Consider the following 226,669-nt stretch of genomic DNA (forward strand, 5'->3'; position numbering starts at 1 on the left):
CCTACAATGTCTTTAATTATATATTGTCCAATTGGTTATTTGAAAGACTTGTTTGTTTGTTTTTTTTTGGGGGGGGGTCTGGTCGTGGGGCCTGAACTCTGGGCCTGGGTGCTGTCCCTCAGCTCTTCAGCTCAAGGCTAGCGCTCTACCACTTGAGCCACAGCACTGCCACTTCCGGCTTTTTTCTTTTTGCTTATGTGGTGCTGAGGAATCGAACCCAGGGCCTCAGGCATGCAAGGCAAGCGCTCTATCACTGAGCCATCTTCCCAGCCCTATTTGATAAACTTGTATAAGGTCAACAGGTAGATATATTCCCTGTACCTAGCACAGTACATGATACATATTAAACTTCATATTTTTCTTTCTTTTTTTTTTTTTTTTGGTTCAGTCGTGGGCCCTGAACTCTGGGTCTGGGCGCTGTCCCTCAACTCTTCAGCTCAAGGCTAGCACGCAACCACTTGAGCTATAGCACCATATCTGGCTTTTTTTTTTTCTGCTTATGTGGTGCTGAGGAATCGAACCCAGGGCCTCATGTATGCAAGGCAAGCACTCTACCACTGAGCCACCTTCCTAGCCCCTATACCTCATATTTTTTTATTTGTTACAGAACTCCAAACCACTGAAACTGTTCCAGCCCCCAAGCTTAATACATCATTTTATTCCACAACCTCAAATTTCTTCTCATGGCTCAATGTATGGCACAACTCTTCATCCAGTGTCAGTTCTGCAGTTTGTGAAGATATGAATAAGGGGTTCACAAACTTTATATTTGTCATAGTCTTGGATGATACCCCCACATCCTTGCCTCTTATTAGGAGAGACTTGATGCTAATAATTAAATTCATCTTTATTTCTGTTTTTTTGTGTGTGTGGTTTTTTTTTTTGCTTCTTGCCAGTACTGGGGCTTGAACTCAGGGCCTGGGCACTGTGCCTGAGCTTCTTTTGCTCAGGGCTATCACTATACCACTTGAGCCACCTTCCCAGCCCCTCTAACATTTATTTTTATGCCAGTCCTTGAACTCAGGGCCTGGGCACTGTCCCTGTGCTTCTCTTGCTCAAGACTAGCACTCTACCACTTGAGCCACAGTGCCACTTCCAGCTTTTTCTGTTTATGTTGTACTGAGGAATTGAACCCAGGGCTTCATGCATGCTAGGCAAACACTCTACCTCTAAGCCACCTTCCCAGCCCCTTGTTGTATCATTTGAGTTACACTTCTAGTTCTAGCTTTTTGCTGGTTAATTGGAGTTAAGGTTCTCTTGGATTTGATCCTCATATCTCAGTCTCCTGGGTAGCTAGGATTATAGATGTGAGCTACCAACACCCAGTATTTTTTTTTTTTTTTGGATCCGGTCATGGGGCCTGAACTCTAGGCCTGGGCACTGTCCCTCAGCTCTTCAGCTCAAGGCTAGCGCTCTACCACTTGAGCCACAGCGCCACTTCCGGCTTTTTTCTTTTTGCTTATGTGGTGCTGAGGAATCTAACTCAGGGCCTTGAGCATGCAAGGCAAGCGCTCTACCACTGAGCCATCTTCCCAGCCCACCCAGTATTATTTTTAAAATCGGGTCTCACTTCCAGCCTAGGGAGATGCTGGGGTCCTCCCTCAGTCTCCTGATTAGCTAAGACTATAGGTTGAATACAACCACACCCAGCCTCCTTCCTTCCTTCCTTCCTTCCTTCCTTCCTTCCTTCCTTCATTTATTCCTTTCATTTTTTTTTTTTTGTTGTTGTTGTTCATGGGGGCTGAACTCTGGGCCTGGGCTCTGTCCCTCAGCTCTTCAGCTCAAGACTAACGCTCTACCACTTAAGCCACAGCGCCACTTCCAGCTTTTTCTGCTTATGTGGTGTTGAGGAATCGAATACAGGGCCTCATGCATGCGAGGCAAGCACTCTACCACTGAGCCAACTTCCCAGCCCCAGCCTCATTACTTTTTCCATCGTGGGACTTGAACTCTGGACCAGGGCGCTGTCCCTGAGCTTGTCAGCTCAAGGCCAGCACTCTACCACTTGAGCCACAGAGCCACTTTCAGTTTTCTGGTGGTTAACTAGAGATAAGAGTCTTACTGGAGCCAGGCACCAGTGGCTCACGCCTGTAATCCTAGCTACTCAAGAGAGGCTGAGATCTGAGGATCTCAGTTCAAAGCCAGCCCGAGCAGGAAAGTCCATGAGATTTATCTCTGGTAAACCACCGGGAAACAGGAAGTGGTGCTGTGGCTCAAGTGGTAGAGCGCTACTTGTGAGCTGAAGAGCTGAGGGACAGCACCCAGGCCCAGGGTTCAAGCCCCACCACCAACCAAAAAAGAAAGGAAAGAAAGAAAGGAAATGTGTTCATGTCCTGTCACCCCTGTTCTATTTCTCATCTTTCTCCCAATCCACCCTATCTTCCTCTCTGCCTCACACCCCTGGATTCTCTTTAAGTCCCTTCTCTCTCCAGAACCTTTGCAAGACAGTCTGTAGCACCTTTCCCTCCCTCCTTCTTCTCTGTGCCTCCTATGGGTCTGCAGATCTTCTTGAGTGGATCAAAGGCCTCTACTCTCTATCCACATACACTGCTGTTGTGACAATAACACAAAGGTCATTATTTTGTATGTGGTTGAGACATAATCCATTAGTCCTACTCCTCACACCATAGATTCTAAACTCCACATCTCTGCTTGTCTCTGTCTTCAGCACTTAGCCTGGTGTTTGGCACATAATACACATACTTGTGAAATGAAAGGGTAGATACGAGTTTTATCTCTGTGCAATGGAGGGGATGACATTCCCCCCCCCCCCCCATCCCAGTCCAGGGTCTTGAACTCAGGGCCTGGGCTCTGTCCCTGAACCTCTGTGCTCAAGGCTAGTGCTCTACCACTTGAGCCACAGTGCCACTTACAGCTTTTTCAGAGTAGTTTATTGGAGATGAGTCTCCTGCCTGGGTTGGCTTCAAACTGTGATCCTTAGATCTCAGCTTCCTGAATAGCTAGGATTACAGGTATGAGCCACCTGCACCCAGCAGGGACAGCATCTTAGTGGGCCAGCTGCTGTAGAATATGGTCTTTAGCTTTGTAGGACCAGAAATTTCACTCCATCAGGTTTTATTTTTTTGGGGGGTGGGGGGTGGGGGTCCAGTCGTGGGGCCTGAACTCTGGGCCTGGGCGCTGTCCCTCAGCCCTTCAGCTCAAGGCTAGCGCTCTACCACTTGAGCCACAGCACTGCCACTTCCGGCTTTTTTCTTTTTGCTTATGTGGTGCTGAGGCATCGAACCCAGAGCCTCATGCATGCAAGGCAAGTGCTCTACCACTGAGCCACCTTCCCAGCCCCAATCCATCAGGTATTTTTCAGGATAAATTTCTACTAACGCAACTTCCAATGACAGGTATATACCATGGATCTGCTGTGCACTAGTGAGTCATGCCTGTAAGATGAGAACTGAGGATCAAGATTTTAAGCCATCCCAGGCAGGAAAGTTCCTGAGTTGCTTACCTCCAATTAACCACCAAAAAGCTGAAAGTAGAATCTTGGCTCAAGTTGTGAAGCAGTAAACTTGAGCAAAAATAGCTCAGGGACAGTGCTCAGGCCCTGAGTTTAAGCCTGGGGACTGGCACAAAAACAAAAACAAAAACATGGCATTTAGGAGAATCAATATTGCCTATTACCTTTATCTGGGAAATCACAGCGTGGCAAAGAAAAATCTGAGTGCTTTCTTGCATCTTCCTTAAATGTCATTGCCTGAGTATAACCATCTAGAATCCTTCTGTAGAGAGCTGTGATTGATTGATTGATCGATTGATTTATATTGTGAAAATACCATATAGAGGGATTACAATGACATGGGCAAGATAATGAGTACATTTCTTATCAAGCATTGTTGCCTCCTCCTGTGATTTTCACGGACATTTTTTACTGAAGATCTCTTGAGGATGGTGAGGAGAAAGTTGTTGAAAATCCCCTTAACAAGGCGATGAGTTCCACTGGGAAGAGAAAGCTCCGATCTCTCTCTCTTCTTTGCCTGCCTCACATTCAGAGCTGTCTTCTTGCAAAAGCGCTGCAGATACCTTTCGGGTAAAACTAGCTGCCACCAGGCTGTCCACCCACCTGTTAGAACAAAACCAAATTGTGAATTGTAAATTGTGACTACCTAGGAGTTTTTTGGTCCATGCTGCATAAACAGAAAGTCATGTTGTGACCAGAAGGTGGCGCAATATGCACACCATCCAAGGTAAGAAGGCTGAAATGATCATTAATGTACTATCTGCTTATAAATTACACAAAGAATCCCCCCCCCCAAAAAAAACCCTAGAATCCATAACAAAGAAAATAAAATTCTCCATAACCTCAGTCTAGGATACAGCCACTACAAAGAATATGGTATACTCATTGTCTTTCTTTGAATTTCAGCAATTAAATTCTCTACAACAAATAGGACTTTAGGCATAGCCATGTCCAGTGTGCTTTGCTAGCTCCGGGCTCCAGACTGCCCACCTGCAGCCATGCCCCATGGCCCTACCGCAGGCTCCTGGCTGGGCGTTAGGAAGATGCTCAGGGCCTCCAACACACTTTCCTCTTCAGGAGTGGTTCATGTTTGAGCCTAAACAGGCCTCCAAGTGGAGGGCAAAGATCTCCCTAATGACCTTCCAGAAAATTCTTGATATTTCTCAGAACCCCATATTTAAAGACTAGTAAATGACAGGGTACCCCAACAGCTGGCCACCACCCGGGAGTGTTCACCAGAAAGATAGCGAGGTCATTTGAAGCCTGGAATATTATTCTTTTTTTTTTTTTTTGGTCAGGTCGTGGGGCCTGAACTCTGGGCCTGGGCGCTGTCCCTCAGCTCTTCAGCTCAAGGCTAGCACTCTACCACTTGAGCCACAGCGCCACTTCCGGCTTTTTTCTTATGTGGTGCTGAGGAATCGAACCCAGGGCCTCAGGCATGCAAGGCAAGCGTTCTACCACTGAGCCACCTTCCCAGCCCCATGAAGCCTGGAATATTATCTGTCCAAACATTCCTCACCAAAAATTACAGTACTATGGGGCTCACCTGGCTTAATACTGATGCTTAAATTCTTTCTTTTCCCTTCCTTCCATCCTTCCTTCCTTCCTCCCTCCCTTCCTTCCTTCCTTCTTTCCTTCCTTCCTTCCTTCCTTCCTTCCTTCCTTTTCTCTCTCTCTTCCTCTTTCTTTCCTTTCTTTCTTCTTTCTTTCTTTCTTTCCTTCACCAGTCTTGGTGTTTGAACTCAGGGCCTGGGCACTGTCCCTTAGCTGCTTTTGCTCAAGGCTACCACTCTTAACCACTTGAGCCACAGCACCACTTCCAGCTTTTTCTGTTTATATGGTACTGAGGAATTGAACCCAGGGCTTCATGCATGCTAGGCAAGCACTCTACCACTAAGCCACATTCCCAGCCTCTGACGCTTAAATTCTGGGCCTCACGTTCTTGTTCAAGTTTTTTTGCTCAAAGCTAAAGCCCTACCACTTGAGCCACTCCACCACTTCTGGCCTTTTGCTGGCTAATTGGGGATAAGAGCCTCTCCGATTTGTCTGTCTGGGCTGATTTCAAGCCATGGTCATCAGATCTCACCTTCCTGATTAGCTAAGATTACAAGCATGAGCCACCAGGTACTGAGTTCTTTCTGGATTTTTTTTGAACTCAGGATCTCATGCATGCTATATGAACTCAAACTACATACCTCTACCATATCCACTAAGAATTGTAAACGACAGTATGATGATTGTCCCTGGTCTATTATTAATGATTAAGTTTTAGCCAAGTGTGGTGGCATTTGCCTGTAGTCTTAGCCCTCAGGAGGCTGGCTTTAAGGCCAACCTAGATATCCTAGGAAGACCCTGTCTCAAATCAAACAATAAAACGAATATCTGCATACACCACAGTCCCTTTGTTACCTGCACCCTGGTGGTAGAGCTGGGAGTGGGACTCAGCCTATGCATGTTAGGCAAGTGCTCTACCAATGAGCTATGCCTCCAAGCTTCTTTTGATTGGTTCTTTGGAGATTGGTTCACATTACACACTGTGCTGTGTGATAATTTTTTTTTTTTTGCTTCCTCAGTAAATCCATTTGTTTAAAAGAATATGTTACAATTAATTACACTAAGTGACATTGCCAAACAACTTTAGAGTGGATAGCTCTAGAACAAGGAATGAAAGGAACACTGTTAGCCTTTATGTGTCTGTGTATCTTTTCCCTTCACATTTCTTAAATCACAAATAAAAAATACAAGATACTGCAGTGAAAATACAATTGGAGTTTCTCTCAAATAAATTAGAAGTGTGCATGGTCCAGCTCACTGGCTTAAAAGAGGGCATGATATAAAAGTGTTGTCCAAGTTTTACAGTTGGCCAAGGGCTGATAATTTTCTTTTTTTTTTTTTCTTTTTGGTCGGTTGTGGGGTTTGAACTCTGGGCTTGGGTGCTGTCCCTCAGCTCTTCAGCTCAAGGCCAGCACTCTACCGCTTGAGCCACAGCGCCACTTCCAGTTTTCTAGTGGTTTTTGTTGGAGATAAGAGTCTCACAGACTTTCCTGCCCGGGCTGGCTTTGAACTGCGATCCTCAGATCTCAGCTTCCTGAGTAGCTAGGATTACAGGTGTGAGCCACTGGCACCCAGCTTGATAATTTTCTTATTGTGCAGTATTGGCCACTATCCTGGCCAGAAGTTACTTGAGTACAACTTTCTATCATCTATCTGTCTGTCTGTCTATCTCCCCCCCCCCTTTTTTTTTCTGCTAGCATTGGAGCTTGAACTCAGGAGCCTGGGTACTGTCCCTTAGTTTTCTCATCAAGGCTAGTGCTCTACCACTTGAGCCACACCTCCACTTCTGGATTTTTAGTGATCAAAGGGAGTTAAGGATCAAATGGACTTTCCTGCTCCAGCTGACTTTGAAATGCAGTCTTCGGATCTCAGCCTCCTGAATAGCTAGGATTACAGGCGTGGGTTACCAGCACCTGGCTTCTCCCTCACACCCTTTCTCTCCTCTCTCTCTCTCTCCCTTTTGCCTTCTTTCCTCCCTCCCTCCTTTCCTTTCCTTCCTTCCTTCCTTCCTTCCTTCCTTCCTTTCTTCCTTCCTTCTTTCCTACCTTCCTTCATCTCTCACTTTCTTTCTTTCTTTCTCCCTCTCTCTCTTTCTTTCTCTTTTCCTTCCTTCCTTCTTTCTTTTTTTTTTGGGGGGGGGGTCAAGTCGTGGGGCCTGAACTCTGGGCCTGGGCGCTGTCCCTCAGCTCTTCAGCTCAAGGCTAACACTCTACCACTTGAGCCACAGCACCACGTCTGGCTTTTTTCCCCCTGCTTATGTGGTGCTAAGGAATCGAACCCAGGGCCTCATGCATGCAAGGCAAGTACTCTACCACTGAGCCACCTTCCCAGCCCCTCTCTTTCTTTCTTTCTTTCTCTTTCTTTCCTTCTTTCTTTCTTTCTCTTTTTCCTTTCTTCTTCCTTTCTTTCTTTCTATGTTTAGACAGTACTGGTGTTTGAACTTGTACAAGGGCCTTGAACCCATTAGACAAGCACTTTACTGCTCCAGTCCTTTGTGCTTTAGGTATATAGGATCTTCTGCTTTTCACTTGGACCTCATAACTTCCTACAAACCTTCCACATGGCCGGAATTACAAGTGCATACTACCATGACCAGTTTTTTTTTTTTTTTTTTTTTTTGGTTAAGAAGGAGCTGTCATTAACTTTTTGTCATAGCTAGCCTTGACTTTTGATCCTTCCAATTTCTACTTTCTGAGTAGTTGGTATTACAGGCATGTACCACTATATCCAGCTAATTAATTAATTAATTAAAATAGTAGCCTGATCACTTGTCACTCAATATGTAGAAGAGGCTAGCCTCAAACTCTCAATCCTCCTGCCTTAGCTCCTGAGTACTGGGATTGCAGGAATATATCACCGCATCTGACTTCATTCTTTGGCTTCAAACCTTGATCTTCAGATCTCAGATTCCTTAGAAGCTAGGATTATAGACCTGAACCACCACATCTGGCTTATGTAGGATATTTTGGACAGGCAATGTCTGATAATACTGAAGACCCAGCTTCTCATTGTATAGGAATTGCAGAAGGACTAGGAAGTTCCCTATGTCTTCAGCACTGGGCCTGATTCAAAGCAGGGAGGAAGGAGGGAGGGCAGGAGGAGCCTGGCAGGTGTCTCCATGCACAGACTGATACACCTTTGCCAGTGTTTGCCCACCTGTGCTAACAGACAGAGCCCTGGAGGTCACGAGGAGTCAGGTGGTCGGAGGGGTGGAGTCAGATAGTCAGTGGGGCGGAGTCCTCCACAACTCCTCCAGTGACCTTGAGCCAACCATTCCCAGAGCCTCCTTTTCCTTCTTTTCTGAGTGAATAACAGCATGCCAAATAAACAAAGTTAAAGAAAAATTCACAAAAAAGGGCAAGAAATATGGCATAGTGGTAGAGTGCTTGCCTAGTATGCATGAGGCCCTAAGTTCGATTCTTTGGTACCACATTAACACAAAAAATAAATAAAGTTAAAGAAATGACAGCATGTTGGGCTAGGAACATGGTCTAGTGGTAGAGTGCTTGCCTAGCATGCAGGAAGCCCTGGGTTTGATTCCTCAGTACCACATACACAGAAAAAGCCAGAAATGGTGCTGTGGCTCAAGTGGTAGAGTGCTAGCCTTGAGCAAAAGCAGGTCAGGGACAGCGCCTAGGCCCTGAGTTCAAGCCCCAGGACTGGCAGAAAAAGAGAGAGAGAGAGAGAGAAGGAAGGAAGGAAGGAAAGAAAGAAAGAGAAAAAAAGAAAGAAAGAAGGAAAGAAAGAAAAGGAAAGCAAGAAGAAAGAAAGAACAGCATGCTACGTGCCTAGCTCTGACAGGCATGAGTGCTAGTACTATTCTCAATTTCCAGATGAACAAACAGAAACCAGGAAGCTCCAGGGCTAGGGTGGAGCCCCAGGATGTGTGTCCACAGACTCCTCATGAGTCACCAGCAAGGCCTGCTGGCCCAGGTCAGGGAATGAAACACCTCCTTGCTCACAGCGCTTATGGAAATTGGGGGTGGTTTGTGTTGTCACATTAATGGGGAGAAGAGACACAGAAAAGCCAAAGGTAGAACAGTTCTGGATAATACTGCCCAACCCCAGGCTTGCACAAGGTGGGACTGTCCTGCTAAACATTCTTTTATTTATTTAGTTTTGATCGGTTGTGGGACTTGAACTCTGGGCCTGGGCAGTGTCCTGATCAGCTCTTCAGCTCAAGGCCAGCTCTCTACCACTTGAGCCACAGCACCACTTCCAGTTTTCTGGAGGTTAACTGGAGATAAGAGTCTCAGGGACTTCCTGCTTGGGCTGGCTTTGAACTGTGATCCTCAGATCTCAGCCTCATGGGTAGCTAGGAGTACAGGCAGGAGCAACCGGCACCCATCCTGCTAAACATTCCTGAAAGTAAAAAAAATGTATTTATGGGGCTGGGAATGTGGCTTAGTGGTAGAGTGCTTGCCTTGCATGCATGAAGCCCTGGGTTCAATTCCTCAGTACCACATAAACAGAAAAAGCCAGAAGTGGTGCGGTGGCTCAAGTGGTAGAGTGCTAGCCTTGAGCAAAAGCAGCTCAGGGACAGTGCCCAGGTCCTGAGTTCAAGCCCCAGGACTGGCAAAAAAAATGGATTTAAGGCTGGGATTGTGGCTCAGTGATAGGGTGCTTGCTTAGCAGGTATGAAGCCCTGGGTTTGATTCCTTAGTACCACATAAACAGAAAAAACTAGAAGTGGTACTGTGGCTCAAGTGGTAGAGTATCCTTGAGCTAAAGAGCTCAGGGACAGCACTCAGGCCGAGTTGGCAAACAAACAAACAAACAAAAGGTATTTATGATGACCTGGACCTATTTGATGGATCTGGTGACCTGACCTTGTATATGATCACCTGAACGTCATCATGACTGTCCAATGTCACCATGGAAGTGACTTGTCTCCCTTCATGCCAATGTTGGCCACATCTCCAAATCTCATGTTTTATGGATGCCGGTTGTTTACGCCTATCATCCTAGATGCTCAGGAGGGTGAGACCTGAGGATCTTGGCTCAAGGCCAGCCAGCTCGGGCAGACAAATCTAAGAGACACTAATTTCCAAATAACCAACAAAAAACTGGAAATGGAGTTGTGGCTCAAGAGGTAGAGCACTCAGTTTGATTGTTTTGCTGATACCAGGATTGCAATTTAGGGACACAAAACTCACAGCTGGTGCTTTACTACTCAAGCCACACCTCCAATCTAGTTTTCTTTTTTTTTTGCTGGTTAATTGGAGATAGAGTCTCAAGGACTTTTCTGTCCCAACTGTTTTTTTTTTTTTTGTTTGTTTGTTTTTTGGGTCCGATCATGGGGCCTGAACTCTGGGCCTGGGCGCTGTCCCTCAGCTCTTCAGCTCAAGGCTAGCGCTCTACCACTTGAGCTACAGCGCCACTTCCAGCTTTTTTCTGTTTGCTTATGTGGTGCTGAGGAATCGAACCCAGGGCCTCATGCATGCAAGGCAAGCGCTCTACCACTGAGCTACCTTCCCAGCCCCCCCAACTGGTTTTGAACTGAGATCTTAACCTTCAGAGTAGCTAGGATTATAAACGTAGCGTCATCAGTGCCCAGCTTCTGTTGTTGGTGTTGTTGGTCCTGGGACTTTAAATTGGGGCTTGGGCACTAGCTAGCTCTGAGCTCTTTTGCTAAAGGCTAGAGCTCTACCACTTTCAGCCACTAGGCTACTTCCAGTTTTCTGGTGGTTAATTGGAGACTCTCATCAGTCTCCTGGGTTTTCCTACCTGGGCTGGCTTCAAACTGCAATCCTCAGATCTCAGTGTCCTAAGTAGCTAGGATTACAGGCGTGAGCCACCAGTCCCTGGCTTTACTTTTGTTCTGACACAGGGCCTTGCTATATAGCTCAGTCTAGTTTTAAACTCATGATGATGATGTTCCTGCCTCAATGTTCCAAGTACTGGGAGTACAGGTGTGTGCCATAATATCCACCTGACATGTTTGTTTTATTAAATTAGTTTTATTTTCCTCTTCCTTTTACCATCTAGTCTGCTACTATCCCAACTCTGCTTTGATTCTTGCATTGTTTGGTCTGGCAGAGGCAAGCAGGATGAAGGAACAGAAGAAGCATAGTGTCTTGTCAAACCAAAGGTCATTTGGAGTCACTTGGGCTTGTGGGAAGGACAAATTTTAGGTATTAGAAAAACAGAACAAGCTGGGGACTGGTGGCTCACACCTGTAATCCTAGCTACTTAGAATGCTGAGATCTGAGGATCATGATTCAAAGCCAGACAGAGCAGGAAAGTCCATGAGACTCTCATCTCCAATAAACCACTCAAAAACTGGAAGTGGTGCTGTGGCTCAAAGTGGTAGAGCACTAACTTTGAGCAAAAGAGCTCAGGGACAACACCCAGGCCTCAAGTTCAAGCCCCATGACTAACAAAAACAAAAACAGATCAATGGTTAAGAGGTTCACAGCCAAGTGGGGGTGTGAGCAAAGAATTACCATCTAGCTTGAGCTGAGGAAATATTGTTTCACTGGAAACCAGAGTTTTGTTGTGTTGTTTTTGATGTAGAGTGTTTTATCTGCTTACCTCCTTGCTTAGAGCTACCGCAGGGCAAATGAAATTAGAGACAGTACTCTGTCCAGCCAAGTGACTCACACAACTTGTACAGTTGAGATCTGCAGGCAGAGTGGAGTATTCCATTTCTACTCCTTCCCTTCCTTTTCGGGTTTTTCCTTTGTTTTTGTTTGTTGTTATTACCTGGTTTTTGGGGGGTTTTTTGGTGCCAGTCCTGACACTTGAATTCAGGGCCTTGTGCTCTTGCTTGGCTTTTTTGTTTGGTCGTGGGGCTTGAATTCTGGGCCTGGGTGCTGTCCCTTCAGCTCAAGGCTAGCACTCTACCGCTTGAGCCACAACACCACTTCCAGTTTTCTGAATGATGTATTGGAGATAAGAGTCTCATGGAGTTTCCTGCCCCTGCTGGCCTTGAACCCTGATCCTCAGATCTCAGCCTCCTGAGTAGCTAGGATTATAGACGTGAGCCACTGACACCCATGTGGCTTTTTTGTTCAAGGCTGGCTCTCTACCACTTACTTCACAGCGCTATTTTCAGCTTTTTGCTTGTTAGTTGGAGATAAGAGTCTCTCAGATTTGTCTATCCGGGCTGGCTTTGAATTGGGATCCTTAGCTCTCAGCCTCCTGAGGTTAGATTACAGGCATGAGCCACCAGCACCCAGTTTCCCTGCTTCTTCATTCCATATTCTACCACAATTTTCTATGCTTGAGGCAGATTAGGGACAGGAGGGAGACATCTGATGGCTGTGACCCTGGCCCCAAAAGGGGCAGAGGGCAGAGTGGAAGAACGGGAAGGAGTGACCCGTCTAAGGCCCTCTGTCCCAGCTGTCCAGGCTCTCAAGGATTGTTTGTATCAGACCTTGTCTGCTCCCTCCTCCCCCACAGGCTGGAGTCTCTATGGAAAAACACCCACTGGATGAGCCCTGGTGTGGGAGGAGGCCCTGTGGCTCCCAGAATTCAGCTCCTTTCCCTGTTCACTGGCGATGATGGGCTGGCTTCTGGGAAAAAGAGCGGATTGCATCAGACAGGCTCGTGGGGCGGGAACCAGCCTGTGGGCTTAGGAGACATAGCTTTATAAACTGAGCCAGGAACTGGGAGGGAAGTGAAAGCCAGACAAAACAACGCTTAGAGAGGAGACCAGGCACCATGGCCACCTTGCCACCAGCAGACAGCTCCCCTGGGCAGCCCCTGAGCCCTGAGGACGAAGAGGCCAGCTTGGATGAGTACGACCTGTATAGCCTGGGCCATCCCTATGTGGGTAAGACTTGCTCTGCCATCTGCTCTGCCTTGCTCCTTCCCCTCTACCCTTCCCATCCCCTTCCAAGGACTCTGGCCTCCAAGTCACTCCTTCTAGTCCCTTACCCATAAAGTGCTATCATAGTTAACCTTAGGGCCTCAAACATCTGGGAACAGCTGGCTGAGGTTGTGATTGTCCCAAAGTGATACACACACACACACACACACACACACACACACACACACACACACACCTCCCTACCTTCCCTATCCTGCATCCCAGGCTGCTGATCTCTCCTCTAAGGTTTCTGTCCACTTCTCCTCCCTCTCCTGGCCTCGCCACCAGCTGGTGGCGGCCGGAAAGGTCGCACCAAGAGAGAAGCAGCTGCCAACACCAACCGCCCCAGCCCTGGTGGGCACGAGAGAAAACTGGTGACCAAGTTCCAGAACTCAGAGAGGAAAAAGGCCCAGCGCTGACTTACAGGTGAGGAGGCCCAGCCGAGGGAGACTGCCCAGGCCTCTAGGGGACAGGCCTGGGCTTGTCTCAGGTGGGTGGGGAGGGGCAGCTGAGAAAGGCCATCCCTACCTAAAATCAAGCGAGATGCGTGGTTGACTCAGAGCTCCCTCGTGACCAGAGATAAGGGGGAACATAGAGCCTTTCCAACTAGAGGGAGATCTGTGTCATCAGACTGGGGACACGGAGGCCAAAGAGGGTGGGGGTTCGAGAGAAAAGAAGAGAGGCAGAATTAGAACCCAGGTCTCTTGCTCCTTTTACCACCTGCTTTCCCTCTCCACAGATGAGGCCAACCATGACTGCACCCACCATGGCATCAAGACTATGAGGGAATGAGGACCTGGAGGGGGCAGGACCCAGGCCCATCCTCCCCCTCCCCCTGCTTGTACCCTCTCCCAAGACTTACCCTACTTAAGAAAGGACCCAAGGGGGGAGGGGCATCAGAAGTGCTTCCAGGCCCAAGCAAAAGAGCAAGAGGCAGAGAATGAACCAGAGAGTGAGAAAGGCACCCCCAAAAAGAAACAGAAGAAACTGGAGCCCCCAGGGCAGCAGCAACAATAAACAATTCAGCAGCTGCAAGTACCCAAGTCTGTGTGTGTGTGTGTGTGTGTGTGTGTGTGTGTGTGTGTGTGTGTGTGTGTGTGTGTGTGTGTGTTACCCTGGCGCCAGGTGTGTTTCTGGGAAGAGTCTGCCTGCACGTGTCTATATTTGCGCAAGCCATCGGCACCAGCTAGACCTTTGTGCTCGCTGTAGGCATGGAGTGGGAAGGGGTTCCGTCCTGTCCTTGTATATGGTTAGGCTGTGAACCCCACAGCTCATATTGAGTGTAAGGAAGTTTCCAGTCTCACTGCAATGGAGCTAATGAGAGGAGCCACTCACTACCTCCTATCCATCCAGGTATGGATAGATGTTCTTGTAAAACTTCCTTTATAAGGGTGTGTGTGTGTGTGTGTGTGTGTGTGTGTGTGTGTGTGTGTATGTGTGTATATATATATATATATATATATATATATTCCATGCTGGGAATGTATTTAAGTTATTACTTCTATTATGGCCCTAGGGTTTGAACTCAGGACCTTAAGCTTGCTAGACAGGCACTCTACCAATTGAGCCAACCCCAGCCCTTTTTGCTTTTTAGTTATTTTTCAAATAGCGTTATCCTAGGATTACAATTCTTCTACCTATGGCTTCTCACACAGATAAGACCATAGGTGCACACCACCACATTCAACCAGTAATTCACATGGCGTGTCCCTAACTTTTTGCCCAGGCTGGCCTTGAAATACTATCTTCCAATCTCTGTCTTCTGAGTAAAGATTTCTGCAGTGTGCCACCCCATGGCCAGATTAAAATATTATTTATTAATGGTATTTGCAAGAAGGGGAAAAAAAAAACATGAGACTTTAACTACAGAGGGACTTTCCTTAAGTTATAAGCAGAGTTCAAGGATTTGTATTTTCCTTAAGTATATCAAAGGGTTTCGAGCAGAGGGTTCAGGGAGGAAAATCTGGGGAGCAAGATTCTCGTCCATTCTGGTAGGTCTGAGAAACAGAGTTCTAGAAGAATGTGGAACAAACAAGAAAGTGATAGAGGGCTGGGAAGGTGGCTCAGTGGTAGAGCACTTGCCTCACATGCATGAGGCCCTGGGTTCGATTCCTCAGTACCACATAAGCAGAAAAGGCCGGAAGTGGTGGTGCTGTGGCTCAAGTGGTAGAGCGTTAGCCTTGAGCTGAAGAGCTGAGGGACAGAGCCCAGGCCCTGAGTTTAAGCTCCACGACCATGCACACACACACACACACACACACACACACACACACAAATATCTTCTAGGCTGAAGGTGTGGTTCAAGTGGTAGAATGCCTGCTTAGGACCTAGATTCTCTTACTTAGGACTCTTAGGAACTGGGATTACAGATAGGACCCAGGACATCTTTTTTTTTTTTTTTGGGTCCTGTCGTGGGGCCTGAACTCTGGGCCTGGGCACTGTCCCTCAGCTCTTCAGCTCAAGGCTAGTGCTCTACCACTTGAGCCACAGCGCCACTTCCGGCTTTTTTCTTTTTGCTTATGTGGTGCTGAGGAATCGAACCCAGGGCCTCAGGCATGCAAGGCAAGTGCTCTACCACTGAGCCACCTTCCCAGCCCCCAGGACATCTTTGTTGTTGTTGAGATAGAATCTTTTTGTTTGGTGTGTGTGTGTGTGTGTGTGTGTGTGTGTGTGTGTGTGTGTGTGTGCACTCACACTGCTCCTGGGAGCTTGAACTCAAGGCCTAGGTGCTGTCTCAGATTTTTGCTCAAGTTTAGCATTCCACCACTTGAGCGACAGCTCTAATTCTGGCTTTATTGATGAGTCTCTCCCACCTGGACTGGCTTAAAATTGTAACACTCAGATCCCAGCTTCCTCAGTAGCTATGATTACAGATGATCTACCAGGGCCCAGCTGGAGTCTTTTTTTTTTTTTTTAAGTCAATCATGGTACTTAAACTCAGGGCTAGGCACTATCCCTGAGTTTTTTTTTTTTGTTTTTTTTTTTTGCTCAAAGCTTTGAGGCACAGTTCCAGTTCTATTTTCAATATTTAGATGATTAATTTAAGATAAGGAGCTCACAGACTTTCCTGCCTGAGCTGACTTCAAACTTTTTTTTTTTTTTTCTGGTTAATCGTGGGAACTTGAACCCTGGGCCTGGACGATGTCCCTGAGCTCTTCAACTCAAGGCGAGCGCTCTACCACTTGAGCCACAGCGCCACTTCCAGCTTTCTCTGCTTATGTGGTGCTGAGGAATTGAACCCAGGGCCTCATGCATGCTAAGCAAGCACTCTACCACTGAGCCACCTTCCCAGCCCCACACCTACTTATTTTTAAGAGTATTATCTATAAATAAAACACATTGAGGCTCCAAATTTAGTCACATGCCACGCCCAATTACAAAAGAGGCTAGGAAATGTCACTGCTAACTGCTCAGGCACAGTAGCATATGTGGGTGAGGATGGAGTTTTCCTATTCAAAGAAGCAGGAGAAAATGAGTACTGGAAACACAAATGAGGCATGGCTGTTACACAGACTCAACCAAGGGGCGGGAGAAAGCCATCACTCGGGGCCTGGGCAGATCTAAGCCTGCTCTGGCATGTAAGCCCTCAGTGCAGGATGCGGTAGGTAATTACTCTTACGCCAGGACAGAGGCAGAAGCCACTCACAGCAGATCACAGGCTTGAGCGGCTGGAACCCTTGAGAACCATTTCTATCTGCCTCCTAAATCCTCTTCTGGGAAGAGGCTCAGCCACTTGAGTCATGTTTCCAATATCACGTTATTTTGCTTTTTTGTTCAGATAGTCTCCAATTTTATCATTCATTCTTTCTTTTTGCCCAGGGCCAGTCCCAGGCTAGGATCTTCCCTATCTCTATCTCTGGAATAGCTGAGATTACAGGCATGAGTCACCACACTTGGCTCATATTACTTTTCACTTGACCCCTGCCCAAGAACAAATCTTCAGTTTTCCTGATCCTTCTGTCTGAAATGCCTTTGATCCCACTTTTTTTTGGGGGGGGGGAGAAGGAGGGGTCGGTCATGGGGTTTGATCTCTGGGCCTGGGTGCTGTCAGCTCAAGGCAAGCGCTCTACCTCTTGAGCCACAGTGCCATTTCCGGTTTTCTGGTGGTTTACTGGACTTTCTTGCCTGGGCTGGCTGTGAACCCTGATCCACAGATCTCAGCCTCCTGAGTAGCTAGGATTACAGGCGTGAGCCACCAGCGCCCGGCTTGATCCAGCTTTTTGAAAAGGCTTCTATGCCCTCTCTCTTCAAAGTCTTTCCTAACTTGTACCTCTGAGATACCACCCCTCCCCTTCCTGTAGAGGCTCATTTCTCAAGACGGAGTGAATCTCACATTTGCTGTGGCTATGGCTCCTTTAGAATCAAGACCCTTTTTTTGGTCTTCTGCTCAGTGAAAGATTTGTTGTTTTTATTGCTGTGTGTGTGTGTGTGTGTGTTTGTGTGTGTGTGTGTGTGTGTGTGTGTGTGTGCACGTGCACTCTTACTCCTAGAGCTTGAGCTCAGGGCCTAAGCTGGCACTCTACCATTTGAGCCACAGCCTTTTCTGAGTAGTTTATTGGCGATTAGAATCTCTCAGACTTTCTGCCTAAGGTGGCTTCAAACCATGATCTTCACATCTCAGCCTCCTGAGTGGCTAGGATTTCAGGTGTGAGCCACCAGTGCCTGGCCAGCTTTATTGCTGTTTGTTTGTTTGCTTGCTTGCTTGTTTTCCAGAACTGGAATTTGAACTCAGGGCCTTAGACTTGCTAGGCAGAACCGCTGTCACTTCAGCCACTTTGCAAGTCTTTTTTTTTTTTTTTTTTCTTTTTCTGTATATTAGTTATTTTAAAACTTGGAATCTTATTTTATGTCCTGGGCTAAGCTAGACTGTGATCCTCCTATTTGTGCTTCTCCCATCATTGAGATGACAGGCGGACACCAACACACCCAGTCATCGATCAAGATGAAGTCTCATGAACATTTGTTTTTTGTTGCCTGGGCAGACACTGAACCACAATCCTAAGTAGTTAGAACTAGTAGCTAGAAAGTAGATGCTATACTATCTAGTACTAGTAACTAGCTAGAACTAGTAACTAGAACTTAGTTGCTTCCCAAGTGGCTAGGATTACAAGCTTGACCTTGAAAGCACCCGTCCCAGAAGACCCCATGGACACAGAAGAAGGAGGATCGTCAGAGGAGCTGACAAGGCCAACTCCTTATGGGAGAGAGAGTAATATGGTGCCTGTCCCTAATCAGGGGCATCCTTATAACACCACGGGGCTAGAGGCGGGCAGCTAGGTCTGGGCAGAGAGTGGGAATGCAGACCTATCCTGCAGAAACTGGCGGGAGCCCTGGGAGAGTTCTTTGTGAAGGGCAGGGTAGAGTTCAGGTTTGGGTGGAGGGTGCTTTGCTGATGGATGCTAGAGATACAAGCTGCTCTGGGAAGTGAGGTGGGAGGGCTGAGTTGCTGAGCGGAGAGCATGCTGATAGACCCATTGCTCCCAATTTGGTTTTTAGTGGTTCAAGGAGATGGAGCCTAGGGCCTTGGGCATGCTAAGAAAGTTGCATACCAGGGGCTGGGAAGGTGGCTCAGTGGTAGAGCGCTTGCCTTGCACGCCTGAGGCCCTGGGTTCAATTCCTCAGCACCACATAAGCAAAAAGAAAAAAGCTGGAAGTGGTGCTGTGGCTCAGGTGGTAGAGTGCTAGCCTTGAGCTGAAGAGTTGAGGGATAGTGCCCAGGCCCAGAGTTCAGGCCCCATGACCGGACCCAAAAAAAAAAGAAAAAAAAGAAAGTTGCATACCATTGAGCTACATGCCCTGCCCTGCAACAAGCGTTTTATAAGACATATATTTAGGCCAGGTGCTGGTGGCTTACACCTGTATTCTTAGCTACTCAGGAGGTTGAGATCTGAGGATCAAGATTCAAAGCCAGTGGGGTAGGAAAGTCCGTGAGACTATTATCTCCAATAAACTACAGGGAAAAGGCTGGAAGTGGCACTGTGGCTCAAGTGGTAGAGCACCTGACTTGAGCAAATGAAGCTCAGGGACAATTTCCAGGCCCTGAGTTTGAGCCCCAGGATCACCACTAACAACAAAAAGGACATGAATTTACTGGCTGCATCTTTTTTTTTTTTTTTTTTTCAGACTAGAGATTCAGAGAAGTCAAGTAATTTGTCCAAAGTCACAGAGCATGGAGCTGGGAGCCAATGGCTCACACCTGTAATCCTAACTACTTAGGAAGCTGAGATCTAAGGATCGAGGTTCAAGGTATCCCAGGCTGAAAGTTCATGAGACTCTTATCTTGAATTAACCACCAAAGAGCTGGAAGTGGAGATGTGGCTGAAGAAGCTAATCAAGAGCATAAGGCCACAAGTTCAAGCCCTAGTACCAGCATAAAAGACAAAGTCAGAGAGCCTCAACTTGTGGGACATGGTGTTAACATGGGACTACAAACTTAGATTTGATTTTTACGGTCTATACTTTTGCCTCTTTTTGTGCCGATACTGGGATTTGAACTCAGGGCCTGTAGCTCTCACTTGGCTTTTTTGCTTAAGGCTGGTGCTCTACCACTTGTGCCATAGCTTTGCTTCTGGCTCTTTCATGGTTAGAGATAAGCATCTTACAGACTTCCTTGCTGGGGCTGACATCGAACCACGATCCTCACATCTCAGATTCTTCTGTAGCTGGGAGTACAAGTGTGCACCACCGTCCTCTAGCTGAGGAGAACCACAGGGTATTGACAACGAGGGAATGAGCGATTTTTATTTTTATTTCGGTCAGTCTTGGGCCTGGGCACTGACCCTCAGCTCTTCCACTCAAGGTGAGCACTCTACCACTTGAGCCACAGCACCACTTCCGGTTTTCTGGTGGGTGGTTCATGGGAAATAAGAATGTCATAGACATTCCTGCCCAGGCTAGCTTGGAACTGAGATCCTCAGATCTCAGCCTCCTGAGTAGCTAGAATGACAGATGTGAACCACTGGCACCTGGCAGCAAGGGATCTTATAGTGCAATTAATTCCTGATCAATTAGTTCTCTGCCAAGGGACAAGGCCAGCTCCCTTCTGTCCAGGAAAAGAGCAAGGGCCGGAAAAACTATGTCCATGCCCCTTGCCCATGTGGCCACTCCCAGTGTGCTGGGTCCTTTGAGGGGACCTCACAAACCACCTCTGCTCCTGGCCTCTGATCAGCTTCACTGGCCTCCTCCCCAGCAGTTCTGGCAATTTTTAGACTCTCCATATTTTTGGATCAGGGAGAATCCTGTGTGAAACCTCCCATGGCTATCTTAATCCCTTCTTGCCAATTTCTTTTCTCTCCCCCTCAACCCCCAACTTTCCAGGTTACATGTAATGTCTGTTTCCCCAGTTTTTTTTTTTTTTTTTTTTTTAATGGGGGAAGGGAGTTCCCTTCTACAATGGGAGAAATCACTGTTTCCCTTCGGGAGCTGACAGAAACTTCCCTGTGAGCTTTTCAAACTTCAGTGTGTCTAACCCCTGGCAGCGAATTAAGAAACCCCAAAGCCAGCTGCATAAGCTGGGTTTAAATTTAAAGTTTTTTTGTTTTTTTTTGTTGGTCGGTCATGGGGCTTGAACTCTGGGCCTGGGCGCTGTCCCTCAGCTCTTCAGCTCAAGGCTAGCGCTCTACCACTTGAGCCACAGCACCACTTCTGGTTTTCTGAGTGATTTATTGGAGATAAGAGTCTCACAGACTTTCCTGCCTGGGCTGGCTTTGAACCACGATCCTCAGTTCTCAGCTTCCTGAGTAGCTAGGATTACAGGCATGAGCCACCAGTGTCTGGCTTTGGGTTTAAATTTTAGAAGGATTGAAGTTAATTTCCAACCAGCCCTCCTTATAGAGATTACTACTAATGATTATAGAAAGCCAAGATGGACACCCAGCTACAGGGTTTTCCCAAACTCCTGTTTCCCGCAATTTGATTCTGCTTTCTGCTTTGTATGCTGCATAAATGATTTCCTTAACTCTGAGAAATTACCTCCTTGCCTTTCTTACTCATGTGTATTTAAAAAGGAAACTGTATAACATGCCCCCCCACTAGAAAACCACAGTCAAGTGTCATAACTAGAAATTAACTCTAACAAGAAACAGTAATTTCTTTTCTTTTTTGTCGGTCATGGAGCTTGAACTCTGTGTCCCTCAGCTTTTCAGCTCAAGGTTAGCACTCTACCACTTGAGCCACAGCATCCACTTCCAGCTTTTTCTGCTTATGTGGTGCTGAGGAATCGAACCCAGGGCCTCTTGCATGCAAGGCAAGTGCTCTACCACTGAGCCACCTTTCCAGCCCCCAGTAGTAATTTATTTTCTAAGTTCATCTATGCATTACCTATAATTGCCTGTGTGCATCAAGGGTCACAAGTATGTCCACTTGTGCCAAGTGCAGGTGGCTCATGCTTGTAATTTTAGCTTCTTAGGAAGCTGAGATCTGAGGATCAAGGTCAATATTGGGCAGAGAAGTCTCCAAGACACTTCTTTTCAGTCAATCACCAAAAACCAAAGTGGAGCTGTGACTCAGGTGGTAGAGCACCAGCCTTGAGCAAAAAAGCAGAAGGGAAGCTCCCAGGCTGTGTGAATTCAAGTCCCAGTACCAACACACACATACACACACACACACACACACCCCGGCAGACGTAAGGCAGGGTGTTTTATAGTGAAGCCATTGACATTGACTCTTGAACTTTGGGCCTGGGTGCTGTCCCTGAACTCTTCAGCTCAAGGCAAGAGCTCTACCACTTGAGCCGCAGCGCCACTATTGGTTTTCTGGTGGTTAATTGCAGATAAGAGTCTCATGGACTTTCTTGCCCGGGCTGGCTTTGAACCGCAATCTTCAGATCTCAGCCTCCTGAGTAGCTAGGATTATAGGTATGAGCCACCAGTAGCTGGTATGGATATACCTTTTTCTTTCTTCCATTTATTTTCCTTTCTGTTATGTTGATTTAGCTTGAGATTGCAAGTTAAAATGAACTTTTATCTCCTTCCTCCCTCCTCTGGCCTGTAATTGAATTTAGGACATCTCTATCAATCTTCAGAGAGTCTGGGGAGGGAGGGCAAAGGAGAATGCCCTATCGGCTGGCCACCCCAGCATGGGAGGGGCTGAGACTGGCACCTTGTCAACTAGAAACAATCTTTTCGTTGTAAAACAGTGTTCTCCTTTCTAATTACAAAAGCAGTTCTAGCTAGGGAATCACTGGAGAATTCCCAACCAAGGGTTAGATCCTTTGTAACCCAAAGAGCACACGCTCCTCCCAACACTAGCAAAATATCTGTATCATGAAATTATCCCCTAAATTCTTTTTTTTTTTTTTCAGTCCTGGGGCTTGAACTCAGGGCCTGGGCACTGTCCCTGAGCTCTTCAGCTCAAGGCTAGTGCTCTACTGCTTGAGACACAGTGACACGTCTGGCTTTTTCTGCTTATGTGGTACTGAGGAATCGAACCCAGGGCCTCATGCATGCAAGGCAAACACTCTACCACTGAGCCACCTTCCCAGTCTCTTCTCTTCTAAATTCTTTTTTTTTTTTTGGGTCCGGTCATGGGGCCTGAACTCTGGGCCTGAGCACTGTCCCTCAGCTCTTCAGCTCAAGGCTAGCACTCTACCACTTGAGCCACAGCGCCACTTCTGGCTTTTTTCTTTTTGCTTATGTGGTGCTGAGGAATTGAACACAGGGCCTCAGGCATGCAAGGCAAGCGCCCTACCACTGAGCCACCTTCCCAGCCCTCTTCTAAATTCTTTATGAGATGCTTACACCAGTTTGGATAAGATTATCTTGTTTTCTTTTCCAGACAAACAGTTTGGAGGGTTTGGTTTTTTTTTTTTTTATTTGGTTGGTAGTGGGGCTTGAACTCTGGGCCTGGGCGCTGTCCCTCAGCTCTTCAGCTCAAGGCTAGTGCTCTACCACTTGAGCTACAGCGCCACTTCCGGTTTTCTGGTGGTTTTATTGGAGATAGGAGTCTCACGGTCTCTCCTGCCTGGGCTGGCTTTGAACCGAGATTCTCAGATCTCAGCCTCCTGAGTAGCTAGGATTACAGGCGTGAGCCACCAGCGCCTGGCTCAGTTTGGAGGTTTTTAACCTTTCTTTTGGGAGAAAGAAAGAAGCATTTATTATTCAACAACTGTTTACTAAGTACCTTACTAAATGTCAGAGAACATCCTAAAGTTACCTAGTGGTAACTAGAAAGACATGAGTCTTTCCTCACTAAACGTTCCTAAATGATGACAAGTGAAAAGCAGTAAGAATTTTAGAACATGCCAGGCACCAGTGGCTCATGCCTGTAATCCTAGCTACTCAGGAGGCTGAGATCTGAGGACCAGGTTCAAAGCCAGCCCAGACAGGAAAGTCCGTGAGACTCTTATCTCCAAAAAACCACCAGAAAACCGGAAGGAGAGCTGTGACTCAAATGGTAGGGCACTAACCTACCTTGAGCTGAACAGCTGAGGGACAGTGCCCAGGCCCAGAGGTCAGGTCCCACGACCGACCAAAAAAAAAAAATTAAAACATCTGTGCCCTTTAACACATTGGTTAAGAGAAGCCTATAAAGGAGGCAGTACTGAAGCAAGTCCAAAAGGAAGTTTGAATCATGTTAACGTTCATACTCACGTGCTATATATTTCTGTTTGGTTTTGATTATTAGCCATTTTCTCCTTAGGATCTGAACAGAGTACGTGTTTTAGAAAGCCAGACACAGGAACTGATGGCTCATGCCTGGAAAGAGGCTGAGATCTGAGAATTACAGACCAAAACCAGCCTGGACAGGAAAGTCCATGAGACTCATATCTTCAATAAACTACCAAAAGGCTGGAAGTGAAGCTGAGGCTCCAGAAGCAGAGCACCTCTGGCCGGGCACCAGTGGTTCATGCCTGTAATCCTAGCTACTCAGGAGGCTGAGATTTATTTATTTTTTGTCAGTGGTGGGGCTTGAACTCTGGGCCTGGGTGCTGTCTTTCAGCTCTTTAGCTCAAGGCTAGCGCTCTATCACTTGAGCCACAGCGCCACTTTCAGCTTTCTGAGTGGTTTATTGGAAATAAGAGTCTCACTGAGTTTCTTGCCCGGGCTGGCTTTGAACCCTGATCCTCAGGTCTCAGCCTCCTGAGTAGATAGGATTATAGGCATAAACCACCTGCACCTGGCTAGGAGGCTGAGATTTGAGGATCTTGGTTCAAAGCCAGCCTGGGCAGAAAAGTCCGTAACACTCTTATCTCCAATAAACCACCAGAAAACTGGAAGTGGTGCTGTGGCTCAAGTGGTAGAGCGCTAGCCTTGAGCTGAAGAGCTGAGGGACAGTGCCCAGGCCCTGAGTTCAAGCCCCAGGACTGGCAAGGAAGAAAAGAAAGAAAGAAAGAAGGAAAGGAAGGAAGGAAGGAAGGAAGGAAGGAAGGAAGGAAGGAAGGAAGGAAGGAAGGAAAGAGGGAGGGAGAGAAAGAAGGAAGGAAGAAAGGAAGAAAGAAAGGAAGAAAGGAAAGAAAGAGGAGCTTGAGATATGAGAGTCTCAGTTCAAAGCCATCCAGGGCAGGAAAGTCCATGAAACTCTTACTTCCAGTTAACCACCAATAGGCCAGAAGTAGAGGTGTGGTTTAAGCGGTAGAGCATCAGCTTTGAGTAAAAGAACTAAGGGACAGGGAAAAAGCAAAGGGAGTGGTGACATTGTCCAAAAAGAATTGTACTCATTGCCAAACTTATGAAATGGTTGCCCCTCCGTATAGCACTTTAATAACAATAAAATTATACTAAAAAGATAACTAAGGGACAGTACACAGACCCTGGGTTCAAGCTCCAATACTGCATGAAAAAAAGTAGAAGTAGTTTCTAAGTACTTGTTATAGAAACAGGATGCAATTTTGCTGTCAACCACAGACTACAGCCTTGCCCTTGTGGTAGAAAGGGTGACTCTGAAAGATCAGTTCATTCATTCCCCTTGGTATGCTGAGGTCTATAGGCAGGGGAGTGGCCTTTGCAAATTATATATGGACCACACCAGGCAATTAAGATAAATACCATTTCCCAGGTTCAAACTTCTCCTCTGGAGGCTTGGGCTATGCACCCTAGTATAAACCATCTGAGCCTTTTTCTCCCACTGAAGTCATACATACAGGATAGGATGGCCCATACCTGTAAATCCCAAATACTATAGAAATGGAGGTGAGAAAATTTTGGTTTGAGGCTGGCTGAGGCAAAAGTGTGAGATCCTGTCTTCAAAAAATAAATAAAAGCCAGTGGGCTGGGAAGCTGGCTCAGTGGTAGAGTGCTTGCCTTGCATGCATGAGGTCCTGGGTTCGATTCCTCAGTACCACCTAAGCAGAAAAAGGCAGAAGTGATGCTGTGGCTCAAGTGGTAGAGCACAGAGAGGCTCAGGGACAGTTCCCAGGCCCTGAGTTCAAGCCCCAGAAATGGCAAAAAATAGAAATAAAAAATGAAAAAAAAGACAGGTGCTGCTGGCTTAGGTTGGTAATCCTAGCTATTGAGCGAGGCTGAGATGTGAGGACTGTAGGCAGGAAAGACCATAAGACTCTTATCTCCAAATAACCACCAGAAAGTTGGAAGTGGAGCGGTAGCTCAAAGTGGTAGAGTGCCAGTCTTGAGCAAAAGGGCTCAGACCCTGAGTTGAAGCATCAAGACCAACACAAAAAAGGGGGGAGGGGAGGAGAAGGGGAAGAAGGCAAAAGGGCAGTAGTGCAGGGCAAATGAGGTTGATTATGACTCTGAATTCAAACCTCAGTAGCACACACACACACACAAAAACCTCAGTAACACGCGCGTGCACGCGCGCGCACACACACACACACACACACACACACACAGAGTGACTTATTTGGTAGGCAGAGATGGTTGGAATCTAGTCTAGGCAAAAGTTAGTGAGACCTCATCTCAACAAAATAAACCAGGTTTGGTGGGCATATTTGCAATCCCCAGCTCCTCTGGAGACCTTAGTAGAAAGGATGTATCTGTGGTATGTATCTCTTTTTTCTTATTTGTTTCATTGGTTGGTCAGTTGACTGGCTAGGAGGGTTTGGTTTGTTTGTTTTTGTGCTGGTACTAGGGCTTGAACTCAGAGCCTTGCCCTTTTCGCCTAGCTTTTTCGCTTAATACTGGTACACTACCACTTAAGCCACAGCTCTACTTCAAGCTTGTTGGTGCTTCATTGGAGATAAGAGTCTCATGGACTTTCCTGCCTGGGCTGGCTTCAAACCTCGATCCTCAGATCTTAGCCTCCTGAGTAGTCAGGATTACAGCGTCCACTTCTATCTTTTTATACAAATCACCCCACTCTTCTAGGGGTGGGGTTCATACAGTGGCCAGGACTGGCTAGGGGCATGGTGGCCAGGGCTGACTAGGGCGAGGTAGAGGCATCTAGGTGAAGGCCAGAGAGGCTTCTGGGCTGTGACTTATATATACATATACATATACATATATATATGTGTGTGTGTGTGTGTGTATATATATGCATATGTATATGTATATGTATATATGGGGGTCTCTAGTCCCTTTCTGTCTATGACTCCTCCTTCTTACCCCGAACCTCTCAACTTCCTCAGCTCTGACTTCAGTCTCATCTCTCTTCACCGTCTTCCCCCACCTCTCTCTTTCCTTCAGCCCTATTAATGACAGCTAGCATTTCTTGAGAATTTCCTGTGGGTCAAGCCTTGGATTCTAATAATAGCTAAACCTCAGGCTTACCACACGCCACACTGTGCTAAGTATGTCACACAGCAAATCCTCTCATCTGTTGTGTTCTTTTTCCCCTCCTTCTCATGGGCAGATGGGAAAAAATGAGGCACAAAGAAGTTAAAGAACTTGCCTAGGGTCACACAGCTGCTCAGTGCCAGTCCCGTGCTGTCCCAGGAGTCCCCCTCCTGCTGCCTGACTTGCCTCCCCCATTGTCTTTGAGCCCACACTAGGAAATACTGAACTCCAGTAGAGAGCTCTGTGGGATTCCCAAGCTGGGGCCAACCTTAAATTCTCCCAAATTCATCCTCAGGTCCAAGCTGAGAGGCAAACGGGGCTGCGAGTGGGGGGCCTCGGTTTACAGATGTGGAATCTGAAGGGGCCATTGAGTAGCCCCCCCAAAAAAGAAAAATGCACACAGGAAAGAGCGGAGTGGCACAGGGACTCAAGCTGGGACTTTTCATGCCTGCCTGTTATTTTTCTCGGTAGCCACAGCCTCTTGGGTTTCCTTCTTACACCTGACAGCCCCAGCCACCTGCCCGGTCCTCAAACCCCTCATAGTTCAGTCCTGGCCCTGTGCCCATGTGCATTTCTGTGGCCTCAGTAATCAGCATCCCTTGGGGAAAAGACACCTCTCCCCCTCCCCTCCCAGATCTGCCCTCCCCTGAGGTTGCCAGGGGACAGTGATCTCAGTCTCCACACAGGAATGAAGGAACTCTCTTCCCAGCCCTCCACAGTTGTAGGTACATTTAGGGGCAAAACTAGGGGCAAGGGTGGGGAGAGAAGAAAATTGGGCACCCAAGCCTCTTGCAGAGTCTTCGAAGTATGTCCTGGTGGGGCTGGGTATAACCAGAGGCAGAGCATGTGCTTAGAATACTCCAGACCCTCTGTCCCATTCCCAGCACAAAGAAAGTAAGAAAGAGAGAGGGGGGAAGGAAAAGGAAAGAAGGAAGGAAGGAAGAAAGGAAGGAAAGAAGGAAAGAAAGAGAGAGAGAGAGAGAGAGAGAGAAAGAGAAAGGAAGGAAAGGAGGGAAAGGAAGAAAGCCAGCTAGCCAGATGTTGCTGGCTCATACCTGTAATCCTAGCTATTCAGAAAGCTGAGGTCTAGAAGATCTCAGTTTGAGGCCATTCAGGCAGAAAAGTTCACAAGACTCCAAACTAACCAGCAGAAAGCAAGGTTGGAGGCATGGCTCAAGTTGGTAGAGTACCAGATGAGCAAGGAAAGCAAGTACAGCCCCAAGGCCAAGACCAAATACTTGCAAAAAAGGAAAGAATGCCTTGTATCTGGGTTCAGAAGGTGGCTCAGTGGTACAGTGCTTGCCTTGCATGCATGAGACCCTGGGTTCGATTCCTCAGCACCACATTAGCAGAAAAAGCTGGAAGTGGTGCTGTGGCTCAAGTGGTAGAGCACTTGCCTTGAGCTGAAGAGCTCAGGGACAGTGCCAGGCCCAGAGTTCAGGCCCCACAACTGACAAAAAAAAAATCTTTAAAGAATGCCAGGTACCTGTTGCTTACACCTGTCATCTTAGCTGCTCCGGAGGCGGAGATTTGAGGATCATGGTTTAAAGCCAGCCTGGTCAGGAAAGTCCATGAGACTCTTATCTCCAACTAACCACCCAAAAGCTGGAAGTGGAGCTCAAGTGGTAGAGTGTCAGCCTTGAGTGAAAAAGTGTAGGGGCAGTGCCTAGGCCCTGAGTTTCAGCTCCAGAACTGATACGAAAAGGAAAGGAAAGGAAAGGAAAGGAAAATCCTAGCCTCAAGGTAGAAACAGGAGGATCACAGTTTTCAGGCTTGGTGTACTTGCACCAAGAGAGGGTCTGTGGGCCTCCTTTAAGCTCCCTGTCTTGAGAGGGAAAGCTATGCCTGCATCAGGATCTCTCCAAATGTCCTGGAAGCTTCCAGATTTCTACCTTTCCTTTGACTTTTCCACTGGACAGTTGTGGAGGGGGCGCGGAGGGGGGTGGTGGCGCTTACACGTGTGCATATGTGTGTGCATGTGTGTGTGCCAGTACTAGGGCTTGAACTTAAGGTTTCGGGTCTGTCCTGGGTGCTGTCCTTTGGCTTTTTCTGGTTAATGCTCTATCACTTGAGCCACAGCTCCATTTCTGGCTTTTTTGGTGGTTAACTGAAGATGAGTCTCACAGACCTCCCTATATGGGCTTCAAACTGCAATCCTCAGCTGGGTGCTGGTGGCTCACGCCTGTAATCCTAGCTACTCAGGAAGCTGAGATCTGAGGATCAGGGTTCAAAGCCAGGCCGGGCAGGAAAGTCCATGAGACTCTTATCTCCAATAAAACACCAGAAAACCAGTAGTGGTGCTGTGGCTCAAGTGGTAGAGCACTAGCCTTGAGCTGAAGAGCTGAGGGACAGTGCCCAAGCCCAGAGTTCAAACCCCAAGACTGATAAAAACAAACAAAAACCTGCGATCTGGGCTGGGAAGGTGGCTCAGTGGTAGAGCACTTGTCTTGCATGCATGAGGCCCTGGGTTCGATTCCTCAGCACCACATAAGAAAAAAGAAAAAAAAACCGGAAGTGGCGCTGTGGCTCAAGTGGTAGAGCGCTAGCCCTGAGCTGAAGAGCTGAGGGACAGCGCCCAGGCCCAGAGTTCAGGCCCCATGACCGGACCCAAAAAAAAAAAAAAAAAACTGCGATCCTCAGATCTTGAAGAGTTAGAAGTGGCTTTGTTTAGAAGCAGTAACCCTTCTGTTGCTCATATTAACCTTGGGCCCACCTGAATTTCAGAAACTGTCTTGTTTGTGCTGAAACTGCTAAACCATAGATTACTTGAACAAAGCTACTCTGAAGTCAGGCCCCACTTTGTACTATAGCTGGCCTTGGGTCCCCACAAACTTCAGGAGATGACCAAGCTGGCCCAAGATAAACAGACCACCAATTACTCCCTGCTAAGCTTTAACTGCTCTGGAATGTCCAGATGGCCCATTGAGACCCAGCCAGTTTGATAACTCCGTACTACCTCTTATCGCCTCGGAATGCCCTGCTGACGCCTCTAGTTGCTGTAAATTTGTCAGTCTGTGATTTTTTTTTCTCTCCTTCTCCTTTTGTAACTTTGTAGTTTTTGCCTTTATAAACCCTGTGACATTTCAGCTCGGGGCTCTCCTCCTAAGCTCCACTGAGTTGGTGTGTAGGACCAGGCCCGAGCTGCAGCCCGCCTGAATAAAGCCTTGCTTTTGCATTTTGGAAAGTCTGACTCTCGGTGGTCTTCTTGGTGGGGGTCCTACGACGGGGGTGGGGGGGTGTGGGGGGGGTGAGTGGGTGGTACAACAATCTCAGCTTTTTGAGTAGCTAGGATTACAGGCATGAGCCACCAAGAGCCATCTTGGTTTCACTTAAATCTTAGTTTTGATGAAATTTTGGTTTCACCTAAGGGTTACTCCAAGCCTCAGAGCTGATACAGAGTCCAGGGGTTCCCCTCCAGCCCAAGCTGGAAATAGGGTCATGAAGTCCAATCCTCATTCTGTCTCTGTGTGTCTTGAAGCAGACTCCTCTCCAAGAAGGAACCCTGAAGTCACGTCTACAGAATGCAATTCCACTCTGAGCCCAGGAGTGTCCCTCAGGCTTGGGAAAGAACCAAAAACCAGGCTCATGGTTCCTTTCTTTGTGTTCCCAGAACCAGAAACCAAGCTCACGGTTCCTTTGGTCATGTTCCCAATCAGTTTTTATTTCCTTACGTAATACTAGTAACCACCCTTGAAAACTTCTGTCACGTTTCAATGAGGAAACTGAGGTCTAAATCAGGTCAGTGACTCACCTGAGGTCTACATTAGAGTCCATACCCCAGTCTTCCTGGTTTCCTTTCTCCTCCTTCTGGCCACATCCCTTCCTTTTTGCCCTGGATCTAACCCAAGCCACAGGCCCATCCACCAAAACCCACTTGTGGAAACTGAGACCCAAATGGCCACACACTGGTCAGGACCATCTTCCAAGAACATAAACAGAGTGCTAGGACCTGATCCTAGCTATTTTGGAAATGCCTGACACCCCATCTCAGCCAATAATAAATAGGGTCCTCATGAGGAAGACCTTACTAAAAATAAATAAATAACTAAACCAAGCGCTGGTGTCTCATGCTTGTAATCCAAGCTACTCAGGAGGCTGATAGCTGAGGATCATAGCTTGAAGTCAGCCTGGGCAGGAAAGTATGTTGAGACTCTGATCTCCCATGAACTACCAAAATCTGGAAGTGGAGCTGTGGTTCAAGTGGTTGAGCAAAAACCAAAACTCAGGGACAGACAGCACCCAGGCCCTGAGTTCAAGCCCAGTACTGGCACACATGCACAAAAAAGAAAACAGTGAGTGTAAACTTGCTGGAGGGGAATAGGTTGAGGATGGGAGTGTGTCTGGTGGAATCAAATGCTTCCTGCTGAAGGGTACAGAAAGAAACAGGGCAAAGGATCTCAGGGAGCCTTAAGACGGGCAAGAGATCTGGAAGTTGTGATCAAACATGCTTCCCATAAGCAGCCTCACCTATTGGGAAGTAGAGGAAGAGCTGCCACCACTAGGAGGCGCTGCTAGGAAAACCATCTGATGCTGTGGCTGGACCCCTGCAGCCCAGATTCCTTCTCCTCGGATCCATAGCCCTATGCACAGCTCACAGGCTGCAGATGATACTTTCTTGGCACTTTGTCTCAGGTGGTGCTGGTGGTCAGTGCCCAAGCAGGACTGAGGAGGTGGGGTACAGGAAGGGGAAGCCCCCTTGGTTTCTGTCTCACAGCAGGGACCCAGCAGGGAAACCCCACAAGTCCCCAAAGGAAAGTGGCAGCTTGGGGAAGACTAAGAAACCCCCATGTTCTCCCTGAAGATGGGAATTCCAGGGTGTGGCAAGGCAGGGCCTCCTGGCAGGGAGTGCCACCGTGGTCTCGGTAGACCAGAAGTGTGAGGATTATTGTGGGTCCTGGCTGAGCCTTGATCCTGATTTTACACAACTGCAGAATGGCCACAGGCTGAGCCCAGATTTGGAGCATTGACTGAACTGTTATCCCAAGCCGAAGCCTGAGTCTGCACTAAGTCTTTCTAAGTCTTGTCTCAGCCAGATCTTTGGCTATGCCTGGCACAGACTTTTGCTCTAGTTTCAAAACCAGACAGAGCCAGAACATTGGCTCTAGATTCTGCATCCAGTCCCAACCCAAGTCTGGACTGTGGATATACTGAGCCCTAATCCTCTCTATGACGCTGGCTAAAGACTGAGCCCATTAGCCTTGGATGGAGCTGACGCTGACCTCAGACATGGCCTTGGACATGGTCTCATCCATCCCAGAATCTAGATATAGATAATCCATCTTCGTGCCAGCACTGAGGATGGCAGACTGAGCCCCTGATCGCCATACCCAAAGACACATCCAGCTACCATGGAGCTCTGACTTCCCGTACAACCTCAGTTGTCTGGTAAACCAAGAGAGTGAAGATGACTCAAAGCCCCAGTGGGCAATCCCCTTACCTGGCCATCCATCTTGCTCAGGACAGTGGATGGATGATGGTCTTGGTGACTGCTAGAAGACAGGACAGGGTTGGGTCTCAGAGTCCCACCAATGGATAGACCTGGACAGCTTGTCCAGGAGTGAGGGACCTGATTGAAGGAAGGCTAGACCTGAGAGCAAAGCTTGGATCGACTGAAACCCCAGCTTCCCGTCACCCCTAATCCCCCTCCCCCTGGGAAGGGAAATTACATTTCCCCATTTTAGCAAGGGTGGGGAAGAGGGAAGATTGAGTGAAGACAAAGCCGAAAGTACAAGCAGGATAGAAAGTGAAACCGGGTGCAGCCCCCAGTATAAGACCCCCCTACTCACGAGATGGCTGCACTCGCAGGCTGGGCCCTGACATGGGCCAGGAGGCAGGAGACCTTGGCTGGCGTGAGTCAGAGGCCGAGGCTGGGTGGAGGGGAGGGAGGCTTGCTGGAGACTGGGCTGAGGATGGGAGAGGGGGACAGGGTGGGATGGGGTTAAGGGGTGAGGGGTTGCATCTTGGCCACAAGACTCTGGGTCTGACTGGGGAATGGGAGGGGAGAGGGACAGCTTTACTGAAGTGGAAGGCTTTAGGTTGATTTGATTTGATTTGTGCTCATACTGGGGTTTAAACTCAGGGCATGGGTGTTGTCCTCTAGCTTGCTCCTTTAAGGCTGGCACTTTACCATTTGAGTCACCACACCTCCACTTCCAGCAAGCTTTTTGGGTGTCTCATGAACTTTCTTGCCTAGCTTTGAACTTTGATGATCGGCTCTCAGCCTCCTGAGTAGCTAGGATTACCGACGTGAGCCACCTGAGTGAGCCCAGCTCTATGGAGGGCTTTTATGTATTCGGGAGCCAATAGGACTGATTAACTTGGAAAGATTCCAGTCTGTAGTTGGGGGGCTGAAGAAGGCAGGGGCAAGAGCTATGGGTAGGGGCTGGGAATGTGGCTTAGTAGTAGAGTGCTTGCCTAACCTGCATGAAGCCCTGGATTTGATTCCTCAGTATCACATATATAGAAAAAGCCAGAAGTGGTGCTGTGGTTCAAGTGGTAAAGTGCAAGCGTTGAGCAAAAGAAGCCCAGGGACAGTGCCCAGGCCCTGAGTTCAAGCTCCAGAATTGGCAAAAAAAAAAAAAAAGAGCTATGAGTACAGGAGAAGATGGCAGGGCCAGGTAGGGCTGGGGTTGGAGGACGAAGACAGAGCCCAAGAGCCCAGAACTGACCAGAGAGGGTAGGGATGGCCTGGGGGCTCCAGAGCCCCCAAGAATGGGAAGGAAAAAAGGATGAGTTGGCACAGTTCAATCTAAGTGAGCACTACCTACCAGGATCTGGGGGTCCTCACTGTACACCCCCGCCCTCTAGAGAACAGGAAGGATCCTATTCTGCTTTATATCTCCAGGATGCCAGAGAGTCAGAGTGGTCATAAGCCACTTAAGGAGATCTTAGACATTGCCAAATCCCACTGAAAGTTTATGGATTGGGGGGGGGGGGCGCATGGACAGCTCCCAAAGCTCTCTCTTAGTCTTTGCTGAGGATTCATGGAGGAGCAGGGCTTGGGCTTACAAGATTGTGCATGGACACACCAGGATCCCAGAGATGAGCGAGAGCAGGGCTGGATCTGGGGTCGGTTTTGGTTTAGGTTTCAAGGGGAATTGTGAAATGCTTGTAATTGTTAGATTTCCTTGCTCTGAGGGAGAAACCACTGACGCTTGGCCTCTTCCCAAAGCCCCCACCACAGGGCTCTGGCTTCCTTCTTTCCAGGAAAACATGGGACTTGAGGCACTCTGGCAGCCATTCTGCCACCATATAATACATCTGGGGACCTGAGACACAGAGACACAGAACAAAACAGGGACTTGCTCAAGGGGGGGCCAGAAGGACAAACAGCCTCAGTCTCCCATTCCTGGCTGCTCTCCCTTTTTGTCCCCTGTCCCTCCCATACTCACTCTGCGATCTGCACCAGTCCAGCCACCCAGATGCCAGGGAGGAGGCTGAACCAGCCTGTCCTTCTGACTCCCTGGGAGAGAGCCACCTGTGGCTGGCAGGGGGACATTTAAAGTGTTCCAGCTGCTTGGCTGAGCCTGAGAAATCCCTCGCAGAACAGAGAGTCCCCAGATCTGCCTGACAGGTGGCTGCCTTCCCTGAGTTCCCTGGGACAAGCCTGCGGGCTTTGTGTGGGCTGATTTGGAATCCAAGCCTGGCTCTCTCTCCCTCCACTGGCCCTTACTTTCCTTCTTTGAAAACTGGAGAATATGTCAGGTGCCGGTGGCTCACGCCTGTAATCATAGCTATTCAGGAGGCTGAGATCCGAGGATCTCAATTCAAAGTCAGCCTGTGTAGGAAAGTCTGTGAGACTTATCTTTGATTAGCCACCAAAAGGCTGAAGGTAGAGCTGTGACTCAAGTGGGAGAACTCTAGCCTTGAGTGGAAAAAGCTAAGAGACAGCACCCAGGCCCTGGATTTAAGCCTAATAGTAGGAAAGAGAGAAGAAAGTAAGGGAGGGAGGGAAGGAGGGAAGGAGGGAGGGAGGAAGGGAGGGAAGAAGGAAGGAGAGAGAAAACTAAAGTGAGATCCCAGTGCTTGATCATAGTGTAGGCTCAGGAAAGGCTGATTCCCTTCCTTCTCTGAAGTTCTTCTCAAACCTTCCAGGGCTCAGCCTGTTGCTGCTTTCCCTGCTTCTGGTACAAGCTGGCGTCTGGGGGTTCCCGAGGCCGCCCCAGAGCCTGAAGGAGCTGCATAGAGAGTTCACCATCAGCCTACATCTCGCCAGAAAGCTGCTCTCAGAAGTTCGGGGTCAGGCCCACCACTTTGTGAGTCTAACACTGCTGGCTTTGGGGATCGGGGAACCTCCTCAAGTCCTACTGGTCCCCCACTAACAGACCTTATTACTCAGGCTGAATCTCGCCTGCCAGGAGTGAGCCTGGATCTACTGCCTCTGGGGGAACAGCTCCCCAATGTCTCCCTGACCTTCCAGGCCTGGCGCCATCTCTCTGTGAGTTGAGGGGTTGGGGGGTGGACTGGGGAGGTGTTGTAGTAAGGCTGGGGCTGACAAGATGACTTGAATTGGGTGGGAGATGAATTGAGGGAGAGAATCTGGAGGAGACTGAATGTGTCATTGGGTATAAAAGGTCGAATGCATCAATGGAGGTCAGGAAAGACATGAGGGTGACACCGGGCATGGAAGAAGTAGGGTGGGAATGGAAGGGGTTTGGGAAGAGTGGTTAATGTGGAAAAGATGGGCTGGTGATTGTGATGGAAATGAGAACAACCAGAGATGAGGGGATATGTTGAAAGTCAAATTGGGGGCCACTGCTGGTGGCTCACGCCTGTAATCCTAGCTACTCAGGAGGCTGAGATCTGAGGATCAGGGTTCAAAGCCAGCCAGGACAGGAAAAGTCCATGAGATTTAGTGTTTGTTTTTGGTTTTTGTTTGTTTCTGGTCCTGGGGCTTGAACTCTGGGCCTGGATACTGTCCCTGAGCTTCTTTTATTCAAGGTGTGTGCTCTACCACTTGAGCCACAGTGCCACTTGCAGCTTTTTTGAGTAGTTAGTTAGAATTAAGAGTCTCATAGACTTTTCTGCCCAGACTGGCTTGGAACCACAATCCTCAGATCTGAGCCTCCTGAGGAGCTAGGATTGTAGGCAAGAGCCACCAGTGCCCAGTACCATGAATGAGATTCCTATCTCCAATTAACCAGTAAAAAGTCACCAGTGGAGTTGTGGCTTAATTGGTAGAGTGCTAACTTTGAGTAAAAAGCAAGGGTAGAAGGCCCTGAGTCCAAGCCCCAGTATGTGCATCGAAATTTAAAAGAAAAAGGAGGGAAAAAAAAATGGAGAATGGAATGGAGGCTGGAGGTTGAATTGGAAATAAGATCCAGATAGAGATGGGGTAAGGCTTGATGAGGTCATCCATCCTTGACCTAGCCTGGCCTGTGGCCTACTTTGCTGACTCTTCTCTTTTCTTCTTCATAGGACCCAGAGCGCCTCTGCTTCCTCTCCATGAGCCTGCAGCCCTTCCATGAACTGCTGAGAAGTTTGGGGGGCCAGGAGGGCTGGACCAGCTCGGAGAGGAGGCAGCTGTGGGCCACAAGGCTGGATCTCCGGGATCTCCAGAGGCATCTCCATTTCCAGGTAGAGTGGAATTGACTCCAAGATTCACACACAAGGCTCAGTGGTGGCTCAGTGCTTTCCTAGCATGCACGAAGCCCCAGGTTTGATGCCTCAGTACCACATAAACAGAAAAAGATGGAAATGGCACTGTAGCTCAAGTAGTAGAGCACTAGCCTTGAGCAAAAAAATAGCTTAGGGACAGTGCCTAGGCCCTGAGTTGAAGCCCCAGGACTGGAAAAAAAAAATCACATACAAGCCGGCACCGGTGGCTCATGCCTGTAATCCTAGCTACTCAGGAGGCTGAGATCTAAGAATCGAAGTTCAAAGCCAGCCCGGGCAGGAAAGTCTGTGAAACTCTTATCCCCAATAAACCACCAGAAAACCAGAAGTGGCGCTGTAGCTCAAGTGGTAGAGCACTAGCCTTGAGCTGAAGAGCTAAGGGACAGCGTTCAGGCCCTGAGTTCAAACCCCATGACTGACCAAAAAAAAAAAAAAAAAAAAACACACACAAAATTATTCGTCTGCTTTAAAAAATATATACTAGGCATGTGGTACACACCTGTAATCCCAATGACTCAGGAGGCATAGGTAGAATAAGTCTGAGGCCAACCCTGGGCAAAAGTGGAAGACCCTATGTGAAAAATAACTAAAGAAAAAGAAAAAGAGTTGAGTACAGTAACTCATATAGGTGCAAACCTAACTACTCAGGAGGCTTAGATCTGAGGATCACGTTTCAAGGCAAACTCAGGCAAAAACTTCTCACGTCTCATTTCAACATATCAAACACTGCCTATGGAGTGTCACCTCAGCTATGTGGGAAGTGCAAATAGGAGGTTCACTAACATGGGCATAAATGGAGACCCTATTTGAAAAATATCCGGGAGCTGGTGGCTCACACCTGTAATCCTAGCTACTCAGGAGGCTGAGATCTGAGGATCGCAGTTGAAAGCCAGGCCCTGGCAGGAAAGGTTGTGAGACTTTTAGTTCCAATTAACTACAGAAAAACCCACAAGTAGTACTGTAGCTCAAGTAGTAGAGTGCTAGTCTTGAGCAAAAGGAGCTTAGGGCCAGTGCCCAGGTCCAGGATTCAAGGCCCAGGACTGCCCCCACCTCAAAAAAAAAATGTGGTAGAGTGCCTGTTTTTTTGTTTTGTTTTTTGTTTTTGTCTGTCATGGGGCTTGAACTCTGGGCTTGGGCGCTGTCCCTTAGCTCTTCAGCTCAAGGCAAGTGCTCTGCCGCTTGAGCCACAGCGCCACTTCCAGTTTTCTAGTGGTTTATTAGAGATGAGAGTCTCCCAGACTTTCCGGCCCGGGCTGGCTTTGAACCGTGATCCTCAGATCTCAGCCTCCTGAGTAGCTAGGATGACAGGCGTGAGCCACCGGCGCCAGGCTAGAGTGCCTGTTGAGCAAGCCTAAAGGCAAGTTCAAAATTCCAGGACTAGCCCTCCCCCTAAAAAAAATATATCTCCTATGCCCTCAGGTTGAGGACATCTGGGGAAGAGACTTCAGACCCCCTGAAAGTGTGGATTACACACTTAGGCTTTGCTCCCTGAGTTTCTGCCTGCTCTTAGGGGCTGGTCTCCAATGACGTCAGCGTCCACTGTCAACAGCAGGCCGACAGCCCAGCCCTCTGATTCGCTGACTTCTCCTGAGTGTTGCAACAGGCAATAGAAATTTTACCTTTCATGAAAGTAAAATCTGGAGACAATCCTTAATGGCAGAGGAACTCCTTGTACCCTATCTCCCTGTATTCCAGCCTTGAGAACAGTCCTGGGAAAGAAACTAAACTCTGCAACCATCACAGAGCTCTATAACTTCCCTTTCATCTTTTCTTTTCCTCCTCTCTCCAGTGTGCACTTGTGTGTGTGTGTGTGTGTGTGTGTGCGTGTGCGTGCACCTGTGTGTGCACGCAGCTACTAAGGCTTAAACTCAGGGCCTTGTGCTCTCACATGGCTTTTACTCTGCTCAAGGATGGTGCTCTGCCACTTGACCCACAACTCTGCTTTTGGCTTTTTTGATGGTTAATTGGAGATGAGAGTCTCATGGATTTGTCTGCTTGGGCTGGCTTTGAATCATGACCCTTAGATCTCAGCCTCCTGAGTAAGTAGCTGAGATTTGAGACACTGGCTCTCAGCACCTTCCATTTTCTTTTTCTGTTGTTGTTGTTGGTCATGGGGCTTGAACTCTGGGCCTGGGTGCTGTCCCTGAGCTCTTCAGATCAAGGCTAGCACTCTATCACTTGAGCCCCAGTGCCACTCCCATTTTCTGAGTGGTTTATTGGAGATAAGAGTCTCTCGGTCTTTCCTGCCCAGGCTGGCTTTGAACTGCAATCCTCAGATCTCTGCCTCCTTAGCTAGGATTACAGGCGTGAGCCACCGGTGCCTGGCTTACCTTCCATTTTCTTAGGGGGAAAAAAGACCAGAGTGCAGACAGTTCATGTTTCTAATCTTAGCTACTCAAGTGTCTGAGATTGGAGGATTTTGGTTTCATGCCAGCCTGGCTTAGGAAAGTCTTAAGACTCTTGATCTCCAGTTAACCACCCAAAATCTGAAAATAGAGTTGTGGTTCAAATGGTAGAGTGCTAGCCTCGTGCAAAAAAATTTCAGGAACAGGCCAGGAGTTCACATCCCAGGACTGGCATACACACACACACACACACAATATACACACACAAATGAATATAACATGGGAAGACACTCTGAAAAATTTGAAGCCACGCTGGCTGAGGAAAACATGGCTTTGGAATTACTGATGTCATGAGGAGTTGCTGAGCACTGAGGTTTATTTGTTTTGGTCGTGGGCATAAACTCAGGGCCTGGACGCTGTCCCTGAGCTCTTTTGCTCATGGGTAGCACTTTACCACTTTCAGCTACAGCGCCACTTTCGGTTTTCTGATGGTTTATTGGAGATGATTCTCACAGACTTACTTACCTTCCCAGGCTGGCTTTCAACTGCCATCCTCAGACCTCAGCCTCCTGAGTAGCTAGGATTATAGGTGTGAGTCACCAGTGCCCGGCACTGGGATTTATTCAGGTTCTCCCTGGGGCCTGTGTGTAAGCTGAGGCTCTTTCCTTACAGGTGCTGGCTGCAGGATTCAGTCTCCCCCAGGAGGAAATGGAGGAAGAAGAGGAAGAAGAGGAGAAGGGGCTGTCCCTAGGGGCTCTGGGCAGCCCCATCCAGGTGTCACCCCAAGTGTCCTGGCCCCGGCTACTCTATACCTACCAGCTACTACGCTCCTTGGAACTTGTCCTGTCCAGAGCTGTTAGGGACTTGCTGCTGCTCTCCAAGGTGGGGTACCCGGGCCTGGCTTGGAGCTCCCAAAACCCGGATGGAGTGATCTTTTAACTCCTTCCTTTCCCCTTTAGGACTGGAGTTTGGGAACAGGACAGCTTCCAACATAGTCGCCTCAGACCAAGCTGAGCTCGACCACCCTCTCAGTCCCCACCCAGTAACTTAAAGCCCCCTTCAGTTCTTGCCACGTATTTATTTCTTGGATATTTATTTATTGTTTGGGAAGACAATCATTTATTTATTGCTTCATCCTCAGGCGGGGCTGCCATACTGGGTACTTGAATTAAAAGTGAACAAACCTTGCCCTCTCTGTTTCCTTACGCAGGAGGGCACCTGACACCCATGGGACCCGATGGCCCAGGATGGAGTTGGCAATTTCAGGCTCTACCCTGATCCCTTCTTGGCTCATACATTTATTGGGATTCTTGACCCACAACCCCTGCCCCATTCCAAACCCAGCCTGCTCAGCTGGCAGTTGCCAGAGTAACCAGGAGAGTTCTGGGGCTGCACTGCCATTTTGGAGAAACTCAAGGCAGATATTCTGCTACCCTAACTCATGCTCTTTTGATTCCAAGTGGTGGCCCCAGGCCCTTTGAACCTCCACCTCTAGGCTGGCTTCTATGCCAGTAGTATTATCTACACAGCTCTGTGAAGCTGGGCGTAGTAGGGTATGAGGGCCAGAAAGGGAAAACTGTAGAACACTAGTGTCCAACCCCCAGTCTTCCTGCTGGAAGAAACAGGTTGGAGAGGTGTTCGTCACAACAAGTGGACCTGTCACTGGGTCCAGGTGAGGGTTTGTGAAGTTTGTGAAGTTTCCCTCTGAAAAAAAAGGACTCTCCACTTAGGGTCCTTCAGTCCCAGTGGGAGTAATTGGGTGTGTGGGACAATGCACCAGCATTGAAAAATCAGGTTCCTTGGTAGAGCGCTCGCCTTGAGCTGAAGAGCTGAGGGACAGCGCCCAGGCCCAGAGTTCAGGCCCCACGACGGCCAAAAAAAGAAAAAGAAAAATCAGGTTTCTTATAGTCAAGGTCTTCCATAGATGTTTGGGTTTTGTTGGTTCCGTGAATGACACATTAAGAGACTGAGGCAGAGGAAGTCAGGGGTGAGCACAGCCCAGTAGAACCTTCGGAGTCTCTCTGGGGGTCTGGCTCACTGGGGTTTCGGCCTAGCCAGTCGGGCTTGTAGTTCCTGCATCATGCCAGGATGAGCCATGCCAAATCTAGAGGTGGGAGAGAGGCCGGTGACACTTGGTCCTTTGGGTCTTCCCTATCCCCCAGGGCAGTGTCCCAATGCTCACCCATGTCCTGTGGGCCTTCTCCTGGCTGGCACTGGGGTCCCTTCAGGTTTGGGGGGGCTTGGCTCCGGGGCTTCCTCTAGCTGAAGAGGTCTGTGTTCAGGAGCTGATGGTTCCTGCTGGGGCTGGGCACAGGGAGTGTCCTCTTGCTGCTCAGGGACAAGGGACCGACGGAAAGAGGGCCTCGAGCGCTTCTGGGATGAGCTTCTTGAGAGGAGCACACGGCTCCGTGGGACGGAGACATCCAAGCGGGTCCCAGGGAGCAGAGCCTGTAGAATGGGGGTAGGGTGGAGAGTGGGACACAAGTGGGTTATTGGGTTGGCTTTTATTTCTTCTTGGTGCACCCTGGATCAAAGCTTGAGCCCTCACCTCACTCCAGCTGTTGCCAGGATCGTCTCTGGTACTTTCCACGGCTTCTGTGGTCTCCGAGGGTGCAGACACGGCCTCTGCAGAGATCTGGGGTGGTGGCAGCTGCCCCTGGGGCTCCTGGGCCTCCAGGGTCTGGTCTCCAGTCAAGTGATCCTCCAGGGCTTCTGGCTCCGCCCCCTGGGCCTCCAGGGTCTGGTCTCCAGTCACGTGATCCTCCACCCCTAGCAGCTTTTCTGCCTCTCCCTCAGGGTGGTGGTCCCCACGCTGCCCCTCGCTGCCTTCTCTTGGCTCCTTCACTTGCCCTTCTTTAGTGTCTTCCAGAAGCCCCTCACCCTGTGCCATGGCTTCAGCTCCCGCTGCTCTGGCTGCCTGGGAACCTGACCTAGTGTCATCCATCTCACCAATCCCTCCTTCCATGGCGGATCGTCCCTCCTCGGCCTGTTCTTTCTCCTCGGCCTCACTAGCCTCTGCTTGGCTACTTGGGCCAGTTGGCTCTTCTGCTGAGCCCACTGCGCCAACCTCCTGCCCACCTTGGTTCTCTCCCTCTATGACTTTCTCCTGCCCTTCAGACTCCCAGCCTCTCTCAGATGCCTCCTCCCAAGAAACACCAGCCTCCTCTTCTGGTCCTTCCCCAGCCTCATCCCCCACAATCTCAGCATCCCAAGAACTGGTCCCTGGGTCCTGGCTGCCTTGAAGACTCAAAACTGCTTCCTCTAGCCTGCAGCCTCCACTGTCTGCCTCCCCTGGCATTGTGACCTCCACTTCACCAGCCTTGCCCTTTCTAGCCTCTGACTCTGCCAGTGACTGGCCTGTCTCTGCCTCCGCCCTTTGGCTTTCTGCTACTGCCTGGTTCTCTGTGTCAGAGGCCTGGCCCTCTTCTGTTCCATGTGTCTGGATCTCAGCCTCTGCCTCCAGTGCTTGGCTTGCAGCCTCCTCCTCCCCACCTTCAGCATCTTTATTCTCCTGGACATTTCTGCTCTCTGTGCCTTTCCTCCTCCCATTTTCCCAGGTTTCTGCTTCAGGAAGCTCAGGATCTTCAGGTTCCAGGTGCTGGGGGTGTGCCTCCAGCCCCCTTTCTCCCCACTCTTCACTGTGGATTGGGTCTCTCTCAAGCTCATCTTCACCATTCTGCGCTTCCTCAGCTTGCCCAGCTGGAATCTGGGTGCCTCCCCATGGCTCAGGCTCCTGGTATTCAGTGACCTTCACCTCTAGAGCTTTTTGGCTGATGTGAGCCTTCTCATTCCTCTCATCTATGAGCTCCTCCTCAGGCCTGGCCTCTGGGATTTCTTCTACATCTGTTTGATCTTCAACTTCATCGTCCAGGGCCAGTCTAGCAGCTGGGGCCTGATAATGCCCCTCCACCCTCTGGGTCTCCTCTGCCTGTACCACCTCTCCCTGCCTGGCCTTGTCAACGCTGACTGTTAAATCCAGGCTCCTCACAGTCTCTTTACCACACAGGTCACCCTCCCCTTCAGAACCATCCCCTGCCTTCTCCTGTTTCTGGCCTTCAGTCTTTCTTTCTGTTGTTGTCTGTCCATCTGCTGCTTCCTCAGTTCCCTCAGGCCCGAAGACCTGGGTCTGTGTGAGGAAAAGAAGCCTTCTTTCCATATCTCCCCTCTCATCTACTTCCTCCTCCAGATCTCTCTGGGGGACCCAGACTCTTTCACTAGCTTCTGGAATGCTTTTTCCAAAGCGGAGTCCATAGTCTGTTTCTAAGAAGTCAGTGTCCTCCCTGCCTGAAGCCATCCCAGCCTCCTCTTTACCTGGGGCTATCCAGTCTTCAGATTCTGTCCCTGGGCCCTGTGTACTCTCTAATACCCTTGAGCTCTCTCCACCCCACACCACCTCCATCCCCACTTCTTCCCTCGCAGTCTCTTTCTCTCCAAGCCCTTTAGTTTCGGTAGCTGCTTCCTCGTCTCCCTGCTCGGTCTCCCTGCCACTGCCTGCCACCTTCTCCATACTCAGCTCAGGCTTCCCAGGCTGTGACTCCACCCCTCTGGCCATCCCTTGCCCTGTCACCCAGCTATCTTCCTCCTCCTCCTCCTCCTGCTGCTGTTCCCAGGTTCTCAGTATCTCCCCTCTGCTCACTTCCTGCTCATTGGCTTCCTCGCTGTTCTCCAGGGCTCCACTGCTCCTGTCTTGTTGAGTCTTAGACCCTGCTTCAGCCTCCAAAGGGTCACTTGGCTCCTGGCCCTTGACTACCTCCCAGGTGCCAGTATCCTGCCCTTCTGCTTGGGACCCATGGGAGGTGCCTGCTCTCCATCCCCAGGTCTGTTCGGCTGAGCTTCCCTCCTGGCATGTTCCCGTCCTTCCAGACCCTTCCAGTCCTCCATTCCCCTCACCTGGGCTACCTCTAAGACGCTCTACAATCTCCCCTGCTTCCTCCTCTAGAGGTTCCTCTGGTTTTCCTGTCGCCACCTCCTCTAGTTCACGGGCAGCCTGTGCCTCCCTCTGTACCGTGGGGACCTCATCTCCTATGAGGTAGGCCACAAAGGTGCTGAGTGAATCCTAGAAGACAAATGAGAGGAGGGTGAAGGCATTCAGAGGTAGTCTCCAGGGGGTCCTGGGCCAGAAGAGTCCAGGGTAAGAAAGAGGGGTTCTGAGATCAAAAAGGAGACAGACAGAGAGGGACTGGGATGTACAGAAGAATAAGAAAGAGAAAGAATTGGGCTTGGAAGAGGTATGGACACACTGGTGGTGGTGAGGGATTGAAATCCAGAAAAGACTGGGTGAGAAGGCTGTCCAGTCCTAGGAAAGGGACCTGAAGCCTGAGGCCCAGCTCTAGGGAAGAGGGAAGGTAAGGCAGCAGGGAATGGGGTGAAATCTCTAGCATCTCCTTGCCCCTCTCACCAGTGCCCCCCTCAAGGCCTGATGCAGCCCAGGGAGGTGCTGCCGAAGGAAGTCCATCCTGTCGGTCTCTACGAGTCCAGAGAGCTGACACTGACTGTCCCCACCCACTCTAAACCCTTTCTGGCCAGGACCAAGACACTTCCTCTTCCCCTCTCTCTCCCTGACTCGTCTCCACTCCGGGGCCCTGAGCACCTCCCCTTTGCCCAAGGCAACCTCTACTCTAGGTATGCATGACTCTAGGGAATCTGGATCACAGCTGGATCTAAGGGCCGAGGACAAGGCCACAGAGCAAAAATTAGGCTCAGAAGACCTCAGAATTGAGGTGTGTATGTTGAGGGGGGAAAGGGGGAGTTGGGACAGGACATGTGGCAATTGCAGCCCAAAGTGACTCAGGTCTTCTATTCACACCTCAGCCATTTCCGTGTCTTTTAAGCCACAGCCACGTGGGGAGAGGAAGCTGGGGTTTCTAGTTCCTGTTTTGCCTGGGGACTGGTGAGAGCTCTGACTTCCTGCTTGGATGTCACCAATGCTTCCTTTAGAGAAAGAAAGGGCTGGATTGGTGGCTCCACTGCCCATCCCCTCACTTATGCTTAACCTGGCAAAAGAGAACCTAATGCAAGTGTATTGTGGTTATACTTCTCTCTGCCGCCTCCAGTAAGTGCCTTGAGGTCAGAGGCCATGTATGAAAGGCTGCAGAATTTCACCTTGATATCTAATCTAGGAATAACAGCACAAGAGGCATATTTTATTTATTTTTATTTTTAATTTTGCCACTTCTGGGGCTTGAACACAGGGCCTGGGCTTTGTCCCTGAGCTTCTTTTGCTCAAGGCTAGCACTCTACTACTTGAGCCACAGCGCCACCTCCAGCTTTTTCTGTTTATATGGGACTGAGGAATGGAACCCAGGGCTTCAGGCATGCTATGCACACATTCTACCACTAAGACACATTCCCAGACCCAAAGGACGTATTTTAAACAGCATTCTGCAGGTCTGGTGGTAGGAAAGATCTGGTGGAGGTGGGCACAGGCTTTTGGAAGCTGTAGCAATTTATCTGAAGGACTTGATGAAGAGAACTCAAGATGATGCTTTCTTACCTAGAAGAAAGGTAAGTGCATGGATCCTTATTGGAACTATGGAAGTAATAGGACCCTTCTCTCCAGACTAAATTGGAGTCTAAACTAAGAATTGTCTGGTCTAAACACCCTTGATTTGGGGGAGGGAGTGTTCCTACAGCAAATTGCTCAGTGACTTCTATTGCTCTACTTTTTTTTTTTTTGTCCTGGGGCTTGAACTCAGGGCCTGGAATCTGTCCTTGAGCTCTTTTGTGCTCAAGGCTAGTGCTCTGTCACTTGAGCCACAGCCACTGCTGGCCTTTTCTGAGTAGTTTATTGAAAACAAGAGTCTCAGACTTTTCTGCCCTGGATGGCTTTGAACTGCAATCCTCAGATCTCAGCCTCCTGAGTAGCTAGGATGACAGATGAGACCAGCATCTGGGCACTTTCTCTCTTTCTCTCCTTCCTTCCTTCTTTCTTTCTTTCTTGGGGGGGGGGGTAGGTTTCCTGGGCGTTTTTTGTTTTTTTGTTTGATCTTATTTGTCTCATCTGTTAAACCAAGAATTGGACTATTTTTGCAGCCCTTTTTGTTTTTAGGATAATTTGGAAGAGCGGTTTTAAGGCAAGCCTCAAACACTGAGTTATAACAGCCTGTGAGGCAACGGATAAGACTAAGAATGACCTAAGGCTTTAATTCTTATCAGCACCTGTTTGGGCTTGAGGAAAAAGGGTGGAGTGGATGGGTGGACTGGTAGGTGGGAAGGAAGAAAGGAAGAGAGGGAGGGAGAGAAGACGGAAGGAAGGAAGGAAGGGAGGGAAGGAGGGAGGGAGGGAGGGAGGGAGGGAGGGAGGGAGGGAGGGAGGGAGGGAAGGAAGGAAGGAAGGAAGGAAGGAAGGAAGGAAGGAAGGGAGGGCTGCCAGTCGGCAGCCATGTTTGTTTCTGGCAAGTAAGAGCGGCAGAACAGGACCTGAAGCCGCTCGCGCCATGACTAGTGCTGGCACGACCCTGGCTTCCTCCCTGCACGCAGGTAATCGTGGCTCGACTTGCTGCCCGCGTCTGTACCAGCTTAAAACCAGGGGTTCCGGGGCTGACGTCCCACCTGCTCACGCCCCGAAGCTAACAAGGCCAAACAGCGAAGGCAGGGGACCCGGAAGTACGGAAGACCTTCTGAGCACGTGATGGGGGAGCCACGGGTGACGTCACGTGATCGCCCCACCTCCCACTGGAAGGTGCGGAACGCTCGGCTGCTCTTAAAGGTACAGGCCCGCGGGAGGGGGGGGGGGCGGCGGAAGCTCTGTTTTCGAAGGGGCGGGGTGGGCACGAGAGAGAGTTCCAGACTTCGGCTGATGGATCGCGGGGCGCGAGTGCGGCCGACAGCCGGAGCCGAGCCGGGCCATGGGGCGTTGATCCTGGGTACCTGTCGCAGATCCCCGTCCGTCTCGTTGGAGCCGACCCTGGACCCTCGTTGACGTGGGACCCTTCGGGGCATCCGAACTGGATGTCATGGGAGGCTGTGCGGGCTCGCGGGGACACCTTTCGGATTCCGACAGTAGGTCCTCAGGCTGGTCCGGTTGGGAGGGATCACCTGTGCCCCGCGGCCCACCGCGGGTGGGACGGACACCCCCAGGGCCACCGTGGCCCTGAGGATGGGTGGGGGAAAAGCCCTCCGCTTCTCTTCCTTCCAGGCGAGGAGACCGCCTCGGAGCCTCAGGCCCCTCTGTTGGGTAGTCAGGGCGCCCATTGGAAGAATGCGGTGGGATTCTGGTGAGTGGCCCGAGAGTTCTACAGAAGTTAAAAAGTGCGACAGCTCCCATCGAGAAAAGAATTGATCTGAGAAAGGAATCCACAAATATTCATTGCACTGGCTTGCCTTTGGGCTGCCTGTGACTTTCCCAATTTTACTTACTTGCTTACCACCTTGCCCTGTTGGCGCTATGTTGTCCTTCAGCTAACAAAAGCCTCAAGTGTGTGTGTGTGTGTGTGTGTGTGTGTGTGTGTGTGTGTGTGTGTGTGTGTACTGGGGCTTAAACTCAGGGGCTTGAACTCACCCTTGTCTTTTATGTTCCATGCTGGAGCTCTACCACTTGTGCCCTACCTCATACTAACTGCTTTTTGGTGGTTAATTGTAGCTAAGTCTCATGGACTTTACTGAACAACTGGCTTCAAACCATGATCCTCAGATCTCAGCCTCCTGAGTAACTACGATTATAGGCGAGAGCCACTGGTGCCTGACTAACAACACTTTTTCCCCCTTTGGTAGCTGTATGTGGGCTTGAACTCAGGTTCATGCTCTAGCTTGGCTCTTTTGCTCAAGACTGGCACTCTACCACTTGAGCCACAGCTCCACTCCAGCATGTTAATATATCCCTATTTTATAAATAAGTAGACTTGAGGTCACTGAAGTAAAAAGCAATAGACTTGAAATCTGAACCCAGTCTTTTGTATTTCAAGCCCTGGAATGTTTTTATTGTAACCCATGCATCAATGGCTGTGAAATGGTCCAGGAACTGAGTTGTAGTGGGAGCTCAGAGGGCAGAGTAGTTCCAGACATTTCCCTGGGGAAAGGTCTTGGAGGTAGGCTATGAACCTAGGCCTGATCCCAAACCTCTCAAATTTCTTTTTTCTTTTTCTTTTTCTTTTTTTTTTTTTTGTTCAGCCATGGGGCCTGAACTCTGAGGCCTGGGCACCATCTCTCAGCTCTTCAGCTCGTGGCTAGCGCTCTACCACTTGAGCCACAGCACCGCTTCTGGCTTTTTCTGCTTATGTGGTGCTGAGGAATCAAACCCAGAGCCTCATGCATGCAAGGCAAGCACTCTTCCACTGAGCCACCTTTCCAGCCCACCTCTCAGATTTCTAAGCCCAACAGTGAAAGATTGACTTTGTCAGACATTGGTGGCTCATACCTGTAATCTTAGGTACTGAGATTGAGATCTGAGGATGGAGGTTTCAAAGCCAACCTATGCAGAAAAGTCCTTGAGACTCTTATCTCCAATTAACCAGCAAAAAGATAGAAGTAGTGGTATGGTTCAAGTGGCCAAATGCTAGCCTTGGGCAGAAAAGCTGGGTGAAAGTGAGAGGCATTGAGTTCAAGCCCTGGTACTGGCATAAAAAAAAAAAAGTGAGTGAGTGAGCTGATTGAAAGGATGCATGTGTAATCTCCAGAAGGAAACTGGATGGGGGTCTGACAGGAAATGATCAGTCCTGCTTCTTTTCAGGTTTCTGGGCCTTTGTAACAACTTCTCCTATGTGGTAATGCTCAGTGCTGCACATGACATCCTTAGCCACAAGAAGGAAGCTGGGAATCATACCCATGTAAGTGAGCCTCCCCAGCCCTGCCACCGTGGTTAGTCCCATGGCAAGCTGAGAGACTTTCCCTGGGACAGGGGGCCCTTGAAAATCTCATAAAGTAGCCAGTTGGTAAGGCAGGGAGACAGGAAGACTCCTGGTCTTCATCTCCTAGACGCCCCCCAGGGCAGGGAAGCAGCTGTGTCCAACTGTGATTCATAACAGAATGTCTTCATTTGGGTTGTATTGACAACATTTAGGACTGGGTGATTCTTTGCTGTAGAGCAACCTGTGCACTGTAGGATATTTACCAGTGTCCTCCTCTGCCCACAAGTTGCCAGTAGCACCTCAGGACACCAAGAGTGCCATGAAGAGCCTGGTGCCAGTGACTTATGCCTGTAATCCTAGCTACTCAGGAGGCTGAGATCTGAGGATTGAATTTCAAAGCCAGCCAGGGTAGAAAAGTCCGTGAGATTCTTATTTCCAATGAACTACCAAAAAGCTGGAAGTAGAGATATGGCTCAAGTGGTAGAGTACCAGCCTTGAGTGAAAAAGCTCAGGGACAGCACCTAGTCTCTGAGTTTAAGACCCAGTATTCACACACACACACACACACACACACACACACACACACACACACAAGTTAGCGCAGAGCGGGCCTTGGACTCTGTCTACCCTTCTGCAGTCCAGAGGGAAGACTCTCTTTTATTCTATCAGGTGGATCCAGGCCCAATACCCATCCCACACAATGGCTCATCTCGGTTCGATTGCAACTCTGTCTCCACAGCTGTGAGTACATATGTGCCCCCTCCCCCTCCTCAACCCAGATCCTTCCACCTCTCAGTACCTAGCTGGGACTATCACTATCAATCATGATCAGGCACAGTTCCCAGGCCTTTTCTGCAAGCAGCATGTATTAACTCCCATAATGCACATAGTAGTCCTGGGAACCAGATGCTGGAAGCATCTCTGTTTTTCCCAGGTGAGGAACCCAAAACTCAGTGCATACAGATGCCCCTGACACACCGCCAAGGGCCACCAGAGCTGGGACATGAGGCCCAGATCTGCCTCTGGAGCTTGAATTTGCTATAGCTTTTGCTGGCTGGGTTCAGCCTTTTCCTCTCCATGTGGTTTAGTCCCAGGAAATCACTCTGTTCTCCCGTCCTAGGCGGTGCTCCTGGCAGACATCCTCCCCACCCTCCTCATCAAATTTCTGGCTCCTCTGGGCCTTCATCTGCTGCCCTACAGGTCTGGAGCTTGATGGTGGGAGAAAGGGTAGACTAGATCAGAGAGTGGGGGAGACAGGAAGGCTCAGGAGGCTGGAAAAGGCCCAGACTGGAAGCTGACTTTCCCATTCCCTTCTTCTCTTGACTTTCAGCCCTCGAGTTCTGGTCAGTGGAATTTGTTCTGCTGGCAGCTTTGTCCTGGTGGCCTTTTCTCATTCAGTGTGGGTCAGCCTGTGTGGTAAGGGTGCTGTTCCGTGTCAGAGAGGGATCCCCAGCAGAGAATGGTGGGTGTGGCAATGAGGGGGGGAAGAGAGGGTGATTTGCGGTCTCTCCAGCTTCCCCTGGGAAAAGAATTATTTCTGCTAGGGCTTTCAGGAGCAGGAGATTGGGTCAATGTGGAGGGCTTGGTGGGAGGAAGTGGGTGGATTGGAGGATGGAGATTGAGCTGGGCAGATCCTGCGGGCCTCCACCAGGGGGCTCAGAGGCAGAGCAAAGGAGGAGTCCTTGGAGGGGATCATTCTCCACACAAGGACCTGTAGAAAGGATCTGGTTGGCTCTACTTCAGTTGGAGCCTTGCCTTGCCAAGGGATCTTTTTTGGAGTTGTGGTTACCAGTACTAGGACTTGAACTCAGAACCTGGGTGCTGTCCCGGGATTTGAGTTCAGCTTTTTCACTCAGCGCTGACAGTCTTTATTACTTGAGCCCATACCTCGACTTCTGGCTTTTTGCCACTTAATTAGAGATAAGAGTCTCATGGACTTCTCTCTTGGGGCTGGTTTGGAACTATGATCCTCAGATCTAGGATTATAGATGTGAGCCACTGATGCCCAGCTCCAAGGGATCTGTTTTGAATTCCTATGAACAAATCCAGCAAGCGAGGCTGGGGTTGTTGGAGAAAGGCCACCGTGTGTTTTGTTCTCCCAGGTGTGGTACTAGCCAGCATCTCCTCAGGCCTGGGGGAGGTCACTTTCCTCTCTCTTACCGCCTTCTACTCCAGGTAAGCTGGATGGGCAGGGTACCAGGAGAAGGGCGACCCCTGCTGGCTTCTCTCCTGAGTGCTGTATGTTCTCTTCTAGGGCTGTGATCTCCTGGTGGTCCTCAGGCACTGGGGGTGCAGGCTTGCTGGGGGCACTGTCCTATCTGGGTCTTACCCAGGCTGGCCTCTCTCCTCAACACACCCTGCTTTCCATGCTGGGGATCCCTATCTTGCTGCTGGCCAGGTGAGTGGCCCTGCACCAGAGGAGAAACATGATCCCAGTCTTCAGATCCCTTCAGCCTTTCTATGGAGGGAGCCGGGTTCTGAGTTCTGAAAGCCTAGGGTCTGAGTCTCAGAGCTTACATTTGTAGCTGTGTGGCATTGGACAAATTCCTTCATCTCTCTCTGGCTTTGTTTCCCTGTGTCTTAGATGATGGTGGTTCTCCTTGTATTCCTATGAGGTGTGACAAATATGACATGCTCAGCACAGGGGGGTTGGGGGGGGTTCCTTAGAAGGTGTGAAGTAGGACAAGGATAGACTTCTTTCTTTTCTTTTTTGGTCAGTTGTGGGGCTTGAACTCTGGGCCTAGGCACTGTCCCTGAGCTCTTCAGCTCAAGGCGAGCACTCTACCACGTGAGCCACAGCAACACTTCCAGTTTTCTTGTGATTAGTTGGAGATAAGAGTCTCATGGACTTTGCTGCCAGGGCTGGCTTTGAGCCATGGTCCTCAGATCTCAGCCTCTTCAGTAGCTAGGATTATAGGCGTGAGCCCTGGCACCCAGTGGTAGACTTTCTTCTGCAGATTTTGTTCTTGGTATTGTGATAGTTTGAACTCAAGGCCTCTCCTTTGCTAGGCAGGTATTCTGTCACTTGAGTCAGGCCCCAGCCTGTTTTTGCGTTCGTTCTATTTCAGATAGGGCCTTGGGTTTTTGCCCTAGGCTCCCCTAGACCATGGTCCTCCTACCTGTCTCCCTGTAACTATAATAACGGGCATGAACCACCATACCCGTCCCAGGCTTGTTGATTGAGTTGGGATCTTTTTGTCTAGGCTGGCCTCAAAACACAATCCTGATCGCTGCCTCCTACAGAAGCCATCACACCCAGCCTCTCTGTATTTTCTTATGTACTCATAAACTATTAACTGGCCATTTGAACCTGTGACTTCACAAATTATGACTTAACACGAGGCCAGCAGAAAAGACAAATGAGGTACTGGGTGCCTGTGGCGCACGTCTAGCTGCACAGGGGGCTGAGATCTGGATGATCACAGTTGGAGGCCAGCCCAGGCAGACACTTCTGTGAGGCACTTATCTCCAATGAACTAGCAAAAACAGAAAGTGGAAGTATGGATCAAGTAGTAGAACACCAGCTATGAATGTAAAAAACTGAGCAAGAACCTGAGGCCCTGAGTTTAAGTCAGTAACACACACACATACACAGACAGACACACACAAACACACACACACACAAGAAAAAGGAATCAATTTTATGAAAACTTTTCTTTTTTGGGGGCCGGTCATGGGGCCTGAACTCTGGGCCTGGGTGCTGTCCCTCAGCGCTTCAGCTCAAGGCTAGCACTCTACCACTTGAGCCACAGCGCCACTTCTGGCTTTTTCTGCTAATGTGGTGTTGAGGAATCGAACCCAGGGCCTCATGCATGTGAGGCAGGCACTCTACCACTGAACCACCTTCCCAACACCTATGAAAACTTTTAAGTAAAAATGATTATACATCCAGAAATAATACGGACATGGAAATAACATCAAAGCAGAGCATAAGTGAGTAAGATGGGTGGCTATGGCCTAGCACTAAGTAAATGAGTCCTGGGAAGCTGAGGTAGGGGCATTATATATTTGAAGCCAGCCTGGGCTATATAATGAGACCCAATCTCAAAAACAAAAACCCAAACCACATAGTAAATGATAACTAGAACAATCAGTAGCCTAACATGAGAAAGAAACAGAAATGACCTGTTCATTGCGACACAGCAGTCAACCAAGGGTCCAGCTAGAAACAAGGAGACATAATATGGCTCTGCAAAAAGAAGCAGAGGCTTGGGAATGTGGCTTAGTGGTAGAGTGCTTTCCTAGCATGCATGCAGCTCTGCGTACGATTCCTCAGTACCACATACACAGAAGAAAGCTGGAAGTGGGATTGTGGCTTAAGCTCAGAGACAGCGCCTAGGCCCTGAGTTTAAGCTGCAGAACTGGCAAGAGAGAGAGAGAGGGAGAGAGAGAAAAGCAGAGCTTGGTGTTGGTGGCTCACACCTATAATTCTAGATATCCAGAAGGCTGAGATCTGAGGATCACAGTTCAAAGTCAGCCTGGCAAGAAAAGTCCATGTGACTCTTATCACCAGTTAACCACCAGAACTCTGGAAGTAGAGCTGTGGCTCAAGGTAGTAGAGTGCTAGCCTTGAGCAAAAAGTTCAGAGATAGCACCCAGGCCAAGCCCCATGACTGAGAAAAAAAAAAAAAAAGAATCAGAGGTCCACAGGCCCTCCACACAGGGGTAAGCTGTCCATCTAGCAGCATACAGATGTGTGGGGTTCCTGGGGAGAGTGGCCTGCAGGGCCTCTGGCAGCCTTTCCAGACACAGAGAGGCTCATTGACTTTGCTCATTCTGTCCCTCCCCCCTACCCCCCAGCTACTTCTTGTTGCTCACGGCTCCTGAGCACGACCCTAGAAGGGAAGAAGAGGCAGACACCGCAGCTCAGCAGCCCCTCATAGGCGTGGATGCCCCGGCATGTAAACCAAGTAGGTGCTGTGGCCTCGCTGACGGTCCTCTTCTCTTTCTGGATGTTAGTCTTTTTCTCCCTATACTCCACAAATCTAGGGTTGGGGTGGGTGTCCTGCCTATGGTGAAAACATGCATGTGTCACTCAGTAGGGATTCTGAGATTCCCTGGGTGTGATACTGGTATCCAAGATGGAAAAAATGACACAGGCTCCTAAACGAGACAGTGAGTCAGATGTAAGCTACCTTCACCTTTTTCTTTTCTGGTACAGGTACTGGAGTTTGAACTCAGGGCCAGGGTGTGCTATCCCATGACTTTTTTAAAAATTCAAGGCTAGCCAGGCATTGGTGGCTCACGTGCCTGGAATCCTAGCTACTCAGGAGACTGAGATCTGAAGATGACGGTTCAAAGCCAGCCCAGGCAGGAAAGTCTATGAGACTCTTATCTCCAATTAACTACCAGAAAACCGGAAGTGGCACTGTGACTTAAGTGGTAGAGCTCTTGCCTTGAGCTCAGGGATCGTGCCCAGACCCAGAGTTCAAGGTCCATGACCAAACAAAAGAACTCAAGGCTGCCACTCTGACCACTTGAGCCACAGCTCCACTTGTTGCTTTTTTTGCTAGTGAGTTAAAACTAAGAGTCTCAAGAATTCTGCCTGGCCTGGCTTCAAACCAAGATCCTCAGATGTCAACTTCCTGAGTAGCCAGGATTACATGTGTGAGCTACTATCACTCAGCTCCCATGTTCATATATTGATGAAACCATCAGTCCTGTGAACATGTTCCAGTAAGAGGAAAAGGCATGTGCTAAGGGCCTGCGGTGGGAAAGTTTGCATGTCTTAGAAACGAGACAGTGAGAGATCAGTGCTGGTAGCTCACACATACATATAATCTTAACTACTCAGGAGTTTAGGGTCTAAGAATCATATTTCAAAGCCAGCTTGGGCAGAAAAGTCATGAAACTCGTCACTCCAATAAAAAGTCAGAAGTGGAGGTGTGGCTCAAGTGGTAGAGGTATGGCTCAAGTGGCAGAGTGCCGGCCTACAGCAAAATGCTACATGAGATCATGAGACCCTGAGTTCAAGTTCCAGTACTGGTATGAAAAACAAAAAAAAGAAGGCCCAGGGCTGGGAAGTTGGCTCAGTGGTAGAGCGCTTGCCTTGCATGCATGAAGCCCTGGATTCGATTCCTCAGCACCACATAAGCAGAAAAAAAAAGCCAGAACTGGTGCTGTGGCTCAAGTGGTAGAGTGCTAGCCTTGAGCTGAAGAGCTGAGGGACAGCGCCCAGTCCCAGAGTTCAGGCCCCACAACCGGACCAAAAAAAAAAAAAGGCCCAGTTCATACTTGTAATCCTAGCTACTCAAGAAGCTAAGACCTGAGAATTGTGGTTCAAAGCCAGCCCAGGATGGAAAGACCCTGAAACTCTTATTTCCAATTAACTACCAAAAAGTTGAAAGTGGAGCTGTGGTTCAAATGGTGGAGTGCTAGCCTTGAGCAAAAAAATAAATAAATAAAAAAGCTCAAGGACAGCAGCCAGGCCTAGAGTTCAAGCCTAGAATTGGCGCCAAAACCCCCCCCCCCCAAAAACTAATAAGACTGGGTGCAGTGGTCAGATGAGCATCTGCTGAGCTGCACAAAAACTCTGAAAAGGTTTCTTCTGGTGAACTGTTTTTATTTTTATTTTGGTGGAGCTGGGAATTGAACTCAGGCCCTTCTATCTACCAGGCAAAATACTCTACTTCTGATCATCTTCTGCCCACAGTTTAGATTATGTGGGATGTGTTCACTGTGTCATGGTGCTGATTATTTCTTGCATGCTCCTCTTCTCTCTGTCCCCTGTAGACTTCGGCTGGAACCTCTCTCTCCAGGAAAGGTGGACCGTGTTCAAGGTTTGGATGGCGCTAGGGGTAGTGTCATGTAGGCGGGGCCTGAGTCAGGCCTTCTACTTACTCCTTCCTACTCTCCCAGGGACTGCTGTCCTACATCATCCCCTTGGTGCTGGTCTACTTTGCTGAGTACTTCATCAACCAGGGACTTGTGAGTGAGGGTTGCAGAGAGGGGTGGAAATAGCTATCGGGCTGGGGACTCATACGTTCCCATCCATGTCCCTGTCTGTTCTTTGCTGCAGTTCGAGCTCCTGTTTTTTCAGAACACATCCCTGAGTCACCCTCAGCAGTACCGCTGGTGAGAGCACTGGGCAGGGAGCACCCCTTGATGATGGGCATCTGGGGCGATCAAGTAGGTGCCTGCCTGGAGGCACGTCTGCCTAGTCCCTGCCCCTCCCCCAGGTACCAGATGCTGTACCAGGCTGGCGTCTTTGTCTCACGTTCTTCTCTCCGCTGCTGTCACATCCGTTTGACCTGGATCCTGGCCCTGCTGCAAGTACGGGGTCCTTACCCCCCTCTGCCCCTCACTCCACCCCCATCTGAGCTCCCAACTTCCCCAGATCCCGCTTCTAACCCTTAGCAGGAAGTATTCAGCGTTCTAAGCAGGGCTCTATGTAAAATATACAACTCCTAGCCATTCAGCCCCACCAGGCAAATCTCAGCTTCGCTACTTGGTAGCTGGGTAACTCAGGGCAGATCTCGGAACCTTTCTGAGCTTCAAGATGTCCTCAGCTATCAATCAGATATGGGGGCTGGGGATGTGGCTCTGTGGGAGAGCACTTTTCTCACCATGTGGGAAGCTGAAGGTTTAAACTCTAGCATTACAAAAAATAAACCGGGGGCTGGGAAGGTGGCTCAGTGGTAGAGCGCTTGCCTTGCGTGCATGAGGCCCTGGGTTCGATTCCTCAGCACCACATAAGCAAAAAGAAAAAAACCGGAAGTGGCGCTGTGGCTCAAGTGGTAGTGTGCTAGCCTTGAGCTGAAGAGCTGAGGGACAGCGCCCAGGCCCAGAGTTCAGGCCCCACGACCGGACCCCAAAAAAAAAAGAACAAGATGTGAGAAGCATCTGTTTTTCAGTGTAGTTGGAAGAAATAGCAATGACCCAAGTACCAGTGGCTCATGCTTATAGCTCTAGTTACTCAAGAGGCTAAGATCTGAGTTAGTAGTGATGATTGAAACTAGGACCTCAAGCCTACCAGGCACATGCTCTATTACTTGAGCCAAGTCCTCATCCCTGGAAGCACTTGCGTTTTGTGTGTGTGTGTGTGTGTGTGTGTCTTGTCTTTTTGTTTTTGTTTTTTGTTGATCATGGGGCTTGAACTCTGGGGGCCTGGATGCTGTCCCTCAGCTCTTCAGTTCAAGGCTAACCCTCTACCACTTGAGCCACAGTGCCACTTCGGTTTTCTGGTGGTTTAGTGGAGGTAAGAGTCTCAGTCTTTCCTGCCCGGGCTGGCTTTGTGCCTCGATCCTCAGATCTCAGCCTCCTGAGTAGCTAGGATGACAGGCTCGAGCCAGCGGTGCCTAGCTTGGAAGCACTTGTTTAATGATTGACTTGTCCAAGATGCTGATCTCTCTAATTGGTAGTATTGGAGTTTGAACTCAGGGACTCACACTAGGCAGGCATTCTACTATTTGAATCATACCTCCTACCTTTTTTGCTTTTTTTTTTTTTTTTCAGACTCTTATATTTTTGCCCATGGACCACTATTCTGGTACCTATGCCTTCTGCCTACCTAGGTCTACAAACACATTCAGATGCCTGGCCTATTTGTTAAGATAGGATTTCATTAACTTTTTGTCAGGGCTGGTCTTGAATTGTGATCTTCCTAATCTCTCCTTCCTGAGTAGCTGGATAACAGGCATAAACCAGTGTGCCAGGCCAACCTCAGTTCTCTTGATGCTGAGGACAGATATTCTGTGAATGGGGTATCCTTTGCATGGTAGGCTGCTTGGCAGCATGCATCTCTGGCCTGTATCCACTAGATGCCAGTGGCATATCCCCAGTTGTGACAACCTAGCAGGCCTCCAGATGCTACCAGATGTTCCCTGGGCCACTAGTCTCAGTCTGGTAAAATGGGAGGCGATACTCCTGGAAAGAAGGAAATGAGACACCTTCTCTCCCCGCCCACCCCCCAGAGTGGCTTCCACTCAGGGAACCACTCTGATCCATGCTGAGAGCCATCCCAAGTAAGGGGAAGTGGAAGAAGATTCCAGGCCTTCCCATGATGGGAGTAAGCCAAGGGAGGTGGGGAGGAGCTCCATGGAGAAGGGAGCTGAGGATGGGGTCCAGCAAGACCTTTTATAGATCACAGGCTCAGTGGGTCAGCTCCTTTACCAGTGTCTCTCACACTAGTGGGGTGAGACTTCAGCCTCCCTTTCCGATCCCACAGCCTCTCCTGTCTTTGTCTCCACAGTGCCTCAATCTGGCCTTCCTGCTGGCAGACATATTTCTGAGGTTCCTGCCCAGCATCTACATTGTCTTTCTGATTGTTGTGTATGAAGGGCTTCTGGGGGGCGCGGCCTACGTGAACACCTTCCACAACATTGCCGTAGAGGTCAGCGTGCATGCACATACACACACACGATACTGAACTGGCCCAGGGCTGGGGGCAGACTGTCTGGGGATGGTTAATTTGGGAGTGACCGGGTTCAAGACTCCTTATTCCTGCTCTCTGCCCTCCCTTCCCAGACAAGTGACAAGCATCGGGAATTTGCCATGGCCGCCGCCTGTATCTCGGACACCTTGGGGATCTCCCTGTCAGGGGCCCTGGCCATGCCTGTGCATAATTTCCTCTGCCGCCTCCCATAACACTCAAGCTGCTTGGAATATCACCATGGAATCCAGGCCCACCGTAGAACTCTGGGCCTTCCCTACCAGACTAGGGGTGGGTCAGGAAGTACTTTCAATAAATGATTATTTTATCAGCTAAGTTCTTGTGCTGGTTTTCTCTGGGAAAAAAAATTACTGTAAAAGTTGTACAAGCCCACTTTGGAATTATACATGCCTGTATATAGACATACACCATATACACACATATATACATAGATGTATTTATGAGTATAAAAAAAGCATTTCAGCATCTTTCTGCTCAGTCTTGAGGGAGGGATTTTGTTTTGTCAAGAAAGTCTCATTTTGTAGCCCAGGCTGACATACAGTGATTTCAGGCATGTGCCACCAGACCCAGCTTTCTGTCCAGTCTTTTGCATCTATTTACTTATTTCGCATATTGTATGCAACAATCTATAAACATTTTTCCCAACATGATCATGTCAAAGACACAAAGAAGCTGGGTACTCGTAGCTCACGTCTGTAATCCTAGCTAGGTAGGTGGCTGAGATCTGAGGATCAATTCAAAGCCAGCCCAGGCATTAAAGTCCCTATGATACTCTTATCTCCAATAAACTACTCAAAAAAAAGCTGGAAGTGGTGCTGAGGCAGCTCAAGTGATAGAGTGCTAGCCTTGAGCAAAAGAAGCTCAGGAGCTGGGCACTTTGGCTCACGCCTATAATCCTTGTTACTCTGGAGGCTGAGATCTGAAGATCACAGTTCAAATCCAGCTCAGGCAGAAAGTCCGTAAGACTCATCTACAATTAACTACCAGAAAACCAGAAGTGGCTCTGTGGCTCAAAGTTTAGAGCACTTGCCTTGAACTGAAGAGCTCAGGAACAGTGCTCAGGCCGAGTTCAAGCCCCAGGACTGTCAAAAAAAAAAAGGTGGGCTGGGGAGGTGGCTCAGTGGTAGAGTGTTTGCCTCGCATGCAAGAGGCCCTGGGTTCGATTCCTCAGCACCACATAAGCAGAAAAAATAAAGCTGGAAGTGGCACTGTGGCTCAAGTGGTAGAGTGCTAGCCTTGAGCTGAAGAGCTGAGGGACAGCGCCCAGGCCCAGAGTTCAGGCCCCAGGACTGGACAACCCCCCCCCCCCCCCAAAAAAAAAAAATTGCAATAGGTAAGCAACCAGTATTATGATGCTTATTACTATCAGGAATTAACAAGTGTTTTTGGAATAATGAGTATTACTATACATACACTGCTCTCTGTGTATGTATACCAGTCCTGGGGCTGGAGATTTTTTGTTCATTGCTAATCTATCATTTGAGCCACACCTCCAGTTCTGAGGTTTTTAATTTTATCAATTTTTTATTTATTTTTGCAGGCCTGGGGCTTGAAGTCAGGGCCCAGGCACTGTCCCTGAGCTGCTTTTCTTCAAGGCTAGCACTCTACCACTTGAGCCACAGTGCCACTTCTGGCTTTTTCTGTTTATGTAGTACTGAGGAATTGAACCCAGGGATTCATGCATGCTAGGCAAGCACTCTACCACTAAACTACATTCCCAACCTAAGTTCTGAGATTTTTGGTGGTTAATTGGAGATAAAAGTCTCATGGACTTTCCTGCCCAGGCTGGCTATGAATTGGGATCCTCGGATTTCAGCTTCCTGAGTAGCTAGGATTACAGGTGTGAGCCCCCAGCCCTGGATAAAGATAACTTTTAAAAAGCGAATGGCTCAGGCCTATAATCCTAGCTACTCAGGAGGCTGAGATCTTAGAATTGCTGTGTGACTATAGCTCAGGCAAAACAAAACCAAACAACCAAAAACGTGAGACATCTCCAATTAGCTATCAAAAGCCTGGAAATGGAGGTTTAGCTCAAGTAGAAGAGTGCTAATCTTTAATGTAAAAGCCAAGGGACAGCACCCAAAACCTGAGATCCAAGTCCCAGTAGTGATACAAAGGAAAAGAGGGGTTGGGAAATGTGGCTTAGTGGTAGAGCACTTGCCTAGCATGTATGAAGCTCTGGGTTCCATTCCTCAGTACCACATACACAGAAAAAGCCAGAAGTGGCACTGTGGTTCAAGTGGTAGAGTGCTAGCCTTGACCAAAAGCAGCTCAGGGACAGTGCCTAGGCCCTGAGTTCAAGCCCCAGGACTGGCAAAAAAGAAAAAAAAAAGAAAAATCCCGACCCCCATTAGCAGCACTTGTTGCTGGCCTTTAGATTCTGATTCTACAGTTCGGGGAGACTAGCGTTGTTTGGCTTGGCTTGGCTTTATTTTGTCTTCTTTTGCTTTACATAAAGTCTTACTATATATATTAGGGACTGATCTCCCAACTATCAACCCTGCTGTTGCAGCCTTCCGGCCGCAGGATGACAGATGTGCAAATACCTAGGGTATCAGGCTTTACAGAGACACTTTCCAAGGAGCTTCTGAACCAGGTGGTTCCCGCCCCCCGTGTGGCGCGAAGGCCTCTGGGAGTTGTAGTTACCCAGCGTAGTTCACCGGCACGTCCCGGAAGTGACGTAGGACCGCCCCTTTCCGTCTCTCGGCGTTTCCGTTTGACGGTGTGACTCGAGCACGGCTGGTAGGTGTTTCGGGGGTCCTGGTGCTTGGAGGAGGGGTACCCGGGTCGGAGGACAGGCAGGGACTAACGAGGAGTCGGGAGGTGGCGGGCCGGACCCCTACTCGCGGCCGGTGACGCCCGGGCGCTTCCGCAGGTCTGCGTCGGGCCGTAGCCCCTCAGCGCCGCCGCCATGTCGCGGTTTTTCACCACCGGTTCGGACAGCGAGTCTGAGTCGTCCCTGTCCGGAGAGGAGCTGGTCACCAAGCCCGTCGGGGGCAACTACGGCAAGCAGTGAGTTGGGGGATGCGCGGCGGCGGGATCGGGGCCCGGGACCCGGGCGGTGCCGAAGGACACCCCCTCGGCGGATGTCCTGCGGATCGCGGGAGTCCGCCATCGCGGACCGGGAACCCCGGAGGGGTTTCCACCTGGTCTACACTGCGGCATCAGCTTCTGGCCCTGCGGTCTGTAAGCCTTCCCCATCCCTCTCCTGGCCTCCCCCTCCCCCTCCCCCTCCGCCTAGTAACCCCCCAAACCAGGGCTCTTCCCGCCACGAACTCCCCACTGACCTCGCGGTTCACACAAGAGCCCCTAAATGCTTGGCTAGTATCTGCGAGTCCCCGGATGTGGCTCCCAACTCCAGCCAACCCGCTCAGCCCTTAAAGCATCTGTAGCATTCCTGTTGCTTACCTCCACTGACATACCCTTGTCTATTCGCAGATGAAAACTTTTATCTTTGAAACAGTACAGTATATATACACACACACACACACACACACACACATATATATATATACATATACAGACATATATATGTGTGTATATATATCCATCACAGAAATGTAAGCTAACTTAAAAATGACTTCATGTCATTACCATAAATAGAAAGCCAGTATCACTTGGTAGAAAGTAGAAAATAGCTTAAAAGATTAATAGAATTTTAAGAAAGGAATGGTTGTGAGTCTGTGGTCTGGTCTCATTAAAGAAAAATGCCAGCAGTAGAGGTGGTAAATCCAGGAGTTTTGTTTCTGCTTTATTTTCTGGTTTTGGGTGTTTTGTTATGTTTTTCTTGTGTACTGGTCCTGGGGGTTGGACTCAGAGCTTTATGCTGTCTCTTGGCTTTTTTACTCAAGGCTGGTACTCTACAACTTTAGTCACTGCTCTACTTCTAAAAGTTTTTGCTGGTTAATTGGAGTTGAGAGTCGTGCAGACTTTTCTGCCCAGGCTAGCTTTGAAATGGAGTTTGCAGCTAGGATGCAGGTGTGTGCCACTGGCATCCATCATTGGGACTTTCATTATTGGTAGCCTCTCCTACTTTGGAAATGTTTCTTCCTAGAATTTAGTGTAGGTATCAGCCCCTCAAAGCCTTTCCCATTGGCTATACCTAAATTGCCCCCTTTCTCTGTTTATTTTTCTAAAGTACTTATATAGTCATGTGAGCCTTTATTATTTCATTTTTATTTTTGTTTTTATTTTTTGCCGGTCATGGGGCCTGAACTCTGGGCCTGGGCACTGTCACTCAGCTCTTCAGCTCAAGGCTAGCGCTCTACCACTTGAGCCACAGCACCACTTCCAGCTTCTGCTTATGTGGTGCTGAGGAATTGAACCCAGGGCCCCATGCATGCAAGGCAAGCACTCTACCACTGAGCTACCTTCTGTTTTATGTGGTACTGAAGAATTAAACCCAGGGCTTCATGCATGGGAACCAAGCACTCTTCCACTAAACCACAGTCCCAGCCCCCCTCATTTATTTTTGAAAGGGTGAATATACTTACTTTTGCATGTGCTACAAATGTTTGACAGTAGGCCATTACTGAAGTAGATTTAGGAGATGAAGTTGTTAATTATGAGGTTATGGGGAGTTGATTCAGAGGGAAATGAGTATAATGTGGATAATGTAAATGCCTCAGTTCCAAGAAGAGAAGTACTGAAACTAGGAGAAGAGGTTGATGCTCTCTGTTCCCTCCAAATAGGCCATTGCTACTGAGCGAGGATGAGGAAGATACCAAGAGAGTTGTCCGAAGTGCCAAGGACAAAAGGTAAGGCTTGGGGGAGGTATCATGATAAACTCTGGGAAACAATGGTGAGTTTTCTCTGGTGAACTTGTCCAATATGATATTGGGCTTCCATCTCAGGTTTGAGGAACTGACCAACCTCATCCGGACCATTCGCAATGCCATGAAGATTCGGGATGTTACCAAGTGCCTGGAAGAGTTTGAGCTCCTGGGAAAAGCGTATGGGAAGGCCAAAAGTATTGTGGACAAGGAAGGTGTTCCTCGGTTCTATATCCGTATCTTGGCTGACCTCGAGGACTATCTTAATGAGGTATAATGCTGGCAGGTCTGACTGAGCTACTAACCTATACTAGGAGTCATGTCTTCTCTTAGTTCTTTACTACTTTATCTAGAGTGTTGCCTAGAATACAGGAAATGAATTGAAGCAAGGAAGAGGAAACCATTTACTTATTTTTATGCTAATATCCGGGCTCCAACTCAGGGCCTTGCCCACTTACCTGGCTTATTTCTCTCAAGGTTGGCACTCTACCACTTGAGCTAAACTTCTACATCTGGCCTTTTGCTGGTTAATTGGAGATAATAGTATCTCGGATTTGTCTGCCTGAGCTGATTTCAAACCTCCATCCTCAGCTCAGCCTCCCATTTTAGGTGTGAGCCACCCGAACTCTCCTGGGAAACTTTTTTTTTTGGTCAGTCATGGGGCTTGAACTCTGGGCTTGGGTGCTATCCCTCAGCTCTTCGGTTCAAGGCATGCACTCTACCACTTGAGCCACAATGTCACTTCCAGTTTTCTAGTGGTTTATTAGAGATAAGGGTCTCACAGACTTTCCTGCCTGGGCTGGCTTTGAACCATGATCCTCAGATCTCAGCCTCCTGAGCAGCTAGGATTACAGGCTTGAGTTTAGGGCCTAGGTTCTGTCCCTAAACTTTTTTTGCTTAAGGTTGGGGTTCTACCACCTAAGTTACAACTCCACTTCCAGCTTTTTTTTTCGTAGTTTATTAGAGATAAGAATCTTCATAGATTTTCCTACCTAGGCTGGCATTGAACCTCAATTCTTAGATCTCAACCTCCTGAGTAGCTAGGATTACAGGCCTGTGCTACTGGCACCTAGCTAGTAGTAGATTAAAAGATATTCAAATAACAAGTTAGTAAGAAGTCAGGGTGTGGTTTAATATGCATGAGGCTCTGGGATGCATCCTGAAACCACAAAAAAAAAAAATGCTGGATCTAATTAAGCACAGGTAGCAAAACTCATAAAAATGTTACTGTGAGGGGCTGGGAAGGTGGCTCAGTGGTAGAGTGTTTGCTTTGCATGCATGAGGCCCTGGGTTCGATTCCTCAGCACCACATAAGCTTCTTTTCTTCCTCTTTAGCTTTGGGAAGATAAAGAAGGGAAGAAGAAGATGAACAAAAATAATGCCAAGGCACTGAGCACTTTGCGCCAGAAGATAAGAAAATACAACCGAGATTTTGAGTCTCATATCACAAACTACAAGCAGGTGAGGATGGTGGTAGCAGACTTTAAACTGTGGACAGAACAGAAGAACATTGGCAAATGGAAGTATGACTAGAGAAGGAATCACAGCAATATTGGGATGGTAAGGTGGATGGGTCAGGGTTAGTAAACAACCTTAGTTCTCTCATTTGCCTCTCGCCAGAACCCTGAGCAGTCTGCAGATGAAGATGCAGAGAAGAATGAGGAGGATTCAGAAGGTGAGAGAGGAGACTTACTGTGGAGAGTTAGGAAGTCCAAAATTAGGGGTTCTCTTGACTGCTTGGTTTCTCGGTTATCCTCCATTTATACCAATCCATATCTTCCTTCTTTCCTTCCTTCCCTCCCTCCCCACCACCCCCTCTTGCTCTTGCCTTCTTGTTATGTAGATCAGGCTGGCCTCAAACCTGTGACCCTCTTGTCTCAGCTTCCTGAGAGCTAAGATTACAGGCATGTAAACCCATACTCAGTTTACAATTCTAGCCTTTTTTTTCCTCCCTCCATTTCCTACCAGGCTCTTCAGATGAGGATGAGGATGAAGATGGAGTCAGTGCTGCAGCTTTCTTGAAGAAAAAATCAGAAGCTCCTTCTGGAGATAGTCGCAAATTCCTCAAAAAGATGGAGGTAAAAGCCAGGGTTAGACTGGAGGCTGAGAGGCCTGCCAGAGACCAGTTGGATCCTAGGAAGGAGGAAAGACTGAGGATCTCATTTTTTAAAGTGGAGTTAATAGGGCTAGGCATGGTGATTCACATACCTATTACCTTGCTATTTGGAAGATGACATTGGGGAGAATTATGGTTCAAGGCCAACATAAGCAAGAAATTCTTGAGATATCCTTCCCTGCCATCTTCAACAAAAAAATACCAATTAATGGTGTGTGCCTGTCATCTCAGTGACATGAAAAATGTAAATAGAAGGATCATGGTTCAGATTGGCCCAGGCACAAATGTAAGACTCTGTTAAAAAAATAACTTAAAAGTTGGGCTAGCCTTGAGCAAAAAGTCTCAAAAAACAGTGTCCAGGCTCTGAGTTCAAGCCCTATGACTGGCATGCACATACACTAAAAAAAAAAAGCAAAAAGAGTTTGGGGAGAATGTTTATGGTTGAAGTGGTAGAGTCCCTGCTAAACAAATGTGCAGTCCTGAGTTCAGACACCAATACCAGGGACTGATAGAGTCCTATGTTCAGAAAGGGCAGCATTTATTGGAGTCTGGTTTAAGAGTGGGCCTTTTGGATTAGAGCCTTGAGCAAATTGGAATCTAAGTGCTGGGCCCCACTCTGCCCCTGGAGAACTGCTTTGGGGCATATTGTAACTTCTTTGGATCTCAGTGGTCCATTCCAGCTCTTACACAATAACCACTTTTGTTCTGTTTCTAAGTCAGTGGAAAATGTCAGGAGGGAAAGCAGAACTGATCCTCTTTTTTTAATCTCGTAAGGATGAAGACGAGGACTCAGAAGATTCTGAAGATGATGAAGAATGGGACACAGGTTCCACATCTTCTGATTCCGACTCAGAAGAGGAAGAAGGGAAGCAAACTGTTTTGGCCTCAAAATTCCTTAAAAAGTAAGAAAAGTAATGGTATAAAGCTTTTAATAATCTTGAAGGTGGTTATTCTTCCATGGAGTTCTTCCTTATAGGTGGTAGAGGCCAAATGGCTGTCACTTTAGAACAGGATCTGAGTCAAGTGGCTGCAACCACAAAGCGAGTAATGTGACCTGAAAATGGGATTTGAAGGTTCCAGAGTGCAGATGCTCATTGCCTATGGATGGGGAAAATCTCACTATTAGCTTATATGACAATAGGCCTACTGCTTAGCTTTTCTCCTCTTTACTTCCCTTGTGTGCAAAATGGAGGTCTGTCTCCCAGGGGGGGCTGTCAAATTATAGACAGGTACCATGGGGAAGGCCTCAGCGCAGGACTGGCAAGTAGTGTGTACTTCCTGGTAATTACTGCCGTTAGCACCTTTCATCTTCTCCCATGTTTCCTGGCAGGGCACCCACCACAGAGGAGGACAAAAAGGCAGCTGAGAAGAAACGAGAGGACAAAGCCAAGAAGAAGCATGATAGGAAGTCCAAACGACTCGATGAGGAGGAAGAGGACAATGAAGGCGGGGAGTGGGAAAGGGTCAGAGGTGGAGTGCCACTTGTTAAGGTGAGGATTGGAAGGAAAAAATGAACTAGGGAAAACCAGACACCAGTGGCTCACGCCTGTAATTGTAGATAAAAGACAGATCTGAGGTTCTTGTTTTGAGACCAGCCTGAGCATGAAAGCCCACGAGCCTCCCAACTAACCAGCAAAATGCAGTTGAGGCTCAAGTGGTAGAACACTGGCCTTAAGTGAAAAGGCTAAGGGATAGTGCCCAGACCCTGAGTTAAAGCCCCAGGACTGGCAGAAAAAGTAAAAATGGGAAACATTTGGGAGTGCACACAAGTGCCCAGCTGGTCGGAGTGGGAAGAAACTTAAGGGAAGAATGGGTTACTGTTGGCATGCATATAACAGGATGTGTTTTGGCCTAGGAGAAGCCAAAAATGTTTGCCAAGGGAACTGAGATAACCCATGCTGTTGTTATTAAAAAACTGAATGAGATCCTGCAGGCACGTGGCAAGAAGGGAACCGATCGGTAAGAATCCTGAGGCATGGCTCTGGGGTTACAGGGTGGGTGGTCTTCTGAACAACATGGGTTAGAGATGGATGGAATAGAGCTGTTTTGAGGTAAAATCCTGTGTGTATAGCAGAGGAAGAGCATACTTGGAACATACTTGTTTACTCTCTGCTATTTGTATGAGAAGTTGAACCACTCATTTAATCTTTTGAGATTGTTTTGCTCTTTTGAAAACAGGAATGGTGTTCACCTTTAGTTATGAGATGACAGAAGAATCTCGTGGGTGTGAAAATACCTTAATCATTTGGGCATTGTTGGCATTATTGGTACTTGTGGTAGGAATTTAAGAAATAAGTACCCAGATGGTGAGAATGGTGGTATTGGAGACAGGCCGCCTGGCTTATCTGAAGAAGTTTCAAACCCTCACCCAACCAGTTCTTTACCCTTCCAGTGCCACACAGATTGAGCTGCTACAACTTCTGGTTCAGATTGCTGCTGAAAACACCCTAGGGGAGGGCGTCATCGTCAAGATCAAGTTCAATATCATTGCTTCTCTCTACGATTACAACCCCAACTTGGCCACATACATGAAGGTAAGATTAGCAAAGAGGTCTCTGATGGCAGGCCAGGAGAAGGTGCCTGATGTCTTAAGTCTCAGAGGCTGTGGACAGACTTGGTAGTTGAAGACCTTTTGGATTCCTAGTGAAGGGATTCTTGGGACATCCACTTATTCCACCCTCATACCTCTGATCCTGCCATCTCATGTCTTGGCAGCCAGAGATGTGGCAGAAATGCCTGGACTGCATCAATGAATTGATGGACATCTTATTTGCAAACCCCAACATCTTTGTCGGAGAGAACATTCTGGAAGAGAGTGAGAATCTACAAAATTTTGACCAGGTAAAGAGAGATATTAGCAAGATAACTGGAGGCATATGTTGTTTGTTTGGGGAAGGCATAGTAGAGACAGACCATTTCTTGAAGTTTAGGACAGAAATCTAGGCTAATTTATTACTTTTGTGCTTTCTCTTGAGCCATTGCGTGTCCGCGGCTGTATCCTAACTCTGGTGGAACGTATGGATGAAGAATTTACCAAAATAATGCAGAATACTGACCCTCACTCCCAAGGTGAGCCTTAGCAAGCATGAACCTGGCCTTATGAGGATTATACTACATCAGAATGAAAAGCCAGCATTTTCTCTGATAGAATAGTTGGAGAATTGCATTTCTGATATACTTCTGGGTATTACTAGTCTGATAACTGCCTTGAGAACCCTGTGGGTTCAGACATTTGTGCACATGGCTTATTTAGTGTGGCCCTGAGGCATTAGGCTGGGAAAAAGAAATGCTTACTCAGTACAAATGTGCCCAGTGAGTCAAGGATGTAGATGAACCAGGCAGTCAAACATTTCTGTCTGTGATGTGTCCCTCTAGCACCAGATAAAGTCAGCTAAACAGATAGCAAAATCATAAACAATTTCAGGTAATGCCAGGTGTGAATTAGCCATTAAAATAGAAAATTATAGAAGAGGTGACTGCTTAGATGTGTGTGAAGAAGGCATCTGAGGGACCATTTGAGATGAGAGTTGGGAAGAAAAAGCAGAAAAGGGCACCTGGCAGAGTCACGCAAGTGAGTTTGGCACATTTTAGGAATGAAAATAGCTTGAGCACAGTGAGGTCAGGAAAGAGGCAAGCATTAGAGCTCACAGGCTCTTTCTGGACAAGGTTGCTAATGAGGTATTTTTCCCCTGAGCTCTGAGGTAGCAAGGTTATAATATGTCCTGGGAGAGAATGGCATTTTCATGGCACAGTGGGTCTTTGTCTGACCAGTGCAGAGAATAAACCAAGCTAACTGGATTGGCTGGGGACCAATGGTTGGGAAAGCCTGGGTGCCCAGCTGAAACTAGGCTGTGTCCTCTCTTGGCCAGAGTATGTGGAGCACCTGAAGGATGAGGCGCAGGTGTGTGCCATCATTGAGCGTGTGCAGCGCTACCTGGAAGAGAAGGGCACCACTGAGGAGATCTGCCGCATCTACTTGAAGCGCATCCTGCACACCTACTACAAGTTTGACTACAAGGCCCACCAGCGGCAGCTCACCCCTCCCGAAGGCTCATCCAAGGTGAGTGATGTGAATCGGTCCAGCTCACTTTAGAAACCCTCAGGGCAAGTCCCTTCCCTAGGAACTTCCTGAGGTGGAGTAGGGAAGGAACCCAGGGTTTCATATGAGGCTAGTCTCATATTGGTTCCTAGAACCTGAGCCCTTTAAAGCTGCTTCCTCCCTTCCCTTGCAGTCTGAACAAGACCAGGCTGAAAATGAAGGTGAGGACTCGGCTGTGCTCATGGAGAGGCTGTGCAAGTACATCTATGCCAAGGACCGCACAGACCGGATCCGCACGTGCGCCATCCTCTGCCACATCTACCATCATGCTCTGCACTCCCGCTGGTACCAGGCCCGAGATCTCATGCTCATGAGCCACCTCCAAGACAACATTCAGCATGCTGACCCGCCAGTGCAGGTAGGCCGAGGGAGCATCTGGTCCTTACGGTGGGGAAGCCAGGCCTCAGGCAAACTGGCTTAACCAGAATGGTCACCTGTGTGGTGAGTGAGTATAGATCTAAGGAGACAGTTAGTCTTCCCCATCTGCCAGCATCTCTCGGCTTTCTTCCATGTTGACTTACACTTTGTGGTGTCCCAACAGCATCATTTGAGTTGAGCCCACATGTGAGAGGATTGTCTTACATAGAAAGATGGAAACTACTCTTGGAGTTGTTAAGCTAGGAGGAAAGACAGGGATTCAAATGCAGAATGATGACTGCACCGTGGCACTGGTACCACTTTTTGGGTGGTGGCATTTTGAAGATGTTTTAGTATAGCAGAAGTACTAAGGTGTGGACTTTTTAGTCTTTTTTTTTTTCTTTTTTGTGCCAGTCCTGAGACTTGAACTCAGGACCTGTGCACTGTCCCTCAGCTTCTTTTGCTCAAAGCTAGCACTCTTGCTTGAGCCACAGCACCACTTTTGTCTTTTTCTGTGTATGTGGTACTGAGGAATCAAACCCAGGGCTTCATGCATGCTAGGCAACCACTCTACCACTAAGCCACATTCCCAGCCCCTCTTCTTGTAATTTCTTTTTCTTTTTTTAAAAATTTTGGTACTGGTACAAGGGCTTGCTTGAACTCAGAACTTAATGCTCTTGCTTAGCCTTTTCACTCAAAGTTGGTTCTCTGCCACTTGAGCCGTGCATCCAATTCTGACTTTTCACTTGTTAATTGGAGATACAGATCTCAGGGATTTTTCTGCCCAGGCTTGGCTCTTAACTAATATCCTCAGATCTCAGTTTCCTGAGTAGTTAGGATTATAGGCATAAGCTACCAGCACCTGCCTAGATTTCTAATTTCTACTTATTTTTCTACTTAAATATTCATGGCATCCATTTATATATTTGTTATTATACATTTCATTATTACAGATGATCCTTGATTCATCACATTGTTCCATTTGTGATTTTTTTGTTTTCATTTTGTCTATATTGGTGTTTCAATTTATGCCTCATGCTTGCTGAGCATGGCATTTACTTTTCCTTTTTCTAGCATTTTGTGTGTGTGTGTGCGTGTGTCTTTTTTGGTACTGGGGATCGAACCCAGGATGTTGCACTTGCTAGGCAAGCGCTTTGCCACTGAGCTACATCCCAGCCCCATACGTTTTTATTGTAAAAATACTGTACAGAGGAGTTACATGAGTAGGGTAATGAGTACATTTTTTATCGAGCATTGTTGCCTCCTCCTTTGTCTTTCCTCTACCATTCCTACCCTCCCCACCTCTCTAGCGGCCCCCCCCCTCCCGCATATTATATTCAACCCCTAGGTATCTGTGACTTGTTCTGTTTATAATTTTATTCAAATATTCTTTTGAAAGTGAAGCCTGCCTGAGTTGTATCAGATTGCTAGCCACACAAACTTGCTTCCTAGTCCTTCTCTGTTCCTTTTTCTCTATACTGTGTGCTTGCCCCAACTCTAAGATATTCCATGTCTTTTTGTTCTCTATCCCTGGCCACATTTTAGTTCTCAGCACATAGTACGTATATGTGTGTTGAATAAATAAACAGCTTGCCCTGTGACTTTCACTTATGATATACTACCCTTTGCCTCTAGATCCTGTACAACCGTACCATGGTGCAGCTGGGCATCTGTGCCTTCCGCCAAGGCCTGACCAAAGATGCACACAATGCCCTGCTGGACATCCAGTCCAGTGGCCGGGCCAAGGAGCTTTTGGGCCAGGGTCTGCTGCTACGCAGCCTACAGGAGCGCAACCAGGAGCAGGAGAAGGTAGAGCGGCGGCGCCAGGTGCCCTTCCACCTGCACATCAACCTGGAACTGCTGGAGTGTGTCTATTTGGTGTCTGCCATGCTCCTAGAGATCCCCTACATGGCTGCCCATGAGAGTGATGCCCGCCGACGCATGATCAGCAAGCAGTTCCATCACCAGCTGCGGGTGGGAGAGCGTCAGCCCTTGCTGGGTGAGTGTGGGGTTCATTGTTCAGCACATTCCTGGGATCTTTGTAGTGAAGTTAGCAGGAATAATTCCACTAAGTGATTCCATTGGTGGCACCTCTGCCTGGCATGGTTCAAGTGTCTTAGAAATCATAATTTTTTTAATCTGTACTAGTAATATATAACCCTGTGATTTAAGTATTCTTTTTTTTTTTTTTTTTTTAATTTTATTTTATTTTATTTGAGAACATACTGTACAGAGGGGTTACAATTACATGGGCAGGATTTAAGTATTCTTGTTACCGTCTTGTTCTGGATGAAAAACACTGAGGCAAATAGAATTTAGGTAATGAGTCTGAATTTAAGGGAGTTAGCCTGGACTTACAGCTTTCCTTTTCCTCCCCTTCATGTACATTATCTTCTAGGCAAACCACTGGGATAGTTTTATTATTCAAAATTGACTGTTTTCACCACTCAATTTTCTCTTTTTGTGGTAGGGATGAAACACAAGGCCGCACACATGCTAGGCCAAGCTCTACCCCTAAGCTATACTATCCTCCCCCAGTTGGATTACTTTTGGAGGATATGACCTTGCAGGATTGAGTTTGAGTCACTGGGAAAGGAAGTAACTGTCCCTCCAATGCAGGTGGTGCATGGAAGGGCTTGAGTGAGCCAAGCTTGCTATTTACAGACACCATCCCTTTACGCCTTCATCCTCCACCAGTTAATGTCAATAGCTCTGCTTAAGTGCAGATGTTCCTTAAGCTGATTTTTTATTTTATTTATTTTTTTGCCAGTCGTGGGGCTTGAATTCAGGGCGTGGGCACTGTCCCTGAGCTTTTGCTCGAGGCTAGTGCTCTACCACTTGAGCCACAGCACCACTTCTGGCTTTTTCTGTTTATGAGATACTGAGGAATCAAACCCAGGGCTTCATACATGCTGGGTAAGCACTCTACCAGCCACATATGGCTGGTTGTGTTTGGCTTACCTAGTGGTGTTTTATTTTATGGAAAAACTTCCCATGGAAAACTGAACTTCTCAATATCTCACAGTTCTGGGCGTGGCAACCCTAGGCTTGCCTTCCCCTGCAACTGAAAGCAGCTGTGGGTCTGGGCACTCTGGTTCACCGTTTCCTATTTTACTCATAATAGGGTCAGAAGTCAATCTCTTAGCTGGGTATAATAGTACTCTATAAGGTCAGCACTCGGGAGACTGAGGCAGGAGTGACACAAGTTCAAGGCAACTTGGGCTCCAAAAAAAAAAAGCCAGCGTCTTTTTTTTTTTAGCCATGTGTACTATTTGTTTGATTTATAGAAATTTTCTTTGATTTTTTACCCTTATTCCTTTTTTTATAAAAACGTTAGAAAAGGACGCTTCCTCTAAAAAGGTTGCCTGTTTGTTTTCTTCAGCTTAGCCTTGCTATCACATCTTTCTTTGGGCTGACTCGGGTATGCATTTGCGCTCATCGCGCCTGTTGTAGGGTCTTCCCTGTGTTACAGGGTCTGCCATGCTTGTGAATGCCACTTTTAAGAGTTGTATCCTCCTGAATTCCACCCACTTAGTTTGGTTTGCCTCATTTTTGGCTTGTGTCTGGACAGTGTTTGGGGGCCCAAGTCCTTAATCAGCTTATCACACTTGTTTCTCAGGGCTAATTTAGACAAAGGCTAAAATTTTTAAGGAAAACAAATGAGTTGCTTTCATGAATAATAAGCTGATCATGCCTGTGGCAGAAATCATGAAAGCAATAGAAGTATAAAGTTTGGTAAATAGCTGGTTGAGATGTTAGACTTTTAGGTAAGGAGCCTGTGGAATATGAAAGCCAGGTGCTCTTTTTCTAGGACAATGCACAATACACACCCAACCAACCACATGTCAACATTTTCAGGAGGTTCAGCAATGCCCTGAAGGACATCTAGTTTAGTCTGAGCCTAAAATAAGTATATTCAGACATGAAATGACATACAAGCCCATCACTTTCTTGGAAAGCTGGGAGAATCTGGTCTAGGTATTTGTTCTTCTGCCCTATGTTCCTTGAACAATGCTCATGAAGGAGCAACCTTGGCTGCAAGTTTCTCTAGACCCTGCCCATTTGCGACCTTTCAGGTCCCCCTGAGTCAATGAGGGAACATGTGGTTGCTGCCTCCAAGGCCATGAAGATGGGTGACTGGAAGACCTGCCACAGTTTCATCATTAATGAGAAGATGAATGGGAAAGTGTGGGACCTTTTCCCTGAGGCTGACAAAGTCCGCACCATGTTGGTTAGGTGAGCAAAAGGGAGGCCATGATAGGTAGGGAAGTAGAGACTGTTTGGTCACCTTTCTTGAGGACTTGCCACCATTTTTTCCCCTCTCCCCATAGGAAGATCCAGGAAGAGTCACTGAGGACTTACCTCTTCACCTACAGCAGTGTCTATGACTCCATCAGGTAGTATAGCCCCTCTTGGTACAGAGGAGCCCCAGTTTGGCAGTCAATAGTCCTACCCATGGCCCTGTTCCCTGCCTTCTTTTTCTCTAGCATGGAGACACTATCAGACATGTTCGAATTGGATCTGCCCACAGTGCATTCCATCATCAGCAAGATGATCATTAATGAGGAATTAATGGTGAGAGCCAATGGTGGTGCATGGGCAAATGGAGAGAGACTTGGGGGACAGGTCTGGTGTATGTCACATTCCTTCTGCTTTACTCCTATCAGGCCTCACTAGATCAGCCCACTCAGACAGTAGTGATGCACCGCACTGAGCCCACTGCCCAGCAGAACCTGGCCCTACAGCTCGCTGAGAAGCTGGGCAGCCTGGTGGAGAATAATGAGCGGGTGTTTGATCACAAGCAGGGTACCTATGGTGGCTACTTCCGAGGTGAGTGGTTCCATCGTTCTACTCTCTCAGGATCCTTGACCAATACTGCATCTCCCCTGGTACTCATGCTCACCTTCCCTTCCTTCCTTCCTCCTGCAGACCAAAAGGATGGGTACCGCAAAAACGAGGGCTACATGCGCCGTGGTGGCTACCGCCAGCAGCAGTCCCAGACAGCCTACTGAACGCTCCGCTTCTGTCCTTGTGGCTAGACCATTGAACCTTTTAATCCTAAACCAGTCATTAAAGGTCTGTTTAAAGTTATTGCTGTTCCTCCTCGTCCAAACATTGCTACAGAAGTGTGTTGGATTCATTTGCCAACTACCTTTCTGAGCTTCTACCACAGGCCCAAGGCTCAGGATGCACGATGAATTTATACACACACCTGACTTCATAGAACTTGCTTCTATTTGGCATGTAGCAGAAAAGTGTCATGGTGTGACAAGTTAGAACAAGACATGTGGAGAGGATATGAACAGGGGGCCTGGTATCAGGATATGACAGAGGAGGAGGGATAGTGGACCTTGAGTGGCAAATAGGTTGGGTGGTAGTTCCCAGGCAAGGGGAAGGGAATTAGTCCAGACCAGTGTGGACCCACTATTAGCGGTCTCAGATGGTACCACAAACACAAGGAAGCTTTGAAAAACTTGGCTGCTGCTGTGACATCTAAGCTATTGTTTTTCTAGTTTGTATAATTCCTGTTTGTTTTATTTTATAAAAGCTTTGGTCCCTCATAGACTGTAAAGGTTTTTTTTAACATTTTTATTAAGAAGCCATACAATGAGGTTACAATTCTGTAAGTCTGGTTCTGAATACAGTATATCTTGACCAACTCATTTTATTGTTCTCTATATTAATTTAAAAGATTCCTTATAAAGTATAGAAAGCATTGTTGTAGGCAGAAGAAAAAAAGAGCAAACAGAAAGAACTGGGAGTGTGTAGGAGTATTGTGGTTGGTACAAAGCGTATGTGAAGTATGTATGAGGTAGATGGGACTTGAGTAGAGGACCATCTCAGGAAAGCTTTAATGCTTTACACTTCCGTAGACTAAATAACATGAATGGATACAGTTTAGGAAACATAATGAAGCGGCGTTGTGGAATGTGAAATTGGAGGCAGAGTAACCCAGAAAACAAATGCATCTGAAACTGGTGTAACTGGGATCAGTGGTGAGAGATAGGTTGAGTGTAACAAGCTGTGGTGCTTCTGTGGAACTCGGTGGAAGAAGTAAAGACTACAGATTCTCCTGCTTGAGGGGAAACTGATAGATACCTGCAATCAGGAAATAACTGGAGCCAGGTTCCTGTGGCTTCTGCCTATAATCCTAGCTACTTAGGAGGCTGAGCTCTGAGGTTCACAGTTTGAAGCCAGCCAAGGCAGACAAGTCCATAAGACTGTTATCTCCAGTTAACTACAAAAAGTGAATATTGTGCTGTAGAGTACTAGCCTTGAACAAAAAAGCTCAGAGACAGTGAGTTCCTGGGTTCAAGCTCCAGTACTGGCAAAAAAAAAGGAAAACAGAAAAAAATGGCTAGAGTGGGGCACCTGTGGCTCACATTTGTAATATTAGCTACTTAGGCTGAGATCTGAGGATTGCAATTTTAAGCCAGTCCAGGCAAGAAAGTCCATAAGACTCTTACTTCCACAAATGATAAAGTGCTAGCCTTAAGCAAAAGTAGCTCAGAGACAGCACCCAGACCCTGAGTTCAAGCCCTAGGACCAACTAACAACTGAAAAGACCCATGACAAGAAAAGACTATATTACTAATTTTTTAAATTGAGGAGGGAAAACAAAAAAAACTTCATACAAAGAAAACCCAGGCCCCATGGCTTCACACTGAATTTTGCTAGACATTCAGGAACAGTTAATAGATCTTTCACTTGCAAGAATTAAAATGAGGTGTGAAGCCTTCTGAATTTCTCCCCTCACCTAGACAGCAATCATGCTGGCAGAACTTGGTCAGTTTCAGCTCTCACTCTCCCTGCCTACCCTCTGTTGGGAAGCTCTGGGGGCGAGGGGGGGGTGGGGAGGGAGCAGTGTCCTGAGGAGCAGCTTGTGGCTGCCAGTATAAACACTAGAAAGAGCCCCACACACCCTGCAATTAGGGGGATCTGTCTCCTGATGACTGTTTCTTTTTGTTTTGTGTTTTGGGTCCGGTCGTGGTACCTGAACTCTGGGCCTGGGCGCTGTCCCTCAGCTCTTCAGCTCAAGGCTAGTGCTCTACCACTTGAGCCACAGCTCCACTTCTGGCTTTTTTTCTTTTTGCTTATATGGTGCTGAGGAATTGAACCCAGGGCCTCAGGCATGCAAGACAAGCGCTCTACCACTGAGCCACCTTCCCAACCCATGATGACTGTTTTATTCTTTGTTTCTGGTGCTGTACTGGACTGAATGAGTGTGAGGCAAGTACTGAGTCATACCCCAGATCCTGATACCACTTAAAGACTACAGAGTTGCCCACACAAATGTACATCCCATTCCTCTAACTTAAGAGGATTTGAAGGGCCCAGTATCTTTCATTTTTCTTTGGGAAGCTAGACATTAAAGACTAGGACCACATATATGGAGAAAATGATAAAGTTACCAAGCATGTCTTGAGACCTCAAAGGCACACATCTCAGGCTGATCCTTGATGGGGAGATGGCCAACATTAACTAGAAAAGAAAAGCAGCTGTCCTACAGATGCTGTGCTGGACCAGCCTGCGATGGGTGGGCTGCTGTGTTCCTGTAACATTAGGCCAAGAAAAAATGGCTGCTTCTGTGCTTAGTGTTCAGAAACCAGTAATCAGTCTTAGAAAACAAGTGGCAGAAACAAGCAGTCCTAGAGACTGAGGAATCTGATTTTCAGAATTAACATTAAAGGTTTTTGGGGGTTTTTTGGTCGGTCATGGGGCTTGAACTCAGGGTTGGTGCTGTACCTAAGCCCTTTTGCTCAAGGCTAGTGCTGTACCTCTTTGAACCACAGAGCCACTTCCAGTTTTTTGAGTGGTTAATTGGAGATGAGTCTCATAGGGACTTTACTGCCCTGTTTTTTAAAGAAAAATCATTACTTATGCAAAGAAATAGGAATGGTTGCCAGGTAGCAGTGGCTTACACTTGTAATCTAAGCGACTTGGGAGGCTAAGACAGGATTGTAGTTCGAGGCCAGCTGGGGCAGGAAAGAAGTCTGAGACCCTTTCTAAACAAACAGCTAGGCATGATGGCGTAGTGTATCAGGCCCAGACCCAAATCAAATAACCCCCAAAAATCAGGGCATGGCTTGGTAGTAAAAGTGCTTTTTAGGAGCCCTAGTACTACATAAAGGAACAAATGCCCTATAACATATGAGTGGAACAAGAAAATGTGATTACATATATACAATAAGATTTTACTTATCTCTTAGAATACTGTTGTGGCATTTACAGAGAAATGGGTGGTCCTAGAAAAAAATTGCATTCAGTGAAGTAAGTATGAGTCAGAGAAACAAATAGGTACATGGTTTCTTTCCTATGTAGAAGTTAAACCCAAATACAGACATACATAAAAACACATAAGTTTATATGCATACACACACAAAATGACTAAAGGGCCAAATAGGGGAGGAGTCCAGTGGTGTAACCCCTTTGAATAACTAACAAAACCATTTAACAAAATGAATACTGTGGGACTGGGAATGTGGCTTAGTGGTAAAGTGCTTGCCTAGCATGCATGAAGCCCTGGGTTCGATTACTCAGTATCATATAAACAGAAAAAGCTGAAGCGGTGCGTGGCTCACGTGGTAGAGAGTGCTAGCCTTGAGCAAAAGAAGCTCAGGGACAGTGCCCAGGCCCTGAGTTCAAGCACAAGTGGGGGTGGGGTGGGGTAGGGGATTATACATGTTGAGGGGAGGGGGCACACAGAGGAAAAGTGAACAAATACAGTGATATTCAATGTACATTATGTAAAACTTGAACTACAGAACTAGAGGGTAAGAATGGAATGAGCAATGATGGGAGAGAACAATAAAAGGGTTGATGTTGATCAAGATGCATTGATTTCTAGAATTGGACCCCTCTGTTCAACTACTTAAGAATAAATACTCACAAAAAATTTTTAAAAAAATAGAAAAATAAGAATAAATACTTGGGCTGGGAATGTGGATTAGTGGTAGTGCTTGCCTAGCACATATGAAGCCCTGGGTTCGATTCCTCACTACTACATAAACAGGAAAAGCCACTATGCCTCAAGTGGTAGAGTGCTAGCCTTGAGCACAGAGTGGCTCAGGGACAGTGCCCAGGCCCTGAGTTCAAGCTCCAGGACTGGAAAAAAAAAATTTTTTTTTAAAGAATAGGAATGGCTCAGTCATACAGGGGGAAAAAAAGTAAGGCAACAGAACTCTTAAAGACCAGTCGGGTACCTGTAATCCTAGCTACTCAGGAGGCTGAGATCTGAGCACTAGCCTTGAGCAGAAGAACTCAGGGACAGCACCCAGGCCCAGAGTTCAAGCCCCACAACTGACCGGGAGAAAAAAAAGACCAGATGGCTGGACACTTTAATTCTGGCATTATAGGAGCTACTATTAGAGATCTGAAGGAACAAAAAAGCAGAGAGAAAGGAAGATAGGAGGGCCTAATTTAAGATTAGTCTAGAGTCTAGAACAATTAAAAGTGGAGTAAATGAAAGGTAAGGGTAAGATTACTCATGTAATCCTAGCTACTCAGGAGGCTAAGATCTGAGGATCACTAAACAAAGCAAGCTGGGGAAGTGGCATTGTGGTTCGAGTGGTAGAGCACTCTCCTTGAGCACAAAGAGGCTCAGGGACAGTGCCCAGGCCTCAGTTCAAGCCCTAGGACCAGCCTTACTCCCCCCCCCCAAAAAAAAAAGACCAGATGAAGAACCTACTAAGCAAGAGCTTAAAATAACTTTCAAGTATGATGAAAGAACTAAAGGATCTGTAATCTGTAATCCTAGCACTGAGACTGAGGCAAAAGGTTCTGGCATTTTGAGGCTAGATTGGGCTAAGCAACAAGCCAGCCAGGAAAAAAACAAGAAGTGGATAAAGTCAAGAAATAAAGCTAGTATTACTGTGTGTATTTTGCTGGGGATCAGATCCCTGAAGCTAGTATTTTCTAGCAACATACGAAAAAAGAGATTATCGACAACAAAAAATAGAAACAGGGCACCAATTTGTTTCTCACACCTGTAATCTCAGCCTTTTAGGAGGTTGAGATCTGAGAATTGTGGTTCAAGCCAGCCCAGGCAGAAAAGTCTGTGAGAGTTATCTCCAATTAACCAGCAAAAGGCTGGAAATAGAGCTGTGTGGCTCAAAAGCCAAGAGAGCGTGAGGCCCTGAGTACCAGGGGGAAAAAAAAAATTCAAGAAAGAGAAAGAAAATCCACCTGAAAAGAAACCAAAGAGAAATTCAGGAAGTGAAATTTGCAGTGACAGCACTGCCAGACCCAAGGTGACTTGCTGGACCATTAGGTCAAGAGACAAGGTGTTTCAGCAAGGAAAATGACTTTATTCAAAAAAATCACAGCTGGGGGCTGGGTAGCTGGCTCAGTGGTAGAGTGCTTGCCTTGCATGCATGAGGCCCTGGGTTCGATTTCTTAGCACATAAGCAGAAAAAGCCAGATGTGGCACTGTGGCTCAAATGGTAGAGTGCTAGCCTTGAGCTAAAGAGCTGAGGGACAATGCCCAGTTCAAGCCCCACAACCGACCCAAAAAAAAAAATCGAAGCTGGTTGAGTCAGATAATGGAAAACTCCAAAGCCGACCATGCTGGGAAGCTGAATAGAAGGAGCTCGTACAGGGGATAGACGGGTGTTCCCAGACCAGTCATGCATTCCCATAGCTGCTGGGCCTGGTGGTGCACGTCTGATCCTGACTCCATATTCACAAGGGGCTTTTATTCTCCTCACTGGTTTGACCACATGCAGGTGCTGACATACTGCATCAAAGACTACAGGAGTAGCTGCCTGAAGTCCTTTTGAGAACTGACTTCCAAACTTATAGTACTTAAAAGAATCAGGTGAGGTTAAACAGGGAGCCAGCACAAGATCTAGTCTCCATTCTAGGCTTCAACTGAAATGAAAATTTTCCTGGGGGAATTCAAAGGCAAATTTGCGCAGGCAGAAGGAGGAATCAGAAAATTTGACTATAAGTCACTTGAAATACTGAGTCTGGGAAACATAAATGGTTTAATAAATTAGCAGAACAGCACATTAACATGCACCTGGAGTCTCAGCATTCAGAAGGCTGAGGGAGAAAGATTGAAAGTTTGAGGCCAGCATGAGCAAAATTCTATCTCAAAAGCAGGCTGCAGCCGGGCTCAGGTGGCTCATGCCTATAATCCTAGCTACTCAGGAGGCTGAAATCTGAGGATCGCAGTTCAAAGCCAGCCCGGGCAGGAAAGTCTGTGAGACTCTTCTTCAATTAAACCACTAGGAAACCAGAAGTGTTGCTGTGGCTCAAGTGGTAGAATGCTCGCCTTGAGCTGAAGAGCTGCGGGGCAGTGCCCAGGTCCAGAGTTCAAGTCCCACAACTGACCAACAACAAAAATAGGGACGCTGGATGCTAGTGGCACACACCACTGGATTGGAGGTATGGCTCAAGTTACTAAGTGCCAGTGAATGGAAAAAGCCTACAGAGGGGCTGGGAAGGTGGCTTGCTTGCATGCATGAGGCCCTAGGTTCGATTCCTCAGCACCATGTACACAGAAAATGCCGGAAGTGGCACTGTGGCTTAAGTGGTAGAGCCTTGAGCTGAAGAGCTGAGGGACAGCGCCCAGGCCCAGAGCTCAGGCCCCATGACCGGACCCAAAAAAAAAAAAAGAGTTCCAGCTGGAAAGGTGGCTCAGTGGTAGAGCGCTTGCTTTGCATGCCTGAGACCCTGGGTTCGATTCCTCAGTACCACATAAGCAAAAAGAAAAAAGCCGGAAGTGGCGCTGTGGCTCAAGTGGTAGAGCACTAGCCTTGAGCTGAAGAGCTGAGTGACAGTGCCCAGGCCCAGAGTTCAGGCCCCATGACCGGACCCAAAAAAAAAAAAAAAAACGTTCCAGCCCAGGGAAACAAATCTGAGGAACTTTTTATCTCCAAAAAACCACAAAAAAGGGGACTGGGAAGATGGCTCAGTGGTAGAGCGCTTGCCTTGCATGCTCGAGGCCCTGGGTTCGATTCCTCAGCACCCTATAAACAAAAAGAAAAAAGCCAGAAGTGGCGCTGTGGCTTGTAGAGTGCTAGCCTTGAGCTGAAGAGATGAGGGACAGTGCCCAGGCCCGGAGTTCAGGCCCCATGACCGGACCCCCCACCCCCCCCCAAAAAAAAAAAGCTATAAGTACAGAAGTGCAGCTATGGCTCAAGTGGTAGAGTGCCAGAAAAACGCTTGGGAGAACCCAATTTAAACCTGAATTTAAAGTCTAGTACTGGCTTGTGTTAACAGAATTTTTAGTCCATGAACAAGACACAGCAAGACATTCATGCACCTAATTATATAAAATTACATAATTACATAAAAACACAAGATTCAGCTGAATTCATATTTAACTTATTTGACATGTCTAGAACATTCTGCCAAATAACAATGGAATACACATTCCACATCTCAATTACAAATAGGATGTTTTCCAGAACAGACTATTCAATAGATTACAGATAAAAGTTTTGAACCTCAATCCTCCAGGTCTTAGCCTCCTGAATAACTAGATTACAGGTGTGAGCCACAGGTGCCCAGAGAGGCTTATACTTTTTTTTAGTCATGGGGCTTGAACTTAGGGCCTGGGCTCTGTCCCTGAGCTCTTTTTGCTCAAGGCTAGCATTCTACCACTTTGAGCCACAGTGCCATACATACATAGGCAGAGAAAGGAGACTAATTGTAGGTGCTCTACAGGTTGAGCCACATCTCCAGTTCACTTTTCTATGTGTGTGTGTGTGTGTGTGTGTGTGTGTGTGTGTATGTATTAATACCAGGGCAAGTCATGCCTTCAGCCTAGCATTTTGTTAGTTAATTGGAAATAGTCTTTCAGATTTTTCTATCTGGGCTAGTCTCAAACTTAAGATTCTCTAGGTCTTAGCCTCTTAAAGAGCAAGGTCATAGGTGCAAGCCACCAATGCCGGGCAGTGCTCTGGGTTTTTTTTGTTTGTTTGTTTCCTTTTGTTTTGTTTTTTTGCCAGTCGTGGGACCTGAACCCTAAGCCTGGGCACTGTCCCTCAGCTCTTCATCTCAAGGCTAGCGCTCTACCACTTGAGCCACAGCACCACTTCTGGCTTTTTCTGCTTATATGGTGCTGAGGAATCAAACCCAGGACCTCATGCATGCAAGGCAAGCACTCTACCACTGAGCCACCTTCCCAGTCCCCTGCTCTCATTATTTTTGAGATCTTTGCTTTTCCCCCAGGCCTATCTAGGCTATGGTTCCTTTGAACCCAAAGAGATACCCTTTCTTTCTTTTTTTTTTTTTGTCGGTCGCGAGGCTCGAACTCTGGGCTTGGGCACTGTCCTTGTGCTCTTCAGCTCAAGGCCAGTGCTCTACCACTTGAACCACAGCTCCATTTCTGGTTTTCTACTAGTTTATTGGAGATAAAGAGTCTCACGGACTTTCCTGTCCGGGCTGGCTTTGAACTGCGATCCTCAGATCTCAGTCTCCTGAGTAGCTAGGATTACAGGTGTGAGCCACGAGCGCTGGACCTACCCTTTCATTTTCTGTGCTGGTCCTTGTCACTGTCCCTGAGCTTCCTGCTCAAGGCTAGCACTCTTGAGCCACAGCTCCACTTACAGCTCTTTGGTGATGAATTGGAGATAAAAAGGCCTCACAGATTTTCCTGCTAGGGCTGGCTTCAAATAATAATCCTCAGATATCAGCTAGCTAACAGGCATGAGCCACCAGTGCCTGGCTTTTTTTTTTTTCTTCAGAAGGATGTCCTGGGGCTTGAACTCAGGGCCTGGGCACTGTCCCTGAGCTGCTTTTGCTCAAGGCTAGCACTTGAGCCACAGCTCCACTTCTAGCTTTTTTGGTGGTTATTAGAGATAAGTCTCACAGACGTTTTTTTCCCTGGGCTGACTTTGAACTCCTATCCTCAGAGCTCAGCCTCCTGAGTAGCTAGGATTACAAGTGTGAGCCACTAGCACCCAGCTGAGATATCTTTCTTTTTCTCATCATTTTCCTTTACAAGTTTCAAGAATCCATCTTGGTACTTAGGTATTTAATATACTCAATATATACATTAATTTTTTGGCAAGAGCCTTGCCTTAGTTTGCTAGTTTCATGCTTCATAACTTTATACAGTTGTCATGGAAACATGTTTGGAATAGTGTCTACTGCACTGATGTCTACAACATCACCTTTCTTGTTGGTTCCTGCACACATGACCACAGGAACACCTTAACTGCCATAAAAGATCCAGAGAACAGGGGCTGGGAAGGTGGCTCAGTGGTAGAGCACCTGCTTTGCATGCATGATGGTCCTGGGTTCGATTCCTCAGCACCACATAAGCAGAAAAAGCTGGATGTGGCGCTTTTGGCTCAAGTGGTAGGGCGCTATCCTTGAGCTGAAGAGCTGAGGGACAGCGCCCAGGCCCAGAGTTCAGGCCCCACGACCAACCAAAAAAAAAAAAAAAAAAAGATCCAGAGAACATAGCGTGAGAGCCTGTCTTCTTTTCCTTTTATGTTTATGCTTTTAGCAGATAGTGGTTCTGACTAAAAGGTGATATGATAATGTGTGCAGAAAATACTAAAAACTCCATCCACACACATACTTACTAGAGCTAATAAATAAACTCAACAGTTGGGTGCCCGAAGCTAACACCTTTAATACTTCCTACTCAGGTGGCTAGCGATTTGAGGGTCTCAGGTTGAAGCCAGCCTGGGCAGGAAAGTCCATGAGACTTATCGCCAGTTAACGAGCAAAAAGGGGGAAGTGGAGCTTAAGTCCAAGTGGTAGCACCAGACTTGAGGGGGGGGAAAAAGCTAAAGGTCTCTGAGTTCAAGCACTAGTATTGGCACCAAAAAGAAAAAAAGAGAAAAATTGGCTGGATGTGGTGCATACCTGTAATCTCAGGAGGCAGAGCCTGAGAGGATCGTAGTTTGAGGCTAGCTGAGGTCAAAAGTTAGCAAGACCCCATTTCAGCAAACAGGCCAGATGTACTAGTTAGGGTCTATGATCTCAGAGGTGGAGGTAGGAGGATCATGGTTCAAAGCTTGCCCTGGGCAATTTGAGACCCTGCCTGAAAAATAATCAAAGTTGCTGGGCACCAGTGGCTCATGCCTGTAATCCTAGCTAATCAGGAGGCTGAGATCTGAGGATCATGGTTCAGAACCAACCCAGGTAAGGAAAGTCTGTGAGACTCATCTCCACTTAACCACCAGAAAACTGAAAGTGGTACTGTGGCTCAAAATGGTAGAGTGCTGACCTTGAGCAAAAGAGCTCAGGGAAAAAGCCCAGGCCCTGAGTCCAATCCCCATAACCAAAAAGAAAAAAAAAATCATCAACCTAAAATTAGAAGGCAAAATAATGTACTACATTTTATCAATATAAATAACATATCTATGTTATTTAAATATATTTACTATATCTATATCTTATGCTACTAAAAAGTAACTTTAAACATTCTTTTCCCAGTACTGGGATTGAACCCAAGGCTTTATGCACTTAAGTCTATGACCCTAGCCCAAAGCATTTTATTTTTTTGTTTGTTGTGCAGCTTGAACTCTGAGCTTGGACACTGTCCCTGAGCTCTTCAGCTCAAGGCTAGTGCTCTACCCCTTGAGCCACAGTGCCATGTCTGATTTTCTGGTGGTAAATTAGAAATAAAAGACTCATGGACTTTACTGCCTGGGCTGGTTTTGAACTGTGATCCTTACTTCTCAGCTTCCTGAGTAGCTAAGATTATAGGGGTGAGTCACCAGTGCCCTACAGCATTTTGTTTTTGAGATATAGTCCCACTAACTCTTGCTCTGGCTGGCCTCAAACTTACAATCATTTGTCTCTGCCTCCTGAGTAGCTGGGATTATAGGCATGAGCCACCCTCCTAACCTGTAAAGAAATGTTTGTCTATTTTGTTTGTTTGTTTTGTTTTGTCAGTCGTGGGGCTTGAACTCTGGGCCTGGGTGCTATCCCTCAGCTCTTCAGCTCAAGGCTAGCGCTCTACCACTTGAGCCACAGTGATTGTCTATTTTGATGATACTGGCAGTTGAACTCAAGTGAGAAGAGCTGGAATCATTATCCCTGTTGTCACTTGACTGGAGCTTCCTAGAGCCCCTCCTGGGGCCTCTCTCCTGTGGGCTCCTGGAGATAGAGGAAGAACATAGGGTATGTGGATGCTGAAATTCAAAGCCAGGAAAGTGCAAAGGGATGCAGGGGGGGGGGGGGTAGGGGGAGGGGAAGAGGAGTCATTAGAGAATTTTGGTATGTGTGTTTTTGTAGCATTGGAGAAATCCTTGAAAGGAGTAGGTTTGGATTTTGTGGAACAAACTGACATGGATCTTTGAGGTTGTGCATAGGGGAAGGGGAAAGTTAAACACAGAAGACATTTATGAGTGCCAAGTCATAGTATAATGTGAAGAAATATTTGGTGAAAAGTTGCCCAAAGAAATTGAGATGATTTCTGAGAACCCTAAAGAGATAAATGATCCTAGTGAACTGAGAGGGAAAGGATGCAAGATGTTTGCTAATGTCCTCTGCTGCTCTTTCACTTACTTTGCCCCAGAGGGATGAAGCTATGGAGATTTGTGTCTGCAAGTCCATTGGGAGGAAGATAAAGCTAGATACTTCTTCTGGCAAAAGAGCTGCTATACTCAGGAAGGGATACGGTTTACCACCAAAGGGGAATAGGATGGTGGTGGTTCTCACCTTGTTGCAGTGAAGGTTTGAAGCAGCTAGCTCCTGGGATCCATATTGGTAGCACAGAAGGTAGTCAGGGAAGGTGATGGTTGAGAACAATGGCTTGGAGGTCCATATCTAAAATCACATCCTTAGGCTGGGGATGTGTAGCTCAAGGGACACAGTGCCTGCCCAGTGACTGCAAGGCCCTGAATTCAAACTTGAGTACTGACAAAAACGAGAAATCCCAAGCCGGGTGCTGGTGGCTCACGCCTGTAATCCTATAGCTACTTAGGAGGCTGAGAGCTGAGGATCACGGTTCAAAGCCAGCCCAGGCAGAAAAGTCCATGAGACTCTTATCTCCAATAAACCACCAGAAAACTGAAGAGCTGAAGAGCTGAGGGACAACACTCAGGCCCAGAGTTCAAGCCCCATAGGGGATGGGAAGGTGGCTCAGTGATAGAGCGCTTGCCTTGCATGCCTGAGGCACTGGGTTCCATTCCTCAGCACCACATAAGCAGAAAAAGCCAGAAGTGGTGCTGTGGCTCAAGTGGTAGAGTGCTAGCCTTGAGCTGAAGAGCTGAGGGATAGTGGCCAGGCCCAGAGTTCAGTCCCCACAACTGACAAAAATAAATAAGTAAAAATAAAAAAAAAAAGAGAAATCCCATCCTGACCTTTTTTTTTTTTTTTTTTTTGCTAGTCCTGGGGCTTGAACTCAGGGCCTGGGCACTGTCCTTGAGCTTCTTTTGCTCAAGGCTAGCACTCTACCACTTGAGCCACAGCACCACTTCTGGCTTTTTCTGTGTATATGTGGTATCGAGGAATTGAACCCAGGGCTTCATGCATGCTAGGCAAGCACTTTACCACCAAGCCACAATCCCAGCCCCTGACCTCCTAAGATTAGTGGGATGACTTAGGACAGGAACTTGTAGCCACCCCTTCCCCCCCAACTGTGGAAAGCAAAGCCCTGACCATCAAAGACCCAAAACTCCCTTACCCAAGGTATGAGAGGAGTTATGACTTCTAACCCAGATTCCAGGAGTTAGTGACACATAACCAAATTCCAGAAATGACAGGGCCCACATGCCTGCAGATACTGCTAAATCTTTAGGTCTTGGGGCCCCTTGGGACAGCCACTCATTCCTTTTTCCTTTTTGTGCCAGTACTGTGGCTTGAACTTGTGCTCTCAATTGGCTTTTCACTCATAGGTAGCATTCTGCCACTTGAGCCATGCCTCCAGCTCTGCTTTTTTTTTTTGGTTGGTCATGGGGCTTGAACTCTGGTCCTGAGCACTATTCCTCAGCCCATTGGCTCAAGGTGAGCACTCTTCCAGTTGAGCCATAGCACCACTTCCAGTCTTCTCATGGTTAACTGGAGATATGTCTCACAGACTTTCCTGCCCAGGCTGGCTTTGAACCACGATCTTCAGATCTCAGCCTCTGAGTAGCTAGGAATATAGGCATGAGCCACTGGCACCTACTTCCAGCTCTGCTTTTTGTTGGTTAATTGGAGATGAGAGCGCCATAGACTTTTCTGCTAGGGCTGGCTTCAAACTGCAATCCTCAGATCGGTTTCCTGAGTAGCTAGGATTACAGGCATGAGCCACTGGCACCCAGCTGTCACTCATTCCTGAAACTGCCTGTTGTCAAGTCTTTGAGTGCATGTCTGCTCTGCATTAATAAACCCTGCTCCAGCTAATTCTCCCATTTCCAATCTTGAGTTCTTTCTCTAAAAAGAACTTCCAGCTCAGCCTCTGTAACCTGGATCCTGCTCCAAAAGGACCTTGTAACCCTGTGAGCCAGGGATACATTCTTACTTGGGGAAGGACAGCATATCTTGAGGTTCATCTAACCCAGGACCTGCCCAGTGGGTTGCACATATAACTTTATATGCTGAATGCCCCCCCCCCCCAAATAGGGACATTTCAGGGTTAAAGTTCAGGTCTCCACTTCCTCAAATCCAGAACTCCACTTGCACTGAGACACATTTCTACCTGACAGAAGTTAGGTGTTTTACAGAGACACCCCTTTAAACCTGACCCCTTGCTAAGGCATCATTTACTTCACCCTTTTTTTGTTACACGTCATCCCCATTACATGGGACCCCAAGTAATCCAGCTTCTCCTTTTACAGATCGAGACGATGACCCCAGAGCTAAGGTTAGTTAGTATTCTGGTTAGTCAAGCGCTAGTAAGAGTGCCAGGCACTGGTGGCTCATGCTTGTAATCCTAGTTACTCAGGAGTCTGAGATTGGGACTGACGCCTGAAGCCTATGCAGGCAGAAAATGTCCCATAAGACTCTTATTGCCAATTACCCAGAAAAAAAAAAAATGGAGGTGGAGCTGTGGCTCAAGTGGTAGAGTGCCAGCCTTGGATGAAAAAGCCAAGAGATTGGACTGGGAAGGTGGCTCAGTGGTAGAGTGCTTGTCTTGCATGCCTGAGGCCCTGGGTTTGATTCCTCAGCACCACATAAGAAAAAAGCAAAAAGCCGGAAGTGGCGCTGTGGCTCAAGCGGTAGAGCACTAGCCTTGAGCTGAAGAGCTGAGGGACAGCGCCCAGGCCGAGTTCAGGCCCCACGACCGGACCCGAAAAAAAAAAAAGCCAAGAGAGAACTCCAGGCTTTGAGTTCAAGTCCCAGTACCTGTACCTATGTGTATGCACACATCTGTGCACACACAGAGCCAGTAAGAGACAAAAGCTGGAATCATTGTTTCCTGAAACAGTCTGGATTCCCTCTTTTTCCAGTTTGCTTTTTAGCAAGGTAAGGTGTTCCTACAGACCATGTAATGAGGTTTGGCTGTTGGTCATCATGAGTCTCTAGCCTTTTCTCTGCTTGTTTTGGATTTCTTGCTTATAGCAGTATTAGGATTTGAGCTCAGGGCTTGCTAGGCTGGCATTCTCCAACTGACATCACACCTCCAGCCTACCTTTTTGGAGTCTCTTGGACTTTTATATCCAGGCTAGCTGATTCTTAGATCTTAGCCTCCTCAGTAATTAGGATTACAGGTGTGAGCCACTGGTGCCTGGCTAACTTATGTGTAGGTTTTAAATCAGTTTTTGTAGTGTGAGGATTAAGTAATCTTGTACATGCCAGCAGAGTGTTGTGCTACTGAACTACTCCCTCAGCCATGTTTCTTTTTTGTGTATGTATGTATGTGTGTCTATCAATAGTATGGAAGAATAGATTCTTCCATTTTATTACTGTTATTTTGTGGCTCAAATTGTCCCAGGCTTGATGCATGGAAAAAGGTGTTGAGACTCCATCTCCAAACTTAACAGAAAGCTGGAAGTGTGGTCTAAATGATGGCCCTGAGCTCAAGATCCTGAGTCCATGGGGCTGGGAAGGTGGCTCAGTGGTAGAGTGCTTGCCTTGCATGCCTGAGGCCCTGGGTTCGATTCCTCAGCACCATATAAGAAAAAAGCCGGGAATGGCGCTGTGGCTCAAGTGGTAGAGTGCTAGCCTTGAGCTGAAGAGCTGAGGGATAGCGCCCAGGCCCAGAGTTCAGGCCCCACAACTGGACCCAAAAAAAAAAAAAAAAAAAAGATCCTGAGTCCAAACTCCAGTATTGCTAAAGTCTTTTTTTTTTTGGTCGGTTGTGGGGCTTGAACTCTGGGGCTGGGCGTTGTCCCTCAGCTCTTCAGCTCAAGGCCAGCGCTCTACTGCTTGAGCCACTTCCAGTTTTCTGGTGGTTTATTGGAGATAAGAGTTTCACGGACTTTCCTGCCCAGGCTGGCTTTGAACCACAATCCTCAGATCACTGCCTCCTAAGTAGCTAGGATTACAGGCGTGAGCCACCAGTGCCCGGCTGATAGTCTTGCTATAATACTTAGGCTTGCTTTGAACAAGCCTCACAAAGAGCTGGGACTACATACAGGTACATACAGGTATGCACTACCCGCAGGTTGTCTCGTATTCATGCCAGGTCCTCAGGCATGCTAACCATATTCTCTAGCCACCCCTAATCCCTTGGCTAATTTTAAATGTGCTTTGGAGGCTCAAAGGAGTCAGTAACAAAAGACATTTAGAAGAACTGACACTTGAGCTTGAAGAATGGAAAAGTAGAGAACCAAAAGGGAATTTTAAGGACAGCTGGGCAGGCGGTGTGAAGGAAGAACAAGGTCTGTTGTGGGAAAAGGAGTCCACTGCAGCTTCAATTTATTGCACAGGCTGGCTTTTAATCTGTCTTCCAGATCTCAGCCACCTGAGCAGCTAAGATTCCATCTGCTTTAAATTATTTCCTTCATTGTAAAACTGTGGGGTTTTTTTCAGGGGGGGGGTGGTAGAGTGGGGAGGGGTACTGGTAATTGGACCTAGGGCCTTACATATGCTAGTCAAGCACTCTGCCACTTAAGCTACTCAGCCGTGTGTGTGTGTGTGTGTGTGTGAGTGTGCGTGTGTGTGCACTGGTATGAGCATTTGCCTGTACTGGGGCTAGAAACCCAGGGCCTGGGCCCTCTCCCTTAGATTTTTTTTTTTGGTCAGCCTTGGGGCTTGAACTCAGTGCCTGAGTGCTGTCTGTGAGCACTTTTCCTCAAGGCTAGCCCTCTACCACTTTGAACCACAGCTCTCCTTCCAGTTTTCTGGTGGTTAAGTAGAGACTAGAGTTCCAAAGACTTCCCTGCTAGGGTTGGCTTTGAGCCCCAGCCTTAAGATCTAAGCTGGCTTGAATAGCTTGGATTATATGTGTGAGTCACCTATAATGGACAGTCCTGGGGCTTGAACTCTGGGCCTAGGCACTGTCCCTGAGCGTCTTTTGCTCAAGACTAGCACTCTACCACTTGAGCCACAGCAACACTCACAGCTTTTTCTGTTTATGAGGTACTGAGGAATGGAACCTAGGCTTCATGAATGTTAGGCAAGCACTCTACCACTAAGCCACATTACCACTAAGCCACATTCCCAGTACACCCCCACCTCCCACCTTTTTTTGTTGTTGTTGTTCAAAGCTGTTGCTATGCCATGGGAGCCACAGTTCTACTTCTGGCTTTCTTGGTGGTTAATTGGAGATAAGAGCCTCATGGACTTTCCTCCCAAGGCTGGCTTCAAATCGTGATCCTCAGATCTGAGTCTCCTGAGTAGCTAGGATTGCAAGCATCAGCCACTGGCATCTAACTTACTGCCTTTTTTTTTTTTTTGGCCTGGGCTGGAGCTTGAACTGACGGCCTGGGTGCTGTTCCTGAGCCTTTGTGCTCAAGGCTAGTGCTCTAGCTCTACCGGCTTTTTCGGAGTAGTATTTTGGAGGTAAGAAGAGTCTCCTTGACTTTTCTGCCCGGGGTTGGCAGAACGGCCATCCTCAGATCTCAGCTCCCTGAGTGGCGAGGGTTACAGACGTGAGCCACCGGCGCCTGGCAATGCTACCTTGTTGAGGGCTCACTGTCGCGCGTGGTCAAGCCACAATTTAGGTTTAAGGGCCACGGGAACTTAATTCAGAAATGGGCACACACATCTGTGTGGCAGGATGAGCACGTTCAAACTGATCACTCACTAATCTTTTACGTGCAGCAGACAGTGAAGGGACGAGCTCCTCCGGAGGCCTGCTACCTGGCTGCGTGAACAGCTACCGGTGTGTGTGTGGGGGGGGGGGGGGGGGGGAGGTCTTTTTCTTGGCGGAAGAGCTTTACGCTATGACGTACGCCTCACACCACAGCGGAAGAATCCTGACGTGACGCCGGCGGCGTGGGCGTGGCCACCGGATCTTCCTCTCGGCCGCCTTGGGCTCCTCCCCTCGCGTTTCATACACGCTCATTGTGAAGCGACGGCCGCCGCCCGCGTCTAAGGCTGCCTGAGACCTAGAGACTCTAAACTTGGCGCGCGTTGAGCGCGCCCGCGCTACTCCTTACCTACCTGAAGGGCCGGGGGGCGGGGCGCGAGGTTCACCGACTTCCTCCTCTCCCTCCCCCCCACTCCCACCGGAGCCAACCGCCCGGTCGCCTCACGCCGCGCTCCCGCCTCGCGCCCCTCCCCTTGCGGAGCGCCCGCCCGCTCCTCCCCCGCCCGCCTCCCGGCGACGCGCACGCGCGCCAGGCCCGACGCGCACCCTCTCGCTTTCCTCCGGCCCGTGAGACCCCCTCCCCTTCCGCCTCGCGGCGCTCCCTCGCGCCGCGGTCTTCTCTACCTATCCCCGGCTCCGCGGGGCTCCCCCCCCCCCCCCCGGCCCGCCCGCCAACGGCGGGTCCCCGGCTTCCCGATCCCCTCCGCTTCCCGCGCTCCCCGGCGGGGCTCCAACCCCGGCCCCCTCTCTCCCTCCCTTCCCTCTTCATTCCCTTTCCGGACGCTGCCATCATGTTGAAGCCTCAGCCGCCACAACAGACCTCCCAACCCCAGCAGCCGCCCCCCACGCAACAGGCCGTAGCCCGCCGGCCTCCCGGCGGCACCAGCCCTCCCAACGGCGGCCTCCCGGGGCCGCTGGCCGTCACGGCGGCTCCGCCGGGGCCTCCCGTCACCGCCTCCCCCTGCCTGGGGCCCGCGGCTGGGAGCGGGCTGCGCCGGGGAGCCGAAGGCATCTTAGCGCCGCCGCCGCCGCCGCCGCATCAGGAGAGGCCGGGGGCCGCCGCCATCGGCAGCGCCAGGTGAGGAGGGCGGGCTTCCGGGTGGGGGAGCCGGGCTGCCGGCAGGAGGCGGCGGCGCGGTTCCGGTGGGGCGCGCCCCCAGCCCGGCCCGGCCCTCGGCAGCGGGCGCCGGGCGTGAGGAACCCCGGGAAGCCGAGGGGAGGCTCCCCTGGGCGTCCCAACAGGTTGGAGAGAAAGGGTGGTGGGTCGCATCCGGGATCCCGGAGCCGCGCTCGGTTCCCGGGGGCCTCGCCCGGGCCGCGGCCCCGTGGGGAGGCGGGGCGCGTCCTGCCAGCATCGCGGGCACGGGGCGTTGGGGGGGCGAGGAGGTGATCGGGGTCCCCGGCTCCATTACCACGGAGGGGTCTCGCGGTCCCTGGCTGCAGCCAATGAGGTGTCAGCTCCGGGAAGGGGTCCCCGGCTCTGGCCAATGGAGGGGGGCGCGCGGCCCACAGTTTGGCCAATGGGGAGGGAGGGACTTGGAGCGGGTTGCTCCCTCCCCCTTCCCGGTCTGGCCAGTAAGAGGGGAGCCGAGTGGGCGGGGGCGCGGAAGGAGGGACGGCGGGGAGGACTGCGGGCTGGGAACCTCCGGCGCGCGCGCGCGCCCTTGGCCTACGTGCGCGCGGATGCTCCGTCTTGTGACCCGGGCATATCCGTGTCCCGGTCGCGCGTAGGGCTGGGGCCGGTAGTGTGCATGGAAAGGTGCGTCCGGTGTTGGCGGGCGAGGAGCGCACCGTTCCGTGGGGTGGTGTGCCAATGCGATTGCGAGCGGCGGTGCACACGCAGGCGCAGTGGGTCGTTTTCGCGGGATGGGGGGGGGGGGGTTGAAGAGGCCCCCGTGGGCTTTAGTGCGCAGGCGCAGACCGGGCGAGGCCTCCCGGTGGATGGCTTTTGCGGCTGCGCTGTCCCCCGGCCCCGCCAACGGCCCCCTCGCCGCCCTCCTCAACCGCCGGTTACATCAGCCATCGAGGAGCAGTGTTACCTGGCGATCGGTGACCCCTGCAGTGTGGGTAACAGGCCGAATGAATAATGACGGTGAAAGGGTGGAGTGTGGAGGGAAATACCCCTCCTCTCAGGGTTGAGGACCCAAGGTTGCCGAAAATGGTTTGTTCCTTTTAGGAGGTAATGTGCCTGAGCTAAGTAGCTGTGCATCTGCACCTCTGAGCTTTTCACCTTCCCGGTCCGGAGCGGGTTACTGCTTCTTAGAATACTGTGGCATCGGTCCGTAGAATACTGTGGCATCGGTCCGTAGAAACAGTCAACCCTGGCCTGTTGAAGAAAGTGAGCAGGCTGTTGTATTGGCTTTTAGAGCAATTGACAGCCATTTGTTGGTTTAGGGTTTTGTTTTTTTTTAACTGTCATTTGTAGGAAATGTTTTATCATTTAATGCCCACTCCTTCATTTACATGAGAGATTGGAAACCTTATTGACTAAACAACTTCATGATAGGTGCTTTTGGGATTTACCATTAATGACCCTTTTTTTTTTTTTCCTTACAGGGGACAGAGCACAGGAAAGGGACCCCCACAGTCACCCGTGAGTGCCTTTTTTTCTGCTTGTATAAAATACGAAGAACTAAATAATATTCATATGGATATATAAGGCATGCTAGATGCAGTGATAGACAAATGGGCTAGCAAGAATTGTGGTTCAGCCTGACAAGGGAGCTGTGAGTGGTCGTTTAGAAAGTTGGCGTTTGCTGGCTGCTTCTTTATTTCCTCTCCATCTGATGTTACCGACAGGTGTTTGAAGGTGTCTATAATAATTCCAGGATGCTGCATTTCCTGACAGCTGTGGTGGTAAGTAAGGACTTTAATCCCTAGGGTGATTGAGGAATGAGATCCATGAGATTTTTGGAGTCTTCTCACCCTTCCCACCCTCCTAGGGCTCCACTTGTGATGTAAAGGTGAAGAATGGCACTACCTATGAAGGCATTTTCAAGACTCTGAGCTCAAAGGTCAGTTTACTCAAGTTGGCGTATTTTTGGAATTGCATGGAAGAAGAGAGTGAAACTGAAGATGTATTAAAGAAAAACTATCAGACAATACTTTGACCATTCTTGTAGACCTTAAGTTTTTTAGTTAAAATTTTAAGTTTGAGATTTTTTTTTTCTTTTTTTCTAAACCCTGTAGTTTAGTGGAGCATACAGGGCATGTGAGAATGTAGTATTGGGAAAGAGTAAAAGGGTAAAAGGGAAATAATCATAGTTTTGCATTTATATTTCTTAATACTGACCTATGTTTGTTGGGCAATGTTGCTTTTGTAGTTTGAGCTGGCAGTAGATGCTGTGCACCGGAAAGCATCTGAGCCAGCGGGTGGCCCTCGTCGTGAGGACATTGTAGACACCATGGTGTTTAAGCCAAGTGATGTCATGCTTGTCCACTTCCGAAATGTTGACTTCAATTATGCTACTAAAGGTATTGTGCTAGGCTGTGGTGACAGATCAACTCTGTGGGTAGAGGGAAGTCTTTTTTTTTTTTTGGCCGTGGGGCTAGAACTCTGGGTTGGGTGCTGTCCCTGCGCTCTTCAGCTCAAGGCAAGCGGTCTACCGCTTGAGCCACAGCACCACTTCAGGTTGTCTTGTGGTTAATTGAAGTTAGAGTCTCATGGACTTTCCTTTCAGATCAGGCTTTGAACTGCAATCCTCAGATCTCAACCTCCTGAGTAGCTAGGATTACAGGCGAGAGCCACCAGTACCTGGCTGAATCTGGTAGTTTTTTTTTGTTTTGTTTTTTTGATCGTCGTGGTGCTTGAACTGTGGGCCTGGGAGCTGTCCCTCAGCTCTTCAGCTCAAGGTGCTCACTCGACCACATGAGCCATGGCACCACTTCCAGTTTTCTGGTGGCTTATTAGAGATAAGAGTCTCTTTCCTGCCCTGACTGGCTTTGAACTGTGATCCTCAAATCTCAGCTTCCTAAGTAGCTAGGATTACAGGCATGAGCCACTGCTGCCCGGCCCTGGATTTTTTTGTTTGTCTTTGTTTTTTTTGTTTTTTTTTTTTTTGGGGGGGGGGGGGTCAGTTGTTAGGCTTGAACTCTGGGCCTAGGCACTGTCCCTGAGCTCTTCAGCTCAAGGCGAGCACTCTACTACTTGAGCCACAGTGCCACTTCCTGCTTTTTTCTTTTTGCTTATGTGGTGCTGAGGAATCGAACCCAGGGCCTCATGCATGCAAGGCAAGTGCTCTACCACTGAGCCACTTTGCCAGCCCCCTGTTTTCGTTTCTTAACTACTTATGGGAGTAGTGTTGTTGGAGTGAGACTGAGAGGCAAGAAAGCTGTCAGGTACCACCTGACTTCTGATTATCTACTCTGCTCCACAGACAAGTTCACTGATTCAGCCATTGCTATGAACTCAAAGGTAAACGGCGAGCACAAAGAGAAGGTGCTTCAGCGCTGGGAGGGTGGTGACAGCAACAGCGATGACTATGATCTCGAGTCTGACATGGTATAGTCTCCCTTCCTGAGCAACGGGGTAGCCAGAGTATGGGGGTTGTTGGCAGTGAGATTCCTTCTTTGTACCAGGTGATGATGGTTAGAAAAGAGGAGGAGGGGAAATACTGTTGCCTGTTTATAGTACTCAAATACAAAAGTTTAGGAAATATTAAAACAAAGCTTATCAGTGTACTAATGGGGAGTTGATATTTGCTTTGTGGCTTTTTTAAAATTTAAATCAGTACTACAGGTTTAAAAAGTGCCCATTTCTTTTCTTAAAGACAACTACTTTTGACATTTTTTGGTATTCGTTTGCAGAAAATTTTGCTTTCCTTGCCTTGTTGAGCTTTTCGTGTTATACATGGAACTAGTTTATTTTAATTATGAATATACACCAACTTGTATTTATTCTTTGCCTTTTTCTTTTTTTTTTTTTTTTGTCGTTCATGGGGCTTGAACTCTGGGCCCGAGCACTGTCCCTCAGCTGCTCAGCTCAAGGCTCTACCACTTGAGCCACAGCGCCACTCCTGTTTTTCTGAGTGGTTTATTGGAGATAAGAGTTTCACGGGTTTTCCTGCTCAAGCTGGCTTTGAACCGTGATCCTCAGATCTCAGCCTCCTGAGTAGCTAGGATTATAGGCGTGAGCCACTGGCACCCGGCTTGTTCTTTGCCTTTTTGCTGTGTTTTGTTACCATTATTTTGGTATTTATAGATGTCTCACAAGCCAGGTATAGTGGTGCACATTTGTGGGGTTTTTGTTGTTTTTGTTTTTTGCTGGTCCTGGGACTTGAACTCTGTCCTGAGCTTTGTCCCTGAGCTTCTTTGTGCTCAAGGCTAGTGTTCTACCACTTGAGCTACAGTGCTACTTCCATCTTTTTCTGAGTAGTTTATAGAAAATAAGAGTCCCACAGACTCATGGAAGCTGTAATCCTTAGGTCTCAATCTTGTGAGTAGCTAGGATTATAGGTGTGAGCCACTAGCATCTGGCTTGGTGGTACCCTTCTAATTGCAGTACCTAGAAAGCAAAGGCAGGAGGGCAGCTTAGGTTATGTAGAGTTCCAGCCTGGCCTAAGTTGTATAACAGCAAAACCCTAAGTTAAAAACCAAACAGGTAAATAAGTAAAATTTAATAAGTATTGCTATTTTAGAACCACATAAAGTTGCTTAGGCCTTACACCTAGAAATGGGTTTGTTAGGTCCTAGGCCTTCAAACTTCAAGTTTGTGCTACTCATTGGCAGTTCAACTTGATATTGCTCGGGGTTTGGTTCACACTTAAAGTTTTCAATGTGATGGAAGAAAATGGCTTGTCAAATATTCCTTTCCCTTCGGATTTCAAACGTTCCCCATTTTCCCCTCCTTAGTCCAATGGATGGGACCCCAATGAAATGTTCAAATTCAATGAGGAGAACTATGGCGTGAAGACCACCTATGACAGCAGTCTCTCCTCTTACACGTAAGTGTCTTGGCATTCCTCAGTGGGGCATTGGAGGGTGTGCTCACCAACAGAGAGGATAAATTGCTAGGTAGAATGTAATTTTTTTTTTTTTTGTCCAGTCTTGGGCTTGAACTCAGGGCTTGGACATTGTCCCTGAGCTTCTTTTGCTCAAGACTAACACTCTAGCACTCTACCACTTGAGCCACATCACCACTTCTGGCTTTTTCTGTGGTACTGAGGAATCAAACCCAGGGCTTCATCTATGCTACGCAGGCAAGCACTTTACCACTAAGCCACATTCCCAGCCCTAGTATATAGTTTTTCTGCATGCTTTTATGGGTATACAAGGAACTCTTCGCCTCACTCCTGATCTGCTTTGTGACTTGCTCCCTCAAAGACATTGATCAAGGCACTTTATGCTTATAAACTAATGTTGAATTAACACCCCCTTTATACAACTACTTAAAAGATCATTTTTAAAGGATATAAATAAAAACAAGATTTTCTGACTAGGCCACACTGTGGATAGTGACTTGTTTTCTGTTTACCTGTAGTTTTTCCCTCATATTTATGCATTGTGAACTTTACATTCAGATATATCTTGGTACTTTACCCTGGGACCTAGTAGATGTTAAGTATATGTTGGCTGGGCTGGGGGTGTGGCTCAAGTTAGAGTGCCTCCTTGGCAAGCACAAGACCCTGCGTTCACACCCAGGAGCACTGTGTGAATGAATATATGAATATGCTAACTGTGCTGGGGCAGAGTACTTGCCTAACACTTGTGAAGCTCTGAGTTTGATTCCTAGCACTGGAAAAGAAAAAGTAATGGTTGAAGAAATTAAACACTGGCATATCTGTATCTGTGGGCTTGTTACAAATGCCGATAATGGATGTTCTTTCAGGGTGCCCTTAGAAAAAGACAACTCAGAAGAGTTCCGTCAGCGGGAGCTGCGTGCAGCCCAACTGGCTCGAGAAATTGAGTCGAGTCCCCAGTATCGCCTACGGATCGCCATGGAAAATGAGGATGGGCGCACAGAGGAAGAAAAGCATAGTGCAGTCCAGCGGCAGGGGTCAGGGCGGGAGAGCCCCAGCCTGGCATCCAGGTAATGCATTTGGGCATCTGGAGCTGTTTGGTTCTCACAGTGGGGTCCAAGGACTTGGCTAGCCTGTTGAGCTTTCTCTCCACCCCCTCCCCCCCCCCAAATCCTGGGGCTTGAACTTAGGGTTTGAGCACTGCCAGTGTGATTGTGTCAGGGTTGATGCAATGTAGCTTGAAACCACAGTACATTGAAGTGGGACAGAACTTCAGGTGGGATAGTGAAAGTAGCCAGAGTGAGGAGTGTGTGTGTTGTGTTGCCAAAAATGTGCATTTTATAGCCACTTTTGTCCTTACTTGAACCTTTCTTCAGGGAGGGGAAATATATCCCTTTGCCTCAACGAGTTCGGGAAGGTCCCCGGGGAGGAGTTCGGTGTAGCAGTTCTCGAGGCGGTCGGCCTGGCCTTAGTTCACTGCCACCTCGTGGTCCTCATCACCTAGACAACAGCAGCCCCGGCCCAGGGTCTGAGACTCGTGGTATCAATGGAGGTGAGTTCTGAACCACACTTGGCATAAAAAAAGGAGGATAACAAGAATGTGGGAAGTATAGTAAGTAGGCGGGTTGGGAGGAGATTGAATGCATCAGTGGTGATATAACCACGGGTGCTCTTTTTCCCTTCGCCTTTTTTTTTTGGTTGGTTGTGGGGCTTGAACTCAGCCTGAGCACTGTCCCTCAGCTCTTCAGCTCAAGGTTAGTGTTCTATCTACCACTTGAGCCACAGCACCACTTCCTGCCTTTTTTTTTTAAGGTCCCTCCCGCATGTCTCCCAAGGCACAGCGGCCTCTGAGAGGTGCTAAGACTCTGTCTTCACCTAACAGTAGGCCTTCCGGAGAAGCTTCTGTTCCACCCCCTGCTGCAGGTAAAAGCTTCATCATGCTGGGTGAAGTGGGTGGAAATTTATAGAGACAATTAAATAAGGTGGAATGGTGGAAGGAGCAACAGGTTGAAGATAGATGCCGGAGTGGGGAGAAGTTGAATTTGTTCTATTGGGAAAAGAGTTTTCTCCGTTTCCCTAGAGTATAGAAATTCCAACCTAGCAGATTGTATCTGGCTGGCAGATGTATTTTGTTTAGATTTTAATTTGTTTTCAGCTTATTAGTACAGGAGAAGTCATAGAAATGTCCAATTTTTTTGAAGTGTAGAAAGTTCTGCCGGCACTGATCCTGCATGATAGCAGCCTTTTGGTCTTTCTGGTGCACATTGAGGCCATTTGCCCCTTATGTTATCTGTCTTGGCCTTGTAGACTTTGAGTTTGGGCTCCTAGTATAAGAGATTTGTTAGCTTTTAGAAAGTACCCTGCATTCTCTGCTTATTGACCAGCGGTAACCATCGAACAGCTCTCCCTTTTCTTCCAGTGGGACGGATGTACCCCCCACGCTCTCCCAAGTCTGCTGTCCCTGCCCCAAGCTCAGCTCCTTGTCCTGAGCCTCCCATTGGCTCGGCAGTAGCAACTTCTGCAGCCTCCATCCCTGTCACGTCAGTTGTGGATCCTGGAGCAGGCTCTATCACCCCAGCTTCTCCGAAGATCTCACTGGCCCCCACAGATGGTAAGAGCCAAGACGGTTGAGGGCTGTGGACATTTTTCAATTTGGTTCTGAACAGGAGAACCTTTAAGCATGTCTCTCTCCTCAGTAAAAGAACTCCCACCCAAGGAGCCTGGCAGGACCCTGGAGCCCCAGGACCTGGCCCGGATAGCTGGGAAAGGTGAGAATGGTTTATTCCTCTGGCGCCTAATGCTTTTTTGTTTGGGAGAGCATTTCAGTTAAAGTTCGTTGGCAATTGGAAACAGTTTCTATCAGCCCTTTGACCCTAATTCCTGTTGGAGTTCTCAAGAGCTCTTGTGTTTTTCCTTGGTTTCTTGTTCTCTGGGTTACTAGTCCTGTGAAAAGAATGCATGTTCTATTTTTTGTTGTTGTTGTTCATGAGGCTTGAACTCACTGTCCCTGAGCTTTTCTGCTAAAGGCTCGTGCTCTACCACTTTGAGCCACAACTCCACTTGTGGTTTTTTGGTGGCTAATTGGAGATAAGAGTCTCACAGACGGAAGTGGCGCTGTAGCTCAAGGGGTAGAGCACTCGCCTTGAGCTGAAGAGCTGAGGGACAGTGCCCAGGCTCAGAGTTCAAGCCCCACGACCGACAAAAAAAAAAAAAAAAAGAGTCTCACAGACTCTTGCTCAGACTGGTTTTGAACTGTGATACTCAGAATCTTTGCTTCCTGAATAACTAGGATTACAGGCATGAGCCACCAGAGCCTGGTTGTGATGTATGTATGTATGTATGTATATATGTATGTATGTATGTATGTACATATATATGTATTTTCTTCTTTTTCTCCTAGTCTCTGGCCTTCAAAATGAACAGAAACGATTTCAACTGGAAGAACTAAGGAAGTTTGGGGCCCAGTTCAAGGTGAGCATGGCATGGAAAAGAGCTGGGCTTGGCAGTATGCAGTAGTGTGAGAACTGCATCAGAGGCAAAGTGCCCAGTGGGTGGAAAAGAAAAAGAAGAGCTCAAACTAGGAGGACCTGGAGGAGGCAGGGCCTGGGGTCAACTGGACAGTACTCGATGTGTATGTGTCCTCCTCCTTCCAGCTGCAGCCCCCCAGCTCCCCTGAGACCAGCCTGGATCCTTTTTCTCCCCGGATCTTAAAGGAGGAGGCCAAAGGGAAGGAGAAGGAGGTCGATGGTCTATTAACTTCAGAGTCCATGGGGTCTCCAGTCTCCTCGAAGACAGAGTCCGTATCGGATAAAGAAGACAAAGCACCTCTAGCATCAGCAGGAGGCGCTGAGGGTTCGGAGCAGCCTCCACCACCTTGCCCGAGCCAGACTGGCAGCCCCCCAGTGGGCCTTATCAAGGGAGATGACAAAGATGAGGGCCCTGTTGCTGAGTGAGTGCAGTGGGGGCTGGTGGGGGCTGGGTGGTGAAGGGCAGACCATGAAACTGATGACATTTTCTCTTATAGACAAGTAAAGAAATCAACGTTGAACCCCAACGCCAAGGAGTTTAACCCCACAAAGCCTCTATTATCTGTGGTGAGATAGGAGACATGGGAGAGGTGGGGCGGGAGGGCAGCAGAGGGGAAGCACTCGCTGCCATTGTGCTGGGCTTGCCAGGTGCTGCGTAGGAGCCACTGTGTATGTGTAGGAAGAGAGGGTAGCAGGGGCTTGGATTGATGAGGAAGAAAGATCTCCAGCACTGGTCATTAAGGGGTCCTGATGAGTCTGGCAGCTATTGGTGGGTTTCTGTTCCTGGTATTTGGCCCATGAAACATTGGATTGAGGTCATTTGGTGCAACGGCTTTACTTAAGCCAGCTGACATGCCTACATGACAAGTCGCACAGTCTCTCTTCCTGTTTCCTCAGGGTCTAATGTGAGGCTTAATTAAGAATGTGCAGGACACACGTGGCACACAGCACTGTTAGATAGGCAGGGCTGAGCTGGGCATGTGGGAGTAAAATGTCCTAACTTGTCTCTTACAGAACAAATCTACCAGTACTCCAACTTCTCCAGGGCCTCGCACTCACTCAACTCCCTCCATCCCGGTGCTGACAGCAGGCCAGAGTGGGCTCTACAGCCCACAGTACATCTCCTACATACCTCAGATCCATATGGGACCAGCTGTGCAGGTAGGAGAGATGAGGTTGGCCCAGGGGACTGGTTTCTGAGAGACTGGCTCAGGCCCATTATGGATGTGTGTGTGAGCATGCCCTTCATTTAGCCTCGTCTCTTCTCGTCCCTAGGCACCTCAGATGTATCCGTATCCTGTATCCAATTCAGTGCCTGGGCAGCAGGGCAAGTACCGGGGTGCAAAAGGTGAGCAGGGTCAGGAGGGACAGCCAGTGGGACAGCCTGATAGCTTCTGGCCGATGGAGCTTGAGCTCTGCTCTATTTGCTTCCCCTGTGCAGGCTCTCTCCCCCCTCAGCGCTCGGACCAACACCAGCCAGCCTCAGCCCCTCCCATGATGCAGGCGGCCGCTGCTGCTGGCCCACCCTTGGTGGCTGCCACACCTTACTCTTCCTACATCCCTTACAATCCGCAGCAGTTCCCCGGCCAGCCTGCAATGATGCAGCCTATGGCCCACTACCCCTCACAGGTGACTGGGGCACAGGAGGAAAAGAGGAGAGAAGGCAGTGAGCTCTGGGTGGTAGTGGCTAGCTGGGCAGTTGGCTCTGGTGGGGTTTTCGTGTCTGTTGCAAAGCATTATTGTCATCCTGCATCTTAAATGTAAAGTGACATTTGCATGGCAGAGTTAATGTGAATTTTAGATGAGTAGAGGGAACTGCTGAGCCCCAAGTGGTGCTGGGCACATGGTCACTGAGCAAGTGCTGAGTGCTCTTGTTCTTCGTCCTGCCAGCCGGTGTTTGCCCCCATGCTTCAAAGCAACCAACGTATGCTAACGTCGGGTAGCCACCCCCCGGCCATTGTGTCATCCTCCACTCCTCAGTACCCTTCTGCAGAGCAGCCCACCCCCCAAGCCCTCTATGGTGAGTACCCCTGCCCCGCCCTGCCCTGCCCTGCCCTGCCCTAGGCTATGTTCCTCACCTCTGGTGTGCTCAGCACTCAGTCTCCCTCCTTTCCACTGCAGCCACTGTTCACCAGTCCTATCCACACCATGCCACGCAGCTCCATGCTCACCAGCCGCAGCCGGCCACCACGCCTACTGGGAGCCAGCCGCAGTCCCAGCATGCGGCCCCCAGTCCCGTCCAGGTGCCTGCTGTCAGGGGGTTTGAGTAGTTGGGGCAGAAATGGGTGGCTGGAAGAGAGTGGAGCAGGGTGATTCTCTGGGAGACAGGGTCAGCCAGAGTGTGTGGTACTCATGTTACCTACTCTGTCTTGACAGCATCAGGCGGGACAGGCCCCACACCTGGGCAGTGGACAGCCACAGCAGAATCTGTACCACCCCGGGGCCCTGACAGGCACGCCACCATCTCTGCCACCGGGACCTTCTGCCCAGTCCCCTCAGAGCAGCTTCCCCCAGCCAGCCGCTGTATATGCCATCCATCCCCACCAGCAGCTGCCCCACGGCTTCACCAACATGGCCCATGTTACCCAGGTAAGAGCCAGGGGACGGCTGCTTCTGGGTCTTTGTCCAAGTGGCTGCATACCCTTGCAGGAGTGCTGCCCACGAGGCTTCCTAGTGCTCCTTGCTGTCCTCTCTCCTCTGCAGGCCCATGTCCAAACTGGAGTCACAGCAGCCCCGCCCCCACACCCTGGGGCTCCCCACCCGCCCCAGGTGATGCTGCTGCACCCCACCCAGGGCCATGGGGGGCCCCCCCAAGGCGCAGTACCCCCGAGTGGGGTACCTGCACTCTCAGCTTCCACACCCTCACCCTATCCCTACATCGGACACCCCCAAGGTGAGCAGCCTGGCCAGGCGCCTGGATTTCCAGGAGGAGCCGATGACAGGATTCGTGAGTTCTCGTTAGCTGGGGGAATTTGGCATGGAAGAGCTGAGGGGCTGCAGGTGGGGCAGGATGCACGGGTTCTGGGTGGGGAGTGAGGGGTCTTGGAGGCAGGGCTGTCCCACAGGGCGCCCGCCGACCTGCACCTGTCTGTGAAGTATGTAGGGTGGGCAGAAGCCACAGTCGCCGCCGCCAGGGGCTTGCTCCTGGCTCTGTCCTTTGCTTCCCTCCGTCCTCGCTCAGTTGTGATCCAGCAGCCCCCCTCCCCACTGCCTCCCCAGCTCTCAGTGACCCCGACTGTCTCCTGACTTAGCCGAGGTAAGGTCAGCGCAGCAGACAGGGCCAGACTGGGGTGTGGGGGGCTGAGCTGGGCACACGAGTAAGGGCTCTGGCTTACTGGGAAACAGCGATTGACCTGTGCTTCTGACCAGCCCCATGAGACACCTTAAGGAGGCCGCTCCTCCCCACTCCTCCCCAGCCCCCCGGACGCATTGATGGAGGGACAGCTGCTCGGGTTCTAATGCTCCTGCTCTCTTCTCTTTCCCCTCCAACCAGTTCAATCTCATCCCTCCCAGCAGCTCCCCTTCCACCCCCCGGGGAACTGAAGATTGTCCTGGCCGCGACCTGAGACCTCCATGAGCGGAGGGAAGAGTGATCTATGTCTCTTCCCCCAGCAGCTCGGACCAGTCCCAGCCCCCCACCCCACCCCCCCAAATTCCCCTTTCCCCAGGGGAGCTGGGGAATTCCTGCCAAGCACCTTGAATGGGAGAGACCTTGAAGTGGGCAAGGCCAGGGTCCCGCAGGGGTGGGGGAGGTTCCTGCTCTGCCCCTGCCAGTTCCCACCTAACCTTGCCCTCCCATCTTTTCATCTATTCCCCCCGCTGGAGACGGAAGATCTTTTATTTTCTATTATTTATAACTACAAACTTGGGCCCCTCTGTTCTTTTCTTCCCCATTAACTTGAGACCTGCGTGAGAGACAGACAGATGCCCCACAAGGATGGTTGGACAAGGACTTTTACTTTTTATTACATAAAAATATTAAAAAAAAATAAAAAAAATAAAATTTTAAACTAACTTAACCTGCCTGTAGTTGCTGTTTGTAGACAACCATATGGCTGTAATTGTCAACTGTGATCTTAGGATTACATTTCTTTTCACTTGTTCTTCTCTTCCCTGTAAAACTAGTGTTTTTTGTAGGTCTAGGATGAGGGAACCAAAAGGAAAGCGACATAAATTCCGACCTGAGCGCTGGCTCACTGGGAGGCAGGTATGTAAGAGCACTTCTGGAGTTAGGACCACCTCTGCTGACTTTGTGACATTGGAAGTAGTTTTTACTGTAGCTTTAGAGGTCATGGATGTGGAGACAATGTGGGAAAGTAAAGCTGCCAGTGGAGTGTGGAGTAAGGGGACCAGAGTTAGGAGGAGTGGGAGCTAAGTTGGAGGCCTAAATTTTTTTTTTTTTTTTTTTTTTTGCTAGTCCTGGGGCTTGAACTCCGGCTGGTCGCTGTCCCTGAGCTGCTTTCGTTCAAAACTAGTGTTCTACCATTTGAGCCACAGCACCACTTTGGGCTTTTTCTATGTGTGGTACTGAAGAATCAAACCCAGGGCCTCATGTGTGCTAGGCAAGCACTCTTGGCACTAAGCTACATTCCCATCCAGGGGCCTACAATATTGAAGCATAGGTTTCTGAGACGATTACCTCGCTTGTGTAGCTACACAGGTGATTTTTTTGTTTTTTGGTTGGTTGTGGGGCTTGAACTCTGGGCTTGGGCGCTGTCCCTGCGCTCTTCAGCTCAAGGCAAGCGCTCTACTGCTTGAGCCCCACAGCACCACTTCTGGTTTTCTAGTGGTTTATTGGCGATGAGGCTCACAGACTTTCCTGCCCAGGCTGGCTTTGAACCGTGATCTTCAGATCTCAGCCTCCTGAGTAGCTAGAATTACAAGCGAGAGCCACTGGCGCCTGGCTTACACAGGTGTTTTTGTTAGTTGTGGGGCTTGAACTCAGCTTGGGCACTGTCCCTGCTCTCTTCAGCTCAAGGCGAGCACTCTACCACTTGAGCCACAGCACCACATCCAGTTTTCTAGTGGTTTATTGGAGATAAGAGTCTCATGGACTTCCTGCCCAGGCTGGCTTTGAACCAAGATCTTCAGATCTCAGTCTCTTGAGTAGCTAGGATTATAGGCGTGAGCCACTGGCACCTGGCTACACCGGTGTTTTCAAGGGACAGGGGAATGTTCCTGGCTTGCTTATCCAGTAACATGAAAAGTGGGGCTGCTAAGGTATTTTCTTCTGGACCCATAGTCTGAGGGTGGACAGAAGGGTTCCTTAATTGGGGAAGAATTTCCAGGATGTGAAGCAGGCATGTGGTCAGTTTATTAAGTGAAGGGGCTTTATGTGGGCGGGGTTGTAGTAAAAATACTTGATGGGGCTGGAGAGATTCCCAAGCGGGAGCTGCAGATGAAGGTGCCTGTAGGTGCTGCTGAGTAGTTCATCACTTTGGGGCAGGATCTCAAGTTGGAGGGAAATTTAGCCTTTACCTAAAGTCAGGAATCTTCCCCATGAAACTTTTCATTTTTGCCTTGACCACTTAGGAAGGTAAACCAAACCTGCCTTGCCATTGGGTGGCACTTTCTTCAGGTTCTCATATGCACCTTTTCTGGGTTCTACTGGAGAGTCGAATGGGGTTTTGTTTCGTAAAACAGCTCTCGGGCAGTTCTGGGTATGCCAGGACGCAGTCTCAAGGGCCACCCACTAATTCTTTGCTGAGTTGCCCTTGTTTATACTCGGCTTGCTTGTCTAGGTTCCTGTCTCAATATTTCACTCCCTGCATATTTGATAGTCTTTTTCTCAATCTCAGTAGATGCTGAGAAAAATAGAACTTTCTCCCTCCCGCCCGCCCCCCATGCTGAGGATGAAGCCTCAGGCACACAGCCTGCACCACAGCTGCGCTATACTACAACCCTGCCTTGAACCCAGCTGCCCTTATTCCTGTGCTTAGAAACGTGGCAATCACTTGTCAAGTCCACATTAGCACAACTCGATGGCTGAAGGTGTGCGAGCAAGTACTTGGGTGCCGAGTTAGGAAATGAGCAAGGATCTAGACATGAACTAGTAGGGACTACTGGAGAGGAGAAATGAGTAGTTATATTGCTGCTGTAACTGTTGTTGGTTGTGGGGCCTGAACTCGGCCTGGGCGCTGTCCCTCTGCTCTTCAGCTCAAGACTAACGCTCTACCACTTGAGCCACAGCCCCACTTCCAGCTTTTTCTGCTTAAGTGGTGCTGAAGAATTGAACCCAGGGCCTCATGCATTCAAGGCAAGCATCTACCACTGAGCCACCTTCCCAGCCCCTGCTATAACTTTTTTAAAATTTCTTATCTTTTGTCAGTCATGGGAGCTGAACTCTGCCTGGGTGCTGTCCCTCAGCTCTTCAGCTCAAGGCCAGCATTCTACCACTAGAGCCACAGCACCATTTCTGGCTTTTTCCTACTTACGTGGTGCTGAAGAATCGAACCCAGGACCTTATCCATGTGAGGCAAGCACCCTACCACTGAGCCACCTTCCCAGCCCCTGCTGTAACATTTTGTGAGGCAATCACACATAACTACTGGACTAGGCTCCTTCACGCTGTCCCTGCATTGAGGGTAGCAGAGAACAAACGTTTTCAGCCTGTACCACAAATGGATTGCTGGGTGCTAGTGGTTCACACCTGGAAGCTACTCAGGAGGCTGAGATCTGAGGAGTTAAAGCCAGCCTGGGCAGGAAAATCCATGAGACTTCTCTCCAATTAACCACCAGAAAATCGTAAGTGGCGCTGTGGTAGAGCGCTCGCCTTGAGCTGAAGAGCCAAGGGACAGCACCCTGGCTGAGTAAAACGCCATGACCCACAAATAAGTAAGTAAATTCCATTACCACGGTTTGAGGTTCTCACCAGCTCTATTCTGTCCAATTTACACAAAGGACACAAGACAACAACCAGCTTACTATTCACAGAACAGTTTATTGGCCCACCTCCCGTGGCAGGCCACCCCTTGTGACCAGGGGAAGTGTCCGTCTAGCTGCACTCTGAGGTTGCAGCCCATGCCACATGGGCATCGGAAAAGGGAGAAACTGGCCAGGGTTGCCTAAACTCAAGCAGCCTGAGCACAAGTCCAGCCTCAACTCCACTTGATGCTCTTGTCTTCATCGGTCATAGGTTTTGTTTCAGTGACAAGGCCAGTGCCAATAGTCTTGTTGCCATCCCGGAGGGTGAAACGCTGGCCTTTCTCCAAGATCATGGGCTGACGCAAGATTAGAGTGAGCTTCAGGTCCTCTCCAGGCATGGCAAGCTCCTGGAGGGGAGAGAAGACCCAGCACAACCATCAGGTGCTAGCATTCTACCCAGATGCCATGAGCCAAGGGAAAAGGAAAATGCAGCAGGGTGTTGATTCTGTCTGGGGACAGCATCATCCACCCCAGCCACCAGGTACGTGCAGACAGCACATTCAAAGAATGGGAACACTGGGTTGGGAGACTGGGTCTTTATCCAGCATGCACTAGGCACAAATGAGGGGTGGGAGGCTTAGCTATACCAGTATTTTTCTGTAGAAATATTCCTTAGGAAAGTTTGGATATGAAAGTGATGAGTTTCCGTTGAGTTTCACTGAACATGATGAAGATTCAGAAGTTGGCCTAAAATTTCTCTCAAGCTTTCCACAAGAATGTATCTTAGGAGCACTAATCACTGTTCCATTCCTTTTTTTTTTTTTTTTTTGTACTGGGGATCAAACCCAAGACGTTGTACTTGGCAGGCAAGTGCTTTACCACTAAGCTAGATCCCAACCCAGTGTCAAAAGCCTGCCTTCTACCAAGTCTACCTCCACTGGTAGCAGCTAGCCTCTCCTCACTCAAGGAGAGAACGAACCACTTGGGAGATAACATCTTTGGGTTGAGCTCCTCCAGAGAACACGTCTCTGCCCCTTCACTTTCCCTAAACCCATCATACCTTCCCAGGAGGCAAGATGACACGACAGGCCATGTCCCAAGTCAGGGAGAACATGACAGGCATGAAGTGGGACACAAAGGGCTTGTGGCGGCCACCTTCCTCCTTGTTGAGGATGTACACCTGGAGGAGAGGACCAATGAGAGAAGAGCAGAGCTTGGCTCGAAGCCCTCCCTGGAAGACAGCCAGGCTCAGCCCTCCCCATCAGCCTCCGAAGCCCTCACCTGTGCCTCCACCTTCTGGTGGGGCTGGATGGAACCTGGCTTGACCATTACCAGGCCACGCCTCAGATCCTCTCGCTTCAACCCTCGGACCAGGGCCCCAAGGTTATCCCCTGCCTCTGCCCTCTCCAGGCTCTTGTGGAACATCTCGATGCCTATGAAGGGAGAGAAAGAGGAAGGAGACATGAAGTGGAGGCAGAGGGAAGGCACAAGGATCGACACGGGGAAAGGTCATCCTGAAGCCAGCCTCTGGGTCCCAAGGCTTCCTATACCTGTCACCACAGTACGAATGTTCTTGCTGTGTCCCAGGAGCTCACATTCATCTCCCTTCTTCAAAATGCCACGCTCCAATGTACCTGTCACCACTGTGCCCCGGCCTGCAAGGAAGGAAGCAGGACAGGACACTAAGAATCCTGCCTAGGCTGTGCTATGGGGAGAGATGAGAAGAAGCAGTTCTCACCAGGGATAGAGTAAACAGATTCCACAGGCAACAGGAAAGGCTTCTCTAGGTCCCGGGTGGGCACTGGGATGTAAGTGTCCACAGCATCCAGCAGCTTCTGCACGGACTTCACTCCTAGCTCAGGGTCACGTTGCTGTTGGGAGAAAACGTCAGGACTCTGAAATCTCCATTGTGCTCCTCTCACTGAAAGCTAATGTGCAGACACGAACCACAGCTGTGGATGCCCATCTGCCCTCCCACTGTTAGCAGCAGTCCTGCCAACTTTGCCTTCACCTCAAGGGCACAGAGAGCAGAGCCTACGATGACTGGAGTCTCTTCCCCTTTGTAGCCAAACTCGGTGAGCAGTTCCCGGATCTCCAGCTCCACAAGCTCCACCATCTCAGAGTCCTGCACTGCATCTGCCTTGTTGACGTACACCACGATATGCTCTACTCCTATCTATTGGAGGGAGAGAGGTAGAGATGGTGTCTAAGAGTCATGCAGCTCCTCAGCCTTCCTTTCCACCCCCTCCAAGGCTCTCATACCTGTTTGGCCAGTAGTAAGTGCTCTCGGGTCTGGGGCATGGGGCCATCATTTGCTGCCACTACCAAGATGCAGCCATCCAAGGGTGCAGTGCCTGTGATCATATTCTGAGAAGGGGAGGAAAGAGCCCTAGCTCAATAACCTCCTCAGCTCAGTATCTACCTAGTTAACTAGAGGAACCGTTAAACACTAACACTGAGGCCCATTTTGGCCACAGCTACAAGTCCTTGATCTCATGTCTAGCCATCTCATCACCCTTCCGCTCCCCCTTAGAATTACTCTTGACCCATAGCAGGTTCTGTACCTGTTCCCAGCAACCCTCACCTTAACATAATCTGCATGGCCTGGGCAGTCTGTGTGGGCATAGTGGCGGGTAGCAGTGCTATACTCCACGTGGGCAGCGTTGATGGTGATGCCCCGAGCTCTCTCTTCTGGGGCATTGTCAATCTCCTCATACTTCTTGAACTTAGCCCCACCTCCCTCTGCTAGAACTAAGGGAGGGAAGAAAACCAGAGGTAGAGGCTGGGTTCAGGCCACACCCCTAGGTCCCACTAGTGATGTAAAAGGAATAAAGTTGAAAAGTCTCTCTCTCAAATCTCTTAGCTTCCAAGAGAAAGTTTAGGGTCAGAAAGAATTATCTCAGAACTGGAGGTGTGGCTCAAATGGTAGAGTCCCAGCTTTGAGTGAAATAGCCAAGCAAGAACACAAGTCCTTGAGTTCAAACCTAGTTTGCCCCTGACGTGTGCGTGTGCACGCACACGCGTACACACACACACACACAATTATCAGGTCTGGAGCTAGAAATGTGACCCAAGTAGTAAATTAGCACCTGCCCTAGCAAGTGCAAGGTCCTGATTTCAAATCCCAGTACCGGAGCTGGAAGTGGGGTACTTCAAGGGGCAAAATGCCAGCCTAGAAAGCTCTGGACTCTTTTTTGAAGTTGAAAGCCTATTTATTGCTGCCCCTCCTCCCCTCCAAATTAAGCCCCGGTAAGGGGCGAGGGGGGGGGGTGTTCAGAGGGTCTTAAGGGCCTGCCCAAGAGGCCTCCCCGAGGAAGCCATTTAGGGTCTCCCAGTGTATGCGTAACAGGAAGAATCTGTCTCCAGCGTCTTCAGAATCGCCCCCCTCCCCCGAGCGCCCCGCCTCCTGGGCCCATTCTGAGTGTCCCCAGCATTCCGCCGGCCCGCCCCCGGGGGCCCCCGCGCCCCCCCCCACCCCGGACCCGGCCCCCGCGGCTCTAGGGGCGTGGCCGGGCCCTCGCTCACTTTTGGTGATGGCGGCGGTCAGGGTGGTCTTGCCGTGGTCCACATGGCCGATGGTGCCCACGTTCACGTGAGGCTTGTCGCGCACGTAGGCCTTCTTGGCTTCCACGGCCAGGCCCCGACACAAGAGGGGCCGAGCCGGGGTCCTCAGCGGCCGCAACAGCCCGTGCAGCCACGGGGTGGGACTGGCGCAGAGACCTGCCGGGACAGAGGCTCGGCGTTAGGGCGCGGGCTGGAGCTCGGCTGCCCGCCATTGTCCTCCAGGTACCTCCGGGCCACCATCTCTCTCACCGCTGAAGCGGGGCGTCGCGCGCAGCAGGGTGGCGGCCGCCATTGTGGCCATGCTCGGCCACGGGACCCGAGTACTGGATACCGGGCACCCGCGCGTGCGACAGAGGAAGGGCACCTGGGGATGCAAGGCAACTTCCGGCGGAAGTCGTACTGGAGGGTGACACTGGGCCACTCTAGCCTGGGATTTCTATGGTCGTGTCCACTGACTTCCGGGTGCGGAGCGGAAGAGGCTGGTGCTGAGGCCTCGTGGGCGGGGCAGGAGGCCACGTTTCCGCCTTAGCCGCGGCTCCTGGGGGCTCAGGGGGTCCGTCACGTAGTCCGCCGCCTCCCTCTGAGAGGCCGCCGGGACCGTCGCTCGCTCGGCGCACCACGGGCACGTAGGGGAGGTCCTGGCCTCGGGGCGGCGGGTCCGCCGGCAGCGCAGGTTGTTGGGGATCGTCTGTTGAGGATCTGGCCGAGAGAGGCCTCGGGCCGCCCCTGAGCCGCAGCCCGAGGTAGGCCCGGGCCCTGGATGCCTTCCAGGGGGCCCTCGTGCGAGCGTCGTCTCCTCGCGAAGCCTGCGCCTGTACAGGTGTAAAGTGGATTGCTACTCACAAGGAGATCCGGCGTCTGAGAGGGCATGCACTCGGGCAGGAGTCAGGGATGGGGTTCTAGGACTTCTCGTCAGCGATCAGACTCATCCTCCTCGCCCTTGCGGGGACCCCCGGCTCTCTGACTTCAGAGTCAGCCCCCGGGCCAGCTCTGTGCCCCCCTCCCCAGAACCCTTCTGCAGCCCAAACAGCAGTTCCTGTTGAATTCCTCACCCATTTAATTAGGCAGATACAGAAAATTTAAAGGGCAGCCCGTGCCTTTTAATCTTGCTCTATCCCCAGCACCTAACAGGGTTGGGCGTGCAGTGAGTGCCAATAAATGCCTTTTTTTGCCGAGTAAATGACCTTTATAACTTTGACACATCTCTTATCACAGCTTCCTGATCTGATCATAGCAGCTGCTCAATTCTAAAACTGACTTCCTCCGACTCATTTAACTCTGTTGGAGCTGGGGCTGGATGCCAGTGCCTGTAATCCTAGCTACTCTGGAGGCTGAGATCTGAGGATCAACATTCAAAACTAACCTGAGCAGAAAAGTTTGTGAGACTCTTACCTCCAATTAGCTAGCAGAAAGCTGGAAGTGGGACTGTGGCTCAATTACAGCACCAGCTTAGAGTGAAAAAGCTAAAGAACAGTCAGTTCCCAGGCCCTGAGTTCAAGTCCCAGGACCAGTACAGGAAAGAAGTGAAAGGAAAGAAAAGGAAAGAAGAAAGTTAGTGTTTATCCACATACTGTAGGTTCCTGTTTCCTTCCCTAGAGATTACCGTTTAATGAGCTAGGGACAGTCATGGAAACGAAATATAATACATTATTCTAAGACTCGAAGGAGCAGGTATGATGATATAAGCATGTAAATCCAGCCCTCAGGGAGGGCAGCCTAGGCCACATAGGCATGATCATGTGTTTTTTGTTTGGTTTGGTCAGTTGTAGGGCTTGAACTCTGGGCCTGAGCACCGTACCTGACAAGACTAGTGCTCTACCACGTGAGCCACAACTCCACACCTGGTTTTCTGGTGGTTAATTGGAGATAAGAGTCTCACAGCTGTTCCTGCTCAGGCTGGCTTTGAACTGTGATCCTCAGATCTGAGCCTCCTGAGTAGCTAGGATTATAGGTATGAGCCACCAGTGCCCAGCAACCATGTATTTTTTTGATACATGCTTTTGCAAATCTAAACACTCCCAAGGAGTTGGGAAGATTCTTATGTATCAGGCATTAGTTGTAAGAGGAGTGTTCCCAGTGCTTCCCTGTGGTAGGATCTATTATTTCCCCCATTTTACAGCAAAGAAAATTGAGTGTCAGGGTGGTTAAGCCCCCAAAGTGTGCATCTCAGCACTACACTATAATTTTTGCATGTGTGTGGTGCTAAAGATTGAACCTTGTGCATGCTAGGCATACATTCTACCATGGAGCCACAGCTTGTGTTGTAATTTAACTATCATGTTATTGCTCAGGTAAAGTGGAAGGTTTGCTAAGACTCCTTCAACCCATCAGTTCTGCTTAGGAAGGGCTGATAAAGTATAAAAACATTCTCTTTGCTTCTACATTGGACTTTTGTCACTCCAGTCCTGGTGATGTGATCTTCATCTGCAATCCTAGTACTTAGGAGTTGAAGGCAGAAAGATTGTGTGTTCAACTCTACACAATAAGATCCCTATCTCCAAAAGAAAAAAAAAAAAAAGATGGGAGTTTTCCAGGGTGATATTTGAAGTAATGCTATCCATGTTAGTGATAGTGTGTTTATTTTTGTATGTATCAATTTGGAAGGGGAAAAAAAAACTGAATAAACATGTCAGTTTAAAAAATGAGTAAGCTTATGGTGCCAGTAGGACATACCTGTAATCTTGGCTACTTGGGAGGATAAGAATTAGGAGGTTATCACAGTTGGAGTCTAGTCCCAGCAGAGAAATCTTGGAGGCACCATCTCAAAAGGACACTAGGTGGTAGTGGACATTGGTCATCTCAAGCCTAACTAGGACTGATGTGTGCCCAGGCAAGAAGTGAGGCCCTATATGACAAATAACTAGCACCAAAAATTGGCTGGATGTCTCAAGAGATAGAGTTCCAAAGTCAAATCCCAGAACTACCAAAGGGAGAAAGGTTGATTTTGATCATTCTCATCCTAAAGATGACTCCCTTTCAGTGTATGGATGGTATATTAATTTCCTAGTAAACTTTCCTGTCACTAAAAAATCAAAAACATGACAACACATAAAGCTGGGCACCAGTGGTTCATAGTTAGGCTGAGGTCTGAGTATCACCACTTAAGGCCAGCTCAGGCAGACAAATCCAAGAATCTCTATCCCCAGTTAACCAGCAGAAAACTGGGACTGGAGACACAGCTCAAGTGGCAGAGCGCTAGCCTGGAGCAGAAAAGGCTGAGCCAGAGCACAGGGTCTTAAAATCAATACTTAATGCTGGCACATGCAGACACACGCGTGTGCGCGCACACACACATAATAAAATGGCAGGAGTTAGACTCGTGTAACAGCTATTGCTAATGTACTAAAGTCACTTACGTATTAAGTAGCTTCCACTTCCCCCACCCTCAGTGCCTCAACATGGTATGTGTCATGGGAGCACCTTGGTTCACATGACAATGTTCTGGGAAAGGGGAGGCAGAGAGACCCAATTGTAACTTTGACACAGAGGCTTGCCTCAGGTGTAGAAAATCTCTTACGAAAAATGTCTGAGTGCTGGTGGCTCATACCTGTAATCCTAGCTACTCAGGAGGCTGAGATCTGAGGATCTCGGTTCCAAGCTAGCCTGGGCAGAAAAGTCCATGACACTCATATCACCAGTAAATTGCTCAGAAAGAGACAGAAGTGGTGCGTGGCTCACGTGGTAGAGCACTAGCCTTGCACAAAAGAAGCGTAGGGACAGTGCCCAAGCCCTGAGTTCAAGCCCCAGGACTGGCAAAAAAATTAAAAAAAAAAAGAAAATGTCTGGCCATATCTGTAGCAGTGACAGTGGGACAAGCATAGGATGTGTTGATGGATAGGTTTTCTTACTTGGTATACCTATGGGTGAAATTTAAATTGGATAGGTTCGGAGGTGCTGGGACCTGAAAAGCTGGGCACCTATGAAAACATTGGTGAGCTAAGGCTGACTGCTGTAGAAAACCATCTGTGTATAAGGTGGAGGTGAAAGTGTAGTAACAAGCCTGGTGCTGGTAGCTCACACATGTCATCCTAGCTGCTCAAGAAGCTGAGATCTGAGGATCTCGGTTCAAAGCCAGCCCGGGCAGGAAAGTCAGTGACACTCTTTATCTCCAATTAACCACCAGTGGTGCTGTGGTTCAAGTAGTAGACTGCTAGCCTTGAGCTGAAGGATGCACAGACAGCACCCAAGCCCAGAGTTCAAACTCCATGACTGACCAAAAAAAAAGAAAAAGAAGGTGTAGTAACAAAGGAAGTTGAAAATAATTGTGACTGTGTATGAAGTGGTACATACTTTAAGTCCCAGCCCTTGGCAGGCTTAGGCATGAGGAGTTCCAGACTAGCCTGGGCTACTTAATGAGACTGTCTCTAAAAAAGTAAAATGAAAACAAAGTAAAATCAAAACAAAAACAATTGTAACTTCAGAAGGCTGAGTTTGCTTGGAAGAAGGAATTTTTCCTTCAAACATCTTTTATCTTCTTAGATTGTGTGTGTGTGTGTGTGTGTGTGTGTGTGTGTGTGTGTGCGTGTGTGCGCACGCGCGTGCGCGCCAGTCTTGGGGCTTGAAGTCAAGGCCTGGGTTCTGACCCTGAGCTTTTGTGCTCAAGCACTCTACCACTTGAGTCACAGCTCTACTTTAGGTTTTTTTGATGGTTAATTGGAGAGTAGAGTCACATGAACTTTACTGCCAGGGTTGACTTTGAACTGCAATGATCACATCTCAGCCTCCTGAGTAACTAGGAGCCTGGCCTTGTCTTGGTTTTTGGAGTTAGTCTCCTAGGCTATGTAGGGCTCCTCCCTCAACCTCCCAAGTGCTGAGATTACAGGCTGAGACCACCACACCCTGCTTTCAAACTGATTTTATATAATTACAGCTAAAGAAAAGTCCTCTGTGCAGATGCTTGAACTCCTTTTGAAATATGTTCTTGAAATCGAATGGTTGCCTGCATGCCAGCTGTCCATTTCTTCTGCTGTGTGGCAGAAGCTTAGCTCTTAACTCACAGAAGTGTTCCCATCTCTGCTGGCAGGGTCTTCATTTTGCTTGGGGTGGATTATGTCTAGTTCAGTTCTGGTGATTTTCTTGCCAAGGGTTTGTTCAGCGATAGGTGCGTACTTTAGGGGGCCAGTGATTGGAAAGGGACCTACTTGGGGACACTGCCAAGAAAGGATTGCTTAAGGAGACCCGAAGAAATGGGGATGGGGAAGCGGAAAGGGCCATTTTGCTGCTTGAAGAAGAGCCTTTCCTGAAATAGGGTATTGTTGGCTCATACCTGTAATTGTAGCTACTCAAGAAGTAGCGTATGAAAGACTCCCATCTCAACTGAAAAAGGCCAAGTGTGGTGGTTTGCATCTTCCATCCCTGCAATGGCAGAAAGCATAAATAGGTGGATCACAGTCCAAGCTGACTTGGGCAAAAAGTAAGACTCTATTGTGAGAACCAGAGGGATGGGAAGTCCTGCCCCAGGCTGATGTCACTGCCACATACCCAGGCCACTGGGGGGAGGCGAGGAATTAAAGGACAGCTTGAGGGCGGAGCACCTGGAGATCTATATGTGCTGTGTGTTCCAGAGAGGGGTGGGAGAGAAGGAGACACAAGAGGCCACAAGAGACATACCTCCTGGAGCAGAGCAATGCCCAAGCTCTCCTCAGGTTTGAGGAGAGCCCCAAATGGCAGAGAGGCTCCAGGGAGTCCAGGCCAGTGGAGAGGCCTGTGGAAAGGCCAACCTCAGGGTCAAGAACCCTGCACAGAGATGAGAGGCCTGCAGAGAGGCCTGCACAGAGATCAGTGAAGAGCCAAGAGGCCTGTGGAGATCGGAGAAGCCTGTGGAGAGGCACAGAGACCTGCGGAGAGCAGAGAGGCCTGAGGGGAAGTAGAGAGGCCCGTGAGAGGCCTGTGGAGAGCAGAGAGGCCTGAGGAGGTTGGAGAGGCCTGAGAAGAGGCAGAAAGACCCACAGAGAGTGGAGAGGCGTGCAGAAGGCCTGCAGAGATTGGAGAGGCCTGAGGAGAGTAGGAAGGCCTGCAAAGAAGGGAAGGCCTGTGGAAAGGAGGAAAAAGGAAAAGAAAAACTTGCCCCCTTGGAGGTTGCAGCTGCTTCTAGTTCTGAGGTAACCTAGGACAGGGTTGCAGACCAACTAATAAAAATCCTTGTCACCTTTAACTGGGCCTCTGTGGATTTTCTCACTCACAGGTCATTACACTATCTCAGAAATAACCAGAACAGAGAGAGCTGGATGTGTGACTCAAGCAATGAAGCACTAGCCTAGCAAGTTCAAGGCCCTGATTTCAAAGCCTATATACAGAGCTTGGAAGAGTGCTTGCCTTTCATGCATGAGGCATGCATGAGGCCCTGGGTTTGATTTCTCAGCACCATATAAGCATAAAAAGCCAGAAATTTCACTGTGGCTCAAGTGGTAGAGCGCTAGCCTTGAGCTGAAGAGCTGAGTGACAGCATCCAAGCCCCGAGTTCAGGCCCCTGACCGACAAAAACAAAAACAAATTACATATACACATACTTATTTTGTATGTACATGTATATATGTGTGTGTGTGTGTGCATGTATATGTGTGTATATAGCATATATAGTATATAATTCCTCAAAGACTTAATGGATTTTTGTCAGCAGTGGGGCTTGAACTCAGGGCTTAGGAGCTGTTTTTGAGCTCTTTTGCTCAAGGCTAGTGCTATACCTCTTTGAGCCACAATTCCACTTCAGATTTTCTGGTGGTTAACTGGAAATAAGAGTATCAGGGCCTTTCCTGCCTGGGCTAGCTTTGAACTAAGACTTTCGGTTCTCAGCCTCCTGAGTAGCTGCAATTACAGGTGCCTAAAACATTTCAAGTTTCTTTTCTCTGTCAGGTCTTGCAGATGTTCTTCCTCTCCCGGCAGTTCTCTCCCTGCAGCTTTCCATATGGCTCGATCTTAGTCTGGGATCACCTCCGGTGTCGTGTCTCCTCTTCCATCTACAATAGCCCTGGCTCCCTTCTTATCACTTGTCATCTGACTTCATAGCATCTAATGTACAGAATTATCTTAAGGTTGCTTATTTTTGTTTTTATTTTCTTGTCTCATCAGCTTATGACAATAACTTGATTTTTACTCTTTTTTTTTTTTTTTCCCAGTCCTGGGGCTTGAACTCAGGGCCTTGGCACTATTCTTGAGCTTCTTTTTGCTCAAGGCTAGTGCTCTACCACTTGAGCCACAGCACTACTTCCAGCTTTTTCTGTTTATGTGGTACTAAGGAATCGAACCCAGGACTTCATGCATGCAAGGCAAGCACTCTACCATTGAGCCACATTCACAGGCCCAGAGTTTAAGCCCCACAACGGACCAAAAAAAAAAAAAGAGAGAAAAGAAAACACCAGAAGTGGTGCTGTTGCTCTAAATGGTAGAGTGGTAGCCTTGAGTAAAAATGCTCAGGTAGCACACAGGCCCTGAGTTCAAGCACTAGTATACCTCCCCCCCCCCCCCCCCCCCCCCCCCCCGTGTTGAAGGGGATAAATATAATCACGTTATATACATATATGAAGAATATCAAAGTCAGATGTTGTGACACACATGTAATCCCAACACTCAGGATGCTGAGGCAGGAGCATTGTAAGTTCCAGCCCAGCCTGAGCTACAAAATGAGCCCATGAGTCAAAAAGATGAAACAGCTGGGTACCGGTGGCTCATGCCTGTAATCCTAGCTACTCGGGAGGCTGAGATCTGAGGATCGCGGTTCAAAGCCAGCCCTGGCAGGAAAGTCTGTGAGACTCTTATCTCCAATAAACCACTAGAAAAAAAAACAAACTGGAAGTGGCGATCTGGCTCAAGTGGTAGAGCGCTTGCCTTGAGCTGAAGAGTGCAGGGACAGCGTTCAGGCCTAGAGTTCAAGCCCCACGACCACAAAAAAAATAAATAAATAAAACAATAACAAAATGTTACAATGAAACTTACTATGTTGTGCAACCAATATATACTAATAAAGTTTTTTTAAGAGTGTTAAAAATGAGTTGTAATTGAGTGCCTTGGTTTTATTGTCTGTAAACTGGGTATGTAAGTTATAGAACCTCTGTAAGAGCTCTTTTTTTTTTTTTTTTTGGGGTCTGGTCATGGGTCCTGAACTCTGGGCCTGGGTGCTGTCCCTCAGCTCTTCAGCTCAAGGCTAGCTCTCTACCACTTGAGCCACAGCGCCACTTCCGGCTTTTTTCTTTTTTGCTTATGTGGTGCTGAGGAATCAAACCCAGGGCCTCAGGCATGCAAGGCAAGCGCTCTACCACTGAGCCACCTTCCCTGTAAGAGCTCTTATATCCCTCAAACTTTGAAAAGGAGTGTGTGTGGGACACAATGTTATTGGAATGAGCTCTCTAGGAGCAGTTTCCACAGCATTATTGTTTTTGTCAGTCCTGGGGCTTGACCTCAGAGTCTAGGTGCTGTTCCTGAGCTCTTTTGCTCAAGGCTAGCTCTATACCACTTTGAGCTACAGCCCCACTTCTCCCTGAACTCTTTTGCTCAAGGCTAACATGCTACTGCTTTGAGCCACAGCCCCCACTTCTGGTTTTCTGGTGGTTAATTGGAGAGAAGAGTCTCATGAACTTTTCTGCCTGAGCTGGGTTTGAACTGCAATCCTCATATCCTCAGATCTCAGCCTCCTGAGTAGCTAGGGTTACAGGCATGAGCCACTGGCACCTGGCTGATACCCATGTTTTCTATAGGTGACGCTAACAATGCACAGCCAGTTCCTGTGGATCCTTGTATACTGTGTACATGAATGTGTTGCCCATCCCCCCCCCATCCTGTACTCTCATATGTCCTGGTCTGGTATGTGGTTTCCGAGTATGTTTGTTGAGCTTTGCCTGCAGAGCTTTGCCTTGATGGAAGTGTGTACAGTAGCCCTGGGCCAATGTATGGAAGGCCTGGCTCCCTTGTTTCTGGACAAATTGGGGGAGGCATAACTTATGTCCAGGGCTTCCTTGTGGAATCTAACTGAACTACTATCTACTTGATAGCACATGGTTGCTTGGCTTCCTCTTCTTCCCCTCCCTGACTCTTTTAGTACCCCTACCTTATTTCCTAATGTTGGAGAATGTACCCAGGGCCTCTCATATAATAGGCAAACCCTGCTGCCAAGCCCCAGCCCTTTAGTAAATCAGTTATCTCAGGGTGATTGTGGGAAATAGGACCCAAGAGTACATCTTAGCACTTTCTACCACTGCCTTTGCCTGTTAAATGTGGATTATTTCCCAGAAGTAGGCCTCAGCCCTCTTCTCCTCCTACATATATTACCTGGACAGTCATTTATATCCATGACTCCAGCCACTACTCATGTCTGATCACCAAACTGCCTTGTGCAGCGGACACTGCAAAGCCCATCTCAGCTGGACAGCTTCATGTAGTTATACAAGGACACCACCTACACTAAGACTGTTTAGTCTACTTGTGGCTTAGCCACATTTCAAGTATTTAACTGCTACATGCAGCTAAATTCCTACACTACTGATTAATGCTGATGGAGACTAGTTCAGTCATCTCAGAAGGGGGGGAGGGGAGGTGGAGGTATCTCAGTGGCACACAACACTTGTATGTGTGAAGTTTGAACTCAGGACTCAATTTGGCTTGCTTGGTTGTTGCTCTATGACTTGAGCCACTCCTCCAGCCCAGATTTTTGCTAGTTATTTTTTTTTCTTTTTTTGGGGGGAGGGGTCCAGTTGTGGGGCCTGAACTCTGGGCCTGGGCGCTGTCTCTGTGCTCTTCAGCTCAAGGCTAGCGCTCTACCACTTGAGCCACAGTGCCACTTGTGGCTTTTTTCTTTTTGGTTATGTGTTGCTGAGGAAATGAACCCAGGGCCTCAGGCATGCAAGGCAAGCACTCTACCACTGAGCCACCTTCCCAGCCCCTTTGCTAGTTATTTCTGTCTGAGTTCTTGATCCTCAAGACCTCAGCCTCCTAAATTGCTAGGATTTATTGGCTTGTTCGACACAGCACATTTAAACCTAACTAATCAATGGCCCCTTGCCCTCCTCTGTATTCCTCTACTGTCCTAGATAGACCAAGAGTGTGTAATGTATGGCTTGGGGAGGCAGGGTAAGGTAGACTACAGGAGGAAGTCTCTCTAAACATCTTCCTCTGAAGTGGGAAGACAGATGGACAAAGCTAGTAATGGGGACCTTAACAATTTGTGAGCTGATGTGAGGAGACTGGCTGGGCCAGATGTTGCTTTTTTTCTCTAAGTTTTTCCAACTCTGATCTGTCAGATGCATCCTTGAACATTTTTCTGAGTCGGGGCATGGCCAGATGTTGCTTTTTTTCTCTAAGTTTTTCCAACTCTGATCTGTCAGATGCATCCTTGAACATTTTTCTGAGTCGGGGCCTTTATCCATTTCTTGTGTGACTTGCCTCTGTTCCATGGTCAGCTAGTCAGTTCTGGACATTTTACTGGGACTCTCAGAAAAGATGCATATTCCTTCCACCAAGTCACTAAGCGACTGGAATTTCACTTTGGAGATAAGCCATCTTGCTATTAGAGAGGAGACCTGCTTGAGCTATAAGTCCAACACACGGGGAAACAGAACCAGGGATGAAAAGCCAGAGCTTCCTCATCTGATCCTACTCCATTCTGGACTTTTCATTACTTTAACTACGGCAGAGCAGGAGTCGCTGAGAGACTGGATAGCTGGAAGCTCTTTTGTTTACACATGACTTCAACTCTCTTCTATGCCTACCTGGCCTTGACACCTGTGGGTTTTGCTGTTGTTTTGCTCTGTGGTGGGGTTGGAGCTCAGCACTGTCCCTGCGCTCTTGCTCAGGTGCAGCACTGTTAACTGAGTCACAGCTCCACTCCCGGTTTTCTGGTGGTTAATTGGAGCTACAAGTCTCATGGCCTTTCCTGCCCGGGCTGGCTTCGAACCACGATCCTCAGACCTCAGCCTCCTGGGTAGCTGGGATCACCCTGCCACGGGCTCCCGGCTGGACGCACGTCCGAAACCGACCTCACTGTTTCTTTCCCCATCTTTCTTTCCCGACTTCAGAGATGGACTCCCTCTCCCACGACCGCCTGAGCCCTCTCCGCGGAGAAGCCAAGGTCGTTAGGTTCGGGCTCCATCTTCTCGCAGGGCCTCCCCAAGGTCACCCGCTCCTCCTCCGGCCCAGCGGCCCGGGCCAGCGTCCGCGTCCCCCGGCGCTCTAGGCCGCGGCCGGCGCGCGGCAGCGCCGTCATCGTCTCGCTGGTCCCGGGCGCGCGAGCTCGGCGGCCACTCTAGCATGCCGCTAGGGCTCGGGACTCTATCCCCTTCTCTATGGTGGACTGCTCTCCATCGTCCCGAGCCTCCTCGCGGAGGGCCTTCCCGCGGCTACCTCAGTGCTCCTTGTTAGTCGCAGCCGTAGAAGCATCCGGAGCTCCGCCAGGCTCCCGGGGCTCCTCGGCTCTGGGAGGGGTCGGCGCGGAGTGGGAGGGGGGCAGAAGTGCATCCGAAGGAGCCGTTCTCTCTCGCCGATCTTCTCTATGGTCGCTTCCTCCGGCGACGGGAGGGGGGGAAAAAAAAGAGAGGCGGGGGGGGGGGGGGGGGGGTCCCTGCGCATGCGCAGATCCGGGCTGGGCGCTCGTCGCCGAGGGGCGGGGGGCGCAGGGAGCGGGAGCCGCCGCCGCCGCCGCCGCCGCCTCCGGAGCTAACCGCGGGGACCGAGATGCAGGTGGGACCGGAACCGGAACCCCCCCTCTTCCAGTGTCTCTTCCTCTCTGCGACCCGACCCCCGGCGCCTGAGAGGAGCCCTGGGAGGAGTGGGCGTGGGGGGGGCCCGGGGCCGGAGGGCGCTCGCGGAGTGCGGCACCGCAGGGCCCCGGGAAGGGGCGTGGGGGGGGGCGGCCCGCGAGCAGGGCCGGGGCGGAGTGGACTGACCACGAGGCCCGGAGGGTCCCAGCCGGGAGCGGAGCCTGCACCCGCCACCACCCGCCCTTCGGGAAATGTCATAACTGAGCCCAGAAGGCAGGTGCACCGGGAAATTGTGTGTGTGGAGTCTTGATGGGCAGGAGGGAAACTGAGTCACCGGGCTCAGAAGCCGCGGGGGTCAGCGGGTTGGAAGGGGATTGGGTCTGCTGGGCGGTACGGGGGCGGGGGGGGGGTTGGGTGGGCCTGTGCGGGCCGAGGTGGCCTCTGGCTGGGGACATCTCAGCAGTGTCTGCACCTCTTGGCTCCATTCCCCTGGTGTTCTGCCTCCCGCATCTCCTGGCTGCTGGTGGTTGGTTTTGGAGTTGTCCTTATGGTGGGGGGCCGTCTGAGCCGTTTAGGGTCCTGGCCAAAGCGGGGGGGGGGGGGGGGTGGAGGAGGGGGTGGGATGCAGAGTTGGAGGCTGACTGTGGGTTTGAGCAGGAGGAGGTGAAGGTTGCTGCTGGTGTGGGGGAGACACCTGAGCGTCCCCGGGGCTCTCACACCTTCCAGTGTGGCGCAGCCTCGGGTTGTAAATTCTACACCCAGCTCTGCCACTTGCTAGTTGTGACATTTGGGGAAGCTGCTTTCTTTCTCTCTTTCTCTCTTTTTTAGAAAGTTAGCACGCTAGTCCCCTTCTCCCCCCCCCCCAAAGAGAGTAATAATGGCAGTCATTTCTCGGTGTTTGCTTTGTGTCAAGCACTGATGTTCCATTTCATTTCGTTTCTCCCAACGCCTATCAACGGTAGGGATCATTAGCTCTGTTTCAGTAGACAGGAAGACTGCAGCTGAGTGAGGATGTGTCATTTGTTCAAGATCACACAGCTAACAAGTGGCTGAGCTGGGGTTCAGCCCAAGTCTGACTCCAAATCCCATGGCCTTGGGCACTGCCTGGTTAACCAGCCTTTGGGGTACATTCCCTGGGGGTAGAAAATATCAACAATCCTAGGGCCCCAGATCCTGCCCTGTGATGACTGAATTTATGTTGTGGTCAGCAAAGACTTGCCTTGACCCACCCTCGCCATCTTTCTTTTTTATGGTGCTTCTGCCACTAGGCCCCAGATTAAAGCCCTCCCCCATGCACCTGTACCCATTCCAAATTTCCTTCCCTCAGTGCTTGGGTGATGGGTTCAGCCTCCATAATGACAGCTGCTTTGAGCCACCCCGTCCATGTTTTGAATGAACAAACTCTTACCTCCGAGTTGGACTTAGGATACTTGAGGGAGGGTCTCTTTAAGCTGGATGGTTCTAATATCCCATCAGTCCCTGGTGAGCTGGTGTGGTAAGCAGTTTAGGTTCTCTCAAGCCCTGGGGACACTCGAAAGCATAGCAGAGTGGACCCAGTGTTGTAAAGCTTGTCTGAGTTTTGGTTTTCTCATATTAGAGGTTGTGACATCTTCTCCCAGGGAAAGGTAAGATGACTCTATGGAAGCCTCTGGAATGGCACATGGGCAGTGCATGACAGATGTTTTAAGAGAAGGGCAGTGGTGACCTGGAGTTCTTTGTGGAGGGAAGTATTCCACACCTCCCTTGCTCCTGGATCACTTTCTGAGAGAGTGGTCGCAAAGGCAGCCGGAGAAATCCTGTGGGGACAGCCTTAGGGCGCGTGGGGCGTGCAGATCGGGAAGAGGGAGAAGCATTTGGGGTCTCTCCCCGATTGTCCTCTGAGGGGTATGAACCACATCAGGGGTCTCTGGCTTGGGTTGGGATGCCCCGTCCCACCTCTGCAGTGACTGTGTGTGTGCCTCTCTCTTTCCTCCTGCAGCTGCTGCCGCTCACCCTGTGTCTTCTGGCCACTTCCTTCTTTGCTGCCCTTCCCCACAGGCTCTCCCTCTCCTCCTCCTGGGGCCCATCATGAATGGTGCCCCTTCCCCTGAGGATGGGGCCTCCCCCTCCCCGCCCCCTCTCCCTCCACCTCCTCCTCCAAGTTGGCGGGAGTTCTGTGAGTCCCATGCTCGGGCTGCTGCCCTGGATTTTGCCCGCCGTTTCCGCCTCTACCTGGCCTCCCACCCACAGTACGCGGGGCCTGGCGCAGAGGCTGCCTTCTCCCGCCGTTTTGCTGAGCTCTTCCTACAGCACTTTGAAGCCGAGGTGGCCCGGGCCTCTGGCTCCCTCTCGCCACCTGTCCTGGCCCCCCTGAGCCCTGGCTTGGAAAGCCCACCACCCAACGAGCTGTCCCTTGAGAGCTGCAGGGTGGGTGGGCCCCTGGCTGTGCTGGGCCCTTCCCGATCATCTGAGGACCTGGCCGGCCCCCTCCCTTCCTCCGTCTCTTCCTCTTCTTCAACCTCCTCAAAGCCGAAGCTTAAGAAACGCTTCTCCCTCCGTTCGGTGGGTCGTTCGGTTCGAGGCTCAGTCCGTGGCATCTTACAGTGGCGGGGGACCGTTGAGCCTCCCTCCCCAGCTGGGCCCCTGGAGACCTCTTCGGGCACCCCAGTCCTGGGTGGAAACAGCAACTCCAACTCCTCTGGTGGGGCTGGGAACATTGGTAGGGGACTGGTTAGTGATGGCACGTCCCCTGGGGAGAGATGGACTCACCATTTTGAGAGGCTGAGACTCAGTCGAGGAGGGGCCTCCTTGAAGGACGGCGCAGGGATGGTGCAGAGGGAAGAGCTCCTGAGTTTCATGGGGGCTGAAGAGGCCGCTCCCGACCCTGCTGGAGTGGGGCGGGGAGGAGGGGCATCTGGGCCTACCTCAGGAGGAGGAGGAGGGCAGCCTCAGTGGCAGAAGTGTCGCTTACTGCTTCGGAGTGAAGGAGAAGGAGGAGGAGGAAGTCGCCTGGAGTTCTTTGTACCACCCAAGGTGAGCCCGGGGTCTGTGTGTGTGTGTGTGTGTGTGTGTGTGTGTGTGTGTGTATCTGAGCTAGTGATAAGAGCAACCAGAGTGGTAGCACAGCCCTGTAGGTAAGCAAGAGGGTTCGTCAGCCAGGAACAGAGCTTTCCTTCCTCACAAGAGAGAACATAGCTTTGCTGACCCTCTGAGCTAGCCACTGCTCTGTGGGGCAGCACCGGACAGCAGTCCCCACCTTCCCCGAGAGACCTAAAAAGGACGGTGAATGTGTGGAGGGAAGGGAAAGATGATCTCGGCACACCAACCAACTGGCTCTTGCTGCTTCTCCCGCCAAGGCATCACGGCCCCGACTCAGCATCCCCTGCTCGACCATCACAGATGTCCGGACAACCACAGCCCTGGAGATGCCCGACCGGGAAAACACGTTTGTAGTGAAGGTAGGAGCACGGAGCCCCGTCCCCAGGGAGTACTCAGGCCAGGGAGGAAGCTCTTGGCACATTGTAAACAAACAGCCATAGCTAGAGAGTGTGGCTTTGCGTTTTCTGGTAGGGGGCTAGAGAAAGGAGATGGTCTCATTCTTCTTAGGAGTAGATGTGGTCATGGGACTTGTCCCCACCCCCTGCCCCAGCTGAGGCCTTCCCTCCTCTGGGTCCTGTAGGTGGAAGGCCCCTCAGAGTACATCCTGGAGACGACTGATGCTCTCCATGTGAAGGCCTGGGTGACTGACATCCAGGAATGCCTGAGCCCAGGGTGAGGAGCCTGCCTTTGTCACGGATGGGCCAGGGCGGGAATGGAGAGCACTCTTGTACCTCTCTCCTGGTGATCTTCTCGCCAGCAGCATTTTTCCCATCTCTACAGACCCTGCCCTGCTACCAGTCCCCGTCCCATGACCCTCCCTCTAGCCCCTGGGGCCTCCTTCCTCACAAGGGAGAACACAGAGAGCCTGGAACCGCCCTGCCTGAATCACTCAGAGAGTCTGCCCAGCCAGGACCTGCTGCTGGGACCCAGCGAAAGCAATGAGCGCCTGTCACAGGGTAAGGTGGCACCAAGGCCTGGAGGTCTCCGAGCCCCTTGGGCAAGGCTCCTGTCCTTTCCCTCTCTGGAGACTCTTCTGAGCACACCGTTCCTGTGTCCTGTCGTCCTCATCTTTTGTCCTCAAATATGTCAAGCACTTTCGGGCCACAGAACCATCATCAGCCCACACAGGCCCCAAGCAAACTCCTATGCGACTTTCTATGCCCAGCCTTCCACTTCTGTTAGTCTCCTACAGGCTCCCGTGCTGGCCCACGCAGGTAATGATTTCTCTTTTCCAAGCTTCTCGAACACTGTTGTTCTTACTCCGTATCTCTGCTGAAGACTCCCAAGTTTTTTTTTTTTTTTTTTTTTGCCTCTGTGCTTCTTGGCCTGACCAAACACTCCTGTACACATAAGGAGACAATCCATTTTATCTACTCCTTGAGCCACACCCTTAGCCTAATTCACCTTTCTCCATTTGGCTTCTACTCTACCCTTTCCCTTTCTCCTGACCCTTGTTTTCAGTTTCAGCTTCACAATGCCTAAGCCAATGATGGTACTAAGCGAAGGAACAAAGAAATCATAGACTCTTGGAGCTAGAGTGGACCTTCCAGATCATTAGATCCAGTGGTCTTGGCTCCCTGAAGGGGGAAGAAGTCTTTCTGGGGTCACATGAGGGACCGTGGCAAAGATGGGCTCCACCCACCTGATTCCTGAGCCCTTTCCACACACGCTGATCTCTTGGCACAATAGTGGACATTTTTGTAGGCCCAGGCCTGCTCCTCAGCAGACACTCAGGAAGTCCTTGTACATGGCTGGTCCTACGCTGGGCACCCTCTCCCCTCCCCTGGACACTCCAGGAGAGTCAGATGTCTGAGATGAGCCCCTTGTCCATTGTGGGCTTAGTCTAGCTAGGTTAGTAAGACCTTGCTCTTGATTTCAGAAAAAATAAGTGTCTAAAACGGAGAGTCTGTGCTGTACCCTCCCAAACAAGCAGCTTGGGACCTCAGGAGGTAGAGAACAGGGAAGGAGGAATAGAGACTGCTTCCTAGAGCAGGTGAGAGAATATGGCTTGAAGGGAGTGAAGGCTGGCCCAGAGACCTGGTGGAGGAAGACGGCCAGGATGCTTGGGAAGCTGGTATAATAGATGAAATGGGCTAGAGTAAGAACACATGGGGGCTGGGGGCCGGTGCCTCATGCCTGCCATTCTAGCCACACAGGAAGCCAATCAGGAAAGACCCTTATCTCCTATTAACCACCAAAAGCAGGAAATGGAGCTGTAGCTCAAGTGGTAGATCACTACCCTTGAGCAAAAAAAAGCTCAGGGAAGGCATCCAGGGCTTGAGTTGAAGCCCAAGGACCTGCACACACACAAAAAGAACACATGGGTTCAATGAAAGATCAAGTTCAAGTTGGTTTAGCTTAGGGGGAGTAATAGAAGAGGAATATTTTTGTAGTTGTTTTCACAGTACTGCAGTCTGAACTCAGGGCCTGACACTTGCTAGGTAGGTGTTATACTACTGGAGCTATTTTTTCCCCACAGCAATTAATTAATTAATTAGTTAATTATTTTTTAAGTGCCTGTTTTGGGGCTTGAATTCAGGTCCTAGGCCCTGAGTGTTTTTATTCGAGGCTAGTGTTCTACCACTTGAGCCACAGCTCCTCTTCTGGTTCTTTGGTAGTTAATTGGAGCTAATCTCACGGACTTTCTTGCCCAGGCTGATTTTAAACCTGGCTTTGAACCACAATTCTCAGATCTCAGCATCCTGAATAGCTAGGATTACAGGTATGAGCCACTGGTGCCTGGCCTCCCAACCTTTTTTACTTCAGTTTGTTTTTCAGATACAATCTTCCACTTCTGCCTGAGTTGTCCTTAGACCATGATCCTCCTATCTCTGTCTCTAGAGTAGTTAGAGTTACAAGTGTGCACCACCAACCAGGTTCCACACCAGGTTTTTTTTGTTTTGTTTGTTTTTTGGTGGGGCCTGAACTCTGGGTCTGGGCGCTGTCCCTCAGCTCTTCAGCTCAAGGCTAGCACTCTACCACTTGAGCCACAGTGCCACTTCTGGCTTTTTTTTCTTTTTGCTTATATGGTGCTGGGGAATCGAACCCAGGGCCTCAGGCATGCAAGGCAAGCGCTCTACCACTGAGCCACCTTCCCAGCCCCCACACCATGTGTTTTTTTGGGGTTTTTTTTGGGTCCGGTCGTGGGGCCTGAACTCTGGGCCTGGGCACTGTCCCTCAGCTCTTCAGCTCAAGGCTAGTGCTCTACCACTTGAGCCACAGTGCCACTTCCGGCTTTTTTCTTTTTGCTTATGTGGTGCTGAGGAATCGAACCCAGGGCCTCATGCATGCAAGGCAAGTGCTGTACCACTGAGCCAACTTCCCAGCACACACCAGGTTTTGAGAGAGGTTCTTGCTAAGTTTTACCTTGTTTGGCCTTGGGCCACCATCCTCCCACTTCTGCATCCCAAGTAGCTAGAATTAGAGGTGTGAGACACCATACTGAGGCCCTTTTTAGTTTTTCTGCGAGTGTCTCCCTCTATAGCTAGGCTGCCCTTGAACTTGATATCTTCCTGCTTCAGCCCCCTGAGTCTGTGATTACAAGTGTGTGTCACTTGGCAGATAGAAAAAAAATTTTTTGGTCTGTCGTGGGGCTTGAACTCTGGGCCTGGGCGCTTTCCCTGAGCTCTTCAGCTCAAGGCAGGTGCCACTTGAACCATAGTGCCACTTCCGGTTTTCTGGTGGTTAATTGGAGATAAGAGTCTCACAGACTTTCCTGCCTGGGCTGGCTTTGAACCACGATCTGCAGATCTCAGCCTCCTGAGTAGCTCGGATTACAGGCATGAGATACCTGCACCGGCCAGATGGAAATTTTTTGATGCCTGTTAGTGTTAGGAGCTGTGTCCTGTTAGCCAAACAAGGGACTCGGTTATTATTTGGTGGTCCTGGGGTTTGAACTTGGGGCCTCAAGCTCCATAGGCAGGCACTTGACCACATGAGCCACACCTGAAGCCCCAAAAGGCTCCTCTAATGTGAAACATTTGAACCATCAGTAACCGTCTTTCACCTGACGATTCAGAAAAGACATAGGGACGTTTGGATCCTGGGGCCTCCTTGCAATAGCTGCAGCCCCTCAGCGGTGCACCAAGCGTTAAGTTGGAGGTCGCTGGTCCACACCCTCAGGGGTCACTGCCAGTGGGGAGGCAGACCAGAACCAGGTCTCCAGAAGCGGACGTGTGGAGCCCTCAACCCTGCCCTCCTCCCTTTCCTTCTAGGGGCATACGGGGGCCTCTCAGATCGGCCTTCTGCATCCATCTCCCCCAGTTCTGCCTCCATTGCCGCCTCCCATTTTGACTCAATGGAACTGCTTCCCCCAGAGTTGCCCCCTCGCATGCCCATTGAGGAGGGCCCCCCAGCAGGGACAGCTCATCCTCTCTCAGCCCCCTACCCTCCCCTGGACACTCCAGAAACAGCCACAGGTACCAGAGGGTGATGTGTGTCTTGCCAGGGCTGCTGCCTGCCTTCCTGAGGCTCTTGTCTGGGGAGTAGGGTGCACCTGAGCTGGGAGGAGGGGGGGACAGAGGGGCCGAGGGACCAAGGAAGAGCAGGGCCTCCCTGACGCCCCAATTTTTCCTCCCTCTCTCCCTCCTGAAGGGTCATTCCTGTTCCAGGGGGAGTCGGAGGGAGGCGAGGGGGACCAGCCCCTCTCAGGGTACCCTTGGTTCCACGGGATGCTCTCTCGACTCAAGGCTGCCCAGTTAGTGCTGGAAGGCGGTGCCAACTCGCATGGTGTCTTCCTGGTCCGTCAGAGCGAGACAAGACGGGGCGAGTACGTCCTCACTTTCAACTTCCAGGGCAAGGCCAAGGTGAGTGGCCACGGAGGAAGCTGTGGAGCGCGCTGCCTGTGCGCGGGGCCGAGGGCCTGCAGCTGCAGCTGGCCGGGACCCCGGCCTCGGCCTCACTGCCTCCTCCTGCCCCTCAGCACTTGCGCCTGTCGCTCAACGAGGAGGGCCAGTGTCGGGTCCAGCACCTGTGGTTCCAGTCCATTTTCGATATGCTCGAGCACTTCCGGGTGCACCCCATCCCTCTTGAGTCTGGAGGCTCCAGTGACGTGGTCCTCGTCAGCTATGTGCCCTCCCAGCGGCCGCAGGGTGAGCAGAGCAGGTCTGCCGGGGAGGAGGTGCCCGCGCACCCAGCAAGTGAGGTGTGTGTGCCAGGAAGGCGGGCGGGGATGGAGGCCAGGCTGTCAGGGAGAGGGGCCGTAGAGACCCTAGGCAAGGGGGCCTGCGTGTGCGGGCCAGGGATGGAGGAAGGCTGAGATGTAGGCAGGCCGAGGCTCCTCCGGGGCCAGGAGCAGTGCAGAGCGGGCTGGTGCATCCCCATTCCATCGGCTCCTCCGTGCCATCATCGTCTGTCTCCTGGCTTCATCCTCCCAGCCCCATCTTTGCCCTGTCACTGTGACCTCGCTCTGGGCCTGCCTGCCCTCGTGGGGGATGCTTGGTGATCCCCCTCTCCCTCCTCCCTTGATGTCTGATGGTCCCTGTCTGATCTCTCCCTTTCCCCCACCCCAACGTTCCCATCTGTCCCCACGTTACCCCTCCCCCAGGCCGGGAGCAGGCCGCGAGCCATGCAGGGGTGTGCGAGGGAGATGGATGCTACCCCGAGGCCTCCTCCACCCTCCTGCCCTTCGGAGCGAGTGACTGTGTGTAAGTGTGGTCCTCCTCTCACCGCCGCCCATGATCCATCCTTCATGGAGGGGGGTGCTCAGGAGACGGGTGTGGGGGAGATAGCACATGGCTCCTGGGGGCGGCGAGCGAAGGGGAGGCCGCTGCCGGAGCTCGCCTCCCTCCACAATCCGTGTCTTCTCACCATTCCCATCCAGAGCCGAGCACCTCCCATGACCCACCCCAGGCCCCTGAACCCCCTCCATGGACAGCTCCCCCACATCCTGGGGCAGAAGAGGCGGCGGGGGCGCCAGAAGTGGCGGCAGCAGCAGCCACAGCAGCCAAAGAGAAGCAAGAAAAAGAGAAAGCGGGCAGTGGAGGGGGCCAGGAAGAGCTGGTCCCCCTGGCTGAGCTGGTCTCCATGGTGGAATTGGAAGAGGCCATAGCACCTGGAGCGGAGGCCCAGGGTGGTGCTGGCTCTGCTGGGGACGCGGCCGTGACCCTGATAGCGCAGCTCCAGCAACTACCACTAGGGGGCAACAGAGAAGAAGGGGGCCATCCCAGAGCCATTAATAACCAGTACTCCTTTGTGTGAGCCACCCACCCACCCTCCACTCTCCTTGCTCCCCCGCCTTCGGTGGAGAGGCGAGGCGGGGTGGGGACATAGAGGAGAGTGGGACTCCCCTTCCCCCACATGCTTCCTGACCCTTGTCAGCCAAGGGCATATATGTTGGTACGAGCAGCCATTCGAGAGCCCTGCTAACTCCCCAGTTTGTACACTACAGGTGCCCCTTCCCCACTGGGGACTTGGGCTCCATTACCTCCCTGCGGGGCTCCTGTGCTCAGTCCCATCCCTGGGGGCCATTTCCCCACTAACCACCCCCCAGCCCAAGCAAAGGGTGAGGGGGAAGGGCTGTCAGTTGTATTAAGATTGTCACTATTGTTTTAAACAAAACAGAGCAGCATAAATCAATAAAAGGGTTATCTCAGTTCCATGGTGGTGGCCAGTCTTTGCAGTGGGGCCTGGGACAGGTGTCGGGAGGGCCATTCTCCTGTCCCAGAACCTGAGCTCCAGAGCTGAGAGGCCAGAGCGCTGGGTTTCAGGGCCATGGCTTTGCAGGCTGGCTGGTGTGCAGAGCTCAGCAGTATGTCTTGGGGTTTCTAGCACATTCTCTTCATGCAAGTGTGGCCCACAAGCCATTTGTGTGGTTTTGTGTGTGTGCACATGTGCACAGGCACGCATCAGTACTAGGGCTTAAACTTGAGGCTTGGGTGCTGTTCCTGAGTTGTTTTGCTCAAGACTAGCACTCTACCGTTACAGCTCCACTTCTTGCTTTTGGTGGTTAATTGGAGAGAAGAGTCTCTTAGATTTTTCCTGCAGAGGGCTGGCTTTGAACTATGATCCTCAGATCTCAGCCTCCCGAGTAGCTAGGATTGTAGGCATGAGCCACCAGTGCCCGGCTACAGGTCTCCCCTGCCCCCATCCTGGTGCTTGAACTCAAGACCTGGCCCTGTCCTTGAGCTCCCTTTGCTCAAGGCTAGTGCTCTACCATTTGAGCCACAGTGCCACTTTTGGCTTCTTCTGAGTAGTTTATTAGCGATAAGAGGCTAATGGACTTTTCTCTCTGGGCTGACTTTGAACCTTAATCCTCAGATCTCAGCCTTCTTAGTAGCTAGGATTAGAGCCATGAGCCAGTGCCTGGCTACAGGCCTTTTTTTTTTTTTTTTTTTTCATTCCTGGACTCAGGGCTTGGACATTGTTCCTGAGCTTCTTTTGCCCAAGGCTAGCACTCTACCACTTGAGCCATAGCACTACTTCCAGCTTTTTTTATATACGTGGTATTGAGAAATCAAACCCAGGACTTCATGCATGCTAGGCAAGCGCTCTACCACTAAGCCACATTCCCAGCTCCAGGATTTTCGTTTTTTGTTTTGTTTTGTTTTTTGTTTTTGTCAGAGAGCTTGAACTCTGGGCCTGGGCGCTGTCCCTGAGCTCTTCAGCTCTAGGCAAGTACTCTGCCACTTGAGCCACAGTGCCACTTCTGGTTTTCTGGTGGTTAATTGGAGATAAGAGTCTCGTGGACTTTCCTGCCCCTGCTGGCTTTGAGCCATGATCCCCAGATCTCAGCCTCCTGAGTTGCTAGGATGACAGGCATAAGACACCAGCTCCCAGCGCTCCAGGCCATTTTTAAGGCCCTTGACATCATTTGGTACATGATAAGATCCACACAGATGCTTCCTGCCTATAGCTGTCTGACTATATTGATAATTTTGTGTGGCATCAGAATGATGTTATAAATATCCAAGTGGCCCTCAGTAGCAAAAAGGTTTCCTGTCCTAGGTGGATCAGGACAGTAGATAACAGCATTAGTGGTCACTGAGAGCCTTTCCAGTGTTGAATTTTTTTGCGGGCGGGGGGGGGGGGGTAGAGGGGCAGTAATGAGGTATGAACTTAGCCCCTCACACTTGCTAGGCTAGCACTCCACAACTTGAGCCACACCTCCAGCTCTGCTTTCTTCTGGTTATTTTACTTTATTTGCTAGTCCTGGGGCTTGAACTCAGGGGCTGGGCACTGTCCCTGGCTTCTTTTGCTTAAGGCTAGTGCTCTACCACTTGGGCCACAGCACCATTTCCAGCTTTTTCTGTTTATGTGGTACTGAGGAATGAAACCCAGGGCTTCATGCATGTTAGGCAAGCCCTGTACCACTAAGCCACATTCTCAGCCCATTTCTGATCATTTTAGAGATGAAATCTAGCAGACTTCTGCCTGGGCTGTCTTTGAACCTCAGTCCTCCAGATCTGTGCTTCCTGAGTGGCTAGGATTACAGGCATGAGCCACTAGCGGCCAGCTGTGCAGAACTTTTAAGCTTCCTATTCTAGAACAAAAGTAGGAAGGGAGATGGGGTGGGATGGGGCCTCAGTGTCTGTGTTGGGGGTAATGTAAATGTGGCAGTCTGGCTGGCTGCTGGGGGGCCCAAGACCAGGCAGGCAGCCCTTTTGTCCAAACGGAGTTAGAGACCACATAGCAGTGCACTGGCTTCCAGACCTTAGCCCCCATGAGCAAGGTATGGCCACTCTGGGCCTTGGTATCCACTGTAAAATCTGAAGGTGCATCTCAGTCCATGTGGCTGACACGAGTTCTGTGGCCTGGGTAATATGGTTCCCTTTGAGTTTCCTTAAACGTTCAGCTTGGGGGTTTCCCTTGCAAGTCTGAAGAATGGCCGCCTGGTTGGGCTTCCACATCTGCCCCAGCCCACAGATCACCTCCCTTACCTGAGCTGCTGTGCCCCAATTTGAACCCAGCCTCTTCCCTCTCTAGATGCCTTCCTGTGTTGTGGCTCTGCCAACAGAGGGCGCTCTGGCTCTCCAGAGGGGCAAAGTCTCAAGACTCCCACCCTACTGTGCTTAGCCCTCCCACCCCCTTCCTCTTGCCATCTGTCTCACTGCCCCCCACCCCTAGATGCCCCTCAGCCTCTGCCCCACCTCCAGGAGGCCCGACCCATGCTCATGACCTTGCTATTCTGGGCCCTGTGTCCTGTGGGGAGATGGACAGGAGACAGCTGGGTGCCCAGGCCACCCAGGCTAGGGGCTGGCCCGGGGAAGCCTGCTGGCTCTCCCTGTTCTGTCTCATCCCTGGGGCTCCCCAAATCTTGGCCTTGGGAGACTAGGGATAGAATTGACCCTGTAAGGGGGAGGGGGGCGGTGGTGGATGAGACTTGGAGACCTGGATGCTGTGTTGTCAAAGGGAGAGCTAGCCAGGGCTGGCTGTGGTGCCCCGGGCATAGGCAGGTCTGATCCTCTCCTAATCTAGCAGCAACTGGTGCCCTGAGTCTCCCCCTCCCCCAGACCCCGCCAGCCTTCAGGGAACTTGCCTTCCAGAGATGGGGACAAGGGGTGAGCACGAGGACCCCCAGCCGTTCCCCAAATGGGCATGGTTCACAGGAAGGAGGAGCCCAAGAGACAATTCCCTTTAAGTGTTTCTTTAGAGATGGTTAAATGGTTTAGCATTGCTGAGAGATGGGCCCTGCAGGTTCTGTCCTTCAGAAGCAGATCACTCTTCTGGTCTCAGGCAAGAGGAACCCTTTCAAGGCTGGGTCTAAGACCCCAGGAGGAAGAAGTCCAGGATAGTGCCTGGTATCTACCTCACCCATCCAGCCAGGTGCCCCATATGGCAAGCCTTCTGCAGCTCCTGGCTGCTCATGGGCCCTGTGTCTGGCTTTAGCCTGTCCTTCTGGGACACCAGAGGAGGGAGAAACGAATAACCTCAAAGGGCCCCGTTGGCAGGCGCACGCTACAAAGCCTGTTCCTGTGCGCACAACTCTGACTCGACTGGAGCTGCCGCCTGCCGCCTCTCCATGTTTGGGGTGTCGCTGTCCCTCCCTCCAGGTGTTGCTGGAGAGGGGCCAGCTAGGGCCTGAGATGTGGGTGCCTATTGATGTGACCCCATTGTCTGAGCAACTCCCACCCCAGGTCACAGCAGGACTCGGCTGCAGGAGGAGGGCTTTGCGGGAACTGTGAAAAAGGGGAGGGAAAGAACACTTCGTCCTCGACTCACCCAGGAGGCTGTCCCTCCCCCAAGTCCAGGCAGAAGCGTCTAGTAGGACAATCCTTTAGTCCCATAACCCCTCCCCAAAGCTGGCTTCCTTTCCTTCTTTCAGGACGATCTGACTACTTGGTATGCCATTACACACACACACACACACACACACACACACACACACACACACACACACCTGCTCTCCCCCTCCCCCTCCCCTGCCTCCGCCTAGGATCTGAAGCCCTAGAGTGCAAAGCACACAGCAGGGTCCCTGCAGGAAACAAGGTCTGGATGGAGGCCGAGAGAGGAGGCTTGCTTGACCTCACAGACCTTTTGACCTCTACCTCATAGAACTTTTCTCCTCTGCCTCTCCTTCCCTGCCTGTAACCCATCCCCGTGTACCCTTCTGCTCCTCCAGCAGCTGCCCTGATGGAAAGCAAGATGCCCCCACGCTGGAGCAGGGTGGGGAAGGGCGGCTCAGAGCAGCTGCTTCTCTGAGGAAGCTGACACCAGGGCCAGCCGCTTAGCAGCAACTTGTGGCTTTGCACCCAGCCCCGGGTCCCGCCCACCTGGCTGTGGCCAGTCAGTTCCCTGCTGTTTCTTTTCCCCCCAGCTCCCCTGGCTTCCCTCTGACCCAGGCAGCCCAGCCTTTCTGCTCCTTGAACTCTAGCTTCCTTTTGTCCTCATTTGCCTCTACCTGGCCTCCAAACTTGGGTCCTCCCCATTCGCTCCCTCTGGAGCCTCTCCTTTGCCCCAGATTCCCCAGGTATACCCTGTCCTGCACCCCAGGGGGCAGGGCCCAGTGGCAAACCCACCACCTAGGCCCCACTCTTACTCCTTTCTGGGATGCCAGATGCTCCGGGGTTGCAGCAGCGTGAAGACCACACTCCTGTGGAGTCAGGCCTACAAGCCCCTTGGGTTAAAGGATGTGCTGTGTGAAACGAGGTGACCCTTTGTGGTGACTTGGGGTGACCCCACCCCATCCTGAGATGGTTATCGTGCTTTGCCATCAGCACATTCTGTAGCCTCTTGGGTTACCTAGCTGCCTGCGTGTCCCGTTTTGTTTGGGGGGGGGGATTCCCTGTCAAGGATGGGGGGGGGCCTTGAAGGCCATGTTCCCAGAGGCTAAGCTAAAGCGCCGGGGAGGGGGGGAATTTAGGGGAGAGACAGGCAGTCCTGGCTTTGCTCACCAGGGCCTGGACACTAAATCCCTTGTTGATGGCTGCGGCAACCCCTCCCTAGGGTAGGGTTACCATCTTCTGTCCTGTTCCCTTGACCCTCTCCCCTCCCTACTTCCCCTTATTCCTCTAGAATCACTTCCCCTGACCCCCCAAAAGATGCCCTCCCTTTGGTCCCCCAAAGGCTTGGGGGTATCTCTGCTGCTCTTTCAACAAACTAGGTGAAGGAGGAGACTGACAAAGGGAAGGAGCAAGAGGATGGACAGATGGAAAAGGATGAGGAGAGGAAGGTATGTGAGGACTCAGGAGACTGCATGCATGGGGGCGTGCGCATGCGCGTAACCAGAAACGCCAGGCAACTGGGGAAACCGAGGCAACTGGGGGAGGCATCAGTAGCAGATGACAGAACGCAGTCTCTCCCTGCCCCCCCCCCCCCCCGTGTGCCTCATGAGTGACATCTCAGGCTGCAGCCCCACTGTTCCCCCTCTGTCAGCAGAAATATCTTTCTCTTCTGACCCCTCCTGCTGGGGTCCCAGCCAGCCAATCCCTGACCTGAGGGAGGGGGGAACCTGCCCCCCCTACTCCCTCATAAGGACCAGCTGGGGGCTGGGGGGGGTGGCCGGCTGCTAGAGGTGGGACGAGGGGTCAGAGCTTCGTGGAAGGAAGAAAAGGCTGAGGGGGGGGGCAGGTGATAAACAGGAAGAAACCCAGACAGGCAGGTGGATACGTTGAGGAAGGCCCCCCCGTAATTGAGAGCGCCCCCCCGGAAGGAACACATCGCCCCCTGGGCCCCCCAAGAAGGGTGCGCAATGGAGGCTGCACACTCCAAGAGCACAGAGGAATGTTTGGCCTATTTTGGGGTGAGTGAGACCACAGGCCTCACCCCGGATCAAGTGAAGCGACATCTGGAGAAATACGGCCCCAATGGTAAGTGTCCCTTGGGGGATAAGCTGGTAACGCCCTCCTGCGCCCACCTCCCGCGCACACGGAAGGGAACTGTCCCCGAAGGGTGTCCCGGGGGAGAGCTGGGTCATGGTCTCACGTGGCCAGGCAAAGATTCCGAGAAAACGGGGTCCTGAGCTCTGGAGTTGGGGGGAGGTTTTACGGGATGACCTTGATGAACTTCGGGTGCCCTTTTGATGGTGGCCTGATTCTCTCACCTTCACCAGAGTCCTGGGTACCAGAGGGGCATAAAGCTGAGCCCCAAATGAATAAGTACTTTTTCTTCTTTTTTTTCTCTGTGTAGAGCTCCCTGCCGAGGAAGGTAAGTTCCTGGAAATGCTGAGCTCCCACAAACCCTCCCCCCTATCTGTGCCACTCCTTACCTGCCCTCTGGTTATAGGTCCTACCCCCCTCTTCATTAAAGGCTACATCTTGGGGGTAGAGATTTAACTCAGTACAAGTGCATTTGCAATGCCCTGAGTTTGGTCCTTAGCTCTGAGGAGGAAGAAGAAGAAAAAAAAAAAGGCAATGTTTTCCCCCCAAGGACTAGAGTTTGGGGGGGCTGTAGTCTCCAGGCCCTTTCTCCTGGACAACCCTTGAACAACTGCTGCTCTGTTCCCTAAAGACACTTGTTCTTAGATGCCTTGTTTAAAGACTCTTGTTCTTGCAGCTCTTTGGCATTGAGCTAGCCTGTCCTTAGCACCCTAGGGATTCAGGGCACTCTAACCCCTGGCCCCTAACCTACATGCAGTCTCAGACCTTCATCCTTCAGATCTCAACCCCGGGGTTCCCTCCCCTTGCCTCTCCCCCAGGGAAGTCCCTGTGGGAGCTGGTGGTAGAGCAGTTTGAAGACCTCCTGGTGCGGATCCTTCTACTGGCTGCTTGCATTTCCTTCGTAAGTGTGGGGGGAGCCTGGGAGGGGGCTGGCTGGGGTATGTGGGGGGGGGGATCAGAGCTCTGCTCACAGCCATCACCATCCCAGACCCCCCTAGTCCAGGCCCTCAGCATCCCCAATTTCCCGACCCGGGCTGGGGGAGGTGGGGTGCTGATTCCAGTCCTCCCCCACACCCTGCGGGCAGGCTTTATTTTAAGCTTAAGGGGTGTTCTCAGCCAAAACACTGAAACTAAGCCACCCTCACAGCTTCAAGGGCTTCGAGGGCTCGGGTTACCCCCCCAAGTGCCTGGCTCCAGCTGGGACTCACAGGCTGCAACATTCTGGGCACTACAACTCCCAGCATGCTGTGTACCTCTCCATGCCACCAATCCCCAGCATTCTGGCATCTTTGGCCCGCCCTCCCTGGTCTCTGATGCTGATTGGTTGAGGAAAAAAAAAACTGGCTCCTAGAAGCGGGAAAGCACTCCTGGTGCGAAGTTGACTACAGATGCACCCTGAAGCCTGACTCTTTACCTGTCTAGATAGGTTCCCTGTGCGCTTCATTCCCCCATCAGGGTTGTAATTTGGAGTCCTGCGTGTTATCAGTCCAGCCTAACTCACTCCTAACCTTTCTGGGCCTCCTTAGTTCCTCACAGCCCTGGCTACCTCTCTCCTGTCCTAGGGACTCTACCTTCAGTCCAGTGTCCACAACCCTCACCATCCCAGCAGTCCATCCTATAGTTTGGAATTTCCTTAACGTCTTAGTTTTTAGTCCAGATGGAAGATACGACACAGGAGGCAAAATGCCTCCCTGTCCCTTGGTCTCTTTAACGGAGGCCCTGACTGCCCCTGAGTGCAAATTGGCAGGGCTTCCCTTCTCCCTTCTCAGATTTGCTCCTTGACATTTGCCTGTGGCTGTTGCCTGGCAGTGACAACAGCTGGGACGGGGTGTGTACAGGAGGCCCCGTAACCTTATCCCCTGCTCTTGCTCCCTCGTGAAATCAGAGCTTCCCAGCCTTGGCAGTGGGGGAGGGCTGTGGGGGAGGGCTGTGGGTGGGCTAGGTGCCTATGAGGACCACTGAGTTTTCACCATGGGCTTTGGACTCCTGAGTGATGGGTGGGATGGATGTGGCCCTAGGGCTTGTTGGCCTAGGTATCCCAGAGCTTTGCTTATAAGCCACCGGTTCAGTCAGAGAAACCTGAAAGCATTCCCAGTTAATGCCAAAGTTGTCCATGTGCCTGACCGGTTCGCGCTGAATCATGCCAGCGGCAGCGCTCCTGTGCTCTGAGCCGGCGGTGTACAGAACTTCGCACAGATGTGGGGCTGCAGGCTCTCCCCCCCCCCCCCGCCCCTTGTACTCCATCTGTTTCTGCTCACAGGCTCAATCGCATCTGGAACTCGGGTCCTTGTGACCCATTATTCTCCGTTGCTCTGCTCCTCAGGTGCTGGCTTGGTTTGAGGAAGGTGAAGAGACCATTACTGCCTTTGTGGAACCCTTTGTCATCCTCTTGATCCTCATTGCCAATGCCATCGTGGGGGTTTGGCAGGTTAGCTTTGATAATGTTTCCTGTCCCACTACCTGGTGTGATGCTGATACCCCCCCCCCCCATCCCAACTCTAGGCTTCTCCTCCTCTTCTTCCTTTCCCTTCTCCTCCTCCTCCATCATCTTTCTCCCTCCTCTGACCCTCTCACATGGCTAGGTCATGTGATAGTGTTAGCACAATCTGGGAGACTGGGAACCACTGTTGCTTGCTGGCTGTGTGACCCCGTGCCAACTCCTTTATGTGTCTGAGTCTCAGTTTCCTCATCTGTAAAATAGGACTAATAGCCGGGCGATGGTGGCCCACGCTGTAATCCTAGCTACTCAGGAGGCTGAGATCTAAGGATCACAGTTCAAAGGCAAGCTTGGGCAGGAAACTATTCAAGAAAGCTGAAAGAGGCTCTGTGGCTCAAGCGGTAGAGTGCTCACCTTGAGCAAGTAAGAAACTCAGGGACAGTGCTCAGGCCCAGAGTCCAAGCGCCAAGACCAGCCCCCACCCCTCCAAAAAAAAGGATTAATAACCCTGATGTGTGAGTTGAATCAGAGGAACAGGACAGTGCCTGGCACACAGTAAAAACTCACAAAGGCGAATTTGAGTTCCTTCTTCCTCTGATTAGACCACCCACTTCTTCCTTTATCTCTTGTTTCCTGATTTTCATTGATTCTCCTTTCTTCTCTGTCCAAAGCCCTCTTATCTGATTTTAGCCATAGGTGACATTTTCACACATGTGTGTATGTGTGCACAAACATGCACACACACATGTATGCTGTGGCCGCCTAAGTCTGCCTCTTCTATGAAACCCTCTTTCTCCTGAGACTCAGGGCCTCCATCTCTACCCCCCGCCCCACACCCCTCTAGTCCACCCAAGCCAGTTCCCTCCCAGTCTCTGATCTTCCTCCCCTTCCAACGGCTTTCCTCCACCTTCCCCTCAGGAGCGCAATGCAGAGAATGCCATTGAAGCGCTGAAGGAATATGAACCCGAGATGGGGAAGGTCTACCGAGCTGACCGCAAGTCCGTGCAAAGGATCAAGGCTCGGGACATCGTCCCCGGGGACATCGTGGAGGTGGCTGGTGAGCTGATGGGGATTGAGTGGCTCAGGATGGGAGGCCTTGGGTCTGATGCCAAGAAAAAGGGAGAGGCTGGTCAGCCCCAAGAGGATGGTGGAGTCTGTGTCTCCTTCCCAGACTCCTCAGGAGGTCACCCGAGGACATTCGGGCCACAGCACCCCCTCCCTTCCAGACTTTCAGCAGGAACAGCCAGTCCTGTCCCTGAGGCTGCAGGCAGACCCCCTATTCCCCCTCCTCTCCCCTAACACTTGCAAGCAACAGGTGGAACTCGGTCCCTGCCAACGGCCCCATCTCCACCCGCTCTGGGCCTGGCTTCCCTCTCCTTCTACCCCTGCCCCCCCCCCCCAAGCTTGGTCAGCTTTCAGTCTTGACCTCTTAGTGCCCTTGAGGCCTCTAAAGGGGAAGGAGTGAGGGCAGAAGGGAGGAGGGGGGCTGAAGCTCAAGCCCCCGGCCATGTAAGGGAAACTCAGGTCCCTGCTTGCGAGCACGGGACCAGGAGGAGGGAGCTGAAGGAGGGCCCCGCCCCCACGGAGGGACACTTAATGCCGGCCCGGGGAGGGGTGGGGGCCGGGTGGCTAAGATTACTAGCATTCTGCCCCCTTCAGCGGTTTTTATATTTGCCCTGCGCAGGCCTTCCCGTGTTTCCAGGCCGTTGGCTCGGTGGAGCAATCTTTCTAGGCCTCCTTCCCTCTATCACATGACACATGTTGCCCCCTGGGGGAAGATGAGGAGAAAGAGGGCAGGGGGGCTGAAGACCCCAGAACCCCATGGCGGGGCTGCCCTGCCTCATGGACAGTTTGGAGTCAGTGCCGTGAATGTCTATAAATACCCCTTGAGCTTGGGTGACAGGGCGTCCGCTGGACCCGTGGTCTACCTCCTCCCTCCTCTTTCTGCTTCTTCTGCATGGGACCTTAGAAAGGAAAGAGGGTGAACTCTGTTGCCGGTGGGACCAGTGCAACATGAGGCAGAGGCCCTGGTTCCCCCCAAAAGCCTCTGAGTATAGTAGGGATCCTTCAGAGGTTATCGCTCCTCTGGGACACCTCTGTCCCTGCCTTTCCTCTGTGTCCCCCCTACCCACCCTCTCTGGCTTCACTTTCCTTTGTGTTTTTCTTCTCAACTCCAACCTTTGTCCTGCCAGACCTCCCCACTCCCTGCCACGGCCTCCCTCTGACTCGTCCCGATGTCTGAGTTCTTCTCTTGCCTCTCTTGCTTTTCTCTTCTCTCTCATCCCTTCCCCATCCTTCTCGATTTTTAGTTCGATCATCCCTACTTTCCTCCCTGTTGGTCAGGGTTTGTTGAATAAGCCTGAATTATGTACCCAGGGATAATGGGAGGCTCCCTTCATATCCTTAAAGCCAGTAGGGAGAGAAGAGTTCATTAGGAGGACAGTTGGAGTGGTTTTCTGGGGGACGGGGTTGCTGGTGGAGGTGTCAGGATCACATGCTGAAGGTCTCGTGTAAGCCCAGGGTGCACACTCTGGGACCTAGAAGATGGACAGGTGAGGGAGCCAGACAGAGATGAGGTTATAGGAAGGAAGAAAAGCACCATTTCCAACTGACCTCCCTCTTCTCTGCTCTCTCCACAGTGGGGGACAAAGTCCCTGCAGACATCCGCATTTTATCCATCAAATCTACCACCCTCCGGGTTGACCAGTCCATCCTGACAGGTCTGCTGGCTTAAGTGGGAGCACTCGGTGGGGGTGACCCGGGTGGCCGGGCACGGAGGAGATGCTAGGGAGATAAAGAGCAACCCACTCACGGTTCTGTAGTAGCAGCAATGTCAGCGGCAGCTGACCTTACTAGGAGACATGGGAGCAGAGGTAGCCATGGACCATGGCTTCCCAAGGCACACGGGCTCACACAAACCCAGAGAAGCACTCATTTCCTCCAGAGTCCTCCTAAACTCTTCAAGTGAGGAGCATGGGATTCTGGGGAAAAGATGGAAGTAACATGGTCACTTCCGTGGCTCCATTGGGATGGAGAGGGCAGCGTCCACACCTCCAGGGGACTGGGGCCAAGGTCTTAACTCTAAGGGTCATGGCTTCCCCTTTGCCTGGAGCAGCTTCCTCCAGAGGCGGGACTTCCTCCTGGATGGTGGTTTGGTCCCTTTCTAGGCAGGCCCCATCCTGCATGGGAGGGAGGGAGTTAGGAGCAGGAAGTCAGGGAAAAGGCGGTGACGTTCTCTAAGGCCCCTTGGCCCTTTCTCCACAGGTGAGTCAGTGTCTGTCATCAAGCACACTGACCCTGTCCCCGACCCCCGAGCTGTCAATCAGGATAAGAAGAACATGCTCTTCTCGGTGAGTGGTCGAAGGCCAGCTGTGAGACTATCAAGCCAGAGGCCCTGGCTTGGGAGAGGAATTTGGTAGCATGAGAAGGCCCTCAGCACAGGAGGGGTACAGTACGAGGGTCCCCCCCCAACCTGATTCCTTCCTCTTCCTGTACCTCCCCCAGGGTACCAACATCGCAGCCGGCAAGGCCCTGGGCATCGTGGCCACCACTGGCGTAAGCACTGAGATTGGCAAGATCCGAGACCAGATGGCTGCCACCGAGCAGGACAAGACCCCTCTGCAGCAGAAGCTCGATGAATTTGGGGAGCAGCTCTCCAAGGTCATCTCCCTCATTTGTGTGGCCGTGTGGCTCATCAACATCGGCCACTTCAACGATCCCGTCCACGGGGGCTCGTGGTTCCGAGGAGCCATCTACTACTTCAAGATTGCTGTGGCTCTGGCTGTGGCGGCCATTCCAGAAGGTAGGACGGGCTTTCCCTCAAAGACCTTCTCCAGGTCCCAGGGCATAAGACGGACTGTTAGGTAGCTGATCAGAGCCGATCTTCCTCTCTCTCCCCTTGCGATGTTCCTTTCTTAGCATGCCTTCCCTCTCTGCAGGTCTCCCCGCTGTCATCACCACCTGCCTGGCCTTGGGTACCCGTCGGATGGCGAAGAAGAACGCCATCGTGCGGAGCCTGCCGTCTGTGGAGACCCTGGGCTGCACCTCTGTCATCTGTTCCGACAAGACAGGCACCCTTACCACCAACCAGATGTCCGTCTGCAAGGTCAGGGGCGGTGGGGAGGAAACCAGTCCTCCAAGCATGGGCTCATCCCTACACCACTGGTGGCTCTTGGCCTGGTCTAGGAAACGCTCAAAGGGCAGATACAGAGTCATCCGACCAGCAATGCAAAGGATCAGCTGGTCTTGTTAGAGCCATGGTCTCTATCCCAGACATTGCCACCTGCTGTCTCTGATCCTCTACAGAGGCCATTGGGGGAAGGTCAATTAACCCCATTTTTCTGAAGCTCTGGAGGATTTGGCGAGTTGCCAAAGGATACAGTTGATAGGAAGGAGAGCTGGGTGTTGTAGTACATGCCTATAATCCAAGCTACTCAGAAAGCTGAGGTAAAAGGATTGCTTGTGCCCAGGAGTTTAAGGCCAGCTTAGACAATGAGACCCCTCTCTCATAATGTGTATTGTGTGTGTGTGTGTGTGTGTGTGTGTGTGTGTGTGTGTGTGTACTCAGAGCTTACTTCCAAACTCAAGTCTGTGGGTCCCATTGCTCCTGCCTATGCAGCCAACTGCTCTCCAGAAAGGTCCCATTATGAGAGGGTCCAGCACCCAGCTGTGCTAATCCTGGGCAGCATTTCTTTTTATTTTGCTTTTTGGTGGTACTAGAATTTGAACTCAGGACTTCATGCTTGCTAGGTAGGAGCTTTACCACCTGAGCCATGCCTTCAGCCCTTTTTGCTCTGGTCTTTTGTTTTGATTTGATTTTGAGATAGACCGTCTTCCTCCTCCTTTTTCTCTTCTTCTTCCTCTTCTTCTTCATCTTCCTCCTCTTCTTCATCTTTTTCCTCTACCTCCTCTTCCTCCTCCTCCTCCTCCTTCTCCTCCTCCTCCTGCTCCTCCTCTTCTTTTTTAACCCAGATTAGCCTGGATTGTGATCCCCCCATCTATATGATTCCACTTTAGTTGATATAACAGTCAACATGCCACCACATCCAGCTTTTTCTGTTGAGATAGAATCTTTTTGTTGTTGTTGTTGGTTGTGGAGCTTGAACTCTGGGCCTGGGTGCTGATCCTCAGCCCTTCAGCTCAAGGCTAGAGCTCTACCACTTGAGCCACAGTGCTACTTCCAGATTTTTGGTGGTTTTTTGAAAATCAGAGTCTTACAAACTTTCCTGCTGGGCTGGCTTTGAATCTTGATCCTCAGATCTCAGCCTCCTGAGATTACAGGCTAATCAGGAGCCACTGGCCCCCGGCTTTGAGATGGAATCTTAAGAACTGGATTGGACCATGATCCCTCCTACTAGCTAGGACGACAGGAGTGAGTCCTTGATGCCCAGCGTTTTTATTAGCTTAATTTTTCTGGTAATTTTGTGGTTTTAATGCAGGCTTTTGTGTTCATTTAGCTTGCTTGTTTGGCTGGTATGCTACCACTTAAGCTATATCTCTAGCCCTAGTTTTTTTTGCTGTTTTGTTTTTTTCCCCCTTATCTGGTCTCTGAATTGCTATCCACCAGATCTTAGCTTTCTGAGTAGCTAGGAACATAGAAACAAGCCTCCAGTACCCAGCTTGAACAACACTTTTTAAGCCAGAGCACCTAATTTTGTTGTTGTTGTTGTTGGTCGTGGGGCTTGAACTCTGGGTCTGAGTGCTGTCCCTCAGCTCTTCAGCTCAAGGCTAGTGCTCTACCACTTGAGCCACAATGCCACTTTCCTAATCTTTTCTCTACTTTGATCCTAGGCGTTTGCCTAGGATCAGAGGATCTCTCCATAGATAGATAGATAGTAGATTGATTGATTGATTTATATATGCGTTGCTGACACATTTATCTGATATCTGATATATATATAATATATGCATATGTAATGTTAATGTGGTATATGTATGTGTGTCCAGGCTGGCTTCAAACCGTGATTCTCAGATCTCAGCTTCCTGAATAGTTAGAGTTACAGGCATGAGTCACCGGCTCTTGGCTTACATCTTATTTTAATTAAGTGAAGACGTCCCAGCCTGGTTTTTAGAACGTGATCACAAAGCCATGGGATGGGGGACGGGGAGCCAGGGAAGAATGAAGGCCAGCCTGGATGGGGCAGGGAGAGGTTCCTTAGACCAACATCTGCATGCATATTCTCCTCCCCCTACAGATGTTCATCATTGACAAGGTGGACGGTGATATCTGCTCACTGAATGAGTTCTCCATTACCGGTTCCACTTATGCTCCTGAGGGGGAAGTGTAAGTTATCCCTGCATCTCCCCTCCTCCCGGCACCTCCTATGTACCCCCTACCCCAGATCCCTGGACCCTGGCTAGCTTTCCCTTCCTTCTTACCTCCCGCCTTCCTTTCCCAACCTGCTTCTCTGCTGCGGCTCTCCCTGTCTTCCTGTCCACTTGTCTATGGCCCCTCTGCAACTCATCCTCTTCTCGGCCATCTCTCTCCTGCCTTCCTCCCTGCCCGTCCACCACCAGCTTGAAGAATGATAAGCCAATCCGGGCAGGGCAGTATGACGGGCTGGTGGAGCTGGCCACCATCTGTGCCCTGTGCAATGACTCTTCCTTGGACTTCAATGAGGTAACCCCCCACATACACCACACACACCAAGTGTCTTCTTCCCTTCCATTTGAGAGGGGGTGTCTGTGCCCCGCTCCCCACCAGCAGGAGGAGGAAGGAGTGGGGGGGGGGGGGAGCTGTTGGCTGCTTTCTTGCTCCATGAAAGTGGACTTGGGTGGGAGCAAGGGTCCAGGAGCCGGTCCACCCACTGCCTCCCCCTCCTCTGCCCATCTCAGACCAAAGGTGTCTATGAGAAGGTTGGGGAGGCCACCGAGACGGCGCTCACCACGCTGGTGGAGAAGATGAACGTGTTTAACACGGAAGTGCGAAGTCTCTCGAAGGTGGAGAGAGCAAATGCCTGCAACTCGGTGAGTTGGGGTGCCTACCACAGGCCCTCACTTTACTGCACTCAGCCAGGACCCACCCCGAGGTGGGCAAGGCCGTTGCTCCTGCCAGGACCTTGTCTGGGCCAGGAGGACTTCTAGGGGGCCCCACTGTCCCCACAGTTGTATGGCTTTTGTTGCGACCTCTGTGCCCAAGGAGATTGCTTCGTTTGGTTGTGTCCCAGCTTGGAAGGGGCAGGGATGGGCCCCAGGACACAGTCTGGGGCAGCCCTAAGGCAGCTACAGCCCCCTCGTCTCTAGAGCACGCTTGTTGGCTCAGATCCCAGTTCTAGTCTAGGGTCTGGGGTGTGCTGCTGCTGCACCCACAGTTGGGACTTCCCTGTGTCAGATAGACAGTCACTTTGTTTTCTTTTTTGGTCTAATACTGAGGTTTGAACTCAGGATCTCATGCTTGCTTGACTTGCGTGTGACTCATGGCTGGTGCTCTACCACTTGAACCAGTCCTGTTTTTTGGTGGACATGTGCCTTGTGGAGTTGGAGATGGAACCTTGCAGACTTTTCTGTTCTTTTTTTTTTCTTCTTCTTTTGGTTGTGGGGCTTGAACCCAAGGCCTAGGTGCTGTCTCTGAGTTCTTTTGAGCAAGGCTAGTGCTCTACCACTTTGAGCCACAGTTCCACTTCTGGTTTTCTGGTGGTAAATTGGAGATAAGAATCTCACAGGGATTTTTCTTCCCCGGTTTGGCTTTGAACCATGATCCTCAGATCTCAGCCTCCTGAGTAGCTAGGATTATGGCTGTGAACCTCTGGTATCAAGCAATGGCAATTATGCTATGCTCACTCTGAGCTCTTGTTTGTTTTTGTGAGACAGGGTTGTGCTACATATATAGGATTCTTCTGCCTCAACTTCCCATTGCTGGGATTATAAACATGCACTACCAGCTAGGCTGGCACTCTACTGCTTGAGCCATGCCTCTCTTTTTTGTTCTTATTTTTGAGATAGGGTCTTGCATTTTGTCTGGGCCAGTCTGGACAGTGGTCCTCTTATTTATACTTCTTACCATAGTTGAAATGAAAGATATGCACCATCACATCCAGCTTTTCTCTTCAGATGGAGTCTCGTGAACTTTTTTCCCCAGGCTCCTTTGAATTACAGTCCTTCTGTTTTCTGCCTCCTTTATAATATGAGCCAGACCTTCATTATTGCGTTATTTACTCTAACCCAAAAGTAAAGACAACCTAAATATCTACCAAGAGAGGGTTAATTTTTCAATTTTACAAATAATAGAAACAAAAATTTTTTAATTTTTATTTTTTCTATGGCTTAATATCCACGTATAGCATGGATATTTAGTGGGGAAAGACAAAGCTGTCATTCAGTCTTGTTTTGCCAATCCTGGGGCTTGAACTCAGGGCCTGGGCGCTGTCCCTCAGCTCTTTCACTCAAGGCTAGTGCTTTACCACTTGGAGCCACAGCACCACTTTGGGGTTTCTGGTGGTTAATTGGAGATAAAAGTCTCATGGACTTTCCTGCCTGGGCTGGCTTCAAACCACAACTCTCAGATCTTGGCCTCCTGATTAGCTAGATTACAGGTGTGAGGCACTGGCACCCAGCTTTGTCATTCAGGTTTTACAGGATACTTTTTTTTTTTGGTCAGCTGTGGGACTTGAACTCAGGGTCTGGGCACTGTCTCTGACCTCTTCTGCTCAAGGCTAGTGCTCTACCACATTGAGCCACAGTGCTACTTCTGGTTTTGTGGTGGTTAATTGGAGATAAGAGTCTCCTGGACTTGCCTGCTCAAGCTGGCATCGAACGGGGATCCTCAGATCTCAGCCTCCCGAATAGCTAGGATTTCAGGCGTGAGTCATGGCCTGGTGAGACTCTTTACTGTTTGTTAGGCACTGATACTACCACTACCTGTGCTTATTTACATTGAAATTAATTAAAAGTAAATCAAGGTGAAAATGAGAAATTCAGTTCTTCAATTGTTCCGGCCATGGTTATTTCCGTCCTCACTGTAAATTCTGCTGGAGAGGAAGCTGTACAGAGTCTATTGTACTTTAAACACTTGGGAAGGGAGAGAGGAGGTGACTCAGTGGTACACCTCTTCCTAGCACGCATGAGGTCCTGAGTTCAGTCCTGGGTTGGCACAAGATGCTGAAACATGGTGGCAACATGAGCATTGGAATTCTCTCCTTCTGTGCTATGGATACTAGGCTTTGCTTTTGCATTGGCCTTGGCTTGGGGTCTGCTCTGACCTCCGGATCCTCATGGACTGGTGTAAGGACTCTGGCCTCTCCCTCCCAGGTGATCCGTCAGCTGATGAAGAAGGAATTCACACTGGAGTTCTCCCGAGACAGGAAGTCCATGTCTGTCTATTGCTCCCCAGCCAAGTCTTCCCGAGCTGCTGTAGGCAACAAGATGTTCGTCAAGGTCAGCAATCAGAACGTGCCTCCACCGCTTCCTCTTAATCCTAGACCCCTCTGTATGCCCACACCTCCCACTGCACCCTGAAAGGCAGCAGGTGGTCCCTTCATGCTGTGCTGGTTTTCTAGGGTGCCCCCGAGGGTGTCATTGACCGCTGCAACTATGTGCGAGTTGGCACCACCCGGGTGCCGCTGACAGGCCCGGTGAAGGAGAAGATCATGGCCGTGATCAAGGAGTGGGGCACCGGCCGGGACACCCTGCGCTGCCTGGCCCTGGCCACCCGAGACACACCCCCTAAGCGGGAGGAGATGATCCTGGATGACTCAGCCAGGTTCATGGAATACGAGGTGAGCAGATGGAGCTTCCTCCTGTCCTGGAACTTGGGAAGAGGCAGAGTCCCGATCGTCCCTGGCCAGCCTTCCACTACGCTTGTCATTTCCTACTCTATCATCCCAAGGGCCACAGACAAGGGGCTGGTGGCTAGCTTCTCACGGAGTTGAGATCTGAGGATTGAGGTCTGTAGCTGGGGCAAGAAAGTCCATGAGAGTCTTTATCTCCAACTAACCAGCCAAAAAGCCAGAAGTGGAGATGTGACTCAAGTGGTAGAGCACCAGGTACACACACACACACACAGACACTGTAGTACAGATCCCCCCAACAATCACAGGACAGTGAGAAAGCCTTAGCAATCAGCAGGCCAGTCAATGCTACATCATTTTTATTTATCTGTGGTGCTGGGGAGGGAAGCCAGGGTTTTGTGTGGGCTCAGCTTGTGCTCTATGCCAGCCCTGTACAGGGCAGCAAGCCTCCACTTCCCAACATCTCCCAGTCAGTCTCTCCCTGTGTGCTTATGTCCTGGCTCCTGTCCCAAACTCCCTGTGACCTGTCCTGGCCTGCTGTCTCCCCAGAATGACCTGACATTCGTGGGTGTGGTGGGCATGCTGGACCCACCCCGCAAAGAGGTCACAGGCTCTATTCAGCTATGCCGGGATGCTGGGATCAGGGTTATCATGATCACCGGAGACAACAAGGGCACAGCCATTGCCATCTGCCGAAGAATTGGCATCTTTTCGGAGAGCGAGGAGGTGACAGATCGCGCCTACACTGGCCGTGAGTTTGACGACCTGCCCCTGGCTGAGCAGCGGGAAGCCTGCAGACGCGCCTGCTGCTTCGCCCGCGTGGAGCCCTCCCACAAGTCCAAGATCGTGGAGTATCTGCAGTCCTACGATGAGATCACAGCCATGGTGAGGAGTCACACGGGGTCCCGGGGCGGGGAGGTGTCTGATTGTCCACACGATGCTCCTGGAACACTGGTGACATGAATGCAGGGAGTGGCCCGTGCGTGCGTGCGTGCGTGCATGTGTGTGGACAGGCCCTGAGCCCATCTCCTCCTCCAGACAGGAGACGGTGTCAATGATGCCCCTGCCCTGAAGAAGGCTGAGATTGGCATTGCTATGGGATCTGGCACTGCTGTGGCCAAGACAGCCTCTGAGATGGTGCTGGCCGACGACAACTTCTCCACCATCGTGGCGGCGGTGGAGGAAGGCCGGGCCATCTACAACAACATGAAGCAGTTCATCCGCTACCTCATCTCCTCCAATGTGGGCGAGGTGGTCTGGTGAGTAGCCCGAGGCTAAGTGGGGGTGACATGGGTTCTTGGGGGCCGGACTTGACGTGTGACCGCCTTTCTCCCGCAGTATCTTCCTCACAGCGGCCTTGGGGCTGCCCGAGGCCCTGATCCCTGTGCAGCTCTTGTGGGTGAACTTGGTGACGGATGGGCTCCCAGCCACTGCCCTGGGCTTCAACCCACCAGACCTGGACATCATGGACCGGCCCCCCCGGAGTCCCAAGGAGCCCCTCATCAGTGGCTGGCTCTTCTTCCGCTATATGGCCATTGGGGGTGAGCAGGAACCCCATCGTCCTTTCCAAGGCTTGGATCACCAACTGTCCTTCACCCAGCCACCACCACCCTGATGGTGACTTCCCGCTTCTCCCCATCACAGGCTATGTGGGTGCAGCCACGGTGGGCGCGGCTGCCTGGTGGTTCTTGTACGCAGAAGATGGGCCTCACGTCTCCTACAGCCAGCTGGTAGGAGGGGGGCCGAGGGAAGGGCAGCAGGAGGACAGCAGGAGGGCAGCAAAGAGGGATCTCAGGCCCCCGACTCTTGTCCCCGCAGACTCACTTTATGCAGTGTACGGAGGACAACCCGGACTTTGGCGGCCTGGACTGCGAGATCTTTGAGGCCCCCGAGCCCATGACCATGGCCTTGTCCGTGCTGGTCACCATTGAGATGTGCAACGCTCTCAACAGGTAGGCCTGCCCACCTGCCCCTGAGCCCCCTGCCTCAGCCTCCCTGCCTCCTCACTGTGCCTCTCTCCTGGCCACGCCGCCCACGCCTCCACACACAGCCTGTCTGAGAACCAGTCTCTGATGCGGATGCCGCCCTGGGTGAACATCTGGCTGCTCGGCTCTATCTGCCTGTCCATGTCCCTCCACTTCCTTATCCTCTATGTCGACCCGCTGCCGGTGAGCCATGGGGGGCTGGCCTCGCGCTCTGGAGGCTCTGATGGGAAGATGGGATGGGGAGGGGGGCAGCAGGTGCTTCCTTTCCCCTCCTGTGGGGATGCTGTCCGTCCTCACGGCGGTTGACCCCCCCCCCCCCAGATGATCTTCAAGCTCCGGGCCCTGGACTTGAATCAGTGGCTCATGGTCCTGAAGATCTCCCTTCCAGTCATTGGGCTGGATGAGCTCCTCAAGTTCATTGCTCGGAACTACCTGGAGGGTAAGGCCTGCCCCTGTGCTGACCCCGCAGCCCGGGCCCTGAGCCCCACTCTGCCCTTTGCGCCGCGAGCATGCGCGTGCGCGCGTCCTCTGTTTCAGGTGGTAAGTTCTCGGCCCTGGTGGGACCAGTGTCCCCAGGGAGGCGCAGCCCAGGCCCCTCCCCACTCCGCTGCACAGGGGCGGGTCGCTGTCCGGGCCGCTGCCCGTTCGATAATGGCCTCTCTCTATCCTCTCTGGCCGCAGGATAACCACCCCTCCATGTCTTTGAACCGTGTCACAGGTATTGCCCCTTCCTGCCCGGCTGCTGCGCCCTGCCGCTCGCTCCCAGCCCGCGCGTCCCTGCGGTCGCTCGCGCTCTCCACAGCTCCCCCTAGAGCCGTGGCCGCTGCCCTGCGCTTCCACACAGCTGCGCAAAGCTGCCCTCAGCGTGGGCACCAGCATCTCTGGGTCCTGCCCACCCGCAGGCGCCATTACTGCTGCGCTGCGCTGCGCTGAGCGCGCTGGCTGGCACTGGGGGTCTCCGCTGCTGGAGCTGCGGTGGCTGGGGCGGGCTGGGGTCTGGGACACAAGTGAGTTCGGGAGGTGAGTGATCGCTGGGCCGCGCTGCTCCGGGAGTCAGCGCCTCTCCCTCCAGGCCCGTGGCTCCATCCCTCCCCTTTCTCCTTTCAGATCCAGAAGATGAGAGAAGGAAGTAACCAGCCCTCCCGCCCCCCCCACCCAGTGTGACACCTCCCGCAGAGCGGTGGCACACCTTCCCCCACTTCTTCCCCCCACCCCCCCTGACCTCCCCCTGAAACATGGAACCCCACTCCACCCCCACCCCATGGGGCTTCAGGGGCAACTGACTGAGCTGCTTATTTATTGAAAATAAATGACAGAAAAAATTCTGGCCTCGCCTCTGCTCGCGTCCTGGGCCCGCGCCAGGCCAGCGGACAAGCGCCCTAGTGTCATGCAGTCCAGGGAGCGGCCGCCCACCGCAGGGCTGGCTGCAGGAGACATCTACCTAGAACCCCCGGCAGGGGCAGGGGCAGGGGGGGAAGGGCGAGCGGGCCCAGAAGGCGGCATGGCAGCCAGAAAGCCGCAGGCCTCAGCCTGCACCTTTGGTTCTGGGAGGGGGCTGGGCCTCATCCAGGCGTCATCCCTGAGAGCAGAAGGGCCGGTCATCCTGGGAGGAGGTGCGCCTCCCCCCCTCCCCGCCCCCCAGGCCTAGAGAGGGTGGACTGCATCCTGAGCCCTACAGCCCAGACCCGGGGGGTCTGGGAGGAGAAGGACAGGTCCTCCCTAGGGTGGGAGGGGACAGGGACCAGTGGCTTCTGGCCTGGCCCCTCAGGTGTCCTTGATGTCCCTGACATCCCTCAGAGGTGCCTCATCCATGATGCTTCGCACTTGCTCCAGAGTCTCCGCCTGGCGTATCCGCTCCAGGCGCACCTGCGGGTTGGGCAAGGAATGCAGGGCGTGGCTGCAGGGCCTATGGAAGGGCATTCTAGGACTAAGATACATAAAAAAGCGCTTCCATTTTTTTTTTGAGCAATAGCTTGTGGGGAGAGACCAGCCTCAGAAGGAGGAAGAGGTATCCTGCAATGAGGGGTCTGCTCTTTTTTAGGGGGGAGGTTGGTCATGGGGAACTCTGGGCCTGGGTTCTGTCCCTCAGCTCTTCAGCTTGAGGCTAGCGCCCTACCACTTGAGCCACAGCCCACTTCCAGCTTTTTCTGCTTATCTGGTGCGGAGGAATCGAATCCAGGGCCTCAGGCATGCCAGGCAAGTGCTCTACCACTGAGCCACCTGCCCAGCTCTGAAGGGATTGCTCATGGAAGACAGGGATGCATCACCGGCACTGGGGTCACCAGCACGGGCACTGGGAGCCAGGGCAGTCTGATGGGAGGGGCCGGGCTGTACCTGGAGGGCCTGGGAGAGGCGCACGAAGTCCCTCTGCACTTGCTCACTGGTCTCCAGCTCTGCCTGCAGCCGCAGTGTCTTAGCCCTCTGCTCGGAGAGGAGGTCTGTGAGCTGGCCCTGCAGGGGCAGGAGGGTGAGCTGGAGCCTGGCTTACTTTGGGCTAGAAGGGAGGGTGACCAAGACAGTGAGAGCACCCACGCTGCTGCCCTCGATACCACCCAACTCTATCTCCTCTGCCCAGCTGCAGCCTGGCCAGGAGGAAGGATTTCTTGCTGCCTGGGTGGGGCAGGGCACGGGCCCCTGAGGGTCATGTGTATATGGCTGCCCAGTCCCTTCTCATCCAGGGCCAGGAGCTGGGTTCAGCCTCACCTTGCCGTGCTCCTGCTGGAGCCGCTCTACCTCGGTCCTCAGGCTGCACAGGGAGGCTGGGAAGTCAGGCGAAGGAGCTGGAATCAGGCCCGTACCATCTCTTTCCCTACCGCAGCCCAGCCCAGGCAGGGTGCCAGCCACTACTCACCCTCCAGCACCTCTGCAGGAAGAAAGAGAATGGTCATGGCTGATTCTGCTGGGCTCCCAACCTGCGGCCTACACCCTGACCCAGGCAGACCCTGCAGAAGGTCGGGGACCCTCTCCCCTTGTCACCTCTTCCCTCACCTGCCTCCTCTCGCTGCACCCTCAGCTGCCCCTCCAGGCTGGCTTTGGCCACTGTCTCCTCCTCCAGCGCCTCCCGTAGTGTCACGATCTCGATGCGCAGGCGCTCAGCCTCATGCTCCTGTGCCTGCTGCCGGGCCCACGCCCCCTGCCGTGTGCACCGCACCAGCTGCTGCAGCTCCTGGGGGAACACGAGTGGCCAGCTGGGCACAGGGCAGAAGAAGAGGGAAAGGGCTAGTGGCCATTGAGGATGGTTGGAAGGAAGGAAGAACATGGTTAGGAAAGTAAAAGGACCAGCTGGGCTCTAGTAGCGCACACCTATAATTCTAGCTATTCAGGAGGCTGAGATCTGAGGATCGTGGTTCAAAGCCGGCCTGGGCAGGAAAGTCCATGAGAGTTTTATCTCCAATTAACCACCAGAAAAAAGGAAGTGGCACTGTGGCTCAAAGCAGTAGAGCACTAGCCTTGAGTAGAAAAAAGCGCAGGGACAGTGCCCAGGCCCAGACTTCAATCGAGTGGAACAAAGGACAGATAAACATTGGTTCTGCGGTGGGAGTGAAGAGGCCCAAGGGCCCGTGCATCCTATCCAAGACTCGAGGAAGGGTGCATTAAGAAAGTTCCAGAAAGTTTCAGAAAATCACCTCAAGATTTCTTTAGAGGGCTGGGAAGGTGGCTCAGTGGTAGAGTGCTTGCCTTGCATGCCTGAGGCCCTGGGTTCGATTCCTCAGCACCACATAAGCAAAAAGAAAAAAGCCGGAAGTGGAGTTGTGGCTCAAAGCGGTAGAGTGCTAGCCTTGAGCTGAAGAGCTGAGGGATAGCGCCCAGGCCCAGAGTTCAGGCCCCACGACCGGACCCAAAAAAAAACACACAAAAAAGATTTCTTTAGAAAGCTCATGGGGGGCTGGGAAGGTGGCTCAGTGGTAGAGCACTTGCCTTGCATGCCAGAGGCCCTGGGTTCGATTCCTCAGCACCACATAAGCAAAAAGAAAAAAGCCGGAAGTGGTGCTGTGGCTCAAGTGGTAGAGAGCTAGCCTTGAGCTGAAGAGCTAAGGGACAGCACCCAGGCCCAGAGCTTAGGCCCCATGACCGGACCCAAAAAAAAAAAAAAAAAAAAAAGAAAGCTCATGGGCCACTCTAGAAGGATCTCTACTATGTATGTAATGAATTTACACAAAAAAGCCAGGGGATGGTAGCTCACACCTATAATCCTTGCTACTCAGGAGGTTGAGATCTCAGGATAGCAGTTTGAAGTCAGCCTGAGCAAAAAAGTCTGTGAGACTCTTATCTCCAATTATCTACTCAGAAAACTGGAAGTGGTAGAGTGCTACCCTTCAGCAAAAGAAGCTCAGGGACAGTGCCCAGGCCCTGAGTTCAAGCCCAGGACTGGTACCAAGAAAAAGAAAAGAAAAGAAAGAAAAGAAAGAAAGAAAGGAAGGAGAAAGAAAGAAAGAGAAAGAAAGAAAGATAGATTACACAAAAAGAAAAAAGGACAAAACCAATCCCAGGAGAGGCACAGAATTAGATGTGAACAGCACCTCTCAGTAGAGGAGGTCTTCCAGGATCTTTATGTTTCATAAATGAAGTTGCCATTAAACTGTATTATTGATAAATTAAACCATCAAATGCTATGCATAGATCATGATATGAGGACTCAAAGATGATGATGAATTCAAACAGGGCTGAGAGGTGGCTCAAGTGGAAGAGCACCTGCCTGACAAGTTTGAGCTCAAGGCCCCGAGTTCAAATCATACTACCAGAAACGAAAAGACGAGCAAAACAAAAAATCAAACAGTGCCAGACATGGTGGGAGGAAGAAGCAGAAAGATCACAGTTGGAGGCCAACCTAGGCAATGTTAGCTTGAGATCATACTTGCAAAACAAACTAAAAGAACTGGAGGCATGGCTCAAGTGGTGGAGCACTTGCCGACCAAGTAAGTACAAGGCCTTGAGTTCAATTCTTAGTATTAAGGAGAGGAAGGAAGAGAAGGAAGGAGTTTTTTGGTTTTTTTTTCAATTGGTCATGGGGCTTGAACTCTGAGCCTGGGCGCTGTTCCTGAGTATTTCAGCTCAAGGCTAGTGCTCTACCACTTGGGCCACAGCCCCACTTCCAGTTTTTGGGTGGTTTATTGGAGATAAGAGTATCAAGGACTTTTCTACCTGAGCTGACTTTGAACAGTGATCCTCAGATCTCAGCCTCCTGAGTAGCTAGGATTACAGGCGTGAGCCACCAGTGCCCGGCTGAATTTTTTCTTGGGGGGTCCGATCATGGGGCCTGAACTCTGGGCCTGGGCGCTGTCCCTCAGCTCTTCAGCTCAAGGCTAGCACTCTATCACTTGAGCCACAGCGCCACTTTCCGCTTTTTTCTTTTCGCTTATGTGGTGCTGAGGAATCGAACCCAGGGCCTCATGCATGCAAGGCAAGTGCTCTACCACTGAGCCACCTTCCCAGCCCCTAAAGGTTGTTTTTTTTTTTTTTTTGTCGGTCGTGGGGCTTGAACTCTGGGCCTGAGCGCTGTCCCTTAGCTCTTCAGCTCAAGGCGAGCGCTCTACCACTTGAGCTACAGTGCCACTTCTGGTTTTCTGGTGGTTTATTGGAGATAGGAGTCTCACAGTCTCTCCTGCCCGGGCTGGCTTTGAACCGCGATCCTCAGATCTCAGCCTCTTGAGTAGCTAGGATTACAGGCGTGAGCCACCAGCGCCCAGCCCCTGAAGGTTTTTTTAAGCTAGCAAACAGTACCAGCCGCGGTGGCACATGCCTGTAGTGACAGTACTTGGGAGGCAAAGGCAGTTGGACGGTGAGTTTGAAGCCTGCCTAGACTACACAGGGAGACCTTGTTTCCAAAGAAAACAAACTAAGGAGATGCAAGGACTGGGCTGTGGCTCAGCAGCAGAACACTTGTCTTGCACGGTCGAGGCCTGAGGCTCCACCCCAGCAATGCAAAAACGAAAGCAACCCAAATAGCTGCCTCGTTCGCATCAAGCACTGTTAGCTCTCATTTCATGCTAACACCGGAAAACAGCTCCATTCCCTTGATCAGATGAAGAAGCTGAGTTATAGGGGAAGTCAACTGTGTTGGCCAAGGTGGACAGTACTACAGCCGGCTTTGGGCCTTTGGTCACAGGCCTTGCTCTATTCTTCCGGGAGAGGAAGGAAGGATGGGGTGGCCACTGGCTCTTGATGGCCACATCACACTTACCTGCACGGAGCTGGGCAGTGCCTCCTCCTCGCCCTGGCGCTGCTCTAGGTCCGGGTGGGCTGCGGATGGCAGCTGCTCAGCCCGGAGCCCTTGGTTTTCCTCATTGAGCCGCTTCACCTCGTGGCGCAGGCACTTGTGGGAGGTGGCCAGCTCTGCCTGGGACGGAGAGTAAAGCAAGACCTTGAGAAACAGTCGCCAAGGCCTACCCCTGCACCGCGGCCAGATGCCAGCCCCTGCTTGTGGGCCCACTTTACTGTCTCTGGTCCCAAGCTCTTCCCGTGCTGCAGCCAGTGGGAGCATCTTGTCTGTGCCTTCATGTTTTACTTTAGTTTTTCGTGCCAGTATTGGTGCTTGATATTGTTACTCGGTATTTAGGGCCTCATGCTCCAATTTTGCCTTTTTGTTCAAGGCTAGCATTCTATCACTAGAGTCACAGCCCCAACTGGCTTTTTTGGTGGTTAATTGGAGATAAGCATCTCATGGACTTTTCTGTCCAGGCTGGCTTCGAACCCCAATCCTCAGATCTCAGCCTCCTGAGTAGCTAGGATTACAGGGGTAAGCCATCAGTGCCCATCTCCAGGCCAGTCTTGACTACATAGTGAGATTCTGTCTTAAAAATAAGATCTGTAAGCCAGGTACCAGTGGCTCATGCCTGTAATCCTAGCTAGAAAACTTTTCACCATTCAAAGACAGCTCAGGCAGGAAAGTCCTTGAGATTCTTATCTCCAATAAACCACCAGAAAACTGGAAGTGGCACTATGGCCCAAATGATAGAGTGCTCACCTTGAGCTGAAGAGCTGAAGGACAGCGCCCAGGCCCAGAGTTCAAGCCCCACAACCGACCAAAAAAAAAAGACTGGCCTATAACTCACAATTCTCACACCACAACCACATAAGTGCTGGGATTACAGGCATGCACCACCACCATGTTTGGCAACATGTTTTATCTAAGGCTTAAAGTAATTGTGAACTTTAAACTGGGAGGCAAGCTGAGTGGACATGGCTCACAACTATAATCCTAGCTATTCAGGAAGCCGAGATCTGGAAGATCACAGTTTGAAATCAGCCTGGGCAGGAAAGCTCACTACATTCCACTTCAAAATAACCAGCAAGCCCGGTGCCGAGTAGCTGGTGCCAGCTACTCAGGAGGCTGAGACATGAGGATCGCGGTTCAGAGCCAGCCTGGGCAGGAAAGTCTGTGAGACTCATCTCCAATAAACCACCGGAAAATGAGAAGTGAGGCTGTGGCTCAAATGCTCGCCTTGAGCTGAAGAGCTCAGAGACGGCGCCCAGGTCTAGAGTTCAAGCCCCATAACCAACAACAACAACAACAAAACAGCAAAAAGCAGAACCAGAGGTGTAACCCACATAGTAGAATACCAGCTATGAAGAAGCAAGCCTGAGCAATTATGAGACCCCAATACTGAAAAGTTTTCTTCAATATATTAAACACACACACACACACACACACATACACCACGCACGCATGCACGCACACACGCAAGCACACATATAGGCACCTGAAACTCATGCCTATAATCCTAGCTACTTAGGAAGCTGAGATCTGAGGATTACTTCACTGTTCAAAGCCAGCTCAGGCAGTAAAATTCATGAAACTCTTATCTTCAAATTAACCACTAAAAGGATGGAAATAGAGGCTGTGGCTCACGCAGTAGAGTGCTAGCCTTGAGCAAAAAAAAAAAAAGTTTAGGGAGGGGCTGGGAAGGTGGCTCAGTGGTAGAGTGCTTGCCTTGCATGCATGAGGCCCTGGGTTCGATTCTTCAGCACCACGTAAGCAAAAAGAAAAAAGCCGGGAGTGGCGCTGTGGCTCAAGTGGTAGAGCGCTAGCCTTGAGCTGAATAGCTGAGGGACAGTGCCCAGGCCCAGAGTTCAGGCCCCACGACCAGACCCCCCCCACCCCCACCCCCTGCGCCAAAAAAAGCTCAGGGACACCATCCAGGTGCTGAAATCAAACCCCAGGACTGACAGACAAAAACAAAGAAATAAGGATACAATATGTCCACAATCCAGATTCCTATTTTTCTTTGCAAAATCAGAACAGCCGGCTTCTTGGAGCCCACACCTCAGGGCGGGAACAGTGTCATTATGGGATGGGACCCCCTTCCCACACATCCTTCGTCTGCCAGGCGGCCACTGCACCCCCGGCCTCACATCTGACCCCTGTTCACTCACTGAGCCCTCCTCTCTGGCCTTGGCAAGTATCTGCAAACTAAGGTCCATTATTGCGGCTTTACAGCTAGCGAAGCATGGAGTTGATTCACGAACACACCGCTCAGGCAGGTGTGGCGGCTCACGACTGCAATCCCAGCTACTTGGAAGGCAGAGACTGGGAGGCCAGGTATTGAGCCTCGCCCGAGGAAAACATTATGGAGACACCCTTCTCAGCCAACAAGCTGGGTATGGTGGTAGGTACCCGTGATACCAGCGACAGGGAGACAGTAGGTAGGAAGACTATATAGTCTGACACAGGCCCTACGAGAAAAGTGCAAGACTCTACCTGAAAAAATGAGGTAAAAAGGGCCGGCAGTGTGGCTCAGTGGTAAGAGCACCTGCCCGACAAGCTCAAGGAAAATGAGAACTCTGGCACTGCTAGATGATCCCCAAACCCTTTACCTACCAGGCACTATTTCCAGAGAAAGACCAGAGCTGCAGGGAGGAGGGCCAAGGCCTCCCCAGACCCTCCCCAGTCCTGCCCACCCTCCCGCCCTGCCAGGCTCTCACCATCTGCAGCTGCACGCGCTCCTGGGCCTGGCTCACGGTGCCCTGCAGGGTCCGGAGCAGCTGCTCTGAGTTCTGGACCTGGGCCAGGAGGATCTGCATCTGGGGATGGAAGGAAGCAGAGAGATCAGGGAACTAGGAGGGGGCAGCGGGCGGCCAGAGGCCAGGCAGGGGCGGGCGCAGAGCTGGGACCCACCTGTTTGGCACAGTCCTCGGTACTCCGCCTCAGGCCCTCTTGCAGCTCATCCCGCTGCCGGCTGACAGTTTCCAGGTCCTTCTGCAGCTGCCGCCCCTGCCACAGACCCATGCCTCAGTCTCCAGGTTTCCCCTCCAAAGGGTGGCCATGCCATGAGGCACACGCTGTTTGCCAGGAGTGTGGAGTGTGTCAACCTGACCTTCATTACCACAACGGGCACTCGGCAGGCCCCGCCCGCCCAGGATCCCTCCAAAGTGGGTGCCAAGTCCACAGCCCTTCTGGTCTCTGCTACCATCTCTTTACCATCTCCTGGTCTCATCTCCCTCTCTTAATTCCTGTCTGTCTGTCTGTCTGTCTGACTCTCTCTCTCTCTCTCTAGGTAATACTGGGAAATGAACCAGAACCTTGAATGTCTATCAAAACTCTACCACTTGAGCCAGATGCTGGTGGCTCATGCCTGTAATCCCAGCAACTCAGGAGGTTGAAATCCGAGGATTGCGCTTTGAAGCCAGCACAGGCAAAAAAGTACCTGAGACTTTTATCTCCAATTAACCAGCTAAAAGCCCAAATTGGAGCTGTGGCTCAAATGACAGAGCCCTCTGCCTAGTAAGCAGGAGGCCCTGAGTTTCAAACCCTAGTACTGCCCCTCCCAACAGCCTCTCCCCCACCATCCAGACCTCAGCTCCAGTCTTTGTGAGTCTCCCATTTTGCCAGTTTCTCACACCTCTTCCATTTTCTTTGTGGTGGAACTGGGGCCGAGTCTGGGGCGGCACACGCATCAGGCATGCCCTGCGCCGCTTGCGGCTCTAGTTTTGTTGTGGGCATCTCACTCCATGACAATGCCTCTCAAGTCTGTGTCTGTGCCTGGCTCGGTTCCCTGAGAGGTATTGCTCTTCTGTCCTGTGGCACCCCAACTCTTGCTCTAGCATGGGCTCTGGACTCAACGACGCTGGATGCCCACAAGCTGCTTGCCCAGTCCACGTACCTCCACCTGCAGCTGCTCCCACTGAGTGTCTGGTACCAACTGGTACCCAGGAGGGGGCAGGTAGATGCCCTCAGGGACCAGGGTGCCAGTGGACACCAGAGAGGCCGTCTCTTCCTGCTCTGGGCTCAGGCCCTGGCGTCCACGGGGCAGGGAGGCGCTGCTGCCGGCCCCTCCCAGCGAGAAGGAGGTGATGGACGCGCTGTCATCACAGTTGTGGGCGAAGGCCTCAGCCGCGGGCCCCCCATCTCCGCTCAGCTCTTCCAGGGGCTCCAGTGGGGGAGATGGGTTTCGGGACAGAGGCAGTGACTCGGCAGAGCTATGTAGGGCCGGGGGTAGCCGGGGTCGTCTCTAGGGAACGATGTGGGGAAAAAGCTGAGGGCTGCGTCCTGGGGGTACCCTCCTCCCCTGGGCACCCCCGGGCTCCCCTCACCTGGATCTCCTGGATCAGCTCCTCAGCCTTCAGCAGCTTTGCCTTCAGCTCCTGGATCTCCTGCTCCATGGGCAGCACAATCTCCCGCAGCTTCTCTGAGTCCTCATGGGCCTGCAGGGGATGGGGAGGGCAACGAGGTAGACCCTCGGGTCTGCTCCAGGCTTTCCTTCAGCCCTGCAGCTCTGGGAATCTTCCCAGTCTTTTAGTCTGACCCAATGCAGATGGAAGAACACAGGGGTCTGAGGGCTGGTGGGCCTTGTTCCAGGGCCTAAATCAGGAAAGCATCCTGTCTCCTTGCCCTCTTACAAACCATAGCTTTCTTCACTAACATCCAACTTGTGTGTGCACACATGTGTGTGTGTGTGTGTGTGCTAAATTGAGTGTTTAATCACCTGCCACCAACCCTCATCTTACCTGACACATCCTCCCTCCCTCAAGTCCTAAGTAGAAGGCTGGCCATTTCCTCTCTGTCTCTTTTTCAAGTTTGGGATCCTGCTGAACTTGCAGAGTCAACAGTGTCTGGCCATCTCTGCTTGGCTCCTCTACCTCACAGAACAACGCCAAAGCAAACCCACAACTGCCTCACCCATCCCAGGGCTGGGCAGTGAGAAGCGCCTGCCTCCACCCAGGCCCCAGAGGCAGGAAGCTGCTAGTCATCGTCTACTGGCCACCGCCCCACGCTGCTTCCACCTCTTGAGTCACTCAAGACTCCCACACAAGCTCCTTTAGCCTCCAAGTCTACAGAGAGGGCTGGTTCCACCTAAAGTCCTGGCCCATGCCATGGGCACATGGCGGCTCAATGTAGGGGGAGCTCCAGAATCGGCCTTACTACTGCTCCTTCTGGCCCCAGAGGGGCTGTGTCTGAGCCAAGCCATCCAGTGCAAGGGTTGTGAAGGAACCCTGGATGCAGTAGCAGCAGCCGAGGGCAGGGCTGTGGAAAGGAAGCCTTTTCTTTCCAGGTCCCCTGTTGTGTACTAGGGCTTGAACTCAGAACCTGGGCACTGTCTCTGAGTTTTTTTTCTCTCTCAAGACTAGCACTCTACCACTGGAGCCACAGCTCCACTTCTGGCTTTTTGGGAGGGATACACTTGATCACTCACTAGCAAAGAACAAACCAAATCCTTCCCAAGACCCTGATTACACAGTAGCGCTGTGCTCTACCTGGAATCACGCACGGTGTACTATATCCAGTGACAGATGGCAGGACGCTGCCATTTCCCACAAGCTCTCCAAATGCTGTGAGGCCAGGCCATCCTACCTTTTCCATCTGCTTCTCCAAGGAGTCCAGGGGGTGGGCGCGGGCGAGCAGCTGCTTGAGGTGGCCCAGCTCCCGCTCCTTCTCCTCACAGTCCTGTTGCTGCTGCTGCCGTTCCTGCTTCAACGCTGTGATTTGGGCCTCGTAGCTGCTGATGGATTCTATGGGCAGGAAGGGCAGGAGCTCAGTGCATTGCTCTCTCTGCTATCAGATTGGCAGGGGTGCCACATGGACTGGAAGCCTTCAGCTTCTCAGAGATGGCAACATGGGAACGTAACTGAAGATCAGGTTGTTATAGGATAACTCAAGAGGACATATGTAAGGTCAAAGGCCAGGTACATAGGAGGGGTTCAGCTGGGCAATGTGTCTCTCAGGTGTACTCCATCAAAGAAGTGGTCCTCGAGCTGAGTGCTGGGGACTCACGCCTGTCATCCGAGCTGTTCAGAAGGCTGAGATCTGAGGATCACAGTTTGAAGACAGACTGAGCAGGAAAGTCCAGGAGTCTCTTATTCCAATAAACTAACCTCCAAAAAGTGAAGCTATGGCTCAAGTGGTAGACTGCTAGCCTTAAGCAAAAAGAAGCTCAGAGACAGTACCCAGGCCCTGAGATCAAGCCTTAGGACTGGCATACACACACACACACACACACACACACACACACACACACACACACACACACACAATGTGGCCTTAGGACTGGCATACACACACACACACACACACACACACACACACACACACACACACACACACACACACACACACAATGTGGTCCCAATATATCTGAATTAAAACTTACTAAGACCGGGACTGGTGGGGCACCAGTGGCTCATGTCTGTAATCCTAGCTACTTAGAAGCCAAGACGTAAAGATTGATATTCAAGGCCAGCCCAGGCAGACAAATGTGAGAGACTCTTATCTCCAATTAACCAGCAAAAAGCCAGAAGTGTAGGTGTGACTCAAGTGACAGATTGCTAGCCTTGAGTGAAAAAGGCAAGCAAGAATGTAAGGCTCTGAGTTCAAACTCCACAACTGAGCCGGATGCCAGTGGCTCACACCTGTAATCCCAGCTACTCAGGAGGCTCAGATCTAAGGATCTCGTATCAAAAGCCGGCCTGAGCAGGAAAGTCCTTGAGACTCTTATCTTCAATAAACCACTCAGAAAACCAGAAGTGGTGCTGTGGCTCAAATGGTAGAGTGCTAGCCTTGAGCTGAAGAGCTGAGGGACAGCACTCAGACCCAGAGTTCAAGTCCCACAACCGACAAAAAAAAAAGAAAACAAAACCACAACCGGCACACACACACACAAAATTAAATTCAGGTGCTAATGGCTTTTGCCTAGCTACTCAGGAGGCTGATATCTGAGGACTGCCATTCAAAGCCAGCCTGAGCAGGAAAGTCCATGAGCGTCTTTTATCTCCGATTACCCACCAGAAAATCAGAAGTGGAGCTGTGGCTCAAAGTGGTAGAGTGGGACAAGGAATATGGCTCAGTGGTAGAGTGCTTGCCTACCATACATGAGGCCCTGGGTTCAATTCCTCAGTACCACGTAAACAACAAAAATAATAATAATGAAGTTATAATGGGGTGGGAATGTGGCTCAGTGGTAGAGTGCTTGCCTAGCACACATGAAGCTCTGGGTTCGATTCCTCAGTACCACATACACAGAAAAAGCTGGAAGTGGCACTGTGGCTCAAGTGGTAGAGTGCCAACCTTGAGCAAAAGAAGCTCAGGGACTCGCAAAAAAAAAAAAAAAGAAGAAGAAGAAGAAAGTTAATCAGACACAGAAACCACCAGGGCATTAATTACGATGCAGTGAGACGCGTGGAATCCCAGCTATAGATCCCTCTAGAAGAAGCCATGCTCTGCCAGCTTGGCCAGGAGGGGGCGCTAGCTTGAAGCAGGGAAGGACTCAGAAGGTAACAGGACCAACAGGAGCGGTCCTCAAGGTGGGAAAGTAGCTGGTCCATCTGGGCATGTTGTCATGGCAGAGTGTGCAAGCCCAAGCAAGATGCCTGAGAAGAGACGTTGGGAAGGTGAAGAGGGTGACGGTACATAAGGCCTTGAATGCCAGGCCAGGAGGTTTGGAATTTATCTTCCAGATCAGCAGCCAGTAGAGGTGCTGTGTTTGCACAGATATTTATCTTAACATGTACTAATGTTAGATGTAAAGTTTCCATTGACAGGCTACCTGGGTTCAAGTCTGCTTTCTAGGCCAAGCATGGTAGTACATACCTATATACACCTGTAACTACTAAGACCAACTCCAAGCAAAAATGGAAGACCTTATCCAAAAAAAAAACCAAAAAAAAAAAACAACTAAAGCAGCATTGATCAAGATGCATTGTATTCACAAATTGACATGTTGAATTGAAATCCCTTTGTTTACCTACTTAAAGATATCTAGAAAAATAATTTGTAGCCAGCTGTTGGTAGCTCACACCTGTAATCTTAGCTACTCAGGAGGCTGAGATCTGAAGATCACAGTTTGAAGTCAGCCTAAGCAGAAAAGTCTGTGAAACTTATCTCCAATAAACTACTTAGAAAAAGCTGGAAGTCGGGTTGGGAAGGTGGCTCAGTGGTAGAGCGCTTGCCTTGCATGCATGAGGCCCTGGGTTCGATTCCTCAGCACCACATAAGCAGAAAAAGCTAGAAGTGGCGCTGTGGCTCAAGTGGTAGAGCGCTTGCCTTAAGCTGAAGAACTGAGGGCAGTGCCCAGGCCCAGAGTTCAGGCCCCACGACAGACCCCCTCCCCCCGCCAAAAAAAAAAAAGAAAGAAAAAGCTGGAAGTGGTGCTGTGGCTTAAGTGGTAGAACACTAATCTTAAGCACAAAGTACAGTGCCCAGATCCAGAGTTCAAGCTCTGGGACTGGCAAAAAATAAAGAAAAATAAATTGTATTTTCCCTCCAAAAATAAAATAAAGAAAAAAAAAGGCTTGGAGACAGTGCTCAAATGATAAAAACCTGCCTTTCAACGTAAGTCCCTGAGTTTAAATCCCAGTACTTTCCCAGAAAAATAAATCTGCTGGGCTGGGAATATGGCTTAGTGGTAGAGTGCTTGCCTAACATGCATGAAGCCCTGAGTTTGATTCTTCAGTACCACATAAACAGACAAAAGCTGGAAGTGGCGCTGTGGCTCAAGTGGGAGAGTGCTAGCCTTGAGCAAAAGTAGCTCAGGGACAGTGCCCAGGCCCTGAGTTCAAGCCCTAGGACTGGCAAAAATTAAAATTAAAATAAATAAATAAATCTGCTTTTTTTCTTTTTTTTTTTTTTCTGGTTAGTGATGGGGCTTAAACTCAGAGCCTGGGCACTGTCCCTGTGTCTTTGCTCAAGGCTAGCACTCTACCACTTTGAACCACAGCACAGTACTTCCAGTTTTCTGGTAGTGAATTGGAGATAATAAAAAAAAAATCTCATGGATTCTCTTGCCCAGGCTGACTTTGAGCTGTGATCCTCAGATCTTAGCCTCCTGAGTAGCTAGGATTACAGATGTGAGCCACTAGCACTTGGCTTTTAGCTTATAACTTTAAGAAAGTTATTTTTATAACTCTTTGGCCCTCAGAGGCTTCTCTGTAAAATGGAGATGATAATTATTTCTAATCCATACTTTGTTACAAAGATTACACTCATAAAACACTTAGCTAGTAGGTCACCCCTGTAATCTTAGCTACTCAGAAGGCTGAGATCTCAGGATTTCAGATTGCAGCCAGCCCAAGCAGGAAAGTCCATGAGACTCCCATCTCCAATAAACTACCAATAAGCCTAAGTAGAGCTGAGTCTCAAGAGGTAAAGTTCCAGCCCTAAGGGAGAAAGCTAAGGGACAGTGCCCAGGCTCTGAGTTGAAGACCCAGTACTAGCATACAAAAAAAGTAAGTCTAGCTGGGCACTGGTGGCTCACGCTTGTAATCCTAGCTACTCAAGAGGCTGAGATCTGAGGATCAGGGTTCAAAACCAGCCTGGGCAAGAAAGTCCATGAGACTCTTATTTCCAATAAACCACCCAGAAAACTAGAAGTGGCGCTGTGGCTCAAGTGGTAAAGTGCTGAAGAGCTGAGCGACAGCAACCAGAGTTCAAGCCCCACAACTGACCAAAAAAAAAGTAGGTCTATTTAAAGAATAAATATTAAGGGTAAGAGGGCAAGCAGTCATATATAGATGACTACATTGCACAAGTATGTAGATACTTAGCAGTGTGATAAACAGTTCCAGAAGTTTGGGTCTAGGAGCAGTTGTTAAAGGGAAAAGGGCATGATGGGATGGGAATTTTGGGCAGTTTACTCTGGAAGCCAATTTCAAGAGTAGATCACACACAGAGGCTGTGAAGGTGGGGCAGTAATCCTGGAGAGCCCAACGACAGCAGGGACCCACCCGCCTGCCATCTGCTTCAGAAAGTCTGGCCTTTCCCTAGAGGAGTGGGCAGGAAACAGGAAAAGAAGCTGGGGACCTGGGGTCAGGGGAGCTGGTGCTTCCCAAGTGGTGAAGGCCATGAAGCAGAAGAAGGAGGAGGAAGGTGCATGCAGGGGAAGGAAGGAAACCAAAGAACTAGGCTTGGGCCTAAGGTTGACTCTGCAGCCCAGACTAAAATGTGGCTGGTTCGGGGAACTGAGAGGTTTCTTGCTCATCTTCAGGGTTGATCAGTCATCAGTGAAACATGAGAAATGACAGAGAGAGCAAGGGAATAGGTAGAGGGTGGGAGCTAAACTTAGCTGTAACTGACAGCTTCTGACATGATATACAGCGTCTGTATGCAAATCAGAGGAAAGAACCCCTAACTACTGCACAGGCAGACCTAGGGTTAGGCAGTTCATAACTTATCCGATTCCTGTCCTGTCCTGTCCTCCCTCTTCTGGGCGAACAGCAGGTCTGGAGGAGACCCCCCCCCACTCCCCCCCCCCCCCCCCCCCCGCCTCTCACCTTTCAGGATGGCTTGCAGCGATGCCACCTCTTCTTGGCACTGCCGCTGTACTGCAGCCACTGCCTCGGCCTTCGTGCTCTCGCTCACCTCCGCCACAGCCTTCATAGTCTCCATTTCTGCCAGGGCACCTGCCAGCTCGGCCCTCAGCCGGCAGAGTTCACCTGACTCACCTTCAACCTCTGATCCCTCTTGCAGTGAGGGATCCAGCGCTGTGGAAGACAGGAATCAGGCTCTCTCCCCATCGTTTGCCTTATCCCCCACCCCAAACGCCAGTCATCAAATTGGCACATCAGCAAGTCTCACAACCTTCTACTGCAGCACCTGGACCCGCCCCACTCACCTGGCCCCGCCCCTTCCCAACACCTTCGCGCCATACTCGGCCTCACACAGTCTTTAGCCCGCCCCCTCCCTCGGCTTACCCAATCCCCTTTCCTCGCTCGCCACCCCTCCCTCCTGGTGTCCCCGCCCCTTCCCGCCTCACCCACTTTATCCCTTGGGCCTCAAGCCCCGCCCCTTGCTCTCGCGGCTCAGGCCCCGCCTCCTCCCCCTCCCGCCGGCGGCCCCGCCCCTTTCCCCCGGGTTCCCCCTCTTTTCCCCCCTCCCGCCCCAGCGGCGGAGCTCGACGCCGCCTCTGGTCCGCCGCCCCCCGCGTACACGCCTCGACGTACCACCCCTCGGCCGTCTCAGTCGCCGGTCCTCGCCTGGAGCCGCGGGCGCAGCTGCCGCCATCACCTCAGCTCAAACGGCGGATTCCCGCACTCCCTGATGACGGCGCGGCCTGCTTCCGGGTCCTGTCGGCTGTTTCCGGATCCGCTCGGTTGTTTCCGGCTCGGCCGGGACCCGAAGCTGCGGTGGGGGGGGGGGAGAGGGAGAGAGAGAGAGAGGGCCTTGCCGAGCGTCGCCGGAAGCTCCCGAGTGGGTGCTGGGCCTTGGCGCCGAGTCCCGCCCGCCCCGGGCCGCGCGGGGCCCGGCGACGCCGGCGCTCGCGCTGACCTCTGCCGGGGGTGGCTCCGCGTCCTCCGAGGCTCCGCTTCGACGACGCCTCCGCGGGGCCGGGGGCGGGGAGCTCGGAGCGCCACCTCGCCCTTCCCTCTCCGAGAGCCAACCCGCGATCGCCCGGCCGCCCTAGCACCGAGCGCGGCTCACGTTACAGCCACCTGTGTGCGGCTCCTCCGCCCGCGCCGAGCCCGCCCTGGGGGCAAGGCCGGATCAGCTTCACTGTCCCGGGTGCCTCTGAGGCCGCACGCTGTCAGAGCCGCACTGTCCCCGTCTGATGCGTCTCCTGCTAATCGCCCCATGGCTTTCCAATCCTGTTGGGCCCCGGGTCAGGCTCTCATTAGCGGTGCCCTTTCGCCTTGCACCGTGACTGGCATTACCCGCATTACCCTCCCCCAAACCAGTTTTCTTTCTTAGAGGACGCTCTGGAACCTGGGCGTCCTTGATTCTGCCTGGCCTCCTGGAAGTCTAAACTACACTTGCAGGACACTGAATATTCCAGGATGCATTTCCTCCTGTCCCAGCGCCCCAACATGGTGGCCCCCCGAATGGCCACAATGATCTCATCCCCACTCCCAACTCCTGGCCGGACTAAATAAGATCGCTCAAAGCCACTGGAGTCATCTTTATAAAACATAGTTATCCCTTCTAGTTAGCCAGGTTGAAATGAGAACAGGTCACACTGATGTCAGGTTAAGCAAATATTCTCTTGAAAAGATTTTCAAAGCCGGATACGATGCCTTGTGCCTGTAATCCTAGCTGTTTAAAGGGCTGAATTCTGAGGACCAAGGTTTAAAGCTAGCTAGGGCCAGAGAGTCTTTGAGACCCTTATCACTAATTAACCAACAAAAAAGGCGGAAGTAGAGGTGTGGCTCAAGTGGTGGAGCACCAGCCTTGAGCGAAAAGGCCAGAGTGAGCGCACAAAGCCCTGAATTCAAGCTCCAGTACCAGCACACATGCAAATTTTGGGGGACTGAAGATCCTGTTGTGAAGAGTGACCTTCTAGTACACCAAGTACATGAAAAGACTAACAGATATGTGCATTTTGAGACTGAACAAGTGTTAGTGACACCAGGTCCAGGGGAGGGTTTGTGCAGTTTCCCTCTAGAAGTAGGGACTCTCCTTGGATCACAGAGTAAGAATTTCTGGACAAGTCACAATAGTAAGAAAACTTGGCAGAGCTTTATTAAATAAGCAAGCCAGGCAAGCAGGAAGGCAGAGGCTCATTCTAACAGTGTGGGTGCTTAAAGGGAGACACAGAACTCTTGGACATATATATATGTATATATATATATATATATATATATATATATATATACATATATATATTATATGATAAAGACATAATCTGACTTAAGTGTTTATCTTTGCTCTTAATCACTCTTGGTGTTAACACTTTTTTTGGGGGGGGGGGGTCATGGGTCTTGAACTCTGGGCTTGGGTGATGTCCCTGCGCTCTTCATCTTAAGGCAAGAACGTTCTACATGGGGCTGGGAAGGTGGCTCAGTGGTAGAGGGCTTGCCTTGCATGCATGAGGCCCTGGGTTCAATTCCTCAGCACCACATAAGCAAAAAAAAAAAAAAAAAAAGCCAGAAGTGGCACTGTGGCTCAAGTGGTAGAGCGCTAGCCTTGAGCTGAAGAGCTGAGGGACAGTGCCCAGGCCCAGAGTTCAGGCCCCACGACCGGACCACCCCCTCCCCCCCAAATAAAAGAGTCTCACGGACTTTTCTGCCCAGGCTGGCTTTGAACCGTGGTCCTCAGATCTCAGCCTCCTGAGTAGCTAAGATTACCAGCTTGGTGTTACAGTTTTATTCCTTGGGCTCAGCATCTCTAAGACTGACCTGTAACTTTAAATATTTGACCATTGTTTTGGGGCATCTCTTTTAGGTAAGAATGTATCCTCCCATAAAAAAGGATGTTTATCCTTGATATTCAGAAACAGTGTATTTAAGAAACAAAGACAATAAGGCTTCTATGTCTCTAAATACATAGTTTCTGAATAATGCTTCTATGTCTCTAAATTCTATGTCTGAATTACTGGCTATTTACCATGCATCATTTTGCCTAATATATCCTGCCTTATTAGGAAAAACATAAATTTGAAGTAACAAAGCACCCAGGGTTTCAGGGTAGTCTTCCAGAGGAAGTGCAATGTGAGCTGAAAACCAAATGATCATGAGCTGGGCACCGGTGGCTCACAGCTGTAATCCTAGCTACTTAGGAGACTGAGAACTGATGAATGTGGTTTGAAGCCAACCAGGGCACAAAAGTCCATGAAGATTCTTATCACCAATGAAGAACTGGAAAGCTAGAAGTGGAGCTATGTCTCAAGTTGTAGAGTGCAACCTGGAGCACAAAAGCTCAGCATTAGGGGCAAGGACCTGAGTTCAAGCCCTAGTACTGGTATTACGTACTCCCCCACCCCCCCCAAAAAAAAACCTGGAGGAAGGGGTGGGGAAGATCGGTTCAATGGTAGAGTGCCTTCATAACAAGCATGAGATTTTGAGTTTAAGCTCTAGTATTGCCTAAAAATAAAGAGCAAAATAAAGAACAGAAGCCGGGTGTGGGTGGCTCATGCCTGTAATCCTAGCTACTCAGGAAGCTGAGATCTGAGGATCACAGTTCAAAGCCAGCCTGGGCAGGAACATCTGTGAGACTTTTCAGTTAACCACCAGAAAAACCAGAAGTGGCACTTGTGGTTCAAGTGGTTAGAGTGCTAGCCTTGAGCTGAAGAGCTGAGGGACAGCGCCCAGGCCCCAGAGTTCAAGTCCCATGACTGACAAAAAAAGAACAGAAAAGAAAAAGAACAGGAAGTGACGCTGTGGCTCAGTGGTAGAGCCCTAGCCTTGAGCTGAAGAGCTGAAGGACAGCACCCAGGCCCAGAGTTCAAGCCCCAGGACAGACAAAAAAGAAAGAAAGAAGAGCCTGGGCAGCTGCAGAGCTGAATGAAAGGCACTCAGGGACACAATTACTAAAGTACTGTCTCTATCCCCACAGCCACACTCTTCTTCACCAAGCCCCCTCAACCCTGTTGAAGGGAAATGGGGCCCTGGCACCTGTAGAGTCCCCTGGGGTTCCCCCAAGACAAACAGGAAGCCACAACCCAGTGAGACAGGCCTGTGAATCAACTGAGAAAGTAAAGAAGTCTCTTGGGTCACTGGACCATTTCCTTGAGTGCCTTTAGCATTGAATATAGGGACACACGTACACATACATACATACGTGTGCACATGTATGCACAGCATGAATGTATACTACACACACATGTGCATGCTCAAGTGGACTTCTGATTCCAGAGCTCACTGCACCACCAACCCAACTCAATGGATAACTTTGGGCCCCATAGTCCCCTTCTCTTCCCATCTCTTTACCTCTCTACCCTGATCTGTCTTTTTATTGCCAGTAGTGGGACTTAAACTTAGAGCCTTGTGCTTGGCATGCTTGTTTGCTCACAGCTGGCACTCTACCACTTGAGACAGGCCTCCAGCTCAGCTTTTTTGGGAGAGAGTCTCTTGGGACTTTTCGGTCATCCAGACTGGCATTGAACTAAGATCCTCCTGGTCTCAGCCTCCTGAGTAGCAAGGATTACAGGCATGAGTCACTGGTGCCTGACCTTAATCCTCTATTTACTTTTTTTTTCTTTTTCTTTCTTTTTTTGGGGGGGAAGGGGTCGTGGGGCTTGAACTCTGGGCCTGGGCGCTGTCCCTCAGCTTTTCAGCTCAAAGCTTGCGCTCTACCACTTGAACTACAGCACCACTTCCAGTTTTCTGGTGGTTTATTGGAGATAAGAGTCTCACAGATCCTCCCCATGTAATTGTAACCCCTCTGTACAGTATGTTCACAAATAAAATAAAATAAACTTTAAAAAAAAAAAAAAGAGTCTCACAGACTTTCCTGCCCAGGCTGGCTTTGAACCTCAATCCTCAGATCTCAGCCTCTTGAGCAGCTAAGGTTACAGGCATGAGCCACTGGCACCTGGCTCTTTTTTTTTTTTTTTTAATGGTGCTGGTCCTGGGACTTGCACTTAGGGCATGGATGCTGTTCCTGAGCTTTTTTTGCTCAAAGCTAGTACTCTACCATTTGAGCCATAGCTCCACTTCTGGCTTTTTGGTGGTTATTTGGAGATAAGAGTTTCACAGACTTCCTTGCTCAATCTGGCAAGAAATATGATCCTCAAATCTCAGCCTCCTGACTAGTTGGGATTACAGGTGTGAGCCACCTGCCCCTCGTTCAACTTCCCTATTTCTGTGTTAGTTTCTTCCATAACTGAAACAGGGGCTTCCTGGGGGAACTGGTGGGAAAGGGACATTTGTCATTAGTCATTTCTTCTTTTTTTGGGGGGGGGGTCCGGTCGTGGGGCCTGAACTCTGGGCCTGGGTGCTGTCCCTCAGCTCTTCAGCTCAAGGCTAGCGCTCTACCACTTGAGCCACAGTGCCACTTCCGGCTTTTTTCTTTTTTCTTATGTGGTGCTGAGGAATCGAACCCAGGGCCTCATGCATGCAAGGCAAGCGCTCTACCACTGGGCCACCTTCCCAGCCCTCATTAGTCATTTCTAATGACCACTGCAAAAGAGGGAGAGTAGTTCCTGACTTCTTAAACACCTGCCTACCCCTCCCAGAACAATCTGGTTTATCTCCAGAATAATATACGGGTTCTCCTATCACCTTTAGTTGATAAAGAAGCTCATTCAGGGTTTTAAACCCAGGCAGGCTGACTTGAGCTCTTGAACATTAACTGATGGTCTACTATGTGCTGGGTGCTAGACTAAAAATCCCATGTAGCCACACACCTTTGGCTCATACCTATCGAAGGCTGAGATATGAGGATCAAAGCTTTTGTTTTGCTTTGCTGGTTCTGGGGCTTGAACTCGACACTGTTCCTGAGCTGCTTTTGCTCAATGCTATCACTCTACCTCTTGAGCCACAGTGCCACTTCTGTAGTTAATTGGAAATAAGAGTCTCGCAGACTTTGCTGCCCAGTGTGGCTTCAAATCATGATCCTCAGATCTCAGCCTTCTGAGTAGCTAAGATTACAGGCATGAGCTACCAGCTCCTGGCTTGAGGATCCAGGTTTGTCAGGAAAGTCCTTGAAATTCTCTCTCCCCCCCCCTCTTTCTCTCTCTTTTAAATATGAGACCAGAACTCAAATTTGGTATCTCACACTTTTGTTCATTGGCTGGTACTCTACCACCTGAACTAGGCCTCCAACCCCTGTGAAACTCTTTATTTCCAATTAACTACCACCAAGATGGAAATGGAGGGACCAATACCCTGAACCTGAATTCAAGCGTCAGTACTTGCACCACAAACAAACAAAACCCTTGCTACACACTGAGCCCTGTGAACACTGAGGGGCCCGCGGTCCCCTCTGCCCCAGGGCTCCTTGCTAACAGGGAAGCAGTCATATATTCTAAAGGGGATAAGTGCTGGTGTGAAAATAAAACTGTGTTGTGGGGCAGAGGCAAGCTTTGTGGGTCTGGAGGGGGTATCTGGAGAAGGAGGCCTAGGGTGTGACATCTCCTTCCTTGCTGGGGGACGGCCCTACCACCCCCACAGGCACCCATGGTTCACTGCCCACCAAGGTCCCTGCCTGCCCCAGCATCCCCTGCGCAGGGAAGCCAGAGCCCCGGGGAGCCTGGCCACCATGCCACGGCCTCTCCTCCTCTCCTTCCTCCTTCTCCTCACCCTCTCAGGAATCAAGCCCCAGAAACCAGTGCTGGTGGAGGTGGAAGGTATGTTCAAAAAACCGAAGGGGAAGGAGTCGGGGCTGGAAACCTGGGTTGGTTCTGGGTGGCTTTCGCTGAGTAGCTTGCAGTCTCTGCGCCTCCATTTGTAAAGTTCAGAGAAGGACTCTGGGATCATATACTCTTTCCTTGTGGGGTCTTTGGTTTATAAGAAGGGAGGGGCCTGTGGCCTCTCTCTCTCTTTCCCTCTCTCTCTCTCTCTCTTTCTCTCTCTCTTTCTCTCCCTACAGAGGGAGACGATGCTGTGCTGCCCTGTTTCCAGAGTCCCCCAGACACCCACTTTGAGCAGCTGGCCTGGTATCGGGGGAACGAGTCTATACCCTTCTTAGAGCTGAGCCTGAGGTTACCAAGCCTGGGCATCTGGGTGGGGCCCGCGAGCACCCTGCTTCACATCTTCAACATCTCAGAGAAGATGGGAGGCTTCTACCTGTGCAAGTCAGGCCCTCCATCCCAGGACAGCTGGCAGCCTGGCTGGACCGTGAGCGTGAATGGCAGCGGTGAGGGCTGGGCTGGGCTGGGCCCGGGCACTGGTTGGGATGACAGGACCTACTATGGTCCAATGGCCAAATGGAGGGTGGAAGGGGGCGAAGGACCAGCAAGGAGTTGGCCCTAAGTAACAGACTCTTGGAACATCCTGACTCAACTTCTTATGTCTCTTCTGCTTTGAGTCTCTGGTCTCGATTTTTCTCTGCCTTTTTTTTTTTTGGCCCATCGTGGGGCTTGAACTCTGGGCCTGGGTGCTGTCCCTCAGCTCTTTAGCTCAAGGCTTAGCACTCTACCACTTGAGCCACAGCACCACTTCCAGCTTTTTCTGCTTATGTGGTGCTGAGGAATCGAACTCAGGTACTCATGCATGCGAGGCAAGCACTCTACCACTGAGCCACCTTCCCAGCCCATTTTCTCTGCCTTTCTGGGTGTCTTATCTCTTTCCTTCTCTCTTTGTGGTTCTGGGTCTCTTCTCAGGGGAGCTGTTTCGTTGGAATGCTTCAGACTTCGGTGATCTAGGCTGTGGCCTAGAGAACAGGTCCTCGGGGGACCCCAGACTTTCTTCTGATCAACCCATCAGCTCCTTGCTGTATGTGTGGGGAGAAGACCATGCCAAGATCTGGAGGACAGAGCCTGTGTGTGACCCACCAAGGGGCACACGGAACCAGAGCTTCAACCGAGGTAAGGTGACAGCTGGGGATCTGCCAAGAAGTGGAGATGGGGAGGGAGGGATGGTGACAGGAAATTGAGGGTTTAGGGGAATGACACCCCAAGTATGACATTCCCTTTCCCTTGTTTCTTTCCTGCCCCCAGACTTCACTGTGGCCCCTGGCTCTACACTCTCGCTGTCCTGTGGAGTTCCCCCTGCCCCTGTAGCCAGAGCCCCTGTCTCCTGGACCTATGTACGCCCTGAGAAGTCTAACATCCCATTGCTGAACCTAAGCCTAGGGGAACATCCTCCCACCAGAGACCTATGGCTCCGGGGGCCTCATCTTGTGCTTCCCCAGGTCACAGCTAAAGATGCTGGTACTTATTATTGTCTTTGTGGCAGCCTGACCAAGCAGATGTACCTGAAGGTCACAGCCCAACCAGGTAGAGTTTGTCCGTATTGTGAGCCATCTGTGTGGGGCACTAGAGGAACTGGATGCTTTTTGATGTGATTCACAGGGATCAGCTTGAGGAGTACTCCCCTTTCCCCCCAGCTCCTAACTGTTACACTGAACACAGACTCCAACTCTTTTCTCCTTGCTTCTGAGAACCCTTTTTTCTGTGTCCTTTCCTGCCATTGGATGTTACTTCCTGCCAGCTTTGGTGTGGTCTTCCTCTCTTTCTCCTCACTGTTGGAGCCCTGAATCCTCTTTATACCCCTGCCCCCCCCCCCCCGTCTCTCTCTCTCTCTCTCCCTCCCCCCTTGCTTTTGCTGGTACTGAGGTTTCAACTCAGGGCCTCCTGCTCTTGCTTGCCTTTTGCTCGTGGCCAGAGTTCCACTTCCATTAATTGGAGACAAGAGTCTGAGAGTTGTCTGCCAGATTGCTTTGTTCGTTTTGTTTTGGGTCATGGGACTTGAACTCTGGGCCTGGGTGCTGTCCCTCAGCTCTTCAGCTCAAGGCTAGTGCTCTACCACTTGACCCACAGTGCCACTTCTGGTTTTCTGAGTGGTTTATTGAAGATAAGAGTCTCAGGGACTTTCCTGCCTGGGCTGGCTTTGAACTGCGATCCTCAGATCTCAGCCTCCTGAGTAGCTAGGATGACAGGCGTGAGCCACCAGCGCCCGGCTGCCAGGTGTTTTGGAGCCTTGAGTCTCAGATCTCTGCTTCCCCAGTAGTTAGGATTACAAGCACCAGCATCAGCTTCTCTTGAGTTCTTGAGGTTGAGTAGGATGCAGCCTGGGAATTGGTCTCATGACAACTTCTCTTTAGCAGTATGGCGCTGGATGCTGAAGTCAGGTGGCTGGATAGTCCCAGTTGTGACTCTGGTTTATCTCTTTATGTGCCTGAGTTCTCTGGTGGCTTTTCTTCATCTTCAAAGAGGTGAGTCATGTCCTTCAGTTTGCCCAAATCCTACTCTACTTCCTTAGGATAAGCCTACACTGGCCGGTCTCGCAACCATTTTCTACCCTTTCATTCGTCTTTGCATGTCCCACACCCTGTCCCTTAACTCATCTCATACCCCTCAAACTTCCCAACTGCTTGGGCTCCAGTTGGCCATCTCCTTCATTGATCAAGCACTCTCCCTAGCACCTCTCAAACCCTTCCCCTGTCAGCAAGGGCCTCTTCTGATCACTCTTTAATCTCTGCAGTCCTGATCCAGAGAAGGAAGATAAAACGAATGACTGACCCCACCAGGAGGTAGGTAATGCCACAGGGCACCCCAGCCCGTCCCTCCCTTACCAGGTGTTTTTTAGGGGGTGGGTTGGAAATCCTGCCCACCATCAAAGCCCAGTTCCAAAGTTCACTTTCTCTGCTAAGATGTCCTTGGAGTGATCCAATTTTCTTCTCTGGAGGCCACTGCATCACAGATCTGGTCACCTTGATAACTAACCTCTGGGGGCAAGACTCAATCTTGAGTGTGTCCCTGAGTCCTTTCTAACTCTAGCCTCACAGTGCACCTTCCTTTCTCCCGCCAGATTCTACAAAGTGACGCCTCCCCCGGGAAATGGGACTCAGAATCAGTATGGGAACGTGCTGTCCCTTCCCACTCTAGGCTCTGGCCCGGGTAAGATGTTTCTTGAGGCCTCCTATCCAAGCCTGCCCGTCCAGCCTGTAGCTCCGCCCCTGCGTTAGAGCTCCGCCTATTACACTCATCCCGCCAATCCCCTGATTGGAGACCAGCTCCAATCCCCTGATTGGATACCAGGCGTGGCTCCGCTCCTAGAACAAGTTTTGCCCTTGGCCTCGTAGCCCCGCCCCCAGCACTCAGAGCCTTAACTTCAGGTGGGGCACATAACTTGAGAATAAAGCCCCAGATTTCGATCTGACACCCCTTAAAGGTTCAGGACCAGGTATCCAAACCCAGAGCATCCCTACCCATCTCTCCCTCTCTTTCTCCCTCTCTCTCTCTCTCCCTGAATTTTGGGGCCTAGGCGCTGTCCCTCAGCTCTTCTTCTTCTCAAGGCTGGCACTCTACCATTTGACCCACAGCGCCATCTGATACCCCTTTCCAACACTGCTCTTGCCAGGACGCGTCCAGCGTTGGGCCGCAAGCCTGGGGGGCGTCACCGGATCTTATGGAAACCCCAGCAGTGACACGCAGGAGGCTGGAACCAGGGGGTCCCGAAACCTCCCTGAAGCGGGTAAATGAGGGGACAGTTCCTCACTTGGAGGGTGTGTAGTAGAAGGAGTGGACTGGGGCTGGAAGAGTGCTGTGACTCAGTTCGTCCACTCTGTCCCCCAAACCCAGGACTGGAAGAAGAGGAAGGGGAAGCCTACGAGGAGCCAGACAGTGAGGAGGCCTATGAGAATGACTCCAACCTTGGGGGACAGGACCAGATCTCCCAGGGTAAGGCTGTCCCTCTCCCCAGGGGTCTTCACACCTGCCCGGCTGTGGGCAGGGCCCCGTCCCCCATGGACACTCCTCCTTCTCCACCAGATGGCAGCTGCTATGAGAACCCTGAGGAGGAGCCCTTAGGTCCTGAGGATGAGGATTCCTTCTCCAATGGTAATTTGGGGGCTCTTGCGGGAGTTGGGGGGGAAGGCCAGGAGACACCTGTGTCTCTGTGAGGTCTCTAGCTGGCACGAATGGTTCCCAGTGCTCCCATTCTTCTTCTGCAGCTGATTCGTATGAGAATGCAGATGAAGAGCTGGTCCAGCCAGTCACCAGGACGGCAAGTAGGTGTAAGGTTAGAATCCTGATGAAACCAGCTGGTCCGGCAGGAATGGTGACTCCCCTCTTCCTCTTCCAGACCTCCTGAGCCCCCACGGGTCTGCCTGGAACCCCAGCAGAGATGCAACTTCCCTTGGTGAGAGATGCTTAGGACCCCCTTGATCTTTCTCTCACCAGTGACCCAAGGCCCCACCTTGAACTGATGACTCTGACCCCAAACCCAAGCCAGACCTTGACCCTGAATTTTCATTTCTTTGGCTGACTTTGAACTTGCAATCCTCTTACCTCAGTGTCTCCAGTGCAGATTTTAGGTTTGATTCTTTTTTTTTTTTTTGGCCAGTCCTTGGGCTTGAACTCAGGGCCTGGGCACTGTCCCTGAGCTGTTTTTGCTCAAGGCTAGTGCTCTACCACTTGAGCCACAGCACCACTTCTGGCTTTATCTGGTTTATGTGGTACTGAGGAATGGAACCCAGGGCTTCATGCATGCTAGGTAAGCACTCTACCACTAAGCCACATTCCCAGCCCAAGCTTGGTTCTTTTTGTGCCAATGGTAGTGGGGCTTGAATACCCACAGACTTCACACCACCCCTCACTTTTGACTTCCATTTCACCCTACTCCTTGTGCAGGAGTGTGTGTGAATGCCAATCCTGAGACCTGAGCTCAGAATCTTTCATTCAAGGCTGGCACTCTACCACCTGAGCCACAACTCCACTTCTGGCTGTTTTTTGTTTGTTTATTTCTTATTTGGAGATAAGAGACTCATAGATTTTCCTATTGGAGTTGGCTTCAAACCTTGATCCTCATAGTTCATCTTCCTACTGAGTTAGCTAAGATTACAGATGTGAGCTATGTTTCCAGGTCCCAGGCTGACTTGAACCTGGACCCTAGCTAGCTGTCTCTGTAACTACCTCAACACTGTGTCTTTGACTTCTAATTCTGTTCTTGACCCTTTCTCTGATCCTGGCTATCATCTAATCATACCTGGCCCTGGCTCTCCAACTCACCAACACCCCAGTTCAGTGCTGGTCTAACCACTCCTCTGGTTCAACATAGGTAGGCAAGCCTCTACCTTCCCACGTCCTCAGACCTCTTCCTTATGCTAGGTGGAAGTCCCCTTCCCCAGGTCCCCAGACTAGCTTCTCTATCCCCTGCCCAAGCAGGGTCACAGTCCTATGAGGACATGAGAGGAATCCTGTATGCAGCCCCCCAGCTCCGCTTGCTTCGGCCTGGTCCTAATCATGAGGAAGGTGGGTACTTCTGTCTTTGTCCTTAGCTAGCCTCTGGGCTGATTTCCCTCTCAGCCTCTATCCAGCCCTATCTATGTCTTACTGGTTTTGGGCCCTACCCAGATGCAGATTCTTATGAGAACATGGATAATCCCACCGGACCAGAACCAGCGTGGGGAGGAGGGGGTCACATGGGGGCCTGGAGTAACAGGTGACACCTACCCCAGATGAACAGGTAAACTAGAGAGGGAAGGAAATTAGCAGGAATGACAATGGGATGCTGGCTCTTGGGGGGGAGGGGAGCGCAGAGAGAAAGAAAAGGTTGGCAGGACTTGGTAGGTGGGGTGTAGGTCCCTCCCCTTTTCCAATTCTTCTACATAGCCTGTGTTTCCTCATTTTTAAAGATTCACACCTGACTCTGAGATCTGGTGAGCCTAAACTGATGGTGTCAACATCTGAGCCGCAGTGCTTCTGTGTGTGTGTGCTCCAGCAAGTGGAACTTCCTTCCTGCCTCTTTTGCTTTCCCCAAATAAACTCAGTGAGACCCTCTAAACCTATGAAGCGGTGCCCTGTGTGGGAGGGGAAGGAACAGTTGCCATTGTGTATGCTGTGGTCCCCTCCTGAGGCCTCCCAGAGGAGGGAGGGCTGTGTTCCATGTGAAATGATGATTTTTTTCCACCCATGGCCTCTTGTGCCTTTCCCTGTTTCCCTCAACCACCTGGCCACACCCTGACTCTGACATTTTCTGTGTCCCCACCTTTCCAAGTAGTTCAATCATGTCTGGCAATTCCCCCAGGAAGAGGAAACAGGGCAGGAACTGGCCATCTAGAGTACACACCTGGCATCATAGGCTATTTATTGAGCATCTACTATACACCAAGTGAGCACTCACATCATTTAACTGAATCCGCACAAAACCTCACAGAGTTACTGAGCATTTACTCTGTACCAGACATATATATCTTACATATATTTGTGTGATATAATAAAATATACATATGTGTGTATGTATGTATGTATGTATGTATGTGTTGCCAGTACTGGGACTTGAACTCAAGGTCTTGTCTCTGTCTCTTTTTCTTTTCTTTTTTTTTTTTTTTTTGGGGGGGGGTCCGGTTGTGGGGCCTGAACTCTGGGCCTGGGCACTGTCCCTCAGCTCTTCAGCTCAAGGCTAGCGCTCTACCACTTGAGCCACAGCGCCACTTCCAGCTTTTTTCTTTTTGCTTATGTGGTGCTGAGGAATTGAACCCAGGGCCTCATGCATGCAAGGCAAGCACTCTACCACTGAGCCACCTTCCCAGCCCTCTGTCTCTTTTTCTACTCAAGGCTAGAACTCTACCACTTGAGACACAGTTCTACTTCAGGCTCTTTGTGATTAATTGGAGATGAAAGTCTCACAGACTTTCCTTCTGAGCTGGCTTTGAACCTCACTTGTCAGATCTTAGCTTCTTGAGTAGCTAGGATTACAGTTGTGAACACCAGTGCTTTTTTAAAATTTTAAAATTTTTAATTTTTTGGTCAGTCATGGGCTTGAATTCAGGGCCTTGATGCTATCCCTGAGCAATTCAGCTCAAGATGAGTGCTCTGCCACTTGAGCCACAGCGCCACTTCTAGTTTTCTAGTGGTTTATTGGAGATAAGAGTCTCACAGATTTTTCCTGCTTGGGCTGGCTTTGAACCATGATCCTCAGATCTCAGCCTCCTAAGTAGCTAGGATTACAGGTGTGAGCCACTGGTGCCCAGTTGGCTTGTTCATATTCTTGATGATGGCTAATCTGACTGGAGTGAGATGGAATCTTATTGTTATTTTGATTTGCATTTTTTATGACCAAGGAGGTTAAACATTTCTTCAAGTATTTATTAGCCATGTTTACTTCTTCTGAGCAGTGTCTGTTTAACTTTGTTATCCAGTTATTACCTGTGTTATTGATTCTTTAGAGTTTTAGCTTTTTGATCTCCTTATATATCCTGTGGGGTTTTTTTTTTTTTTTGTCTTAGAAAATACTTCTTTATCTCCTAACATTTACTTTCCCTGTATTGCTGCTAACAGTATATGCCAGGCCTCATTCTATGTGCTTTTATGGGTAGTATCTAATTTTACACTTACAACAAAAGGGAGGAAGGTACCCTAAAATTATCTAGCAGCTGAAGCTAAGCAAAGAGAAGCTAAACACCTACTTCAATGAAAGACAGACCTAGCAAAGAGGGTCTGCTGACTCTGTTTCCCTAATTATAAAGTAGCACTAGGGAGAAGCATGATGTGGTTCTATTTTACTTTTTTATTTTCTCCTTCTCTCTTTTTTTTTTTGGGGGGGGGTCCAGTCGTGGGGCCTGAACTCTGGGTCTGGGCGCTGTCCCTCAGCTCTTCAGCTCAAGGCTAGTGCTCTACCACTTGAGCCACAGCACCACTTCCGGCTTTTTTTTTTCTTCTACTTATGTGGTGCTGAGGAATCGAACCCAGGGCCTCAAGCATACAAGGCAAGCGCTTTATCACTGAGCCACCTTCCCAGCCCTATTTATTTTCTCGAGACAGGGTGTTGCTCTCATTTGCAATCCTGCTGCCTCAATCTCTGAGTGCCGACATTATAGGCACATACCATCATACCCCATACTTTGTAATGAAGTGGATTCTTCTCTGGTTTCATGGTCTCAATATGGAAGGTTTCTTTGACTTTTGTGTGTGTGTGTGTGTGTGTGTGTGTGTGTATTTCGACTGCTTGTGAGAGTCCTTGGAATTCCTTGGTCCCCTTGGTCCATTGCCTAGAGCCAGCTTCCTTTGGCTTCTGCATCATCAGCCTTACTGGCTACACAGGTTTCTGACATTTTATTCATGAGTTTCTCAGAGCAGGTTTTCCCCTGTAGAGGTTTGGACTGCATCCAGGCCCCAAATTCCATGAGAACCTTCGGATCTTGATTGCCTGTTGTGACTTTTTCCACCCATGGACTATCTAGAGTTATTTTCATGTCATATACCAGGGTCTGGGGAATTATTATTTTTTTTCCTCCATCCTATCTCCACCCCCAGCTTTATGCAGGAATCACACTTCCAGCCCTGCCTGGACCTCTGTTCGCAGATGGGTGTTAAAATGCCAGTCCTAAATCAGGCGCTGGTGGCTCATGCCTGTAATCCTAGCTACTCAGGAGGCTGAGATCATGGTTCAAGGCCATCCCAGACAGGAAAGTCCGTGACTTTTATCTCCAATAACCAACAGAAAACAGGAAGTGGTAGAGCACTTGCCTTGAGCTGAAAAGCTGAGGGACAGCACCCAGGCCCAGAGTTCAAGCCCTATGATTGACAAAAAATAAAAAATTAAAAAATAAAACAAAACAAAACAAAAAAAGCCAGTCCTAGGCTGGATGCTGGTGGCTCACACCTGTACTCCTAGCTACTCAGGAGGCTGAGATCTGAGGACCAAGGTTTGAAGCCAAGCTCAGGCAGGAAAATCTGGGATACATATCTCCAATTAATCACCAAAAGCCAGCAATGGAACTGTGGCTCAAGTGGCAGATCATTAGCTTTGAGCAAAAAAGCTAAGGGATGACACTCAGGGCCCAAGTTCAAGCCGCAGAGCTGGCATAAATAAACACATAAAAAAAATGCCAATCCTCCTTGACCTCACATTTCCCAACACCCCGTCGTGATGGCTTTGTTTTCCTCCTTTGTTTCTAGCACCAAGAAGGTTCTGTTGGTTTTTGAGCTCAAAGTTTCAAGTTTTTTGTCTTTTTTTTTTTTTTTTTCTTAAGCCACAAACTCTGGTGGTTAATGCCCATAATCCTTGGGAGGCTGAGATGGAAAAGACTGAGTTTCAAAGGTTAGCCTTGGCAGACAACTGAGACCCCTTCTTAACCAATAGCTGGATGCGGTGGTGCATGCCTGTCATCCTAGCTACCTGGGATGCTAAAATCAGGAAGATTGCAGTTCCAAACTAGCTCTGCCAGAAAAGTTCATGAGACCCCCATCTCAACTAAAGAAGCTGGCATCCCCGCTACTGCAGAGGTGACAAACAGGAGGACTGTCTCAGAAATGATCAGTGCAAAAAGAGTTGGAGGCTTGGTTCAGATGTAGAGCACCCACCTACCAAGCACAACTCCTTGTGTTCAAACCCTATTACAACCAAAAAGAAAAATTGGCTGGGGGTGGGGGTGAAGCAGGTATTTGTCAGCGATGGAGCACTTGTCCGGCATGGGTGAGGCTCGGGGTTCTATTCCCAGCACTGTAACAACAAACAAAATACCCACTCGCTATATTTTGCTTCATGTATGTTTGTGCTTGAGGCTTTCCCCCGCCCCCGCCTTCTTCTTTCTTGTGCTGGTACTGGGGCTTGAACTTAACCTGGGTGCTACCCCTTTGGGTTTTTTTTTTTTCTTTTCTTAAGGCTGGTGTTTTACCACTTGAGCCATGCACAGCTCCACGTCTAGCTTTTTGCTCATTAATTGGAGATGAGTCCCAGGACTTTCCTGCCTGAGCTGGCTTTGAATCGCGATCCTCAAATCTCAGCTTCCCAAGTAGTGAGAATTACAACTGTGAGCCACCAGTGCCTGGCCATATTAGACAGATGAACAGACCAAAGGAAAAATTGTGTACACATATATGAGAGTGGCCCAAAATAGGAGACCATAAAGGAACAGTGATTTGGGGGTTAGTGGAGCAGGGTAGTGACCAGCCATGAAAGAGAGAAAACCTCTGCCTGCTTCTCCTGTTCACTCTTCTAATGTGTGTTTCCTCCACAGATGGAATTTCTTTTACAGAAATCAGCTTTCTAGAGCTGTAACTCTGATGGCATTTCTCACTATAGCCTTTTCAAAATATGCCAAAGCAGCATATAATATGATATGATATATGATATATGTATTGGGGATGGTCTGTATTGGGGATGGTCTCCCTCTCCTATTGGTGTATTTGGGGCAATCTACAGCCTGGTTTGAAGGTCTCCTGGGGCTGGGAAATCCTTGGTGTCTCCTCTGTTCTCAAACACTGCTCAGAAGTACACATGGCTGGGGCTGGGAAGGTGGCTCAGTGGTAGAGCGCTTGCCTTCCATGCATGAGGCCCTGGATTTGATTCCTCAGCACTACATAAGCAAAAAGAAAAAAGCCGGAAGTGGCGCTGTGGCTCAAGTGGTAGAGCGTTAGCCTTGAGCTGAAGAGCTGAGGGACAGCGCCCAGGCCCAGAGTTCAGGCCCCACGACCAGATCCCGCCCCCCCCCCCCCAAAAAAAAAAGTACACATGGCTAATTAAATACAGGAAGAAATGTTTAATCTCCTTGGCCATAGAGAGCGGAAAGCGCGCCACCTGCTGGGAGCTGTAGGCCTTCAATCCTGATCTGGGCTGAGTCACCGTGGGGGAGCTGAAGTGGGGGTTGAGGGAGTTGAGGTGAATGAAATGTCATTGTGGCCTTGCAGTGGGGGTGTCTAGGGTGTGGGTGTGGTCAAAATGCTGTTCTGAGCCAGGCAAGGTGCTGTAGGTCTGCAATCCCAGCACTTAGGAGGAAGAGGCAGGGAGATCATGAAATAGAGGGTAGACTGGGCAAGACCCTGAACTCAAAACTAAACAACACAGGAAGATGCCATTGTGGATGGATGTGTGAGATACCAGTTCTGGGAACGCTGTGGAAGGAGCAGGTTTTGTTGGGTGTTTCCTATGGCTATGGTGTGAAGTGTAGTTGGATGTTTGGAGCTGTAACTGGTACTTTAACTGCTTTTGCTGACTCTGTACTTGGGTCCAAAAATTAATTCAGAGCAAGAGAACAACTTGTCCTCTTTGCCCCCATTTTTTTACCTATCTTTGTCTAATCCTTGAAAGACAGGGCCTAGTTGCCAGGAGGGATTGCCTCCCCAAAGGAAGAGAACTTCAGAAACTCTAAGGAGTAGTAATAATTTCTCCAGGGCCCAGGCCCATTTCCCAAATAAAGATTGAACTGATGACCCACCAGAACATATCCATGACCAGGACTGTTGAACAACCTCTCGACCTTTGCCCTTAATTTTTTTTTTGTCTATAAAACCTGCAGCTCATGGGCTGGGAAGGTGGCTCGGTGGTAGGCTGCTTGCCTTGCATGCATGAAGCCCTGGGTTCGATTCCTCAGCACCACATAAGCAGAAAAAGCTGGAAGTGTCGTTGTGGCTCAAGTGGTAGAGCGCTAGTCTTGAGCTGAAGAGCTGAGGGACAGAGCCCAGACCCAGAATTCAGGCCCCACAACCAAAAAAAAAAAACAACCCTGCAGCTCAGCCAAACTCACGCCTGTAATCCTAGCTACTAGGAGGCTGAGATCTGAGGATCACAGTTCAAAGCCAGCCTGGGCAGGAACGTCCCTGAGACTCTTATTTCCAATTAACCACCAGAAGACCAGAATTGGCACTGTGGCTCAAGTGGTAGAGCGCTCACCTTGAGCTGAAGAGCTGAGGGACATCGCCCAGGCCCAGAGTTCAAGCCCCACAACTGACAAAACAAAAATGAAAACCCTGCAGCTCATGTTTGTATTGCCAACATGACTGAGATGGACTCAATTGTTTCCTTTGCTTCTTCTCAATGTTCCTTGAGCCACAAACTAAATCTCCTTTTTCTGCCCTTCACCATTACTATCCATTTACTTGTCATATAGGGGTAATTTCTGCCCCTCCTCTCCTGAGCAGTTTGGGTTTAGGGTCTAAAACTCTGGTTTCAGTGTAGGTGTTAGAGGCAAAGGAAGTGTGAAATGTTTTGTTGAACAGTTGTGGTGTCTGAATTGTTGGGTGGAGGTGTTGGAATGTAATTAACACCCAAAATCTCCCAATTCAGACACCTTCCCCGGGAGGCAGTAGTGATAGAAAAGTTTTAATTTTTGTGTCAGTGCCAGGGCTTGAACTCAAAGTCTTCAGCTCTTGTTAGAATTTTTTTTTTTTTTGCTTATAGCTGGTGATCTATCAGTTGAGCAATTTGAGCCTCTTAACTCAGCATTTTGTTGGTTAATTGGAAACTTTTCTGCCAGGACTGGCTTGGAACCATGATACTTCAGGACGAAACAAGGAGACAGAGGCTAAGTAACATGGCCTTGTCTAAAGCATCATCCTGGCATCTTGCTGGGTGGTAGGAGCTTCTCACCCAGCTTAGAAAGGCCTAGAGGTGAGACAGGGCATTCTTTGAATTACAGATGTCATGGTTTGATTTGTCAACTCTTGACTGTTCTGCTATCTGGAAAGTTTTGATTGGACCTGAGTATTTCCTTAGATGGTCTGCTTTTATTGAATTTGGGTGTCCACCCCAAACGTGTGATCTTTGTCTTTAAAAGCTTTGTGCTGGGGGGTGCGGGTGGGCTCATGCCTGTAATCTTGGCTGCTCTGGAGGCTGAGATTCGAGGATCACAATTCAAAGCCAGCCCGGGCAGAAAAGTCCAGAAGACTCTTATCTCCAATAAACCACTAGAAAACCAGAAGTGGCACTGTGGCTCAAGTGGTAGAGCACCAGCCTTGAGCTCAAGAGCAAGTGGCTTCTGAGTGCTGGGAAGGTGGCTCAGTGGTAGAGTGCTTGCCTAGCATGCATGAGGCCCTGGGTTGGTTTCCTCAGTACCACACACACAGAAAAAGCTAGAAGGGTGGTAAAGCAGTGCTAGCCTTGAGCAAAAGAAACTCAGGGACAGTGCCCAGGCCCAGGACTGGCACAAACAAACAAAAATGTGGCTTCTCTGTGTCTTGCGACTGAATTTCCGTACAAGGACAGCCTCCTGAGTAGTTATGATTGGGAAACCTTTATTTTTGAATGAGCATTAAACCTGAGTTGAATGGAAGTCTTCATATTCACACCGGTCAGTACTGAGGAGAGGGACTGGGGGGGCCAGTAATAGAGGTATCCTTAAACCTCAGGCAGACCTAATTCCCACTCGGTCTTAGGACTCCAAGGACTACAATCCCCAGGATGCCTCGATCCTGGACAGAAGAGGAAATCGGGTTTTTTTATTTTTCCTTCCCCTCAGTGGGCGGGTCGAAACGAGGCAGCCCAGCCAATGAGTGGGCTTTACGGAATCGAAACCTTCTCTGATTGTACCGCAAGGATTGGAATCTTTGGCGCCTTTGTTTCAGTGGGGCGTGAGTGATGGGCATGTGCGCTGTCCAGTGACGGGGTGGAGAGGCGTAGCCAGAGCGTGTGGGCGGGCAGAGGCGCTCACCAACAGGCTGTCTGTCCAATGAGAGGCTGGAGGGGGCTGGGCGGGGAGAGACCGGAGAGTTTGTGTAGCGGCTGAGGGAGTGTGATGGCGGAACCGCTGAGGAGGCGAGGTCGCAGGCTCCGCGGCGGCCGGGTCGGCCGAGGGGCTCGGGGCACGCGGGGTGGTCGGGGCCGGCATCCCGACGTCCAGCGGTCTCCGGTCCGGCGTACTCTGGACCCAGTGTTTGTGGACTTGGTCAGCGACAGCGATGAAGAGACGGCGGCGGTGGCGGCGGAGCCGGTGGCGGCGGCGGAGCCCGCGGAGCCCCCGGCGCCGGCCGCACGCCGGCCGGACAGCGACAGCGATAGCGAGGGCTCCAGCCCGCGGACGGTGGTCCGGCGGCGGCGGCGGCTGCTGCTGGACCCCGGCGAGGCGCCAGTGGTTCCGGTGTACTCTGGGAAGGTGAGCGTGGAAGGCCGGGCCCATCTCCGAAGGTCAGAGGTGCGGCTTTCGGGGGCCCCGAGCCGGGGATTCCGGACTTGGCCGTGGATGGGGGAGACGGAAACAGCCAGGCCCGGGTGATGAACGGACGCAGAGACGCCCGTGGGTTGGGGAGGCCCAGCGGGTGAAGGGCACGGTGGAAGAAGGAGCGAACCCCGATCTGTAGCCTGGGGGCATAGGCAGGCAGGCGGGTTGGGGAGTGGGGTGCTTTCGGATTCAGAGGGGCCCAGGAGAACGTGCGGTTGGGATTGGGGAGCATTCTGAATGGGGGTATTAATGAAGAAGTTGGGCTCCTTGGAGATCCAGAATGGTGTGTGTGTGTGTGTGTGTGTGATGGGGGGGAGTGTGTGGACGTGTCTAAGGGAGCTAGAGGGTCCCCAAGGTCCTGGGGTTGAAGGATGGATAGCAGCAACTTAGGAGGAAAGAGTTAAGCCGATGTCTTCAGAGAGCCCTAGGGAAAGAAGATTGAGGGGAGGGGTCGACAATGTAGGGTTCTGAATTCCTGAGTACCCCTGAGAAGGTTGTGGTGACCTCATCCTTAGGAAGGATTGAGGAGCTGGGGTTAGGGAAATCCACCTTCAGTTTTTCCCATCAGTCCCGGGAAGACTTCGGGCTGACACTCTCCCCTCTTTAAATAAGTAAATATAAACATACATATCTATAGATCTCTATATATAGATATATGTGTCTATATACTTACATGTAAAGGTAATGTTGAGGGCCGGGAATGTGGCTTAGTGGTAGAGTGCTTACCTAGCATCCATGAAGCCCTGGCTTTGGTTCCTCCATACCACATACACAGAAAAAGCAGAAGTGGTGAAGTAGTGCTGTGGCTCAAGTGGTAGAATGCTGGCCTTGAGCAAAAGAAGCTCAGGGACAATGCCTGGGCCCTGAGTTTAAGTCCCAGGACAGAAAGAAAGAAAGAAGTGGAAGAAATAGTAATAATGAGGATTCAAAGAGGATTGAGGTTCAGAGGACTAGATAGAAAAATTCTTGGTATTCCAGCTCTAAAATAACTGGAAAAGGCTGAGAATGTGGCTTAGTGGTAGAGTGCTTGCCTGGTATGCATGAAGCACTGGGTTCGATTCCTCAGTACCACATAAACAGAAAAAGCCAGAAGTGGCACCGTGGCTCAAGTGGTGGAGCACAAGCCTTGAGCAAGAGAAGCTCAGAGCCAGGCGCCCATGGCACATGAGATCTGAGGATTGCAGTTCAAAGCCAGCCTGGGCAGGAAAGTCCGTGAGACTCTTAACACCAGTTAACCACCAGAAAACTGGAGTAGCACTCTGTGGCTCAAGTGGTTGAGCGCTCTCCTTTAGCTGAAGAGCCCAGGGACAGCACTCAGGCGCAGAGTTCAAGCCCCATGACTGACTCCCACCCCACTCCCCAAAAAAGTAAAAGCTCAGGGATAGTACTCAAGGCCTTGAGTTCAAGCCACAAGACTGACAAACAAAACAAAACAAAAAATAATGTTGATTGCTGCCGAGCGCCGGGTAATCCTAGCTGTCGCTGATCAAGTCCACAAACACTGGGTCCAGAGTGGTGCTGAGGAATCGAATCCAGGGCCTCATGCATGTGAGGCAAGCACTTTACCACTGAGCCACCTTCCCAGCCCGTATATCACTTTTATAATAACAGTACATTTTTTTTTTTGGGGGGGGGGGTCTGGTCGTGGGGCCTGAACTCTGGGCCTGGGCGCTGTCCCTCAGCTCTTCAGCTCAAGGCTAGCGCTCTACCACTTGAGCCACAGAGCCACTTCTGGCTTTTTTCTTTTTGTTTATGTGGTGCTGAAGAATCGAACCCAGGGCTTCAGGCATGCAAGGCAAGTGCTCTACCACTGAGCCACCTTCCCAGCCCCAACACTAAAAAAATTAAAATAGAAAAATGTGAAGTTTGGCAAGTCCATCACCTAAGTTACTTAATATTCATTGGACATTTTCTCCATATCAAGACTTATCCTTTTATCATTGACATAGAATGGACAGTCTTATAAATTAAAATTGAAAAAGGCATTATATATACCGAAGATTATAAATTGCCTTTCACTAGTACAAGAATTGGTAAAATAACATTCCTATCTTTGTCTTTGCAGGTACAAAGTAGTTTCAACCTCATCCCAGATGATGCTTCCCTCCTGAAACTCTACCCTGCAGGGGCAGAAGAAGGTAAGCAGATTTCTAAGGAGACTTCTGGAATCTGTATCCCAGCAGGCAGTTCTTTACCACTGAGCCACACCCCTCAGCTTATTGTCTATTCTGACAGGCTTGTGCTTAAAATGCTAGGTATTTTGGAATGAAGTCTGAGGATCACAGTTTGAAACCAGCTCTAGCAGAGGAAAAGATGGAAGTAGAGGTGTAGCTTAAGTGGTAGAGGACCAGCTTTGAGTAGAAAAAAATCAAGAAAGCCTGTCCCTTCCTGGTAGCTTATGCCTATAATTGTAGCTACTCAGGAGGATGAGATTTGTGTATCTTGGTTCCAAGCTAGCACTGGCAAGAAAGGCTGTAAGACTCTTATCTCCAATTAACTACAAGAAAACTGGAAGTGGCTCTGTGGCTCAAAGTGGTAGAGCACTAGCCTTGAGTGAAAAAGCTCAGGACAGCTTCCAGGCCCTAAGTTCAAGCCCCATCATCGACCAAAAGAAGAAAAAAAAAGTGCAAAGCCCTGAGTTCAAACTTGAGTCCTGAAAGGAGGTATTTGGTTGTTACCCAGAAGGCACTGGAGCTGCTTAAAAATCTTGTGCCTACCACCATATGCAGGTTTGTAAAAGCCTAGGATTTGTAAAAGAGTAGGATTTTGTAATCCTACTCGAGGGGTATTGTGAATCTGTGACATCTTGTTACATTAGCAGCAAATTCCTTAGGAATACTTCAGAGCTAGCAGGGTGTTCTTTGCATTTTGTCCTCCCCCAGTGATGTGATTATTTTTATTTATTTTTTGCCAGTCCTGGGGCTTGAACTCAAGGCCTGGGCACTGTCCCTGAGCTTTTTTTTTTTTTTTGCTCAATGCTCGCACTATACCAATTGAACCACAGTGCCACTTCTGGCTTTTTCTGGTTATGTGGTACTGAGGAATGGAACCCAGGGCTTCATGGATGCTAGGCAAACACTCTACCACTAAGCCACATTGCCAGCCCAGTGATGTGATTCTTGCAACCCTTTTACAAATGGTAGCGAAAAAGAATCAAATCTAGCTGGGCGTCAGTGGCTCACACCTATATTACTAGCTACGCAGGCTGAGATCTGAAAACTGTAGTTCAAAGCCAACTCGGGCGGGAGAGTCTGAGAGACTCTTATCTCCAATAAACCACCAGAAAACCGGAAGTGGAGCTGTGGCTCAAGTGGTAGATCACTTGTCTTGTGCTGAAGAGCTGCGGGACAGCGCCTGAGCCCAGAGTTCAAGGTGCACACAAACAAAAAACCAGCCAAACAAAAGGGAAAACAACAAAAAGAATCAAATCTATTAAGGAAGTCATCCAATTTACAAATACAGACCTTGGATTAAGTCTTTTGGACAGGGTGGGGGTGGGAGATGGTAGACTGGTTAGAAGCACACCTCTGTCCCTGAATACTGTGATGTTGAACAAGTGATCTAGCCTTTGATTGCTTCCATTTCCAGATCAGGAAGATGGTTGTAGTAGTGGATTTATGTCAGAAGATTTTGGTGAGAATTATTTAAAGAGACTCTGTGGACAGGTGCTATTAGGAGGCAGTTCTAAGGATTGGGGTTCTAATAGTCAATCTGGGCAGGAAAGTCTGTGAGACCCTTATCTTCAATTAACCACCCAAAAGCTGAATGTGGAGCTTTATGGCTCAAGTGGTAGAGTCCCAGCCTTGAGCACAAAAGCTAAGGGGTAAAGCACAGGTCCTGAATTCAAGACTCTGGATGGGCACAATAAATAAAGAAATAAATGGAATGTGTAGGCTGCTCTCTCTCTCTTTCTCTCTGGCCCATGTACATGGGTTAGGACAGCACTTGGAACTTCAAAGTACTATGTAAAAGGTAATCAGTTGTAGCACCAATCTTGATATTTTGGCCTGGAGAATTCTTGTGTGTGAGGGGAGTTGTTTGCCCATTGTAGAAAAGTTTATAGCAGCCCTAGCCCACTCCCTCAGGAATTTTGTTGTTGTTAGTCATGGGGCTTGAACTCTGGGCCTAAGGGCTGTCCCCTCAGCTCTTCAGCTTAAGGCTAGTGTTCTATCACGGCACCACTTGCGGCTTTTTCTGTTTATGTGGTGGTGAGGAATCAAACCCCGGGCCTCTGCAGGTGAGGCAAGCACTCCACTTTGAGCCACCTTCCCAGCTGCACGCCCCCCCCCCCCCCCCATATTTTGACAGCATTATCTCCAGACAGTACCACGTGTCCCCTGGGAGGCAAAATTGCGCCTGGTTGAAAACCACTGACCTCCAAGTTATTGTTTGATTCTCATAATATTTATTCCTTATTTAGTAGTGCTAGAAATGGAACAACAGGGCATGGACATGTTAGGCATGTGCTTTAGCACTGAGGTACACCCCCCCCCCCCCAATCTGGGCAGTATTTTTTATTTTATGGTTTATAATGTTTTTGTTTAGTTTTGTGTGTGCACGTGTGCTGGTCCTGGGACTTGAACTCAGGGTTTGGATACAGTCCCTGAGCTTCTTTGGTTCAAGGCTATTTTTTCTTTTTATTAGAAAAGTTAAACCAGGTATGGTGACACATACCTGTAGTCCCGGTGGGCTGAGGGAGGAGGATCACAAGTTAGAGGCCCTTCTGGCCAATTTAAAAAAGACTCTCTAATGTAAAAAAGGGTCTAGGATATTAGTTCAGTGGTAGAGTGTTTGCCTAACAAGCTTGAGACCCTGGATTCAGTTTCTAGTAACACACACACACACACACACACACACACACACACACACACACACACACACACACACACACACACACACACACACACACACACACACACACACACACACACACACACACACACACACACACACACACACACACACACGAGAAATTGAGAGATTTAAAGAAAAATCTTAACAGTCATGCTCCTCCAACACTTTTTCAGTATGTTCTAGTGGTCTTATGTCTGTCACTGCAGTATCCTTTCTCAGGCTCTTGTTTTTTGTTTTTCTTTTTAGTTGCTTGTCAATAAGTTTATTGTCTTTCTGAAAAAAATTCTTCATAGAAATTTGTTTGAGGGGCTGGGAATGTGGCTTAGTGGTAGAGTGCTTGCCTAGTATACTTGAAGCCCTGGGTTCAATTCCTCAGTACCACATAAACAGAAAAAGCCAGAAGTGGCACTGTGGCTCAAGTGGTAGAGTGCTAGCCTTGAGCAAAAGAAGCTCGGGACAGTGCCCAGGCCCTGAGTTCAAGCCCCAGGACTGCCCCCCCCCCAAAAAAAAAAAAAAAAAAGGAAAAATTTGTTTGATTTAGCTTTCAGCAGCCCTTTCCTGAGCTCTGAAGAAACTTGCCTTTTTTTTTTTTTTTTTTTGTCGGTCGTGGGGCTTGAACTCTGGGGCTGGGCGCTGTCCCTCAGCTCTTCAGCTCAAGGCGAGCGCTCTACCACTTGAGCTACAGCGCCATTTCCGGTTTTCTGGTGGTTTATTGGAGATAGGAGTCTCACGGTCTCTCCTGCCCGGGCTGGCTTTGAACCACGATCCTCAGATCTCAGCCTCCTGAGTAGCTAGGATTACAGGCGTGAGCCACTAGCGCCCGGCTACTTGCCTTGTTTTGAGGTACCCAATCTTTCTTCTGGGCAAGGGACATTTTGGGATGATTCCACCTCTTCCTCTTTACTTTTCTCCTGGGCTGGCTTTTTCTCATAGACTAGCTCCTCTCATATAGTAGTGTACCCCTTCTTGTGCATCTCCCCCATCATATGTGGAGCTTTTTTTTTTTTCTGCTCCTGGGCTTGAACTTATGGCCTGAGAGCTGTCCTTGAGCCTCTTTGTGCCCAAGACTAGTGCTCTACCACTTGGTCCACAGCGCTACTTTTGGCTTTCTCCGAGTAGTTTACTGGAGATGAGCGTCTAATGAACTTTTCTACCCTGGCTGGCTTTGAACCTTGATCCTCAGATCTCAGCCTCCTGAATAGCAAGTTTGAGTCACTAGCGCCTGGTTTAATTTTTTTTATTTTTATTTATTTATTTATTTTTTGTGCCAGTAGTGGAACTTTGAACTCAGGGTTTAGACACTGTCCCTAAGTTTTTTCACTCAAGGCTGACATTTTACTTGAGCCCCAGCTCTACTTCTGACTTTTTGGTTAGTTAGAGATAAGAGTCTTGGGGATTTGTCAGCATGAGCTGGCTTCTGACTGTGATCCTCTGATCTTAGTGTGAACCTTTGGTCTCCTGCCCCACTCTTTACCTCCCACTTCCTTGTCTTGAGGCCTGGGTGCTGTCCTTGAGCTCTGCAGCTCAAGGCAATTGCTTGGAACACTTCTGGTTTTCTAGTGGTTAATTGGAGATGAGTCTTACAGACTTTCTTGCCTGGTCTGGCTTTGAACCCCAATCCTCAGATCTCAGCCTCCTGAGTAGCTAGGATTACAGGCATGAGCCACTGGCACCAGCCTTTTTTTTTTTTTTTTAAAGACAGTTTTAATATATAGCTCAGGCTATCTTGAAACTAGGGATCTCTTTGCCTCAGCCTCTTGAGTGCTGGGATTACAGGTATGCACCTGGGATTACAGGTACATACCTGTAATCCCAGGCTAGCTTCCTCAGGCGGGCCTTAAGGACTCTGACTTGTTTCTCCTTGGCCTCCCCTGGTCTTCTCTTGGTTAATTCTTTGTACTTTCTTCTCCTCTGTCCCCAGAAATAGATATGGCAGATTTTACCAGTCCTCCTCACTCTGAGGATCCTCCAGTTCCAAGTTCTCCCTGGAAGAGTAAGCTGAGGAATAAGGATGAGAAAGAAGAGAAGGCAGCAAAGGTGGTTCTGTGAGTGAGCCTGGGACACGTGGACCCTGGGAGCAGGAGGGAGGTGGAGAGGTGAGCTCAGGCAGGCAGGCCCCTGGGCTGGCTCCTGAAAGCAGAAGGGTTGGAAGGAGCCTCGAGCTTCCTTCTTGAATGATGAAGCAGAGGTGGCAGGACCAGAGGATGATAGGACCTTTGAGAGACTGTGTCGGAAGAGCCGGAGGCAGGACCGTGCAGGGGTTAAGGGAGCCCCCAGGCTGCTTTCTGCCTTCTTTCTGCTTCCTTCCTCATCCTTGCCTGGGGGAGAGTTTAGAGAATTGTTATATAGATGACTAGTCAGAGCGCAGACTGTGCCAGATGGAATTGGACCTGTGGAGTAAGGTATCGTTCCTTCCCTCATATTTGGGTCTTGTAAAAACAAAAACGTGCTAGCTTTTCCCTGTCCTGATCTGTCTGTCTTCTGGTACAGTACATGTTACTTACAGGGCCTCCCTGTTGACTCTCTTGCTCCCTGCCCGTCTGTCCTTTATCTCCATCTTGCCCCTCTCTTCTTTCTCCAGGGTTCAGGATACATCTCCCTCTCCCCCACCTCCACCAAGGAACAAAAGCAGAAAGCATACTCGGGCACTCCAGAAGTTAAGGTGCCAGTGGTGGGGGGGGGACTATGGCTGGGGAGAAGGGTGGGGGCAGGTGGGATGGGTGAGCAACCCCAGACGACCCAGTGTCTTGCCTGCCCCCCAGAGAAGTGAACAAGCGCCTCCGGGATCTTCGATCCTGCCTGAGCCCCAAGCAGCCCCAGGGCCATGAGCACCTGAACCAAGACGATGAAGTGGTCCTGGTGGAGGGGCCTGTCCTGCCAGAGAACCCCAGGCTCTTCCCGCTCAAAATCCGTTGCCGGGCTGACGTGGTCAGATTGCCCATTAGAATGGTAAGTGCTTGGGGACTGGCAGGAGAAGACCCAGGAGCTGACTTTGTAGAGACTGGTGCCCAGCACAGACATACTGGCAGGAGGGGCTGTGTTTTTCTTCCTGTCTTGCTCTCAGGAGCTCCCTGCCACTCTGTCCCTCCAAGCTTTTCTCCTTACTGGTCCCTCTCTGTAGTTTTTCCTTATTTTCCTTCCTTGCTTCCTTCCTTTGTTGTTGATCCAGAAGTGGGTTTTGAACTCTGCCTCGTGTTCTCACTTGGCTTTTTCACTCAAGGATAGCAATCTATCTATCACTTGAGCCATGAATTTTTTTTCCTGGTTAATTGGAGATAAGTCTCAGACTTTTCTGCTCAGGCTTGCTTTGAACCATGATCATCAGATCTCAGCTGCCTTTATAGCAAAGATTATAGTTGCAAGCTTCTAGCATCTAGCTTTATGTCTTTTTTTTTCCAGTCTTGGGGCTTGAACTCAGGGCTTGGGCACTGTCCCTGAGCTTCTTTTGCTCAAGGCTACCTAGCTCTCTTACCATTTGAGCCACAGTGCCACTTCTGGCTTTTTCTGTATATGTGGTACTGAGGAATGAAACCCAGGGCAGTATGCATGCTAGGCAAACCCTATATCACTAAGCCACATTCCCAGCCAATCTTTTTTTTTTTTTGCCAGTCCTGAGGTGCTGTCCCTGAGCTGCTTTTGCTTAAGGCTAGTGCTTTGCCACTTGAACCACAGCTCCACTGTGACTTATTTGGTAGTTTTTTGGAGATGAGAGTCTCAGAGACTTTCCTGCCTGGGCTGGCTTCATATGCTTAGATCTCAGCCTCCTGAGTAGTTAAGATTACAGGTGTGAGCCACCAGCGCCTGGCTCTACCTATTCTTCAAGGCTCCACTTAGTTGCATGTCTTCTACCAAGCTTTTTTAGGGGAATATCTTGCCAGATAATCTCTTTCCTCCTGGGGCCTTGTATTTTCCTCTTGTGCTGGCTATCACATGGGAATGGCAGATGCCTTTCAATCTGCCTGAGGCCCCCGAACTTCCTGACAAAGTCCAATTCGTGTGTTAGGGACATTGAACACCAGGACTGCTTAGAAATGAGCCCTCAGTGAGCATCGCGCCCAAGCTGGCACTGTATTCCTTGCTCTGCTGTAGAGAGTTTGAGGCATATGTGAGTGGTTGGAGGTGTGATGCCAAGGTAGAGAACTTGCCTAGCATATGTGAGGCCCTGCGTTCCAGTTTGTCATCCAACTTTGCAATGGTTGGTATCAGACAAAAGGCTCGATTTCTGGCTTGTCTAAAAAAACAGGAAGACAGGACACTGATCCCTCTTCCCCAGAGGCCCCGTTGCGTTGGAGTGTGGGAGGGCCCAGCTGCCTGGGCTGAGACCCAGCTGCTAGGCTCCACGCCCTCCCTTCTCCTGACCCAGGAGGCTGCTTTGTGCCGCTCACCTGGGCCCTTTACTCAGTGATTTTACTCTCTGCTTTCCAGGTAAATATGGTGAAACTCGGAGCTGAGGAGTTCAGCAAGTAGCCCAGGCCAGAAACTTGTGTTTTGGGTGGTTCTGCTGGAGGGGGTTGGGGGTAGGTGGAGAATTTCCAGGAGGGAAAGTTTCCTTTCCTCCTTGTCTTCCTCTTTCCCTAGTCTGAGCCCCTTCAGAGTGTGGTGGACCACATGGCTGCCCATCTCAGGGTGTCCCCAAGCAGGATCCTTTTGCTCTTCGGAGAGACAGAACTGTCCCCGACTGCCACTCCCAGGACCCTAAAGCTTGGAGTGGCTGACATCATTGGTGAGTGGAAAAATGGAGAAGCCTGGGAAAGAGGCTTTTACAGATGTAGCGTGTGGCTCAAGTAGTAAAACTCTAGCCTTCAGCTGAAGAGCTCAGGGACAGTGCCCAGGCTCAGAGTTCAAGCCCCATGACCAATCCTCCCCCCCCCCCCCAAAAAAAAAAAAAAATTAAGCCAGTTTCTGGTGGCTCACACCTGTCATCCTAGCTACTCAGGAGACTGAGATCTGAGGATCACTGTTCAAAGCCAGCCAGGGCAGGAAAGTCTGTGAGACTCTTATCTCCAGTGAACCACCAGAAACCCAGAAGTGGAACTGTAGCTCAAGTGGTAGAGCGCTAGCCTTGAGCTGAAGAGTGCAGGGACAGCACCCAAGCCCAGAGTATTCCCCTTAGGGGTTGGGGAATATGGGGAAAGTTCCAGAGAGGGCCCTGATTCCATCTGCCTACTTAGTCCTGTCTCTCCGATCTCGCCTTTCACAGACTGTGTAGTCTTGGCAAGTTCTTTGGAGGCCACAGAGACATCCCAAAAGCTCCAACTGAGAGTGCAGGGGAAGGAGAAACACCAGAAGCTAGAGATCTCACTGGCTCAAGTGAGTGGGAGAAATGGCTGTCCCATGCTGTCCCTTTCCCTCCCTTTGTTGTCTCTTAGCACTGAACATAACAGAGTCCTCCTAATTGTGAATTGCTGAGCTCCTTTCCCAAGGTCTGTAGCCATCCATCCCATAAAGACAGAATCCTCCATCCTCTTTCCCTGTTTTCATCTGGTTTTCTCCCTGTAGAATTCTCCTCTCCAAACCCTCATGTCACACTATGAGGAGGCCATGGGACTTTCTGGACACAAGCTCTCCTTCTTCTATGATGGAACAAAGCTTTCAGGCAAGGAGCTACCGGCTGATCTGGGCATGGAATCTGGGGACCTCATTGAAGTCTGGGGCTGAAGTCTCCCTCCATGTTTAAAGGCCTTGCTGGACTTGGGGAGATGTCTACTACTTTCTTATTTTTTATTTTTTTGGCCCCATAAGGGCTAGCAGAAATTAAAATAGAATTTATCTTTAAGCAGAAACAAAACCAGTGACTTTGGCCCTGTCTCCTGTTCACCCTGATCCAAGCCTTAGCCACTTACTTGGTTATTGTAAAGTGGTTGTGGCTGCCAGGGTGGCCTGTGGCTCCATGAACACATGCTGAACTTTGCAGTCCCAGAGTGTGGAGGAGGTGTCTCCCAGTCCTATTCCTTAACCTCATCTTTACCCTTTGCTGTGGCAAAATGTCTGTTCTGGGAACGTTCCTTTGTAGTTGGAGAGGTAGTTGGAATAAATGAGGGCCTGGGACCATACTACATGCAGCACCAACATGGCTCTGTTCTTAACCTGGGGCCCGGAGTGCAGTTTGCTTGGGTCGGAGCATGGCCTGTGGAGAGAGAACATGAGCAAGCTTACATAGGCCAAGGTGCAAGTGTGAAGAAGGGTAATGGAAGCGCAGTGTCAGCCCTGCCCCTTCCCCAGGTCCCTTCATGGCCCCTCCCCTCTAGATCACACTTCCTGGTGCACATACTGGAGCCACAGCTGCTTCCTCAGCCCTTTCGTTTTGGCTCTTGAGAATAACTGTCCCATGCAAGGATTCTCTGCTTTTACGGGTTTTTCTTCTTTCTTCATGCTGTCCCTGCCTGACAGCACCCCCATTTAATATGCTTATTGTGCACCTTAGAATATAAATATCTTTATGTGTTTTCTCAGTGATTATGTTTTGTTTTGTTTTTGTTTTTGTTTTTACTGTGTGTCCGTGTTATCGTGCAGTAGGTTTTACTGGCCTGGCTGTGTGTGTATGAAGGTGTAGCCCCTTGATCTTTGCTCCTAGATCGTTGCTCAGACCTGCTGACCCAGTGGCATCAGGCGGATTTTACTCACATGTTGCCTTAAGTGAGGGGCACCTGTGTACCTCCATCTCCTCTGCACTGAATCCAAGGACATGATAAACATCCTTTCCTATGTCCCTTTGGGAGCCTGAGTAGACCTTTCTCTAGAATATGAATTCAGGATCTGAGTATAAGCTCTTCAGTTGATTTCTCTGGGGATTTCCTTTCTGTCCTCACCAGCACCTAGTATGCCTGACTTTCTGCTTTTGCCGTCTAACAGGTATAAAATGCTGCCATATTTTAATGGACTTTCATCTGGTCTTGGCTGGGCGGGGATTTTCATATCCCTGCTCACCTCTTTATTTTCTCTACCTGTGAACTGCTCATTCTCTCACAAGCTTCCTTTTATTCTGAGGAGTTGATCCTAAGATCCTGGGTGATTGTAAATAACACTCTTGTAGCTAGCAGGATCCTTCCCTGAGCAGTCTTAATTTTAAAGTAAACAAATTGACTTTTCTTACAATGCTTGTTGCTTCTTGACTTCCTATTTAAAACTAGGAGAGATGATTTTATTTTCTGCTGTTAGTGAGCTGGTTTTTCCTCCCATTATGAGGCCCCTAAATGGGGCCAAAGTTCAGTTGATCACACTGACTCAACAGCTGTTTTTAGTGGCAAAACTGGCCCTGTTTTGCTTGATGCCAGGCTCTGCTGGTTGCTAAGTATTGTTACTTCACTTCAAAACAATTTAAATGCACCTTTGTGTGGGAGACCAAATTTTTTTTAATTAATTATTTTTTTAACCATGTGAGCCAGTTTTCTGTTTTTTGTCTACTAAAAGAGCCATTCATCTCCTACTGATATGTGGGTGGGTATAGTCTTCACAAACGGTATCATTCCTTTGAATTTTATGGCCCTTAACAGAATCAGTATGGTGTGTAATTCCACTTTTTCAGATTTTGTGTTCATCAATAAGTTTGAGGATATTAAAAATTCTGTATGCAGTCTCAACAAAATAAATTGAATACACTCAACATGTGTGTACTTGAGGATTTCTGTCTTAATGACCCTCATGAGGATCCACTAAAGTTCTGTGACAGATTGTTAACTTTCTCACCCCCATTTTTCCTCCTACAAATTAATAGACCCATGACTTGTAGCAGAATACAGAGGTCTTCAAAATAAAAACAGTATAGTCATTCCTGTGGTCCACAAAGTTGAACTTGCAGATTCAACCAGCCATGCAGTGAACATAGTAGGGAACACCTATGGTTATACATGCCTGTAATTCCAGCGCATAGTAGGCTGACACAGGAGGATGGTGAGTTTGAGGGCATACATAGTGCTACTTAGTCAGACCCTGTCTAACAAAAGAAAATAAAGAAAAAAATTACATCTATGCTGAACTTGTATAGATTTCTCATCATTGTTGCCTGAAAAATACAGTATTACTCTTTACATTTTTAGCATATTAAAGAATCAGAAATAGGGTTGGGAAAGGTGTAAAGAATCAGAAATAGGATTGGGAAGGTGGCTCAGTGGTAGAGTGCTCGCCTTGCATGGGTTCGATTCCTCAGCACCACATAAGCAGAAAAAGCCAGAAGTGGCGCTGTGGCTAAAGTGGTAGAGCCCTTGCCTTGAGCTGAAGAGTTGAGGGTCAGGGCCCAGGCCCAGAGTCCAGGCCCCATGACCGACCAAAAAGAAAAAGAATAAAAGTAGTCATCGGCCAAATGCCAATGCAGGTTCTGGGGTCTGACAGAGGGGTACTTGTCCAGGAAGTCTCCCGAGGGCATAGTATGGCTCTGTCCTTTGCTTCCTGCTGCTGAAGTGGAAGTGGAGCAGTCCTACTGACAGGAGGAACCCTCCAGGATTGCAGCCTCATGGGAGGACAGCTGGGGTCTCATCCTCCACAGAACACTGTACCCATCCTGCAGCACCCACTGTGGTCTTACAGAAAAGAGGAACTTGGCTTTGTTCACTGTTACTTTAGGATTTTTTTTGGGGGGGGGGGGGGATCCGGTTGTGGGGCCTGAACTCTGGGCCTGGACGCTGTCCCTCAGCTCTTCAGCTCAAGGCTAGCGCTCTACCACCTGAGCCACAGCGGCGCTTCCAGCTTTTTTCTTTTTGATTATGTGGTGCTGAGGAATCGAACCCAGGGCCTCATGCATGCAAGGCAAGCACTCTACCACCGAGCCACCTTCCCAGCCCTACTTTAGGATTTTTGTCAACTAATCAAACCTAGTTCTGACCCCTGCATATGGCCATTGCAGATTGTATTGTAGGGACCCTTGATTGGCACGGAGATTTTCTTCAGGGGTTCATATACAGGAATGGAATCCTCCCACTAGTAATAAAACATGCATCTACCCAGCTTCACCATTTGGCTATGCTTCTTCAAAACACCATTGCTCTTCTAGCAGATGCTAGAATGTTCCAATTTCCCTCTGTCTTCCCCAGCAATCTGGAGGGAATAGAAGTGGCTTCATTGTAAAATAATTTGTTTCTTCTATGTCTTATACTTTTGAGACATTAACTTTCTAAAGCTCTCCTGATAAGAGACCTTCAAAACTTTGAGCTGGGCACAGGTGGTTTACACCTTTAATCCTAATTACTTAGGAGGCAGAGATGAGGATGATGGTTCAAAGACAACTTGTGAAGGAAAGTCATGAGATTCTAAACTCCAACTAACCAGCAGAAATCCAGAAGTGGAAAAAAAGCCAGACATGGAGTTGTGGCTCAAGTGGTAGAGTGCTAGCTTTGAGCAAAAGGTTAAGATGGACAGCACCTGGACTTTTGGACCCCCGTACCAGCACCAAACAAAACAAAACAAAAATACTTCAGTAAATACTCAGTGCTATGTATCAGACTTGGCTTTTTTTTTTTTTCTTTAAACCATACCTTCATCCTCAGAGCAACTTAACTGTTTTCCCCACTTTACAAATTCATCTTTCCCCACCAAGCTGCCAGCTGCAGAACTAGCTAAAACACAAGGGGCCTGATGCAGGACCCATTTTTTTTTCTTTTTGGTCCGTCATGGAGACTGAAGCGCTCTGCCACTTGAGCCACAGCACCACTTTCAGCTTAGCTTTTTCTGCTTTTGTGGTGCTGAGGAATCAAACTCAGGGCTCATGCATGCAAGGCAAGCACTCTACCACTGAGCCACCTTCCCATCCCCTAGACTCATTTCTTGAAACAGAATCTCATCCTTCAGTACACACAAAGTAATCTATGATTCTGTTAAAATGCTCGCTCATGCCTGTAATCCTAGCTACTTAGAGGCTGAGATTTGAATATTGCAGTTTGAAGCCAGCCCAGGCAGCAAATTATGAGACTCTTATCTGCAATTAACTGCCAGAAAAATGGAATTAGAGCTGTGGCTCAAAGTAGTAGATCACTAGCTTGAGCAAAAAAAAGCACAGGGCAGTTTCCAGGCCCAGAGTTCAAGTCCTATGACAAAAAAAGAAAAAAGGATATGAAGCACTTGAGCTCAAGCCCCAGTGCAGACACACACACTGCAGGCCCTGGTTGCCTCAAGCTCATGGATGGGCCAGGGGTGATGCCTCCTTTCTAACAAGCCACAGTGCTGACTACACTATTTAGCCTTTATACCTTTCAAACTAACCATCTATGACCCATCTCATCCCCTTCCACTCAAGGCGCTCCTTCATACAGCTCCTCCAGACCCCTGAGGCATCCCTGGGGCTCTATCCCTTCCCACCTCTTCAGCGGTGGGGAACCTTTCTCTGTGAAGGGCCATTTGGCGTCTGACGTTAGCCATGTGTGTTTATGTTGCTATGAAGAAAAGCTCCGAGGTTTAGTGAAAAAGCTTGTTTAGGGCGCAGGTACTGGCATGTGAACTCAAGGCCCGGGCACCTTCCTTTTCGGCCCAAGCCTGTCACTCTACCACTTGAGCCACAGCTCCATTTCTGGCGGCTGATTGGAGGTAAGAATCTCATAGACTTTCCTGCCTGGGCTTTTTTTTCTTTCTTTCTTGTCGATCGATCTTGGGGCTTGAACTCTAGGCCTGGGCGCTGTCCCTGAGCGCTTCAGCTCAAAGCCAGCACTCTACCACTTGGGCTACAGCACCACTTCACTTCCGGCCTTTGCTGTGTATGTGGAATGGAACCCAGGGCCTCATGCAGGCCAGGCAAGCACTCTACCACCGAGCCCCCTTCCCAGCCGCGTCGCTTTGGATCCTGACCCTGAGATCTCAAGCCGCCTGAGTCAGCTGGGGCGGAGCGCGCGTCCCTCCACGGGTGTCTGGGGGTCCGCGGGGGGCGCGGGGCCAGCGTCCACGCACCACCAGCCCGAGGCCGGGGACGGCGGGAGCGGGGCACTGGCAGCTCTAGAGACCGATATTTTCCAAAACAAAACAAAACAAAAAAAGCCTGTGCGGGTCCCACGATCTCGTCTGGTCCCCGGAAATGTGCCCAGCGCGCGCTCCACACCGGGCACCGCGATTGGTCCAGACGCCCGGCGCGGGAGATGCTGCGGGTCCCGGCGCGTTGCCATGGCGCCCGCAGAGGAGCGATCCCTGGTTACCCCGGCGACCAGCCCTCGGCCACGTGACGCGGAGGGGTCCTTCTAGGCTTCCGTAGCGCGGCACGGGCCACGTGACGAGGGCTGGGCGCCGGGCGACTCCAGTATCACATGACCCCCCAGCTCCCGGGCAACATGGCGGCCGCCGTGCTGCGTCGCCGGGGCTGATTGACAGCGAGGGCCGCGCGCTCCTTCCCGGGCGGGGACCCCCCCACCCGGCTCTCCTTGGCCAGCTCCGGTCCCAGCACCGCCGGCACCCCACACGTCCCCTCCGCTCGGTGGATCGGAGGGAATGCCGGGGCCCGGGGCCCTTCCCTGCCGTGCTCGGGGCCTCGGGGCCAGCTCCTAACCCAGTCCCGGCGCGCTCCCTCCTCGCCTGGGCTCCCTCCTTCCTCATCCTCCTCTCTCCAGCCCCCTTCCCTCGCAGGTGGGATCGTCGGTGGGACCGGAGCGCGGGAGAGTGAGCCTCCCGCTCCCACCCACGGCCATGGCCGGCTCCGACACGGCGCCATTCCTCAGCCAGGCCGATGATCCGGACGACGGGCCGGTGCCCGGCACCCCAGGATTACCGGGATCCGCGGGCATCCCGAAGTCCGGGGAACCCGAGGTCCTGGACCGCGAGAGGCTGCAGCGCATCACGGGCTTGTCTCCCGGCCGTTCGGCACTCATCGTGGCGGTGCTGTGTTACATCAACCTGCTGAACTACATGGACCGCTTCACGGTGGCTGGTAGGTGCTGACCTCTGCAAAGGATGGGACCGGGGGATGGAGAGGGGAAGGGGGAGCCGGGATCACCGGGCTCATCTCGAGTCTTCTTGCAGGCGTCCTTCCAGACATCGAACAGTTCTTCAGCATTGGAGACAGCAGCTCGGGCCTCATCCAGACCGGTGAGAGGACGCGCCTGCTCACACAGTAGCTCTTAACCTATGTGTGGCCTCAATTGGTACCACATAATGAGGCCTGGGGCTCATGAGGGTTTAGTGTTCAGAAAGCAGGGGGAGGGTCCTGACTTTGCTCTGGTGCTGTCGAATTCAGGCAGGCGGTTGAATTTAAAGATAAGTTCCATTTAGAGAAGTGTTTAGCACTTAGGTTTAAATCTCAGCTCTCCATTCCATCGTACCCTAGTGTGGAGCTAGTAACACAGGTCATCTATTAGGGCTGATGTGGGGACCACATGAAATCATGCCTATAAAGTGTCTCATATAATATTTGGCACATGGTAGGCACTTAGAAATGATGGCTAGAAAAGGTATCTGAATGGGAAAAGGGTTTACTTGTTCAGAACTTTGGGGTGGTGGAGGAGACCAGAGCCAAGTCTCCTTTTTCTTTCCTTTTCTCCTTTTTTCTCAAATGTTTCTGAGCACCAACTATGTGTTAGGCCCTGGAGGAAGCGTTGCGTGCGTGTGTGTGTGTGTGTGTGTGTGTGTGTGTGTGTGTGTGTGTGTGTGTGTGTGTGTGTACTAGAACTTGATCTCAGGACCTAGGCACTATCTCTTAGCATTTTCACTCAAGGCTGGTCATCTACTACTTGAGCCACAGCTCTACTTCTGGCATTCTGTTAGTTAATTGGAGAGGAGAGTCTCGTGGACTTGTCGGCCTGTGTTAATCTCAGCCTAGCTAGGATTTCAGGTCTGAATCAGTACTTCCTAAGACATCATTGTCTAGATCCTTCCACTGAGGAATGGGTGTTACTCTACTTATTTATGTTTTTATAAAGAGCCTGAGGCTCAGAGATAGTTGTCTTGCCCTGGGCCACACAGCCATTCAGAGGTAGAAGAGGAATTTGAAACCAAGTCTTGTTAATGCCTGTTGTGTACTCCTGGCCAATGAGGAACTGGAGGTTTTTAGTCCTAAGGAAGGAAAATGGGACTATAGGTCAAGGTTGCAAAGCTGCACAGACTTGTTGAGTTACAGAAGCAGCAAACCTTTCTAGATACCCCATTTATTTCCTCTTCATTCAAGCATGTTGATGGAGCCCCTTTTTTGGACTAGGCTGAGTCAGGAAATTGCAGTCATGACCAATAAGAGCTTTGTGTAGTTGACATTTTCCTGAGTAGTACTGACCTGAGAGGTCAGTAAACCTCTCAGTTAAAATGAAATTGCTGGGGCTGGAAGGTGGCTCAGTGGTAGAGTGCTTGCCTTGCATGCCTGAGGCCCTGGGTTTGATTCCTTAGCACCACATAAGCAGAAAAAAGCCAGAAGTGGCACTGTGTTTCAAGTGGTAGAGCATTAGCCTTGAGCTGAAGAGCTGAGGGACAGCGCCCAGACCGAGTTCAGGCCCCACAACCGACAAAAAAAAAAAAAAGAAAAAATGAAATGGCTCTGTGCATGTGTGTGCACCAGTACTCGGGCTTGAACTCAGGGCCCTTTTACTCTTTCTTAGCTTTTTCTTTCAAGGCTGGTACTCTACCACTTGAGCCACACCTCCACTTCCAACTTTTTGATAGTTTATTGGAGATAAGACTCTCACTCTTTTTCTTTTTTTGCTGGTCTTGGGGTTAGAACTCAGGGCCTGGACTCTGTCCCTGAGCCTTTCTGTGCTCAAGGTTAGCGCTCTACCATTTGAGCCACAGTACCACTTCTAGCTTTTTCTGAGTCATTTATTAGATATGAGAGAGTCTCACTGACTTTCCTTCCCCAGGCTAGCTTTGAACCACGATCTTCAGATCTCAGCTTCCTGAGTAGCTAGGATTATAGGCGTGAGCCACTGGTGCCAGCCTTAAAATGACTTTCTATAGGAATGTTATGTAAAAGAAAACAGAGTTAATATGATAGACAGGGACACGAGGTGTGGTGCTCTGTGCATGTGTCTGAGCTGAATCTGAAGGAGCCAAGCTCTGAGAGACTCAGACAGCAAGTGTCAACCTCCTACGTCACTGTTGACCTTGGTAGTTGGGCCTATGGGGTGCAGAGAAGAAGGGAAAATGGATGCTTATGAGGTTAGAGGCTCAGGTAAGGGCTGGATCGGATGGGGCATCATGGCCCATGGTGTAGGTTTTGTTCTGGGCTGGGTGGAAGGCAGCTACATGTCAGCTACAAAGGAAGCTGCTGGTGATGGGGCTGGGCTTTGCTCTGGACGCTGTGAGGAGGTGCTGGGCGGGTCTGAGGGGCAGTGTGGGGTCACTGAGGACCCTCAGGACCTCTGAGCTCTAGTCACTGCTGCATCCTGACCCCCACAGCTGGGGTGGGGGAGGGGCCAGGGGCCCTGGGCTGGCTGTGACTCTCTGCTTCCCCTCAGTGTTCATCTCCAGTTACATGGTCTTGGCACCTGTGTTTGGCTACCTGGGTGACAGGTACAATCGGAAGTATCTCATGTGCGGGGGCATTGCCTTCTGGTCCCTGGTGACACTGGGGTCATCCTTCATCCCCAGAGAGGTGAGGCCCCAGCTGGCTCCATGGCCGCTCCCCTCCCCCTCCCCATCAGTCTTTGCTGCTTTTCCCTTTTGGTCATTTCAGACTGCACCTGGGAAATTCCTTGCAGTTTCCTTGGTCCATGCTACCTTACCCCCCCTTGCCCTGAGCTAATACGCCCACCGAATCCTCTTCCAGAACCTCCTTCTGTGTCCCCTCTCTCCAACTCCATTCCTGAATACTCCCATTTCTCAGCCATGCAAAACCCTACCTGGACTGCCCCCCTCCCTTCCTGGTCACACTTCCTGAGAGGCTCTGGAGCTCAGTGTTGGCACGGGCCCAGCCCCCACTCGGCCTGCATTTCCTCAGCGGCATTGACTTCTGCCCCTGCCGCTCCATCGGACCTGCTCTTGCCAAAGTCAACAGTGTCCTCCTGATTGCTCAATGCAGCTCCTGCTTTAGTGCTTCTAGTCCTGCTCTTGCTACATGACCTGGGATCCTCCAGCCCACCGCCCGTTTCTTCCCGAAATGCTCTTGTAACTCGGCAAAGCCACCACGGCCACCCACCGCTTCCCCTCCTGGCTGCTTCTTTGCGCCTTTGAAATCTCCACTTGCTTTCACTGTGCTCCCGGCTCTGTCCTTGGCCTTAGGCGAAGGTGATCTCACCCCAGCCTTAGCTGCAGGTGATGTGGATAGACAAATAACCTCCCCCCGCCAAAAAAAATATATGTATTATTCACCATTAGGCTGTATTGGATGGAGAGGGAAAGGTAGAAACAAAGGTTTATTTTGTCCCAGTTGAGTGCTGGGTAATGAATTGATGTTTGACGATATAGGGCTCCTGGTAGCTTTGTGAACAAGTTGTTGTTATTCCCCTTTTGCAGATGAGGAAACTGAGGCTCAGAGAGGTTAAGTTACTTTCTCAAAGTCACAGCTAGTAAGTAGTGGAGCCAAGATTCCAGCCAGGTCTGTCTTGATTCTAAACCCAGGCCCCTCTGCTGTTCCCTGCCATCCCTCTGGCACCAGCTGGTGAGGTTGGCTGGGAGGCTGGCTCCAGGGCGGGGTGCCACCTCCCCCCTCCCCGTGTCTCCTTCCCCAGCGTTTCTGGCTGCTCCTCCTGACCCGGGGCCTGGTGGGGGTCGGGGAGGCCAGTTACTCCACCATTGCGCCCACTCTGATCGCCGACCTCTTCGTGGCAGACCAGCGGAGCCGAATGCTCAGTGTCTTCTACTTCGCCATCCCAGTGGGCAGGTGAGTGGCCTTGGGGGCCAGGTTGGGCGGGGGCCAGAGGACCTGAGCAGAGCACCTGACTGACCTGAAGTCCCCTCTTTTTCTCCTCTGCCTCCATGCAGTGGTCTGGGTTACATAGCAGGCTCCAAAGTGAAGGATGTGGCTGGGGACTGGCACTGGGCTCTGAGGGTGAGTCTGGTGGTGGCGTGGTGAAGGCCAGTTCCTTACCTGTCCCCCTTCCTGACCTTCATGGCCCCCTTTGTGTGGCCGTGCTGACCAGACCCCCAGCTCCTGCTCACGGGTGATTGGAATTGGAGCCCATTGTAAAACTCCAAGTCCCAAAGGGCACAGGGTCGGGGTGAGCTTCAGGTAATGCCGGATCCAGGGCTCTCACACTGTCAGCAGACCTCAGCAATTCTCAGCTTTGTTTACCTCTGTGTTGGCTCCATTCTCGAATGTGCGAGAAAGTCCCAAGTGCTAGACTTTTCGATTGAGTAACGTGGCTTCTTTGGGCAGTAGTCACAGGGTGCTGCTGTCTGAGTAGGGAAGGGTCATATGCTTACTATGACCTCAGTCACCAAGCTACCCTTGGCCGAGTCTGGGATCCTATTTGGACAGTGGGTTGAGTGAAATGTGGAATTGTGGTTTCCTGGGAGAAAATCAAGTGTTGTTACCAAAGGGCAAAGTTCGGCTTGTAAAACTAAGGTGGCAGCTTCCACTTTCCCAGCACAGGTTCAGCACAGACTGGAGTTTGAGTTCCTGGGGCCTGAGGTCCTCCTCAGCTCCCAGGGGTTGTGTGTCCCCTCTCATGCCCAAATTCACTCGTGTCCTTCCCCCCCCCCCCCCCCCCCCCCCCAGGTCACACCAGGTCTGGGAGTCGTGGCCGTTATGCTGCTGTTCCTGGTAGTACGGGAGCCGCCCCGCGGAGCTGTGGAGCGTCACTCAGATTCTCCACCCCTGAGCCCCACTTCATGGTGGGCAGATTTGAGGGCTTTGGCTAGAAAGTGAGTTTAATCCTTTGCTAATCTCTAGCCTGCTGCCCCGTGGGAGGCCCTGTCTGATAGCCTAGGAAATTGGACACTGCCGCTCCCTTGTGGCTGCTTCCCGAATTACAAGTCCAAATCCTAGAGTCCTCCCAAGTCTTTATACCCACCGCTCTGACTCTATCAAAGAAACCGAGGGAAAAGGCAGGTTGCTCTACGGGTCTGACTTCCTTCCAACTGTCCACAGTCCGAGTTTCATCCTGTCTTCCCTGGGCTTCACTGCTGTGGCCTTTGTCACGGGCTCCCTGGCTCTCTGGGCCCCTGCGTTCTTGCTGCGTGCCCGGGTGGTCCTGGGAGAGACCCCACCCTGCCTGCCCGGAGACTCCTGCTCTTCCTCTGACAGGTACCCAAGGTGGGGCTGGGCAGGTGGCAGGGAGGGCTTTGAGTGTGACTTGGGCAGAGAGGTTCGACTCCACCAGCTACTTGTACTCAGAATCTTCAGTTTTTCCAGGTTCGGGAAGTCCTCAAAGGGCTAACACAGAGCCATGGCTGCTGTTCTGGGTGAATGTAGGCATCTTCCTTTCCTGGCCAGGGGGTCCAGGCTGGGGTGTCACGAGCATGGTGACTAGTTCCTGTGTCCCCACTCGCCCCTAGTCTCATCTTTGGGCTCATCACCTGCCTGACCGGGGTCCTGGGTGTGGGCCTGGGTGTGGAGATCAGCCGCCGCCTCCGTCACTCCAATCCCCGGGCTGACCCGCTGGTCTGCGCCGCCGGCCTGCTGGGCTCTGCGCCCTTCCTCTTCCTGTCCCTCGCCTGCGCCCGCGGAAGCATCGTGGCCACCTATGTAAGTAGCCAGCAGGGGCCGAGGCTGATCTGAGGCCAGGGGAGGACCATGCAGAGAGCAGAGCTAAGGTCAGCTTGGCTGAGTGGTTCAGTCCTCTCAAGGTGGAATGCCTAGTTCTGAGTGGTGTGTATGTGTGTGCACGCGTGTGCGTGCACACTCACGCGCCAGTACTAAGGCTTGAATTCAGGGCCTTTGCACTCTCCCTTAGCTTTTTATGCTCAAGGCTGGTACTCTACCACTTGAACAACACTTCCATTTTGGGCTTTTTGCTTGCTAATTGAGAGATAAAAGTCTTATGGACTCTCGTGCCTGGGCTGGCTTTGGACTGTGATCCTCAGATCTCAGTCTCCTGAGCAGTTAGGATGATGGGCGTGAGCCACCTCGGCCCACTGCATGCCTGGTCCTGAATCACAGCCTGGGCCTGCGGTTGTGGATGAGCCTCTTGCGGGGTGCGCTCTCACGTGAGTGCCCATCCTCTCGCCTTGCAGATTTTCATCTTCATTGGAGAGATGCTGCTGTCCATGAACTGGGCCATCGTGGCTGACATTCTCCTGGTGAGTGGCTGGGCAGCTGCAGGCTTAGCCCAGAGGCTGCTGGGAGCAGAGACTGGGAGTCAGGAGGCACCATTTGCAGGGTTAGGACCTCAGCCTATTCCTGCCCCCTGTCCCCTGCCGCCTTGGACTCTTGACTGAACTCCTACTCCCCGCAGTACGTGGTGATCCCTACTCGTCGCTCCACCGCCGAAGCCTTCCAGATCGTGCTATCCCACCTGCTGGGTGATGCTGGGAGCCCCTACCTCATCGGCCTGGTGAGCCCTGGCTGGGACGGGGCGGGACTGGGGCTGGGGTCTGGCCCCAGCTGGCTGTCCTTGGTGCTCCTCCCTGCAGCACTCCGCTGATAGAAGGATGTTCTCTGGTCGTCATCGATCACTACTCCCCTCCCCCGCCCGAGGCCGGGACCTCACCTTGTGGTCCATACCCCCTTCCCTCCTGGCATCGGGACTCCACATTCCTGGCTCCTGCCTGTGTCTTTCTAACTCTCTCCTGGCCATCATTTGTGATGCCCACAGATCTCCGACCGCCTGCGCCGGAGCTGGCCCCCCTCCTTCCTGTCCCAGTTCCGCGCCCTGCAGTTCTCGCTCATGCTGTGCGCCTTCGTCGGGGCCCTGGGCGGCGCGGCCTTCCTGGGCACCGCCATCTTCATCGAGGGTGACCGCCGGCGGGCCCAGCTCCACGTACAGGGTCAGTTAGGCCCCTACCCCAGCCCTGCCTGCCTGCCTGTCCATCTGTCCAGACCTGTGCCTGGCCTGCCCTCACTCAGCTTTGGGGCTGTCTGTCCAGCGTGCTCTGAGGCTCGCTCCGCCCACCCAGCCCTTGGCTCTCACCCCTCCCTGCAGGTGTGTTACGTGAAGCAGGGTCCACGGATGACCGGATCGTGGTGCCCCAGAGAGGCCGCTCCACACGTGTCCCTGTGTCCAGTGTGCTCGTCTGAGATGCCACCGCTTGCCTACCTGCACACCTGCTGCTGCTGGCCCCGGGGCCACCCCACGCTGTGCCTGGCTGAAGCGCTCGGCCCACCCAGCTTCAGGAGGAAGCCTGGCCGTGTGGACATGTCCGGCTCCCAGACACTACACAGGCAGCCCAGGGGAGGAATGAAGGGCCAGGAGGGGTTCCCCTTCACCGGTACAGCCCCAGGGGCTCGGTGCTATTTGTAATGGAATAAAATTTGTAGCCAGCCATCGAGTGCTCGCTTCTCTTTGGGTTTCTCTGTGACCTGTGGGTGGTAGGGGATACCCCATTTCCTGTCTCAGGGTTGCCCCTGTGGGCTGGTCCCTGTCCTCTGAGCCAGCTGGACACAGGGAGGCTTGCTCGCCCAGTGAGCTGGCTCATTGTGACCCTGACTCACGCCCGAGTTCCTCAGGCACCTGCCCCTCCCTGCAGATAGGCCTGGGAAGGTGGGCACAGCCCATCTTAGCATCCTGCCACCCCCTGGCTTGGCACTTCCCCCGACCCCAGCTGGCCTCCATTCGTGCAGCTGTCTGTGGACCATCCCTGAGAGCTGCCTCCCCGCCACCCCCTTCCCAGGGCTGGGTGGGGGGCGGGCAGGGGCGGCGCAGCCAGCTGAGGAGCGATGATTTCCTGCCCTCACCCGGCCTCGCCACAGCTTCCTGCCACAGATGGGCGGGCGGGCTGCGCAGAGGAGAGGGCTCCAGTGAGGGGCAGGCATGGGACTCGCACAGGGTGGGTAGCGCTCGAGACCCAGCTCCAGGCCTCACCTGACCCCCAGCAGGCACCGGGATCTTCCTGAACCACTGTTCACCCTGCTTAATCCAGCCAGGGAGCGAGTCCTCCATCTTTGAAGGCCCCCCGACCTCTCCCACCAGGCTCCAGGCTGGCCCCCGGGCCTTTGTGCAGCTGGGCCTGGCGCAGGGTCTCCTGCAGATGGAGACCAACGGCCTGACTCCCTTCGCGCTGGGCCTGCTGCTGCTGCCCGTCCTGACCACACTGCTGGCCGCACTGTGTGCTCGCTGCCGAGAGCTGCCCGGTAAGTGGGGAGCTGGCAGACACTGGGTACCGGAGTGGGGGATGAGCATGGTGGGGGGCGGGGGCGGACATGGCTGGTCCTCCCAGGCTCACTGGCTCTCTTTTCCCACAGTTTCCAACGACATGGATTCTGCAGACAGGTCAGTCTCTCCTGGACCCAGGGTGGGGTAGGACCTGCGCCTTGCTGTACCCTGTGTCTAACCTGTCTCTCTCCTGCCAGCTTGTACCCACGGAGCATCCTGATCAAACCACCCCGTGAGTACTGAGGCTTCTCTTACCCATATTGCATGGGGGGATGGGGGGCATCATGTCAGAGTGCCTGCCTGCAGCCCCCATCCCAGAACCCACATGGCTGGTGTCAGGGGGAGGTGGGAGTCCTCAGGCCTGTCTGGGGCCTGGTTTTCTGGGGACAAAGCTGTCCTTAGAATCTTTGATGATGCCTGGAGTCTCCCACTCAAGCATGGCTCTGTCCTCAGACCCGCCTGCCCACTATCTACCCGTGACCTCTTACCCGCCTGTGATCTCCTACCCACCCCTGACCCGACCCGACCAGCTCCCCATCCCGTGAGTACCCCATCTTCCTCCAGATCCAGGCTGCCCCTTACCTTCTTGGATTGGGGAGAGGGCTCTTTCTCTATGGGAACCCCTCAATCAGCCCCTTACCTACATCTGATGCCTGATCTTTGGTTCCCAGAAGGTCCCCACAGCCCTTCGGGGCTTCCCATCGGCTGCCATCTCCCCAGCAGGACTCAGATGGTGGTAAGGAAGGGGTTCGGGGCTTGAGGGGGCTGAGGCTGGGCAGAAGAGAGGGCTGGCTGGAGCTAACACAGTGTTCCTCTTGCTCTGTCTCCAAAGCCAACAGCGTGGCCAGCTACGAGAACCAGGGTGCGTCCAGGATCCCTGGTACTCGGCTGGGTAGGGAGCTGAGGCCCGTCCTGGGCCATGCTGATCCCCGTGTCGTTACCCCAGAGCCAGTATGTGAGGATGAGGAAGAAGATGAAGATGAGAATGATTACCCCAATGAGGCGGGCTACCTGTGAGTGACCTGGGTGGGGGAAGGGCGGGCAGGGCTGAGGCTCAGAATCCTCCCTCACCCTTTCTGTTCTTCTTCCCAGGGTAGTCTTACCTGACAGCACCCCAGCCACCAACCCTGCCACCCCCTCTGCCTCTGCCCCTGGGCCCAGCAGCTCTGGCCTTCGAGACAGCGCCTTCTCCAGTGAGTTGAGTTGGGATGTCTGTCCATTCCCCTCCCCCACGTGCCAGCAGCTCCTCCTTTCTTCCCTCTCTTGTAATGATTGCTCCCCTTCCGTTTCCTCCTTCATGTCCAACTTCCTGCTCTGGGCTCCCCTTTGCTAGCTACATCATTCATGTCTGGGAGATTTCTTTGACTTCATTCTTTTACCTTTCAACTTGGTGTCTCCTATTCAGAAATTCTTTTTTGATTTTGGAATGTTCTTATTGAATAACGTCCTATTCTCTCTCTCTCTCTCTCTCTCTCTCTTTCTTTCTCTCTCTCTCATTGGTTGTGAGACTGTTCTAAACTCAGGGCCTGGATGCTGTCCCTGAGTCTCTTTGTGCTCAAGGTTAGGGCTCTTACCATTTGAGCCACAGCACTACTTCTGGTTTTTGAGTGGCTAATTGGAGATAAGAGTCTTATGGGGACTTCTCTGCCCAGGCTGCCTTCAAACGATGATCCTCAGATCTCAGGCTCCTGAGTAGTGAGGATTACAGGCGTGAGCCACTGGTGCCCAGCTCCTTTTTTTTTTTTTTTTTTTTTTTTAAGTCAATCCTGGGGCTTCGTGGCTTTGGGTGCTGTCCCTGACTTGAACCACAGCTCCACTTCCGGCTTGTTTTTGGAGCTTAATGGGAAATGAGAATATCACAGCCTTTTCTGCCCACACTGGCTTTGAACTGTCATCCTTAGGTCTCAGCCTCCTGAGTAGCTAGGACTGTAGATATGAACCACTAGAGCCTGGCTCCTGGAAGTTTTCTACTGTTTGCTTTCTGGTCTGACTTTTCCTTTGACCTAGCTTTTCTCCCTTGTTTAATATTACCTCCTGAGCTTTCCTCATGACCTGTGAACCTCCATTTACTACGCTCCTTTTCTCCATAGCTTGGGCATCGCTTTCCTGAAACACCAAGGATCAAAGTGTTTGGATTTGGGAATATTTGCATGTGCATAATGGATACTTTGCGGGATAGGATCTGGATCTCAACATAAAATTCATTTGTTTTATGTACACGTAGCCTCAGCGTGGATAACACATTCTAATGCGTTAAATTATTCGGTGCCCAAAACTAACTTTCATGATGGATTGTTTTTACTTGTGGCATCTCATTAGACACTCAGGAGGTTTTGGATTTGGGACATTTAGATTAAGGATGCTTAGCCTCTAATAAATCTGCATTATGCCTTCCACACCCTGGCTCCATTTGTCCTACAGAGTTCCAATTTGACACCTCTCTCCTGAATGCCAGACTGTCTATCCAAGTGGTTCTTTTCATCCATCCATTCATTCACTCATTGATTCACTCATTGTTTACTGGGTATTGTCTGCTAGGCTGTTGCTTTAAGGAGTCCCTGCAGCAGACCGGGCTTATAAAAGAGCTCTCGTATAGTTGAAGGCTTATCACACGGTATATATATTAAGTTCAATAAAGCTCAAAGTTCCAGGTGCACTAGTTGCCACCATAGTGAAGTTATTTGTTTTATGTATTGTTTTTTGTTTGTTTGTTTGTTTTGTCGGCCACCATAGTGAAGTTACTTGTTTTATGTATTGTTTTTTGTTTGTTTGTTTTGTCGGTCATGGGGCCTGGACGCTGTCCCTCAGCTCTTCAGCTCAAGGCTAGTGCTCTACCACTTGAGCCACAGCACCACTTCCGGCTTTTTTCTGCTTATATGGTGCTGAGGAATCGAACCCAGGGCCTCATGCATGCGAGGCAAGCACTCTACCACTGAGCCACCTTCCCAGCCCTTAATTTATATATTTATTTGGAGACTTTTTCTTTCTTTCTTTCTTTCTTTCTTTTTTGCCAGGCCTGGAGCTTGAACTCAGGGTCTGGGTGCAGTTCCTGATCCTCTAGCATGCTAGCATGCTACCACTTGAGCCACAGTACCACTTTCTGGCTTTTTCTGAGTAGTTTGTTGGAGGTTGAGAGTCTCTTGGGGACTTTTCTGCCCAGGCTGGCTTTGAACTACCCTCTGAGTTGGAGACATTTTTGATATGTAGCCTAGCCTGCCTAGAACTTCTGGGCTCAAGCGATCCTACTTCATCCTCCTGAATGGCTGGGACTACATGCATGCACCAGTGTGCTGGCTCAGGATTGATTTATATAATAGACCTGTGGTGGCCTGGGCTGTGCCGTAGGCCTTATTTACTTATTCACTGCTTAATCCTGGCAAAATCCCTGTGAGATGGCTTCTTTTACTGATTTTACAGATGAGGAAACGGAGGCTCAGGAAACGGAGCCTAGGTAACTTGAGGTTGCTCTATTCCCATTTGAACTGGGCTCTCTGGTTCCTAAGCCTATCTTATTCACACAGTTCCTCACTGAAGACCCAAGCCAGAGGGCAACCAGCACCTGGGAAGTAGTGGCAAAGGCAGTGTTGGAGAGCAGCCTGGGGAAGACGGGGGATCAGTTGGGCCATACATGATGCCAAAGTCCTCCACTCTGAGCTGCCCTGAGTCGCTGGGGCCCTCCTGTGCTGTGGCTGCCTGTCCTGCTGCTGCTGCTCTTCCTCCTTCTCCTCCACTTCCTCCTCCTCTCCCTCCTCCCCCTCCTCCTCTTCTTCCTTCTTTGTTTGGTAGAGGGACTCAAACTCAGGGCCTGGATGCTGTCTCTGAGCTTTTTCACTCAAAGTTAGCGTTCTTCAACATTGAACCACAGCGCCACTTCCTTTTTGTCTGGTGGTTAATTAGAGATTAAGAGGCTCACAGACTTTCCTGCCTGGGCTGGCTTCGAACCAGGATCCTTAGATCTCAGCCTCCTGAGTAGCTAGGATGGCTGGCTTGTCCTGTTCCTTCCTTCTATTGGTACCGGTCCGAGGGGTCCTCTGTCCCCAGCCATCGTTGCCCTGGCCACTGTTCTTACTTGGCTAGAATGTTCTCTCTGCACCCTGTGGGATTAGCTGGGGTGGCTTGTAGTGGAGTCTCAGAGTATCTGTCCTTGGGCCCCTGGGAAAGGTGGCAGTGGGCCGGGAGTGACAGCGGGTGGCTTCTGATGGCTTTTGTACAGTGGAGTTTGGTGAGGACTATGTGAACGTCCCTGAGAGCACCGAAGCGTCCCTGGGTGAGTGACCCCTGCCCACCCCCCCAGCTGCCCCCAGCCCCTTCCCCTCTCTCGGGGATCCTGCCCACCCCACTCCATGTGGCCTGCCCTGTGGGTCCTGGCTGCCCTCCTTCTGAGCTGTCCCCACAGATGGCAGCCGGGAGTATGTGAACGTGTCTGAGGATCTGCCGCCAGAGTCTCAGACGGAGCCTGGTATGTGTGGGAGCAGAAATGGGGTGCTGCTGTGACCCAGCCAGATAGACTGCAGGGTGAACACCAACCTGCCCTGCTCTGCTTCCCTCACAGCCGCCCTGAGCCCCCTGGAGATGGAGGAAGAGGAAGGAGAGGCTCCGGATTATGAGAACGTGTAGGAACTGAACCCGGACCCTGGTGAGTGGCCTGGCTGCCGGCTCAGGCCCTCCCTGAGGACTTCTTTCCTGACCACCCCAATATCTAGGCCTGCGCCCCATGGTTCTGAGGCCCTCCAGTCCCCCCGGCCTCCTGAACTCACCATTGTGTGGCAGCTGAGACATCCCAGAAGCAACTCTGGGGAGGGCTGAGCAGGCGGCCTGAGAACCCCTAACTTATTGTCACTTCGGGGTCCAGTCTGTGTCCCCGACACTCTGCACCTTCTGACACTCTGCCTGAGAAGGAAGCTCTCTGTCCCAGCCCCCTCTGTGTCATGGAATAAAGGACCCTGAGGTCTGAGTCCTCTGTGCTGTGATGCCCCAGGAGCTGAAGGTGGGGGGCGGGGGGGGGGGGTTTCTAGTCTCTGAGTGTGAGTGTATGTGTGAGTGAGTGTGGATTATATTTGAGTGTGTCAGGATATATGTGTTTATGCAAATGAATATGATTGTGTGTGTGTGTGTGAGAGAGAGAGAGAGAAAGAGAGAGAGAATGTTATGTTTCTGTGGGATGCATCCTCCCTCAGAACTCCTGATAAAGCCCTCGCCTAACACAGATGGTGCTGAGACCCCGGGACACTGTGGCTTGCCCTCCCTCCCCCCCCCCTCTCTTTCTCTCTTGGGTCCAGTCATGAGATCTGAACTCTGGGCCTGGGCGCTGTCCCTCAGCTCTTCAGCTCAAGGCTAACGCTCTACCACTTGAGCCACAGCACCACTTCTGGCTTTTTTCTTGTTGCTTATGTGGTGCTGAGGAATCGAACCCAGGGCCTCAGGCATGCAAGGCAAGTGCTCTACCACTGAGCCACCTTCCCAGCCCCTCTTCCTTCCTTTCTTTCTTTCTTTCTTCCTTCCTTCCTTCCTTCCTTCCTTTGGCGCTGATATTGGGGCTTGAACTCAGGACCTCATACTCTCCCTTGGCTTTTTTTTTACTTTAAGGCTGATGCTCTACCACTTGAGCCACAGCTCTACTTCTAGCTTTTTTGCTGGTTGGACCTAAGAGTCTCAAGGACTTTCCTGCCTGGGCTCACTTTGAACCACGATCCTCAGGTCTCAGCCTCCTGAGCATGAGCTGCCAGCACCTAGCTCACTGAGTGGGGTCTCTGAGTGGGGGCTTCTGAGTGGGGTCTCTGATCCTTGTTGGCACTTTTGCGGTTCAGGACACTTCTCCCCACGAGACCCCACAAAGCACAGTAGTGGCTCACTCGCTCGCTGGGATGGTGGCAGAGCAGGTGTGGGGACTCTGGATGGGAAGTGTGTGTGAACATAGTGTGTGGGTATAGCAAGACTGTACCCACAGATTGGGCTCTCTGTCCTTGGGGTGCAGGGCTGGCCCTGATGACCACAGGGGGCTCCCAGCTCTTGCTTCTGTGGCTCTCAAACCAACTAAAGATGGTCGAAGACAGTTGGGTGGGGTGTGCCACCCTCCCTCTGGGGATGCTGAGCGCCCAGAGTTCTAGACCTGTCAAAGAAATAAATGAAAGGCCCAAGTTCATAGGCAGGGCAGCCCGGTTCAAGCACTGCTGGCTGGACGGTGGAGCGATGCCTGCTGCTTGGACACGGTGGCCTGGGGTCAGGGCTGGAGCTCCCCTGTGCTTCTGGTACCAGTGTTCTGTGAACCGTGCCTGGACTACCAGTGCCCAGTGGGTCCTTGGTTTCTCTGGCTTGGCTCCATCTCCCTTTGTTCTGGCCCCCAGGTTCCATTCATTAGGGGTCTGGAAGCTGTTGTCCAGCCTCCACCTCAGGAAGTGAGCCCACAGCTGGGCCCTACAAGTGGCCACCCGGCCAGTAGGAGCAGCCCAGGATATAAGCCTCTCATGACTGTCACTAACGACGTGGAAGGATGTAGCTCTGGGCTCCCCCAACTTGAGGGGCCAATGAAGCTGTCAGGGGAGGGTGGGCCAGAGAGGGACAGGGCCAGCTTTATGGGTCGAATGAGACAATTCCCTGACCCTTGGCTTCCTGGTTATGTGGGCTAATAAATTACAGATTGTAACTGGCTTGACTTTGGGAGTGTCTGCCATAAGGACTCAGGTACCGCGCATATTTCTCCACTCACTGCATCAACATGTCCAAGGAGAGAATGTTGGTTCAGAGCGGTCATTTGCTTAAAGGCACACAGCTAAAGAGGTAAAATCTGTGATTAGATCTGTGTATTCTAGAGTCGCTGCCATACTGCCTGCTGACCTGCTGGTTCTAGATGAGTATGGAATGCCAGCTGCCCTGGTAGGACAGAAGCTCATCAGACAGGAGGGTCTAGGAATTCTGGGTGGACCAGGTGGACTTCAGTCATTTCATGGGTGGCAGGGGAGGGGTGGAGTAGAAGCCGTTGGAGGCACCTTGGTGCCTGGCTGAGGGATGCAGAAACTTTTCCTGATGAAGTATACTTGGAAAACAATCTAGCAGCATCTACTGAAGTTGAAGTTGCTCACATCCTAGACCAGAAGTGTTCTGAATTTCAGATTCGTTTGAATCTTAATTTTTGTCAGTTGTGGGGCTTGAACTCAAGGCCTGGACTCTGGCCCTGAACTTTTTGGCTCAAGGCTAGTGCTCTACCACTTTGAGCCACAGCACCACTTCTGGTTTTCTGGAGGTTAACTGGAGATATGAGTCTCACAGACTCTCCTGCCTGGGTTGGCTTTGAATTGTGATCCTCAGATCTCAGCTTCCTGAGTAGCTAGGAATACAGGTGTGAGCCACCGGGGCTCAGCTTGTTGGGATTTTTGCCTATTTACATGTATATACAAAAGAGGTATGTTGGGAGTATGATGTAAATCTAAACATAATATTCATTTCTGTTTCATATAGACCTTAGACATATCCTGAAGGAAATTCAATGGAATATATTTAGTGTACCTGCATTTTGATGAGATCAGGTGTGGAATTTTCCACTTGTCAACACTCAAAAGGTTTTGGAAGCTGGCTGGGTGACTCATGCCTGTAATCCTAACTATTCAGAAGGTTGAAATCTGAAGGTTGTGGTTCAAAGTCAGCCTAGGCAAAAAATGTGAGGCTAGTTTCCAAATAACCAGCAAAAAGCTGTGGAAATGGAGCTCAAGTGGTAGATTGCAAACCTTAACAGCACCCAGGCCCAGAGTTCAAAGCCCCAGTGGGGAGGGAGGGTGGGAGGGAGGTAGAGAGAGAGAGAGAGCCTTTTTTTTTTTTTTTTGCCAATCTTGGGACTTAAACTCAGGGCCTGGGCACTATCCCTGAGCTTCTTTTGCTCAAGACTAGCACTCTACCACTTGAGCCACAGTACACAGTACTACTTTTTGGCTTGTATTTGAGTCTCACGACTTTCCTGCCTGGGTACCTTCAAACCATGATCATCAGGTCTCAGCCTCCCGAGTAGCTAGGATTAGGGGTGTGAGCCACTGGTGCCCGGCAATATAGCCTTTATAACACCCCCTTGCAGATTCAAATTACATATTCATAAATTAACAATTTATATTCATAAGGCGAGGGCTCCAAGAAACTGCATCCTTTATCACATCTTTGTTTCTCTTTTCTATTTCCCAAATGTATCTGATGCCAGAACCTTTAAAAACACATTACTGTTTCTTAGACCACCCTGAGACATCTAGAGAGAGTCTTTTGCTCTTGACTTCCCATATTCTTTCCTTCTCCTTCCAGAGACACCACCTAACAGTCCTGTAAGGTGGCTTTGGTGGGACTGACTTCTGAGTTGTGCATGTGACCCAGGACTGACCAATCACCCTATCCCATTCCCTGGCTGAAGTGATTGATGGATGTAATAGCACAGGTCTGACCAATCAGATCCCTCCTTGAGACTTTAGGGGGAAGATGCTCTTTATCCACTGAGGTTGACAAGACCAGGAAACAGGGCCTGGAGCCCTGTTGACTTCCTGCCTGACGGTGCAGGCTCCATGGGAGTTAACTGTGCCAATGAACAAGAGAAAACGCATCCTGGATCCAATGGTCCTGAGCTACATGGATGAACAAGACAAGCTACAGGCCTTCTTTGAGTCAGATTTTCTATAACTTACATCAAAAACATTCCTAAATGATAGGCTAGCTAATGTTCTTGTTACCAACTCCCTATCAGTCAGACACTGGTGGTGAGTCTCAGTGATCAATGTGGAAAACTTGCAGATTCCCTGCCCACCCCCCCCCCCACCCCCGCCCTGTGAACATCTTCCGCCATCTTTTCATGTCACAGCTCAACAGGTCTATCTACAGCAGGTGACCTGTCTCTCCATCATATACCAGCTTCATCTCTCTTGGAGCCCCATCTCACACAGCCTTGCCCTGTGATGGGTCTGGAAGGTCTGGGGAATCACATCCTGCTAGGTTCCCATGGAGGAAGTAAGACAAAATCCCCCCAGCATCCCCAGCAAAAGCCCTGGCATTACTCTGATTGGATGAGCTTGGGATTTCCCTGAGCCAATCACTGGCAAGGAGAACACTGGGCCTTGAGGAGGTAGACTCATCCATGTTATATATTTCTATTCCCAACTCTAGATGGGAGGTACCCTAAGAAAATCGGGTGGTGAGGTGGCTGGTGAAGTGCCCGTGTCTCTCAGGAATGAGATTGTCTTTTTCTACAGATGTAGGCCTGTGGCTGTGGGGGCAACAGGAGATTTGAGAGGGGTAGGAGGCAGGTTCCTGAGAGCACAGACTGAGGTCCTGGATCCACCCATTCCTGAAACCATCCTGGGTTTAATAAACATCCTTATTTGGCATAGCCTAGCTTCAGCTGGGTTTCTGTTTTTTGCAAATGAAAGAGTCTTGACTCAGACAGGATGCTGTGGGAGCATCAGCTTTATCACCCAGGGCCCCCATCTCCAGACACCTACCATATGCCAGGCAAGGGCCGTACACTTATACACCCTCTGTCCCTACTGGGATCCCTGTGTAGGTTTCTCGTTGATGCCGTTTTGCAAACAGAAACTCAGAATAGATGGCCAGGCTTGGCCAAGGCAGAAGTCTGCCTTTCTTTCTTTCTTTCTTCCTTCCTTCCCTCCTTCCCTCCCTCCTTTCTTTTTCTTTCTTTCTTTCCCTTTTTCTTTTTCTTCTTTTTGTCGGTCATGGGGCTTGAACTCTGGTCTGGGCCTGGGCGTTGTCCCTCAGCTCTTCAGCTCAAGGGGAGGGCTCTACTGCTTGAGCCACTGCGCCAAGTCCGGTTTTTCGAGTGGTTTATTGGAGATAAGAGTCTCATGGACTTTCCTGCCCCGGCTGGCTTTGAACCGAAATCCTCAGATCTCAGCCTCGAAGTAGCTAGCATTACAGGCATGAGCCACCGGCGCCCGGCTTCTTTTTTCTTTCTTTCTTTCTTTCCCTTCCTTCTCTCTCTCTCTCTCTCTCTCTCTCTCTCTCTCCTTCATTCTTTTTTTTTTTCCCGGTCATGGGGCTTGAACTCTGGGCCTGGGCACTGTCCCTCAGCTCTTCAGCTCAAGGCTAGCACTCTACCACTTGAGCCATAGCGCCACTTCTGGCTTTTTCTGCTTATGTGGTGCTGAGGAATTGAACCCAGGGCATGCAAGAAAAGTGCTCTACCACTGAGCCACCTTCCCAGCCCCTTCCTTCCTTTCTTTCTTTCTTTCCTTTTGTTTCTTTCTTTCTTTCTTTCTTTCTTTCTTTCTTTCTTTCTTTCTTTCTTTCTTTCTTTCTTTCTTTCTTTCTTTCTTTCTTTCTCTCTCTCTCTCTTTCTTTCCTAATCCTGGGGCTTGAACTCAGGGCCTGGGTGCTATTCCTGAGCTTCTTTTGCTTAAGGCTAGCACTCTACCACTTGAGCCACAATGCAACTTCTGACCTTTTCTGTTTATGTGGTACTGAGGAACTGAACCCAGGGCTTCATGCATGCTAGGCAAGCACTCTACCACTAAGCCACATTCCCAGCCTCTTTCTTGTGTGTGTGTGTGTGTGTGTGTGTGTGTGTGTGTGTGTGTGTGTGTGTGTGCGCACGCGCGCCAATATTAGGGTTTGAACTCAGGCCCTGAGTGCTGTTCCTTATCTTCTTTTCACTCAAGGCTAGTGCTCTACCACTTGAGCCACAGCTCCACTTTCAGTTTTTTGGTAGTTCATTGGAGATCCAGTCTAATAGGCTTTCTTGCCTGGGCTGACTTCAAACCACCATCCTTAGATCTCAGCCTCCTGAGTAGCTAAGATTACAGGCGTGAGCCACTAGCCAGTGCTTGGCTCACCTCTCGCTTCTGAGTGGTTCAGGGCCAGCCCAGCCCTTACCCAGGGTGCTCCCTCAAGCCTTTCTTTCCATCTCTGTCCCTGACCCAGGGCAGCGTAGGCCACTCAAGAGTGCATCCTTCCTGGAACTTCTCATAGGGACACAGACCTATGTGAGCCAATGTGGGGGATGCCATGGGGGCTGGATGGGCCCCTGGGAGGCTGAGGTTGAGGGGACACTGGGAGCCCTCTGGGCCTCCCCTGGCCTTCCCGCCTTCCTATTCTTGGGTCTGGGGAGACTCCGACTGCCACTCACCAGCGCCCACCTGGCGCTATACCTCACACCCTGAAACACATGGCCTTCTACTTTTTGCCTGCCTCGTTCTCAGTCTCTGAGCCCCTGCCTCAGTTTCCCCTTGCCTCTGCCTGCCTGGGCATCATCTTGTCTCTGGTCTCCGCGCCTCGCCTCTTATCTGCGTTCCTCTCTCTTCCTTGGTCTGACTCTGTTTCTCGTTCTTTCTGTCCCTTCTGTCCCTGTCTCTCTCTCTGTGTGATCTTTCTCTCGCTCGGTTTCCCTCCTCCTCTCCCTGCCCCTCCCTCCCCACATCCTGAGTTGTCTTGAGGGGAACCGGAAATTTGGGGGATCAGAGAGATACTGGGAGGCTCAGCTGGGGCCTCTGCCTAGAGATAATGTGCTGGGTGGGGGAGGGGCAGGGGCAGGGCCCGGGCTGTCCCAGCTGCCGGAAGGCGGGGCCTGCCACCCGCCACCTCCAAGCCCACCGCGCACCTGCTGAGTGACAGTCAGTCAAGCAACAGGCCTGAGTGAAGACGGGAGGGTTGGGCCCTGGGATGGGAAAAGTGCAGGCCTCCAGCTCCAACCTGTCCCTCCCCGCCCGTGCCTACCTTGACAAGCTATACTTTCTCTGACACCATCCATTCTGGGGTTCACTGCAGCCACAGGGAGGTTGAATGACCCGCCCAAGGTCATATAGCCGTGAATGCTTGACACGACAGGACTCTGGTTATTACCAACGTTGGGGCTGGCGGTATCATGTCTTATTTCATTTTATTATCGTATCTGACTTTATTTTGTATTTTATTTATTTCTTTTAGACAAGTTCAATCTATGTAGCGGAGGCTGGCCTTGAACTTGAGATCCTCTTGCCTCAGGATC

The 226,669-nt window shown here is 50.5% G+C and overlaps 14 protein-coding genes across 59 annotated transcripts; 11 read left to right on the forward strand and 3 right to left on the reverse strand.

Moving 5' to 3' along the window:
- Nucleotides 1–12,542: 12,542 nt before the first annotated feature.
- Nupr1 (nuclear protein 1, transcriptional regulator) lies at nt 12,543–13,877 on the forward strand. Its single transcript, XM_042666749.1, has 3 exons — nt 12,543–12,803; nt 13,128–13,265; nt 13,579–13,877. Exons 1-2 carry the CDS (start codon nt 12,692–12,694, stop codon nt 13,256–13,258), a joined length of 243 nt encoding a protein of 80 aa, XP_042522683.1. The 5' UTR covers nt 12,543–12,691; the 3' UTR covers nt 13,259–13,265; nt 13,579–13,877.
- An 18,424-nt stretch (nt 13,878–32,301) lies between these two features.
- Il27 (interleukin 27) lies at nt 32,302–39,657 on the forward strand. Its single transcript, XM_042666871.1, has 6 exons — nt 32,302–32,358; nt 34,604–34,764; nt 34,848–34,946; nt 35,927–36,085; nt 39,142–39,351; nt 39,429–39,657. The coding sequence occupies exons 1-6, from the start codon at nt 32,328–32,330 to the stop codon at nt 39,462–39,464; spliced, it is 696 nt and encodes a 231-aa protein (XP_042522805.1). The 5' UTR covers nt 32,302–32,327; the 3' UTR covers nt 39,465–39,657.
- On the reverse strand, nt 39,565–44,070 carry Apobr (apolipoprotein B receptor). Its single transcript, XM_042666870.1, has 4 exons — nt 43,868–44,070; nt 41,018–43,525; nt 40,652–40,917; nt 39,565–40,573 (listed from the first exon to the last, which is right to left on the reverse strand). The coding sequence occupies exons 1-4, from the start codon at nt 43,922–43,924 to the stop codon at nt 40,504–40,506; spliced, it is 2,901 nt and encodes a 966-aa protein (XP_042522804.1). The 5' UTR covers nt 43,925–44,070; the 3' UTR covers nt 39,565–40,503.
- A 2,018-nt stretch (nt 44,071–46,088) lies between these two features.
- On the forward strand, nt 46,089–57,960 carry Cln3 (CLN3 lysosomal/endosomal transmembrane protein, battenin). Of its 3 annotated transcripts, XM_042666878.1 has the most exons (16): nt 46,089–46,177; nt 46,348–46,470; nt 46,607–46,685; nt 48,137–48,233; nt 48,924–48,995; nt 49,375–49,454; nt 49,585–49,670; nt 50,357–50,429; nt 50,509–50,652; nt 53,055–53,164; nt 54,987–55,033; nt 55,113–55,181; nt 55,273–55,328; nt 55,433–55,526; nt 57,445–57,585; nt 57,720–57,960. In XM_042666878.1, the coding sequence occupies exons 2-16, from the start codon at nt 46,425–46,427 to the stop codon at nt 57,837–57,839; spliced, it is 1,314 nt and encodes a 437-aa protein (XP_042522812.1). In that variant the 5' UTR covers nt 46,089–46,177; nt 46,348–46,424; the 3' UTR covers nt 57,840–57,960. The 3 variants fall into 3 exon arrangements, with proteins under 3 accessions (XP_042522812.1, XP_042522813.1, XP_042522811.1); XM_042666877.1 differs by lacking the exon at nt 46,089–46,177 and having other exon boundaries at nt 46,210–46,470; XM_042666879.1 differs by lacking the exons at nt 46,089–46,177; nt 55,113–55,181 and having other exon boundaries at nt 46,209–46,470; nt 55,294–55,328.
- Nucleotides 57,961–60,330: 2,370 nt separating this feature from the next.
- On the forward strand, nt 60,331–74,080 carry LOC122096320 (eukaryotic translation initiation factor 3 subunit C). 2 transcript variants are annotated; one of them, XM_042666874.1, is made up of 21 exons: nt 60,331–60,387; nt 60,521–60,657; nt 62,337–62,402; nt 62,499–62,688; nt 63,753–63,878; nt 64,038–64,092; nt 64,386–64,495; nt 65,308–65,435; nt 65,864–66,023; nt 66,389–66,492; nt 66,926–67,067; nt 67,249–67,374; nt 67,509–67,602; nt 68,403–68,593; nt 68,766–68,990; nt 70,625–70,988; nt 73,066–73,225; nt 73,321–73,386; nt 73,477–73,564; nt 73,657–73,819; nt 73,919–74,080. In XM_042666874.1, exons 2-21 carry the CDS (start codon nt 60,557–60,559, stop codon nt 73,999–74,001), a joined length of 2,742 nt encoding a protein of 913 aa, XP_042522808.1. In that variant the 5' UTR covers nt 60,331–60,387; nt 60,521–60,556; the 3' UTR covers nt 74,002–74,080. The 2 variants fall into 2 exon arrangements, with proteins under 2 accessions (XP_042522808.1, XP_042522810.1); XM_042666876.1 differs by having other exon boundaries at nt 60,347–60,391.
- Nucleotides 74,081–91,580: 17,500 nt separating this feature from the next.
- Nucleotides 91,581–104,582, forward strand: Atxn2l (ataxin 2 like). 22 transcript variants are annotated; one of them, XM_042666613.1, is made up of 24 exons: nt 91,581–92,157; nt 93,636–93,672; nt 93,879–93,935; nt 94,022–94,093; nt 94,403–94,553; nt 95,456–95,580; nt 96,930–97,021; nt 97,906–98,106; nt 98,413–98,588; nt 98,849–98,959; nt 99,438–99,647; nt 99,733–99,804; nt 100,437–100,507; nt 100,690–100,985; nt 101,061–101,130; nt 101,578–101,724; nt 101,839–101,911; nt 102,005–102,192; nt 102,454–102,583; nt 102,685–102,806; nt 102,940–103,152; nt 103,267–103,510; nt 103,660–103,819; nt 104,080–104,582. In XM_042666613.1, the coding sequence occupies exons 1-23, from the start codon at nt 91,871–91,873 to the stop codon at nt 103,812–103,814; spliced, it is 3,300 nt and encodes a 1,099-aa protein (XP_042522547.1). In that variant the 5' UTR covers nt 91,581–91,870; the 3' UTR covers nt 103,815–103,819; nt 104,080–104,582. The 22 variants fall into 22 exon arrangements, with proteins under 22 accessions (XP_042522547.1, XP_042522546.1, XP_042522545.1 ...); XM_042666612.1 differs by having other exon boundaries at nt 104,057–104,146; XM_042666629.1 differs by having other exon boundaries at nt 91,583–92,157; nt 103,267–103,456; nt 103,783–103,819; nt 104,057–104,146.
- A 2,901-nt stretch (nt 104,583–107,483) lies between these two features.
- Nucleotides 107,484–111,361, reverse strand: Tufm (Tu translation elongation factor, mitochondrial). 2 transcript variants are annotated; one of them, XM_042666759.1, is made up of 10 exons: nt 111,241–111,361; nt 110,953–111,147; nt 110,012–110,178; nt 109,690–109,794; nt 109,439–109,603; nt 109,166–109,298; nt 108,978–109,082; nt 108,709–108,860; nt 108,488–108,607; nt 107,484–107,834 (listed from the first exon to the last, which is right to left on the reverse strand). In XM_042666759.1, the coding sequence occupies exons 1-10, from the start codon at nt 111,290–111,292 to the stop codon at nt 107,661–107,663; spliced, it is 1,368 nt and encodes a 455-aa protein (XP_042522693.1). In that variant the 5' UTR covers nt 111,293–111,361; the 3' UTR covers nt 107,484–107,660. The 2 variants fall into 2 exon arrangements, with proteins under 2 accessions (XP_042522693.1, XP_042522692.1); XM_042666758.1 differs by having other exon boundaries at nt 110,953–111,162; nt 111,241–111,359.
- An 11,171-nt stretch (nt 111,362–122,532) lies between these two features.
- On the forward strand, nt 122,533–132,349 carry Sh2b1 (SH2B adaptor protein 1). Of its 3 annotated transcripts, none has more exons than XM_042666716.1 (10): nt 122,533–122,655; nt 124,654–125,687; nt 126,011–126,112; nt 126,334–126,425; nt 126,534–126,709; nt 129,968–130,171; nt 130,347–130,558; nt 130,675–130,843; nt 131,299–131,398; nt 131,575–132,349. In XM_042666716.1, the coding sequence occupies exons 2-10, from the start codon at nt 124,743–124,745 to the stop codon at nt 131,591–131,593; spliced, it is 2,019 nt and encodes a 672-aa protein (XP_042522650.1). In that variant the 5' UTR covers nt 122,533–122,655; nt 124,654–124,742; the 3' UTR covers nt 131,594–132,349. The 3 variants fall into 3 exon arrangements, with proteins under 3 accessions (XP_042522650.1, XP_042522649.1, XP_042522651.1); XM_042666715.1 differs by having other exon boundaries at nt 130,675–130,896; nt 131,575–131,678; XM_042666717.1 differs by lacking the exon at nt 131,299–131,398 and having other exon boundaries at nt 122,564–122,655.
- A 5,343-nt stretch (nt 132,350–137,692) lies between these two features.
- Nucleotides 137,693–153,301, forward strand: Atp2a1 (ATPase sarcoplasmic/endoplasmic reticulum Ca2+ transporting 1). 3 transcript variants are annotated; one of them, XM_042666661.1, is made up of 23 exons: nt 137,693–137,998; nt 138,318–138,335; nt 138,826–138,908; nt 140,331–140,435; nt 141,363–141,501; nt 143,084–143,164; nt 143,709–143,794; nt 143,949–144,246; nt 144,383–144,549; nt 146,639–146,727; nt 146,961–147,063; nt 147,279–147,410; nt 149,691–149,816; nt 149,939–150,157; nt 150,719–151,054; nt 151,208–151,428; nt 151,508–151,710; nt 151,814–151,899; nt 151,988–152,121; nt 152,220–152,337; nt 152,476–152,593; nt 152,836–152,872; nt 153,262–153,301. In XM_042666661.1, the coding sequence occupies exons 1-22, from the start codon at nt 137,881–137,883 to the stop codon at nt 152,838–152,840; spliced, it is 2,985 nt and encodes a 994-aa protein (XP_042522595.1). In that variant the 5' UTR covers nt 137,693–137,880; the 3' UTR covers nt 152,841–152,872; nt 153,262–153,301. The 3 variants fall into 3 exon arrangements, with proteins under 3 accessions (XP_042522595.1, XP_042522594.1, XP_042522593.1); XM_042666660.1 differs by lacking the exon at nt 152,836–152,872 and having other exon boundaries at nt 137,881–137,998; nt 153,262–153,287; XM_042666659.1 differs by having other exon boundaries at nt 137,881–137,998; nt 152,476–153,295.
- A 133-nt stretch (nt 153,302–153,434) lies between these two features.
- Rabep2 (rabaptin, RAB GTPase binding effector protein 2) lies at nt 153,435–169,796 on the reverse strand. 2 transcript variants are annotated; one of them, XM_042666662.1, is made up of 13 exons: nt 169,522–169,720; nt 168,853–169,062; nt 163,943–164,100; nt 162,685–162,795; nt 162,255–162,602; nt 161,270–161,365; nt 161,077–161,175; nt 158,336–158,491; nt 155,143–155,320; nt 155,006–155,017; nt 154,858–154,913; nt 154,489–154,605; nt 153,435–154,020 (listed from the first exon to the last, which is right to left on the reverse strand). In XM_042666662.1, the coding sequence occupies exons 1-13, from the start codon at nt 169,580–169,582 to the stop codon at nt 153,919–153,921; spliced, it is 1,704 nt and encodes a 567-aa protein (XP_042522596.1). In that variant the 5' UTR covers nt 169,583–169,720; the 3' UTR covers nt 153,435–153,918. The 2 variants fall into 2 exon arrangements, with proteins under 2 accessions (XP_042522596.1, XP_042522597.1); XM_042666663.1 differs by lacking the exon at nt 153,435–154,020 and having other exon boundaries at nt 154,514–154,605; nt 155,147–155,320; nt 169,522–169,796.
- A 5,640-nt stretch (nt 169,797–175,436) lies between these two features.
- Nucleotides 175,437–181,680, forward strand: Cd19 (CD19 molecule). Of its 15 annotated transcripts, XM_042666841.1 has the most exons (16): nt 175,438–175,580; nt 175,823–176,089; nt 176,556–176,619; nt 176,659–176,759; nt 176,892–177,170; nt 177,998–178,108; nt 178,378–178,426; nt 178,705–178,793; nt 179,257–179,370; nt 179,478–179,576; nt 179,667–179,735; nt 179,849–179,905; nt 179,980–180,036; nt 181,059–181,148; nt 181,251–181,338; nt 181,532–181,680. In XM_042666841.1, the coding sequence occupies exons 1-16, from the start codon at nt 175,493–175,495 to the stop codon at nt 181,557–181,559; spliced, it is 1,650 nt and encodes a 549-aa protein (XP_042522775.1). In that variant the 5' UTR covers nt 175,438–175,492; the 3' UTR covers nt 181,560–181,680. The 15 variants fall into 15 exon arrangements, with proteins under 15 accessions (XP_042522771.1, XP_042522781.1, XP_042522775.1 ...); XM_042666837.1 differs by having other exon boundaries at nt 175,437–175,580; nt 176,556–176,759; nt 179,487–179,576; XM_042666834.1 differs by having other exon boundaries at nt 176,556–176,759; nt 179,852–179,905.
- Nucleotides 181,681–189,334: 7,654 nt separating this feature from the next.
- LOC122096303 (nuclear factor of activated T cells 2 interacting protein) lies at nt 189,335–202,229 on the forward strand. Its single transcript, XM_042666849.1, has 8 exons — nt 189,335–189,706; nt 191,838–191,910; nt 196,548–196,671; nt 197,208–197,288; nt 197,389–197,575; nt 199,205–199,349; nt 199,827–199,936; nt 200,126–202,229. The coding sequence occupies exons 1-8, from the start codon at nt 189,350–189,352 to the stop codon at nt 200,282–200,284; spliced, it is 1,236 nt and encodes a 411-aa protein (XP_042522783.1). The 5' UTR covers nt 189,335–189,349; the 3' UTR covers nt 200,285–202,229.
- A 3,621-nt stretch (nt 202,230–205,850) lies between these two features.
- Spns1 (sphingolipid transporter 1 (putative)) lies at nt 205,851–213,881 on the forward strand. The gene is made up of 12 exons (XM_042666848.1): nt 205,851–206,462; nt 206,555–206,620; nt 208,972–209,108; nt 210,184–210,335; nt 210,437–210,503; nt 211,173–211,318; nt 211,545–211,700; nt 211,952–212,141; nt 212,630–212,695; nt 212,851–212,949; nt 213,211–213,382; nt 213,538–213,881. Exons 1-12 carry the CDS (start codon nt 206,222–206,224, stop codon nt 213,630–213,632), a joined length of 1,587 nt encoding a protein of 528 aa, XP_042522782.1. The 5' UTR covers nt 205,851–206,221; the 3' UTR covers nt 213,633–213,881.
- A 437-nt stretch (nt 213,882–214,318) lies between these two features.
- Nucleotides 214,319–221,232, forward strand: Lat (linker for activation of T cells). 2 transcript variants are annotated; one of them, XM_042666852.1, is made up of 12 exons: nt 214,319–214,685; nt 214,797–214,824; nt 214,905–214,939; nt 215,161–215,248; nt 215,379–215,443; nt 215,540–215,569; nt 215,654–215,720; nt 215,800–215,900; nt 218,921–218,974; nt 219,104–219,166; nt 219,260–219,343; nt 221,052–221,232. In XM_042666852.1, exons 1-11 carry the CDS (start codon nt 214,583–214,585, stop codon nt 219,322–219,324), a joined length of 699 nt encoding a protein of 232 aa, XP_042522786.1. In that variant the 5' UTR covers nt 214,319–214,582; the 3' UTR covers nt 219,325–219,343; nt 221,052–221,232. The 2 variants fall into 2 exon arrangements, with proteins under 2 accessions (XP_042522786.1, XP_042522784.1); XM_042666850.1 differs by lacking the exon at nt 221,052–221,232 and having other exon boundaries at nt 219,260–219,661.
- The last annotated feature ends 5,437 nt before the right edge of the window (nt 221,233–226,669 follow it).

Source organism: Dipodomys spectabilis, unplaced genomic scaffold (assembly GCF_019054845.1).
Source record: "Dipodomys spectabilis isolate Male_0828 unplaced genomic scaffold, ASM1905484v1 ptg000366l, whole genome shotgun sequence".
NCBI classification, from domain to species: domain Eukaryota; kingdom Metazoa; phylum Chordata; class Mammalia; order Rodentia; family Heteromyidae; genus Dipodomys; species Dipodomys spectabilis.

What these genes read in the sequence shown, in the direction of transcription:
- Nupr1 (XM_042666749.1), top strand. Translation starts at nt 12,692, where the DNA reads ATGGCCACCTTGCCACCAGCAGACAGCTCCCCTGGGCAGCCCCTGAGC. An exon ending in CCTGGGCCATCCCTATGTGG is followed by an intron (nt 12,804 to 13,127) that starts GTAAGACTTGCT and finishes CCTCGCCACCAG; the next exon opens with CTGGTGGCGGCCGGAAAGGT.
- Il27 (XM_042666871.1), top strand. Translation starts at nt 32,328, where the DNA reads ATGGGCCAGGAGGCAGGAGACCTTGGCTGGC. An exon ending in GGGGTCAGGCCCACCACTTT is followed by an intron (nt 34,765 to 34,847) that starts GTGAGTCTAACA and finishes CTTATTACTCAG; the next exon opens with GCTGAATCTCGCCTGCCAGG. An exon ending in ACTTGCTGCTGCTCTCCAAG is followed by an intron (nt 39,352 to 39,428) that starts GTGGGGTACCCG and finishes TTTCCCCTTTAG; the next exon opens with GACTGGAGTTTGGGAACAGG.
- Apobr (XM_042666870.1), bottom strand. Translation starts at nt 43,924, where the DNA reads ATGGACTTCCTTCGGCAGCACCTCCCTGGGCTGCATCAGGCCTTGAGG. An exon ending in AGGCCTTGAGGGGGGCACTG is followed by an intron (nt 43,526 to 43,867) that starts GTGAGAGGGGCA and finishes TTTGTCTTCTAG; the next exon opens with GATTCACTCAGCACCTTTGT. An exon ending in AGAAGGCCCACAGGACATGG is followed by an intron (nt 40,574 to 40,651) that starts GTGAGCATTGGG and finishes TCCCACCTCTAG; the next exon opens with ATTTGGCATGGCTCATCCTG.
- Cln3 (XM_042666878.1), top strand. Translation starts at nt 46,425, where the DNA reads ATGGGAGGCTGTGCGGGCTCGCGGGGACACCTTTCGGATTCCGACA. An exon ending in ACACCTTTCGGATTCCGACA is followed by an intron (nt 46,471 to 46,606) that starts GTAGGTCCTCAG and finishes TCTTCCTTCCAG; the next exon opens with GCGAGGAGACCGCCTCGGAG. An exon ending in GGATCCTGGCCCTGCTGCAA is followed by an intron (nt 55,527 to 57,444) that starts GTACGGGGTCCT and finishes TTGTCTCCACAG; the next exon opens with TGCCTCAATCTGGCCTTCCT.
- LOC122096320 (XM_042666874.1), top strand. Translation starts at nt 60,557, where the DNA reads ATGTCGCGGTTTTTCACCACCGGTTCGGACAGCGAGTCTGAGTCGTCC. An exon ending in ATCTACAAAATTTTGACCAG is followed by an intron (nt 67,375 to 67,508) that starts GTAAAGAGAGAT and finishes CTTTCTCTTGAG; the next exon opens with CCATTGCGTGTCCGCGGCTG. An exon ending in TACTGACCCTCACTCCCAAG is followed by an intron (nt 67,603 to 68,402) that starts GTGAGCCTTAGC and finishes TCTCTTGGCCAG; the next exon opens with AGTATGTGGAGCACCTGAAG.
- Atxn2l (XM_042666611.1), top strand. Translation starts at nt 91,871, where the DNA reads ATGTTGAAGCCTCAGCCGCCACAACAGACCTCCCAACCCCAGCAGCCG. An exon ending in TGTTCCACCCCCTGCTGCAG is followed by an intron (nt 98,960 to 99,437) that starts GTAAAAGCTTCA and finishes ACCATCGAACAG; the next exon opens with CTCTCCCTTTTCTTCCAGTG. An exon ending in CTCACTGGCCCCCACAGATG is followed by an intron (nt 99,648 to 99,732) that starts GTAAGAGCCAAG and finishes CTCTCTCCTCAG; the next exon opens with TAAAAGAACTCCCACCCAAG.
- Tufm (XM_042666758.1), bottom strand. Translation starts at nt 111,292, where the DNA reads ATGGCCACAATGGCGGCCGCCACCCTGCTGCGCGCGACGCCCCGCTTC. An exon ending in CGCGACGCCCCGCTTCAGCG is followed by an intron (nt 111,163 to 111,240) that starts GTGAGAGAGATG and finishes CCTAACGCCGAG; the next exon opens with CCTCTGTCCCGGCAGGTCTC. An exon ending in GACCGCCGCCATCACCAAAA is followed by an intron (nt 110,179 to 110,952) that starts GTGAGCGAGGGC and finishes TCCCTCCCTTAG; the next exon opens with TTCTAGCAGAGGGAGGTGGG.
- Sh2b1 (XM_042666717.1), top strand. Translation starts at nt 124,743, where the DNA reads ATGAATGGTGCCCCTTCCCCTGAGGATGGGGCCTCCCCCTCCCCGCCC. An exon ending in AAAACACGTTTGTAGTGAAG is followed by an intron (nt 126,113 to 126,333) that starts GTAGGAGCACGG and finishes TGGGTCCTGTAG; the next exon opens with GTGGAAGGCCCCTCAGAGTA. An exon ending in ACTTCCAGGGCAAGGCCAAG is followed by an intron (nt 130,559 to 130,674) that starts GTGAGTGGCCAC and finishes CCTGCCCCTCAG; the next exon opens with CACTTGCGCCTGTCGCTCAA.
- Atp2a1 (XM_042666659.1), top strand. Translation starts at nt 137,881, where the DNA reads ATGGAGGCTGCACACTCCAAGAGCACAGAGGAATGTTTGGCCTATTTT. An exon ending in CCATCGTGGGGGTTTGGCAG is followed by an intron (nt 140,436 to 141,362) that starts GTTAGCTTTGAT and finishes CCTTCCCCTCAG; the next exon opens with GAGCGCAATGCAGAGAATGC. An exon ending in CTTCCTTGGACTTCAATGAG is followed by an intron (nt 147,064 to 147,278) that starts GTAACCCCCCAC and finishes TGCCCATCTCAG; the next exon opens with ACCAAAGGTGTCTATGAGAA.
- Rabep2 (XM_042666662.1), bottom strand. Translation starts at nt 169,582, where the DNA reads ATGGCGGCAGCTGCGCCCGCGGCTCCAGGCGAGGACCGGCGACTGAGA. An exon ending in AGCTGATCCAGGAGATCCAG is followed by an intron (nt 162,603 to 162,684) that starts GTGAGGGGAGCC and finishes ATCGTTCCCTAG; the next exon opens with AGACGACCCCGGCTACCCCC. An exon ending in GGGAGCAGCTGCAGGTGGAG is followed by an intron (nt 161,366 to 162,254) that starts GTACGTGGACTG and finishes GGTCTGTGGCAG; the next exon opens with GGGCGGCAGCTGCAGAAGGA.
- Cd19 (XM_042666831.1), top strand. Translation starts at nt 175,493, where the DNA reads ATGCCACGGCCTCTCCTCCTCTCCTTCCTCCTTCTCCTCACCCTCTCA. An exon ending in CGTGAGCGTGAATGGCAGCG is followed by an intron (nt 176,090 to 176,555) that starts GTGAGGGCTGGG and finishes GTCTCTTCTCAG; the next exon opens with GGGAGCTGTTTCGTTGGAAT. An exon ending in GAACCAGAGCTTCAACCGAG is followed by an intron (nt 176,760 to 176,891) that starts GTAAGGTGACAG and finishes TCCTGCCCCCAG; the next exon opens with ACTTCACTGTGGCCCCTGGC.
- LOC122096303 (XM_042666849.1), top strand. Translation starts at nt 189,350, where the DNA reads ATGGCGGAACCGCTGAGGAGGCGAGGTCGCAGGCTCCGCGGCGGCCGG. An exon ending in CCCTGCAGGGGCAGAAGAAG is followed by an intron (nt 191,911 to 196,547) that starts GTAAGCAGATTT and finishes CTCTGTCCCCAG; the next exon opens with AAATAGATATGGCAGATTTT. An exon ending in TGGAGTGGCTGACATCATTG is followed by an intron (nt 199,350 to 199,826) that starts GTGAGTGGAAAA and finishes CGCCTTTCACAG; the next exon opens with ACTGTGTAGTCTTGGCAAGT.
- Spns1 (XM_042666848.1), top strand. Translation starts at nt 206,222, where the DNA reads ATGGCCGGCTCCGACACGGCGCCATTCCTCAGCCAGGCCGATGATCCG. An exon ending in ACTGGCACTGGGCTCTGAGG is followed by an intron (nt 210,504 to 211,172) that starts GTGAGTCTGGTG and finishes CCCCCCCCCCAG; the next exon opens with GTCACACCAGGTCTGGGAGT. An exon ending in GCCCCTACCTCATCGGCCTG is followed by an intron (nt 212,950 to 213,210) that starts GTGAGCCCTGGC and finishes TGATGCCCACAG; the next exon opens with ATCTCCGACCGCCTGCGCCG.
- Lat (XM_042666852.1), top strand. Translation starts at nt 214,583, where the DNA reads ATGGAGACCAACGGCCTGACTCCCTTCGCGCTGGGCCTGCTGCTGCTG. An exon ending in TCGCTGCCGAGAGCTGCCCG is followed by an intron (nt 214,686 to 214,796) that starts GTAAGTGGGGAG and finishes CTTTTCCCACAG; the next exon opens with TTTCCAACGACATGGATTCT. An exon ending in CCAGCAGGACTCAGATGGTG is followed by an intron (nt 215,444 to 215,539) that starts GTAAGGAAGGGG and finishes CTGTCTCCAAAG; the next exon opens with CCAACAGCGTGGCCAGCTAC.